The sequence below is a fragment of the Mesocricetus auratus genome, unplaced genomic scaffold (assembly GCF_017639785.1).
Source record: "Mesocricetus auratus isolate SY011 unplaced genomic scaffold, BCM_Maur_2.0 Super-Scaffold_100008, whole genome shotgun sequence".
NCBI classification, from domain to species: domain Eukaryota; kingdom Metazoa; phylum Chordata; class Mammalia; order Rodentia; family Cricetidae; genus Mesocricetus; species Mesocricetus auratus.
The window spans coordinates 63,789,605-64,077,962 of NW_024429192.1; the positions used below are offsets into that span (position 1 = coordinate 63,789,605).

Sequence of the window (288,358 nt, forward strand, 5' to 3'; positions counted from 1 at the left end):
TTCCTTCCTGCTGACTTTGCCTATTTCTTTTGATATATTGTCTGTTTATTAGTTCCATGGGTAGGACTCTTTTACTTACCGTTTTTTAAAGAATTTGTTATTGTGAACTGTCATTACTTCCCCATGATTATGAATTATGACTTAGCTGGATATAAATTTTAGGCTGACAGTCTTACTTATTTTTCTCAGCATTTTCATAATATTATTCCAAAAGTTGACTAGTGTCAAATTTTGTTGTTACAAAGTTCACTGACAGTCACATATATTTATTTTTGTTTCATGATCTTTTATTCTTTTTCTTTTTTGTAGATTTCCCCCTCTTTCATCACTTTGAGCATTTGAAATGCAGCAGCACACTTATTTTAAATTCTCTTTCTTATCTCTTCCTTTCCTGTAGTCATAGTCAAATGAATTTTTCTGCTTGATAAGTCTGTTTTCTACTTACTTGTTACATCTCTAAGCACAAAATCCATGACCAAATTTTAGAAAGTCCTGCAAATTTTGAATAATGGAATTTTTGTCTCTGAAAGTAATTAATGTAGATTGATGCCTTGCCTGGTATATACGGGGTAGGCCAATCCATTTTTTTGTAACAAATTTTCTATCAATGCTCTGTTGAATATATCTGTTAGTACAAATATGGTTTCCATGGGTACTGGCATTAGCCAGTCTGATAGGGATACCGTTTTCTTACTTGTAGCCTTATGCATGCCTATGACCTCAAGTGCCACTGGCCAGTAGATAGAAATGTTAGAAAATTAATACCCTCATATATCCAAAGTAGCACTCATTTTGGCTTTTGACCTATACTGAAAGTTTGTATATCACATGAGTGACATGAACTCCTGCATAATTTTTGTAAATGTCGTGTTTTTAAAAGCAAGCAATGTGAGATGCACTCTCCCCCTGAACTCTTGGGGGAGGGTCTAGGCCCTGCCCTGTAAGAAAAGAGAGACTATGGACACCCCCATGGAGGGCCTCACCCTCCCTGAGGAAATGAGGGGATAATGGGGGGTTGGGGGGCACGGGAGGAGGGGAGGGAAAGGGAGAGGGACCTGGAACTGACTTGTGAAGCAACCTTGTTTCTTATCTAAATTTAAACTGAAAAATAAATTAAAAAAAAAAAAGAAAACAAACAAACAAACAAACTCTAGTAATGGACAATGCTATATTCTCTCAGAGGCAACATGACTTCAACTCTTTGTCCTGGGACTATTTTTTTCTCTTCTTTCATAGGGATATTTCCTTTTTTGGTTCATATATTCCCTGACTCTGCTCATGCATTTTAAATACATGAGGCAGTAGTGATGTGTGTTCAGAATAATAGGCAAAACTTCTCTTTATTGCACAAAAAACCATCTCCTGTTTCCACAGGCCCTCCCTCTTCTTTAATGCCTTCTTCTTCCTTTTCATCCTATAAAGGACTGTGTTTTCTTTAGTGTTTCCTTATTAGAATTCCAGAGGAGGAGTATCTAACTGATATATCCAACACCATTTTCCTGTGAGCACATACTTCGTGTTATACCACATCACATACTAACTGAAGATTTATGAACTTGCCATTTTTGGCAGTGAAAATTTAATTTCACTCAAAGTGATCTTCCCTTAATAGAAGAGTAGTTTGGGATTAGAAAATGTGTTATTATTACAATAGTTATTATTAACATTCAATACATCTTAAAATAAAATGTTTGAACTTATGAAGTAAATACTTGTGATGGGTAATTTTCTGTCAGAGTCACATTAATCGAGAAAAAGCCGTCATCATATTGGCCTGTAGGCAAACCTGTGAGGTGTTTTGTTGATTAATGATTGATGTGGGAGGACTCAACCCATTTTATGAGATGGTATCCTGGCCAGTTGGTCTTGGAAAAGCAGCTGAACAAGTAATGGGAGTAAGCCAGTAAGCAAACACTCTTCGTGGTCCCTGCTTCTGCTCATACTTTTTTTTTTTACCCTGACTTCCTTCAAGAATGAACTATGATTGGAGAATGTAAGCCAAATATTATTCTTCTTCCCCCAGGTTGATTTTGGTCAAGTGTTTATCACAGCAGTAGAAAGCAAACCTCAACAGTATTAGACTGGATTCAGCTAAAAATCAAGAGTATGTTATATGCGACGGTACGTAAAAATATTTGTTGAAAGACTGAATAAATAAATGAATAAATAACCTGGTTTTTTTGGCTTTTACGAGACAGGGTTTCTCTGTATTGTTTTGGAGGCTGTCGTCTATCCCTGCCTCAAACTCACAGAGAATTGCCTGCCTCTGCCTCCCGAGTGCTGGGATTAAAAGCCTGTGCCACCACCGCCTGGCAATAACCTGTTTTGTATACCCTCTTTACTTTATTACAACAAACTTCTTATCTATCACTCAAATTTTCAACTATTAAAACAGTGAGGATAATATTGGCTCTGCTTACTTCACACATTGTTATATAAAAATGGAAATAAAAGGAAGCATAAAGTGTGGAAATATTTTGAAATTGTAAAATGGTATATGAATGTGATTTATTGCTTTTGCCATAGCAGCAAGCAAAAACTATATTTTATCTCATAAGACAATTTAGGTTGTCTTATTATAGTAAACAAAGGCAAAATAGTAGGCTTAGTAATTGTGAAACAATTCCTGATAACATCACAATATGTCATCATTGTCAAAATGTAGACAACCACATAAGAACCATTTTGGCTTGCAATAATGAGATGGACTGATTTGTGGGGAGGATTCAGACACTGGGTGGAGATTTATCTAGCTTTTGATGGTTGTTTGATTTTTAAATAAGTTAGTATTTTTCCAGGCTCTACTTTTCCTCACCTATGAAGTGGCAACAGCTCTCTGACCTGTTGCCATTTTGAGATGATTAATGGTTTCAAGTATTGGAGTGTAGTAGACCTTGCCATTTTTCTTTTGCCTCTCTTCAGCCAGTTCCTACAGGCACCCCTACATTTCTTTACAGGAAGTTTCAAGATCAGAGAGATAGAAAAGAACCATGTAGTTGGAAGAGTTCATTCTTAAAGGCAGATTATTCTCAAGCATAGCTAATTGAGGAATGGGAAAGATGGTTAAGAGCACTAGCTGCTCTTGCAGAGGACCCTAATTCAGTTCCCAGAACCCACATGACAGCTCACAACCCTCTGTCACTCCAATTTCAGGGGATCTGACACCCTCTTCTTACATCTTCAGGCATCAAATATGCAGATAATGAACATTATATATGCAATCAGAATGTTCATGTGGGTTTGAGAACCATGTTTGCTGGCTAATGTCATCCCAACACTCCTCACCAAGGAAACTTCTCTTTACCGCAAATGGGCATCATCCAAGAAATCCACAACTGGATACAATGCAGAGATTCCTGAACTGTAGAGAGCTCAACCCCAATGGACACAAATCACATCACATCTCCTGCATCTATGGCTCAAGGAACATTGCTGAAGAACCAGATGGAAATATTGAAAGATCCAGAGTAGCAGGACTTCTACTCTGAAGCAGTCTCTCCTAGAAATAGCTGCATAAACAAGACTGGATCAACAGATATGCTAATGTGGAAGGGAGGACTTCTCACAGCAAGGTCCCACCCTAAACAAAGAACTACAGGAAACTAATGACTTCTTAGAAAGAAAGGATTAGCCTTTCCCAAAGATGAGGTCCCTCATTGCTGAACATATATATATCCAAACAACAAAAATGGATTCTGAAGGTTCTATTTCTGTCTGTGCATAATTATGCATGCATACACGTAAACATACATACACATATATGTGAACATATATAGCAAAGATAAAGAAAAAGAGGCTATCAATTTGAGACTTGAGGGTATATGAAAATAGTTGGAGCGAGAGGACTTGGGAAGGGATGAAAGGAGGAAAGGGAAGGGGGGAAATGATGTAATTATATTTTAATTAAAATATAAAAATATACAAATAAGAAAAAGTAAATCTTAAAAAACATAATTAATTAGTTCAGTGCTGAGACCTTTTTCATTGAGGTCTTATGTAAGCAATCACACACACTCTTAAGAGGCAAGTCACTGTCCACCTTGAATTGAACTTGTTGCCTTTGACCCGCTTCATACAATTCTCCAGTTCTCTGAACAAAATATCTAGCCTACTTTTTCCAAATCAAGGGATGTGAAACAAAATGATGCCACTTATTACAGACACACTGTAGGAAGGACTGCCATCCTACACAAGTGAAGGCTTCTTGTGCCTCTCTCCTTTCTTCTCTGGTAATTCTTCAAAAGATAATGTGTCTCCCCCAGTCAACTAACAGAATAAGTCTTTGATCTGGCTTTCAAAGCTTTGAAGTATATTACAAGTATATTGGAACAGTAAGAGATGTGTTCTCTGGGTCTCTTTGTAACCATTCACTGTTATAGTCTGAGTTGTTTCTAAATTAATGTTTGTTAATTAATTTATCAACTTATAGTTTTGAATAAAAGATTGAAATTCTTGAATGAAATAAACTGAAAGCTCTTGCTCAGAGAATTTGATTTAATGGGATGTAACAGGAAGCAGAAGTCCTTTGACATATTTTGATTTTTAAACTTTACTCTGTTTCTTTCAAGGGCAGGTTTCATTTTAAGACTATGTGACTTGTGTTGAATATGGGCACTGTCATAATTGAATGAATCTTTAATTGTAGACTTCGCACAGCTTTCAAAAGAAAGAATCATTTCCCTTTAATTATCTTTGGTTAATTATCTCTATATTAATGGCCTGACTGCAGTTATCCATCACATGAGAAGCATAAAGAGAAGACTATAGCAGAGGAGCACACCCCTAGACAAGGTCTTTTGTTCCCACTGTCAAAGACATTTAATGTTCCTATAAACAGGTCCTACAAGGTCAAAAACTCTCCATATCTTGGGTTTTGATTAATTGACTCAGGACTTCTGATTTATAACATATTAAAATTATTATGTTAATTATGGCCAATTATTTACAAATGAAGATACCCATTCTTTTTGCTTTCAGGAAAATAAAAACTTGACTGATGTATGTGATTGAGAGTGCTAGAGATAGAAGTTGCTTTAGACAATTCTTAGTGAAACAACTCAGCAAAAGACTTCAAACCATCCTGTTCATATTTTGTTTTTCCCAAAAGGTGGCTTAATTTAGATGGTGCCTGGCTAGATAGTGAAGAATGACTTAGAAGTTCCTATTCTCCTAGAAATGTCATGGTAATACAGTTTTCTTCATGTAACTGGCAAGAAGTAGACCTAGCAGAATTTGTTTGGAGTAGTTTGGATGACTTGCCTTCTGTTAACTAATTATTGTAGCCAGCAGCATCCTACTTACAGCATGATCTTAAGTCTGCTGTCTTCTGAGTCTCATCTACCCAGCAAACAAGGATAAAGAACAGGAAGAACTAGATTCCCTAATGATTTAGACTGTTATTATTGTGAGACAGGGGGAATTGGTATTGGGCTACAAATGTCTGTTGTCATGTTTTGTCAAGAATGTGATGATTTTGTTCAGCATCAATTGCTGAGTGGAAGTTTATATGATAAAAAGCAGTGAACAGTAGAGGCAAAGAGTGCATCAATACATAGAGATGACTGGCGTTATAATAATTTGTAGAAGTGAAAACAGATTGTTTTTTGTAGTCAGGTTTCATGACTCTCTATGCAGTATCACTTCTAAATGGGTAGGACACTCAAGCCTCTGGGACCTCAAGATAAGCCTTTAAACATATTTATATGTGTCCCAAAAGTTCAAGTGGAATAGAATTGTTGATAATCAATAATAAGTTCGAAGAGCTTAATTTTTATATCAAAATGTTTTATGAAGTGTCTTCTGCATGTGACATTGGATTGTATGGAGACCTTAACAAGAAGGCAAAGAATATGATTTAAGGAACTGTTGCAAGAGAATGTAGAACATGAAAATCAATCATTCAATGCGGGAAAGGAAGCAAAGAATAGCATTCTTATCTCCCACAGTAGCATTACATTGGCTCATGAGATAGCCCTACAACTACATGTGGTAACCACTAGGCTTCAAATATTTCTTCTACAGACAGCCTCATCATGCTTTTCTACTTAAAGAATATTGTAACTAATCCCATAATCCCATCCTGCTATGTCCGTATTTCATCAACTATGACAAAAAAAGGTGTTCTTCAGTCAGACCTAAAATACTTAAACCCATTCCTTATAGACTCTCCCAACATGACCGAGTCTGCCACCATATTTCTGTGGGAATCAATCAAACTAATTTCATTAGTAATCACACATGAACCCAAGCCTATAATAATCAGCACTATAAATTCACACATGTTCTATACTTCATTATTTTCTGACCTTACTCCCAACCAAAACAATACATTCAATTTCTTGTAACATGATCATTGAATTATTTTAATTAGAACCTTTCTCTATTCCTAATGTACTAGCTTCAAGAGTTATGTGGCTTAAATCCAATAGCCAGTCAACACAATCATAATTTGGCATGCATTTTTATTCCCATTTAATAATCCATTTTTCACCCATTCACCTTGGGTACAACCCACATGACAAAGACAAACAAATAACTATATTGATTGCTATTATAAATTTCATGACCAAAAGTCTCTGTAGATTCTTACTGCTCATTCTAAATCTTGCCATATTACTCTAGGCTATTGACTCACCAAGCTATTTAAATTACTTTCTTTACATGGTTCTCTGTCTAGAATCTAACAACCATCATTTCCTTTCTTGCTCTCACTATAGCCTCATTACATTGTTTCAAAATTTAGAGATCAACAGAAAAAAAAGAAACTAGAAGACTGTGGTTGTTTTAATGTAATTTTCCCATAAGCTCATAAGAGGTGGCACTTGTTGGAAGTGTGGCTTTGTTGGAGTATGCATGGTCTTCTTGGAGGAAGTATGTAACTGTGGAGGCAGGATATGAGGTATCATATATGTTCAAGTCACCAGGGTCTCAGCTGACTTCCTGTTGCCTTCAGATCAAGACCTAGACTTCTCAGCTCCTTCTCTAGCACTGTGTCTGCCTGCACACTTCCACGTCCCATCATGATGATAATGGGCTAATCCTCTGAAACCATAAACTAACCTAACGGAATGTTTTTTTCTTAAAAGAGTTGCTGTGGGAGCTGGAAAGATGGCTCAGTGGTTAAGAACACTGGTTGCTCTTCCAGAGTACCTGAGTTCAATTCCCAGCATGGTGGCTGGTGGCTCACAGCTGTCTGTAACTCCAGTTCCAGCAGATCTGGCATCCTCACACAGACAGATATGTAGGCAAAACATCAATGCACATAAAATAAAAATAAATAAATTATTTTAAAAAAAGAGTTGCTGTGGGCATGGTATCTCTTCACAGCAATAAAAAGCCCTAACTAAGACAAAGATTTTGATCTCAGATTCTAAACATAATGTCTACTCACCTTCTGTGAGTAGGTACTTATAAGAGAAACCAGCAAACCAGGTTGGTCTCAGTGGATTCCAAGACCCTACTGGAACTCTGAAAAGAGACTGAGTGTCTCCCTTGCATAGCCCTTTATTTCCCACATTCATATGCACCTGTAGCCATGCCCAAAGCATGATCAGTGGCACAGGTGCCTAAGATTTCTCTCTACAATTCCTCTTTTAGTCTAAAGAGAAGATTTAGTCTTGAAACAAAACTAAATTGTGTCAATATACAAAATGTCTCAAACATATATAAAGCAAGTATACATAGAAGATGATAAGGATATTTATGCATAGAAAGAAGACTTTACACAGTATGATGAATTGAAATAAAACAAATTATAAATCACCAGAAGATATAATAATCTACCTATATCCCATCCTAAACATATCTATCCCATCTAAACTTAAACTTATCTGAAAGAGATGTACAAGTCTGACCACCTTCTTCCAATCCCAAACCTAAACAATTGAAAACTAACTCTAACAGGTGTAAATTATCCTGTAATGTCAACAGTAGGGAAAGGGGGCATAGTATTCTCAGAACTACTTCCTACTGAAATAGGATGATGATAACCTCATGAGATCCTGTAGGAATAAAATGTTGGTGTAGTGAAGGTCTCAATGTAGACTAGTTACAACATTTGTACCCAGTCTCTGTTTGGTGGAGATGCTTGAGTGAAGTTCTTGATTGAAGTTCTTATCTTGATTGAAGTTCTTGTCTGAGGCTCTGGCCAGAGTGTAATAAGAAGGTGCACTGTATCAGTTATCTAGTCTGGAGTTGTCTAGAGAGATGTAGTCCCAAACCAATTTTAGAGTGGTAAGTGTCAGTTCTAATGCATCAAATTAGGTCAGGGGGAATCGATGAAGTGGGGCCCCATTTTCTTTCCAGAGAGTTCAGAGATTGCTGTTGGGGAATTCTTTGTTCTCTTTGAAGGACTTGAACTTTCATGTCAACAAAGAAAATTCAACTTTTATAGGTATGCATACTAGGAAAGGCAACAATAAAGAAGATAATAAATGAGGGAAATTAGACTTTCAGAGAAAGAACCGAGTATAGACAAATGACAGTCCCTAGATTTTGTTTTCTTCTGTCTTACATCAATTAGTTCATGATATAATACAGAAACTTGAAATATAATGGCTGATTTAGATCACAAGTTTTTCTATAGTCCAGTGTCTTTCTGTAGCTGTTTGTCCTTTTTAATTAGCATTAAGAAATTTTAATGTTAATAAAGAATTATGTAATCTGTTTTTGGGTGTCTTTGTTCCCCTTGGTTGTTTTTGGAGCATTTCTTTTAAAGTTCAGTAGATCTCTCAACCACTGCTTATCCTGTGGGATTTTATGGTATACCAGGTATGTGCCTTATGTTATAATATTTGGAAAACTGTTCCAATATGCTGGAGACATACGCTAGTTCTTATTTATGCACGTATACTCCTAATGACCATGACCCCTAAGAGGTGTGTGATAACAGAATCAGCCTTTACAGAGCTAAGAACAGTAGCCCATTGAAACCCTGAAAATGTGTCTCTTGTATGGTGCACATATTTTAAATTTCCAAATTCTGGAAAGTGAAACACATTCATTTTCCAAATTTGATTTCTGTGAATACCTTTGGGATTACTACCTGGTAGTAACAGAGTTTGATTATAGAAAAAACAGGTAGAACAGTTTCTTATGATTTCCTTGGCTTATTGCCAAGTGATAGAAAAAAAAACCTTTGTTTTTCTTGCTATTAAAATGGTGGGTTTTTAAATGAAATTCTGAAGCTTCAAGCACACTTCTTATTAATAAATCTCATCATTACTTTGTGCTAGAGGACCTGGCAGACCCATATGGGATCTGATGTGTGTAACATATTAGGATGAGTTCTATTCTGGATAGTTTCCTGTAATTATATAAACAATGAAGCTAATTCCATATCATCAGGAATAAATTCAGCAGTCTCAATGTGTAGAATGACTCTTTCTGCATATTGAGAGTCAGTAACCATATTGAGAGGCTCTGTAAAATCCATAAGTACCATGAGAATGGCGTAAAACTCTGCCTTTCATACAGAGTTGTAAGGGCTTTGAACTACTTTACCTATATTTCCTGATTTGTTTGCATCAGTATAGAATGTAGGAACTCCAAAGATTGGCGTTTTTCTTACAATACTTGGAAATATTTGAATTTTTTTCTTTATGAATTTGATTCTCTCTGTTTTGACATAATAGTTATTAATCTTTCCCAAAGAAGTTACTGCAAGCCTTTTGCCAATATTCATTATCCTTCCATAAGGAAGAAATTTATTCATTAATTAAAGGTAGGTACTACACTTTCTGTTGGTTCCTTTCCAGTTAGTTGACAAAGCCTTAATTTACCTTTTAAAATCAAATCAGAGATAATTTCTATATATCTCTTCAGTTTTTTATTCTGTTTACATGGCAGAAATACCCATTTTCATATGATATTTTCCCTCTGCATCAAATCCCTGAGGCATATTCTCTAGATGGTAAAATGACGAGAATACAGTCTAGTTTTGGTCCACATGAACTTTTAGTATTCTCATTTCTCCCATTCTAATTCTTTGTCAGCCTCAGATGATAATATTCATGGACTATTTAAGTCTTTGTCTCCTTTTAGGGGCATTTTTAGGTGTTTTAAATCATGCCGTTCTACTCCAAAAATTGTCTGTAGTTGAGAAATCTGTCCTAGTAGTTTTTGAAGATCATTAAGAGTCTGGTAGCAATCTCTCCTGATCTGTACTTTTTGTGGTCTAATTTTTTGTAGATCTATTTTATAACCTAAATAATTAATAGAATCTCCCCTTTGTATTTTTTCAGAGGCAATCTGTAATCCCCAGCCAGGTAAAATTTTCTTTAGGGCCTCAAACATCATTTCTAACATTGCTTCCTTCGAATCAACCAACAGTATATCATCTATATAATGATAAATTATGGATTGTGGAAATTGTGAATTATTTCCAAATGTTTTTGCACAAAATACTGGCACAGAGTAGGACTATTTGACATTCCATGTGGTAAAACCTTCCCTTAAAGTCTCCTAACTGGTTGAGAATTGTTATAGGTAGGTACTGTGAAAGCAAATTTTTCCCTTTATTTTTCTTGCAAAGGTATAGTGAAGAAGCAGTCTTTTAGATTAATGACTATAATAGGTCATCCTCTAAGTATCGAGCCCATAGGGTGAATTACTTTATTGATGGCTTTCAGATCTGTGAGCATCCTCCATTCACCAGATTTTTTTTGATAACAGATACAGGAGAATTCTATGAAATGGCAGATTGTTCAAAATGTTTAGCATTTAGCTGTTTGTGAACCAGCTTTTCTAAAGCCTCTAGCTTCTCAGAGGTCATAGCCCATTGCCCTAACCAGACAGGTTTATCTGTTAGCATTTTTAAGGGTAGGACTTTTGGTTCCTCTGTTGGTTTGGCACTTGTATTGTGTTTCTGTATAGCCTGTATGATTGACATGTTTTCTGTAGTGCCTTACAATATTTTCTCCCATCAAGAACTTGTTTCTGATTCATATCTGATACAGGAGGAACGTTAATCTGGGTACTCCATTGCTGTAAAAGATCATGGCCTCAGAGATTTATAGTGATGTCTGTGACATATGGCCTTAGTTTTCCTCTTTGTTCTTCTGATCCCATCTCATACTTTGTTTTACTTGAGATAAGGCTATAGTCACTAAGAATTGAAGATTTACCTCTTGTAGGGACAATCTTGAAGGTCAGAATGTCTGAGTTATGATTGTGACATCATCTCTAGTGTAAAAAAGGCTGATCAACTCCTTATTTACCCTAATTGCTAGTTTGGGTCTGTGATCCTGTATAAAAGTTTGCAAAATATAAGTTTTTTGTTTCCTCCAGTTGCATTTGATTCATCCTGAGTAGATAATCTATCATTCAGAGCAGTATTATTCTTTACAATAGGCAGTGGATCTTCTAATTGTCCTGGGAGAGATTGTCCTCCACAGTGACTACAAATGACCAGACCACTTTACATGGAGGCCTTCGAGAGTACCCCCACTGAGTTTCCTGATCTTAAAGGGTTTCCTTGTTTGTCTGTGGTTAACCTACATACATTCATTGGTCCAGTGTCAGCCATTGCTACATCTCCTACATTACCCAGAAAGCTGAGCCCTTATGTTTGAGTCATTCCTAAGAGGAACATTATTTCTAGGAATGCTTTTCCTAAAATTTCTTTTTATTATTATTTTTTTGTTGTTTTTACGAGACAGGGTTTCTCTGTATTGTTTTGGAGGCTGTCGGTCCAGCCCAGCCTCGAACTCACAGAGATCCGCCTGCCCCTGCCTCCCGAGTGCTGGGATTAAAGGCATGCGCCACCACCGCCTGGTTCTTTTTATTATTATTATTATTTCTTTTTTATTATTTATTTTTAAATTTAAATTTAGATTAGAAACAAGGTTGTTTCATAAATCCATTCCAGGTCCCTCTCTGTTTCCCTCCCCTCCTCCTGTGCCCTCCCCCAACCCCCCACAATATCCCCTCATTTCCCTAGGGAGGGTGAGGCCCTTCTTGGGGGTGTCCATAGTCTGTCATTTCATCCAGGGCAGGGCCTAGACCCTTCCCCAAGAGTTCAGGGTGAGAGTGCATCTTGAATTGTTGGATGGGAGTCCAAAGTCCATTTGTATACTCGGGATAAATACTGATCTACTGTCCAAGGCTCAATAGATTACCTAGGCCTCCTCACTGACACCCCCATTCAGGTCAGTAACAGAGAGGGAGGACTGATGACCAAAGGGATTAAGACTGGGCTGGTTTAACCCCCAGAAACAGCTTACCTGACAAGGGTTAACTCTTGAATTCCAGGGTGATGCCTGGGAATCAAGCATGGGACTGATCAAGACCCCTACAATTTCTAATTTGATGTCCTATTATACCAAAGTAGAAACATCTGATATTTCCATGTGTTTTTATACCTCTGAAGATTGCATCTTCTACTCAAATTTCTATATCCTCATGGATTATGGCATTTGGCATCTTGGTGCCTCTTCAAACCTTTAGAAATTGCTTCTCCTACCCAAGTTTCTGTATATTAATTTTTATATACGAGGTTAGTTGTATATAGGACCCATTCCTCCATTGGTGTTGATCTGAATTTTAATGGCAACAGTACCATTTGCATTCTTATCAACTAGAGTTTCTGTAAGTATTTGCCTAGAATCTGCATTAGTTGCCTGTAATTCTATTGGTCTGTACAATCTTTCTAAAAATTCAGTGAACCTTTCTCTCAGTCACTGTACCATTTTGGGATATTGTTTATCTTCTCTCCTGGTTCAAGAAACTTATCCAAATCATTAAGAGCAGCTATACAGCATAAAGACAAGATGTGTTCAGCATACACAGCCTGAGCTTGTGTGTCAGTATAAGCACCCTCGCTGAGGATCTTATCTTGGGGAGCTTCATAAACTTTCTTTAAGCCTTGAAGCTTGAGGGCTTTTGCTTCTTCCCTACATAAAGCTTTCCATTGTTTTTGAGATGAATTTTCCACCACCGCTGAGGCCAACTGACTTCAATCCTTAGGGGTCACTCCATTTGCATTTGCCCATGAGTTCTTGAGCTCTCTGACATAGGGCAAATGAAAATCATAAGAAACAATGACTTCTTTCATTCCCTTCATATCCTTCATCTGTATCAGATATCACTTCTGACACCAAATGTTATCTCACACTTAATGAAGGATACTGGTGACTATTTATTGTGAGTATAAGAGAATCCAGCGGTTTCTGAGACCGTACTGGAACCCTGAAAAGAGAGTGAGCATCTCCTCTGCACAGCTCTTTATTTCCCACATCCGTATGCACCTGTAGCCATGCCTACAGGCGTGGTCAGTGACACAGGTACCTAAGATTCCTCCGTACAATCTTCTACCATGATTCTCATTCCTTTCAACTGGGTGGTATTTAAACATACTCTCCTAACTAGTACATTGGATTCCTCTCACCCTGGGTCATTTCCTCATCCATTTTCTCTTTCCAATCCTGCACCTTAAAATTTTCTCTTTCTGTCTAACTTCCTGTATGTGCACAACCCTAAAAGGAGGCACATGAGTGTGGTAAATGCTTTCATAACAAACACAGATTACATTTTAGAATTGGAGTCTTCTGGCCCCCAGCAGGATAGGAAAAAAGTGACAAAATACTTCTTGATTCCCCTTTGCCTCTCCTCTACCACCTTATTTTCCTGTTCCCTTTCTACCCACATTACTTCAAATTTCTTAGAACCTCATCCCTTTCTCTGTGATCTTGAAGACACTCTCCTGAGGAACTGGTGCCCATCACACTGCAAAACTCTTCTTTTTTTATAATTTGACAGTAGATTCTCTAATGATCAAACCAATGATCAGATCACAGCAGAGAACTTAGCTTGATCCAGACCTTGTGTCTAGCATATTGATCGCTCCCTTCACTTAGTTTACTTCCAGGATTCTACATTGCTAAGGATTTTCTCCTTCCATACTCTTATTAGATTATTCTCATTCTCTTTATCTCCATAAATTTGATGCTCCAGTAGTACTTTTGGGGGCATTTTTTCATTTCTTTCTTTTTTATATATAAATTATGTTTAAATTACACACAATCTTATTTTACATATCAATCCCAGTTTCCTCTCCCTCTCAACCTTCCATGCCCCCGACAAACACATTTATCCAATCTCTCATCCACTACCCAGTTTTAATTAGTGGTTTTCTAGTAATTTATGATGAATTAAGTATGAATATATCCCTTTAAAACATTTCTATTAAATGTTGTATTTCGCATCAGTAAACTGTCTCTAAAACAACATCATCTTAAAATCCAAGCACCTTAAACTTAAAGCAAACAAATCCAGAACCAGCAACCAAGCCCTGAATTCTGAAATCTCTTCCCTATCAAAACCATAATTCTTGGCTGGGTGGTGGTGGTGGTACATGCCTTTAATCCCAGCACTCGAGAAGCAAAGGCCAGTGGATCTCTGTAAATTTGAGACCTGCCTGATCTACTGAAACAGTTCTAGTACAGTATCCAAAGCTACACAGAGAAACCCTGTCTGTATAAAACAAATCAACAGCAATAACAACAAATACAAAACCATAACTACAAAAAGGCATAACAACAACCAAAAACATAATTCTTTTCACTTGCTCAGGCTGAAAGAATGGCTTCATCCTAGTTCCTTCCTCTTCTGCTTTCAGATTACTCATCTTATCTGGAAGAAGATCATGTCAGTTAACATTCACAGCTCGAGCTTTCAGGCACATCCAACTGCAGGCACATCTCTCTACCCCCTTGAGAGACTGCACTCCAAATCTCCACCATCTCACATTTTCTTTATTAAGGCAATGACTCAATGTTATTATTCTAGCCCTAACTTCATTGTCTTCAAAACAGGCAGAGGTATTCTTTATGGAGAGATACCTTCCCCAGCCTAGACACACGGTGTGTAGGTGCCTTGGACCTGCCTCAATGAGATGATGGGGCAGACTTAGTAGACTTCCTATGAGAGGCTTTACCCTCTCCAAGGAGCAGATGGGAGGTGGGAGAGAGTGGGCAGAGTGGAGGAGAGAAGGGAGGGGGAACTGGGATTGGAATGTAAAAAATAAATAAAAAAACTAGGCAGGGCTGTCTTGCTAAAATATAAAGAGCAAGATGTCCTTCTGCTTTGATCCATCCAAGAGGTTTCAAACCTCTGAAGCTGTAAGCCAGATCCAGTAAAATGCTTTCATTTTTCAGAGTTTCCATAATCATGTTATCTCTTCACAACAGTACAAACCCTAACTAAGATACAAGGTCTCCCTATGTAACTCTAGCTGGCCTGGAAATCACTACACAACACATACTAAGTTCAAATTCACAGAGATCCTCCCAAGTGCTGGGACTAAAGAGGTACATCAAGCCTGCTTTAAACTAGCCTCAAAATTTCCAGTTTCCATGTTTTGTATTTCCTGCATCAGGGACTATGTATGATACATACTCTATTTAACTAGAAACAAAGATAGCACTATTATAACATCTTATAAAGAATTAATTAGGGTGTCTCTCCTCAGTATCTGAGCTTCATGGCATATTTTTTCACTTCATGGTGTATTTTTTCACTTGTCTATTGTATTCCAAATACAGGACCCTTGGATCTTACTTTGATTTCTTGGGGGTTTTATACTGACTATTAAGTCTGTCCAATCTCTCGTTTTATCTTTGTTTTTTTTAGAGCAACCATCCGTGAACACGATTCAAAATCCAAAACTTGTCTTATTACGCCATCCCATTTGTGTGGTTTATCTACTTCTTTTATGTGACATATTCTGTGATGTCTTTAAAAAAATCATTGTGTGTCATTTGTGTAGGGTATGTGTGCTTGTATATTCATGTGTGAGAGTGCAGATGCCCATGTGGCATAGCACGTATGTGGATGTCAGAGGCAAACTCGGGTGGCTATCCTCATCTTTACCTTTTTTGAGATAGGCCCATTTTCCACAGCTTATACCAAGGAAGTTGTTGCCTGAGTTTCTACGAATTCTCCTATCTCTGCTTCCCATATTACTCTAGGAATACTGGGAGCATAGACATATGCTGTCACATCCAGGCTGACATGGGTTCTAAGCATTTGAACTCGATTTTTCATGACTGTGTGGCAAACACTTCGCCAATGAATCATTTCCTCAGTCCTCTCTATTACCACATCTTCCTTTTATTTCTTTAAGTCTTGCCACTAGAATGTAAGTTTAAGTAGAAGAGCTAACTGTTCTGCTTTGTGCATTCATAGCCATGACTTTTATAAGAGCCCTGAGCACAGAGTAGATTGCAGTTAATGTTGTTGAATGAATGACTTATTATAAATCCAGTAGAATACCATGTAATATTAAAGAGAAGAAAGAACTCTTTTTAAGAGAAATGGCATTTGAAAGTCACCTGGAAAACAGATATATGCCAGGCAAAGTGGCTACACATCTTTAATCTCAGCACTCAGGATGCAGTGGCAGGTAACTTTCTGTGAGTTTGAGGACAGCCTAGTTTACAAAGTGAGTTCCAGGACTGTCAGGGCTGTTATACAGTGAAACCATATCTCAAAATAGGAAGGAGGAGGAGGAGGAAAAGAAGAAAAGGAAGGTAGAGAAGGAAGGAAAGAAAAGAAAATGGACATAAGAGATGAATTGATTTTCCCAGACCATAATAACAGGTTGAACGTGTTCACATTGATGCAAAAGGAGTTATTATATCGTCTATCTTTTAGTTGAATTGAATATTGAGTGTATATATAAACACAGGGGTAAATACATTTCGGTTAGTGGGTTGAGGCTAGATATTGCAAAGCTCCCAATACAGAGTAAAACAAACTAAAACAGGTCAACTATTAGTATGAAAGTGACATGCCAGGACTCTCAGTAAATTTTGTGGTGGATGTGTGCCAGAGTTGAGAAGAGCTACAAGGTCATTGAGGGAATCAGAAAGCTCCAGACCTCAGCACTGGCTGAGAGCATGGAGAGAGGCCAAAAGATAGTGTCTTGAAAGGAGTTTTATGCTCATAGAGGACAATAAGATACAAGGCACATAGAACTTATCTCTTCATTTTCTCCTGACCTGCACCAACACAGTTCTCTATTTCACTTTGCTAGTGCAATCTGGACTTTGAAATAACAGACAGGTTTAATTATTGTGGCTTCAAGTCATTAGCCTGAGAAGCTCTGTGGTACACTGTAGGTAGAAAGTACTTATCACAGCTCAATGTCTTGTCATTTGGAGATATTTAATAGCAAGATCACAAGCAGAACATCTGCCGATGAGCCTTAAACTGAGTCCTGCATCAGTTGTTGCCACAGATGAAAAAAAGCAGAATGGACATCCTAATGTGAGGAGGCACCCAGGCCAGGCATGACACAGTTGGATGTTTTTCCACTCTTGCATGGCAATGGATCATCTGTCCTCAAGTAACACCATGGACCAAATTTACTGGTGCTGGATATAGTATTGGGAGCCCCAGGATTCTAGTATTGGAATTCATTTCACACAGTGATGAACAAAAGCCTGAAGCAGTGCCTTTGATAACACGGCATCTATAATGAAAGGGAAGCAGAAGAAAGAAATAGAAAAGGTGACTTTCTGTTGCTCTCAATGATAATTGTCATAGTATTTAATTCACAGAAACATTAGTGAAAAAATCTTATATGCTAGTCACCATGCTAAGTGCTCAAATTAGAGATCCGATATATTATCTTCTCAATTGAACTGGGAAACAGCAGGCAAAGTAGACATCAGGAAGTTTATATTTCAACATCAGAAATATTATTAATTAAACATGTATAAGGTGGAACATCCTACTTGCCTGGGGGGAAAATACATAGTTTCGGTATCAGTTAAACTGAACTTGGAGCATTCTGAGAGCCCTTGTCTGAGGAGAAATGGAGTAGACATTCCAACAGTTATGTTAGAAATGCAGGTAGATATAATCATGAAAGTATATGGCATGTTATAGAAGCATAGTCTACAGTGTTACATACATTACATTCTTGACATATTTGGAAAAAGGAGAAAAAAACATTTTAACTGACTTTTGTGCATGCAGTGACTCTGCTGCGACTTCTCTTATTCTCCTGTGCAAAATCTTCAGCCTTCTGGATTAGGTTCAACAGGTAAATCTTGACACCTACACAGAAGCCCTGTTACACTGATTTTGCTTCACTTCATAGAGCAACATACGTGAATTGCCTTGATTATACAGTCAGTGCCTTTTCCCAGTCTTATAGCAAAGCATTTATGGATAGGGGTTGAACCTAGAGTTCCCGACGCTAAAGATGCTGCTACTAATACACTATGTCATTTCAAACCAGGTTCCAGAAGTTTGTGTCATGAAATACATGAACTATATATACATCACAGCAGAAAGGTTGATAGGGATTTATATGGGTAAGACAGAGGGGAGTGGCACTGTTAAGAAGAGAAAGATGTATTCTGTTTAAACAAATTTATAAATCACCAACGTTAGACCCTGAGATGTAAAATGATGTGGAAAATCTTACAGTACCAGACTTGATCTATGAACCGGTTTCACGGAATGCAAAGCTCATTGTTGGAGCTAGTGGTTACAGGAGGTGAGAGAAAACAGCTACTCAGCTTTACAAGTAAAAGGTACATTTGTTAAAAAAATAACCCAGGAATTAATAGGGAAGGCATACTTGTGACTCACAATAGAGAAGAATCTTCATTCCTCTTAAATGTCTTTCCCAAAACACTAACAATGAAGTGCTAGTGAGTGTATATATGTAAAGGGGGCAGGGATTGTTTTAGTATTACTCAATGAACCAAACCGTCAGAACTATGGTATCCAACTAATTTCAGCATCAATCCATCATGTTGAGGAATCAGAAGTCCAAGATACAGAAATGAGAAATGCCTTGGTCATTAATATATAATCATTCTATTCCCAAGTATGATGAAGCCCTGAGTGACATGAAACAAAGCAATTACATGCTTCTTTTCTTTCTAAGTGAGTGATCTTTTTAGGAATAAGTACTCATTTTCAATATTTCTATAAGTGAGCCTAGAATAAAAGTTATATTTTAGTGCTTCTATTCCAGATCTGAATTTGGCTAAACAGCCCCTCTCATGTCTTTCATGTGCAGTTTCCACAGCTCATGTTTCTTGTTTCTTAATTAGGAGATAAGGAAGCAGAGGAGGGAGAGAGAGAGAGAGACAGAGACAGAGACAGAGACAGAGACAAGAGAGAGACAGGGACAGGGAGACAGAGAGAAGTCATGTAGGACCACACAAGAGAAAACTCTTTTCTCTTTTGGGCTCGTTTGATGAACCAAGACCCCCGGAAGCAGTGGACCAGGTGTTCCAACAATGGAGACAGTTAAGATGATGGAGCTTCACAGACCCTGAAAATAAGGAATTATATAGGTTTCTGAGTTTTGTCATGATCCCCATGGTATGAACAGCGCCCCCTTCCAGCACGAAGCAGTTTGGAATGAGCAACGTCCCAATTCCCATCTTGTTTATAAACCTTTGTTTTCTTTTAAATGGGACTGTTTATAATTTATTAATGATCACAGCCAATCTCTTTTAATGGTAAAAAGGGGAATTATGGTATGGGTATTGTTTTTCATTTATTGATACAAATTCAAGGTCAATTTTGTGATGTGTATATTTCTCCTCTTGATTAAGTATTGCGCTTATACTGATATTTTACAACGTAATGCATAATTGAATACAGATTATAGATAGTTACTTATAATAGTCAGAATTTATAGTTAGGTGAGTTAGGTTTTCTAGATATACAGAAATATATTTGAGATATACAAACAGTCTTTAAACCTCTCAAAGACCTTCAGAAAATGGCATTTAAAATGGTTTAGGGTTTTTCTTGACAATGAGGAATGTCTGCTCCTGGCAGCACCAATTACATCTGAGAGGAAGATGCGCATCGAAGAAACTCTTTGTGGAGTTTGCTTTCAACATGGCAAGATTAGCCATTTGGGCAAGAAACTGCTCTTGCCTGTACTGCTTGACTGTTGTATAATCTGGACATGCAGGACCCACAGGAAAGTGACTGCTGAACTCAGTCTTACAGAGTTCCTGCTTCATGGAAGAGTCTACGAGACTTTCTGCAGGACACAGAAAAATGACTGACAGACTGCTAATGCAGATGGACAGTTTTGAAATTTCCTGCTTGGCTGAGAAGTGTTCCAGACATACTGTGTCCTATGGGCTGAAGGAACTTTGGGTGACTGTCCAGGCAGTAAGATATCTCTGTCAATCCTAGTGTTTACATATTATCCTTCTGTGGTCTTTGATGGAGTTGAAGACAGATAGTTATAATTATAGTTTTCCTTAGTTATGATAAAAGATAAGCTACATATAGGACTTTGGACTCACAAGAAAGAGATAGATGATATTTTCTTTAAATGTTGCTAAAATATTGTAACTATGTTCTTATTTGATAACTGTTCTGTTATATACAATTTGACTGTGTTAAAGTTAAGACCTTTCTTTTTGTTTAAACAGAAAAGAGGAGATATTGGGGAAGTCTTATGTCAATAAAGCATTGTTGAGCCAATAGGAATCTAGATAGGTGGGACTAGGAGTCCAGGAGGACTCTGGGAAGGAGAAACACAAGAGAGTCGACATGTAACCGCCATGGGGTAGGAAGCCTGGAACTATTCTCTGGTAAGAGAAATACTTAGATTAACAATTATGGGGTAATTACTTAAGTTAGAGCTAGCCAGTAAGAAACAAGCAAGGCCAACAGCTTCATAATGAATATAGCCTCTTGTGTGTTTATTTGGGACTGATGCGGCTCTAGAACCAGGTGGGCGGGAAGGCTCCTCTCACGGAAAAGCTTCTCTTAACACTATAGTATAATTTTTCATAAAGAAATACAAAATACAATTATCGTCCTACTACTTACATCTAGATATTATTTTTGTGGTCTTTAGTGCTTGGAGTAATAGGGACCTAGATTTCTACTCCCCTACTCTGTTACATAAAAAACCACAGCTGGACCAAGTGTTCTAGAAAGTACCCTGGTGTTGACCAAGAAACTTCCCCTAGCAGTCTTCCTCTCCTCCAGCTTACTATTATAATAGAACACTGTTGATGATGATGATGAGATAAGTGTGATTATGTGATGATGGTGGTGGTGGTGGTGATGATGACGGCGAAAACAACAAAACAATACCACCACCACATTTGTAATTACAGGTTTCAGAAGTTCACATTTATTGAATAATTTTACCCTTACAACAATTCAATGAGGTAGATAATATTTTCACTTAACATGAAGTACTGAGAATTTGAGAGCAAACATGTGCTATTGAAATGCACATTCACTATAATAATTGATATCCCAAATCATATGTCCTGACTTCAAAGTAAAATTTTATATAATATCAAGCTTGCAATGGAAATGACTGTCTTATGTTGTTCCCAAGCCCTAAGACCCACACAACACTGTACTCTAGTTGATACCAAAGAGATTATTTTTCCTTTCATTCTGGTGCTTAGAACTAGGGAAAGGTGGCTTGATTGTCCTCGTGTATTCTTCAGTTTTTTCTTAGAAGTCATTTAGTGAAATTTGTCAATAATCAAGTGACTGGATTTTATACACTCTTTCCTGTTTCAGCAGATTGATCATATGAAAATAATAACACCAATACTATTGTCTTCTTTGGCTATCCAGGTTAGTGACTCTATTTACTTTTGTAATTTTATGTGCTTTACTGTTATTCTCTCCTTATCTCATAAACAGAATACAAACATTATGAAAGTAAAGAACTAGAAAGGCTAAAAGATTTCTTTATCCTTTGAACAATGAATTGACTCCTAGCATTTGGCAATGAGTTTCAAGTTTTATACTTTAAGGAGGAAGAATATTATCTGTAATATTAGTGTTTGTTTTGCGCTTTCATTCCACACATACAAGATATTACTACTTAATTTTCATTGACTCCTCTCCAAAATTTGTAAAGGCCCTTAAGGCCATCATCCTTTATGAGATCAAGAATATCAATCATTTGGGGGAGATTTGTCTGTCTGGGGCACTCCACAGGTATGAACAATTGGCCTCAAAGACTAAGTTCACTTTTGGCTCAGAACCACTTACCCCGACATCTAAAACACAGCAATCCTGTGGCTCAGCTGTCACAATTGATAAATAATTCAGTGAGTTAAATAAACGAAAATCAGGTGTTTTAGTCTTCTATCTTGGAGGGTATGGTCTCACTCTATAACCCAGGTTGCCTGGAATTTACTCTGTAGCACAGACTGGTCTCCAACTCACAATCTTTTTTCTTTTGCCTCCTGAGTATTAAAACTGGGGGAATGATCCACTACATGGGGTTCAAAATTGTTCTACATATAGTGATGAAGTATTGAAATAACAGTCATCCAGGGAGAGAGTACAGCTCATGATCTGCTAGTAGATATTGTTTGAAAATTTCCATCTTCATATCCATGTACACCTTTCAGAAATTCATTCTCTACATTTTAGTATTTTTAAATGTTTACAGTGCTCAAGGCAAAACTCTGTGAACTATTCTTAGAAGAATTTTGAGTAATGAGTAATTTCCCCATGACACTAAGAAACAATTTTTTTCTTTGTTCAACACTACAGTTTGCTCACATGTATCAAGACTTTGAAACATTAATTTTCTTCAAACTAAGGGAAATTTTTAATTATTACCAAATAATACTGTGTGCATTAGGGAAAACACATAAAAGTTCAAATACTTAATGGCAATAGAGCCCAACCAGACAGAGAGAAAATACGAGGAGAGTAGTCACAGACTCCATGAAAGCCATGGGTACTAGACTCCACCGAGCTCATCAGTTTGAATTCCCTGTTTAACTCTTTAGATAAATGGATCAATGATGCTTTCTAATGACCATGTTACATGCTCTGTTGTGTTCTAAATGTGTTCAATTCTTCTGAGGCTCCCAGAATTTCCAAAATGCAACACCTCATTTGCAGACAGTTTGAGCATCACATTCACTAAAGCCACTAAATGGAAAGTAAGCCAACATGACCACTTTCAACTTAAAACATGCTTCTTATTAACCAGAAACTGTCACTATTGTAATGCAGTCTATTAACAACTTTCATTTAGGGAGCACTTAGTTGCCAGCTTTATTCTTTTCTGTATGAGCATTCATCTTGATAACTTGACATACTCAGGTTGGACGTGAGCATCAGAGTCTCTCGTTGTTTTATTATATGAAGTAACAGAAAGAAGATAGGAGGTCCTTCTTTGCTTCATCACCATATCTAAATATCTCATCTCATTTGTGGAAGAAGATAATGCTATGTGTTCATAAAGTTCAATGTAATTTTCCTTTCCTAGTGACAGTAGAATATATTTTGTAGACTTCTATACGAACCTATGAGGACCTTGGAGATAGTTCTAGTTAATAAAATATAAGGGAAAGGAAATAAGGGGTGTCAATTAAGCTCAATTATAGGGCAACTGCAAGCTACACATTTCACATGGCAAGGACACAAAACTTCAAGCCCCTATGCTGGATGTTTAGCATCACAAAAATAAGATGTATGATGGGAAGTTATTGAAATCTCAGTCCAGCATAGCTTATCTTACTCTAGTAGCGATGATGGCTGGAACACTCCCACCAACTTCCACAGAGCAGTGTTAAATAGTTCATAGATGATAAATGCACTCTACCAACCACTCTATTTGATTGTTTGCTTGTGCTGAGACAATTCCAAGGGCTAAACAGACCCTTTATTTTCAGCTATTGCCTGCAAACACTTTGTTAAAAGGATGATTTGTAGTCCTCCTTGGCTGGAGAAAATCAGAGCCTACAAGGGTAAAAGAGAGGTAAAAATTAACGGTTCTGAAACAATTTGTGCATCAGAATCACCTGAGAAGTTTAAGTGATGCTTTGCCCCGCCTTTGTGATACTCGTTAAGTTCCTTTTGGTAACAGCAAGAAATGTGGATTTCTGTGTGAGTAAAAATGGTTCTGATAAGAAAAATTCAAAGGATACATCTTGGAAAGGTGAGGGTACATTAAGTCTTTCTCACTTACAATATGAGCCACCCTATAGGAAATAAGGAAAGTGTTAAACAGTTTTGTAGGTAATAATTTTCAAAGTGAGACTCATGGGGTACCTACCTTATTCAAATTGCAAAGGGTACACTTGAATAAGCTGAACTCCTAGACCGTGCTCCCAACTTATGAAAGAGCCATGGTAGTAAAGGAACTGCTTTCATGTCTTCAGTGTGGAAGTGCTCCCAAAGGGACTCTCAGATACACAAAAGTTTGCAACCATTATCACATGAGTTATTTACTTTGTGCATGTTGTAATAATGAATTTGTTACTTCTAGATTGGCATCTTAGTTTAACCAACCACTTCAAAATCACCTATCTGGAAGCAAATATACAATCACTGGAGGTATTAGTAGTTGTAAGAAGAGGTCACTCTGGAACTCATAACATGTGTATCACAGTTTCAAAAACTTAAATTCTCTTTTTAATGTACACAGGGAATACACTTCTATATTTGCCTTGGGGAAATTTAAAATATGATTTTAAAGTCCAGAGGACACAATTCTAGTTTTTTAAAGTTAATATATACAAAAATAAAGTTACATAAAATCATAATACAGCAAGTTTAGATGATCCATTAGATACTTGATATAATACACCCCTGTGTAGAGCTTTCTTGTAACAACCAATCTTGGTTGTTGACTTGAATACATCCAGCATCAACTAAAACCCAAGCAGCTGGTCACACCAGTGAGGGATTGTCTTGGTTAGATCATGTGTGATGTGCAAAGACTCATACTAAATCTGGGCCACACTTTCTGGTGGAAGTCAACATAAAAGTACATTAAAGAAGGAAGCATTTGCTTTTTGCCTGTTTGCCTTCACTCTCACTGGCAAGCCCATCTATACTGTTGCTGACAATTTTCCCACCCCATTACATTGGTAGTAGAACCCATTTCTACAAAATTCCAATGTAGTCTAAAGACCAGCAGCTCTTTAAAAATGTATGACTCTAGCACCAGATTGGGATTGCTGAGATATCCAGTCTTGTGGACTGAGTAATTACCAAATTATTGGCCTTTCCACTGGGAGACAGCCATTACTGAACTACCTGGACCATGGCCTATAATTCACTCTAATAGAACTCTCCCTCGTACAAACACACTCCATTCTGTTTTTTTTTTTGTTCCTATAGAGAACGCTAATGTACCTGCTTTATATATTTTGCTATACATGGTTGAGATAAATTAGTTCCCCTTAGAATTCTTGGAATACAAATTCTTTCACATGCATGTACCAGGGTTGATTTGAGAGCTGACACTGAAAATTGTGTTAGAAGTCCAGGTTAGAGGCCAAAGTCTATCACTATCTGTCCCATTGGGACAGCAACTCATTAAGGATATAGTTTCTTGTTCTGTGGTGAATTAGGACATTTTAAAAAATAAGTGTTTCATATGCATGAAGCTTGTAGCATGCCACTTAATGCTCAGAACAACCAGGGAGATCAAAATTATTACTTCCATTTTGGCTAGCAGGACACCAAGGCTCAGAGAGATCATAGTCCATGAGGAAACAGAGAAGTAAGACTGGGCTTGAGTTTAAATTCATGATCCTAACTAGAAAAATATTTCTTACATAATGGCATTTCTACTTAACCAACAATTATGCCATTTCAATGATAGAAATTAATGACCCATAAGTAAGATTACTCGTTATTTGCATCATTGAAATACATGACACTGACTATCACTTTATTGTAGCATGAGAGGGCAAAGAATAATGTTAATATTTGAGTCTTTCTTCATATGTTGAAACTCTAGGTCATTATCTTTCAGATTCTTAGATAGCCAAATGCCCCAAAATATGACTTTATGTTGCTAACCCCCTGTACTTACATCTTCAAAGAAAATCACTATCAAAAATTAGCTTTGAGAATACTCAAATTACTCTGTTGTTTAAAAGAACTAGTATTTTCATATCCATACCACTGTGCCTTTAGTTCTTTATTTTAATTTTCCTCTTAAGAAGATGATTCTAAGGACTTTGCCTGCAGGATTTAGAGAAATCAGTCTTACGCCAGGAAACTTTCTCTCTACAGACTAGATCTCATAGGGTCAGAAGGTGCTATTGCAGGCTACTGGAGATAAAAGATATTAATTGTTTTACTCAGCACTAATCCATACATGATACAATACCAACCTCCCAGGCAAGATATAACCACTAGTGTAATAATGACATGATATTTATGGGGTAACCAACTACTTTCTGATTGGATTTGACGACTGCTACATGTCTGGTATTGAATACATTTCTGGTATTAAAATCTGGTCAAATTCCATGGTTGGGGAGATACATAGGTCTTAGATATGTTATGTTGTTAAATGGTCACATTGTCAAACAAATTGCCTTCAAAATATTTATATTTATAACCACATACCTCTGCTAGTCAGAAAAACTTTTTGCAGTAGGATGGAGTAAATGCAGATACTCATAACTAGTCAACATAATAACAAACAATTGTGAGTAATCAATCTTAAATAGGGTTACTTTATTAGTCACCTTGTCAAGGCTTAAGGAATACTGTTAACGAGGAGGCAGAAAAAAATTCTAAGAGCTGTAGAATAGGAAGGATTGGGTGAAGTACTTTCTTCTAGATGTGACATGTTTTGCACTCACAAACTCAGAGCAGCTGTGGTTACCTGCAGAAGCCAACCACATTCTACCATGAATGGCAGAGGAGCTGTTGAGCAACCAGGGTTTAGGAAGAGTCATCCTTCTCTGGAGCAGTAGCACTGGTAATAGCCTGTGTTTCAGTTGGTGGTCCTATATCCATATACACACTGGTAGCTGGGATTGGTGTGCAATTATTTTTAAGGCTTAAATTTGGTAGGGGGACTTGCTGTCAGGATCAAGAGAGAATTCCTAAAGGGAAATGGAGGTTAGAGGTGGATATATCAACTTTCCTTGTATACATGCATGCACTTTTCTTTGTATCTTTAATACTTATTTACTTTGATTTTGTGTACTAACTCAATGTATGTGCACCACATGTGTATAGTTGTCCTCAGAAGTCAAGAGTCATTGGATTCTCTAGAATTTGGGCTACAGACAGTTATGAGTCACCATTTAGGTGCTGCGAACCAAGCCTGGGTTCCTCTGTAAGAGCTCTCAATCACTGATACATCTCTAGCTTCATGTGTAAAATTCTCAAAGGGTACATTTAAAAGGATTTAAGTTATTGTGCATAGGTGACAAAAGTAATTTATAAAAATTTCCAAAGATATTTTAAAGTTTGTATGTTAATAAGAAACAAGACTAATTTGGATAACAGCCTTTTCTCTCCTCATAGAATTTGAAGTCATGTGTATTACCCATTTTCTGGCCCCTAAGCTGAGGCCTTTGAACATCTCTGCAGGAAATGATGTAACATGAAATGAGATCTTTGGTTGTGCTGAGTCATTTCTGTTGAGTTGCACATCTAGGAAGACATTCCATAGTGAGTAGTGTATTAGACAGGGCGTGTTCTTTGTGTTTTATCTCTCTGCCACCCCCTTTGCATTTGACTGAGAGGCTACTTCTGGACCAAGCTCACTAGCAGCAAGGGGCTGCTATACTGAAGGTGACTGTTGACATTGAATGTTGTCTGCTAGTGTTTTTTATTTACTTCTGTTTAAGCTGCAAGAACATACACTGATTCTCAGCTGTGTCCTGAGCTGGAGGATTCATCAGATAAACCCTATTATAAAGGCCAGATGTTTTCAGCATGGAGAGGGAGTACACATTTCCCATATGTTCTCATAGCCAACCTACTTTATTCAAGGTTAGTGTTGCCCATGGCACTTGTGTCCCTGTTTCAGCATACATTCTTTGACTGAAGACTTTTGCTCTGAAATTACATACATTTGTATGAATATATCTCACAAATGAAGGGTTTTTTGTTGTTCTTTAATTGTTTGGTTGGTTTTTATTTTGTCTTGTTTTACTCTGTGACTTTATTTTTTACACATTTAAATCAGGACATAATTGAAAGTACACATTCAAATATTAATGTTTTATACCTCATACAAGAAACTGAACAATTTGTCAAGCAGAGTCTAATTCAGTAGCAACAACTAAACAGAGCTGAGTGAACACCGTAACTTCAAGGGATCTTGATAGGACCCCAACTTTATAGTAATGTGCCATGTACCTTTTGCTGTCATGTAAATGTGTGCAGAAAGACACATTGTGAACCTGCACTCTATCCTCTGATGAAGTGCCTGGAAGTTAAACTTACATCTATCCCCTTCCTTCCACTTCTGCTACCTTTGACCCTCGGAGGAATGTGAACTTAGAAACCCCTTTCAGAATCATGAATAAAGGATGGAGGCAGCAAACTCTACCTACAGTTCCATTCTGATACTAAATATTTCTGCTGTGATTTGAACAAAGCAAGATCCTCACATAAGCCCCACTTGGTGTCTCTGGTACTTTCATAAACTTCCGATACACATCAGGAAAATAAACAAAACAAAGCAAAATGACCCCCTTAGCTTTCCTACCTAATCTAAATCTCAATTTACTGAATCAGAATATTCTTTAGATTTGAATATAAAAGCCAGAAAAGTCAAAATAAGGAGAGGGCATTAAAAATCTGCTAGCACAAAAGACATGACATAAAAATATACCTTTATTGATAGTGACAGCATTAGGAAGTTGAGAGTACACTATTTACAGGGAGGCAATAGGAAGCTTGGATTCCTCTCAGAAGGTTTGATCGGGGAGGGGAGCAAAATGTGCTGTATGTTTGCTACTGAATGTTCTCCTACAGTGTCCACAAAAACCTGCTCTTTTTCAAGTCACTGCCTTGGGTACACACATTCATTTTGAGTGTCAAAGCCCTGCTCCCTTGGGTACACACTCATTGTGAGTGTCAAAGCCCTGTTCCCTTGGGTAGACACACCATGTGAATGTCAAAGCCCTGTTCCCTGGGGTACCCAGTATCAAAGCCCAAGCACACTTAGATGACCCATAGCGTAAGGAAACACCAGATCTCAGCTGCTTTTGAACCATGGGGCAAGATCAGACGCTAGGCAACTTTTCCATACTGACCTTCTAGGGCCCGAGAAGAGTGTGCTCTTCCGAGGCCGTTAGAGGCAATAACTGCATTCAGGTGCTTCCGGTCTTTTGTCTCCTAAAAATAAATAGTTTTTAGAAATCAATAAAAGGGATATAAATCTGATAGTCTATTAGATGATAAATGTCAATTATTCCCCAAGGTTTGTGACCCAGAGAGTTAGTAGAAATAACAGCCTCCACCCTCCACATAAAGTGATTATAGGATATAAAAGTCATTGTTATTGGATAAATCTGTAAAATGGTGCAGTGCAAGAGTTGAGATCTGGGGAGAGGGCTCGGGTCTGGTGCTGTTTTGTAGCCACTGACTTTCGGACTCTTGGAAAGCAGGCTTACAGAGGTGTGTTTCCCACTGGGGTTGGGTATGCATCTCTGCCCGGCTCTTGCTCCTGAGGTGACTTTCTCCTTCACAGTAGGTGACACAGCAGCGACAGGCGGCTGAGGGCTTCCCTCTGTGCTTGGACATGATGCCAGGGGCTGGCGGTGCTCCAGACACCCGCTCTAAGCTCCGGAGTTCTGGGGGCTCTTTCAAACGACTTCTCCTCTGAACATGATCCAGACTGGTGTCAGACTGAGAAGAGCAGCTCTCATTCCAGCCCGAGCTGGCGCTCAGACTTCTCAGGGGCAGAGCCAAGCGCAAGGCCTTCCAGAACTTGGAGCCAGAATGTTTGGACTTCTCTCCCTTCCAGCTCACAAAAGACACAGACTCCTTCAGCTGCAGGATGCCTGGGTGGGGATGCTCCAGGGGACGGTACTCCACCACAATGAGCTTGGTGGCAATGGAGTTCTGGCACATGACGCCCAGCTTAAACTCCAGCATGCTGATGCTCTTTTCTGTCACATAGTCAGGGCTCAGGACAACGATCATTCTTCGGCTCCGCTGAATGAAATCAAACACTGCTTCCACTGTATCTATAGGGAAATGGAAAGATAGCATAGCATCTGGTAATGAAAACATACCTAGTAGGTCACTGTCTAGTCCGCAAAAGACCGGCATGAACAAACTTTTGAGAAAATAGAATATCAGTGCTAAATCACGCGAACTTATCCACACCATTTTTACCGACAGTTGGGAAGAATTTGTACCTTGTAAGAAAGAGGAGTCGCTTGAACTTAATCTCTCTCCCTACACAACACCCCCTTCCACTGCAGATGTTCTCCTCATGAAAATGCCTTCCCCCACTATAAAAATAGAGGGAATGTGAATTAGATAAACTATTCCTGAAAGCAACTAACTCTCTGCTTACAAATCATTTCTCGTTTTAGAATTTCATTTCCTTAAATTTCATTTAGTGGACTTATATCAGATGTCTTCAAACTTTTGACATATGTAGGCACTACTGTGATGTTACTGCATTTTCTTACCTCCGAATTAATTGACTTCAGGTATTTATTCTTATTCTACACCATTCATAATTTCAAGAACCCCCACCCCTTATCATATTCCTGTGACTAATAATTCAACTTGTATATATGCCTTCCAGAATAATATCTTGAATAACAATGAGCATACTTATTTCTCCAGAAAGTCTGATTGGCAAATTACCAAATCACCACCTCCCTAGATCCTGAGTTGTCCCCAGTCCCAGGTACTTAACATTTTGGGCACATTATTGGTCTCCATGAACAAAGATGTCCTTGTTTCATGTTCCCTCCTTCCTGCCTTCCTTTCTTTGTTGATTCAATTTTCTTTTGCTTTTTCTTTCTCGCTGTGTATGTATGTGTGTGTGAAGAAGTGGCCTAAAGTCAATTAAAGAGCTGAGTGCCACCATAGTAGTTAAGAATCAATCAATTAATTAAGACTTCTTGCAGAGTACTCGATTCTAATGTTTGCTGAGGGGATATGGATGGGACCCAAAAGAAGATTCTTCAAATTAGAGCAGTATTTAACCCACTGTGAAATGCAGGGACTTAGACAATATGATCAAAGAAAAGAAATCCCACCCTCCCACCCGTGTGACTCCTACCTCCAACAACTTTGAAAACATAAGGGAGCCAGTACTGAGGCTGCATTTGCTGTTTTCAGCCTATGGGGACACTGAAAATTGGCAGTGAGTTTGATCACCATAAACTTGAAAGGAATGTAGAAGCCAGGATCCTTTCCTGATCCATTCTTTCTAATAGTGGGATTTCACTTGAATTTAAGTAAAAATTAGAATAAGTGGGTTTTGTTCTGATATTAAAAGATTTATATTTTCAGTTCTTAAAACCACATGTGTGCATGCAGATGTGCATATGTGCATGTGTATATTTCAGTAATTCCCTTGTCCCATTCTCCCCTACTCAGATTTTATGAACTGCTTTTAATATATTAGAGAAGACACCTGTGAGGATTCTGCTGCTTTACCTGAATCATGAGAAGTAGAAAATAACCATAGGACAATGTGGCTGGATTTCCAAGACAGGAGACATATACAATCAAATCCTACAAGCATATATGTATGCATATCAAAATGATTATTTTAGGAAAATGTGTGTTGCTTTCAATGGGCTATTCATGGTTGGAAATAAAACCCATCTTAAACATTGCCTTGTGCCTGTGGAAGAAAAAAATTTTACCTTTCAAGAAAGTGTGTGGTTTCCATTTGAAAGAGGACAGAGTAGACACAGACCTGAGTGGTGGAAACAGCCATTGACAAAGGACTGGAGCTGTCCCAAGATGGAGCTTCTCCTGTGCTTGGTTATTGGCTTTGTATTTTAGAAGCAAGCAGCTTCCTGTTATGCCATTTAAAACATCTCCCAGATTTCAAAACTTCATATTTGAAGATGAGGGTGATCATTTACAATGCTAGAGTTTGTATGGAGACGCAATGAATCTGGTGATTATATAGCAATGGATTCATATTCTTTGAATCATTATGTTGATTTTTAAGTTATGGTTCTGATCCAGAACTCTAATAATCCTTAAGGGAAAGCATGCCTTAAAAAGTTGTAATGGCCATGAAAATCATACTCATCTACAAAAAAATTATGGCTCTGACATTTTCCCTTTGCTAGGATTTTTGTAGAAGAACCTACCCTCTCACAATATGTATTTTTTCTCTTAAAAAAAGAGCAACATTGGAGAGCCATCTGAATTCAGATATTCATTTTTCCTTGATCTCATTTTTTAAATCTTAATACCTTTGCATCTGAGTGTATGCTTCCTCTACAAAACACATGTGATAAAAGCAAAGTTGTAGGGCCATAACACAATCTAGCAATGGGCTAAGAGAGTGTGTTAGTAGGAATTGTACATCTCTGCAGCTGTTATAACCTCGATGCATGGAAAATTGAAACCCTATTACCATCATAAATTTACTAATTTCATATTCTAAAGCTGGTATTAAGAACTGATAAAAATTCAATAAACATATCAGATAATTTTATAATTTGCCTGAGACACAAAAATCACAGCCAGTAAGATGAGTCAGCAGATGAAGGTGCCTGTCAATCTGAGTTTGTTCCCTGGGCAGAATATGAGAACTGACTAGCATCCCCTCCACAGGGATAGAAAATAAATACATAACAATTGAATCTTTAAAATCCTTATAAAGAAACACTAGATTAGTTGCTGAACATGTTTTTCATTCCATGCCGCACACTTTGCTAGCATAAAAGATCTCATTAGGGATGTACACAACTGGATGGAGAAATTGTCTAGGGAACTTTAATTAGGGAAGTGGTAGCCAGATTGATGACACCAATGCAAAGAATGCCAATACTAAGTAGTCTTCTAAATGGTTTACCGTTGAAGAGTGAAGTAACTTAAGACTAGTTATCACATATCCAATGTAAAACATCCATAAACAAAATGTAATACAATGTATATTTCCTGTAATGGGGGATTCTATATGTGCACAGTAGAAAATTTTGTTGTCATTCAACCCTGCCTGGCAGTTGTTTATTAATTAACTGAAGAGAAACCTGTGTCCTCAAGACTTTGGTCCGTGCACCCTGGCTCCATACTTTTGTGACTGGTAAGAGTTGCCTGTATGTTAGTAGCATTTGAAGCCAAAACCAGAGAAATGGCTGTGGTTTTGTTTTAAAATGATAACTAAGTGTGACTTCTGCCTCCTGTCCCCCCAAATCCCCGTCCTAATGTCCATTTTACTTAAGCAACTCTTTTGCTCATATGAAGGAAACATTCTTGAGATGAAGTTCACTTTTTTCTCAGACTTTTTTTATTCCTCAATAGATACTTAACTATTACAACTTCATTCATTTCTTTTTGTAAGCATACTCACTCTTTTTACTCTTATTTCTCAAGCCCGAACAAGACCATAAGGACACAAAACACATGTACCAAATAAAATTCAAAGGTGAAAATAAATGTTTTATTGTAAAAAATATGTAAATATACAAATCAAATGAAAATGAAAAATACAAATGTTTATGAATAAAATTAAAAAGACGGTCTTAAAGTACTAAAACCTACAGAAACAGATGAATAAGTAACAAGTGGAGTGATGTTTTGTTTCTCAGTATAAGACAGTACTTTTTATTAGAATCTCAGGGACTCATCTAAGGTACAAAAGAGAATTAAATAAACTACATGTGACTGTGTAAGTAGACACTCTATATGCATGGTTCTTGGTTAACCTGGGTGCAGAAGTTCTCTTTATCATAAATCTAAGACTATGAAGGATTTTTTAATAAGATCCATGATGTATTTTATTGTCCTCTGAAATACAAGTATGTGACTCCCCTCCTCCCTCTTCTGTTTTGTAAGGAGCATCTTCTGAAATGCAGACAAGAATCTTGGAGTTAAGTTCACTTAGAATTGGATATGTTATTTAGATTATGCTTTATATTACAGCACTGGAGTAGGCTCAGTATAATAAAGAGGGATATAAATAGGAAACTACGGAGGCGTTTCTGGGGGCATAGAATAGCAGTTGGGATGAATGCAGAGTCCAACAGTGCAAACACTACACAGTGCAGAGAATGGCCTGTGGTGAGGAGCTTGACCCCTGCTGGCCTACAGCTCATTCTGGAAGTAACACACAAAGCTTATCTGGAGTCAGCTTTTGTCTGGTACTGTGATTAAAGGGTTATTAGTGGAAATGCTAATTATTTGAAATAATGAAAAGCATTAACCTTTCTAAAACATTAGATGCAAGAATGACTACATATTATAGTGGTATGTCAAGGAATCAATAATTCTACCACAGCGCAATGATTTATTATGGACATCAGTACTGATGAACACTTTAAGAGATAATTTTGAAATTGCTTATTAACATTGACACAACTAGCATAAAGTGTTCCTTAAATTATGAGTGATGTTTTTCGTAGGATACTCAGACTCATTTATAGCTGTATCTGTTTTTCCTCGTCACTCAACAGACCACACAGCTCAGCACTGAGATTAACATAACTTAGGCCTAAATGTGTCTGCAGGAAATATAGTAGAAAACCAACTGATATCAGGTGACTGTCTGCTGTTGAGCAGTGACCATGAGAGATCAATAGACAGGTGATACCCCTGCAACCCAAATCAACTGTAGAAACAGCAAGTCATTCATACTAATCCAGGGGAGGAAAGAACTATGATAACTATACACAGAGAACCAAGAATTCACAAGTAGAACAGTAATGGAATGAAAACACCAACACAAAACCATTACACTATAAACATAATTTTAAAACTGGACAAGGATTCTACTGGCTTTTAGTACTGTACCGATGGGTATTTAAAGGTGTATGTGTGTGATTATGTATAGCCAAAAATTCATACACACAGATAATTTATAGGCAAGTGGATATATACACACATACACATAATTTGTGGGAATTCTATATACATATACACATAAAATTCACATGTACAGAGATCATATATGTGTATATGTATACATATATGTATACACACATGTTAGACGTGATGTAGAAACTGGCCACTCCAAAGGTAAATGCTGTACTTAGTTTTCACTTCTACCAGTCTTAGGAAAAGTAAAATTCTGCCTAAAACTAATAAAAACTAGTTTCATCAACAGTGGCTTTCAAAGTGATTCATTTGGAACAAGGTACTACATGTACTCATAAATACATTATTGGAAGTGGTCATTCTTTTAATGCCAAAAGGAAAATCACTACCCCTGGACTCCACTTCATAATGAAGACATGAGAATGACTGAGAATTAACCACTTTCCTGGTTTTTCACATTAGTAAGGTTGGAATTAAAGGACAAATTGCAAGCATCCTGTTAGGTGCTCTCTTCCTGTGTCAAAAACGCCCTGAGAGTATTTTGATGTTTTTCTCACTTTCCATTAGCACCATTAAAAGCTCGGTGCCGCCTGTGAAGTGTTGATGATGGATACAATAGTTAGGGAGATACAGTGACGAGTATGGAGCTATCTGTGCACCGTTGAGAAGTTACTATGGTAAAACAAAAGCCATGACTCTTTCAAGTTTATAAATATGACACCCATTACCTGAGATGAGGACAAATGTGGTTTAGTAGCAGGAAAGCAGTATACCACTTAGTCAGTCATGAGGAACAGCTGTAGCTGACTGTTCATCTTGCTGAGGTGGTGGATCCCATAGACCAATAAGCAAAGGAGTGAATTATCCCCAGTTGAAATAGATGTAATGCCTGATTATATGTCTAATGGATGACTGAAAACAAAATGAAATGGAAATTCTGCTGAGGAGCAGGTAATACTTCTGTCAGCAGGTAACCTACCTTTAAAGGAGTTTCAAGTCACTAGGCAAAGTGGCTCCATAGTGGTGAAATTTTTACAAAGAGATTAAAATAGAGGAAGGAGTGGAAATAGAGGATGTATCAGATACATCTCTACTTGCAAAGATCACAATGTCTTTAGAACTGCTGGCAGAGTGCAGAGAACATCACTCTAACCCTTAGGATTGCCAGAGAGGCAGAACTGCCAGCCACACAGTCCCTAGTGTGAGGGCTTAGACAGGACTTGTTTTCTACCTATGAAGCCACAGCCTGGGAGGGAAGAAGGGGGCTCTTCCTTCCATGAGCCCATGTGTTCGTTTTACCCCTTCATTTCCTTTTCATACATTTTTCAGGGATGAATAGGATAGGCCCTGCTTGTCACTGCTAGACCACCGGGGGCTCTTCTTCACGGGCATGGCCACCTGCAGCTGCTTCCAGAACCTGCCCTGTGGATACTTGGATTTCTCCCCTTTCCATTTAATGACCGTGAGCACCGTCTTAGCCCTCTTCAACTCTTTCACCTTCATGTCCTTCACAGCTTTGTACTGTACTAAAATGACGTTGATGCTGCCCCGGGAGGCCATATTTTCTAGGCCCGCCTTGAGCTCCAGGAGGGCCTGTGTTCCCTGGAGCACGTAGTTGGGGCTTAGGACAACCAGGAGGCGTCTGCTTTTCTGAATGAAGCTCAAGGTCTCATCTGTGACAACTGGGAAAGAAAACACCACGGGGATTAGTGTTGGCCAGATGCACAGAGCTCAAAGAGCAAAGGCAGGAAGGGAACTGGGAACAGCGGCCTGAGAATCAAGACTGTACCACACTCAGCAGCAACAGTCTGAGCAACTTCATCTTTAATCCAAACACACTGACTGCTGAGTGTCACTCTGCTCGGGGAAAACGGAGTTATATATAAATGTCCCACACCCAAAACATCTCCAAATAAGCCAAAGCCAAACTACGGAGCAGTGTAGTCACCCAGTCATCAAAAGCACTCTTTGAACAAGATGGGATAGATACATTGCAGTGACATCAGTGTTCTCAAATAGTGTTGAGGCCCAGCTAAACTGACTCCTGAAAGGTACCCAAGAACAATCCATCACATGAGAAGTATTAAAAGGCATGTACTAGACATTCAAAGCCCCCAAGTTTCAGTTGCAGTTAACCAAGGACAGGCACAGAGAATGTGGAGTCTCTGTCTGCTGATGCGTGTTGTGGAACAGAATAATTGTTTAATTATGTAAGATGTGTTGTATTTGTTCTTGCTGCATTTGTTTAGCTCTGTAAAGATGTGTTGCTTTTGTTTATGCTGAATTTGTAAAGATTTTTTACTGTTTCACCTTGCCTGCCTAAGGCACCTGACTAGTCTAATAAAAAGCTGATTGGCCAACAGGCAGAGAAGGGATAGGCGGGGCTGGTGAGCAGAAAGAAAAGTGGAGCCAGCCAGACAAGGAGGAAGCAGAAAAGCAGGATGGACAGTAATTAGATGAGGTAAATACGCCTCGGGGCAGCACATAAATGAATAGAAATTGGTTAATTTAAGTTAAAGAAACAAAACAAACCACTAGCTAGAAACAAGCCTAATCTAAGGCCAAGCATTCATAATAAACAAGTTTCTCTGTCATGATTTGGGGGCTACAGATGTGTACTTTCCTGATGCCAGCTGATGTCACAATGTTGCTGGATTAGTAATTCACGCAAATGGCATTTTGGCCAGCAACATATTCCCACATCAGCTCCTTCCTTTTCTCTAGTGTGGAGAAGAAAGCGGCAGGAACATGGATCCTTAACCTCCTCAGCCTCCAGGCACTGGGAAGCCCTTCTTCAGCAACTGCTAGCTGACTTATTTCCATTCACTAACGTGCAAATGCTTTCTTTGGAGTTGAAAAAAAAATAGTGGGGAAGATGGAAAAGCAGCCTAATTTTATTCAAGAGCTCTGATTAATTCCTGCTGCTAAATTCTTGGGACTAATCTATCTCCTCACAGATGCTCAAGGAGACCCATATAATCCTTCACCTGGAGGAGCGATGCTCGAAGCTCACTAGCTTCAGGCAGTGCACTGGTGGTGTGGAAACCTGTATCACATCCCCCTGTGCAGTCATTTCCATTCTTAATCTTCACAGGTGCAGAAGTAATAGGGAAGGATTTGCCAATTAAAATCTAACATGTGCAGCCTGGGGGAGGATCCAGGAATGGGTATGTGTTTACTCTAAGCACTGCCACTGGAGGCTGACCATGTGTAAGCATAGAAAGAGGTCTAGGAGCAAAGTGGCCTCATGAAGAGCGGTGGGAGGAACGCAAAGAGAACCCTGCGAGCAATTTGCAAGGAAAACTATGCATTCTTCAAAGGTCTGTCTGCCCCCTGTGGAAGGTCTTACCCAGATGTATACTGTGCATGTTTTCATCACTTTCCACTTAGTAGATATGGTATTTTTATTGGCTTTGTGAATGAATGCATGCATGAGTTGGGCATTTAAGCATTAATATGAGTAGGATTTTGCCTTTAACAAAGTGATCATTTCATGACACAATGACACTGAAGGAGAGATCTTCTGTAGAAAACCACAGGTTTGGGGAGATGCTTGGGCAGACACGATAACCAATCTACTAACTCAAAATGAGAAGAAAACTGTTGCAGGTACCAATTACCCACACATTTCAAAAACATATAAAACAAAGAGTTATTGTGAACAGATTTCTAAAACAGGGAAAAGAGCTTGTTATGCTCCAGATGGGAGGCACTGCACTCATTCAGACAGGAGGTTATAGGAGACTGAAAAGTGTTGTGGATGTGCTTGCTACAAAACTCCCAAATGAACCACGACTTTGCCTGTTACTGTTTGAACTTGAAAAGAGGAAGCGTTGCTTTTTAAATATTCAATAGTTGAAGCTTTTCCTTGTAAAACTTGCTAGAATGCAATGGCCTTACACAGTTTAAGCTCAAACTCAAACATACACACTGATGGAAAAGGAGATACAAACAATGAAAAGGCAGATTTGACTGGCAGTATTTGCTGGCTCAGAAGTGAGGATACAAGGAGAAAGTGGCAAAGGGTGAGTTGTATTAACGGGGAAATGCTGTATGCTCTTTGTCCTGCCACTCTGTTCCAGTTAAATGGAGTGAATGTCAGTCTTTGTAAAGAAACATTCATTTTCTATACTTGGTCTTTGTAAAAGAGAATAAAGGAAAACTAATGCACGTCAGCATAGTGCTTCTTGAAAATGTGCCTTCTTCAGGGCTGGCTCTTTTCTGACATGGAGTTCTTAAAGATTGCAAGGGAAAAAAATCTAAAGCCATGAACTAGGCTGAACAGTGTCCGTCTTATAACATGGCTGGATCTCTGGAGAAGTCTCTGTTATTAAAGGCATTGTTTGTTCCATATTTGAACACCCTTCCTGTGCTACATCCCATTCATGCACTGATCCCAAGACCCTCTTTACCCTTCAGAGTGGCACCCTCGGTGCTCATGTGAGATACCTACTTCCCCCAGGCAGGCTATCTCTGTCAAAGATGCACAGCTTGTATCCAAATTCATTCTCCAAAACACCTCGGAGCGTCAGCAACACAAACTCCTCTTCTTCAGCATTTCTTGCGTAGGACACATAAATATCATATTCCTTTCCATCTACCAAAAGGAACACAGGGCCAAAGGAAATAAGAATAACTTCTCAAGTAGTGTTTCCTTTTCGTAAATCTAACTTCTGGATGTTGGACTTTTTTTCCATTTGTGAACTATTTGGGTCCATTTGTGACAGATGTCAGTATAATTTTCTGGTTGAGATGGTATTCAGGAAGAATGAAAATGGGGATTCAGATTGCAACGTGTTGTGTGTCCTAGTCTCATTTCAGGGAGCTGCCCCTGTAGTGGACAAAGACTGTCCCATGAACTACAAGAGCAGGGGTGCACACCAGAGGTGCTGGGAGCTAATGCCAGAGGGGAAATTTCTACTCAGTGTTCTAGAAAACTGTTTGTTAATATATTAGAATTCTGAATTGAGAAAGACTTTTTGAGACTGGCTAAATTATACCAGAAAAAGGACTAAAATTGAGTTATGTTAAGATCAATATATTGATCTTTCCTAAATTTGCTTAATAAAATTCATGAGTCATTAGAAATATAGATTACGTGTTTTTCCCAAGGCCTGCTGAATTAGAATCTCGTGGGGTGGGCTGTTTCTTCTTTTCCTGTATAGTACAGATTCAAATGTCTCATTCATACTGCCAAGAAAATTTCTGACAGGAATAACCATTGGAAAGATTTTCAATAGCGACAACAAGGTAAACAACACACTCTAATGTACACTTGGGCCACCTGGCAGTATTACTAAAGTGTGGGCTCTGGTTCAGGGGGAGTCATGTTTTAGGTTTTCCCTGTGAAATGCTTTTGGATGATCATTATGCTGCTGGTCCAAGGGTCTTCTCTTGTAGCATGTGAACCTACAGCTGGATGTGGCAGCACATGCCAGAAAACCCAACACTCAGGATTGAGGTCAGTCTATACAATGAGACACTGTGTAAAAACACAAAGGACAAAACAAAGCAAAACAAAAGGGTGTGAACCTGCACTGTCCTAGCCAGTAACCAAGAATCACATGTGTCTGTTGACCATCTGAATGCAGCTGTCTCTACTGAGATGTGCCATGACTGCAAAGTAGCATTGTGCATTTAAAGGCTGCAAAACATCTCACTAAGTTTTTAATGTCATTTTTATGCTGAAGTAACAATGTATGAGTATTGGGTCAAATCCTTATTTTCAATTAGGCCCTTTGAAACATTGAGCAGGGGATGTTGACTTCATGCGTAATGTACAGCACAATTTTTATATGGAAAATACTAATCTAGATTAAATCACATCTCCATCAAGAAAGGTGAACAGTGCATACTGGGAAGATTTCTACTAGTAACATAATAAGTAAGAGATAATTTTCTTAAATGCAGTGGTTCATCTGCTAAGGAAACACATTGTCTAAAGATGAAGGTACAAGAGATTTGCATCATACTGCCATTACTTACCAAGGATTGTTTCATCTGTTCCAAAATGAGCCCGGTAAAAGAGGACCATCTCCAGCCAGTAAACGTGGTAGACCACAATCAGAACCACCACCAGAAAGACTGTGGCTCCAAAACCGCAGGCGAGTTCCACTGTGTACCTTGGCGGTATTACTAAAGCAAATGACAAAAGAATGATGATGATTATGATTATTAACTTCTACTTAGTGATCATAGTGACCCACCATCATCTTCATGGCTGGATCAGCCAAGCAGCTAAGTCAGGCACTTGGCTTGCAAATGTTAACAAGCAGAAACAACGTGATAACAGATTAGGCATTTAAAAAACACTAGATTGCATCCTATTTATTTATTATGCCTTGCTGTTGTTGTTTATAGTTCCTGTCACAGGAAGTGCTTTACATTATTCAGTGATTTAAACAGATCTTAAACTATATAAAATAAAGTAGTATCTTAACATTGAGAAGGATTTCCAGGAGGGTTATCACATTTAACTCAACACAGGGCCTTGTACATGCTAGGCAAGCTCTGCCAGTGAACTATATCCCTAGCCATGCATAAACTGAGAAGGTCATGCTATATGGCTCAAACCCACTAACTTCCTGCCTCTACCTCCTGTGTCCTGAGACTGCAGCAAGGTGCCACAATTGCAGGTCAATGATAGCTTTGACAGTAGTGTATCCAGGAACTCATCATTTCTTGCAGTGTTCCCCAAAGAGTCCTCTCTGAAGAGAGGCCCATAATCAGAGGAGGTATCTTGAGCAAAATTTACTGGGTCTATTAATGTTGATGTCCTCATTCTAACACCAGCATCAGAGAAATTTAATTCATTTCCCATATTTAAAAGAGGCTTCAAACTAGTATTTTCATTGGGTTTCGACTAATCTACAGAATAGTGACTGGTATCTGTTTTCAGTATTTTTCAAGTTCACAGTTCTGTGGCAAATACTTCAGAAACTGACTTGAACTACTGGAGATTAGACTGTTTCCTTGTTATCTAATTACTTTTTTTTTACAGTGTGGATATCATAGGCATGCTTTATGGAAGTACCAGAAATAGAGTTTGACAATTCCCAATTTATTAAAAACTAGGTATTAATTCAGAAGTCCTGTCTACACTGCCTTCTATTCTAATCAAGTCTCTGGTCACTTTCCCATCTCATTTACACCGTCTTTGTTTCAAAGGTATCAGGAAAAGCAACTATCATATTGTGATCATAGTATGACTTCTGGCCTGAGTATGTCTTTCATTTCTTTAATTTCCCAGTTCATTTGCATATGTCTTTATTTTGTATAGTCTTTCACCAATAAAGCTGTCTTTTTCACTCCTTCCCACTCACTGCTAAATAAACTAGGCCTCCACACCCTTCCTGGTGGAAACCTTTCTGTCCATCCTGTCCCTGGGGCACTTGGGATCTCAACAAACTTTCCCAGAAGCAGCACTTTCCTCTTTCAGGATAATAAAAGAAGCCGAAAGCTACACTCAATGGTAGAAAAATCATTTGCTTGCTATATTGGCCGTGGCACTGCAACTGAAGACTTGGAGGAAGAAACAGAGTAATTTGCTGGAAATGAAGCAGGGGTGAGTATTGGCTGGCTTGATAATGCCTTTGTTGGCATGTATGTGCAGGATGCTTGGGGGATAGAAAGGGAAGATGACAGAAAGGCTAAAAATCCAATGCCAGGGAAGCACAGAAACAAGGTAATAATTCATTTGGTTAGTTTAAAAATTGTTGCCGATGTTTGGATAAAGCAGGTCATGAGACGGGGTGATCTGGGGCAGATGGATTAAACCTGAGGCAGGGGAGGCCTAAGAGCAGAGAGACAAAGACGTTTCTGTGAGTGACAGAACACTGTAGGTGCTGATCATCTGCTGAGATGAGATGTGGGAGAATCTCCTCCAGAGCGGGACTTGCTATCCAGGTTTTCTTCAAAATACACAGGTCTTTGTGGAATGCTGCCATGCTGTTAGATTATTGATCTATGGCAGGGATGGTGATGGGGAGGACTTTTAAAATGGCATTTATGCCAATGAAAACATGATAAGCAGCCTGGAGTTGAGTCCAAAGTTCTCAAATTTAGGGGTAAATCCTGGACTTTCAGTTCATCAACCGGAATTCAGTGTGCTGAGTGTCCAGTGCAGGGCAACTCTGGAGTTGACCATTCAATCTTGTTATCATTTGTGCGCCCATGCTGGGGTCCCAGGATCATCGTCCTTTAAATGGGTGAGTGTTCTCCCAGATATTGATAGAGGTCTTGCTTAATGACCAAAAGATGAATTACTCAACAATTACGCTCTGTCATGCTCATATTCCAACAGCCTCTTTAATTTTAATAGAGCTTTTCAGTCTTGTTTTGTATCACCAATGATTGCCTCATATTTACAGATTATGTTTCTTGGTATTATCTCTCTATTAAAGATTCCCTAACATTACTTATCTAATTGGACCCCCACCAAGCTGCTTTTCTAAACGGCTGCGATTCTTAAGGGCTATCTTGTAAAGCAGAGTAAACGAACAGGGAAACAATGACCCTTGGCCTATATCTGTGTCCTTCCCACTGCAAGTCTTGGCATTTGGCATAATGATTTTGGGCTGATGCAATATCAGACAAAATGGTTTCTAGTCAGAAATGAGTGATGCAATCTGACCACACTGGACTCCTGAACTCCCTCTCCCATTGATTTCACTGAATCGCAATTAGAATGTAGTCAAATGCCGTCATTTGCTTATTGTTACTCTCCAAATCAGAATTCACTTTGCAGTTCTGTATTATAAATTGGCTCTGAAGCCCATGTACCCAGCCAGTCATTGTTGTTAAAAGAATGTAGATCCCCAGCATTAGTCCTGTCCCCTGCCTTGGGTTTTGGCTCTGCAGTAATTTTTGTCCTTGGCAACCCATACTATTATCTCCATTGTTGTAGCTGGGCCTGAAATCTACTGAGTTCTCCCTCCAAATGCCAGGTGCCTGGACCGTCAATTGTCCTCTGCCACAGAGTCCACAGCTAGTTGGTACTAAATTGTGTATAAATTTTAAAATTGTGGTGATGACCATTAGTCGAAATGTTCCAAAAGTGTGTTTCATTTAAGTGATGTCAAAACAGAGAACAGTGAATTGATCTGCAAATCTGTTGGCCTCACTGAGGCTACACCCTCTGGCCTCTGGACCTCACCTTCAGTACCTAACGAAGTAAATGATAATGAACTAACCTGTCCTCCAGAATAACTAAAACAATGACTTTTTGACTTCTCACAGTTGGAGAACCGGTAAAAGTAAGGTAAGCTCGTGGTCATTATGTCTTTTTCTTTCTAATAATTACCAAGGGTCTTTTTAAAATTTTGGTACATGAAGGAAAGTCATAAGAAGTCAGTGATTGCTCTGAGCTAGGGACAGAAATGAGAGTTGAGACTATTGTATCAGGTTGAATGTCAAGGACTAAGTAATGGAAACAAGGGAGCTGAGTAGAAAATTAATTTTTGAAATCTGCATGAGGTTATCTTCAGTCTGTGGCCAAATACAAAGCTTTGGATACCAGGGCTTGTACTTACAATGTCTTATAAAGAGCATCTAGGAAATGAACAACTGTAGAAGCACATGCAGGTCTGAGGGTATAATACCAGAGTGAAGAAACAGTGGCTAGCCTGTGATGCAAAAGTGGCTGAGCCTGAGAAGTATATGCACTCAGCCCTACCAACAAGGGCATGTCTAACTACACTAACACATGTGATCAACATAATCCCAGAAGAAATAAGGGAAGGGAGAAAAGGAGAGGAGATCTATAATGAAAACACATTAACCACTCACTACAATAAAACTCATCATTCTCACAAAAATACATGACATGGCATAACATCTATCATGCCCAGAATAATGATAAAATACTAGATATCAGAAAAAAGGATCACTATTCAAAAGAGGTATCAACCTGGAAAGACAGAATCCAGAACTGGCAGAGATGATTTAATGAATAGCCAAGGACTTTAAAATATTCATATTAAAGTGTGTCTGCTGAGGTGTTTTTTTTTAAGTGAACACTTGTAAAGAGTAAAGAAGAAATATCAGTGGAGATATCCCAGGGAAGCAGAAATTCAAAACATGAAAAATATATTTTTGAAAAAGCATATGTGTCATTTATCACAGCATAAACTACCAGAGATTCCTTAGGTTCTGAAACAATTGTCAGTTAATGGTACCCAGAAAACAAGCCTACACATGACAACCTAAGAGAGCAAGGAAGTACACTTGAGGACAACTTCAAAAGCTGACACAAGAAAACACAATCTTGAGGAAAAAGAACAAGAGAGAGATGAACAAAAATTGTGATAATTAGTGAATTTGGGAAGAGCAGCTTAAGGTGAGCATATAAAAGTCATTAATTACCTGACTGTGCTTTATTAATAAACAATTAGAAAATAAAAACTCTAACAAGATAAAATTAAAATCTTCAGAAAAAATTTTGATAATATGTCATAAAAACCTGTACACTCAAATATGTTTTAAATTCATGAAATAAATTACTATGACTCTATATAAATGGAGATGTCTATCATCTTTATGAATTGGTAGATCCAATATTGTTAAGTCTTCAATATTACTCACAACTTTAATACAGTCTCAATCAAAATTCCAGGTAATTTTTTTGTAGAAATTGACATCTAGTACAAAAATATGTAAGGAAAATGAGTATTTTGTAAAATAGTGAAATTATCTTAAAGATAGAAGAGGAAGCACAGTGTCTTATTTAGTAATTTCAATAATTTAATAAATATGATGTTCCACTAAACACAGACTAGTTGGCTAAAAGAACAGAGTAAAGAATGCAGAAAGTCATAGAGATAATTGAATTTCTGATCAAACTTTTAAGACAATTCAAGAAAAAAGTGAGATGCATTCAACATGATGTTGGAACAAGTATTTCTGTGGAGAAACAGAACAAAGTCAATATCAGACACCAATCTGTAACTCACACCCTCCAAACTACCATCTGCAATAGCATGCAGGCCTAGATAGAAAACAGAAATTTAAAACAAAGCATACTATTATTTGACTTTATGCAACAAAGAATAGAAGCATATAACTCAGAAAGTACTAAGTCATAAAAATAGACTGATATAATGAGCTTCCTCAAATTGCTAAGAATTTTGTTTATCAAACATTAATTCATGGGGCCTGGGGGTTAAGAGCACTGTCATTCTTGCTGAGGACCCAGCACCTACATAGTGGCTCATAGTGTCTTTAACTCCAGTTTCAGGGGCTCTGATGTCTTTTTCTGGCCTCTGTAGGCACTAAGCACGCACATAATACACATATGTACATGCTGGCAAAACAGTCATGCATTTAAGTAAAAACAAATCTTTCAAAAATGAATAAATCCATAAACTGGAAGAAATATTTTTACAATTTAAAAAATTAAGCAAAGGATATGCATTTGGTGTGTGTATGTATCTGTGGGCACACATATATGTTTGTGTGTCTTGAATATATGTGTGTAGATTGAGTCACACATCACATTAACTTTAAAGCAAATGATGCAGCTGGAAATGACTGAAGGATTTTAACAGTCTTACAGGAAGAATTATTAATGATCAATGAATTGACAACAAAGCCTTTAGCACCACCAGTGTTTCAAAGAGCAACTTCAGTGAGACACAATCGTTCATTTACTAAGAAAGCTAAAAACTTAGCAGTTGACAAATTCAAAAACAAACAGGAAGAGTGAGTATATTAAGGTTACATGGAATGCTGCTCCCAGTGTACGAGAGCAAACCTCTATGGCAACTGGCTTGACAACTTCTCATAAGACTAAAACATACTCATCTGACAGGAAAGGCATCAGTCCTTCCAGACCGCACCCTCCAACGTCTCCAGCTTCAAGTGAGCTTGGGTCCCCCTGGGACCACCACGCCGCTGCCCATAACTCACTTCCTCAATCTTCCTGGGGCCTGCTCCTGGCATCCAGAGGACCTGCCCACACAGGAAAGGCATCAGGCTTTCCAGACTCCTCCCTCCAGCGTCCCCAGCTTCAGCTTCAGGAAAGAAGGAGACTAGCAGAGACAGAAAGACCCCACCTGCACCCACTGGAAGAAGAGATGGAAAGAAGACAGAATAAGAGCTCACTCAGCAATAGAAAGACCAACATTACTCCACCAGAATCTAGAGACCCAATGCCAGCAAAACCTGAAAAGCACAACATAGATGAAGCAGAAGAGACAGACCTTAAAAATTATTTTATGAAGATGATAGAGACACTCAAAGAGGAAATGAGGAAATCCCTTAAAGAAATAGAAGAAAAAACAAACAAAAAATACATGAAATGGAGGAAAAGACGAACCAAAAAATTCAAGAAATAAACAAATCTCTTAAAGAATCTAAAGAGTACCAAGAAAAAACAACCAAACAAATAAAGGAAACAACACAAATGTTGAAGGATTGAAAAATGAAATAGAAAAAAAATAAAGAAAACACAGCATATGGGGATACTGGAAACATAAAAGCTGGGTAAACGATCAATAACTACAGATGCAAGTATCACCAATGGAATACAAGAGATAGAAGAGAGAATCTCAAATGTTGAAGACCCATTAGAGGATATACAGCATCAACCAAAGAAAATCTCAAAACCAACAAATCCCTAACAAAAAATATTCAGGAAATATGGGACACCGTGAAGAAGCCAAAATTGTGAGTAATAGGTATAGAAGAAGGTGAAGACATACAGCTCAAAGGTACAGAAAACATATTCAACAAAATCATAGAAGAAAACTTCCCTAACCTAAAGAAGGATATGTCCATGAAAATACAAGATTCTTACATAACACCAAATAGGCTGGACCAGAAAAAGAAGTCACCTCGCCTTATAATAATCAAGACATCAAACCTACAGAATAAAGAGAAAATATTAAGAGCATCTAAATAAAAAGGCCAAGTAACATATAAAGGCAGACTTATCCAAATTACACCTGACTTCTCAATGGAAACGATGAAAACCAGAAGATCCTGGACAGATGTCCTACAAACACTAAGGGAACAAGGATGGCAGCCCAGACTACTATATCCAGCAAAGCTTTCAATTACCATAGATGAAGAAAACAAAATATTCCATGAGAAAGCCAGATTTAAACAATATGTATCCATGAATCCAGGTCTACAGAAAGTGCTGGAAGGAAAACCTAGACCCAACGAAGATAACTACACTCAAAAAGACATAGGCAATAGATAATTCCACTTTACCAAACACCAAAAGAAAAAGGGAGGAGTACCTACACACAATAACCCAACTACCAATAAATCAAGCAAAACAAGAATCATTAATCAATGGTCATTAATATCCCTCAATGTCAATGGTCTCAACTTGCCTATAAAAAGACACAGACTAGCAGAATGGATACAAAGACAGAACCCAACCTTCTGCTGCATACAAGAAACACATCTCAACATCAAAGACAGATGTTACCTCAGAGTAAAGAGTTGGGAAAAGACTTTCCAATCAAACAGACCCAAGAAACAAGCTGGTGTAGCAATACTAATATCTAACAAATTAGATTTCAAATTAACATCAATCTAAAGAGATGAAGAAGGGCATTTCACACTCATTAAAGGAAAAGTCTATCAGGATGAAGTCTCAATTTTGAACATCTATGCCCCAAATACAAAGGCACCCACATTCATGAAAGAAGCTTTACTAAAGCTCAATTTGCACATAAAATCTCACACACTAGTAGTAGGAGACTTCAACACTCTGCTCTCACCACTAAACAGAATCTCCAGATAGAAACTTAACAAAGAAACAAAAGAACTAATAGAAGTTATGACCCAACTGGGTTTAACAGACATCTATAGGACATTCCATCCAAACACAAAGGGATATACTTTCTTCTCAGTGCCACATGGAACTTTCTCTAAAATCGACCACATAATAGGAAACATAACAAATCTCCACAGATACAAAAAAACTGGAATAACCCCTGTATCTTATCAGACCACCATGAAGTAAAATTAGAATTCAACAATAACACAAATTGCAGAAACCCTACAAAATCATGGAAATTGAACAATGCACAATTGCACCATCTCTGGGTAAAGGAAGAAATAAGAAAGAAATTAAGACACAACATACCCAAACTTATGGGACACTCTGAAAGCAGTGCTGAGAGGAAAGTTCATAGCACTAAGTGCCCACATGAAGAAACTGGAGAACAGTCACACTAGAAAATTAACAACACAACTGAATTCTCTAAAACAAAAAGAAGCAAACTCACTCAGGAGGAGTAGACTCCAGGAAATAATCAAATTGAGGGCTGATATCAATCAAGTAGAAACCAGGAAAACATTGCAAAGAATCAATGAAACAAAGAGTTGCTTCTTTGAGAAAGTCAACAAGATAGACAAACCTTTGTCCAAACTAACCAAAAGACAGAGAAAGAGCATGCTAATTAACAAAATCAGGGATGAAAAAGGGGACATAACAATGGACTCTGAGGAAATCCAGAGAATCATCAGGGCATACTTTGAAAATCTGTATTCCACAAAATTCGAAAATTTAAAGGAAATGGACAATTTCAAGGATAGATATCACTTGCCAAAACTAAATCAAGAACAGATAAACAATCTAAACAGACCTATAACGCTTAGCGAAATAGAAGCAGTCATCAAAAGTCTCCCAATCAAAAAAAGCCCAGGCCCAGATGGCTTCAGTGCAGAATTCTACTAGAAATTCAAAGAAGAGCTAATTCCAATACTCATCAAATTGTTCCACACAATATAAGCGGGAGGCTCACTGCCAAACTCTTCTTACGAGGCTACAATTACCTTGGTACCCAAGCCACACAAAACACAACTAAGAAAGAGAACTATAGACCAATTTCCCTCATGAACATCTATGCAAAAATACTCAGTAAAATACTAGCAAACCGGATTCAAGAACACATCAGGAAAATCATTCATCATGATCAAGTAGGCTTCATCCCAGGAATGCAGGGATGGTTCAACATTAGAAAAATCTATCAATGTAATCCACCATATAAACAAACTGCAAAAGAAAAACCACATGATCATCTCACTAGATACTGAAAAAGCCTTTGACAAAATCCAGCACCCATTCATGATAAAGGTCCTAGAGAGATCAGGGATAACAGGAACTTACCTGAACACAATAAAAGCAATATACAGTAAACTAACAGCTAACATCAAACTAAATGGAGAGAAACTCAATGCAATTCCTTTAAAATCAGGAACAAGACAAGGCTGTCCACTCTCTCCATAACTCTTCAATATTGTACTTGAAGTTCTAGCTAGAATAATAAGACAATAAATGGAGATAAAGGGGATACAAATAGGAAAAGAAGAAGTCAAACTTTCACCATTTGCGGATGATATGATAGTTCACATACGTGACCTGAAAAACTCTGCTAGAGCTGATAAACTCCTTCAGCAAAGGTGCAGGATACAAGGTTAACTATAAAAAATCAGTAGCCCTATTATATACAGATGATAAAGTGGCTGAGACAGAAATCAGAGAAACATCACCCATCACATTAGCCATAAACAGCATCAAATATCTTGGGATAACGTTAACCAAGAAGTGAAAGATCTTTATATCAAGAACTTTGAGTATCTAAAGAAAGAAATCAAAGAGGATACCAGAAAATGGAAAGATCTCCCATGCTCTTTGATTGATAGGATCAACATAATAAAAAAATGGCAATCTTGCCAAAAGCAGTCTATAGATTCAATGCAATCCCTATCAAAATTCCGGCACAATTCTTCACAGACCTGGAAAGAACAATACTCAACTTTATATGGAAAAACAAAAGGCCCAGGATAGCCAAAACAAATCTCCAAAATTCACAAAGAACTCAAGAAGCAAGTCTTCAAAACACCAAAGGATGCAATTAAAAAGTGGGGTACAGAACTAAATAGATAATTCTCAATAGGGGAGTCTAAAATGGCTGAGAGACACTAAAGAAAGTGTTCAACATCCTTAATCATCAGGGAAATGCAAATCAAAACAACTCTGAGATATCATCTTACTCTTGTCAGAATGACTAAAATCAAAAACACCGATGACAATTTATGCTGGAGAGGATGTGGAGAGAGGAACACTCCTCCACTGCTGGTGAGAGTGCCAACTCATACACCTACTTTGGAAATCAATATGGAGATTCCTCAGGAAAATGGGAATCAATCTACCACAGGACCCAGCAATTCCACTCTTATGCATATACCTAAAAGATGCAAATTCATTCAACAAGGACATCTGTTCCATTATGTTAGCATTATTTGTAATAGCCAGAACCTGGAAGCAACCTAGATGCCCCTCAACTGAAGTGTGGATAGAGAAAATGTGGGACATTTACACAATGTAGTACTACTCAGCGGAAAAAAATCGAATCTTTAAATTTGCAGGCAAATGGATGGCACTAGAAAAAACCATCCTGAGTGAGGTAACCCAGTCACAAAAATACAAACATGGTATGAACTCACTCATATGGATTTTAAACATGGATCAGGCTAGTTCCAGTCTGCAAAGCCCCTGACAGAGAGTCAGGGGAACAGGAAAGAACCTAAGAGAGATATGCATGGTACCCCAGAGAAGAGGAATGAGGCAAGATATCCTGAACAGATTGGGAACATGGCAGGAGGTGTGTGTGGGGGGAGTGGGAGCTGGGAAGAAAAGAGGGGGAGAAGAGGAGAAGAGAGTAGGTCATGGGAGAACTGGAAGGTTGAGTGGGAGGTAGAATAGGGGGAGAACAGGATGAGAAATACTATAATAGAGGGAGTTATAGGTTTGAAAAGAGATCAGGCACCAGTGAGACCTCTAGCGATCTAAAAGGATGACACCAAATGACAAACTAAGTAATAGTGGAGAGACTACCTTAAATGCCCGTTCCTGATAATGAGCTTGATGTCTACCTTATATGCCATCCTAGGACCTTCATCCAGTGACTGATGGAAGCAGAGGCAAACACCCACGATTAAACACTGAACTGAACCCACGGAACCCAGTAACAGAGAGTGAGGAGCGATGAAACAATTGACAAAGAATGGGCAGGCGAAACCAGCAGACACAGCTGATCTGAACAAAGGGGAGTTCTTGGACCCTAGACCAACAGCTGAGAGGCCAGCATCGGACTGATCCAGAACATCTGAGTGTGAGAGTCAGTGAGGAGGCCTGGGCAACCTATGGGGCCCTGGGCAGTAGATCAGTATTTATCCTGGTATACAAATGGACTTTGTGTGCCCATAACACAAAGAGGGTCATCTCTCAGCCTGGACTCTTAGGGGAGTGCCTGGACCCTTCCCTGAGCAAAATGACAGACTTTGGATATCCATTATGTTGAAGGAATTGGGTATAGGGTGGGAGGCTGGGGGAATGGTAGGGGGTGCAGGAGGAGAGGAGGGAGAGAGAATTGGCATTGACATGTGGAACCAGCTATTTAAAATTTAAAGTAATAAAAAAAAGAAAAAAAACATACACATCCTCCTTAGGACCTTGCTACTTTCTGATCATAAAAGAACTGTGTTTGACATGTTTACTTTAGCTCTGCATATGTATTACTTTGAGTGTAAGTATGAAATGTATTGTCGATAAGCCCTGTTCCAGGGAATCCTCATTCCACGTGTTAATCTCTCCCTGTCATTGTTTCTTTGTTTGTTTACGACGGGGTCTCACGTAGTCCAAGCTGGTCTTCAATGTACTAAGTCACTGAGGTTGACCTTAACTCCTAAACTTCCTGTCTCAGTCTCTCACATGGCAGGATTATAAGCTTGGGCCACCACCTTCTTAGCTTTTTGATGACATGTGTCATCAGTACTCATTGTTCAGGTGGGTCATGTGTCCCTCCACAGCCTCAATACTGTCCCCACTACACTCAGAGCCTGAGTTTCTATGATACAGGGCTACTCAGGTGGGCTGGCAGATATCCTTGTGCAGGTCTCCCACATAAAACTTTATTCTATTTGTGCTTTGACCATTTTCTTAGATAACTTACCAATTTATGTCATCTCCCATCATTTCTCTACATAGGACATGCCTTAGAAGAAAACCTTAAATCCTCTGTACCTCAGCAATCTGAATTTTAACACAATAGAAAACACCCTGCCTACAGCAATCTAAACCCATGAACATCTTCATTTGGATTGTAAAATATTAAAGGCTCTAAGAGGTATTGAACAAAAGTGATTTGATTTATTTTGTAACCTAGACTTTAATGATGCTTGTTTGATTACAGATACTTTTGTCAATTAATGCCTATAAAATCCTTGGAGAAATAAGAGCTGGCATTCATTGAATAATTGATAGTATAAACTAATAACAACACTTGTTCTAAGCATATTTGACAACCTTAAAGGTACTGGTATTATTTTCTCCGTTTTAATGATAAAAATAATGAGGTACAGTGAATGCCTGACTTTTCCAAGATCAGAGAATTGGGCTATATGGAAAATAGGATTTCATCAGGCTATGTGATGCTCGAACACAAATAATTCACTGTGGTACTAATGTGGTTCTGCAGTAGCCATAGGATCCAATGCTGAGGCTGTGGGCAGCCTGTGTTCCCATTCCTGGAGTGGTTTCTGAGAGTGGAAGCAATGAAGCATCCTGAACAGAATTTCTTTCTAGTTTGTAACAAAATGCTCAATCGTGTCTGTCCTGTTTCTTGCTCAGCTTGAACACATACACACAAATATACATATAAACATACACACAATTCAAGCCCAATGCAAATGCAACAATTACAAGTAAACCTTTTCATTTTTCTACTTTAAATATTATGAACTGTATCCGATGTTTCATTGTTTATATAAATGTTATAAACTATCAAACACAAGGGGTCAGGGTGCTTCAAAATGACATGCTTACCACATGATGTCTCTGTTAACTTTACTCCATACCACTAGAAACTATTCTGGATGGGATCATTAGGTTGAAATTTGTCATAGGGGAAAGACCCAGAGAGAAATTTAGGCAATATGTTTCAGGAGCACAGCTCATGCAAAAAGCATTTGCAATTTTTATTTATTTTAAGAAAATACAAATGTTAACATAGAAATTATTTTAACATCATACTAAATCATAATTTAGTTTTATTTTATCAATTCTAACATTATAAATTTCCTAACTATTGATATATAATGCGTAAAAAGTGAATTTGGAAATAATTATTCTGAGAATCAATATCTAATGCCTTCTTATGCACCTGTGGACAAGTAGATGTCTGCTACTTATGCTTCATTCTTTCTTACACTTCTAAGAATACTGGAGGATGTATAATTCAGGAAAAATCCCCAAAAGTCATAGGATACTATCCTTCTTGTGACCCTTGACCTCTGCTTGCAAATTATTTCTAAAAGCATCTTTGTAGTTCTCCAACAATATATAACTCTAGCAATTCAATTACATCTGTGATGGCTTTGAATATTTTCATTTTAATGATTATCTAAGACAAAACAATGTGTCTTGTTGTTGAATTCATGGATTTTTCAAGCAACATTTAGGAACTAAGGTGTTGACACTATCAGAACAAACACTAAGCCTCTTCACAAAGATAGAAGTTTTCTCTTAAGATTTTTCATTTAACTGACTCATTGTTTTGTGTCCGATGCGCTAGGTGCTGGAGCTGGAGCTCTCTCCTTAATTTCCTATGCAGCACAGTGTTATTTTGAGAGGTCACAGAGTCATCGGCTGGATGCATCCATTACCTTTCTGTTTCACCTTGGCGGCTTGCTCGGCTTCCCCTTTGGTATTTCGAGCATGACAGACATAGTTGCGCCTGAGATCCTCAGGGGTGACTTTCTTGATGCTCAAAATCTGAGTCCTTGTTTCATCTTCTGTTGTAGAATAAGTTACGCTACACACAAGGAGAAAGAAATCAAAATGTCTGTGAGACATAAGGGCGATGCCCTCTGTGTGAATAGCAACTACAGAGTCTGGGGGGGGCAGTGAGCACACGCAATGCTGATTGAGGATCTTATCATACCATACTTTATCGTAATGCTGGACAAACCCAATGCTAGACTCTCACTCTTTCTTCAGTTAAATGTCACCTTTGTTCTATGTGCTGAGGCATGATACTTAAAGAGAACCTTCTGGTATCAGACTTATTTGGGGCTAGATCCATGTTTTGTCTTTGAATGCTATGTACCTTGGGCAGTGTCATTAAGCTTTCCATGCCTTGGCTGTTTTGTAAAAGAGTGTGCTGTGTGAATGATTTACAACAATACCCTGAAGACTGAACACGCATCTGTGCCGCAGCCATGCTTGAGGAATGCCCTTCTGAACTATCATAACCCCACCATAACTGTCATGCTGCAGAGATACTGACAGTCCGACTTTCAAGCAGAGGCGGACTGCTTGCAGGAAATGTTGAAACTGCATAGTTAAATCCTAATGTGAAAAGAGAAGAAATAACTCCACACAAGAAAACTGAACTGTGAAGTAAATATATCCAAACTGCAGTAGGTTCAAGATCTAGTGTTATGTGTTTAAGACCAAGATTTAAAAATTTCTCCAACTGCTTGTCTCAGAGATTTCTAAATGTATCTCCCTCTTAGCAGACCAACGTGCAGGTTTTCCTTTAGATTAGGCATACTGTCAATCATGAAAATGTGTTTAGGGGCCCAGTTTTTTTCTTCCAAGCTCATTTTCCTATTCTAATGAACACTGCAAGTTTGTCTTAATTGTAGCAACACAGAATACCATGACGTTGTTCACTTAAGCATTTGTTTAACGTGAAGATGAGACTCTCGATTCTCAGAATTCCTGCAATGATCAATAACTATCCCTCGGGGACTTGAGATGAACCTTTTATCAGTTCCTTCTATAAAACATTCGATGCTTGGAGGCTTTTCCTTTCCTTTCAATTTTTTTCTTCTTCTCTAATGTCCAGGTCTTTGCACACAATGTTCCTTTATACTAGTTTTCCTTTCATTTCTTAACTTAGCAAACTTGATTTGAACACTGTTTCATCTGTGGAGTGCCACCTAATCCCCCCAAACTGACAGAACCCCCTAAGAACTGCTGCTCTAAACCTTCCTTCTTAATCACTTATTTATCATCTAATATTTAAGTGCTGACTGTCCCTGTCCTAACTAAGTAGGGGAATAAGCTATTCAAAGTTGAATATTTTATAGTTTCTACAAAACCTTAACTTACTAGTAGGAAAGAAATGGGGTTTGAATTGTAGAAATTCAATTAGTTTAAGGTCTGTTTGCACAAGGTGATAAAGCTTGGAGCCTTACAATGACTCTGTTAGAAACTTGACTACTGTGATTTATTAGTTTCCATAGCAAACCAATTCTCTGTAGCAATTTATATCTCCCTTATAGAAAAACCTCCATACTTCAGAAACCTGTTCATTTTCCCTTCGTTAAGTTCTTTAAAATTCTAGTTTACTTAAGAATAAAGTAAGCCAAGTTGTCATGTTAAAAGAGGTCTGTATTTTATTACCCATCAGCTTTTAAAACTTAGCTCTTTGAGAGTTTTGTACATTTACTTTTTAAGTGAAATTTACAGAACAAACTTAATATTGAACAACCAATTTTCAAGTCTTGGGGGAAGATAGGAAAGGTATAGCTACTTTCATATGAGAAATGATAAAATATAATTAGGAGAGAGCAAATATCTAGACCCATACTCCAGGTTGAGAAAGATAACTCAACTACTTTCACATAACCACATCCCAATATTTATCCTTCTCATTTATCTTTTTGTTCATGAGGCAGATATATTCTATATGTTTATAAGTGAGAATCATAAACATGTGACACAGGTAGAGCTTCAGACAATATGGTGCCTATGCTGTGGGACAACTCTGATGAAGGTACCCAACCTCAAGATAATGTCATTCCAAACTTTGGTTTGAATTTGGATCAAGTTCAGTAGCCCTGCTTTAGGATGCAGTTGCTGGAGATTTGAAAACCTTGCTAAATTTTGTTAAAGGAAAAATAATCATCACATCCATTGAATACTATGTATCAAGACTTTAAACCGACAATGGCTAGAGCTCCTGTAGAGGCCCATGATACCTTTCATTAGTAGTTATGTCAGCAATGATGTCCTCAGGCTTCTTTCCATCAATGGTCCACCAGATCTCATTGTGGGAGTCCATGATGAAACTGAAATAGACTTTACATGGGATGAGAAGCTCCTCTCCTGACAAACAAATGTAATAGATGATGTTAACCTATATTAATCCATCGATATGTATCTTTCATATGACTCATATGTGCCTGATTCTCTAGTGGTCACTAAAAGGCAATATACCATATTCTAACACCAAATGCAAAAAAGATAAAACCAAGAAGAGAAGCCCAGCAACCATATAAAATTATCAAAATGGCCTCTTTTGTTGGTTTTTCGAGACAGGGTTTCTCTGTATTGTTTTGGAGGCTGTTCTGGAACTCACTCTATAGACCAGGTTGGTCTCGAATTCACAGAGATCCACCTGTCTCTGCCTCCTGAGAGCTGGGATTATAGGCATGCACCACCAACGCTCGGCCTCAAAATGGCCATTTTTTTGTTTTCTTTTTTTTCTGTTTATTATTATTATTATTATTATTTATTTTTTATTTTAAATTTAGATTAGAAAAAAGGTTGCTTCACAAGTCAGTTCCAGGTCCTTCTCCCTTTCCCTCCCATCTTCCCGTGCCCTCCTCCCAGCCCCCCCATTATCCCCTCATTTCCCCAGGGAGGGTGAGGCCCTCCATGGGGGTGTCCATAGTCTGTTATTTCATCCAGGGCAGGGCCTAGACCCTCCCCCAAGAGTTCAAGGTGAGAGTGCATCTCACATTGTTGGATGGGAGTCCAAAGTCCCTGTGTATACTCGGGATGAGTACTGATCTACTGCCTAAGGCTCAATAGATTACCTAGGCCTCCTCAATGACACCCACATTCAGGGGGTCTTGATCAGTCCCATGCTGGATTCCCAGGCTGATGCCTGGGATTCAAAAGTTAACCTTTGTCAGGTCAGCTGTTTCTGGGGGTTAAAACAGCCCAGTCTTAATCCCTTTGGTCATCAGTCCTCCCTCTCTGTTACTGGCTTTCTTGAGTTCAGCTCAGTGCTTAGCCATGGGAGTGTGCCTCTTCTTCCATCAGCCACTGAATGAAGTTTCTGTTTCCCAGACTCTCTTGCCATGGGATTGTAAGCTGGCACTCCCCTCCCCAGATCTATGTCTAAAATCCATATATGAGAGAGTACATGCCATGTTTCTCTTTTTGTGACTGTGTTACCTCACTCAGGATGGTTTCTTCTAGTGTCATCAATTTGCCTGCAAATCTGAGGATTCCATTGTTTTTTTCTGCTGAATAATACTCCATTGTGTAAATATACCACATTTTCTCTATCCACTCTTCGGTTGAGGGGCATCTAGGTTGCTTCCCAGTTCTGGCTATTACAAATAATGCTGCTATGAACATAGTGGAACAGACATCCTTGTTGTATGAATGGGCATCTTTTGGATATATGTCTAAGAGTGGAGTTGCTGGGTCTTGTGGTAGGTTTATTCCCATTTTTCTGAGGAATCTCCATACTGATTTTCAAAGTGGCTAAACAAGTTGGCACTCCCACCAGCAATGGAGGAGTGTCCCCCTTTCACCACATCCTCTCCAGCATAAATTGTTATTGGTGTTTTTGATTTTAGCCATTCTGACAAGAGTGAGATGGTATCTCAGAGTTGTTTGGATTTGCATTTCCCGGATGGCTAAGGATGTTGAGCACTTTCTCAAGTGCCTCTCAGCCACAAAATGGCCATTTTTAAGACTATATAAATATGCTCTAAAATGCCAGAGGAACTCAGACAAAATTCTTTTAGGCCAAAAGATTCAACAGGCATGGTGCTCGAACAGTAGCTGAGAGATAACATCTCAGCAAAACAACATGAGGCAGAGAGCTAACTGGGAATGGAATGGGATATTTGAAGCATCGAAGTCTACTCCCAGGCATTGCTCCTAATAGTTCTGAAACAGTTCCACAAACTGGACACTAAGAATTCAAACATATGAGCCTATGGGAGCTATTTTCCTTCAAACTACCACAGTGACCAATAAAAGAGTCCCTAGATGATAATTGTCTAAGGAGGATGGAGTGATATGTCATTACTAGGATAACTGATGATGGAATCCCCATCTCCAAACCCTCAGAAACCTAGTTTAAAACAGCAAATCTAAGCTATGTAGCTCAGATAGTTTGTGAGATGAGGGAGGCTCACAAACAGGGGTAGTAATTTTGACAATCATGTAAAGATCAATATAATTGTTGTGGCTTTCATATAACTAAATACTTACACTTGTTAATGTTTTCCTTTTATTATTATTATTTTTTATTCTTCAGAATCATATACATTTATAGAACGAAGTTTGGCCATTTTCATCCTGCCATGACCATCATCCTTCTACTACCCTGAGCACCATTTTTTCGCCAAGAAACCTTCTCATACTTTGATGTATTTTTGTGAAGTGCTGAATTTAATCATGATTTCTTGCATCAGCATGAGTGTGGGTGCTATTTACTAAAACATGGGCAACTTATCAATGGCTGTAGTACCGAAGATGACAAGTGATTGTTGAGTGTCTACATCGAAATGGGAAATCTATATCACCCCTTCCAGAGCTCAGGAAACATTGATGAAGGTAAAGCAGAAAGGATGTAAGGACTAGGGAATGTAGAGGAGCCCACAAAACAGTTACTTCAAATTACAGACATATAATGTATGGGTATATGTTCCTTAGACAAAGGGACTGTGTTTTAGATGTGTCAACTGGGGTTGGCACCTTACAATCAATTGATCTCTACATTTTGATCAGTATGTTTTCCAGCTAAAAGATTCTTTGATGACGGGCATTTGCACAGAAGTTAGAAATTATACTGGTTTATGCAAATGGAAATAGTAGGCTCTCCTCTAGATTTTATGATCTTACCAACTGGCTGTATTTACATAATCAGGCATTATTTCCTACAGAGTGAGGAGGATTTAAGCTGGATGATGATGGTGCAAACCTTTAATCCCAGCACTTGGGAGGCAGAGGCACATGGATCTCTGTGATTTCAAGGTCAGCCTAATGGAGGATGTCCTTCTGTATATGTTTCTCTTATAGGTTGATGAATAAAACACTGATTGACCAGTAGCCAGGCAGGAAGTATAGTTGCGAGATACAAGAGGAGGAGAATTCTGGGGAGAGGTAGTAGAGGAAAGTCAGAGCAGATGCCATGCAGCTGCTGAGGGAAAGATTCTCTGATAAGACCATGTGGAAATACTTAAATTGATAGAAATTAGTTAATAATTAAGAGAGAGCTAGCCAATAAGAAGCCTAAGACATTGGCCAAACAATTTAATAATTAATATAAGTCTCTGTGTATTTATTTGGGGCTAAACATCTGTGGAATCAGGCAGAACAGAAACAGTATCTACACCAGACTGGTGTGCAGAGTGAGTTCCAGGACAGCCAGGGCTACACAGAGAAAACCCTGTCTTGAACCCTCCCCCATAGAAAAGAGAAGGCTTTAAATCAATTAGGTAACTGTTGGTTAGCCCTCGTATATGAGTGCCATTATTGTATCATTTCCGATATCTTGATGTTCTGGATATTGTGGTTTGTAAGCTTTACAGATAGGTAGAACTACTGACTGTTTCACTCCTTCGGAAGCTTGCATACGTCCTTCCCATACTATGAGAGCTAGTCCTCAGGGAAGAGATTTCTAGGTTAGATCTCGATGGATTTCTCCAAGTTCTGTGTTCAAAGTGTGCTGGACCAATGATAAGATCTTGCTTTCCACTGAGAAGCAATCAAGGATAACAGATAGCTATATTGTTTGGGGAGTTTTTTGAACTCCCCTGAACAAAAGCTTGAGAGGACATTTCCCATGCCTGGCACTGGATTTTTCTTAAATAGTATATTTGGGGTGGTAGTGGTCTAATTTTTATCCTAAGGTGTCTAACTTCCTATCAGTAATGTAATTTTAAGTAAACATAAAATAGCATAATTTTTACAGTTTCTTAAAATATTCTTGGTGTTAAACATTCTTCCTCCTTCCCTCTCCTTCTGTGTTGTCCTCTCCATCCTGCCCAACTAAGTTTTCTCTACTCTAGGAATTTATTCTTAATCAAACAGTATGAAACCTTTTAAAAATTAATGTCCTACAGAAGCAAATGCTGAAATGTCAACACGTTAAAGAGCATTTGTAGGTCAGATTGTGAGTAAGAACTGGATTTGACCCTGCTTGGGATGGTCACAGCAGCCTGCTGAGAGTATTTTTGCTTTATGCTTATGTTCTTAGTTCACAATTGCCCAGACTCTAAAGAAACCTCTAATTACCTTTGGTTTAACTGACAACATTGACTCCAGGCTTTCCTCTATGCTGCATGACTTCCCTAACTTCCCCTTACAGATTCTAAATCATTGTTTCCATAAGGAAGGTAAAATGAACAAGAGATCAGGAATGCTTTGGGAGTGTGGCACGAGAAGCAGATGTAACATACTTGGGTAGCTGGCAGATTTTTATTTCAGCAGTGGCAAGAATTTCAGTTACTATACAAAACCCATATTAACCCTAGGAATTTCAGTCTACTTGAGGCTGGTCAGCCCTCACAATGCATCCTCTACTCCTTCCAAGGCAGTTCATATCTTAAAACTCATCAGAACATTTCATTTTTGGCTGTCCACCTACAAAATCTGTGTTCTTCAATGAGTCTAGACGGTCTTAAGTATAGAAGATAATGTAAAAGTATTAGAATTTCTGTAGGAGGGTTTCAGTCAAAAGAACAACAAAAATATCTCTTACTTTGTAGTTTATGAATGATTTCTTTCTAGAATAAAAATTTATGAAAGCTTAAAGCGGCCCAGGGTGACATGCCAACCAAATGACACAGTTCTGAATCCACCATTCAGGAACCTGTTTTCCCCCTTAGTTCTGAGTTCTGTCTGATTCCAAGCTTCACACTCTGAAAAGGAAGCAGGAACTTCAAAGCTGTCTTATGCTATTATTACAGCCTCAGCAAACCAAAGTCCCATGCAAAGTCAAGTTTTCATCAGACAGTAATTGCAGAGGAAGACAAGGAGCAGAGGATAAAGGACCTGTACTGGAAGGGAAGCCAAAACTCCACATCTGCCGTGAGACTGATAGAGTAATTGATCCCCACACGCTGTGGCTTTTGATCTCATTCCACTTTAAATCTGTGCATTTCCTTACAGTTAAGCTCTACTCTCTCATACTAACCTATGTTTTACTTCTTGTAATTAAGAGAATCTATCGAAACATCAGGGCCACACCTATAACTTACCTGGTTCTTTCTCATAGACCACACGGTCGTTTGGAGAATAGATCTGGGGTGGTAATGCATCTCTTGGCGAGCCTATGATAGAAAATGCAAAAAGGGGATGTTAAATCATCCAGGCTTATGCAAAACTCTGCATCTAACTTCTTCAACTTCCTGGCATAGTTTGTCAATTCTTGAGAAGGCTTACAGTCTAATATACACTCAATTCCTGGACTTCACTCATTGAAAATAAACAAAATGTGAGGTAATAGAAAATATGTATTCATTGCTATTACTTATTCCTAACACAGGACTCCTGAGAGCCCTTTAATTTACTGAGTGCTGTGGGTGGCATAACATCTTTCATCATTGCTCTCTGTTATTTCCTTTTAGTCCCCAGTTCCTGAACCAAGAACTTGTGAGTCCCTCAGACTCTTTGAAGACAGAAACTGTCAATCTGTAGTGTCTGTGAAAACTCCAGGTTGTTAATATCAAAACGAATTAAACTGTAAGAAGTGTAGATAGTGTCTCAGAGAGTAGGAGAATTGCTTGTTATGGAAAATTTGCACATTTAGTGACACAGAAGTGTTGTAAGCACAGAAAAAAACAGCTTTTCCTTTGCAAAAATCCAAACAAAATATATTGAATTCCTTGCATTTTTGGGGGGTGGGTAGATTGTTTTATCAGTGTTCTTAACTACCAGTGCTCATGTGGCACAGACTTCTCTTGCGATATTGGAAATAACTGCTTTCATGTCTTATTTCTTCTATTTTTATTTCTTTTTAAATTTCCAATCTACTTGTACCACAAGTATTCAACACACGCAACTACATGTTTTCAATTTGTAAACCATGCTTATTATTTATGCTTATTATCATAGTATTTCTCCCTGAAGTGCTCAGAATGTCAAGTGTGAAACCTGGATATTATTAGATATTTAGCTACAAGGAAAATTTAAAGATACTTCCACATATGTCTGACTGATAGATACTGAATTACTAGCCAAATGCCCATGCATGGAAATGCTGTTTTTTGTATGTTCTATACATATATGTTAAAGTACCATCAAAGAGTTTTGCAGTGTAGTGTTTTTTTTTAAATGTTCAATTTTATTTTGTGGATATGAATATTGTGCCTTCATGTATGCCAATATATCACATTCTTGTCTGGTGACCATGAAAGTCAAAAGATGGTATGAGATCACTTGAGTCCTCTGAGCCATCTCTCTCTCTAGCCCTGGTATAGTATTTAAAAGAGTGTGGGTATAGTATTTGAAGATGACCAGGTTCTCAGCCAGATTCCTCCATATATTAATTATACGTACAGGGTATATTTTACTTTAAAAAGTATGTTTTCTATAACTCTAAAAATGGAAATATTTTGGTAGAGTTTGTATAATTATATATAGTAACTCATTAAGAGCGTAAACTCAATCATGCCCATGGGTGACATACTTGTGAATGACAAGTCATGCTTACCTACCACCTTTACACTCACAGTCCTGGTGAGGCGAAATAGTCGTCCATTTTCAGGATATGTAACAACACATGTATAATTTCCATTATTTGAAACCAAGGGGATGAAAAAGGTCAAGTTCATACCATCAGGCAGTACATTATGAAAATCCACTATTTCAGTACAACCCTAGAATAAGAAAAATGATTCACTGTTTAGATGCATGTACACACATAACACATGTAAAAAGTGGCTTTTATATCTCATTTTACAAAGAACATGCAAATATCTATGCTGTACTTTTTACAAAAATATATAGTCAAATATCTGAACAATGTTATTTGTAAAAAAATAATTGGATTAAGTATAACTTTAAGTTTTATGTATAAGAGAAATTAAAATTCTAATTCAAGGAAAGACTCAACATCAAGCTTTCGGTCTCAGGCTCAGTTTTCAAATTCTTGGAATCCCTTCTTGGTGGTGAATTAAGATTCATGTTTTGCAATAAAAACTAAAAAAATGAATGATGGCAAGCCTTGCTTTAAAAGACAATCATATGCTTTTTTCTATCTCTCCTCACCGATTCTGTTAACCCAGGAATCTGGTCCCTTTGGTAACCCTGACACCAATTTCAATACACAATTTTGGTATTTTTGGCCATTCCATTTTGTCAAATTTCTTTGTTAGTCATTTTCAAACATTTTGTGTTCTCTTACTGTATTCAGTTTTTCTCAAAAATGTATTTATTTTTGCAAACTACTTTTAATCTGTCACCCCCAAATGTATGAAGCTATTTCTGCTTCTAACTCATATTTCCACATAAATTAACTGATATTTAAAATACAAAGCTGAACTGTCTTAGGCAAAATAAAAACCATAGTCCTGCTTTGTGTCTTAGTCTCTGACTACATGGTTTTACTGATAAAATGTCAATGCATCATATGTGACAAAAATCCACTTTAAATATTCACTTTTCAAATTTGTTTGTTTTTTCTTTTAAAATTTAATAATTTGTGAATGGCAAAATATTACATTATCTTTAAGGACTTGAGGTCTTTAAGTTTCTGGGCATCTATTACTGACTTGTATTTTAAATTTTTTGCTTAAGTTTTTTTTCACTTCAATTCCTGGCAAATACATTTTGAAAGATGACAGCTACTTTCAGAAATGTATTTTGAAAGACTTTGTCACAGGAAATATAGTTGTGCCTCATGGAAATCAAGAGGAACTGATACTGGCTCAGGTAAGATATTTTCTCAATCCATTTCTTCTGTTGTGTAAGCAGCCTGTCTGGATACTTGTCATATCAGGACCCCAAGGTTACCACAAAGTAGGAAACCATAAAGGTTGACAACTCATAATGAATTCATGTCAGACGTGGTTTGGGCTGAGTTTAATATGTCTCTAGAAGTCTATTTGACGGGAAGGCACATTTCATTTGAACAGCAGCAAGATAGCATTCCTTCATTTGTTGACTTAGCTGTTCTTAAAACGCATGAAGCAAGCAGATCAGACTGAACGTGCCCCAGTTTTACTGATAGAAAAAGAAATGAGATTTATAAAGAGACATCCTAGATAGCACAGTACAGAGCTAAAACACTTTTCCAGGTGCTAGAATAAAGATCTCTCACTGGATTCTGAACTAAAAGTTAAATTTTTATTCAAAAGCTGGGGTTATGAAAATTACAGCAGGACATGTTATACTATCTTACTTGTGCCAAACTTACAAAGTTTGTAATATTCTTATCCCATTTTATGAACAAGGAAATAGAGATGTGTAAAAGTTAACTGTTTATTTCTTACAACTTGATAGTGCTAGGAATGGAATTTGAACCTTCATATATTTGCTTCAATTATGAATCACAATATGTTTGTCTCGAGCTTTTACTTTTAATCCCACATGACACTATGTCCTCATCCTATGTTGCAGTCCTGCAACTGTGCCATAGCCATGCAACTATACCACATCTCTTCATCTGTGACACACCCTTCATCTATGCCATAAGCCTGCATCTATGTCATACCCCAACATCTGTGCCAGAACCCTGCACATAAGATATACCCCGTGTCTGTGTCATACCCACTTTATTTATTCCACAGCCCTGCATCTGTGTCAACTCCGCTTTAGCACACAAAGCCAACTCCAGTGCTAATAGTGCGATATGTCTGGTCTCTATAATTAGGGGTAAACTGAAAAGTATATTTTTCTGTACAAAGAGGTATATATTTTTACTTACTTAATTTGTCAATAGAATCTTTGAGAATATATTGAAATCTGCGTAAAAGCTGGTAGGCCCATAACATTTTATGGACGAAAAGGAAGGAAATGTTTTACATTTCAAATATGTACCTGTACAGTGTGGTATATGAGCACATTGTTATTATTACAAATACACATTAATTTCAGCCTGTAGTGTTGAGTTAGGCCTTTTTTATACAAATAGCTCCAACTCTAGACTCTTCAGTATGTGTCCCAAAGACATGATTTTTATAGATAATAAACTAATCTTGAAAATAATCTTTATGATAGTTTCAGAGATACTTGCTTAAAATTCAGAAGAAAACTTTCATGAACAAAGACTTGGATACTCAAAGAAAACAGGTTTTCAAAAACAAGAAACCAGTTAGCACTCAGTGAACTTCTTCAATGAAGCCAGCACTTGTATGACCAGCCTTCTACCTGGCCTGTCAGTTCCTCATTCTGAATTCAAAAGAGAGAAGTTAAATACAAGAGCAACCGACCAGCTACACAGTGGTTCCTGTGACGACCAAACACAACATGTAAGCAGGGAACAGTACAGGAAATGATATTTGGGATCCTGGAGAGGAAATAAGTGTGTAAGAGATGAAGGCGGTGGGTAAGATGATGTCACAATGAAGTAAGTAGCTTCCATTAGAGAAGTCAATTACAAAAAAGGAACTGTGTGAAAACATGACTGGAAAAGATATTTTTTTTAATTCATAGGTATTCATCCCAGTGGAAGATTCTTATGAATACAAAAGAAGGCATACTGGGGCCAAGAAATGTATAATGAGGATCTAACAGTGAGCCTATAGCAAAAAATGTTGCTAGGTAAAGATTTGTGTTGGGGCAATGGGACAGGATCTCCTGAATGGACTGGGAGCATGGGGAGAGGGGACAGGGAGCTGGGGGAAAATGAGAGGAGAAGAGAAGGGGAGAGGAGGACATGGGGGAGCAAGAAGGTTGAGTCAGGGGAAGAATGGAGGAGAGCAGGATGACAGATACCATAATAGAGGGAGTAATTATAGGTTTGAGGAGAGATCTGGCACTAATGAGATTTCCAGAGATCTAGAAGGATGACACCAACTGGCAAACTAAGCAATAGTGGAGAGGACCCCTTAAATGCCCTTCCCTGACAATGAGATTGACGACTACCTTATATGCCATCTTAGAGCCTTCATCCAGTGGCTGATGGAAACAGAGGCAGACACCCACAGCTAAACACTGGACTGAACTCCTCGAACCAGTTACAGAGAGAAAGGAGTGAAAAGCAAAGGTGTCATGACCCGGCGGGTGATACCCATAGAAACAGCTGACCGGAACAAGGGGGAAACTCATAGACACCATACTGATGGCTAAGAGACCAGCATGGGACTGATCCAAAGACCCTGAACGTGGGTGCCAGTAAGGAGGCCTTGGCAATCTTTGGGGCCTCGGGTACCAGATCAGTATTTATCCCTGGCATCCGAGTGAACTTTGGGAGCCCATTCCACATGGAGGGATGCTCTCTCAGTCTGGACACGTGGGGGGAGGGCCTAGGCCCTGCTTGGGATGATATGAAAGACTTTGAAGATCCCCCATGAAGGGCCTCACTCTCCCTGGAGAGTCCAGTGGGGATTGGTGGGGCGACAAGGTGGGGTGGGGGGGCGAGTGAGTAGGGGAGGGAGGTGGGACTGGGATTGACTTGTGAAGCAAGCTTATTTCTAATTTAAGTAAAAAAATTGTGTTGGATCTTAAAATGAGGTGGAAAATACTGAGAACATTTTGGGGAAAGTGGAGACTCATGTACAACACTCTGGGCACAGAAAAGAGTGAAGAACTCACCTTCATTCTTGGAGTACTTTCCCACCTTGTTATGACTTACATTGCCTTATTATAATGTCTGTTTTCCTACAGTGCTCACCCACCTCTGCAAAATTATCTTCTGTTGGGTCAGTGAGGGCTAGATAAGCACTGTGTGTACATGGCCTGTGACTGGGCCAATATGTGACATCTTGAGTTCAACATGTTTGTGATACATGACCAAAAATACTTATAAAGCAGCATAGATACATGACATAAAATTGAGAGCTCATAGAGTATGTGGTAGTTAAGTACATGGACCATTATATATAGAGTAGACATTAGAGTATACATGGGGTAAATGGGAATAAAATTATAAAGAGTTTAATCTCCAATGTCTGAACAGTTAGGGATAGCCATGGAAGCTTTGAATCTAGAAAATCTTGGCATAAAATATGTTGCACTTTGTTGAATTCTGTGAAGAGGTTCATAAGCCAGTCATTTCCAAAAAAGAGAATTTAGTCTTTCAATGTTTATAAATATTTACAATGTCTCTTCTATTTGCCAGGCAATGTTAAGAGCTAGACAAATAATAATAAAAGATGAGATGGCATACATTTTCATGAAGTTTTACAACCAAGTCTAAATCCATTATTCAATAAATTCTTAAGTGCAATGAAGGTTGGCTCAGTCTTCTGCTGTATGTTGGATGTTCAAAAGAAAGAAAATGAGGGCAGAGAGAGAGACCTCACACTTAGCACAGAACAAAGAAATATAATCACTAAAGAGAAAAAGATGAGCTAGGAATTAGGTTCCCCCAATTTACACAGTAGAAGATTCATTTGCCCTGATTTAGCCTCAAGGTTTCAAAATGTCATTTTAATTTGGTTTTCTGTTTAAACAATGAATTTTGGGTCTTCAGGAGCCCTAAAACCATATGCAAAATGCTGTGTATGTATACCTGCACAGAATTCTTAGTGTGCAGCTCTCAAAGAAAATATGAACTTACTAACTTCACACCAAAGGTTAAAAATCCTTCCAAAGAGATTGCAAAAAGAACATAAAGAACCATTCTAACTAGTTGATACAGTCTTGCAGTAGCTAAAGTCTGTCACACAGAGATTGGGCTTACCTCCCAATAGTATGTGCCATGATAAAAGTTTAAGCATGGTAATTTTCCCACAAATGTTCTATTCTAAGATTATGTCTTAGGTTATGTATTGCTGTAATAAATTACCATGATCATAAACATCTTGGGGAAGGAAGGGTTTAATTCAGTTTACAGCTCTCAGGTCACACTCCATTGCTGAGTGAAGTCAGGGCAGGGACCTGGAGGGAGCAGTGGATGCAGAGGCCATGAATGGTGCTGCTTACTGGTTCGTTCAGCCTGCTTTCTTATACATCTCAGGACTACCTGAGATGGCACATTCACACTGAGTTGGGACATCCCACATCAATCATCAATCTGGAAAATGCCCTACAGTCTTGCCTATAGACCAATCTTATCTATTGTCTTAATTGAGGACCTCTCCTCTCAGATAGTCTAGACTGTATCAAATTCACATAAAATCTCACCAGCACAGGGTACTTTATCAGAAACAAAAGACAATAATTTAAATATTATCTGAGAAACATCCACAAACAGTATCTGGCCAGTTGTGCTATCTTTTATTTTGCATCTGGGAGGAATTTGGTGAAGGGAATATATTGTATGAATTGTTTTTATTAAAATATTTTGAGGTTGAGATAGTTTGCCAAACTTAATCACAATGGGCATGAATTCATCCAGCCTTCTGTAAACTCTTATCTGTACTGACATCCATCCTACTATATGGCAGGGGGGACCTTCCCAGTTACCATGACTCTTACTTACAAAATACCGAATAAACTCAGGGAAAAGGAAAAAAAATGGCCTCACTTTCACAAGTCTCTATAAAATGATAATTGGGATAGCCACCCATAACAATAAAAAGGAGGAATTAATTTAACCATATGAACTGCATGGTGGCATGAAAAATCATGTCTACAATTAAATCTAATAATAATGATAATAATAAAACATCAGTAAGAAAAATCTGAATTTACTATATGCTTTGGTGGTATCTATGTGACTAAACCAGCATTCTCCCACTTAAATACATGCTGCATTCCAGAAGTTCTTTGACTAGACAGCTATTTGGAATTCAGTAAATCACTTACAAAGCACAGTATGCTTTCTCAGATGAGTAAAAAATCTGCCTCATTTGACAGTCACTTACTGAACAATTCACGACAGGACTGCTGACGTCCTGAATTAAGGCCCTATAAATGAAGAAGATAGGATGATGGAGGAAGAAACCACATGAAGAGGAATGCTCAGTACTGTTCCCTTTCCCACACTTCTGAAATGCAAGCACTTGGGGCTCTATTCCGCTAACATCAGTTCATTGGGATCCTTTCCACGGTCCACTATCCACATTTTGCTCTATATCCCACCATCTAGTTCACAAACCAGGATATGTTCAGATACTGTCTTTCCCTTTATAGTGCTCTGAGATTTAAAATTAGGGGCTAGACTCCCTTATTTACACCAGTCTTAGGCGGGAAAGCCTTCAGAAACACACAGAACTGGCCTGCAGTCCCAGGCACATCTATTTGCAGAACCTAATGCTAAAGTATGGCCTCTTGACACATGCAGTTCCATCTTGGCTTCTAGCCCAGTGGTGTTTGATAAAATTCCAAACAGCACCTCACCTAGGATTTTTTGTTATGGCTTCTATATAAAAAAAATCTCATGTGTTCAGACTTGGCTGTTGGGAGATAGGCTGGGTACAGAAGATTAGCTCACACAATCTTTAACTTCATCAATACAGGTATATGTTGATAAATTCCTCAGGAGCTGACTGGGGTTGAAGGAAGGAAAGTCACTGGGAGCTTGCATTTCAAGACTATCTTTTCCCCTGGCCCTTTCTTATCTGTCCCTTTACTGTCTGGGTGACAGGTGAAGCTACTTTCCTCTGTCTTTCAGTCATGTTAACTTTGCCTTGATAGGTACCTAAGAGTAATAGAGTTGGTAAATGAATTCAAACCACTGACACTATGAGCCAAAAGTAAAACCTTTCTCTTTTAAGTTGCCTAGTTGAGGATTTTGTTTCAGCCTCAGAAATGTTGACTAACATAGTTATAAACTAAAACAATATGGGAAATAAGACTTTGTGCTTTCTAAGGGTATTGGGAAAATAAGATACAGTAGGTCATTTGGAATAAACCCCGTAGTCTAAGCCTCCATTTCATAACTACTAAAGATGATGTCTACCTTTTCAAGTTATGATGGGCAGAGGAGATGGCAATAAAACATTTAGCATAGAGACAGCATTACTAAATTGGAAGGCATTCATTTCCACTTCTTCCTTTCAGCTGAACAGTCCTCAACTTTCAGGTAGTAGGAAAGCAAGATAATGAAAAGGATTATAATGATGCAGCTTTTAAGCCTCAAAGTTGTGTTTCTATTATTATAGAGGACCATTTTTCTAAAATCAAGCTAGAGCATTCAACTGGAAGGTAACTGCTATAGACATCTGAGAATGACTGCAGAAGGTAGAAAACAGCAATGTCAGGATTCCCATCAAACATTAGGAGAATGCACACATCCAAAACCTCAGTTCTGCTCCCAAGGTGGCAGTCGGTGACAGCCAATTAGACAAAGGCAGAGCAATGAAAAACAAAACCAAAACAATGCAACACACATTAGCAGAAGTTTTATCATAACCAGAAGATAGAAAGGATGACTGTGTTCTAGTTGTCTTTTCTCTTTTAAAACAGGTAGTTTGGATCATGTGGGTGTATTTGCATACATGCATTTGTGTATGTGTGTGTATGTGTGTACGTATGTGTTTTTATGTATGTATATTTGTGTGTTTACTAGTTTTCAAGCTCATACACTAACTTCCCATATAACTAGTTAATTTTCAAAACTCCCATTAATATACTCTGTTAGACTGAAACCATGGAAAGTTTCACCAATATTAAATTTCAGATTGTCCATTTCTGGCCTACAGAAGGCTTTTAAAGTTCACTACTAAGTCATTTCATTAACAATTGACCAAGAAAAAGAATTTAAACTGATGAACTGCTGTTGTGAATTTGTCTACTTCCCCCTCGAACTCTGGCAACTTCTAAGAACTTCATGTATTTTGAAACACTGTTGCAAGTCAGAGATACTTCTGTTGCTTTATGGCTTCCCGATGAAGTGATCTTTTTACTATGGTGAAATGTCCCTTTTCTCCCTGGCAATAGTGTCTTAAAATCTCCTTTCTTGTATGTTCGCATGGCCATTCTGGCCTTGTTACGGTAATCTTATTATTTTGAAATTACCGCCTTTTACTGCCTACCAATCTTCAGCTACTGTGTATTGTGTGAACATGGTTGTGGGTGTACATGTTTGTATATACATGAATATGTATTTTTCAATGTGTACATATGTATATATATGTATTAATATATGATTGTGTATACTTCTAATGTGCATACATGTACATGTGCTTTGTATGAGCATGTGTGTGTATGGGTGTACGTACTTGTAAATGTGTTTGCACATGTGTACATGTGCATGTGTATATTTCTGTGTACATGTGTATGTGTGTACATGTTTATGTGTACGTGCATGTGTGTGTATGGGTGCATGTACTTGTGTATGTGTGTTTGCACATGTGTACATGTGTGCATATATGTACATGTGCATGTGTATATTTCTGTGTACATGTGTATGTGTGTACATGTTTATGTGTACATGCATGTGTGTATGTATGCCTGCTTGTATTTGCTGTTATTTCCCTCTTTGGTTTCATTTGTAAAATATTTTTTCACTTTAAACTTTCAACAATTTATGTAAGTTTTGGACATTTCAATTCTATTTCTGCATCCTGTTTATTTATATACTTTATCATTTTCCTGATGTAGGCCTGTTTTTTTAAAGAGTCCTTAAGAGTAAAGCCTTCTGATACGCTTTCTTTGCAGCAGAAATATTACTGTTTATGCACCTTTTTCTTGAAACTTAGATATGACTTGAAGTTTTTATTGCTTATTTTTATGTACAAATAACATTTTCTTGACTTTAGGATATGATTGCATGTTCATATCAACAGAGATTCTTCAAAATGCCTCCATCCTGAGATGTCCCCACTGTCCCCTTCCTCCATGTCCAGCCTCAGTGCTGAGATGTTCCTACCATACCCTTTCTCCATGCCCAGCAAGTCTACTTTCTTTCTTTCCTAATACTGCTCTAATCTAACTGGCTCTTTTCTTTCCCTTTAAGCAGGGCATTAAACTGAAAGGCATCAGTCATTGTAGGAAAATGTCTTTCTAGTCTTGCAGCTTCTCCTTGCCCTGGCTAGCATTTCTGAAGTACATAACAGTAGAACTACTCCAGCCCCATCAGAACTTCTTGCTAGAGGACTTTTCTGCCTTGTCTCAGGGAATTAAATCTCCCCCACTTTTCGCTGCTGATTCTGTGCTGGCTTAGCCTACATTGGACTCCCTGTCTGTCCCATTTCTGAGGAGATCGTTTTCTCAAGTCTGACAGACAGTGCATTCATCGCTTTCTTTTGCTCTCCCTGCAAACACTAATGCCATGGATGCCTAAAGGTCATCGTCTCACAGAGTTTGCTGTACACTGTGCTTGAGTTTTCCCCTCTGGTGCCGGTAGAAACTCCCAGAGATCCAGAGGCTGCATTGCAGGGCTGCCTCATGTGTCACCTTCCAATATTCACATTTTTTGATAAAACATTTTTCCAGATGTGGAGATCACAGGTGGACAGTGTCCACAAAGGAGGGCAACCAACAAAGCCCACATGAATAATAAATTACAGCACTGACTCATCACAGGGCTAAGATCCACGTCATGAATCAGCAGCTTCTGCCTTCACAAGGCCATGAGTGGAAGTGAGCAGTGGTCCTCAAAATATGCTCCTTGGGAGTTAACAGAAATTAGGAAGTTAGCTCTGCGACTCCAGAGAACATCATGTGAGAAACAGCAGGCAAAAGAAACCCACACCTCTCCATCTAAAACACAACCAAATAAGGAAGTGGCTAAAGTTTGTACAAACATATTAATGAAGAAATCAGAGATCTGAGGAGAAAATTATTGGCGTTGAAATTTATCTCATATTTATTTATTACCATTTTTAGGAGATAATATGTTCTAATTTTCTTACCTTATACCAAGTGACGGTTGGTTTGACACCGGGAGGAAAATATCCATCCACATTTGGACACGTGATGTTATGAATACTGTATTCGATATACATTTTCTGCACTGGCAGTCTCATGGAGGATTTGAAGCAGCTGTCCTTCTGAACGACTTCCAGGGGAAAAGCAACTTTGCTGCAATATGTGGTGTTCCTGAGAAGACAAATGCACACTAAGCATGGAGGCTCATCTGCATTTGATTTAATACAGCTGGGACTTCTTTAAAAGCAAGAATTCATGGGGAAATTAAGTGACTTACTGAGATATCTCTTTTACTAATTAGCACTACACACTAAAAAGCAAACAGGAGCATCTGCTATTAATGTACTGAAATATTTATACTCTATACAGAGACCTCAAATGTGTATTTAAGATGTTCATTTAAAACACTCTCAGCAGTAGTGTTTTTATTAAGGCCAAGGTAAAGATAGCATATTTAAGGGTACAACCACACTTGAAATAGAAAAGTTTCCAGGATTTTAGCTTCTGACCTACAGGGTTTGGAATTTTTTTAACAAGATCAAAATTTAAAAAGGGAGAAATAGATCCAGGATGTAATCTAAAACATCTACCGAGTGTCACCTATGCCAAAAAAAAAAAAAAGGAATTCATAGAAAAAGCAAACAAAACAAACAATAAAGAAAATTATGACATAGCTTTTAAAATTTTTGTACATACCTACAAGCAATGATGAAGGGAAAAACAGGCACAGGAAACATCTTACAATGGAGTAGAAAAGTCTACTGTGTTGTTTGTTCAGACGGAGCCACATCTATGTCAAGTTCATTTCTACTACACCCTACCCTGCATTCTACACTTAGGTTTCCTATACAGTAAGCACACTGCATATTCCATACATATACAAATACATATATATATATATGTATATATACATGGGATATATGATATATATGTATATATTAAACTACATGAATATATGATAGGCATTGAGCATAATCTTGGCAATGTAAGTTCAACATTGCCATTTGAATTTGAGAAAATGAGCAATAAAATATAGGAAACTGAATCTAACTCCATAACCTCAAACACACCCAGCCCTGTCTAGTGGTTTCCATGAGAATGGCGGCAATAGCCTCAAACGTTTACATACTTGGTTTCCCCACTGGTGGAACTCTTTGGGTAGGATTAAGAAGTGTTAACTTATTGAAGGAGGTGAGCCACTGGGGATGAACTGTGAGGCTTCGAAATCCAATGCCATTCCCAGTTCCCAGTCTCATGGTTATCATCTCAAGATAAGAACTCTCAGCTTCTGATTCACCGGCATGCCTGCCTGCCTGCTGCCATACTCCCCAGAGGTCAGTAGAAAAGAGTGGCTATTGCTGCCACAGGCCTGACCATGCTGGACTCTTTTGGGACTCGGGACTAGGAAATCTATTGAATGCTGTAAGCAGGGCTTAAGGGGCCACCCTGGTCAGAGCTTTGAAGATAGTCAGGGAGAGGTAATGACGTTCTGCCCCTCTAGGTGCACAGCAGGAACCTCAGCAGCACCAGGTGCACAGCACAGGAAAATGCACAGGGAGTCGATGATGGTCACCCGGGAAATGTTAAAGGATTAACAGTTGTGAAAAGGAGCCTAATGTATCCCGTTCTTCTGACGGATAGATAGAGGCCAGAGCTGCAGACTTGTACACAGTTAGTCTCAGTTCTCCAGCTAAACAGTAAAAAGTTTTGGGCTTTTGTGCCTCTCACCCAAAGCTCTTTCTGACACAATCTTCTTGACGACGCCACTTGTACCTTTTTGGACATAGATAATAACAACATAAGTATTCCATGTTCACTGGAAATCTATATGTGCCTCTAAACTTTATTCCAGTAAGATTATTATCAGAAGACAACCTCCAAGGGGGCATCACAGGCTACAAGGGATTTAAACATTTTTTGTTTTGGTTTGGTTTTGGTTTTTGGCAGCAGGGAATGGAGAAGAGCATGTTCACTAAACAACATAGCATACATCTATCAAAACTGTACTATCTCTCAGTAAAGAGGAGTCAACACTCATGAGAGAGAAAAGAATGGGCTTACTAACTATTAGAGGATCAACTGTGTTGATAGCTCCCAGTGATTTTCAAATGTTAACTTTTTAGCACACAGAACCGCAGGACTGGATTACATATGGAACTGGGCCTCTCAGGATGTAATTAAGGCAAATGAGGTTATACATGGGCTGCCATCCAATGCAACCACTTCAGAGGTTAGGACGCAGATACCGGAAGAAGAGTTGGAGATAATGTTAACATATGTAAGCCAAGCACTGGGAGTGAAACCCACCCTGCCAACCCTGATCTCAGACTTGTAACCTCCAAAACTGACACCAATATTCCTATTTAATAGTAGGCAACTGAGCTAAATGAAGAGACAAATGTGTCCTATATATGACTTTAGAAAATACATTGCAGCTTGGTAGCAAAATGGGACTGTGATACCTAAGCTCAATTGTGGTGATTTTTAAAAGGGATTTAGGTAGTCTAAAAAAATTTTGGAGCAAACATCTTGCACTGATGTGCAGAAAAGAAAATTGGCATTTTGTAGTATTAATGATAAAATCACATACATGCTTTAAGAACAAAGATGGATTTGATAAACATTGATTAGCTGCGTTAGGTCACATTTTTGGATTCTCAGGGGTACAGTATTCACTTCCTCTGAAGAGAATTTTGGTTGAAAATTTAAAAACACTGTGCTAAGTATATTCAATGCCTCCCAAAATCTTTCTTCTGCAAACATATCTCAAGTGTGGTGTCTCTGCCAGGTATTTCAAGGAAAAGCCAAGCATAACAGATATGAATTGGCTCTTCATTGTTCATTTTACAGGGAAACAACGTCTCCAGGCAAGGCAAACATGTAGGCAGGTTCCATGGCCATGGAAAGAAGCCAATAAACTCAAGCCCAGATTCAGACAGTATTGCTATATTACACTTCTTAAAAGGAACCACCCGCGAAGAACAGTCTCAGACACCAATCTTCTTTGCACACCCCTTCCTCCCACATCAGCTGGGCCATTGAAGTAAGGCATAATAACCCATCTAATGAGTCCTTCCCCTGCCTGGTTGCCATGGCATATTCCTTATTTAAATAAAATCCTTGGGATCAGAAGGACAAGGGAAAGTCACCACCGAGAAGCAGCCTACCTCAACATACAGGTGTAATTGCCCGTGTCATTGAGGAGGGTGGGCCGGAACCAGAGCACATCTTTCTCCTTACTGATGCGATTCTCTGGGAGGCGGAAGTTAATGGGTTCCTCCAGGTCCCGATCCTGCCTGGTCCAGTACCAGATCAGGGTAAGGCCAGAGGAATGAGCAGTGCTGTAGTTGTACTTCAAGAAGTGTTCAAAGAGGGGACACTTGATGCGAGCTGGCTCATCTTCAAACACTTGGATTTGTCGCATGGTATCCAGACCCCAGTCATCACAGCGTTCTGGAAAAAGCAAAAAGAAAGGGCAAATGAGTAATTTCCCAATAAAGACCACCAGAACACTGTCTCCTTAATACTGTCTGACCTTTTCTAGGAGCCTCTTTCTCCAGACATCTCCAATAACTTCCCTCTGATAAATATACATAATAAGCACCTGCCATGAGAAGGAACTATCTCTATCTATTTATCATTTGGTGACAGTTATCTGTGTCTTGGTACTGTGGCATCCTTCAAAGAATGTCTTTAAAAGAAGACCTGGATTTATTAAACCACAGAGACCGAAAGGTCTTGATGATGAAGTCATCGCTGAAAAGACAATTCTTGTCTAGATGGAGAGAAGATACTTTGCTCTCTCCATGTCTCCTTCTTTTGGAGACAGACTTGTACTTTTCAGGAGAAATATAATGCGAGCCACAAACTCAATGTAACATAGCCTCTTGCCACATTAAGAAGCCAAAATGAAACATAATATTTTGTTAAGTGATATAGCCAATAAACCTAACACACTAATGATCTTTTATACATTTACATTCTGTGTACTAAATATTTAAAATTCACTGTATTTTACAGTTGTGATGCAACTTGACCTGGGATGTCCATGAATGTCAACGAGTGACCACACTGTGCAAACAAAACTGCAAAACTTAGGGAGAAAATCTGTTAGTATTTCAGTGATTGAAAATAACAATATGCTGATGGTTTTTTACAACTTATTTTATAAAGAAAAATAGTCACTGATGTATTAAGGAAAAAAAGACATAATAATTACTTTTGTTCCTGGGAGTGACATCAGAATGGTACAATATAGCTGGAAGATATCATAAGAATACAGAAAGGATTTCATGGGTGATAAAGTTCCTGTAAGAACCAGTCAAATCACCAGAAAACAGTTTTATTTATTCCTTATACTTGTAATAGTCATATGCAAAAGCACATAATATATTATATAAATACATAAATATGTGACATATATATGTTGCTATACTATACAACATATAAAATATAACATTCATATAAAATTTAAATAGTATAATCTTCCTTAATTATAATTTACACCTACAATTTCCATGTTTTATAATAAATAGAAAACAGATTTTTGTATACTATAATATAAAATAAAATGGAAACTAAGGCTATGAAAAACTTTGGAGTGGTTTAAATGAGAATGGCCCCCACAGGCTCATATATTTAAATGCTTGATCCCCAGTTAACTGTAACCCTTTGGGAAGGGTTAGCGATGTGGCCTTGTTAGATGAGGTGTGTCACTAGGGGTAGGCTTTGAGGTTTCAAAAGACTCCTGCCATTTCCAGTATGCTCTCTGCTTCCTGTTTGTGGATCAAGTTGTGAGCTCTGAGATGTTCCTGCTGCTAAGCCTTTGCTCTGACATCATGAACTCCAACCCTCTGAAACCATAAGCCAAAGTAAATGCTTTCTTTTAAAAGTTGTGCTGGCCTTAGTACTTTGTCACAGCAATAGAAAAATGTCTAAGACAGACCTCTCCAATGAAAACTCCAAAATGCGGACTACGGAAACACAGACATTCAAAAGGCAGATGTAGGAATATATTTGTGACTTTGAGACCAGCCTAGTCTGCACAAAAAGTTCCAGGCCATGAACTGATAAAGGTCTTCTCCAAGAAGAAATACAAATGGCTAACAAACACTTTCAAAAGATGATCAACAGAATCAAGTATATTTAAACTACTTTATGACTATGTCTCACCAAATTAGAAATACTATCATCAAGAAAAGAATTGACGACAAATGCTGGTGAGGATTTGGAGAAAGGGGAACCCTTAGGCACTACTGGTGTAAGTATAAGTTGATGCATACACTGAGAAACTTAGCGTGAAGTTTTCTTAAAAAGCTAAAAACAAGACTAGTGCATGGCTCATCCCTACCATCCTTGGACTTAACTCCAAAGAGTTCTATACCATATTAGAGAGATGATTACTTATCCATGTCCATTGATGCTCTACCTACAATATCTAGGACACAAAATCAACCTAGATGTCCATCAACTTATAAACAGATGAGTAAAATGTGAAATATATATACATATATATATGAATCATATTCAGCTGTAAATAACAGTAAAATTATGCACAAAAATGGGTAGAACTGGGACATACTATATTAAGTGATGCAATCCAGGCCCAGAAAGACAAATTCCACATGTTCTCTCTCCTAACTGAATCTGATCTTAAATTTTGTAGATTTGTGTTTAATTTTGGGTGTTTATAGAGTTCTGTAAGCTACAATATAAGCAGAAAATGAAGAGGTCGTGGAAAGAGAGAGAGAGAGAGAGAGAGAGAGAGAGAGAGAGAGAGAGAGAGAGAGAGAGAGACAATGGAGTACTATACATGTGATGACAAAGTAGGGAAAATGTTGAGAGTATACGGTTTAAGCAGGGGTGAGAGCAAAGGCATGGGGAACAGAGCAGGTCATATGTGTGTTAATCAAAATTAACAAGTTTTGAAGAATCTTTGTGGAAATCCACCATCTTGTATGCTAATTAAAAACATGATTTAATAACAACAAAAACAGGAATATTAACCGGAGGTCCTCTGCATGGGTGGATAATGCTTCCTCCAGAAGAAATATGTTATCAAATGTAAACCTCAGTGCTTAGTGTAGGACACCTCCCTACAAGTTATTGATCAGGGAGACCCCAGATACATCTTAAACAACATAGGTTATTGTTGTTGTTGTTGTCATTAATGGTTGCCCACTGTAACTATAGTTGAAATGACCCTATTGGTGAACACAACACAGTTTTGTTCCAAAACACACAAACCAAACTGGATGTGACTAGGAAACTTCCTCTATGCTGGCTAGCTCTCACAGTGTTGAAATGTGTTTTGCAGGCCACTGGAGGAAAAAAAAATCATCAGTGGAGTTATTCAGTGGTATATGCTGATATAACACTTAGCTGCCAGGCAAGATGAATCCATTCGTAAAATAGTGGTATGCATGTTATGGGGGTAACCAAGTGCATTCTGATTAGATTTTAGGTCTGTTCCACAGCAAAGAATTCATGCCTTGTACTGTAAACCTACTTGGACAGATCCTGTGGCTAAGAAGATCCTGCCAAGGTGGAGATGACTTACTACTGTCTTTTTGTAAAATATACATGTTCTCAAATTGTCTTCTAAATATTTATGTTCAAATATACACATGTTGCTGCTTTTGACCTGGTCAGAGAAAATTCTTTTTTGCAGTGGGCAGCAGTCAATGCAGAGATTCATACAAAGTCAACATGCTGGGAAGAGTGACTGTTGAGTGTTCAGTCCTATCATCAACCTTTCTACACCTGCAACTCACAGAACACAGAGGTAGAGGGGCCTGAAAGAATGTAAGAGCCAGAGAATGCCAGAGAGTGCTACAAAAGCTGTCTCCTGGACTTGACTTGGATGTTGCTCTCACTAACTCATGAATAAAAGCAGTGGGGACCCACACAAGACATGCACAAGATCAAGCCAACCGACATCCCAGCGTGCACTAGAGAAGGGCTCATGAATTCCCAACCCTGATTAAGGAGCTTTTGGCAGCTGATGATTGCTAGGGGAGGGGAAGTCTTCTTCAAGTGTGTGACCATGGGTAGGTTGTCTGCGTGCTAGCGAGTGGATGCTGCACTCTCACGCACATTTGAGCAACCCTTATTGGGCTCATTGGGTCAGAAAAAAGGAAGACAGGAAGGTGGGATGGGGCATGTTCAGGAGATTCTAAAGAGGTGGAAGGGAGGAGTAAGGAGTGGAAAAGATCCAGATATATCATATATAAGAAAATGCATGAAAAAGCATTAAGATGTCAGTTAGGTAAAATACCACTAAAAAATGAAATGGTCACTTTCTTTTTAAAATTTTTACACATGCTTTTAATCACAAGTAACAGATGGATTCAGCATATACAGACACTACATTTGCAATTGCATTAGTAAGCTGTTTTAAAAATAATGCTTTTATTATTTCCTTGAGTATTTCATAGAATGTGTTTTGACGATGTTCATGTCCCTCCAAAACGCCACCCAGATCCTTCCCCACATCCCTGCCCACCCAACTTCACATTCTCTACCTCCCCCTCTCTCTTTTTAAAACCACTTTTTGAAGTTGTATTAGTTGTAATAGCCTCATTAGTTTATAGCATTTATGGTACTATTTTATAGCATTTAAAAGTATTTTCATTATCACGTTTGCCTGTACAAGTTGCTCAAAGTGTGAAAGATATTTTTCTTCTGGAATGATTAATCTGGATTATGATATATATATATATACCATTTGAAAAATATATATCAAATTTGTAATTATTAAATATAAAATTTTATTGAACTCACATTTAAAAAGAGATTTTTATTTATGCTTATTTTATATGTAAGAGTGTTTTGTATGTATGTATACCACATATGTGCAAGGTGTTCTCAGAGGACAGAAGAGGGCATTGAATTCCTCAGAATTCCAATTACAGAAGGCTGTGAGATACCAAGTGCATACTAGGAACTGAACCTAGGTCCTCTGGAAGAGCTGGACCATCTCATCAGACCACAAATCCTACCTTAATAAGTTCAACAGTCTGCTTCTGAGTGAGAGAGTGAGGTAGTAGCTGGCAGTCATCATTATTTATATGTCACCACTTAGGACACCCCTCCCACTGCCCTGAAACTAAAAGTTAAATTTTAAACTCCTTCTTTGATGTTACTGATTAATCTGTGTGAACATGAAAATTTTTAGTCATCATTGGAAGATTCTGGAGGTGATCTTCAGAACCAGTCTGTATTGTTTTTCCACTCTGCATCATTGCCCCCTACAGTGGGAAGCTACACTGTTTCTACCCCCTTGAATCTGGGATACCACTGAAATTTACACTGGCAGATACAATTCAGCCAAGGGCCTTAAAACTTACACCCTTTTTGTTTCCTTGGAACCTTCATATCACTATAAGAATAAACGGGGCTCAACTTAGAGTTGAAATGAGCAACAACTTGTGTACACATAGGTCACATTCAAAAGCACAGCTGTAGGACCAAAGCCCAAACCTAACTGCCCAGCCAGCCTAGAGTAACTGCCAATGTATGGACTTATGAGCCTAACCAGTTAAAGTCTTGTAAGTAGAGTTTAGGATTTTCCTACAACCTGTTCACAGCAGCAACTAACAGTCAACACAACTAAGTCAAAGATTATTTTACTTTTGACCAAAAAACAAGAATTGCATCTTTCTTTCTCAGGAAAAAAAAGAAAAATATTTTACTTCTAAGTAACCCTCCAGGAAATTACACACAGTACTTTCCAAGACTCAGCAGTAAGTAACTTTTGACCCTCTTTGGTTAACATTGCTTTTTGTATTCAAGATGCATGGAGAACTTGAAAGTATAAAGGCTGTTTACATCAACATACATTTGTGATAACTATATAATACTGTTTTTATAAAGTATGTGTTCATGTTCATTAATTACATTTCCATTAACGTGGTGACGCTGCAGAACAGCCTTTCTGATAAACTTCAGAGTCTGAATATGTGAACCCAATTTCACTACTTTCTCAAACTTCACTAGAACAAAAATATTTTTCCAAGACGTGATCCAAAGTAACAACAAGAAAAAGAGAAATGACTATGTGACTATGTCAACATTAGAGGGACACAGGCTAACAAATTTAGCAGATTTCAAAATACAAGTCTTAAGCCAGGGAGGAAATGTTGGCGAACAAACCAAGCTGCAATCCTGAATGCAGCCAAGACCCAGAAACTGTCAGCATAAACACAAGGAGTCATCATTGCTGTTTACCCTACATAGCCAGGCCTCCTCCTCACATATAATAAACATCTCAAATAACAAGAGGTGTATAGCTTACTTAGGTCAATACACAAATGCCACTTCTTGTGGGTGTTTTCAAGGCTAGGGTATATTTCAACAAGCTGTCTTTTATCTTGTGAACTAGCACACATATACTGAGACTCCCTTGTATAGGTCTCTCTGTGTAAGACAGTGGTTTTTCTAAGTAATGGTAATTGAAATTTGCTTACTACCAATACCATTACTATATTCTAAGCTGGCAAATGAATCAGATACTCCAAACACTAACAACATGGGAACTGGTTAAACAAACAGGATTAGAAGAAAACTATCAATCAAAATTACACCCCGAATCCATTCCCACTTCTCTCACCCAGCAGTGCTTAACACATATCTCCAAGGTAAGAGCACCCATACTACTTTTTTATTTTTAAATTTAAGTTAGAAACAAGGTTGCATCTCACATCAATCCCAGGTCCCTCTCCCTCTCCCTCTCTGTCTCCATCTCCATCTCCCTCCACCCCTCCCACGCCCTCCCACCTACCCCCCCAGTCCCCATCTCCCAATCCCTACTTCATTCCCCAGGGAGGGTAAGGCCCTCATGGGGGGTCTCCATAGTCTGTCATTTCATTTAGTGCAGGGCCTAGGCCCTCCCCTATGTGTCCAGGCTGAGAGACCTTCCCTCCATGTGGGATGGGCACCCAAAGTCCATTTGCATACTAGGGATAAATACTGATCTACTACCCAAGGCCCCATAGATTGCCTAGGCCTCCTCACTGACACCCACATTCAGGGATTCTGGATCAGTCCCATGCTGGACTCCTAGCCATCAGTCTGGGGTTCAAGAGCTCCTCCTTGTTCAGGTCAGCTGTTTCTGTGGGTTAAACAAACCCAGTCTTGACCCCTTTGCACATTAGTCCTCCCTCTCTGTCACTGGGTTCCTTGAATTCAGCTCAGTGTTTAGCTGTGGGTGTCTTAAAGAAAGGGCGGTTACTACATAGTGCTGGCTGGCCTGGAACTTGCTAAGTAGACTGTATTTGCCAGCCTCTGCTGCCCTGTACTGGGGTTGAAGGCATGGCCACCACCATGCCTTTCTGACATCCAGACTTCTGCACATACTCACAAGTAGGAGAATGAAAAAAAAAGTCTTCAGCGAAGAACAAATATTTGAATTTGACTCTCTTGGAGTCACTGTGCAGCCACCTGACTCAAAGGAGAATTCCAAAGTTACATCTCACATTCACTCTGCATTCTAATCAGCTGGTGAAATATGACTCTATAACCCAGGAAGAATCTGAGAAAATTTTCTATGTAAAATATACTCATCAATGACATAAAGTGAAGAGATTTAGGGAAAACTAAGGTTATCCAGGGGAAATACTTTGAAATGTATTGCAATTCTTATCTTCAGAGAGGTGAGGAGGCAGCCACACTCCTCCCTGTAGGAGAACAAGACCCTGTAATGGGGGAAATACTCAGAAAGAAAAAGACCAAAATTCAAGTGTAAATATAAGTGTAAAACTGTAATGTGTAGTTTTTTGGAAGTTAAAATTGAGGTTTTCCTTAAAGGTAAAGTTCAAAGGAGAGCATATAGAAAATAGACAATGAAATTAGAAGCCAGTCAAGGAAGTGCAGCATTTTGTGATCTAAGCCACAAAAGAAAGGGAATTAAAGAGAAAGAAGAAAACTTTCATTTTTTAAAGGAAAAAGTTTCATAGCATAAATACAGACCACTCTGAGTAAAAGAGCCCAATCATTATGCCTGTTATGCCCCACCACTGTCAATGAAAACAGATGGTCACCAGTAAGGCATTTTGAAATATTATAATGAAACAGATGATTTACAAACTACAAAGGAACAAGAATGACATAAACTGCACAATTGAGTAAAGTCAGAAAGAAAATTGCTACAGGAGCCTCAACCTAAAATTAAAGGTTTGAAGACAAACAATAGGCATAAGGGGAGAGAAACTATTTCCAGTCTTGACTAAAAACTAATGGACAATCAGGTGTTAAGGTCACATTTGTAAACACATAAAATTTATTCATGTTATTTCCCATTCTCTCTATCTGAAAGCCTCTGAGGTATGTATGTCATTATATGTTATGAAAATGATAAAGAATAATTAAAAGGAAAACACAGGATCAGGATCAGGAACAGAGGGTCTAATTTAAGTGTGGACAAAAATAATCCACAGAACGGCTGTGGGGTTCTCAGGATAACAACCATGTGAGTGAGTTCAGTGAAGAACAATTCAAAGAAAGACAAGTGGAAGCAACAATAAGGAGAAATACTCAAGCATCCAATAGCTTACAGTGACATTACCACTATGAAAAGTATACAGAAAATCAAAAGTAATAAAATAGTTATGAAAAGACACTAGAGTAAGAACATGGAAAATAACAATATATTCAAAACTCACAAAACTAACCTAACAATAGTTTAATGTAATGTAATGTTATGTTATTTAAATGGTTGTTGATTCCATTAAATATGCAATAGTATAGGATAATGAGGAATAAATAGGAAAAACTGGGAAGATATAAAGTGAAAAAATAATTTTCATTATACTGGAAATAAAAATATGGTACATTGGCTTGAATAAAAAGATAAGAAATACACAAATTGATTAGTAAGATGTAGATGGGACATGGCCAAAGAAATAAGATTCTAGAAGTGTTTTGAGGTGGACAACCGGTGGGGTAAGGAATGTCCTATGTCTTACAATAACTGACTTAAATATACATATAATTTTTATAAGATAATTGAGAAGATTAGAAAATGGAAATAGGAGTAAGGAAAGAAGAGAGGGAAGAAGGAAGGGAGGAAGGAAGGGAGGGAAGGAGAGAAGAAGGGAGGGAGAGAAAGATTATGTCACCTAATACAACTGACAAAGCTGTTCTCAGTGTCAAATAATCTTAAAGGCTCATACTGTTGGGGAAGTCCTGTGTATTTGTCAATAAAACACTGTTGGCCAATAGCGAACTAAGATAGTTGGGACTATTGAATTTCCATGTAGAATGACAAAAGCTTTAAAGGAATTTTTGAAACAGAAGAAGGTAGAGAAGCACAGTGTTTTGGTAGCAGCATTTTCTCAGGTGGGCTCTGTTTTGCTAGCGGCAAGAGGAGACTCACGGCTGGCTTAAGTGAGGCATCCTGACTCAGCATAAAAAACACACACACACACACACACACACAAAGCCAACAAGGTTCTTTTAAGAGGCTTTGCTAACAATTTAAAAGTTGTACGTACAGCTGGAAGTGGCAGTGACCATATCTCCAAGCCGGCAGCTGGAGTCACGCTTATGCCCGCCATCTTAGAAAAACTGCAGTTTAAAACAGCCGGGGTTTTAACAGATAAGACACGTGGTCAGAAAAACATAAAGATTTACAGTAAAGTCAGACTTGGATGAACAAAACCTCTAAAGGTTTACAGTGTGTTTAAAAATATACATAAGACTGAGAGACAAAGTAGTAAATAAATAGAAAAGCCTGCTGTGGTGGCGCACGCTGGTAGGAATTGCTGCAGAGGCAGAGGCAGGCAGATTTCCAAAGAGAAACCCTGTCTCAGAGAAAAATAAATAAATCAAAGTAAAAAAATAGAGTAATAATAATAGATAAATAAATAAGCCACATAAAGATGGAAAATACACAGAAAGTCTGGATACTGTATGCTATTGTGTTTTTCAGCTTTTTGATTGCTCAGGAAGGAACAACTGCTAAAGTACACTTGATTATAAATGCTGCTGAATTAATTCAACTTACACCTTTTAAAAATGCCTTTACTTCAAAATTTAAGTATAAGAATATGTTACTCCTTGGGAAAGGAGTTTTTGTTTATGTTTCTACAGAAAATGAAAAGCTGAGGATTCCTTCCAGGCTTCTGTGGTTTGATGAACCAAGACTCCCGGAAGCAGTGGTCCAAATGTTCCAACAACTGAAACAGCTAAGATGATGCAGTCTTACAGACCCTGAAACTAAGGACTTATACAGGGTTCTGAGTTTTGTCACGATCTCCATGGTATGAACAGCGCCCCCTTCCAACATGAAGCGGTTTGGAATGAGCGACATCCTAATTTCCATCTTGTTTATAAATCTTTGTTTTCATTTAAATGGGGTTGTTTATAATTGGCTAATGATCACAAGCAATCTCTTTTTAATGGTAAAAAGGGGAATTATGGTATGGGTAATGTTTTTCATTTATTGATACAAATTCAAGGTCAATTTTGTGACGTGTATATTTTTCCTCTTGATTAAGTATTGTGCTTATACTGATCTTTTAAAATGTAATGCATAATTGAATACAGACTATAGATAGTTACTTATAATAGAATTTATAGTTAGGTAAGTTAGGTTTTCTAGATATACAGAAATATATTTGAGATAGATAAACAGTCTTCAAACCTCTCAAAGACCTTCAGAAAATGGCATTTAAAATGGTTTAGGGTTTTCTTGACAATAAGAAATGTATGCTCCTGGCATCACCAATTATGTCTGAGAGGAAGATGGGCATTGAAGAAACTCGTTATGGGGTTTGCTTTCAACATGGAAAGATTAGCCATTTGGGCAAGAAACTGCTCTTGCCTGTACTGCTTGACTGTTGTTGTATAATCTGGACATGCAGGACCTACAGGAAAGTGACTGCTGAACTCAGTCTTACAGAGTTTCTGTTTCATGGAAGAGTCTACGAGACTTTCTGCAGGACACAAAGAAATGACTGACAGATGGACAGTTTTAAATTTCCTACTTTGCTGAGAAATCTTCTGGATACATTGTGGCCTATGGGCTGAAGATGGATGCCCCAATGTTACAGAGGAACTTTGGGTGACTGTCCAGGTAGTAAGATGTCTCTGTCAATCCTAGTGTTTATATATTATCCTTCTGTGGTCTTTGATGGAGTTGAAGACTGATATAGTTATAGTTTTCCTTAGTTACGATAAAAGATAAGCTACATATAGAACTTTAGATTCACAAGGATGGGATGGATGATATTTTCTTTAAATCTTGCTAAATGTTAACAAAATATTATAACTGTGTTCTTATTTGATAACTGTTCTGTTATATATAATTTTACTATGTTAAAGTTAAGACCTTTCTTTTTGTTTAAACAGAATAGAGGAGATGTTGGGGAAGTCCTGTGTATTTGTCAATAAAGCACTGTTGGCCAATAGCGAACTAAGATAGGTGGGACTAGGCGTCCAGAAGGACTCTGGGAAGGAGAAACACAGAGAATCAAGATGTAACGCCATGGGGTAGGAAGCCCGGAAAGTTCTCCGGTAAGAGAAATACTTAGATTAACAATTATGGGGTAATTACTTAAGTCAGAGCTAGCCAGTAAGAAACAAGCAAGGCCAACAGCTTCATAATTAATATAGCCTCCTGTGTGTTTATTTGGGACTGATGCGGCTCTAGAACCAGGCTGGCGGGAAGGCTTCTCTCAAGGAAAAAGCTTCCCTTTACACACATACTTTCTTTTAAAATATTTCTTCACTTTATTTTTTAATTACAAAAATTGTGTTACTACAAATGGATATGACAGTCCGTTCACGTTTCAATTATGAAGTACATACTTTAAAAGACAAAGAGACAGAAACAGAAGGTTTGAACAGCTGGTGGAGGTGCGAACTTCCCCATGCCTGTTGTCTGGATGATCATAGGTATCCCAACCTTATGCTTCCTTAAGACATGCTTTACTGCTTTTTTCTCAAAGGCAGCTCCATTAAAACTCTGCTTTTATCGTAAGTAGGTGATGGTAAAGGCGAGACTCTTAAATGAAAATTGTCATTCTGATTTAGGGGATGTCTGGCAGGGTGGTCAGGCCACTTTCTATCCATGTTGTATGTTTCAAACACAAAAGAATTTATAGAAAGGCCAGAAACTAAGAGTTTTATTTAGAAGAGGAGGTGAAAAAGCAACAAGTTAAGAAGCAGTGCAGGAAACTCCAATGAGTGAACATTACTGCACTGAGAAGGCCAAGGTTTCCTTAACTGTGTGACCTATTTCATAATAATGAGTGGTGCTAATCATAATAAAATTATTCCTTTATGCATGCCATATTAAGAGTTCTGTAATTATGTTCCCTGTAGTGAGGCATGTGTACTGGTTAGATCTTTGAGGCCATGGACATTCTTAGTTTTAAGTACCCAAGTGCCTCATTTATGAGAGCAGGATAGACAGTGGACATCGGTTAGGAATTTTGGGGAAGACAAAACATGTTCTGGTGTGTTGTGCATGGCTTTGAAGACATCGGAGAGTATTTGGGAGAGTAGAGTACTTCCACTAAGTTGCTGGCCACTGTCCCTGATCCTTCATTTCAGACTCAGTGACCTGTTCTCATTTCTCACAGCCCCAACCTGGGTCACGGATCACATCATTCACTACCTGTGGACCATTGGGAAGCTACAGAAAAACAGAACGCACTGCTGAGTGTCAATTGTACCTTCATTAATGAAAATTCTAATATTACAATGTGACACTTTGGTGCCAGTAGGGCTTGACAGCCATTAGTAAAGACTGATAAGGAGACAGGAAAAAAGGAGAGCTAACATAAAAATCTCAGTCATAAATAGCTACTCAGGCAGATGGATGCCAAGTGGACCTTTGGTGACTACAATATAGTCTGTGGTAGACACTGGCTAGATGCTCATTGTTACTGTGCTCTCCCAGATCCATGGGAAGGTTATATATGACTAAACCTTAGGTTTAAAGCATGTGATTTGATCTGGGCAAAGAAACAAGGGTAAAAATGATAAGCTTGTAATCCCATCGCTAATCTTTGAGGTTGCCTCTATGCTTACATAGAGGTCTTATAGAACAGGAGAACAAAGCCAAAGAGGCAAACAAACAAAACAACAGCAGCAAATTTTCTTAATTTTAATTTTTAATTTAAATATAATTACACTGTTTCTCACTTTTCCTTTCCTCCCCAACTCCTCTCATGCATCCTTTTTGCTTCCTTTCAAAATCATGGCTTCTTTTTCTTTGGTTATTATTGTTATATATATACAAATGTATGTATGTATACACAACCCCACACATATGTCTAAAAACATAAATAAAACCTGCCCAATCTATCTAGTATTACTTTTATGCATATGATTTCAGAGGTGATCACTTGGTATTGAATATCCAACTATGGTGTACATTGCTGGGGAAGGAATATATCTCCCATCCTCAGCATTTCTTAGTTACCTATATCTATGACTTCATCTATGGGTGACTTCCATGAGATTTCTCTCTTCAATATTAGTCTTCTAGTGGTATTGTATTCATTCAGATCTGGTTTAGGTAGTCATGGGTGTAGCTTCTCTGACATTTCCAGAAGACAATCTCATGGAAGATTTCTGGGTCATCTGGCTCTTATAGTTCAGGAGTTATACTGTATGTGTATAAATGGGGCAGGGGCACCAGATGATCATGAATTCTCTGTATTTTGGCTGATGGTGGTTTTCTGTAATGATCTAATGGGTAGCATCACAGGATGGGATCCTGCATCCTTACAACGTGGAGAGGGCTTCCCAGGAACATGACCTGACTCTCATAGAACTTTGACATGAGACAGATAAAGAAAATTTTTAAATTTCTATTGTGTTAAGACACTGAGATTGCTGGGTGGTGGTGGTACACACTTTTAATCCCAGTACTCAGGAGACAGATACAAGTTTGAAGCCAGCCTTCAGAACAAGTTCCACGACAGGCTCCAAAGTTACAGAGAAACCATGTCTCATAAAAAGAAAAAATCACTGAGATTTCTCATAAAAACCAATGCTCATCATGACTAATGTGGATAGAAGTTTTGTTTCCTAGCATAAATAAATCAAGAACAGATACTTTTCATAATAGTATGTCATTGTGACCCAGCTGTGGAAATGCATGCCTTTAATCCCAGCACTCAGGGAGCTGAGTCAGGCAGATCTCTGTGAGTTCGCGGCCAGGCCCATCTACAGAGGACGTTCTAGGACAGACTCCAAAACTACATAGAGAAACCATGTCTCAGAAACCAAAACCAAAACTGTATCTGTTGCCAATAGCAACTCAAGAAAGAATAAGATGCTGTTCCCACCTCCCCATGACCTCCCCCCATACTAGAGTTTTGTCTGCCTCGTTTTTACTGAAGTCTTATGCACATAGTTGTGAACACTGTAATTTTATATTTGCAAATGCCCTGCTGTGTCCAGAAAACAGGGTTTTCATAGTCATTCACCACATCTGGCTCTCACAGTCTCACTGAGACTTGAGAGGAGGTAGTTTGATTTGGAAGTACCATCTGGGGCTGAGAACTGTGCAGAAGAGTTCCTGCTGATTGATAGCTTCACAGATAGGGATAGTTGACGTTCATGAAGGGTATGGTCATGCTCTGGTGAATGGCCATACACTCAAGAGTATATGGGCAGCACAAATTGGAAAGAACATAAAGTAGATGGATAAGAATGGGGGTGGATTTAGAATGAATTGAGTGAGGGGAGCTAATATGACCAAAATACAGCATATTAAATTCTCAAAGAATTATAAATATATAAAATAACAAGAAAATAGTACTTATTGAAGGTCTCTACATATTGACAAAAATAAAGATCACACACCAATAGTACCATCTGATTCCAGTGACTTAATATACTTTCAACTAAACTACATGTAATTTATTTTTTAAAGGACAAGAAATACCCATACCTACTAGGTGTGCCCTTTGTATTATGTTTCATATGAGTAATACTGTAAGTGAAGCAGACTCTTTCCCACAGGGATTGAGGATATACATGTCAGTATTTATGAACATTAGCAAAAACGCTATTATTGTTGAGGTTTTCCTTTGGGACATGTAGCCATCTGAAATGTATTCTGTGAGTTTTTAAGTTTCTCTAGCTGTTACCTGGGGGTACTTTTTTCAGGGTATTTAAAAACTATTCAATGAACAAATAAAATGAAATCTGTGGCAACAAGCTGCAGTGTCCTGTAATACCAAATTAATTATATGATTCACTCCAGTCCCTGGCCTTAGAATAGAAAGGGCAAGGTTGTTATGTAAATAGAGTCATTTATAATACTAGCAGTAGGATTGTATCAAATTACTGTGAGTTACTTTTTTGTTTAAATTGCCTTTTCTTACCCCATTTACTCCACAGTAGAAGTCCTGTCTAAATTGGCCCTTCAACATGAGGCAGACACAAAGTCATCATTTCTCTCAGTCAAAGGGTTTCTTAAGGCTGAGCCTGGGTGACACACAGGAGTAATGGAAAAGCTGGGCAAAGCCAAGTCACTGGAAATCCAGCCCACGCTCCTGACAGCAATTAGCATTTATATAGCAGGGTATACATTTTAACTAATTAATCTCACAACACCCTCTCGGGCCTCTTGCCCATTCCCACATTACATGCCAGGAAACGGAGACAAGGAGATTCACTGGCTTCCTTTTGCCTGAGTGGTAGCACAAATAAAAGCTGCCCGAACATAGATTCAGGACACTTTTTCCAAATCTATGAACAGACATTCAAAGCAGGGTATTTCCCACAGGAACGCTGTTCATATATTTGTATTTATTAAATATTTATTGAGAACCTGCTGTGGCACTGAGCAGAGTGTTGGGGCGTGAAAGAATGCAGGATGCTCAGATACAGAAAAGCAAGAACAAAGATCTGCATTGTGGGAGACCTACAGTAGAATTCCTTTTCAAATGGAATTATTTTCCATATAAAATTCACTTTTGATATGTCCTCGCATAAAATGTTTCCTTTCATCTCAGATTCTGCACACGTATCTTACCTATTTGGCAAAAGACTTAAGGGCATATAAGTTTTTTTTTTCTTGAAGTGACATATGGGGTAAATGAACTTGAAGAGAGTAAACTTGGACCCAATATCACAGAGCTTTCAGACCACAATATTGTTGATGTTGTTTTTGTGGGCTTTTGTGGTGGAAGAGGCATCTTTAAATCCTAGAAGCCAGAAGGAAATAGAGAAAGGAGATGGCTACTGTTCCAGTATCGCTCAGGAACCTAAACTCCTCTCACTAGGCTCCACCCCTTGAATTTCTACAGTTTTCCAGTATTCCTGCCTAATAACTAAGCAGATAACTAAGACATAACATTCAAGATTCAAACTATTGCAATATATTAACTTAGTCTACATGACAATTCTGAATTGATGCTAGTCCACAATGAAGTTAATAGTCTTCATAAAGCTAATACTTATATAAGATTATCAAAATGACCTAATGTAACAAACAAAGCTGCTTTTGCTAAAACACACTGTCTCTTCCCTCTAGTTTGTTGCTTAATGAGCATCTCAAGTTACAAGCTTGGGATATATGTCTTAATGTTGAATTCATCTTTCTAATTTCCATTATAGAAAAAAAAAGCTTTTTGCTCAACTCTACACATAGACATATTAATCACATAAGGAATGTCCTAAATTTTCCTAACCGCTCTTATCTGCTTTTTATGCTGAAATCATCTAGAAAAGAGGAAGACAACGTTTTCAAGAGTCCATGAATGGTGAGCCTCATAGCTAAACCATGGCAGGATGAGACTGTTTCCACATAGAACCATTGCCTCACGACAGTAACCGAGGCTGAATCCTTAAGCAGGAGCAATCAGCTTCATGACAGAAAAGGAACTGCATTGTTCCATAAAGCAGTATGACTTCAAGACCTTGTAGAACTACAATGAGACAATAAACAACCAGGCCAATGTGTGACTATGGTTACTTCAGTATGCATACTCCTCATGCCCACTCCAATTCTTTTTCTACTTAAACTCAATAGTCCGTACTTCTGAATATAGTGCTGAGGGCATTAATCCCTTTATATTCCTGATCTAACTACTACTAAATTATTTTCCTGATTTTCAACATTACTATTCTATTTGGTTTTTAGAGTGAACGGTCAGACCTCGTATTTGGGATACCTTAGGACTCATAACACTAACTGACAAAATAGCATCTAAAAATAAGCATGATAAATGTGGTTTTGTAATTTTATATTATAATAAAAGGGAGTACAGGGTGGCAGTGGTAGCGCTGAGACTACATTGGATTATCAATTTATTTTTACATTCCAAACTGGAATCACATCTTGATAAGGTCACTTTAAAATTCTTGCCATCAGAATCTTCTAGAACTGTTATGTGACAACAGAAAGCAACTGAAACACAAGGGCTGATTTTACATCCAGTCAGGTAGTTTGCTTAATTTTGTGTTTCTGAGTGGTATGTGTGACTCCAGGTGTAAGTTGGTATTAGGTAGGCAGCCATGTCCATCGAGCATGATGAATATCAAGAACAAATCAACCAGTACATGTAAGTTTATGTGACAACCATAGGAATTTCAGAAAGAAAACACATAGGTGTCCCAACAGAGCAAGCATGTAGCAAAGAGCAGAGCATCAGGGTTGGGAGGATCAAAGACATGGCACAAAGCCAAGCTCTGACACCTATTGGCTTTATTCATTAATTGCTAAACCATGTGCTAAGCATCCCACCATGTGTGAGTATTATGGTAGCTTTCATCAGCTCTAGAAAGACCTCCTAAAACTCACCTACTACTACCAGGTAATGGGCAACAAACCACATACTAAAATAAGGAAAACCATGCTGTAGACTGACGACTCAATGTGACATGACCACAGAATCTGGTAAGGTGAGATGGTGGAGGAAATAAGAAGAGTGAAGCAGAGGTATCCAACATTAGCAATGAGAGCTGGGATAGGTATTGAGATCAATGATGTCTCTTGAACATTTTCAGCACCTCCTTTACATGCAAGAATCGAGAGTCCTAGTAATACATAATTGTTATGGAGTGCGAATGACACTATATTATGAATTGCCCATAAGTAGGAAGTTTCATATACATACTAGTTATAATTAGCCTGTGAATTGTCACTCTTAGTTGGGGCAGACCACCATGTCTAAGGCAGATCCTGTTTGGCCATGTAACATTTTTTGCACTCCTATGCAAACCTTTCCCTTTCTTTTACAGTTTGAGTATTTTAAGTTTGGCTAACAGTTACTCAGCATAAAGGTGGCATATTCCAGTTTGCTATTCACTTACATGTGGTGAGGAAACTAAGTTCCAGCCAATGGAATGTTTGAAATTGTCCTAGGGTAGAGTTCAGAGACCTCCTTAAAAGACAATGAATAACTTCTGTAGTGCCTGCCACATTGGTCCCTCTATCTAACTGCTTGGAACATGGACGTGGGGGTTGTAATTCTATCATGGGTTGTAAGAGTGGAACACTCTTCAGTTGCTGAAACAAGGTGGGATTTTGAAATGCTTACACAGCTGCTTTGCTAGTCTTGAATCTTCTCTAAATTTTACAGAAAAAAGAAACACTTTTATGTCATCTTCTTTTTATACTCTGTTCAAAGAGTGGTCCTACACCTATCAGTGCCTTAGGAGACTGAAGTTTTCAGATCCCATTGGAATCTAATTTGCACTAGAGTTTTCATTTTAGAGGCACTGTGCGAATCCTTGGAGGCTCACTCTCTTGAACACACTCTTATTTTGAGTCTCCTTATTTGTAACTGATTTATCATGAGTGACATTGAGGTTTCATTTCACCTGCTATAGAGAGAACTCAAACAATACTAAGGTCTTATCACTCCCACAGATCTATGTCTCTTTGACTAATATTTAAATTTAAAACATATCTGACCTTTAATAAAATATTTAAAGTATTCGTTTATTTCACCAGCACTGTCATACAATAATGACCAATTATCAAAAATTTATAAATAATATTTATAGAAAATATGATATCTCATACAATATTAAAATTTAGATATCACTTATTTGAGAAGGAATAAAAGAAAAGTCTCAAAAAAGGTATAGAATATATCCTGAAAATACATATTTGTCAACAAAGCCATCAAAGGGAAGAGATGGAAGTGCGAAGGGGGAGGAAAGATGGGTGGCTCAGAGCATCAGTCATCCATCCTCATGTCACTTGTGCTGTTCAATAGTACTGGGCTAATAACTTGGCAGATGGCTTTCCTGGACCAGATAATTAGAAATACCTTACTCCCACCAAAAAAGGGAATCTTCTTGATTGAGTAATTTGAAGAAAATAAGAAATAGCCCTGGGCAGATGTTAGCAGATGATAAGGTTTGTCAGATAAGGGAAGAGTGCCAAATTTAGTAAAAGGCTTGGGCAGGGGAGGGAAACAACAAGACACACTTTAGTTGTGCAGTTAGAGACTTCTCTGGAGCAAGCCTGCTGCAAAGGTACACCAATCCTCCTTGTAACACCAGCTATTTCTCTTTACCCTGTGCTAATCGCTGTCATTTTATATCAATTGGAAGTGGCAGCCTTGTCTGATTCAAAGAAAAAGCACAGTAGATGTGATTGCCAAACACAAAAATAAAGAGAAAGGGGAAGACAAGGAACAAAGACAAGGAAGAGAAAAAAAGAAGAAATACACACATTCTGATCAGATGAGAGCAACGAATTATAAAGTCTAAATTCAAAACTACAGTAGCTGACACCTGAAGTCACCAAACAAAAGTATCTGCAGCCTTGCTCAGAGCCTGGGTCTTTCAGACTTCCCATTGCTATTGAGTCAAAACACAAGGACACCTAAATGGTCAAGCTGAGGGTCCTCACTTTGTGATCACAAATGACACTTTCTACACTTTTCCTTCTGCCAAAGTACTTCAACAACCTTGGGCATCCTAGAGAATTTTAGGGCATCAGCCTTTTTTTTTTGGTAAATATAGTTGCCACAAAATCATTTCACAGATGATTTTAAAGCACCAGCAAAAAGACCCCGAATCATCAGGCCTTAATGTCCATAAAGGGTCCAGAGCCACCAGGCCTACAGTTGTGCATAATAAAGAGGGAGGCAGGACAGATCATGGTACCTAGAAAGGCTCTGCTGTTCTCATCACAGAGGCAGCAGAGGTTAGCCGGCTAAAAAATGGATTCAGGGTGCGATGTCTCTGTACCATGGTCCCATTATTTTCATCAAAATTGACTACAATGACTGTCCTCATGTGGCTGAAGGGAGTGCTTTTCTTTGCAGGGCTTCTGCAACAATAAATAAACTGGCTTATCTCGAGGGTGACACAGGACACTAGGGAGAGTCTAAGCACTCATTAGCTGGGCTTTGCACTTTGCTCTCTTTTTCTCCCTAGCAATCTTTTCTAATTCACAATTAGGATGTAAAGATTTAATTACTATTTTGGTATAAAACTCAATCAAGATCTAGTCCACTCTCCGTATGTTCATTATTATATGACATTTATTCAGGATCTTATGAATAAAAGGGGAGGAGTTTGCATTCAAATTTCCTTTCAAGAAACAAATATGTGCATTAAAAGTAATGTAATTTTACAAATTATTATTGATTCATTGAATATATGGATTGTCAATAAAGAGGTAGCATCTAGCTACAACAGGCTACTGTGATACAGATGGAATGAACAACAGTCAAAGAAGATGCCTGAACAGTGCAATAATATGTAAGGTGGGGAAGGAAATACCAAACCCTTCATATCCCCAAACCACTGTCCCTTTGAAAGATACAACACTAAGACATCCCTATTCTAATCCACTCCTTCCTAACCCACATGGCATGTGTGAATAACTTAATGCTCACATGTGTAAAGGAATAAAATTCAACAAAATGTGGCAACATGTTTAGCAGAGAACATTTCTCATGGCCCTTGCTATGAACATCATTACCTTCTTCTCTCTCAATTCCAAATGCAGGGCAGCAATTTTCAAGCCAACTATTGTTCTGTAAACACTACTGAGGGTTAATTTATGATCAGTGTGCACTAACACCATGCTTAAGAGTATAGGATTGCCAAGGGGCTTTAGGGGCCTTTGAGACTTCAAGAGAACTCTTGTTGTTTTACAAATAAGTTACAAGCTAATGAGGTATCCCAGGGATGTGAGTTATCAAATTTTATATCAAAACACAGCTCACTAGAATCTTTCTTCTGTATCTCAAATTTCAAGTTCTTTATATTCTAGCACCTTAGTAAATATTTTAGATATAAACCAATGTAAAGATTCTCAGTGATGTAGGAAAAGTATATTTATCCAAACTCCTTCAAAACAGAGGACAAAAGTCAGGTGAGGAGGTAGTGTACACCTGTAATAACAGTACTTGGATGTGGACACAAGAGTTCAAGGTCATCCTCAGATAGATAGTGAGTTTGAGGCCAACCTGGGCTACATGAAATGCTGCCTACAAAAAGACAAGGGGACAGGGGAAATAGGATGTAGTGGCAAAGAGAATTCATTTCTTTTGTACAGGATCCAACTCCACAACCACCTTTCATGACAGGTCCAGGGTATCCAATGCCTTCTGACCTCCACAGGTACTTGCATTCATGTGCACACAACCATAAGCAAACACACAAACATTCATGTAATGGAAAATATAAATGAATGCCAGACATGGTTACACATATCTTTTATCCCAGCCCTCAGAAGGAAGAGACAAGGAGTAACTCAGAGTTTGAGATACCCTGATGTAAATAGAGAGTTCTAGACAAGCTGGGAATACTCAGTGAGATCTTATATCAAACAAGACAGAACTCAACTAAACAAAAGTACAATCTCTAAACTACCCAGGAAAAGCTGATGAGCAAGAATGTTACCAATGGAACATAAACCATAACTTATTTATTTGATCAAGCCACTTAAACACATGGTTCTTATCCGTAGTCGCCAAGTAACAAAGCCAATGGCTAGGTCTTTACAAGTAAGCACTGCTTCCCACAAGTATGGTGCCTATGAATAAGGACCTAGAAGCCCTGTTCACCCCTACAAAAGAGCACATGAACAAAGCAGAAAGCTAATGAAAGCACTTGTACAGAGTTGTGGCTGTGACTGAATGAAACCAGAAATGAGCAATTCACCTGACACATGGAGTGTGGTAAGAACCTATTGAGTTGGGACTACAATAGTGCAGAATTTATAAATTCAGATACAGGGGCCTAGAAAGAGGGACAGAAGGGAACATGAATTATCTTGTATGTCTGCTTTGAACTTTTATAGGTTTTGGAGGATCATGGCTGAAACACTAAAAATGAAGACACGAGTCCCAAGACATGGCAAACTGACAGATTACCAATTCATTTAGGAAATGTGTCTCACCTTCCATTCAGCAGAATGGAAACTGAGTATCCTCAAGGTACAAGTGTCTCTGGAGCTTGCAGCCCCAATTTGCCTTATTTCCCAGTGGGAGGTTCATTCCATCAAAGCAAGTAGATACCTTTCAGATTTAATTTGAAGACTATGTGGCTCCCCCATTGAAGAATTTGCAGTCATATTTTAATCACAAGGACAAAAAACTGAGGAAAGCACAATTTGTGAACCCTGCCAGCAACCTCCCCATTAATTCTGGGGAAATTGCCTGGAGGAAAAGAAGCCTACCATTGTAATCACCTGCCAGAGCAAGAGATGCAGGCTCCAACTCTGCTACTGTGTTTAACAGAGGAATCATGCAAGCATGTCACTATGGTCTTATTCAATTTTAATAATGTGTCAAACATGCATATTTTTATTGAAGGCTGGTAGTGACAAGCAGGAAACAAAAGATTCTAAGTGATACTTGGGTGAAGAGAGCATCAAAAGCTGAGCATATGAGCATGGATCTTGGGAAAAATGCCTGGAAATGATAATGTGGTGGCAAGCGGAATTCAACAGGCACACCTCAGAGTGCCTAGTTTTCCAATGGTTAGAGAATGGAGCTCCCAGGCAGCAAAACAGAGAGAAAAGGACATACTATTGTAAAATTCCCATCTAGGATTCTAAACATTCAAATTATCTGTAACCCTAAATGCATCTTAGAAAACAGATGTAAATCAGAGCGGGAAAGGACCTTAGAAATCATACAGCCACAGAGAAACTATACAGGTTAGTTTCTGAGTGCAGTGTGGTAAGAGAATACGTCAGGTCAAAGGCTGTCAACAACAGGGACAGGGTGAAATCCCCTGGATTCTCAGCTGTCCAGGTAAAATCAGATAGAAAGGAGTTCACCCTACATTCCTCACCAGTCTGGTTTCCTTTTCTTCTCCAGGATCACAAGGTGACTTTTCTATTCTGTTTATGATCAGCATCCTGCCTCACATAACATTGGGAAGGTTTGTATCCTACATAGTCAGCACGGAGGAGAAATCAGAAACTGCCTTCTCTGAAATCCAGGATTCTTCAGACATGAAAACAAAGTATGCCTTAGCTCTACACATCTTCACATATCACAGACAACACTCCAAGGCTCCTAATTCCCACTTTCAAATGGAGTCTCTGTCATTGTCAGCTTCCTTCCCTAGCCATTCACACCCCTCCCCCTCCCCCCACCCCTTCTCTGCCCTGCCACTAGCTAACCCAACAAGCAGACTGCCCTTGAAGGAAAGCAAAACAACTACCAGAAAGAGGCAAAATTAAAATGAGAAAAATAGGTTGTGGGTCCAAAAGAAAAACCTGAAGTCATATGAGGAGGCTTTTAGAAGTTCTGAGGTACAGCTATGGTAGCCTGAATATGTATGCAACTGTGCATACATATAGTGTCTGTAACTGTGTGTACATCCTTACACATATCCCAAGGCAACGCTGACAAGTTCAGGATATTCATTTCTGGGAACTCTACTCTCCCAGAGCTATATTTCCCTGCCACAACAGCTATATTTCCCTGCCTAGAAGGACGTGACAAATCTTTTTATTTCTACAACCTTGGAGGGAGAAAACTGTCCCAATCTCATCACTTAGGACACATTCCTTTCTTTCTTACACCACTCCTCACAAAAGACTATAAAATGGTCATTGACAATGGAATCCATGTGATCTACAGTTTGATGCTGGTTTTTGATGTAGTGGACATGGTTCCACTTGGAGGTTAGGAAAGGGGCTACCAGAGCAAGCTGGGGGATTCAGAGAGCCAGTGATGCTACCAGGGCAAAGCTACAGAGTTCAGAGAGCCAGTGAGCAGTTCCTCACACCAGAGCAAAAGGTTTACTCACACACCTTCCAGGTTCTTCAGATCCACTTAACCTCAGAGCTCATGTATAATATCTTCCCTGAAATACTTTATATCTTGGATTCTTTATCTCAAGAAACATCTCCACCATGTTCTTTCTTTCTGTCCTATAGCAAACTACCTATTGATTCATTTTTCTCTTTTTCTGATTTATATAGGATGTAATTATGAACCTCAACTGGACCTTGACCTCTTAACACTCCTGTTTCAATAGCTTAAGGACTAGCATTCCTGGCAGTTGCCACTATCTCTAGTTTGACTCTTTCTTTGACTATAGTAACTAATCATCAGATAAATCCATTGAAGCTTTGTCACCACTAACTAGAGTTTCTGAATTTGTGGGAGATTATCTAGAGAGAACAAGATCATTGGGTCACAAAATATGGCTTTTTGTCCTAATTCTTGTGGTTACAAACCTCAGCACTTCATTACTGAACCGTTTTCATATGGCTATTGCCAAGTGTTTTACTTTGGGGTATGTATATGTGTGTATACATGTGTGTATACATGTGGTGGTCAAAAGTAGATGTCTGGTGTTTTTATCATTCTCTATCCTTTTTTAAGATTAAAAACAAACTTCTTAGACAATATGGGGAATGAGAAAGAAATCACAGAAACATCACCCTTTACAATAGCCACAAACACCATAAAATATATTGGGGTAACTCTCACCAAACAGGTGAAAGACCTGTATAACAAGAACTTTGAAGAAAGAAATTAGATACCAGAAAATAGAATGATCTCCCATGCTCTTGAGTAGGTAGGATCAACATGGAAAAAATGGAAATCTTACCAAAAGCAATCTACACATTCAGTGCAATCCCTATCAAAATACCAGCACAATTTTTCACAGACCTTGGAAAAACAATCCTCAACTTTATATGGAAAAACAAAAGATCCAGGATAGCCAAAACCACCCTGTTCAACAAGGCAACATCCGGAGGTATCACCATCCCTGACTTCAAGCTCTATTATAGAGCTATAGTCCTAAAAACAGCTTAGTATTGGCACAAAAACAAACAGTAGACCAATGGAATTGAATAGAAAACCCTGGTATCAACCCACACACCTTTGAACACCTTATCTTTGACAAAGAAGCTAAAATTAAACAATGGAAAAAAGAAAGCATCTTCAACAAATGGTGCTGGAGTAATTGGATATTGGCATATAAATGACAGCAGATAGATCCATATCTATCAACATGCACAAAACTTAAGTCCAAATGGATCAAAGACATCAACATCAATACAGCCACACTGAACCTCTTAGAAGAGAAAGAGGAAAGTACCCTTGAACGAATTGGTACAGGAGACCACTTCCTGAATATAACACGAGTAACTAAGACACTGAGATTGACAATTAACAAATGGGACCTCCAGAAACTGAGAAGGTTCTGCAAGGCAAAAGACACAGTCAACAAGAAAAAAGACAACCCACAGAATGGGAAAAGATATTCACACACCCCATATCTGACAGAGGGCTAATCTCCAAAATTTACAAAGAACTCAAGAAACAAGTCTCCAAAACACCAAAGGATGCAATTAAAAAGTGAGCTACAGAACTAAATAAAGAACTCTCAATAGAGGAGTCTAAAATGGCTGAGAGACCCTTGAGAAAGTGCTCAACATTCTTACCCATTAGGGAAATGCAAATCAAAACATTTCTGAGATACCATCTCACTCATGTCAGAATGGTTAAAATCAAAAACAATAAAGAGTTTATGATGGATAGGATGTGGAAAAAGGGGAATACTCCTCCACTGCTGGTGGGAATGCCAACTTGTGCAGCCACTTTAGAGATCAGTATAGATCAGTATGGAGATCCCTCAGAAAAATGAGTCGGTCTACCACAAAATCCAAGAATTCCACTCTTAGGCATATACCCAAAAGAGGTACACTCATACAATAAGGACATCTGCTCAGCTATGTTCATAGCAGCATTATTTGTAATAGACAGAACCTGGAAGCAACCTAGCTGCCCCTCAACTGAAGAGTGGATAGAGAAAATGTGGAATATTTACACAATGGAGTACTACTCAGCAAAAAAAAAAAAAAATGGAATCTTGAAATTTGCAAGTAAATGGATGGCACTAGAAGAAACCATCCTGATTGAGGTAACCCAGTCACAAAAAGACAAACATGGTATGTACTCACTCATATATGAATTTTAGACATGGAGCAGGGGATTGCCAGCCTACAATACCACTGCCAGAGAGTCTGGGAAGCAGGGAAGATGCTAAGAGAGATACGCATGATAAGGCAAGATCTCCTAATTAGATTGGGTGCAAGGATGAGGGATTGGGAGATAAGGAGATGGGAGAAAGAGAGGGGGAAAAGAGGAGGGAAGAGGAGGACATGGGGGAACAGGAAGGTTGAGCCAGGGTAAGAATAAAGGAGAGAAGGATGAGAGATACCCTAATAAAGGGAGCCATTATAAGTTTGAAGAGAGATCTGGCACCAGTAAGATCTTCACAGATCTACAAGAATGACACCAACTGGCATTATGGCTACCTTAAATGCCCTCCCCTGATAATGAAATTGATGACTACCTTATATGCCATCCTAGAATCCTCATCCAGTGGCTGACAGAAGCAGAGGCAGACACCCATAGCTAAAAACTGAACTGAACTCCTGGAAACCAGTTGCAAAGGAGTGATGGGCAAAGGATCAAGACCAGGCTGGCAAAACCCACAGAGGCAGCTGACCTAAACAAGGGAGAACGAATGGACCCCAGACTGATGACTGATTGTTCAGCATGAAGCTGATCCAGACAATCCCCCCAGAACCTGGGTGTCAGAGAAGAGGCCTCAACAATCTATGGGTCCTTGGAGAGTAGATCAGTATTTATTCTTGGCATACAAATAGACTCTGGGAGCCCATTCCACATGGAGGGATGCTCTCTCAGGATGGACACATGGGGCAAGACCTAGGGCCTGCCAGGGATGATATGACAGACTCTGAAAATCACTCATGGAAGCCCTGACCCTCCCTGGGGAGTGGAGGAGGGATGGAGTGGGGTGGGGGGTTGGGGATTAGGGGGCTAGGGAAGGAGGGGAAGGAGAGGGAACTGAGAGTAACATGTGTAAATAGTTAAATAAAAAAGTATTAAAACAAACAAACTTCTTTTTGAGTTGTTGCCATCATGTGTGTATACATGCCATGTGTGAGGCTGGTACCTCAGACTTGCTACAACTACAATTGCAAATAGTTGTGAGCTATGATGTGGCTGTGAAAAACAGAACTTAGTTTCTCTGAAAGAATAGCAAGTGCTCATCTAACTTATTTTTGGGAATATTGTTTCACGAAACTTGAAGATTGCTGTATAGGCTAGCCTTACTGGCCAGAAAGCCCCTAGGATCTATCTGCCCTACTCCTACCTGTGAGTTACAGACATGTGCCACCATGCCCAGCTTTATGTGAGTGCTGGAGCTGAACTCAGACCTTTATCTTCTTCATTAAGGCAACTCTTCAGACTTGAGTATTTCACATTTAATATCATCTTTAGTCTTCAGGATAACCCTTCCACATAGTTTTAGTACTTTATAAACTGAGTAGGAAGAGTGCAGGTAACATGAGGGACATCCACACAATGCCACAGCAAGTGTGTAGAAGACAGGGAGTCTGGAGTGGCTGTCTCAAGAAGCCAACGTCTACTGTAGACTCTGACCAAATATTGTTTCTTCTCTGGCATTCAGGTTTTACTTGTTTAATGTAAGGGGATGGGATCAGATGACCTCCTCATCCCCATGCTCCATAATAAGATGGGTTTATAATTAACTTTGGCATTAATAGTCCATCTCAGCCTGAATTTTAAAAGTGCAAAGTCAAGTTTTTCAAAAGGGGGGATTAATACACCGTGTGTGTGTGTGTGTGTGTGTGTGTGTGTGTGTGTGTGTGTGTGTGTGTGTTATGGGGTAGTCACGAGTTAATCAAAAGTGGAATGAAGGGAGTCTCTTTTCTAAGAAGCGTACAACTCTTGATTAGCAGCTCTAGGCACCAGGTGGCACATGTCACAGCAAGAGGTGGCGGAGCCAGTCACATCTGTCTGAGTTAGAAAGTCATCACAGGCTCCAGTGGAGGCTCCACAGTTATCTTCATCCTCAGGCATCCCTCACCAAACCCACTTTTTAAAAGCAGAGGCACTGCAAATGTCAGCGCATCCTCAGAGGCAGCTGCATCAGGGGAGTCGTCCCTGTCTCATTAAGTACATGACTCAGCACCTCCATCAACTGTCTGGGAGGAACATTTCATGCTGGCAGAAAATCATCTAAAGCAGAACAATAGAAGGCACTAAAGGTAGACCGTCAGAGTCAGGTTGCCTACTGCTCAAAATCAAATTACTCTTTTCCTATTCCAGACAGGAAAGAAAAATGACAGCCAATGGGAAAATAGGAATGTCTCTGCTTAGAACACATCAAATCACCCTGTCACCTCCAGTTACAACTATCAGCCACTGAGACACCTCATCTGTCTGAGTCACAAAGCAGGGTGAGACACAGGTTATGTCATGTCTTTCAATCAGTAAACCCTCAATAAGAACCTACCACTTATGACAGTTTATAGCAGGAGATAAAGCTACAAAGGAAGACAGAGCATTCCTTTCAAAGATCTCACTATATGGAATAAAAAGGTAGTCAAACACTCTTAGAAAAAGAAAAAGAAAGCAAATGCTCTCAAGAGAAATGACACAACATGACATAAGTGGACAGATGGAGCTCTTAATTCTGTGAGTGGGGAGAGTTCAGTAGTGCCCCCACAAAAGAGAGGACAACTTAAGTCATTTCTTACCTTCTCTTGACTCAAGTGTGAAAAGCACACAGATATGACAGAAACAAGGGAAGGAAGATGACTACTCAGTAGTGGGTACTGTAGTGGGATTCCAGGATGTGGGACAGTTGGTAGAGCTTTTGGGCATTGCAGTGTGCTGTCATACAACTCTGAGAGTCAAGGATGAAGCAGCAGATGCTAAACCATGGGCACAGATCAAATATAGGTTAAGAAACATGTTTGAGTCATGAGATTCTCTGGCAAGTCCCACATACACAAACATGAATTTGTGAAGAATGAGATGTATTTACCAGTATGCAATTTTATGTTTTACTTATATAAACTGCAAATGAAGCCAAGACATCAATTAGAGTAACCAGGACCTAGAGAAGATGTTGCTAAGCTAATGTTTTAGGTGGTCCTTTTACCCCACAGTTAGTGTGGACAATTGGAATTTACTACGGGGAACACTGGGATTGTTGGCCAGTTCTTTTACGATCCATCAACCCCATCAACATCAGTAACAGTTGATGGGGTCATCATCTAACCATAGTTTTTAAAATCTAGCAAGTTGGATTCTTCACTGTTCCTTCCTAGTGAAATCTGATACAAATATATTTTTTTTGGTTTTACAAGACAGGGTTTTTCTGTATTGTTTTGGAGGCTGTCGGTCCAGCCTGGCCTCAAACTCACAGAGATCCTCCTGCCTCTGCCTCCCAAGTGCTGGGATTAAAGGCGTCCACCACCACCGCCCGGCTAAAATTATTTTTATAAACTAGGAACCCCAATGGACAGCAGTGAACTAGCATGACAGAGCACACTGTCTACATATTTATATGACATTCAGAGCTCCCCCCATAGTTTACAAATATTTGAATATCTCAGTTCTATTCCCAAGTACCTTAAGGCTCCTTGCTGACATGTCAATGGCCCTTTTCATTTTCTGGCCCGCTCTCTACTCTTGACTCTGAATTTAAAAAATATTGGAAGTTGTTCAAACACTCTGAGTAGAAAAACAAAAAGCGAATGATCCAGTGATACACATGGGGCAGGACTAACAATAACTAGCAAAACATTAAAGGAACTCTTCTCAAGCCACCAATATGATATCCAGAATCCATCATAAAGAACTCTCAAAATTCAATGAGAAAGTAAATCCTCAGAAAAGGGAAAAATAATTTCAGTAGATACTTCACCAAATAGTGAAAGACAAACAAATAGACAAAACAGTGTGAATATACTTTCAGTACATGCTACTAGGTCAAATAAAACCAGTCAGAGTTCATTTGGGTGAGATTCTAGAAAAGTCAGGATATGGGGACAGATAATAGATCAGTAGCTGCTAGGGACTGGGAATAGGGATGGGTGACACTGTAACAAAATGAAAACACTTTCAGGAAATGTTGAAAATTATCAGTATCGTAATTGCACTAGTCACACTGTAAAATTCATTTGTCAAATCTCCTAGACCCCTACATTAAAATCCTTAATTACATGTAAATATAAGTCAATAACAAAAATAAAAAACAAAATTTTAAAGTGTATTTCAAGATTTGGCTTTAATTGCAAAATCTGGAATGGGGCAAGGATTTTCTCATGGACATTTTTCAATGTGTTCTCTCCACAATCTCCAAAGACTAAAATCGGGCCCATCATTTAAAGCCTCAACTGGACATTACACCTTCAGCCATGGCTGTCTGTTCTCAGTTGGAAGCAATTTCTCTCACTTCAAAATCTCTATAGGATTTCCTCCGGACCTCTTGTGCCACTGACCACTTTCTACGTTGTATAATTGTTATTTGAGGAAGTGGCTGATCCACAGCTTGACTGTGAATTCAGAGTTGGGGCTCAGGTGCTGCTCACTCTGCATGGTACCAGTTCAGAGTCTGGTACATAATGTGCTTCTATATAGGATGGGCCCAGGCAGCACACAGTGGAGGCAGAGGTCAAACAACGGCACATAAATGGAAGGGTATGCCCTGTCAGAAGTGCCTTCCATGTCTGCCATGTGTCCCCATACAACATAGTCTCACAGCTGGCACATAGAAGGAAATGCCTGCCATCTTTTGTATCAGTGCCTTCACACATGGAGTATTTACTGAGTACTGAGGAAGGAAGCCTCTCATCACAAAAGCTGGATAAACTGAGCCAGTCTCCAGCAGGCTTTCAATCTATCAATGACTGACTTTATATAACAAATATCAACAGATAAAAGCTGGGCAATCAAGAATCAATTGCCGTATACTGGCAGTCTGAAGGGCTGCACACAGGAATATCACTAATTTTGAGCTTTTGGTGTTTTGTGGTAGAATAGATGTTTTTGGGGCAATTAAGTATGAAAGGCAAGGTTTAAAGAAATGTACATGCAGATGGGAAGGAACAGCTTATCCCGAGATGGAATGGTGTACAAGGATGTCTGAAAGAAACTCAGGGAGCAGAATAAGGCTAGAGAGAAGGATCAGTGAGTAAAGGCTCCATGCCTGATGATCTTGAGCTGTTCTATAACATGTGTGTCTTCTACAGGTGCACCATAGCATACACATACACACTGTGATAAACAAAAAACCACAGTGAAACATAAAGACATTGACATGCCAGATAGGGATCTAAATACATAGTTGTAGGGGTCAGAGGTACTGGCAATGAGTTCTGAGACTAGCAAGAACACTTAGAATTTTCATCAGTAGAAGTGCGTGATCTAGAATATTTTAACTAGATTATCAGCTGCTTTGTTTATAAAGAATAGAGTGTAAGGAAGAAGAACAAAGGCATCATGAAAGTATTGCAGAGAAGTCAGTCAAGCAACAATATAGCATGGCTTATAGTAGGATGAGTTAAGATGGAAAACAATGGACAGAGTCACATTAAGAAAGTGACAGACTGAAAAAAAGAGAAAGGAAAGATAAAGTGATTTTGTTCAGTGGCTCTTCTGTTTTTCTTTCATCTCTTCTTACATGGTGGTTAGATGGGAAGTATGTCATGGTGCCTGAATGTCCCTCCTTCCACCATCTGACTTCTAGGAATTGAGCTTCGTCTTGAGGTCATGTGCATTTACCCACTGAGCCATGTCAGCAGCATGGTTCAGAGGCTCTTGAGCCTCAAGCGTATTTCAATTCTAGGATCTTAGCAAGGTAGAGTCAGAAGGAGCCAAAAAGTTTTACAAAGACAGATTCTCAGAGGTCAAATAGCTTACCCAAGGACACCTAGTAAATCACTGACAGACTTGAAGACTTGAACCTCTGTATCAGGGATATTATGTTTCCTGGGTTAGTCTACATTTACACTTTTGCTCTCCATTTTAAAGTAGATACAATAATGATAATGGTGTTATCCATGAATAGTGGCAAATAACAAAAGGCATTCAGACAAGAAAATAGGCACAACGGAGTCCTGGTGGTATGGAATAAAGGAACTCCATCTGTGTTTCTCAAGTTGTTTTCTGTGTTAGTAGATACCTGGGTCTTTTGCAATTATATCAAAACACAACTGAAAATTTTGTCAGAAATGATTTGGAGTTCCCCAGAACAGAATGAGCGGTTGAGAACACAGGGACCAGGTCTGCATCAAGCAACTAAGTAGGAAGTTGCTGCTAGAGGCCCTCTGACTCAAAACATTGATTCCTAAAGGAATACTAAGAAAGAACACAAGCCCATTCTAGGCCAAGGTTTAATCAAAAATGAGAATGAGGATGCGCGTAACCAAATATACACCTTCCCATGTAAAAGTCTCAATTGGAATCTCAGTACAAGGAAAAGTTGGTACTTACTCATCTATCATCTATTGACTGTATGACATCTAATTCCTAACTCATCCAACAGAGCATCTGCTGCCCTTTGTTGATAACAGAAAACTTTCAAACATATTATCTTTTGAGATGTCTCTAACAAGCCTAGCAGGAAGCCATAACTAATACTTTCATTTTTCTGATAAGTATATATCTCCATCTAGGTTTACATCCATGGGAACTGGAATCAGGATCATGTTCAGGGCAACACTCATCTAAACATCCAAACAAAAAACGAAGCTACACCTTCATTAGTTGCTTGTTTCTTTTTTCTTTTTTTGATGAAATGTGCTTTTTATTAAAGATCCTATTCTATAGCCTGATATTGACTCTTTATCTCAGCATTTTAAAAATATTACTTACAGCAATAATGACAGCAAAAGAAAATCTGGCACAGTGACTCATGTTTAAGATCCCAACACTTGGGAAGCTAAGACAAGAGGGAGGCCATGAGTTTTAGACTAGATTGGGATGCACAGTATGTTTTAGACCATCCTGTGATGCTGAAAAAGATTGTATCTCAAATCAAAAAACAAAAAAAAGAAACAAAAGGCTGCATACACAATAGTACAGTCACCTTTGTGAAAAGTTTGATAGGTATTCAAATATTAAAGATGAAGTTTTCATGGCCCAGCAATTCTTTCTTGGTAAATAACCAATAGAAATAAGAGTGCACATCTACACGAAAGCTTATATATACAACTGCTCATAGCAGAATTATTCTTCATACCCGCAGAGCAGGGACAACTCTCTTACGTATCAATAACAAACTGATAAACAGAAGAATATTGCCTGCTAATAAAAAAATGAGAAGCATGAATTTATCTCGAAGACATTTCATTAAGTGAAAACATTATATTATATGACCGTATCACAAAAGCCACATACAGTATGATTCCATTTATAAAAGGATCCTGAAAAGACAAATCCATAGAGATATAAATTAGATTCAATTAGATTAGGTATTGATAAGGATGGGGGGAAGGGGAGTAAGGAAGGTTTCTTACAGTCATGGGATGTTCTAAATTTAGATTGTGGTGGGTACTGTAAGATCCACAAGTCTGATTTTATTGTTTATAACACATGGCATCTTTGGGGAAAAATAATGATGTTCTTAGTAGAAAAAATAGTATGGAATCCCACACACCTGCCAGGAGAAAGTGTAATGGGCCTGGCAAGAGTATGGACCTACTCTTTTGTTGACTGTGTGTCCATGGCTGAATCACTGAAACTCTGCAAGCTTATACTCCCTCATCAGGATAATGCTGTATTTCATGACATTGCTCTAGGGATCAAGAATTTTTGAACTGAAAAAAAACTTAATTATTTTATTTACCATTTTCATAATTAGTGGATAGAAAAGAATGTAAATGTCTCTGGCACATGGCAAAAAACAATATTGCGTATGCTTGTTGCAACGGAGAAAGAAATTCAGGAAGGCTGACAGATGAAGTAGTCATTTGTTTAACTCATACATAATCAATGCCTACAGAAATTGAAATGTTGACAGTTGGCTGAGCATACTCTGCAGTCTGATTTTGTCTACACAGTACAAAAACAAACAAACAAACAAAAAAAACAAAGTAAGCCAGAAAACTGCATGTAACCAAAAGGAATGTGTACAAGTATAAATAAATCAGGCAAAACTCTAAGTAGTTTGGAGATCAAGTACCCCAAAATAGCAAATGTTGATGAACAAAAATGAGGAGTCACTGATTATGACTTCTAAGTTTTTGCTTGGTTAATATTTAATTTCATGACCTTACTACATACCTCTCAAATAGACATAGTTATAGAACAGAGAAATCAATAGAAATAGCTCTTCTTCCTCACAGAGCATTTTAGTAGCCTATCGAGATAATTACATGAAGACTGAAATAATTTATGAACTGCTTTCTTGACAGGGAGGAACTATTTCTAATGCTTAAAACACCTGTCACCACAGCACCAGGTTCTCCATCCTGACTTACCTGTTCCGATCTCACTCCTTTCTACACCAGAAGACTAAGTTAGTCTTTACTTTTCATGATAAGTAAGATAGAAGTGTGATTTATTAGGACAATAAGTAAGATTTTTTATGTGAGAAAAATCAACACCAATGTTGCTCTGCCTTCTAAAAAGAGCACCAGCAGGTTCTCTCCCCATACGCAAACTGGCAGCACTAAGTGGACTCAGTGGGTTTTAGAAAGAATACCTCCATGGGGAAAGAAAAAGGAAATGATCTCAAGATCGTTTGGGATGGGATGTGGGGAGGGAGTCGAAAGAGTGGTAATGGGAGAGATCAAGGTGGGTGATCACTTTCAAAATACATTGTGTAAAATTCTCAATGAAGTCATTAAAATGTTAAAAGAAATTATGAAGCTGAGAGGAAAAGTAGTGTGGAATGTTGAGGGAAGGAAGTAGGAGTTGAATTTGATCAAACCACATGATACATGTGTATGAAATTCTCAAACAATAAATTTAAAATAGAAAATGGTGGAAAAGGGGAGGGAGGGGGAGCATCCTGGCAAAGGTTTTCTGTAATTTCATGCTTTGCATGTGTGCCTCTATGGTGGGCTATTAACACAGCTGGGAAGAGAGGAGGGGATAACTTGATGCATGGATTTGCTTACTTTTACAGGACTAATACTTTCAAAGAAGGCAATTTCAAAATACTGACAACTTGATAACTGGATCAAAAAAATCTGGAAAATTAACAATTGGAACAAAGCAGTAATTTCTCACCCCAGAAAACAGCTGATAAAGATTTTAAAGTATTCTGTTTTACAGTAACTGTTTTAGAGAAGGAGGGATAATAAGAAAAAAACTGGCAGTCACATCATCAAATATAATATGATTGTACAGTATTGTACTTTACTTTCTTAATCAATATTTACATTTTTCCATGTTACTATTTCTAAACATTCTAGAAAAACCAAGGTGTTAAAACATCTTTCTTGCTTTGTTTTGTTTTTCTTACTAGAAAATTCATTTCAAGGTTAAAAGGAGGCATTCTGATGACATCTTTGAAACAAAGAACAAGGTGCCCTTCACACAGCCATCTCCATCATTAGTCAAGTTACCCTCTATGTATGACTCTACATGACATGAAGGCAATAGCTAGGACTATACTCATTGATGTTTGACAACTCGGGGAATTAAATAAACTCATCTTACAGATGTCTTTAATTTAACTTTAAATTAAAATAAAATTTAATCTAGGTGGCCAACTTATGTTTTTCTTAAATACCGGTACTACCATTCAATTCTTTTTTTTTAAATCCAGAGTGTACTTTATATTTGTTGAACTTCTCTTTAGTACAAAAAATCCTTGCATTGTGATGCCATTATTTTTGCCACATATCCATATTTCCTTAATTTTCACTTGTCATAAAGACAACAGAATTTTAAATTTTTTATTGTTTTATGTGGATGGGTGTTTTCCCTGCATGTATGTCTGCACCACATGTCTGTGCTCATAGAGGGCACAGGGAGCACTGGATTTGTAAAACTGAAGGTAAAGAACATTGTGTGCTGCCATGTTTGTGTGTTGGGAGTTGAAGCTAGGTCCTCTGAAAGAGCAGTCAGTGATCTTAACTGCTGAGCCATGTCTCCAGTGATGTGGGAATTCCTTCGGTGTGCTGCAAGTATGTGTTGCTTTTATTGGTTGATGAATAAAGCCATTTTGGACAATGGCTAGGGAGAATATAGCCAGGTGAGAAATCCAAACAGAGTTACAAGGGAAAGAAGGCAGATTCAGAGAGACACCATGTAGCTTCCTGGGGAAGTAAGATGTGAGATAACAAGCCACAAACCTCATGATAAAATATAGAATAATAGAAATGTGTTAGTTTAATTGTGAAAGCTAGTTAGCAATGTGTCTGAGTCATTGACCAAACAATTATAATTAATATTAAGCCTTAGAGTGGTTATTTGGGAACGGCGGGTGGGACAAGAAGCCTCCAACTACACTCCAGGCCTAGTTCATAATATCGTGATGCGCCATAATGACTTCAAAATCTTCACATTGTCAAATGTATCAAATTATTTCCTTTAACATTAATGATGTATTTAGGAAAGCCATTTTTATACCAATCACAACTTCATTAAAATATTTGGTCCTAATACAATTAGAAATTTGAATTTTTAATGCAATTGAGTTTAGATTTGATATAAACTTTAAGGAAGAAATTTTATCTTAAATGAAATTATCAAAATATCCAAATACATCTTTTGCCACTAACTGAATGTTACCCAGGAGCACCATCAATCACAGAGCTAGACTTCTTTCTTTTTGAGTTCTTGTTTTGACTTTAATTTGTGACTCTATTCTTAACCACTCAACAATTCATTGTAAAACATGTTTATTTTAAAATGCATTTTACACCAGAGGTGTTTGTTAATGATCTTATCTACCATGTTGCAGAAAACCCAAGTGTTCCTCAATCCATTTTCTATTTAATGTTAGCACAAACATTTAATAACTCAGATGGGTGATACCAGGCCCCTGTGAGAATCTTTCAGTCTATTCTTAGTGCATTAATGGAAATTGTCATTAGTATTTCCTGGACCCTGGATACTTCCTTTTCTACCTATACTTTTACCCCTGCTCCCTGAAGCTCCAGTAACATCAACAGAGTGAGCCAATGCTTGGGGGCATCCCTTCCCACTTGCTTGTCCACTGCGATTTCTTGTGTATTGCATACAGCAGATCTTTAACATTCTGCATCTTAAATGCTACCAGAAAAGGAAAGTATGATTACAGCTGACTTTCCAGCTAGATGATGTTCTATGGATGACCACTGTGAGATTCTTATTAATTCTTTATTTACTTCATTCCTTCAGTCGCAACCTATATCCAAAGCTGTAAGCACCTTAACACTAGAGAAAATCCCTGCCCTATTAACCAGTACAAATAAGCAGAATTTCTAGCACATAATCACACAGTATGAATGAGTGAATGGATGAATCAATGAATCAGTGCAAAATGCCTTATTTGTTTCCTCACTTAAATTATGCAAAGGTTTTTATGGAATGGGTGCCCTGAAAACACATGATGAACAGGGTTTCATGTTTCATCATGAAGTACTAGCCTTCCGAGATGAGGGGCTGGGGGAGGAATGGTGAAGGGGGAAGGCTTGCAGATTGAGGTGCACAGATATTTGGTCTATTCCTATTAATGACAAGTTAACAAAATAAATAAAATAAAGGGGATGATTATAATGTTGTGAAAAAATATTTACATGCTTTAAGCTGAGAAACTGAGTTCTAGGACTCAAGAGGGTTGATCTTTGACATGATGTTGGGATTCACTTTGTGAAGCTTTACAGTAAGTGAAACAGCCTACCTGTGAATGGATAGATGATAATTTCTCCAGGACAATTTTTGTGTGTGTGTGTGTGTGCACTTGCCAAGTCCAGGTGACAGCTATTCTAGTTGTTTTGTTGCTACAAACACAGAATTGACAGTTTCTGAAAATCAAAACTATTCCAATTCCATCAGAAATAACCCAGAACTTGGAGTGAAACCACAATGAAATTTCAAAATTCACACCCGATCACTGCCAAAATCTGCAGAAAGAAACTGGTGTTTTTAGAATGAAAAGAATTTTCTAGAACTATTCACTTATTGGGAACAAAAAAATGTTTTTTGAGCTGCACGTTAAAAACCACTTATTAAGTCCCCAACATCTTGGAGGAGGAACAGAGCCTACAGTAGTTCGATAAAGAGTAAAAGCCATGCACTGTGGTTAGCTTCATTGAGTTGGCCCTGAAGGAGACCAAATGGCTAACCCCAGATAACCCTTCTAGCATCTCACCTCCAAAAACCTACAGGGTTCATACTAAGACACCATCCAAATGTGTTCTTGCTCAGAACTTCTATCCCTTAGGAAATATTCACAAACTTGAAAACATTAAATCCAATCTGAATTAAAAACAAAGCAAAAGTATGCTGTGTATGTCTTAAGATGTTCTAAGCAAACAATTTGAAAGAGAACTTGGATTATAAATACACATATCTGTTCTCTGCTTTGTTGGTTGGTGGTGAATTACTTCTCAAATATGTTTTCTATGTTTTAATTATTGACAGGCACTTTTGGTTGACATATTTTAAATAAAATATCTTAATTCAAAAGTTCAGCATAGTACATTTAAATGTTACGCATCTTAAACAGAAATATTGTTTTATTCCTCACTAGCTATAGTGAACATAGAACAATTAATTCACTTTACTTAACCTGTAGGTATTATGGGTAAAGACAGAAGGAAACAGCCCCTAGTCCAAAAGTCCTGATTTATATATCATTATATCGACTGTAGTTCAATTAATGTTATTTCCTTAATCTTCCTTTATTTGAATCACACACACATACACACACACACACAGCATGGAGTTGTTTCCCATTTACAGACGATTGAAAGAGATTTGAAGTCACATTTATCTTAACATGGTCCCCTATTTCTTTAATGATTAAAGATTTCAACATCATATAATGTCTCAGGTTTCTGCTGCCATCATCAGTTATCGCTTTGTTCTGGATGAGACGAATAACTTTTTCAATAACATGATATTTAAAACTCTAAAGGTAGAATAATGAAGCCTTTGCTTTAATGAAGCAACTAAGAACAATAGCTTTGTCTTCTTTTTTTTCCCTGAAAGCCCCTTAGCAACTCTGTGACATTATGTGTAATGAGAGGGAGGGATTCCTCCAACACTTCCATTTACTAATTATCCCATTGCCATTTCCAAGTTTCCAACTATTCTCCGGGCAAAGCTACATTCTCTGTCTAGACCTCAGCAGAAACTAAGCACTTACATTACCTCTAGGAAAGACTGTCCAGTGTCAACTACAAGCAATAGCAGATTGCTTTTACTTCTAAAACATGAACATGCAAAAGATGATCCAGGGTGCTACCCTGTCTCCTTTTGTCACCTCTTCCATCATGACTACCAAGGCCATGCAAAGCTCTGAGGACTGTCAGTGTCTCTCCTATTTATTTCCTTCAGACTGAAATGTCCCTGACTGGCAAAGCCTTTGCACTGGAAATGAGGTAGCTCTCACAACTGGAGGGCTACCCAAAGTCAGGGAATTTCTGTAAAATCTACCAGATAAACTGCCTCCCATTTTTTTAAATAGAAAGAGAATAAGAATGTTTAAAGAAAAAGAAACTTCCCCCAAAGGTTGTGACAGATTTTGATGATCCCCCATGGAAGGTCTAGCTATCTTTGGAGAGTGAGTAGGGGGTGTGTTGTGGGGGTCGGTAGAGAAAATGCAAGGAAGGAAGGGAGAGGGAACTGGGATTGATATGTAAAATAAGATGGTTTCTAAAATAAAAAATAAAAGCTACAAAGACTTAACTGTTCAACAGGAAACCATCCAGTGCAAAACTTCGGGTAAATTTGGATATTTTATTGCAGTTAAAATAGTTTCTGTAATCTGGCAAAGCAAGAGGGTAGATTTATACAAAATCTACAAACATGTTAGTAGAAGATTATCCTTGTATCACTATTTTTTAATTTGTATTTTCATCTATCTCGCTTTTCCTCTTTCTTTTACTTCTCTTGTTTCATTCTCCTCCCTCTGTCCTCTTTCATCTTCTTTATCTTTAGTGAACAGCGAAAAATTTGAGAGAGACACTTAAAATAAACCCTGAATGTCAAAATATCCTGCATAAAAGAAATTCAATTTTCTCTAGGAGACAAAACAAATCAAGAGTTCAAAGAAAAATTAGAAATTAGAAGGGCAAAATTAATGTTTTCTCTTGGAATAAAAAACAAAACTAGGTTCATTAAGCAGCATTGAAACAGCCTGAAATCCCAGAGAATCCAGAGCATAACATATATGAATCTAAAACACACATGAACTTAAAACATACATGTATTGTAGTTAATCTGTTGATGAGTCTGAACCATAAGTGAGTCTGTGGTGAATGATTAAAGATTGCTTCTCCAAATAAAATAAGACAACTGAAACTACCAAGAGTAGGAATAATAAATGATAGATGTGAGCTACTTGGAAATCAAAATTAGTATACCTATGCTGCTTTAAAACATAGTAAAATTTTGTTAAGTTAACTTGTATGCACATTGGAATCAAAGCACGACTGTAGCAAATTAATTAATGGTAACATTGATATAAGAATGTTTCGAGTGACTAGTAGGCACTTGTATTTTCTGTGTCCTCTGAAGTGTGCGCAACCTCCCTCCTTCCTCTCAAGCAGGAAGGCAAAGCAAGGCAATTGTGAATATCAGCTCTTAGGGGTTTGTACAGCAGATACTTGGTGGTATTGGTTGTGATTCCTTCATTTTTCAAAAAAAAATGAAACTAACTATTTTCTGTGTCTCTCAAAAACAAAGTGCAAGAATCGTGTTGTAACTTTGGGTACAAAACTATTTTATTCCATGAAGAATTTAATCAGCTAAACTGAAAAGAAAAAGTTTAAACTGTAGAATAAAAATAGGTAGAAACAGGCCAAGAAGCAAGTTGCCATCAGCAAAGCCTGGGACCTTCCAAACGGATTGCAATGGCAGAGAACCCTAGACTGCAGAAAGGTCAGAGGAGATGGAAGACACTGTGATTCAAAAGGTATTATCATTCGTTTTATGTTTTCTTTTTAAATTTAAATTAGAAACAAGCCTGCTTCATATGTCAATCCCATCTCCCTCTTGCTCTCCTTTCCCTCCTTATGAAATTAGCCTTCCAATATATAACCACAGACACTTGTGAACTCTCCCCATGCCCAAAACAGAAAAAATCAAAAACAAAGCGCAGTTTCTTGTAACTAACAGGGTCATAGGAAGGAAGAATCAGGCCATTTTTCCAACCATAAAATGATCACAGGCTCACACAATATCTTTATTTGCAGAGTGAATGTCTATGTAATACTAACCCGTAGAATGTAAAAGTAACTTAAAAATAAGTAGTTGGGTGTTTCAAAATACAAATGCAGCCTGGCTATAAAGGAATGGTGAGACCTTCTCTCAGACTCAGATTTTAGAGACGGGGCAAAATTCTGTAACTCCAAATGACCTTTAGATTAAGAACAAAATGGAATGATAGTCTTCAGACATTCTCCAAATGTTTGAACAAAATTACATAGAAATGAAATGTTCAGTATGAGCAGCCGTGGGCAACAAAGGCAGGGCTGAATGACACAAATACATCTGAACGTGGAGTGATTCAAAACGCATATTCAAATAAAATGAGGCCATTGAATTGGGCAAGATTAAATTCTTGCGAAAAGCTGAGAATTTACAATATCATGCGTCTAGTCAAGTTTTGGTGCCTGTTGTTTTTATTATTTATTTGCAACTTTCAAAAAATAAGTTTATCAAAGCAATAATTTTAAAACTAAAAATATTATATCCCTCCAGAAAGAAAACAATTTTACAAAATAATTATCGGAGAATTTTGGGCAGTATGTTTTTATTACAGTTACTTCTAACTATTCTATCTAACTTCTTTCACACCCATCCCATGTCCCTACCAAACGCGAACTCTTTTTCATGTTTTCCTTGGCTTTGGTTTTTAACAACTCACTAGCTCTAATTTGTGCTGCCAATACACCTCAGAGGTGTGGAGGAGCCATCCACTGTCTCATGGTCGACCTACCAGGAGTCTTGGAGAGCTGACTCTCCCAGAAGCATCAACCGGACGCAGCTCCTCACTCAGAGGTCAGGGACTCACGAAGGTCTTTCCTCTCCAGGTTGGAATGTCGACTAGCTTGATCTTGCACAGGCAGTCAGAGCTGCTATGAGTTCTTGAGTGCAGCAGCCATGCCACATCCCAAAGACACTTTTTAAAAGCACACAATCCAGTTCCCAATATATCTTTTCAGTTTTGGTTGTTTGTTTTTGACTTTTAACAGTTTTATGTACCCCAGACTAGCCTCAAATCTCAGAGCAGCTATGTAGCCAAGGATGGCCTTGAATTTCAGAACTCTTTGGCCCTATTTCAAGTGGTAGGAGTACAGGTATGATCCACTATGGTCAGTTCATGTGGGATCAAATTCGGGGCTTCATGCTTGCAAGGTAAGTACTGTACTCACTGTGCTGAATCTCCAGCTTCATCAGCATGACTTCACATTGTGCTCTTGGAGGCTTTGCACTACAGAGTTCCTGGCTCAGAAGTCTTCCCCATTACAACCATGGATACACACAGCTATGGATACCCACACAAGATAGGGTCCTCCAATTTCTCTGTCACAGAGGACAGCCACAGACCCCATCTGAGGAGCTAAGGACTGTCAATAGCTGTTGCAAGTAGGTACATCATTTTCTCTAATGGTTTAGCTGGGGGACTAGGTGGGAAAATGAGGGAGAGGAAAGGGGATGCTCAGTGGTGGAGACAGGCAGATCCCCATGAGCAGCATGAGCTATGTGCTGCACCTCCACCAACTTCTAGGTACATTATTTCTTCATTTGCAAGGATGTATTCCCTCCGCCAAGGAAGCGGGTGTGAATCTAGCCCTGTACATGAGTCACAGTTAACTGAGTTGACTTTGAAAAACAAAAGCAAATCCATACACCTCGTGGGTTGCCACCCATTTTGGGGAGATAATGTATTGCCTATATTTTAATAGGATCTATATGGAAAATAGCTGTCCATAATGTAGCCAATGGTAAACTGACCAAAGATGAGTGAAGAGATGAACTGATATTTTCCTTTTGAGTTCCTGTATGCAGGAGCTCCTTCCAGCTAATACTGGAAATACTGAAAACTATAGCAAGCAAAAGGGGGAATGCTGAGGTTTGAAATGAGGATTGCAGTGAATTTCTGTCTGAAAGAATGATCTGGAGGGAAGGGAAAAGGCATAACTGCTTTAGTAGACAGCACAGAAACCTGAGCAGACAGTCCCTCTGCAGTGAGTGAGTGAGTAACTCCCTCACAATGGCTTCCATTTAGTCTTTGCATCACAACTGTCTCTCTGCATCATTTGCATTCTAGTAGACCACAAGAGAATTGTATTTAAAAATAACAGAAGTCTTAGGAACTGAAGCATGAGTGGAGACTGCAGTCATGCTGAACACTAGCTGTGTGGACTTAATTCATTTAGCCACATGGAAATTAAGTGCTCATTGAAAAAGACGGAGCTACAACAGCCATGCTCTGAAATGAGAGCCTAATAACACAGAGTGTGCAAACTGTAACTTGCTCTTAAGGAAAAGGAGTTACATTACTTCTAAAATGACCACATTTAATTATGTTGTCACTAATATAATTATCCAAGCTTTAATTCCTTAATAATAAGAATACTGGCTGTTTATTTATTGTTATTATTTGATGTTGTTGATATTTTTTCATTATTATTTGGATGAAAATACTTCTTTCCCAGTTTTTGAAGGTATAAAGCAAGCAGAGTTCACATACCATAAGATCACATTTTGAAGTCAGAATTTTGTGGCTTGAAGACCAGTCCACTGCACAGGAATGTCATTGTATGACAATCCAGAGTACCAAATCCCTGACTTGTGACCTAGGAACATAGAGTACTATAGAATGCTCAGGCTATTTCTGCTTTGTTGCTTATGTTAGTGAGCACTTCCATTCAGAAGAGAAACTGGAGCACAGAAAGCTGCACGGAAGACCAACAAGTCTGCCAACATCCCTATCCCTGTCAAAGGTGATGCTGGCATGTAAAGAGGTTGCCCGATCCCTCTAGATCTCCATGATTCCTTTTATCCCCAGAGTCAGTTGTCCCTTTCATTTTTGTCAACAACGCTTCCTTTTTGTTCCTTTCCCTCCAATGAGGAAGTGAGGCACAGACACAGACACAATACACCTCTTCATAAGGAAGGCATGAGTGTGTGCCAGATGGGCCGAGGGGATTACAACATGTTTCCTCTCCCATGGTGACTCAATGGGGCTGGTATGAGAACTCATCTTATTCAAGAAGGCAGCTTCCCCTGACAGAATTATGAGTCACAGTTCCTGGGGAGAAAGTGCACTCACCAATACTATTTGGGGGAAGGGGATCTTTGGGTGAATACAGTAAAGGTCATTCAGAAAAGCAGCACTGCCAGGATGCCTGGGCAGGCAGCAGACCTCACAAACCTTTGAAGGCTTTGATCTCTCAACAGCAGCAGCAGGGTCGTCTCTCAGTTTAACTTTCAGGTGTGGTACTTGACTCTCTGATGGGAATTTTTAGTATGGATGAAGGACTACCAATAGGAAACTGACCAGCTTGAGAAGAGGGGCTTCTGAGCAGATATTTATCCATCTATCTGTGTATGTATCATGTGTACTGAGAACCTATTGTGTCTCTATGCATCCATCATATTCCAAGTGTTTGGAAAAACCAAACAAAATGAATAAATCTGTGCCTCCAAGGACCTTAAAATCAGAGAGGCGTGACCACAAAGAGAAAGAGGAAGGAAACAGGGGAGGAGGAGAGGAAAGATGGCTGTAAGGAAGAAAGAAGATAGGAGGAGAGGATACTGAGGGGTCCAATGGCAAATGACAGGGGAAAGGTACAACGAAGAATATTAGCAGAAGATGGGAGATGTTAAAGCAATGATAATGGGTTAGAGGGGAGTGGTTGGTAGGGCTATTTTAATTTTTAAAAATGGTCAAGGAAATCTTCTGTGAGAAGATAACATTCAATCCGGGCTAAGTCAAGTGAAAGTAAATTATAGTCTGGGGTTCTCATCATCATATTTAAGAATCAGTACACCAAGTCCCTACCAATCAAATGAAACAGGTACCCAATAGATGCTGGTATATAACTGTAGCCCAGTTGTATGCTAGCACATCCCAGTTGAATACTAGGCCTGGTTAAAATACATCCTTTCCTCTGTGAAGTCCCAAAGGGCCTACAAGTTTAGATATGATCTGTTCTTTCAGCTGTACTCTGTCCTAGTTACAGCCTGTCTTTAGAGTTATTTTTGGTTTCTAATACAATGCTCTAAGTGGCATAGAAAAACTGAAGTGCACCCAGCAATGATGATCAGGATGGTAGGAGGGCTGAAATCCATGCCAAATGAAGAAGAGTTGAAGGTACATATTACAGAACACTGGGGTCATGGTTATATAATGCTGATTTAACATTTCCAAAGGGCTCTCACAGAGAACAGCCATTAAAGCAACTATAGTCAAAGTGCAGCCCATGATGCTCACAGGACTCATACATAGGGATCTTTATTAAAATTATGATCCCTGTGTAAAAAAAACTAAAGAACCTGTGCTTTAGGTACTTTCTTTTTCAATCATAAAGCTAAATCAAAGAAATATATGGAAATGACAGAGACTAATTTCAGCCCAATGTGCAAAAATTTTTATAAAAAAAATGATGAATCGAAAAATAAAAGTCTGCAATTATTATCAGTAGATCGAGCAAACCTAGGTGACAATGAGAAGCAATTTAGAGATGAGAGGAGACATCAAAAGATGGACTTTTGAGTACCCAACCTCTTCTACCTCTGTGTACATGGGGCCCAGGGTCATGGTGACTAAGTTTGGCTACTCAAGCTAAATAAAGACCTTGGTGGGGTTCTCACACAAAGCCATATCCAAAGAAAGCAAGAGCCTGCCATCAAATCCTTTGTTGACTACTTAGACACAGTTTGATCAGATCCATAGTTCTTGTTCTATTTTCAGCATCCCAGTAGACACCTGACAGCTGAGTATACCCCAGTGCTGGTACGAGTTTGGGGAATAGGTTGTGCTATATCCCTGCCATTTCCCCCATAGGACTGAAGGTGAGAAGAAGGAGAAATCTCCTTATGGGCAAGAAGCTGCCATTCCCCCGTGTTTATACAGATCAGCCCTCTTCTTAAGTGTTCCAGTGCCTCTCATCTCCAGATTCTACAGTTCTTTCAGATACTTGATTCTGTACAACTGCAGAAGCCCATGGAACAAGACCAACATTGTGCTTTTTAAAGTTCACTATCAGAAAAAGTGGACACATGATCCTGTATGCAATCTTAATTTCAATTATTTACCAAAAGTCACATACTCACCTGAGGCATGACTCTGCAGGATCCCATAGAAATACAGACTCATCAACCACCACAGTAGTCCCATCCTGTCAATAGAAATAAAAAGGTAAGCAGGGATAGCTCTTCCCTGGAGTTTTAATAAGCACTGGAAATGCTTGCTAACTATAGGTTAAAAACTACCCCAAAGGTTTTATAATATTAACAAGTTTTATTGCCAGAACCAACAACAAAATTGACAGACTTGTTTCACATTGTCATTTGCCTTTGAATCCCATATAACATATAGATAAACTCAAACAAGATTAAATAACATAACTTAAGATCCCCTGGCTAGAAAGTGGTCCTGCCATCATTAAATTCCAGCTGTGATGCTCCAGAACTCTGTTAATCACTGAACTATAACTGCTACATTAAAAAATAATGTTCATCTGGATTTTTTGACCTGGAGTCACACTTCTAGCAGATGAATTTGACCCTCTTACCCCTCTTTAAGTTCCCTTCTCTAGTCCCAGCAGGAAATATGATACAGGTACTTTTCCATCTTAGTGACGAATTGAAAGTCGAGATATCCTGGGTTCAGACAGTCTGCAGTCAACCACACAGAATTTATATCATCAGGAAATATGGAAACCTCCTGCCCTGCTTATCTCGCTTACCCACTGAAAAGACAAATGGAGAGGCAATAATCTCTGTGATCTTTCGTTTTCTAATGATAACCAGCAGGAACTGGTAACTAACAAAACCATGCTCCTATATTTGGTTGTGTGGTCTTTAATGCAGGAGATTTATGAAATCTGTAAAGTCTCTTCCTAGTCCTCTGGATCTGTCTGGCCAATGGGAAAACATCTACAGGATTATAAATACAGAAAGAAGGAATGACTCAGAAATTCCAGACTCATGACTTCTGCCTTCTATTGATGAAAGCATCCATACAAACGTGTGTAGAGACATTTGGGAACTTGTCTACATCATACTTCTAGAAAGCAAGAGAGACTGGATTTTTTTATTTTATTTTTAAACTCTCATCAAGCACAGGGAACCACATACTTAAAATGGTCAAAAGGAATACTTGAGAGTATGACATAATGCATCAAAATGGGCCACTTTAAGAGTACTATACAGAATCCAAAGGTTATAAATTGGTATTATCCAAACAACATAGGCTGTATTGCACATTCTAACACAAAATGCTAATTACAACCCCTGTGACTTATAACAACAGACCTCTAGTGCCTTCTTTAGTCTACCTATATAAAAATCACAGATGAATTTCTCAAAGACAGAGGCAGAGGCAGACACTCAGAGCTGTGAACCGAATTGAGTTCCTGGAACCCAGTAGCAGAGAGGAGTGATGACCAAAAGAATCAAGATTGGGCTGGCGAAACCCACAGAGGCAGCTGACCTAAACAAGGTGGAACACACGGACTCCAGACTGATGACTGAGGGGCCAGAATGGGACTGATCCAGACATCCCTCCCACCGAACCTGGGTGACAGAGAGGAGGCCTTGGCAAACTGTGAGACTTTGGAGAGTAGAGCAGTATTTATTCCTGGCTCCAGAGTGATTCTGGGAACCCATAGCACGTGGAGGGATGCTCTCTCAGCCTGGACACATGGGGAAGAACCTAGGCTCTTCCTGGGATGATGTGACAGACTCTGAAAATCCCTCATGGAAGCCCTCGCCCTCCCTGGGGAGCAGAGGGGGGATGAAGTAGGAGTGAGGGGTTGAGAGGATTGGGGGTGGAGGAGGAGGGGAGGGAGAGGGAACTGCAAATGACATGCTTAAAAAGTTAAGCTGATCTGAACAGGGGAGTGCTCTTGGACCCCAGACCGACAGTGGGGAGGCCAGCATGGGACTGATCTGGACCCCCCAAATGTGAGTGTCAGTGAGAAGGCCTGGGCAACCTATGGGGCCCTGAGCTGTGGATCAGTGTCTATCCCTGGTATACAAACTGTCTTCATGTGCCTATAGCACAAAGAGAGATGCTCTCTCAGCCTGGACTCTTAGGGGAGTGCCTTGACCCTACCAAGAGTAAAATGACAGACTCTAGATATCCCCTATGTGGAAGGATTTGGCAATAGTGTGGGAGGGAGGGGGGGAAGGGGAGTGTGGGAAGAGGGGAGGGAGAGGGAACTGGGATTGACATGTAAAACAAGCTATTTAAAATTAAAATAAAAAATGATAAAAAAGTTAAATAAAAAATATGGAAAAAAAGAAAAAGCTATGGACTAGATGGATAAATTAGATGAAAACGCATTTGATAACCATGCCCTATGTCAAAGGTATATGTAGGGTGGGCAGCTCCAAGTTTCTGCTCTGTATTATACTTTGCCCACATGAACAATAACAGGATTTCCCAAAAACAAAATGGCAATTGTTTTCTTTAGAATGTTAAACACTAAAAAAATTACTGTTCTCAAAAAAAAGAGGTATCACATAGAAATATTTTATCTCAGATATCAATTGTCCTTTTCGTTTTGAACAACTGCTTTCCAATCCTCATATCATTATCTTAGGGAAATTTAGTTGTATCCATCTATCACTCATTCATTCAGTTAAACACTGAGGGCTAGAGAGCTCTCCTGGTGGTACAGCACTTCTATAACATATTCAGCCAGGCATTGGTGGCACATGCCTTTAATCCCAGCACTCGGGAGCCAGAGGTAGGCAGATGTCTGTGAGTTCTAGGCGAGCCTGGTCTACAGAGGGAGTGCCAGTATAGGTTCCAAAGCTACACAGAGAAACCCTGTCTTGAAAAACAAAAAAAAACAAGCAAACAAAACAAAACAAAACCAGAGCTTGAGCCGCAGTACCATTTCCCCCCAAAAAGTATTACAAAGTTTTTATTAATAAGTTACAATAATCTAACTGCAATGTATTCTAGTAAGCATAATTCAGGGCCCTTTATAAGAGTATTTTTCTGAAGTCAATAAACTCATGAAGACCACCTCAGAGCCTTCAACTATGTACAAAATACACACACACACACAGACACAGACTAGAAATATGACTTATCTCACAGAGGGTATAGCAGTAAGTGGAGTCTTATGGAAACTTAAAAATGTACCAAAGGATTAAAGTGCAGTACAAAGCCAAACAATGATAAAAGAAAGCAACCAATCAGTACGACTGAAGATTAACAAAGAAAAGACTGCTCCATCCAAAGACTGTAAAGACTACACGCTTTCACACTGAGCAAGAACTGGATGGTCTTGGGGAATTGAGGCAGAAGGAAAATATGGGGAAATGGGGCTCTTGGAGAACAGCATTCACAGAGAGAGAAACCATAAGACATAAACATAAAATAGTCTAATAATAATCCTGTTTGGCTCAAGTACTGGGTACTAGAAAAAGAACTATAGATTTTGTTGGAAATCTGAAAGGGTTGGGAATTGCATATGCCAACACTGTGAAAGGCAGAAACTTGTGATTTGACTTATACAGCAAACTCGATTAACTAATGTTTTCTCAATAGAAGAGGGATACAGTGATATAGGAGTGATCAACCTATGCTGTAGGGAAGTCACTCAGCCAGGCACACTATGGAAGAATGGCCACTAAATTCTGTTTTGGAGTCATTTTCCATCCTGAGTTTGTCATCACAGTAGTTGTTCTCCTGCTAAATTTTCTTGTCATTGACACACTTGCTCAGCATGCCATCTATGTCCTCACCCAAGTCATTAATAAAAGTAATTAATAATTTTGCATCAATCTTTGTCAGCAGTGAAGATTCAGAGCAAAGCAGTTTCAGTCCCACTGCCCAGCTCTGTTAAAGTATTCTGGACATCCTCATTGCTTTTGGCTACCTAACACACACGCACACACACACACACACACACACACACACACTCACACAAACTCACTCTCTCTCTCTCTCTCTCTCTCTCTCTCTCTCACAGACACACACACACACACACACACAGACACACACTGCTTTGGATTTTACCAGTTTCCTGTTTATAAGTTGCTGAATTTCTGGAGTACCATGGAGAAGGCATTCTAATTAATATGATTGAGGACCTTAATTGGTATTCCCAAGAGGTACTGGATTATGCAGGATGGAGCAGAGGCAAGTCACCAACTGAGAGCTAATCCAAAGATAACCTCTGCTCAAACACAAATCCAGGGTCAACCTTGTCCTGCGATGAATAAAACATCAAGTCTACAAAACCAAAATTGGATTGTGCAGCATGTTTTGACAGACTAAAGGTACCAAGGTTAGTGGGAGATTGCTGGCTGGTCTGAAACCCTTTAAAAGGTGATGGTTCATTTAATGCCAACTTGCATTCAGCCTTGGAGTTTTGTTATTGGGAAAAAAAAGAAATACACCTTCAGTTCTTGTTTCTTAGAGAAAAGGGGTATTGAATCAGAGATGAAGAAAGTGACAGAAGGCAGGAGAACTGTCTACTAATGCAAGGCCTCACAGTGTCTGAATTATAGTTAGCCTTACCTAACTGTAGTAATATCTAGTGGATCCTACTCTTGTTGTAGATAATAGAGACCTACATATGTTCCCAGACAGTCTTTCCTGCTACCCATTTTACTTCCTATCATATCCCCCATTCTGTATCAGTGCTTCTCTGGTGTTCAATGCCCTTGTTTCTTAATATACCAACTTGGATGCATATATCACTTAGCAAGCAGTTTCAAATGCAAGTTTGATTCTACATAGTCATAAAAATGTTAACGGGCATTTAATTTCTGATCAGCTCTTTTTTTGTTTGTTTTGTTTTTATTTTTCGAGACAGGGTTTCTCTGTGTAGCTTTGGAGCCTATCCTGGCATTCACTCTACAGATCAGGCTGGCTTCGAACTCACTGAGATCCTGCTGCCTCTGTCTCCCTAGTGCTGGGAATAAAGGCATGTGCCACCCCAACCCAGCTCTGCTCAGCTCTTTTATACCTACCTCTGTATGAGAAACCTTCCATTGGCCACATCATCTGGGCTTTGTAAGCAACTGAGTCTTCTAGGCTTTGAGTTAGCCATCAAAGGTTCTCTCCCTGGACAAGCATCCTGGGTTTTCAGCCTCAAGGCTCTTTGTCATGCATTTGCTACGTGTTTCCTTTCCACAACAGCACTTTACTGAGCCCCAGAGTAACATTTTCCTGTTTTCTGACTCTGTGTGTAACTGTGTGCACACAGAATGGTAACTCCTGCAAGCTCACCATGATGGCTGGACACAGGCCTTCAGTCTGGTCCTTGCCAATTTTCCTTCCCTAGAATCTTACTACATCTCCTATAAGCTGGATAAACCTACTGTGGCAATTAATCTGATTTTATTTGCTTCATTTCTGCCCTTTGTAATGATTTAACCATGGAAAACTTAGCCCCTATCACCAAAGCACAAATCTTAGATGGCTAACCCCATGCAAGGTGACTACTGCTACCTAACCACTTCCCTCAGTCTTTAGCTTTGTTCATAAAGCCATCCATGTTTTTCCCTTCCATTCTCTAAATTACAGATAAATTTGAATAGGTTTTTCCAATAACACACATCTAAGAAATGACATACAAACCTCTTTCTCCATTTATAAAAGAGGAGAACGATCTTTTATTAAGGAATAAAGACTGGTTTTCATCCATCTTATACTGCCTCACAGATTTTTTGACCCAGAAGAGGATCTTTGTGAGACAGTTTCACAAGCCAATATTTACAAATAGGCAAACTTTTAAACAAACTAACATGAAAGGCACTAATTATAGGTAATATGAAAGAAGTGTGCTCTGCCCTTTCCTTCTTAGTAACAAAGCTTTAGCACGCAAGCATAATAAAGAACAGCCTCAAGGACAAAATTCAAACAACTGAGTAATCTATTCAAGTACATGGAGAACATTCACCCGAATAGGTCATATCATGTGCAACAAATCAAACCATAGAATCTTTAAAGGAAATAAGAGGGCAGTCCTTAACCATAGGGTCCAATCAGACATGAAAATAAGGAATTAAAAGGAAAATATTCAAAAGTGAGGAATATGGTTTTAAATAATTCATAGGTCAAAAGAAAATCTTCAAGGAAGTACAGAAATAAGTTTGAAATCTCATACCAACTGTGTGCTTAGAAAACAACTTGTGTTATTAAAGACACTGTGCTGGAAAGAATGATATAAAGTGAGCAATTTAATAGTCTACCTTAAGATCCTAGCAAAAAAGAGGCAAACTAAGTAAGAAAACAAAACAAAAAAACACAAAACAAACAAAAAACCATAGCAAGCAGAAATCAAAGAATTTTAAATGGGTAAAAAAAGGGGAAAAGTAAAATGGTTTTATCTGAAAAGAAGGGTGAAAGTGATGTATCTCTAGCTAGACAAAGCATGAAGAGCAAAAACATACATAAAATAGGAATGAAAGAACAGATATGTGTACTGATCACAGAGATATTAAACACAAGAGCTAACTATAAACTTGGGCACATAAATTAGATAACACAGATGGAATGGATCAATATCTTGAAAGATACAAATATATAGCATTCAACTAAGATGAAAGACAGCCTGACCAGTTCTTCAAATACTGAAGATATGAAAATGTACTCATCTCTAGAGCTTTGAGAAAAGCACAGCCTTGAGAATACATAGATGACAATCTTGCAAGAGGTAAAAAAAAAAAAAAAACAGAGAAACAAGTGCATTGCTGTCTCTATCCTACTGAGCCACAGAAACTGCACATAACACATTAGTGTCTTGTAGTTGTTGCTTTGTTTATCTGGTTGAGTCCTCCTTTTGTTTTTTTTTTTTCAGGCGTTAAGAGCCTATTTCCATCATATACAACATCAAGTCTTCCACCCAACTCCTCCCAGATGATTCACCCCCAACTTCATGTCCTTTTCATTTGCTTTATTAGCTTTTGTTATTTTAATAAAGTATCTACTCTAATTTCTGTCACCCACATGCTCCTGGGTGTGGGACAATCCACTAGAATCTGAACCGTGGTCAATTTACTATCATCTAGGATTAAGGAAGACTGACACCTCCTGAGAACCCATCATCTGTCCATAGCTTCTCAGGGCCAGGGTCTCATGAATTCCTTCCCTCTGCTTGCTGGAATGTTGGCTGTCTTGGTCCCGTGTAGACATCCACAGCTGCTGTAAGTTCTTGTCGGATCCATAAGATGCTGTTTTAATCTGGCCTCCTCAATCTCAGACTCTTACAATCAGTCTCTCATTGAGAATACATTGGTTTTCCCCACGCTAACTGAAAAGTTAGTAGATTCCATCCAAAATGTCAGAAAGATAGCTTTAGATATAGATAGACATTTTACATGAAAGATTTACATGGAAGAAAGGAGCAGGGCCACATGATAGGAAACAATTTAAAAAAATAATAATAACATTGGAGGCAATACAGTAAATAACCTAGTCTTGAAATATTAAGACTTTGAATAAAAATACCTTTGTCAAAAACAATAAGCAGTAGGCAAATAAACACATCAAAGAATGTCTATCAGGGGAGCATAAATTGAAACAACAATAAATTGAAATCATTACTACAACTTGTCAAAATAGCTAATATAAAAATAAAATTGAGAATACCTAGGGCTTAAAAAGATAGAAAGGAGCTGAAAGTGGCCTACTGGTGGAGTCCAGACTTGTAAAAAACAGTGTGGAAGACTCTAGTAAAGTTAAACAACAATCTTGCTATTTGATTTCACACAAGCTCACTCTCTGATCTTCCCTCTATTAGAATAAAAAATGTTACTCGCTCTCTCTCCCTCCCTACCTCTCTTTTTCTCTCTCTCTTTCTCTCTCTCTCTCTCTCTCTCACACACACACACACACAAACACACACCTATACATGAAATTTGTAGTTCACTATTAATTTCTTACAACTTCAAACAGTACAAATGTCACTCAGTAAAAGAACTGATAGACAAGCTTTGGAGCATAAAAAAAGAATACTATTCAGCAACGCTAAACAATGAGCATTAATTAGTGTATTTTAAGTAACTTGGGTGAACTTCAAAGGAATTCTGTTCAATCAAAGAAGCCTTTCTGAATGGGCTATACGCTGCATGATTTTATTTACATGAGATTCTCAAAAGATAGAATTGGTGTGACAAGAACCAGATATTCAGGGTTGGGGTGGTAGAACATTGTATCTGTAAAGGAGCCATTTCGTGACATGGATCACCTGAACATCCAGATCATTGCAATGACTTTGGGGTCCAGAACACAAGCTAAAATCCACTGTCTTGATTTCATTCCCATCACTGTGATAAAATAGCCTAACAGTGAGCAAAAGGGAAAAAGAGTCTATTTGTCACAGTTCCAGCTTACAGTGCAACATTGTAGGGAAGTCAAAGCATTGGGAACTTCAAGCAGCTAGTCCTATTACATTTGCAGTCATGACCAGAAAATGCTAAACATGTGCTCAGCTTGCCTTCCTCATTTTATATGGTCCAGAATTCCCTGCTGAGAACATTTAAGATGAGTCTTCTCATACTGATGAACTTAATAAGTATAATCTTATGGGCCACTGGGACATCTCAGAGGTTAAAGGCAGTTGCCATTTGACAATAGGGACCTGACCACCTGAGTTTCACCTCTGCAAAGTCATTCTCTGACATCCACACATACACTGTAGCACATAAGCCCACACTTCATCATATACACGCATGCTAATATCAAACATAATACATTGTTCAGAAAGACAACCCTTTACAGACATTCTCAGAGGCTATCCTTAATCATGGCAATCCTTACTAGGTATGGCCAGAGTCCTGCAGGCAATTAACAAAAACCATCTTATCCTTAGCATTGTGCTTCAAAACAGGTCAATTTACTATATCCCTATTAAATATATTTTAAGTCACATGATTCTTCTTTTAAAAACTGATAAATTACTTTTGAGTTCCTTTAGGCAGTCTTAACAAAAGTTGTTTTAACCTAAATGTATTGGTTTCTATTTTAAACATTCACTTTCAAAGTAAGTCATTAAGCTCTAAATGTTCCAGAAAAGTCCAGCAGTAGATGTAAAGATAGAGATCAATGAGCTGTCCTTAACCTGAAGCTCACCAAGCCAGTGCTGCTAACCTTTCCTGATGAAACGTCAGGGTCAAAGTTCACATCAGAAAATATTAGCACACTCGAGGACATTGCTTTCCCCACAGCTTCAAAACACTGGGAGCTTTGAGAGAACAGATATAATATACCACCTGCCATCTTCTGCAAGCTTGGAATAGAATATGAGCAGAATGCCTTCATGTTGGGCTTTAATGTTTTGAATAACAACGTGTTCTGAGATGTGAGGGAGGACATACCACCATGAGGGCTCATCTCTGCCACACAGAAAGTAGAAGTAGGTTTGCAGCGAGTGGAGGTGAAAGAGGAGTTTAACAGAATGCTAGACCTGAACTTGCAGTTTGAACTGTGTGACCCTGGATAACATGAGAAAAGAGGTGAGTTGTAAACATCTGATGAAAGGTGGACACTTCAGAAGAATGGGAACCTGCTCATTCTGCAGAATTTCAGACTGACCCCCTAGAAGTTCACGGACACGTTCAAGCAAAATCTGGAAGTGTTTTGCATGTCTTCTCTCCAGTGTGCAGACACTCTATTGACTAAAAATTCTTTTAGGGACACTTAGATTGGCAGATGATAAACACTGACATTTTATCTCATTTGTTGAGGGACATCTTCAGTGTTCTTGTGTAGAACTTAACATTGTCCAAGAAGATAAGTAGTTTTCAGAAAATACTGGGAAGCATTAGCCCGTTCAGTGAGATAACATGTGAAACACTTGGAATTGTGGGGTCATCTACATAGGTCTACAACATAAATGAACTTGAATATTGTTTGCAAAGAAGAATTCAAGCTGCCAGTGCCTCATTCACAATCAACTGCTGGGTACAATGCTCTGTGTGTTATTCTTGAGTGTACTGGGCCCAAGTTTAGTGTCTTGTTTCTAAAACATTTCAAAAGAGATGGTCAAGGTTCAGTTTGAACATTCCAACATGCAGAAAAACCAAGGCTGTGATGGTTTTCTTCACAGTGAAATTTCAATTTGGGGAAAATGATACAACTAAAATGTGGCAGGTGGGACCTTTCTAGTAACAGATATTATTTAAACGCCAAACACTACAAACATCTGTTACTATGAAATAAGTTTGTTTTGCGGCCAGGCGTTGGTCTCACACACCTTTAATCCCAGCACTCGGGAGGCAGAGGCAGGTGGATCTCTGTGAGTTCGTCGCCAGCCTGGTCTACAGAGCGAGTTCCAAGACAGCCTCCAAAATAGTACAGAGAAACCCTGTCTTGAAAAACCAAAAAAAATAAATAAGAAATGAGTTTGTTTTTACTTAGGTTTGAAAGTAGTCTATGGCCTAGAGTTTCTTCTAAGGCACTCAGCAAACATCTATGAAGAACAAGGGAGAATAGATACACGTCCTGTCCTTATGAAGGGTGCAGTTCTCTGACAAACCGAAGTTCACAGGCTAGAAACCTCCTCCATCAAACATTTCTAATCATGTACATCTAGAAGGAAAACTTGACTCACTTGGGTGCTATGATGCCACTGAAGTTCAAGTAGGGAATTAGGTGGACTTGTCCCCACTACTGACACAGAGCAGTGACAACCTTGGGACTAAAAGCCAATCCCTTCTTGGTTAGGAAATTAATCTCTTTTTCCAGCATAGAAAGCTTTTCAGGCATCTGAGGGTTTCTGCTACTTAAATTTCTTGTCAAGACATGACTAGCAAAAACCCCTCCAACTCACAGGGATAGTGTACAGAACTCAGTCGTGCCTGTGGAACTCTCCAAAGAGAGGCACTTCTACAAAGAACTGCGAAGAAACAAAGCAGTGAAGATGTGGCCTCACTTTCAGAGATATGTGCTTAAAATCCTGCACATTCTACCTTCTCATTCTACAGCATCATGTTCTATTCAAATCAAAGAGTAATTTCTTGAGCTCCTGTTTCAAAAACTTTACAGAGATAAACACAGTGATGGTAAACATTGTTTATCAATTTGACCAGGTCTAGAATCACCCCGAAGACAAAGCTCTTGGCATGTTTGCAACAGGGTTTCAAGATTGTACTTTTATGGGAAGACCTACCCTAAACATGAGCAGTGCTATCCCACTGGCCTGTGAAACAGGGCCCGGATCTGAAATGAATAAAAAGCAGAAAGTATGGGAAGTAGCTACATTCATTTTCCTTGGCTTTCCTGATTACAGATTCAGTGTTACCAACTGCCTCAGGCTTCCCTCACCCAGGCAGATCATGTCCCAAATCTGTGAGCCTAAATAAACCTACCCTTCCTTAAGTTGCAAATATCAGACATTTTGTCACAGCCATAAGAAATAAGAAGTGTACTGTTGCTATAATGAGGAAACTCGCAGCTTGGGAACAAAGAAAATGTAAAGAAAAGGAAAATATATTACCAAAACAATAAGAAAGCAAATGTCCAACTTCATTACAAATGCCATCAAAGTCATGTTGAGGTCTGAGACATCCTTTAGTGGATACTCTGAAAGACTGTCAAGCTAAACTTTTAAAAAATGTGTTTGCAGAGTAATATACCACAGCTCTCATGAAGGTTCATGACTCTAAATGGCATTTCAATGTCTTGAGACAATCTGTTAAGTAAACACCATAGTTAGCTTTGCTTAATAAAATATTACCCAAACTTATTTGACTATGAACATGTGCAAAATGCCTGTCTTGGTCTCAGTGTAAATACAGACACAGACAATAAACCTTCTAACTGTGGACAGAAGGAAGGAAGGAAGGAAGGAAGGAAGGAAGGAAGGAAGGAAGGAAGGAAGGAAGGAAGGAAGAAGGAAGGAAGGAAGGAAAACAGAAAGCCATAATTTATAGATCGATGCTGGTTCCTGAAGAAATCGCTGCCTTCCCACTTGATGCTGAAATGAATTGAATATAACTGTCCTCAGCCTCATGTGCGCCTCTCCACTCCTTTTCAACCTTTCCCTGTTCCTTTTCTAGAAATAAGTTGTCCTCTTCCTAAAAGCTCATAGTGGGTGTTTGGACTTCCCAGAGTGATTCATGATAGTTCTAACCTGGTCCAATTTATTCATATTTTCATTTTTTAAATGGGAATTCAAGGTTGTATTCATGGAATACAACTCAAAGCTGTTATACAATGAAAACATTAGAGGAACATTTCTCAGAACATTTAACTTCTGCTTTAATTTCTCACTGGTCACTTTTTAACTGGATAATGTTATGTAAGTACTGTGAACTCTGCTATCACTATCACAAATATAGGATAGCAATCTGTAATTTGAAGACTACTATAAGATTATTCTAATCTTCACAAAGTCATCTCATAAATGATGAGATGTCAATATTCTATTTTGTACACCTAGCTACAAGTTCATCCCGAGTTGTCCACGTCCTAGTGAATCCTATGTGTCTTTTCAAGATATTTTGTCTATGAAATAAGCCTGGCGAGAGCAACCACATTTAAATGATCTTGGAAGTCAACTTGCATCATCCTTTGACATAGGACTTCCATATAGTGTTACTCAAATTCTATCAAAACAATGACTAGTTTGCTGGAGGCAGTTCATCAAACTATACCCTCACTTGCCCTTTTGTTCCCTGCCTGAGGAACCTAGACAGGCCTCCCTTATTCTCTCAAACCCAGTAACACTGAGGGACACCCATGCTCAATCACAAGAAAAAAAATGGAACAACTCTGGATACCAGTTCTGACTGTCATTATTCACTCTGTGACCTTGGCCACAAAATTTTATTGTCCAAGCGTCTCAGCTTCTACAACAAGCTTTATCAGGAAGAGTTAAAGTCAAGAGTTCAGTCAGAACCTTCAGGGAGGACTTAGCATATTCCAGGCTGACATGGTGCCAACTGGGAAGCACAGTGCCTTCTATGCTCATATTGTCAGGCAACCAAAGAAAACAGTCTGCTCAGCATCCTCCCCATCCATATCCCCAATCCTGACCCTGAAATGCAAAAGTAATATTCCTTGTCTTGGTGCAAACTTGCAGAAGGCCATTTTAAAGAGGGTGAGAATAGCAAGATTTAAAGAAGATAGCCTGTCTCTGTGTCTAAAGTGTTAAAGAAAATCTGCTTATGAACTAACACTGAGGAGGTTTGTGTCCCCAGTGAGAAAATTCTATGGCTTCTTTCACTAGGTTTTGGACACCAGGACCATCCTGACAGATGGCAATGTACACCCACCAGTCCCAGAGTCTGGGCTGTGACCTTAGTCCACAAGATCACACAGAAAGGAGGTGAGGGGAGGAACTTCCTCATCACGTTTGATTCCTTATGCACTGGATATCTGGCGAGCTTATTGTAAATAAAGCAATGCCATGCAATCTGCCTCATATAATAGTGAAAATAAGCTGGGATTTTACACTGTTGTCACCTAATGATCTAAAAACCACTAAAGACTCAAGTGACACTAATTTCAAAGTCATGCCTTACCTTCATCATATAGCTACTTACAGAAAATTCACTGGTCTTACTCACAAAGAGGCATTCAAGCAGTGTTTAGTGTGAGATTTTTAAACAACTTTGAGAAGCGAATTACATAGAATAACAGAACATGAACAAGATGAGCATTTTGTGGCTATACCATAATACTGTCGGGGGCCCTTTTTCTCCAGTGCAAAACGGATTAGAAGCGTAAGCGAGTACCTACAATGTGTAGTTCCTATATCAAATGCTAAGAACAGCAGAGATTTCATCAGATCTCAGGCACCAAGGAGCTGACATCCTAGCAGAGAGAATCTCCACTTTGATGTGACTGATTATAATTGATTAAAATTGACTGTAATTAGTTATAATCAGTCACAAAACTGGGAGAATAAAGTCTGCACTTTATGTGTTTATTGATGGAATTATACCAGTTACCATATATATTATACATAAATATATACAGTATCTAAAAGAGTATTTGCTATCAGTCCTTAAGTGTCATTTAACTATGTTTTCTTATGCTACTGGTAAGCATACAATCAGTGCAGAAAACACACTGGCATGCTGTAAGGAAGGCATTATCTGCATTTTAATAGGCTAGGGAGACTGGGGCTTGTTTTTTGGATGATAGAAAGGTGTTTCAACCCAGAGATGAAGTGCTGGAAGCTTCCTTGGAGATGGAATTCAACTGGACTCTGAAAGCACACTGAAAATACAGCCATGCATACACAAAGGCATCCCAGACCAAAATTATACCCGAAAACATGCCATACTTTTTTTTACCAGTGATCCTAGAAAGCAAAGGGAAATGTACTGACATGCTAATTAAATGCATCTACTCTTGCAGGCATGTGGATGGGGAGGGGGAATTTTGTTCTGTATACTCCAAGGACAGGCCCTCCTTGGAGCTGCCACTCATATCAAGGCTCAGTTACTACATTCTGCTCCAGGTAGCAACACAAGTGCTTATAGGAGTTGACAGGACATTTCTCAAGTCATGGGGCCACAGAAGTCACTTTTATCAGAACAAAACTAACCATATACAAGAGGAATCCATTCCCATTAACCCAAACTGTAGTTTTAGAACACTTTGTCTCGCATCGTTTTTTTCATACAGAAATACATCTAAATCCCTTCAGATGTCCAAGAGACTGTCATTTAATATTGAGCCTCTTCTACAGGACGAGTGATTTCCCCAAAGTTCCACTCATGATAAATGGGGAAGCCTGTGCTCAAGTCCAAATACCTTGACACCAAAGTGTGTGATCTTTCATTCTGCAGGAGGGCTCCCTATTTGGCCTTGTAATTACTTTAAAAGTTGGTGTTGAAGACAGGAAGTTACAAAGACACCATTTTCAACTGGAATTTGAATGTCTGCCTTCTGCTTAGCAAACAGTATTAGCATTCATCATGTCCCAAGGAAAGTCCCACATTGCTTCATGCCATTGATTTGCCACTGTCTCCAACAAAAGAACCTGCATGCCTGCCATGGCCCTGGGAATTTTAAACAAGAAGTCAATGAGAGATGCTGGTAAGTGGTCTGTAATTGTCTAGGGGAAGAGGAAACCTTGCTGGAATAACAATCATATCAATATTCTGGCTACATGAATGATGCTGCAGTGAATTACAACAGGATACTTACACTCCAAAGCCTAGGGTGGCAGATCTGCATAATTAATCTCTCTCTGCAATAACCCCACAGGTTCAGCAGCATTGGCATTCCACAGTCAAAATTAATGTCTTATTATTTCTCTCCTCTTCGGTGTTTCTTCACATGCATGAAAATAATATCACATTTAGGAAAATAGTAGCATATTTAGCAGCTCTATTAACACAGACAGGATATTAAAGGTTTATTGAGCAACAATCATTAAAAATGTTGTCATGTAAATCCAAGCAGAAAGACCCAGGACAAACTATAAACATATATATATATATATATATATATATATATATATATATATGTTGCTAATGATTACAGCTACTAAACTCCAGATGCTTCAAGAGTTTAGTTGAAGTAAACTCAAACTCTGGATATGTTACTCTTAAATTACTATAGTGACTCTGGTGGTCACATATTGTCCACGCTGGGATTCTACCTAATAATTTCTGGCAAGTCATACATCAGTGTTGTGTCTGCATTTTAGGTATGCACTACATATACATGGTAGATGAAGCCTTGAGTTAAGAGACTATCTTTTTCTGCAGGACTTTCTGGGGCCTTTCAAAATGCATATTATGAAACTAAATTGCTTAGGAATTAATCATAGTATTCCTCAACCACAAACTGACTTCAAGGATTCCCTTTTTATAATATCTCCAAACATTGGTGTCCTTGAAGAATTTAGAAATGCTGGCTGGCCCCCCTTTAGAAAAGCTAAAGTTTTTGACTATTTAAAACAACCTCCAAGTAGACCAAATTTTGGAAGTACCTACAAAATTCTCCAATGAGGTGGAAAACTAGCTTGTTTTATTTGGGGGGGTGTTAAAGTAAGGGTCATGAATTCTTAATTGGTGAAAAAAATAGAAACTAAAGAGAACTACAAGTCAATGTTATCATTTGCTAAATCATTTCTATTACAAGGTCAGGAAGGAAGAAGGGCAGACTAACAGAGAGCCTGAGACACAAGTCATGCTGGAGAGAGTAAGCATGACACTATGCTTTGTCAGTATAGCTGGATGAAGGAGACTAGATTCCAATTAGAGCATGTAGATACTGAAAAAAAAACACTGACAAATCCAAACACAAGACAATAGTGTCAGAAAAATCAGAAAGGAGCCATTACTCTCCCAAGTATCTCAAGGTATGGTGAGAAACCCAGGTGGCCCTAATATGTGCTGAAAAAACTAAAAGGTCCCACTGTTTCTAATTGCTGTGCCATTTCTGAAAAAGAAAAAGAAAATGAGTTTATTAATCAGACTGGCCTAAAATTCAATAGTTTTCACATGCAAATATTCTCTCCATCCAAGAATGCATGAAAAACAGATGAAAATCTCTCTCCCTAAATCCAGAGGAAGAGATATTTATCACACCACAATAGGAAAGTTTGTAGAAGTCTTAGGTAAGGCATCGGGTGTCATGGGGACACCAGTGACTGATGACACTGATGACTGATGACAAAGTGCAAAGCACTTTTTCCCACACAGAACATCTTAATGCCATTGTCCTGATGTCTTTCATATGACATTCCAGATCCTCCAAGTCTTGGCAAGAACCCTTTCCCCTTCTTCCCTGAAACACTCTTCAGCCCCAACTCCCACCATAGGCACATAGGTACACATAGGTGCAGATGGCACGGTGTCTTACCCTGTACCTTTGTTCCCCTGAAAAAGCCACTTCTGTCAAGAGTATTCTTCACTCTCCTCTTCACATTTACAAATGCTATCAGTCCATCAAGAACCAGGATCAAAACTAGACTTTTCATGAGGTGCCCTGTTCCTATTTATAGAATGCAATTCCTTCCTTATTGCACTGTATACTGTGCTTCCTGTAGAGCTCCAGGAATGTAAAGTTTTTGTCACATCACAACTAGAAACGTAATGTAGGCTTTCACTGGTCAGACGCTTAGAGACAGGCTTAGTGCTGTGTAATGACTGTCTCCTAAGGTCTCACATGAAGCCTGGTCCACACAAAATACTTGGGCTACTGACGGAATGACTAGTCCATCTACACACAGTGGTTTGATAGTTTGTTTCTTGACACAGGAAAATGTAATCCTTTAGGTTTTCTACAACTTTAGCTTGTATACACTCATTTATTCCCCTTGAGTCCTAGTTCAGGAGGTATTCCTCAACAAAATTAGCCAAACAGCATTCAGCAAAGTTCTGTTAGGTTGTTATCTGTCTTCAACAGAAAGGACCTTGTTATACTTCAAAATTCACAGCTGGGCATTTATTATGTGCATGGCGACACTATGCAAGAGCCACTCAGAGAGCTCTTGTCTAGGTGAATACACAGGGAACTCCTGGGACTAAGCCCTGAATATTGCTTAATTTGGATTCATAGTGTCTGATTCAATACTATTGCAGTTCATTATCCTTGGGCCAGGGGCAAAATCCCCTGAGCACGCTGACACTGGGCAGAGAGGAGACACTTCCCTCCACTTAGTGTGTTTCAGTGGGTGACTGCTTCTAACTATTGTTCAGCCTGCCCAAGGGTTTAAGAAAGAAGCTAATTTTTAGGAAAGAGGAGACTATCAGCAATCCCAAGAGTTCGTTCAGACTGTCTCCCAAATTCTGCAGAGGTCAAGAACGAAGGAAAGCAAAGGGAGGGGAGATTATTGGTACACTCGGGGTACAGCGGACAGAGCCCCAGGTCACAGAACTTTGGGAATAAGCACTTTCCCATCACGTGGCTGTATGCCTCGCTGCATCACCCAGCAGAAATAACTCATGCTATGATAGACTACAGTGAGTCTTTTCATGTCTCAGCTACTTGATATTCACACAGCTCATTCAGAAGAGAATATTATAATTTTCCTGTTTTACAGATGATGAAATTAGGTGCAGAAAGGTGAAGTATCTAATTCAGTATATCACAGCAATCAAACAGCAGAGCTTGGCTTTAAGTGAGGTTCCATGAGGCCAGCACATTGCCTGTCCCGGGTCTTCACATTGCTCTCCCGGGGACCCACTGCAGGCAATAAACCTAACACACGAAGGAAGCCCCTGATATTTGTTTCCTATATTTTACAAACTATTCCAAAAGATCAATTAAGAAAGGCAAAGATTCACTAGTGTGAAGGTCATAGAAACTGCCACGTCTTTGTTAGAAACTGCCAAATCTTTGTTAGCAAAATGACCAAATTATAAGGAAAACTAAATTTATGAGGAAAGCTTTTCCATTCCTTTAGAGCAATGGAGCAGCAGAGATGAGATGCCTGAGTGGGTGCACCAGCTTACAGTACTGGTAATTAGGGTGGTGTCACCCGCATAAGTGGGGGCAAGACATGCAAGTACTTCAGAGTCTTTTTTTTCCAGCTTATCAAGAAAACACCTTTGCCTTTCAAATCCAGAGAGACAGAACCCTCTACTCACTGCCCACAGGCAGGATATGGAAATCTGGAGGACAGTTTTTAACAGAAAATTGAAAATGTTAGTAACAGCAGCTGCCAGAGGCTGGGAAGGGCGGAGATTGGGAATTGGTGTTATCAGAGTAGTTTCTATTGGAGATGGATTTGCTGACAGAGTAGACAGAGCTCCAGAACAGCCCCAATGTCCCTGTTCCTACAGAACTGCAGACTTAAAAAATGTTTAAAATGGTGGATTAGCATATTCATATCATTTATCAAAAATAGTAATAATTAAAACATGCACACCACCCAGCCATGAAGCCGTGAATTCAATTTCCTAGCAACCAGGTGAAAACAAAGCAAAACCAGTTTGGCATGTGTTGTAATCCCAGCACTGGGAGGCAACAAAAGGTGACCCCTGGAGCTTGCTGGTGGTCTGCTCAGTCCCACAGACCTATCATGTTAGCCAAATGGCTGCCGTGGTCAGGAGTCCTGCTGGGCTTGCTTGCAAAATATCAACAAAGTTGGACTTACTGACTTCCCTTTCCCTTGGAGAAAGAAGGAATGGGGCACCTCACCAGATCTGCATTGGAGCATCCAGCCAAGACTCTCACCCAGCTTTATGTGCTTCTGCATCAGATGCATGTGGACCTGGGGATAGAGGCTACAGGCAGGAAAGGACTGGGGAGAAGGCTACATGTATGAGGCCAGGGAGGAGTTATCAGACCATTCAGTGTAGCTGCTGTGAAGCCCCCCACCCAAATAAACTCAGTGGTTCCTAATCACAGTGAACTGTGATGGAATCACACATGGATTTGACACTGGGCCCCTAGAAGGAGTCAATTTGTCCTCCCAAGGGAAGGAATTTATAACATCACCCTGGTCAAGTTGGCAAGATCCAGGACTCAGTAAAAGATCCTCTCTGGTTGAAGGAAATACTTGATGCTGACACCTGACCTTCACATGCATGTGAACACACATGAATTCACACCCGTATATCCACCTCACAGGTGTGCATATGCACATACCCTTCAAAGGGCTGAAGATCAATTTCAAACAAATCTTTGGATAGTCTGAACTATATTGGATAAACATAGAGGAAAATAACCTACTCAGTATAGATGATATACAAGCAAACAGGGATCGGCTATTTCCCGGAGAGTAAGGAAAGTGGAGAGTCAAGAAAGCCCTTTCCTCCCCTTTGTGTCCTACACCCCAACCTTTCTCTTGGTACATTCACTTTAAAACACTTGTAAATGTTTAATACTTTCTACTCTTTGAAATGCATACAAACTCTCCCAAACAGAGAGCTTTGCAATCTTGGCATACCTTTTTTTTTTAAACCAGGGTCCATTTCTCACACAGATGCCCTCAATCCCATTTTCAATGGAATAACAGGATTCTAACTTGGGTTGGTATCACTATAATTTCCAAAGTTACCCCCTGCCACAGAAATACAAGAAGCTTGATTTCCTTTGGGTAAAGACATGTAGCTAAGAGAGAGCATTGTCTCAACTGTCAGGTGTATATGTAACACACGGTGTTTAATGTGACATCTTACTTGAAGAATATTGTTTATTTTTAAAATATGAATATGATAGACTTCTTGATATGTAAAGGAGTGAGGTGTGGGGGGTATATGAGGAGAGGAAGGAGGGGTGCAGCAATTAGCTTTAAGAGTAGTGTGACACAATGTAGAACCTACTTGAGAAGGGAATTTCAAAGAGGGACTGTCTATATTAGGAAACTTTCTGGGCATGTCTGCAGGGAGTAATCCTGATTAGTGAGAAGCCCTGCCCACGATGGGTGGCACCAACCCTTGGGCGGAATATCCTGAATTGTAGGAATGAGGAAAGCCAGTGAGCTAAGCACAGGCTGTGTGCACTAATTATCTACTCTCTGTTCTTGACTATGGATGCTATGTGACTATATGCTTCAGCTTCCTGTTCTCCTGGCTTCCCCATGACGATGGACTATGACGTGGAATAGTGAGCAAGAAAAAGCCTTTCTTCCCTAAGTTGTTTCTTCCTTAGGGTATTTTATCACAGCATCAGGAAAAAAACTAAAACAAGTAGGGAGAGGGAACAAGAGATGGTGTGGCATGAATTCAGAAGGAGAAACAGTGGGTGAGAAACCAAATAATACAAATATATTTCACCCTGCAGTGAAATATAAATACAAAAATGCCAAAAGGAAAAACATTATGTAGTGCAGTTGCAATGAAAATTAATTTTAAAATTGTAAATTTTTTTAATGAGTGAGATTTTATTCTGGCTCTGCAACCACTTAGTGAATTACTTACAACTTGTTTCACATTCTACAAAAAATGCTTATTTTATAGGAAATGTGCTTATTTCTCTCCTACTATTTAAAAGAAAATTCCTTGAATGGGACAGATTTTTGTGTCTAATTGTATTTACTTATCACCTTATGAACCTGCAATCTTTATTTTTATTAACACTACACAAAATATACAGGAAGAAAAGAACCTTAAAGTATAGATACACATGAGAAAGACTACTTACTGTTAGTACAAGGCAGGGGACTAAGAAGAGAACAGCAATACACTTTTGGTGGAAGAAGAGAAAACATAAAATTTAAAATAATGAGTGTTGATATCTAGGAAAACAAATGCATAGGTTAGCTATGTATCCCAGAAGGGGGTAAATACCTAACCATACAGGTTCATGACTTCCCACAAGGGAATTAGTGCCTTCAAACTTTCAGGCTCAGGAATGCATCATGCAAACATTCACCCACTAATGAGAAAAACAGAAACCAAGGAAAGGCAATACAAAACTGTGAGACTAAGGATGAACAGCCAGTAGAGAATCAGCAGAATGAAAGATAGGAGACTGGAGAAACAAAAGCAAGAACTCTATAGTTAGAGAGAGTATGAATACAGACTGGGACTCATCCATGCATGCACTCTCTGCTCTACCAGGTTTCCTGGCCTCTCGCCCTTCCTTCATCAGCAGCACCTTGAGAACAAACACATCAATTCTTCTACTCATTCGTTGGTATTCGTTAACTTCCTCCTCCTTAGTTTTTGACGATATATTTATATCTTTGAATGACCATGCCAACCTCAACTAGATTGCCAATGTGTTATCCATTGCACCTGTGAATGACAGTCATCTTCAAAAGCCACAGCCAAGTTGAAGAGCTTTCATACCAACTGAGTAATTAAAGTTTTATGATTGTGAAATGGAATGTTGTTGACCAAGAGCCTGAATTACCTGGGATATCTCAATCATTTCCTACAGACTCCAAAGTGACCTAACATCTTTGCAATTATCAGGCAACACATTCAGAATGTCTAACTTCTTAGGCCACTTGGTTCCACCAACCCTAAAGCTAGATTGCTGCTAGATAATATCTGAAAATTATAAAAGAGATTTACCTAACTTAGCTGTAAACTGACTTTGCCACCAAAAGTATTTGGTAAGTGTATTAATCTATGACTTTATTTTTAGTTTTTGACTACGGAAGTTCACGAACCAACTTCCATAGCAGGGGTTGTTATTCAGGATAACCTAAATCTGTCCCTCCAAGTCATGGCCAGAATAAACTATCTCATCCACTCTCTTGGGTGAGACCTGTGTTTGCATTATAAAACCACCTAGATGACTTATTAGCACACCCACCTCTTTCATTTCATATAAACTTTAAAGGTTGGAAGACAAAAATAGTTGTGTGGGTTTTTTAACAATTCATTTTTATCCATTGCAACATCACATGCAGAGCACAACTCACAAAGTGTTTTTTTTTTTAAATACTGCATACTTCTGGGATGATACTGGAAATCAGGAGAACAAATGGGCCCTTAAGAGAGAAAGACTGAACACGAATCAGAAGTCACAAAGGAAGTGACAGTATAGCCAAAGAAGTATGGAAAAACAGAAGGGCAGACTTGAAAACAATGAAGCAACACAGAGCTCCAACCACCCAGGCAGAGGAGTGGAGATCTGCAGCCCCACCCACAGGGCGTGACCACCGTTCTCTCAAACCTGTAACCCAGCTCAAGCTGGGTGAGGCAGAGACATCTCAGGCATGATAGATCAGCCTCAGCGAGGTCTGTGTTGTCACTTTACATGTCTCAGAGGGCTGTGTCCAGTTCTCATCTTAAAAGACCTTGCACTTAAGACTGGAATTCTCTAAGGGGCCGATAAATAGAAACGGCCACAAGTCAGGGTCTCTGGGGACAACTTGTCATGACAGAAAAGTGGGTGATATCCACAGGAGGCAGCTGTGGGCAGAGGAAGTGCCAGAGACCGAAGAGATGAAAAATTCAAGCAATGGAAACTAGACTAAGGCAGTGAAGGGTAAAATGGGTACCAGGTATGCCCTTTGTGGCTACCAGCCAAGCCTTTCACCTGAGCTCACATGTGGAGCATGACAGCTCAGACCCTGAACTCAGTAACTGGCCCAGCCTATAGAACTATCTTCTAGAAGGGTCACGGCTATAGGGTCTGAGAACCCTTGACATGGCCATACCACTCTTTGCTTCTAGATCCCCACCACTCCACCATCCAGGGGTCCATTTCTGAACTAGTTTGAAAGCAAGAAGAGTCATCCACCTTCACAGGTCTGTGCTATGTTTGCTTTTCCCACAGCCAATGCACCTTAGAAACAGTCCTGGCTAAAAGATTAGCCACCCAGGTCTACAGACTAGGGAATCTAGACAACAATAGTGTGACCACCAGCCTGCAAAGTTAAGCATGGTCAACAGGGTGCCCGGCTACATAAAGGAAGACAGCACCTGCCTGAACTCAGGTTCTGATGAATATCTGGCACTTCAGTGGTCTGCCTTCAACAGCGACATAACTGATATGCTTTTGATAATACTTCAATTTATTTTTATTCTTCTGCTTATATAATTCTGTGCACCCTTTTCTTTACAGTGTAGATACAGACTCTCTGAATTTGAGTTCAGTAATTATAAAAACTGCAAAACATATATGGATAGATGCAAAGGTTCTAGTAACCAGATACAGTAAGAAAACAGCAGCGCCGGGGGACATGTAGTGTAGAGGGACACAGTAGGGCGGTACATCTGATGATGATCTAGACCAGGAAGTGCAGGAGGTCCTGCTGAGATTCTGAAGCTTCTCCTTTTCCGTTTTGCTGTCTGCTTTGTTTCTGATGAACACAGCCAACAGGGAAATGCCCTTTCCCTGAGATGAGACATGCCAGCTCTTATTCCCGACTGTGATCAGGTGTCTGGTTTCTGAAACAGAACCATGATTATGCCAGCATACAAACTGCTCTCCCGGGAGAAATCTTGACATGGACTACTCCTCTGTTCTGTAAGCACAGACTCGTTGACAGTGATTTTCACCTAGTTCCAGCCTTGCTCAAAGAACAGAGAAAGAAAACAGTCTGATAGTAGGGTGAGTCCTTGGCACCCCCTCAATGGCAACTTGGGCTCTTTCTCTCACAAGCACACATTTTCACCCCCTTTTGCACATGGAGCACTCCATCTTGCCTTACAGAGGAGAGCTGTAGATACAGTTTCTGAACGCATGTCCCAGCTTCAGACTCCATGAGCCCCAAAGCAACTGAAGGAAAGGGAATCTGGAGACCTGCTCCCCTACAGTGCAGCCCACTGATGAGTCATGTGAGGACAGCTGAAGATGTAGGCAGGGTGGAGACTTGCACTCATTGAATCTAGGGCAAGGCAGGCTTCTGTGTCTCCAGTCAACCCACAGAGGTGGGCTGCTGTGGTTGCTGCTCCACAAGACCATACATTAAGAAAGAGCAGTGCAGACAATGTGCAGACAGGGAATGCTATGAGAACCGACTCCTTCTGGGTTTAGAAATCTTTTTAAATAAAAGAATCGTGTCCAAGCAGGGAGAGAAGGAGATGTGACACATGCCCGTGTGTCTGTGTGGATAGGTGGGGACCAGAAAAAGTACCCAATGAAGAGGAAATGAAGGCAGAGAAGAAAGACTGAGACAGAGAGAGAGAGAGGGGGGGGAGTGCAATTTGACCAAAACTTACGAAATAGAAAATGTTACAGCAGAAGGAGCAAGAGGCTTGTAGACTGCAGAGGGATAGATAAAGTACTAAAGATATCAAGACTAGTTTTGTATGCTGGGAGAAAGGGTGCAGAACCTCCCGATGTGGAACTGATTCTATGCATGAGAAAGGGGATGGAAGGGAATTCTGGTCAGCAACAAGAGCGGTACACCCCAGTAGTTAAATTACAGATCTTCAGCATAGATCTAGACAAGTACTTTTCTGTTAGTCACAACCTAGTCTCAGATGAATAGTGTTTCTTCAGATGAGTTAATTTGGATCAAACAAGGAAGGACATATTGTCCAATCTCCTTGTAACGTCCTTCCTGAGTAACCTATGATCAAGCAGAAGTTCTATGGCAGCACACATCATTTATATTTATTCTCAGAGCCTGATCATTTGTGGAAATGCTTCATAGTGCAATATCATGAAAAGAAAAGCAAATGAAGCTATAAGAATGCACAGTATTTTGCACAGCTGCCTACATGTAGAGGCATGGAGCTGGGTCAATACTGAGTGTCAAGGGACAGAGGTGACACACAGAAAGATCAAGAAAATACAAAAGCCTAGTGGACAAGTTGCCAGCCAGAAACATAATTAGTAATAAAAGAGAAAAGATATCTGAAGTAAAGACATCTAATAAATTTTCCATCAATACTTATTTGTCTGTTCAAATCAGCATAGTCTTTTAAATATAATCCCTGTTCTGGGGTGGGAGATAAACTTCACTTGGAAAGGGGTTCCAGTTAACTCCTTCAGCAAATAAAAACATCTGCAGACAGCACAACATACAATCACCCATACATGCATAGATGTTTAGATATGTAATAAAGCAACCATTGCATAAAGTTAACAGGGGAATCCAGGTGGATATACAAGTAGTCGCTGGAACGTATTTCCAACTTTGATGCATGTCTTTACACTTTCACAACAATGTTGGAGGAGTTTATGCTCATTGTCTAATTTATTTAGGTTAGTGTGAATGTTTACTATCTCACTCTCTCCTCTCAGAATACACCAGTTCTCCCTTGAAGAGTAAGCACATGTAATTAACAGAATCAAAGTTTTCCATTTTCACATTTTACACTTCCTTTTTGTAGAAAATGAATTGTGTGTGGATCCAGATTTGCTTCTTTTACTTAATGATACATCAATCATGTTTTTCCAGATAAGTTCATGTAACTGTATTTTATTCTCATTAATAACTAAATGGGTTTGTACTGCCCAGCTACACCACAGTGTATATCAATTATTTTCTCATTAACAGCATTTTGATTACTTTAAAAAGCCCTCTTTTATGCATATCATACTAAGGCTGATGTTCATTTTCCTTTAAAACAAAAACACTAACACCATCCCACAGTGTCACGGCAAATAGCTGATGAGTCTGTTGGCCAATGATAGGTATGTCTGAATCAAGAGGAAAAGGAAACTCACAGAATGAAAGTCATAAATCTTATCTCCAACAAGCAGTAGACATGGCCAAACCAGTCTATAACCAACAACTAGAATGCAGCAATGTAAAAAAAGAAAATCAGTTTCATGTACAACACAGCTCCTCTGCTCCTCTTTCTAACTCAGCTATCTGGCTCCCTTGCCTAAGAATAGAAGGAACAAATCTAATGAAAAGACATTTACAACCAGATGTGTCGGTATAGAAAACCGACCCATTTACAAGAAAACAGCTTGGCAGATGGCTCAGTGGGTAAGACCACTTGCTGTACTGAGTTTGGGTGACCAGGATCCAGGTAAAAGCTAACTTGTGTGTGGCCTCTTGCATCTAGAACCCAGTGCCAGAAGGTAGGAGTTGGAGACAATAGGGTTGCTGGGACTTGCTGGATATCAGCCTTGCTAAAATAGGGTGGATGAGTTCCAAATTCAACAAGAAGCTTGTCTCGAGGAACATGTTCCTCTGGACTCTGCAGTTGTGTGCACCTGTGTACACACCCATTCACACATATGCACACATACATACACTACACATACATGAAAATAGTAATTTTAACAGAAAAACAAAGCAAGCCAAAGGTACATGTCTATAACCATTTAATGTTAGAATTTCATTTGTTTCTATAGGTCCTGGCAATAATAAATGCAACGGGGAAAATACAAATCTGAATATCAATAAACGCATGGCTTCCGAAATACCTGCTGTAAGACTACAGGATAGCATAGAACACATGTTAGAAAGATACCCTGATCCTCATTCACAGGAAACCTGAGGAAGACATTGCAACAACCACTACACCAAATGACAGAAGGACAAAATTGTGAATTCAGCCAGAATGGTCCTAAGTCCATGAGTGACTAACAAGAGCATAATATGTTTATGTTATGCCATCATTAGCTGTTACTCCAGGACTTAAAAACGAGTAGGTAGGGCCTGAAGCTTTGGCTACTCTTCATACCCTATGATGTACACAGCATCCTGCCCTGATATGCAGATAAGCTTGATTATTTTCCCCATTGTGATTATACATATGGACATGAGTAGCTCTGGGGAGGAGCTAAGAATGAGTCATGGGGCTTAGGTTTTCTGGGTGAGGGAAATCCCAAAAGTCAGAGAGAGACATTTGCTGACTCCTGTACTCACAGTACACAAAGGAGGGAAATACATCCATAACATTTATGATGGGGAAACAAAGCTATATATATATATATAATAAGCACATCTTGCTAGCAGGTTCTTCTGGAAATCAAATTTTATTATTCAGAGTCAGTCAACACTTAGAAAAGAATCACACACTTTCCCTATACTACGGGCATCACAATAAATTTGCAGCAATGTATATGAATGTACAGAGCTAAGGGGGCAGGAAACGTAAGACCATGGCTCTGGGTAACACTTGACAAGGACCCCAGCTGTTTTTTAAAAGAGCAAATTGAACATAATGATCTTTTAAACTTCCCGAAGGCTCTCAGTTCTGTTTCTAAGCAGCTCTCAGCAAATAGAGAGAAGCAAATAGGGTTAACCACGTGACAAGTGACACAGACTGGATGTCCTTACAGGTCCCCTTGTTATAACAAAGGCTTTTTGAGATTTACTTAGAACACTGCCCTCATATTCCCAAGCTTGCATTGTTGTAACTTGCCGTTATTTTGTTTAATTCTTTCACCCTTCTTATCTATAGAAATAGCCCCTGGAAAAACAGTGAGGACCTCGAAAGTCAATAATGTCATTGGGAAAACTGCTGGGACACAGCAGCCTGGACAAGCAAGCTGCCTTTCAGGATGCTGATAACTTATGAGTGGAAATATGAGATGTCTTTAATTCTCATTTCAGGCCTTTCTCGGATGATGGAACCATGCTGCCTCCAAACTCTGTTAAACGTCCCCTAAAAATAACATGCCATTTAGATGCCAAGAAAGATTCATTTCTAAACAAGAAAGGGTCCTGCATAAAAAAGGACAGCTTCCAGGGCCCAGGAGCAATAAGCAAGCTGCTAAAGAAGCTGAGGCTGCCTTTCTCACCCATCACACAGCTAAGATTTATGGGGCATGTGGGAAATCTCGGCCAAACTTCCTACAGGCAGCCCTGAACAGATCCCGGTGGAGCTCCCGCTGCTAGCAAGTTTGTAACATCTTTATTTCCTGGGAACAGTTGGACTGACCCAGCTGAAGATATGTAAGCATGCTGAAGATCCCTGATAAGGATTAGAAATTCATAGTTTGAGATATCCTCATGTGACACTCTTGACAAAACATCCTGAGATAATACATCTTGAGTGACGAAGTTGAAGCAGTTTGGGAAGTGTCTGTAACTACTTGGGGCCAGATCACCTTATATTATCTCAGATGCATTGTCCATCCAGCTATTGGGAAAATATTCCTTCCATCAAGAGACGATCAACTGCCCGGATTCTGGCATTAAGGGGTGATCATTTTTGAACAGCAGAGCTTTGGAACTGGTAATAAAGGAGCTGAAAGGAATATAAGAAAATGGGGTAGTGGAGATGGCTATATCCTTGCTATCCCGGCCTACTAGCAGCTTGTCTTTGAAATGACAAAGAGAAAGAGAAACCTCTCTGAAAGACACGTTTTCATCTCTTGCCAGCTGCAAGGGGGATATTTTTCAGGAGGTACTTGTCTGGTCTGATTGGAACTTGTGTCTGGGTGTGTCGCCATTCCTTCAAGAGCTTTGCCCTGGGCAAGGCTGCATTCAATACGAAGCTGAAAAAGGAAGAAAGAACGAGTCCAGAGCTGGCAGCCAGTGGGTGGCTTTCCTACACAGATGTGCACTTCCCACGTGCTCTGGTCACAGACAGGACTGGGCTGGTCAGGGGGCCCGACGGAACGGTGCCAGGCCCAGACACAATCCTCTATTCTGAAAGGCAGTGCTGCCAAGTGGGAAGGAGCCACATCCTTCCTCATCCTAAGTCCCCTTCTTAAATTGAGTAGTTGTTCCCAAGGGGGAAGCACAGCGGGGGAGGGAGCAGGCAGCATCTCTAGTTGGTATTAATTGTAACAAGGGGGAACCTTCATTCCCAATATAAAGTTTCTAAGTGAATTCAAGACAGACTCTCCAGACCGGAAAGACCCTTAAATGTCATTTTGATTCAAACTCTTTTTCCCCCCAATATTCAAATCTTCCTATAAAATCCTTGCCAAGTAGATGTCTAGGCCCTCTTTAAACATCTCTTGTTATAGAGAGCCCATTACTAATCTCACCTATAATGAAGTATTAATGTATGGAGCTGGACCCTGGTCCTCTGTAACTGTGTGGAACTCTCGTAACTGAGGTCTCCACAACAATATGAAAACAGAAGTTCCATGTCTCCATAAGGCTCACTTTGCAAATTCGGGGGAGAAGGGCGCAACCAGGATAGTTTCCCTACTCCCCTGTCTCCAACCCTGAACCCTGAGATGATAAAAAAAAAACATACCTAGGACATGAAAATGTCATTAAAATATCAGCAGTCCACTAAGGTATCTCCCATAGTGTTTGAGTCTAAAAGGAAACTGATAAAGGAGAGAAGAAAGCAGCAAGAAGCCAGAAATGCAGAGGACCAGTGGGATTGGCTCAGCCCAGAGTGCATTTCTAGGAATCTGTCAGACAGATCAGCACATTAGCTATGTGTCTCTGTCATAAGATGTTCAGCTGTACATAGGAGGAAACTATGGAGGAGCCTGGAGACACAGGGCAAGGCTTAAAGCCCTTAAGCAAGGTTGAGGGTTTCAAGCCTGGCTTCAGTGCCACACGGAGCCAGTATCTCCTCTATATCTATACAAGCTACCTTGCCATGCTTAGTCCCCATCTCAGCAAGAGGAACAGTGTCAGGAAAGTGACTCATGCAGTCAGGTGAGGGGATAATGTCAATAGCTTGTTAAGCACTCAGTCATTCAATTGTGTTAATACTCTTTCTTCTTACTATTGGGAGTCTAACCTTTGAGTCTCCTAAATGCTTCCCCAAACAATGTAACAAAATAAGGAGTTGGAAGCCCATGGATGTGGCAGGTCACTGAACCAAGCCAAATGACCACACCATACTGAGTACCGGTACTATACATTGGAAGACTAGTTATAGATAGGTTTGGCTGACCCCAAACAGGGCATATTCCTTTGTGGCTCATCTGCAAAGTTATACATTTAGCTTTTTGACCATCTAGCATTCCTTAATACATACTCCATGCAATGGTATCTGTGCAAGCTTACTTTCTATACACTGGCTCCAGTTCCCTTAAGTCCATATTTCTGTCACTAGCTACAAAAAGAAAGAATTGGATAGGCACCTCAAATATATCTGTCCTAGAGTTCTCTTCACTGAATGGCGATCACAGGTTATATAATCACTCCCCTCTTGGCTGTTGAACTCTCAGAAGGTATTGCATTGGGTGTCTACTATGTGGGTCATAACAAGTAAGTTCAGCCGCATCTTGACAAGAAGCTAGAAAATCCAAATTTTAAATATTCACGAGTGTGTTCTAGAAGTGCTGATGGGGAAGACTTAGAAAAGGAATCAGTGTAGAGTGTACAGACCTCAGCGTCTGAATACTCTCAGTTACAGTTTTGTAAAAAGACGTGTCCCTCTTTGCGTTGCATTTGATGGGAGCTTTAAAAAAAACTCTATGGGGAGGCGAAGTAGCAATAACACTCACGTTACTGGAAGCCTGCTGTTTCAGTGGAAAGGAATCTTGAAATTGATGATGTCTGAAAATTGTAGACACATTCAGGAACAGAGACACAGCATAACCAAAGATGAGTCCCAACAACACTGTTGGGCAGTGGTGCTGAGAGATGAGAGAAATAGCAATAAAAGATGTCCATGGAACATGCAGAACTCCAACAAATATGATCCAATTATCAAGAGCTGAATGGCCACTTGGTAGTCATTTCCACCTCTAAGCTACAGTTTTCTCATGTGCAACTCCGAACAAACTGACCTGACAGAGCTGTGATCAAGTCAAGTGGCATAATGGACACACAAGTGTCTCATAAATTGCTAGGCACTTGGATATGCATCAGGAAATGCTCCTTTTGCCACTTAGGAAAGCCAAAAGCATTGGTTTACTAATGCAAATAAGCAACTTTATTTATAGGATCTGTCCTCTCAAAATGATAATAATGCGGTCACATTTAAGCCAATGCCCCACTATCTATAGACTTCTGCTCTTTGCATGGGAGAGAAAAATGTCCTTGTGGATTTGTGAAGAAGGTATGGAGCTATGTCATTATGTCATTATGGTAGACAATACAGGTTGAAATCACTGTCATTTGCAATGTACAGTAGCAATTCAAATCCCATAGCAGCCTGGAGCAATGTCTGTGATGTCTTTAGACCACCCCTGCTTAGGACATTACTGGCCACTGCTGGCTCACTTTCTAAGTGGAAGTCACATGTACTGTCCCTCTGCTGTCTGCAAGATCTGAGCCTTCAAGTCTGAAGCCAGGCAGGTATGACACTGCATGGCTGTGTGTACCAATCCATCCTGTAGGTAACCAATTATTAAAGTAACAGAGAGAGAGTAAAGGAGTAAATGGCTGCAATTTATCCTCATGGCTTCCAGACCACCTTCCCCTTTACAACTAGCCTTTCTTTACAAACGTTGCCTTGCCACAGCCTTTTGCGCCAAATCTTAAATTCCTTGGTTAGAGACTTTTCTCAGGCTCCAACTGTTTCCTTTTGGGGCTGTTTATTGTCCTTTCCATACAATTAGACACCTGCCCCATCCCTTCTGCGTGTGTGTCTGTGTGTGTGTGTCTGTGTGTGTGTGTGTGTATGTGTCTGTGTGTGTGTGTGTGTCTGTGTCTGTGTGTCTGTGTGTCTGAATGTTTGGATGTGTGTGTAGATAGTTCCTCAAAAAATCACCCAACTAGTCCCCAAGACATCTGTGTTTTACTTATTAGATATAAGAGGACAGAAGTGTCCCATTTGATCCATGTCATAAACACAACAACAATAACAACAACAAAGGGAGATTGCAAATTCTATGGCTTGAATTAGTTTTCTAAATTTGGAGTGTTCAAAATTTAACTGCCAAGTAACAGTGCTGAGAAGTATGGCATTTAAGTGGTAATGGACCCTAGATGGCTCTCTCTGCCCTATTGAACACCTTGATGCCATACTGTTGGGAGCGCATTTGTTATCAGGGAAGTGGGCTGACTAAAGGATAAGTTCAGCTCTCTTTTCTCTTAAGGGCGGATATACTTGTCTTTCCATCTTCTGTCTGGGGGTCATGCAGCATGATGGGTTTTCAGTTGTGGCCACACCACCATGGACTCCCTAGCCTCTGGAACCAGCAGAAATAAATCTGTTCCTCATCAATTACCCAGTTTTAGGTATTCTTTTACAGCAGCTCAAAATGAGCTACGTGTAAATAAACACCATATCAGCTTCTAACAAAGATGCAAACAAATACATCTAACTAAACAGTGTGGGCTCGCTACATTAGCTTCTTCTCAAGTACACACACACACACTCTGCCAAGTAGAGAAAGGCTCCACGACTTCGCTCTGTCTCATTTCCCTGCCAAGCATCTCTTCATTACAGGGTAGGCCCCCAGTGCTGCAAGTCTGTACAATTTGCAATTTGCTTTTAAGAAAAATAAGGCAAAACAAATGTAAGAAATATATGATTTTATTCATCATCACAGCCCATAGTGACCAATGGAGGTAACAGTAGCAATGTTTTGTTGCTGTTGTTTTGTTATTTATTAATTTTGTTTGTTTCTATGTTAGGTTTACAACTAAAATGTAAAACCTTTGCAGCAACCATTGAATAGGGTCATGATTACAAAAGCCCTGGGCACAGTTCCCAATACATAGACCCTGGACCCATCTTAGGATCTACATCTACAACTTCATCAACTGACCTCCATAAGTGTTATTTAGAGAAAAGTGCTGGACTTTCGCTACTTTTTTTTCTTGTGACTCAGGATGGTCTGTAGTCATTGCTAGAATGCATAATAACTTTCCAGCTATGCAGAATAAGTCTGTAGAAGGATAGGCAAGGTTGGATGCAGTGCCCGTAGCTCTCAAAGCACCTTTTGAACCCATGCAAACCCCAGAACCTGGCTGTTCTTCAAACAGAGCCTTTCAGAAACCACAAATCATGCTTTGCTCGGTACAAGGTACCAGAAGGCCCTGCAACAAAATTAACATCACTGATTATAAGCAGATCTTTGGCTCTAAAATTTGAAGGGTAGCTATTAAAACGAACACTACTGAAAAGTTCCCTGTGTACATAAGCACGCGCATGTTAGTTAGTTGAAAATATAATAAAAACAGCAAAAGTGAACTGAGTACTAATTACATTCCAGGCACTAAACTAACTACCTCATTGTACTTTGTATTTAATCTCCAAAACAGCCAAGAACACAGGTGAGGAAACACACCTAGAGATGTGAAACAATTTTACCAACCCCAGGGTGCTGATATGATTTGCCTTCCCAGGTTATCTCAGCCTAAAGCCCATGTTTTTAATCACTAAATGCTAATGGAAAGATGCAATCTCAAAGAACAGGCCACATATTGATTCCTAGATTAAATACACTTATTGAACTATTTCTCTTATATAAGGCAGCAACAAGTAGGAGGGACAAATGAAGACAGGTAAGTATTAAGGTCATCTCTTACAAAGTACAGAAGGGTATCATTGTAGAGTTTGTTCGAGTTCAAACACAGGCTCTCCCAGAGACCAAGTCTATGACTTTGGGTCTTTAGTTACTTTTCCACAGAATATAGATTATAACCATACCTGTCTCATAGGGTGATGCTGAATTTTTTAAATGAATATAAATCACATGAAACAGTACTTGGCATGGACTGCCAAGCTATGTGAGAGTCATATTAAGATGCATACGTACGAGCCCATGAGACTCCACAAGGAAACTGCCTGTAAGCCACTTGTAGACAGAGCAGGAACCGTTTAAACCCACAGAACTAGTGTAAAGAGACTCATCTTATGTGGAATTAAATGTTCTCACTCGTTAGCACAGCAGGGTTCGGGAAACTGGTAGTCAAAGATTTACAGGGAAATAATCCTAGCCCCAATGTTTTAGGGAACTGATTACATAAAACACCTACACAGAACCGTAAAATTCCCAGCTGAATTCAATTGAGCAACATGCACGCATACATTTCCTTCCATTACTTAATGCATTTGGAAATGAGATAGGTTCACTGGAGAAAAACCAAAGGAATCCAGTTTTGACTATTTCCCTAATTTCTTTCTCCTTTGAGACGTTCTCATGAGAACTAGAGGCTTGAGTGAGATGTGAATGAAACTAAACTGCCTTTCTCATCTGCTCACAGCAGCTCTTCTGAGGCTAGACTGCTTTATCTTCTCATCATGTGAATAAGTTGCTTGGCTGTACTCTCTGCTCACTGCCCCGCCCTACCCTTTTGGTGACATGCCATAGGACTTTACATGATATCAGGGCTCCTTACTATGGTGGCAGGGCTGATCTATTCTTACCCCTGACTATCACAAAACATTATTTCCAGATGTCTCCTTAATCCAGCCCTCCCATCAACAATGACTCCAGAGCTGTCTTGGCTCCTTCACGACTATTTTCTTCATTGCTACGTCATTTTCTCAGAGACAGCCTTTCATGGCTACCTTGTTTAGAACTGTTCACATTCAGCCAGATGTGTTGGTGGAGCACACCTTTAATCCCAGCACTCAAGAGGCAGAGACAGGTGCATTTTGGTGAGTTCAAGACCAACCTAGTCTACAGAGTGAGTACCAGAACAGACTCCAAAGCTACAGAGAAACCTATCTCAAAAACATAAAAAAATTGACCACATTCATCTTTCAATATTATTTTAATCTCAGCCTCCCTCCACTTAATCTGAAATCTCTTGTTTTGTTCTCTTTTCTTGTCATCTACTTGCCTATCAAAAGATCTTGATAGATAGGTAGACAGATGATAGATAGATATAAGATAGATAGATAGATAGATAGATAGGTACTTAGATGGATGGAAAATGTGTTTTAATTTTTTGGCTTCCTCCCAAATTGACACTGGTGTATCCAAATAATAAGCACTAGGGTGCCTCTGCTGGCAAAGACAGATTTAGACACTCAAAAAGGGCTTCACAGATTTCTATACACACATGAATATACATATATCTATATATATATAGATGATATAGATAGACATACAAACATATGCACACCTAGAAATAAATATGTGTGTTGATATATCTATATACATACACATATAGATACATACATATGTCACCATTAAGGATTCTAAATAAAATCCTCAAGTCATCTATCTGTATTCAAATACACAAACACACATACACAAATATGCACATGAATGTTTGTGCATACAAGTATCAAAATGTTTCAGTATTGTATATTCACATATGCAATTTCTTTACTTATACATTCTAGATATTTCTTTCTACCTCTTGAGGACAAATAATATGTAGACATTGACTCATAGACTTGTTTATTTATCATTGAGTCATGATTAGGAAACATCTTCTAAACATATTTCAAGGCTCTTAGTATGTAATAGTAAGCAAATGTCCCTGGCCATGTAGATTTTACTTCCAAATAGGGTTAAGACAAAAATAAATAGGCAAAATAAATACAATAATTAAATAATGTGTGAAAATTCAATATAACCACCTAGAAAATAAATGGAACATGCTTATCATAAATTTATAGATAAGAGAACTGTCTTAGTTAGGGCTTTTATTGTTTTGAAGAGACAGCATGACCATGGCACTACCGCACTTGTAAGGAAAACATTTAATTGAGAGAGCTTTTTTATAGTATCAGAGGTTTTCTCAATCACCATCATGGTGGGGACCATGACAGCATGCAGGCAGACAAGGTGCTTGAGGAATAGCTGACATTCCTACATTTTTCAGTCAGCAGGAACTCAACTGAGACACTCAACGGTATACAGATCATATGAAACCTCAAAGCCCACCTCCACAGTAACACATTTCCTCCAACAAGGCCATACCTACTCCAACAAAGCCACACTTCCTAATAGTGCCACTCCCTATGAGAGATTATGGGGGCCAATTACACTCAAACTACCACAAGAAATAAAATTAGACAGGCTAAACCCACAGTATTTAGGATTTACATCCTGAATCCAGCACCTCTAACTTTTCATTCAAGTCCTATCTCCATCAGTCACACTCTGAAATTCGAAAACTAAAATCAAACTTTCCAGAGAAGAGATGTTTAATGTGTGCTGTCGTTCTCAAGTCTCAAATATGTCTACAAATTGAATGAACTCCTTTTTTCTAATAAGACGCAATATTCTCCCATGGACAATTTGGAAAGGCCCAAAAATGGTACACTCGTAATTCCAGAATCATAACAGAATCCAAGGACTGCAGAATTTTATATTTTTATATATTTTGCAAAATATTATGGTGACACAGCATTTGCCTTATATTTTTAGGCCTCTATTTTTACTTCCAATACAGAAAATGTAGGTATAGCTGACTACTTTCTTTTCCCATCTGCAAACCTGGATTTCTGAGCATGGAGGAGTCTGCAGTCAGAAGAATAAAGTGGAGCCATATTCCCCAGGACACCGAAGTATCTCTATGGATCTGTCTTGTTGTTATTCTCACTGAGGCCAATAAGCCTGCCAGGCAGGCATCTGTGACTGTGATGCCTCGCGGACTATGAGGTGGCTCTGTGAACAGAGTGAAGTTGCCCTCAGCCTTGCATGCTATCACCCCTACCTTACCTTACTCTGCAGCCACAGACCCACAGCAGCTACCTAAGAGAGTGCTCTCTCCATATCCTCATTCATCGGTTCAAAACAGCATGCCTACAGAAGAATCCTTGCCTGGCTAGTGAGCCGAATGGCTTAGGGATGGGGAGAACATAGTCTTGGTCATGCATTAAGAGTTATAAAACTGGGTTACCTCACTCAGGATGGTTTCTTCTAGTGCCAGGGTATATACTCACTCATACATGGATTTTAGACATGGATCGGGGGAGTGTAAGCCTACAATCCCATGGCCAGAGAGTCAGGGAAACAGAACCTTCATACAGTGACTGATGGAAGCAGAGGAAGACACCCATAGCTAAACACTGAACTGAACTCCTGAAACCCAACGACAGAGAGGGAGGACTGATGAGCAAAGGGGTCAAGACTGGGCTGGTTTAACCCACGGAAACAGCTGACCTGAACAAGTGGGAGCTCTTGGACCCCAGACTGATGACTGGGAGGCCAGCATGGGACTGATCCAGAACCCCTGAATGTGGGGAGGCCTAGGAAATCTATGGAGCCTTGGGTAGTAGATCAGTATTTATCCCTGACATACAAATGGACTTTGGGTGCCCATCCCACAATAAGGGATGTTCTCTCAGCCTGGACTCTTGGAGTTGGGCCTGTATAAAACAACAAACTCTGGATATCCCCATAGAGGGTGTCACCCTCTCTGGGGAACGGAGTGAATTGGGTGGGGAGCTGGGGAAACTGGGGGGGGGCAGGGGAGGAGGGAAGGGAGAGGGAGCTGGGATTGACCTGTGAAGCAAGTTTGTTTCTAATTCAAATAAAAAATCTTAAATAAATAAGAACTATAAAACAAGATGGTCCAATTCTCACCTCCACTGTTTACTGTATGCAAAGGCCTTAGCAAGTGTTTAGCCACTTTGAGACTTAGGATGAAACACGTTGGCAACATTTGACCCAATTATCTCGGTGCTATCATTTTTACAAAAAAATTAATTTCTATCTATGTGCATATACATAATATGAAACATTTTAGATTCTGAAACAAAATACATAAATAAAACTCTAAGTATTTGAACACATGGCATCTTTTACTGTCTATTTTAGTATCTACATGAACCTGCATGGAAATCATTATCACTGCTGCTCATGCCAAATGCTAATGTGCCCATGGGCCAGGCTTTTAACAAATGTTATGACATATGATTGACACTTACCAAACACATGATGATATAGCCTTTATTATGCTATTTTAGAGATGATGATGAAAATAAGGCACAGACAGAACAAATACCTCCCAAAGTCAATTCCAGAAAGATCATCTGATGTCAAAGCCACATACGTCACACAACCACAATTTAAGTTACAATAGCTTCTAACAATAACCGGCTTAAAGGACTGTGATTCCAATAAAAAAGAACATTTTCAGATACCTGAATTTATAAACTTCTTCTTTCTCTTTTCTGTTCACTTTAGAATGGATTGGCAGACTATGAAGCAAGTGAGATGATAAGGATGCATGTGCCACTCATGAAGAAACCACAAGTACCGCTGGATAGAAGCAGAAACAAAAAATTACCCATCCTTTGGTTCAGTGGAGTCCAATTACATCAAGTAATATCTGGACAGATGGATTCTTTACTACCTTGAGGAATCATAAGATCCAAGCTCCATGGAAACTTCTAGCTTTCTCTCACAGATATGCATTTGTGACACTTGACACTACCCTTGGGGTCAGTGCAAGTAACAGTGAACTTGAGTAACATCTTTCACTGCCTTTTGAAAAGCAACCTTTATTATTAGGATAGAAGAGTGATATGTTTTTCCATCTCTGAGCTGGTGATGTCCAGTCTTCTTAGGGTCTGTGACTCTTTATCACTTGTCTGATTTTATAAACACAAAATTAGAGAAAATTAAAGTAATTTGTCTATAGAAGCAACCTTTAAAATAAGCAATTCCATGACAGAATAGAAGGAAGCTAACCATGGGTCTATTTAATATACTATTAATCTACTAGTCATTCAATTTATCTCTTGTATATATAAGACACTGTTCTAGGCTCAGGGTGGAATAAAAAATGACTTAAGTATTGATCAAGGACACAGACAAAGACGCAAATAATTGGCCCATAGCTTTCAATATGAAATACATATACAAGGTGTTGTAGGAACTTAAGTGGGGTTTCACGAAGTAGGTTGAATCAGGAAAGGATTTAGAAGGAAAGAGGACAATGAAAGTAGCAAGACTACAGCTGAGAATTCAACTGGGGGCACTTATAATAGCAATTATATTGCATACAGTCTCCACAGTGCAATATCCAATAAATATAATGAGGTAGACCAAAGACCTCATACTGTGGTATGTTCTCATCCTTGTGGGCTACATAAGCTTGGGCAAATCTGTGAATATCTCTACATACCAGTTCTTTCATTTGGAAAAGCAGACAATTTTAGATAGAGAGATAGGTACATAGATGATTATAGATAGGTATAGATAAATATATGATTGATAGATATATTGGAATAGTGATATAATAGTTATAAATATAATAGCTATTTTGTACCCAAATTAAATTTAGCAAGGCTACATGTATGTGCTCATTTCTTGCTATTTTCTTTTTGGTTGGATAATATATTTGGGCATCAAAAAACAAGGATACTTTATCTTTTAGTTCCTTTCCTCCCATTGCTTGATAGATGTTTTAAAAAAATAGATTTTGAGAGCAGAACAGATTCTAAAGAAAGCACCAACTTTGATGTGACCAAATAACCTTATAGACTGTTTACTCAGCTCTCTCATATCTGAGTTCCCAAATGGGCAAAGTAATAAAAGGGTTATAGTGCTCGTGTGTAGATGGGATGGGCTCCAGGTCCAAGTACTGGTATTCAACTCTGGTCCAGAGACAGCAAAGTTTAAGTTTTTGCTAGCTTTAATCTAAGATGAACTGAAACAATGGGTCTCAGCAACATTTACTTGACTTGTGCAACATGGCATGGGCCATGCTCACCATGCTTCTTAGCCTCTATGAGCGTCAGTGTCCTCAAAACAATACACAAAATTATCCCAATGCTTATATGACATCATGGGGAGAAAATTCTGCAAATATCCCAGCAGAGGTCATTAAACAGTAGCTGTTAAATGCTGAAGACTATAGCTTATCAGACTGATAGATGGAAAAAATGTGTACAGAAAAATGAGTGCTTATAGAATATTTTCTATGGAAAAAATGTGCTGGAGTGGAGAAGAGGGAAGAAGCTCAGAAGTTCAATGTCCTTTTTGGCCACAAGGAAAATTTGAGGCTGGCAGGGACTAAGGAGTCTCTTTCTTAAAAAGCAAGCAAGCAAATAAACAAATCGCAAATAAAAAGAAAGGAGGGAAGTAAAATGGAAGTCAGCCCTGAGTTACTATTTCTCAGTAGCTACTAAATAGCTATAGAACTTGAGGATCACCCTTCAGAAGCTTTTGCTTCAGGTACCTGCCAGACTCTAGAACTCATGGTTGATAAAGTTTGCTCACCAATCCATCATAAAAAATTACACATTCTACATTAAAAGCAAATGAGTAAATGGGTAGCTAGACTGAATATATGCTCTAAAATACCCAATTCTAAGTGTTCTGCAGCCTTCTTGTTCTTGGGTGTTTTTCCTTTCCTTTCCCTGTACAGAACAATGTGTAAAATGGGCAAAGAGCACAGTAGGTGGCTCTCTTTGGTACTTCCTCGGCAAGGCAAAATGACTCACTGGATCCTATATCTGTGCCACCAGCCAAGGCCTGAAGAAATTGAGCAACAATTGAAGACATGTGTGTGCTGAAGATAACCTTTTAGTTTTCCCTCTGCTTGCTCCTTTGATCTCCCCCAGCCACACTCTACTTTCCTAACTCTACCAGGTAAGCTAGGGCTAAGTGTCTACTGTGGGGCAGGAGCTGACATAGGCTCCCAAATGGCAAAGCGTTTCTTCTGGAAGTGCATTAAGAAGCCTGCCTGTTATCTACAAAGGTGAGAATCCTGACTCATGAAGAATCTCCATGGACAAACAGCCTCTGTGACTCCATCCTTCTCCATGCACCTGAAGCTATCAATTCCTACTAGGAGGTCTAGAACTCTAGACCTATAGTTAATGGTAAAATCGAGTACTTAACATGGGTTCCCTCCAAATGCCACTTTTGCATACTTTATTAGTTAGCTTTCTGTCCTTGCAACCAACATACCTAATAGAATCCTCAATGGAGGAGGGGTTTATTTCGGTTGAGAAAATGCAGTCCAACCATGGGACTGTGTTCCTGTGTACTACTACGAAACATCACTGGGTGGAGACTGTGTTAGAAGATTGCCATTTACATCATGACTAACCAGAAGACACACAAAAGAAAGGAAAAACCACCATTTTGCTTATGTCTTCCTTTTACCCTTTTATTCTGTCTAAGCCTCCGTTCCATGGAGAGAGAGAACTGTGTTTTACAAGTCTAAATGATTCTACACCCTGTTAAGTTGACAATAAAGATTAAGCATTACACATGCTCTTCTCTCTATCCTACTTTGTCTATGAAGTGGTGAGAGAGTTGGAGAATGGTAGGCCAATTGTGACATTTCCTCCTTAGTTATCGTGCCAACCACTAATCAACTACAGACCAGAACAGCAGGAGGAAGATGTGGTCCAGACTAGGAAGATCAGCTTGACATAATCCTGAGCTCTATATCTTGACAGTACCACTCCCCCTAGCATCTGAAGGAGCACCCCATCAAACACTTGAGAATGGAGTGAGGCCTTAGAGAGCATCCCTGGAAACTCTACTGGGAGTCAAATCCACAAACTCTATGGAGCCATGTTGAGGAATTATCCTCAAAGAAATAACAGCTTTGTGACCTGAAATCACCAACCAAATAAGTTCAGTCTAAGAATGCAAATAAGTTGTTCACATTCAACTGGAGAGGCAGCAGGGTATGATGGGAAAGGGCCTGAAAGAAACTGAAGGAGAACTCAGAGATGTGAACTATATTCCTAGGACAGAAATTCACTAACTCTGTGATCCCTGGAAACCTCTTATTTCTGGGAGTCTCGCTTGAATTTTCTTTCCAGTGAACTGAGATAAGCTAAGAGAGGTGCTATTTAATGAGCAGTTCTCCACTACATGTACTTGATGCTAAGCACTGAACTTCATCTTCACAAGAAACCGTAGCATAAGCATTTTTAAGTCATTTAAGAACTGGATAAAATTGAATCTCTGAAAGTTGAAACAGTTTTCCCAGTAGCACACATCAACTTACGTATCAAATCCAGAATGTAAAATCTAGTGTCTCTTACCACACCATAGACCCTCCCACTAGTAATATGCTGGCCATGAGCATCTCAGAGGGTTAACACAAGCAACAAGGAAAATAATGTATGTGGAACACACTTGGAAATTTTAAAGTTCTACATACACACATACACAGTTTTTGTATAACAACAAGCAATAACATGTATTAGGAAAGAAAAACTCAACAAAAACTGAAAACCAGAAGGGATTTGCTTTCACAGTCTTCCCAATCCCCCTGTTTAACCTTATTTTGAGTAGTTCCCCTTTCCTTCCAAGTCCCTGGTTTCTCAAGCACAAATTCAGACATATCCCAGACAAGTCATCACAATGCAAGCACAAGGGACAGTCTACAAACTGGCATGACCCTGTCCTGTGGCAATGCCTGGTGTGGGAAATACCACCACCACACCCTTCACTCTTACCTTCTCTCAAAATGTATCCCGCCCCTTCCCTGGAGTTCAATATTGCACGAAAATGCTGTGGACTGTGAAGGAAGCAGCCCTTACAAATGCCATACATTCATTTCTGAGACTTGCAGCACAGCCAGTAGATGGTAGTAAATAATTGTATGGATCAAAATAAAATCAATTGTCATGCAAGTAGTGTAGAGGTGACTACAGAAGCTGCTTAATTTTAAAAGACAAGTAACATAGGAAGGCTCATGTGAGCATATGTATGTGTTTAAGTTTAAAAAGGCAAATTAATATCCCTCAGAGACCAAACTTCAGTGTCATTGAAGAATATATAAAAATTCTGTTGCTTTCTGATACTAGCCCAAGAATATAAAGTTGTTAGATGAACCTAAGAACAGGAATAGAAGACTAGGCACTATCTATGGCATTGCTACAACTTCAAGCTTCCTTCTCTTGTCTTTTTTAATCCCTTATGAAATATAAGACCCTCTTTGTCAACCTAGGATATCGCCTACAAAGGCATTTCACAAGCTGGAGGCTTGACCTGAAAATGAGGAAGAAATTCACATGCTCAAACACCAATTTTACAACCAAGTCTACCTGGAGACAAGATTCAGAAAACCCTGGAGTGAACTGTTCAGGCCCTGCAGATAAGGTCACCTACCCCCAAACATGACTGCTAGAGTTCCAGCCACCTGGTGGAAAGAGTTCAGATTCCTGAGAACTGTCCTCTTACCTTACCACACATGTACACACAGGTGCATGAACAGTACAAGTGCACACACTTGCCAGCACGCATATAAATGAACACACATAAATAAATAAATAAATAAATAAATAAATAAATAAATAAATGCAAAAAAATATATTCTTTCAAACGTTCAAACCCTAAAAGGGGAAAACGCCATTCTATTTTCCAGGATTAAAAAGGGTCACTCCAAAGTAGTAGGAAATCACATTTCTCAAACACAGTGAACCCACAGTAGCCAGCAATATTTACCAAAGTTACCAGGCCAAGCACCATGCTGAACATGTCACTTGAACTGCTCTATTTCTTCCTCCCAACTACCGGGAGGAATCACAGAGAGCACTCTAATGTCCGTTTTGCCAAGTGAAAGGGGATTAGCAATGTGGGCTAAACTACTCAAGTTCACACTGTCAACACAGGCACAGAGAAAAAAACCAGACCTTCCCAGTCCATTGCTAACCAGGAATCTGCCCTGCAAAGCAAAGCGTCTGGTTCACAATTTCCAGATCAGTGTGTTGAGGGAGGGAACTGTCTCTCCTAAAGGAAGCAGCAGCAGAAGTTTGCTTTTCCTGCTTCCCTCATTTACAGCCAGCACTGAGCAGTAGAAGGAGACTCCAGGCTCCATGAAGTCAGCTGTTCCTAAAGGACAGGCATCCTGTGTCACCCAGGGAGGGGGGGGGTCTCCTTTTGCCTCCAAGCCTGGGAGAGTGGTGGCCAGCACCTGGCTGTTTCTTACCTCTCTCCTAACTCATCGGGGCTCTTGTGGAGACAGCCTCGATCCGGGAAGGAAAAAAAAAAAAAAAAAGCAGGTCAGGAAAGGAGCTAGCAATGCTGCTGGCAGCCTCTCCCCAGGCTGTCATTGCTGGGGCTGCGAGCAACGTGATGGAGTGGGTGTGCTGGGACACAGCCTCCTGCTCGCCTCACGCTTACAGCGCTCTCCAGAGAACCCTAGGCACAGGGAGACTGGTATAGATCCCTCAAAAGGGCTGAGAACACGCACAGCCACCGGCAGCCGTCCCAGGACTGCGTTACTTAAACCCTACCAATCAAAAACAGGGATTCGGGTTGCTGAGTTCGAATCCCGACCTCCCACACTAACTAGAAGTGTTAGCGTGTTTAGCGTGGCGGCTGACTGGCCCTGTGTCTCAGTTTTCCCGTCTGTAAAAGAGAAGGGTTGTAGGAGCCAATCTAGAAGAATCCTACTACCCTGAGTTACTGCAGCTGGCCATTCCAACCCAGCCCTCCCTGCAACGCGAGACTCACCTTTCTGGGCCAGCCGAGCGGGCTCCGCGACAGCGACAGGATGGGTGCAGGGTGGCCGGCCACTGCCTCTTTCCAGACCCTGATCAGAGCCTATCCCAGGAGATCCAGATCCTGCCAACCTCCTCCGACTAGCCTCTTACTTTCCACCGCACTTTCTTTTTCCCCCTCCGGGGCTCCTCCCCCGCCACTGCGCGATTGGCCCCGGGATCCGGCCACAGGCTCCACCCGCTTCGGTGGCTCGCGCTCCGCCCGCGGTCGGGGCTTCCCAAGGGTGGGGTGGGGGCGGCACGCGGGGCAGTCCCGCCCGCTGCGAGGAGGAGCCGCACGGGCCCGCCCGCCGGCGGATGCCAGGCTGTGCTGGGTGCCCCCTCCTGGGCCAGCCGTGCCCGGGCGGAGCGCGCGTGGAAGGGTTAGCTCTGCAGCCGGCTAGGCGCGCGGCCAAGTGCTCAGGGCAGGTACGGCGCCCCCTGCACACCTAGGCTCACCGGCGTGCTTCCTGCAAGATCACGGTCCTGCAGCCCAGGTCGACACTACCATAGGGTTCTTTAGTCTGTATATTCACCTGTCACATACGACTGGCCAGGATTCGATTCAAGCTGCACGCTGGAGAGCCCACCATGTGCCCAGCTCCTAGAGCAACAGGAACCAGAAGCAGCACAGCCGTGTCCGCAGTGAGGAGCTCTCTCTTGCTCTGCTTAGAAGTGGTGGTCACTGCAAACAAAACACCCATCCTGACAGTAGGACTTAATCAGTATCGTCCACTGTTCCTATCCGGCCGCTGGCACAATGAGAGGCACAAAGCTGGCATTCAGGGCGAGTAAGCTGGAAAAAAAAAAATACATGGGCGATCGATTACAGAAGGCAACAAGTTCCTATTCATTCATTCTCATATCTCCGGGTCCTTAAAGGAGCTTTGGCTGCCATCGCCTCTCTACACTAGTTATGCAATCATCCAAGGAGCTTTATAGTGGCCTTCCTTAAGTCAATTTTCTTGTTCAAGAGCCTCCCCGAAAGCAAGGCCCTTCAAACCCTGTCCCCATTACAGAGTATCCCCCAACTAAGGCAATCTGCCAAATACACTTGTCTCTTCCCATAGGCCTTGCTCCTTTGCCCCCTCCTTGAAGTCGGCTCCACCCCCAAGCTACTTACTGTCTTATGAATTTGTTTATTCAAGAAATCGAGTCCCAGACGAAGCAATTAAGCAATGAGAAAGGGAGTGTAAAAGCAAAGGATCTGTGTGAGTGGAAACAAAAAACGAGAGCTCGGAAACACCGGACATAATAAAAATGCTGGCTGTTCAAACCTCAGACGTGTCCCTGGTCTGGAAGAGCTTCACTCCTGTGTTCTTTCCCTCTGCTTTGCCGTGATCTAAACATTCGAGAGAACAGCTAAAGTCATGGAAGACCTACTTTGACTCACAGTCTGAGAGATCTGATCCCACAGTTGGCAACTCTGGTACCTCTGTACCGCATTGGGGGTGGGGGAGGGAGGGAAGGAAGAAGGGCAAGGGACCAGTGCAGCACCGACCTCCAACTAGCATCTACCTCCTGAAGCCCCCAGAATCTCCCCCCAAACAGACCAGTTGTTCAACACACATAGCTATGTGGGACATTTCTTATTCAAACTGTAATAACTTCCTAAAACAGGTCACAGAGATGGCCACATGTCGCATTTTTATCGCCAAAAAAAAAATGGACCCATTCCACAATTATGTGTGTCTGACAGTCTGGTACATAATATGCACCCACAAGATTGTCACTGATCCAAAGAGGAAATAAACCACAACATTTTAAAAGTTATTGATGACAAACAAAAATAAAACTCTTTTACTTATTCACTGAACATATCCTAGGCACTAACTTTTTAAATGCAGTGCATTTATTAAGCATTTTATTGATTACCTACAAAATAGAAAGCATAAATCAATCACAACGGCTTCCAATCTATTCCCCCACAGCAACAGATAGGGTGTTAGGTACAAAATATGAAGAAAATGTTCACAGTGCTGGAAGTCTAGAAATGGAAGGTGCAAAAATCCGGACTCAGGCAGCCAGCATTGTCTAAGCACCACCCACCTGGACAAAAATAGATTGGGCTACCTAGAAGCCAGACAGAATATGGCAACTGGAAATGGACCCAGATATTATCCTGGACACTGAAGAGCTGCATGCAACTTCACATAGCATGTTTTGATTTCAACCTACATAAATAGTAGAACTAAAACTATAAGTTAGCCAATACTATATACTCAAATAATAAGGAATTTATTTATCATGATTACTATGTCATAGACATACATCTGCAAAAAGGACTGGGAATATGAGTAACAGGACAAAGCAAAAGTTAAATAGCCCTATGGATTGCAATTAAAAAGAATGTGGAAAACAGTGCAATGTAGATATTGGGAAGGGGTGTAATCATTGTGTTCCTCATTTCTGATTGTTGACCCCCATACTGGAGATTCACCTGGGAAGTAGATCCTCATTAAGTTTCGTCTACATTTGGTTGGCCAGGGAGCATGTGAGTGCCTGGATTAAGTGAGGTGTGAAGATTCACCCCAGTGTGAGGGGTGCAATTTCACTCTCTGAGCTCTGAACTTTGTGAAAAGCAGAGAGCTAGCTGACCCTTGCCATGCATGCATTAATCCATTGCTATCTACTCCTGACTGTGGATTAAATGCAGTCAGTTCTTTCAGACTTCCGTCATTCACTCCATTAATGTGATTCACTGTGACTTGGGATTGCAAGCTAAGTCAGCCCTTTCTCTCTTAAGTTGCTTTGGTCAGGGCATTTTACCATTGCAATGGAAAAAATAGGCAGTCATTTTTCCTTTTAAATATTTGGTTCATTATCAAAACATAATGAAAATAAAAAATAAAAATTTAAATTATTCACCACATAGAGGATATTCAATGAATGATTGTTTCCTGAATGAATGACTGAAAATTCAATTTCATTGCTGTTCTTTGGTACCTGATAGAACTAGATGTGCAGAAGATACACAATAAATATCTTGTAGTTGGTTGAGTTATTTGGGGACAGTCACCTCATTTCCCTCTTCTACTACTTTCTGCCTCCCGACCCTCATCTCTTCAGGGATCCTTAATTACCTTAGCAAAGCTATGAGTGGTCTCAGGTTTGATACCCTTTCCAACCTCATCAATTAGAGTGCTGTTCCTAATATGGTACAATCAAGGTCTCTAATGACCTCCATTTCAGTAGTCAGTGTTCAGTCTTCATCTTGCTTGGTTGCTTAAGCAGCATTAGATCATTTTGACCCATTGTCCCTTCACCCTCAGTCATGCTTGACCCTGGTTTTTGTCTGTCCCGTCTACTGTCCTTTAAGGACAGTTTTATCACATCGCTCTCTCTAAAAGCAGCGACACTGCAGCTCAGACTATGGAATGATTTTATCCCCTCTTTCAGGCATCTTATCTATACACATAGCTGTCTAAAATATCTATATGATAATGACCTGCAAATTTAAGTCTACAGCTCAAACCACAGACGAAACATACTGTTCTGCCTCCTTCATATCCATTCTTGATATTTCATGCATGTCTCAAACTTCACATATTGAGAATGAAGCTCATTAAGGGCAGGGTTTCTGAAGCCAAACTGTATCGGATTCCAAATCCTGCAACACACTAACATAAAATCACCATATTGCTTCTTTTTGTCTTGGTTTCATCCTCTGCAAAAATGTGAAAGGTAGTAGTATGTTTACCATGATGGTCTTTTAAAATCATGTAGCATATGCAAATGAAACTCTTGGAACTGAGATTGACATCAGAAATACTTTGTAACTATAAGTGACTATTTTTTAAACAAATATTATGAGGGTGTGGGCACAGCTAAAAGTGGTAAACTATTTGCACACTATGAGTGAGGCCCTAGGTCCACTTGCCAGTATTTCTGGAAAAACAAAAAAGAATTAAATCATCCTCTGTTTTCAAATATTCCACAATTTGTCATCACATTGGACTGACCTCCAGAGTCCTTATTGGGGCCTGTCTAACCTGACATGTTCCAATACTTTGCTATTTTCTTACATCTGTCTCTATGTGGCCCCTGTGTGTACTCAAGCTCACTGGCATGCTCCCCACCCCAGGACTTTGCTCCTTCTGTTCTCTCTTCTTAGAAAGATTTTCCTTCATGTCATCCCTGTTAATCACATCTTCCTTCATTAGTCAGCTGCCAGTACAGGGAAGCCTTTTCTTACAGACACATGGGATGCCTTCATTCCCTGTCTAGCTACATTGAACTCCTTTCTAACTAGAATGAAAGTTTTACAGGGACAATATGATGCCTCCTTAGCAAACAGGCAGAGAGAGAGAGAGAGAGAGAGAGAGAGAGAGAGAGAGAGAGAGAGAGAGAGAGAGAGAGAGAGAAAGAACCCTTGTTTAATAAGTGTCAGTTGAGATACAAACTCAATCCAACTCTTTCTCATTTCACTAATATTTTATTGCATTTATTCATTTTGTGTGTGAGAGTGTGTTTGTGAGTCAGAGTGTGTGTATGTGTGTGTGAGTGGGGGTGTGAGTGAGTGTGTGTGAGTGTGGGACTGTGGGTGCTGTAGCACAAGTGCCTTCACTGAGCCATCTGGCTGGCCTCAGTCCAGAACTTCCATGGTTCAACTAAGACCCAGATTTATGATGTCACATTGCCCTCCTCTGTTTTACACTTGTAGGATGCTAAGATATGGGAAGAGTAGAAGTAAAACAGAAGCTTTCAGTCCAGGCTGCATTCAAGGTGAAGACAGTATGGTATGCAGACCTGTTACTTTGTGCTTCCTTGTGAGGGTAAAGGGCAGGGCTGAGCCAACAGGGTTTAGAGGATCTATAGACAAGAAGAAAGAGCACACATGCCACTTTCCACATTTGCTGTGTTCCTATCCTGTGTATCTTTTGGTTCTGCCCCCCTCCTCTCAATGGCACACCAATTTTCTAACTGGGTGAAGCTATGGTCCTCAGCTACTGTCCCTCCCGCTTTGTTGCTTGTGCTCCTGATTAAAATCCTCCTCCTCCCGAAAGCTTTCATCAGCTAAGGGTAGGAAAATGAAAAGACTGACTGACAACGCGTTGAGGCAGAGGTTTCTGCCAATTCAGCCTTGCCTTCTCAGAGATATATGTACATTTCTCTAACACAGACACACGATTGTCAAAATTCCAGTTGTTTGGGAAAGGACATGTGCTTGTACTGTACAGCAGGAGGCTCTCTCAACCTCATCCCTCAGCTTCTATGGATCCTTGCTGCTGACCTGGAAAGAGGGCACAAGACATTCTGCATCTTATCCAGGAATTCCTTTTGTGTACTTGTGGATGAGTTGGGAACGCATAAACGGAAGAGTATGAAGCTGTTAAAGATGAACCCTGAGGGACATTAGTGAACTCAAGGAACCACATTCTATTCAGTTACCACTGATAGGAGGAGAAAGAAGAAAGCTTCATTCCTCTGCACACAGAGGTAAACATACAGAGGTAAACTGGACATTGTAAAAGGAGAGTGGAGGTGGGGGAGTTCAGTAGAGACAGAATAATGACCGTTTGGGGCTGGTGAGATGACTCAGCAAGGAAAGGCAAATGCTGCCAAGTCTGATTACCTGAGTTCTAGCCTCAGGACCTGCAAATAGAAGAACTCAACTGACTCCTACAGATTGTTCCCTGATAGTCAGTCACACATGGGCATTGACCCATGTGCATTCACTCTCATATACACATACATACACAATAAAGAAAAACAAACAAATAAATGCATTTAATTTTAAAATCTGAAGAAAGGTGGTAACTGCAAGATGAATGTGTGGGCTATGACTATTTGAAGCAATATGTGCCTTCCTGCAGAGATAGAATGATTGACTCTTTTCCAGATGATGACATTTAAGAGGAATGTTCCCAGACCTTGACATAATATTGAGGGGTAAAAGATTAATATTCATGCGACCCCCGGGAAGGGACCCCCGACCCGCGGGGGTGAGGTGATGAGGGTAGCTACTAATTTGGTGGGCCTTCACGAGCAGATCCGATCTGGAAAGTGAACTTCAAGAGGTTAATGGAATCAGGCTCAAGACAACGTTCGCTGATCAAGAGCCTTTATTTTTTGGGGTGCGCTGGAACTTATAGAGGAAGGACCTCATGGGGTGGTACAAGCATGTCAATCAAGTCTCAATTCAAATATACACCAAATACGGTAAAGACAAAGCTGTAATTTTCCATCAGTCATTAGTTGCATTCCACAAATGCTTGTCAGCGTAAGTCAGGTGCAGGAATTAGGGAGGGGTAGGGAGTATACAACAGAACACTATAATCTTTTGTTAACAAGGGCAATTACTCTGTAAGGGTACTTCCCCCTGGCTAGGCGGGTGGGCTGCCCTGTGTAAATTTAACTTTTATGGTTAGCCTTTTCCTTTGTCTCAAGGGCATGTGTGCTCGCAGTCACGTAGGCAGAAGGCCAAGAAACGGTTGACAGACTCCATTTTGTTCAAGGTTCTAGCAGTCCCCAACATATTCACAAGTGTCAGCACATTTAACAAACAATTTTTAAAGTATTTGATACGCAATGATAACACTAGTTGACATACCAATGGACCAATGGGGTTAGGGAAGACTTGCAAGGCCCCAACCTAGATGAAAAGCTACAGGCAAGCAATTACCAGCTGCTGAGAGAGAGTTAGTCTCCTCCAGGCACGAGCCTGATGAGTTATTTGGCCCTATGTGGTCAGTCCTACACACATATACATTGGTCAGCTCTTTCTAGAAAATATCTTCTGGGCATTCAGAGCTTATCAGCATGAGCTGACTAGACAGACATGTCAGTCTCCCAGGAACATGGAGATTTCTTAGACAGGCATTTTAATAGGGTGTGGATCAGCATGGGCCCCCTGTTGGTAGTAGCAATGCATGCAGAGTGCTGTGACCCTCAGAGACCATAAAGTCCTATAGCATTCTCAGAGAAGCAGCAGAAGGCCTCCTTTGAGTTCCTGCTTCTTCTGTGTCTGTCTCTCCTCCTTTAAGTACTTGTCTTCCAATGATAGCCCTCCAGTGTCACCACAAGGGCCTGCCTGTCAGTGACAGGCTTGTGGTTAAAGGCAGGTTTTCCAGAAGAGTCTGAGTACTTTGGGCCTGTGCCCTAAAGCTTCAGGCTACTGTTAGGAAACACCTCATTTTCTCACCTTGATTTTTCTCCTCCCAAACAGGAATGTTGAAGAAAGGTCAAGATTTTAGTAAAGTCTTAGAGGGTGGTTATTATGCAATGTTGATACTTCATGCAGGAATTTTAAAGACCAGAACTTTGCAAGCAAAGAAAGAAAACTCCCCTATTATACATTTAGCCTAGACATGTAAGTAGTTAACACATTTACCTGCTTCCAGGCACCAAAATGTAACCTCAATTAAAGTAGGGTTTTTCCATATAGATATTGTCACTGGTGTTATCCTACACATGAAACCATTACAGTATTCTCTTAGGCAGATCCTATCCAAATTGCTCAGCATCTGTTGAAAAACTAATCAGTCAGTAGCAGTGTAATAGTGCCGGTATTTCCTTGTTCTTGGCAACATGAAAGTCTAGTGCCATTAAACCACATTCTTTTCCTGTGTGTATCAGAGAGACTGAATGAACCTCTGGTGGGGAGCATTTATACCATTCATCTACAGCAGATGATTTCCAAAAATCACATTGGAATCAGAAATTCCCCCATTGAATTCCTTCTCTGGCATCACTATTGAGAGACTTGTCTTTATCATTTGCTCATTCATTCATCCAAGCATTAGTTAAACATTTGTACTATGAGGAGACTGTGAACAGTGCTGAGACAAGGTAGAGATGTTTATTCATTATATGCCAGAAGAGAAGCAAAGAAGATACAGTGCCCCCTATGACTGTAGAATGAGAGCAAGAAGCCATCTCTCCATTTCATAGAGTGACTGGAATTGAGCACACGGCATTCCTTTGTAACATGAATGTCCCAGTAAAGTGAAGGCCTCACTCCAATGCTTCTGTTCTCTGTTTATTCACAGTGAATTCTTCAGCCCCAGCTGCCCAGAACCACAGATTCTCTGAGACCTCAGGAGCCAGGGCTCTGTCATTTGCACTGTTCGCAAGAATCTTGTCTTTCAGGCTTCCAAAACAGCTCCCTAGGCTCTGCATGTAAGATGACTTTCCTAGCTCAAATTTCCAAACTCATACAGTCTTCCTCAAAACAACATGGTCAGGTCCATCACAGTAACATCCCACGAAGCTGGTATCAATATTTCTCTTATTTGGATTTTTTTGTAGTTGTGATAAAACACTGTGACCAAAAACAACTTGAGGCGGGATGGGTTCATTTGAGTTTTTAACTCTCAAATTACACTCTTGAAGAAAATCAGGGTGGGAACACAAAGCAGGAAACTTGAGGCAGAAATGAAGAAGAGACCTTGATGGAACTATACCTACTAGGTGGCTTTCCATGGCTTTCTAATTCAACTCAACACAACTTGCCTAGCAGTGACATCACTCCTAGCCCCTATGAACTGAGCCCACCTTCATCAATCATGAATCAAAGAAATGCACTACAGACTTGCCTGAAGACAATATGATGGAGACATTTTCTCATAGATGTTCCTCTTTCTTGAAAACTCTGTGTCAAGCTGACAAAAAAGAAGAAGGAAGGAAGGAAGGCAGGCAGACAGACAGACAGACAGACAGAAAAGGACAAAGCATAATCCACACTTTATGTTATTAAAAGTTAGCGATAATTTCTCCTACCTGTAGTGATGAGAAAATAGAGTCACGAAAGCTGATTTACAGAATGTCACACAGTTTAACATTGAAACTAACAGGAAATTCCAAGTCTAACAGATAAGAAGGTCACACTCCCTTCACATCACACTAACATGTAAGAGAAAGCTCAAGCAAGCATTCTTGGTACACTTGATATACTGAGGAAGAAAATGGCTTCTGTGCAGAAAAGATCAAGAAAAGAAACAAATGTCATCAGATGGGATTGGAGAGAGAGGTGGAATTATGTCTATAGGGGTGTGGATAGGTGTGGCAGCATTAATGTGTTATCTCAACATTTGGGAAGCTGAGGCAGGAGGACTGCAAGTTCAGAGTTGGCCTGTGCTAAGTGAGTTTGGGCCAGCCTTGGCTATTTAATAAAACACATCTCAAAAGGTAGTGGGGGTACAGGAAAAGATTGTGGTACAACAGGGAGACCGTGGGAAAACATTACTTCACTCAATCACTATTTCCTGTATAAATACAGAAGATGCAACAAAATTAGCCTGAAATGTTAGCTGGCAGTAGGATACCTCATGTAAGTCCCAAGTAAACTGTTTTCCCATATCCATGGGAGATGCAAAGGACTTGTCAGGGTCAATCTTTTGACTTTAGTGGGAAAACATCTGGGAGGTAGTAGGAGAAAGGAATGGGCAACTATGCTTTGGGAGAAGACACAAAACATCATGTTGTTACTATAATGGCAAGAAGTGTGCTGGTTTGACCTTGTGTGCTAGAAGTTTGCTTGATATGAAAAAAGGTTAGAGGAGAAAAATGAATGATGACTCTGCCTGCTGAGAGAGAGGTGATCCTTAAGCATGTGGGTTCACCTTTATGATGTAAGTATTTTTTTTCCAGTTTTACAGGCAAAAATTATGAGGCTTAGATTTGTAATAGAGACAACTCAATATCACAGAGTTGAGACGATTTTAAAATCTAACCCAAGAATTTAACATTATTTCCTACTCTGCCTTGTTCAAATTGCCAAGCTAAAGCAATGTTGTGCATTTAATTGTTATTGCTTTAATAAACATTTAAAAGTACAAAACAAAGACAGCAAAGCAAAGATCTAGTGATAAGTCTTGGCAGAGTAAACACAGCCATGTAAGGGAATCCATGACAAGCAGATCACTGTATAAATGACTCAATTTTTCAGGTCGATACAATGTATGATGTGATATGTAATTTTACCTAGTTTGATAATAACCTTCATTTCTGGAGGTGCAAAATGTTTCTCCTTATAGTTTTATTATGAACACATTTTTTTCTGGCAATTCATGAGCCACTGAGTCATAACTTGCATGGAAAATGAGCTAATTGGTGAATGATGCCTTCCCTTTGGAGAACATGTGTGCTCCCTCGGGTATGAAGTTTGCCTTCATTAAATATGAACACTAGAGACATACCTGCAGATGACAGGACCTGAGGAAACTTGCCGCCTCTGAATCTCCAACAGCAAAAAGAGAAACCAGCAGAGCGACTTCTACATATAATTTTCACAGTGATCTATAATTAGCACACTGTTTTGCTGTGCCTTTAGAATTTTAACCTGTAGATGCTAAAGCAGTCAGTAACTTAGATATATACAAAGACCCAGAAAAGTTGAGTAGGGGTGATGTTACTGAGAGTAGAGGGGAGGACGATGCATGGGTCCTGATTCAGGATAGCTGCTCATTCTTGTCTGTTATTGGCAGAATCACCTCCACTTCGGGAGTATCTGGGTCACCACATAAAAACACTTATTGTTGCCTATAGTAGTCAACCTCCTGCATTAACCCTTCAAATCACTTACGATATTAAGTTTTACTTTATTTTATTATTTTTTCAGAGTTTGTTTTATTCTTAATAATTATAGATGTACAAAGCTAGTCATAATGGTGCTAACCTGTAATTCTGATGCTAGTCAAGATGGCACAGAAGGATCAAAAATTAAATAATTAATAATAGTAATAAAATTAGAGATGTCAGTCTCCATAAGTTATGGGTCATGAGTGACAAGAATAACCTGTAATAATGAAATTCCATGTAGAGAATGGCTGGCCTTGTTTGTCCCTTAGTTACCCTGATATTACATGAGTAAGTAAGGAAAATTTTTAAAGCTATTACTCATTTAAAAAATAGATGTTGACCACACATACATCAAGTAATAGCCCCACAATTTGTATCACAGGAGGCAATTAAAATCTAAGTACATTTGATAAACTTTGTACATATATAGTTATTTAATAGCACCTAAATTACATAGAAAGAAAAAACAAGAGATTTACTGAGTTTTGTGTGTGTGTTTATTAAACTCAAATAAATTTCAATGTTCTTTTCTAAGATTTTCTTTGATGTTTAGATAGGTTGTTATATGCAAACAATAATTAAAACAACTATTAAGTATAAAATTATTCACTGCTCTTAACAGGAAATGTGAAATAAACTTAAAAAGTGAAATTTCTGGTATGGAAGCTACATGTGGCCAATGGACTTTGTTAACATTTTATGTTGAACTAAAATGTGACTTCCAGGGAAGAAATCAAATACCATGATGTCAGCATTGGGCACTGAGACAGACAGGATAGTTTAAGAAGAAAGAAAAGTAGGGAACACATAAACCGTAGAACAGGCAGGGACAAGGCAAGCGGCTTAGGTTTAGTCAAAGGAGAGATAGAAAATCACCTCTTTTCTTGACCAAGTCTCTATCCCAAGGAGTAGGTGATGACAGGAGGTGCTAGTGAGCCTTGCTAGCTACCTTAGGGCATTGCTCGAGAACCTAGTAGGAGTCCCTAGAAACAGGCAAGTACAGGAAGTCTTTCAGTTCACACAGGTAATAAGAACTGAAGGGCTTGAGGGCTAGGAAGATGCTGTGTAACAGCACATGCTCTGAAAGCAGAGGACCTGAGTTTCAGTCCCCATTGTCCACAGAAAAGCTGAGGGCTCCTTACCTGTAACCCCAACTTTTGTGGGTGGAGACAGCCTGCTGACCAGTTTGCCTAGCATAAGCCTTGGACTTCTGGTTCAATTAGAGTTGGTAATAGTGATTGTGGAAGACCAAACAACTGACCTGGCCTCTGCATGTGCAGCTGCACACTGAGGCACGCGTGTGCAGGTACCCCCCCCCACGCTCAGGCATGCACACACAGGCATTAGATGACATAGACTAAAACTCAGTCTATCTGAAATCCAAAAGATCCTTTCAACATCTCAGCTATAGCCAGCGTAGTCATGGAAGAATACCTAAGCCAAACACAACACACATAATAATTTCCAGACTTTTCTATAAGAACCTAAGTTACAGAGACTCTTCAGAAGTTAAAGACAGGGTGACTTTTATAATAAATTTTCTCCGGTGGCACCAAGGCTTCTTCAGGGCAGAGCTCAGTGGTGGCTTCCCAATATGGGGCAGTGGCATGCAGCAAGCTGGCACCAGGAATGCTGTGAGGACTGCATTAGGAGTTGGAGAGGGGATTTAAATTGGCTGAATGCAATTACTCACTTTGGAAATTGGCCAATGTCTTAAGATTTAATATCCCCTCTCATCCTGGGCCTTGTAAAGACCTCTGTGGTCAGAGACCTTAATTTTATTATTCCTGTAAAATTCATGGAACAGCATAGCATTTTAGCCTCCCATGCCGCACTCCTTCCCCCAACCAGAACCCTTTCCTTTATTTCTTGGTCTTAGTGCTTCCAATATGGCTTAGGACGCTGATGTTGACACCAGATACTTTCATTTCCCATGAAGGCCATTTTATTTATTGGGGCTATGTTTCCAAAAGATGCATTTTCCTCCACCAATATGTTCAGCTGGCCATGTAATAGCATGGGCTGACATTTTGGTGACCACTCACAAGAGCAGCAGATTGTGTAAATTCCATAGCTGCAGCATGTCAATTGTGAGGTATCTTGAGTAAAATCTATATAGAATGCCCTTGTTCTAGATAGGAGCAATAGAAATCATATCAAGGAGGACCCGGTACCATGTCTCAAAACCTGAAAAGAACTAACTAACAAATGAATACAGAGACATAGTTTTAAAAGTCAAAAATTAATAAATGAATCAAATTCTACATATGCATAAAGACAATATTACAGGATGTTTGAAAAGTGATTAGACAAACTTCCAAATCCCAACAGTTAAACAGGCAAATACGAGGTTAAACTATGAGCAAACATGGGAAAGTAGAGTGACCTGCATTGATGTGGCCATTTCTACAGCTTTGCTAAAAAAAACAAGAAAAGACAAATGCAGGCAACCGAGAATATCTTTTCATGTATTATTGAAAATAAGGACTTGAAACTAATTTTACCAATAAAATCTGGAAGTAACTGCTACACTGTCTTACTTTCCCACTGTTAAGTCAATGCACAACTCTTTAAAAAGGCAAAGTGATAAAAACAAAATTTCAATCCTGAAAATTTATCTAAGAAAATTCATGCCAAAAAGAAATGGAACAACAGGGAAAAAAACAACAATGTCAACTCAGAGCTAATTAAAAAGAACTCCCACAACTCAACAGAATACAAATAGGCTGTTTAAATAATATATAAAAGACTCAAATAGAGATTCATTGGCATAAAATATGTCCATAACCAATAAACATAGAAGATGCTCACTATTATGAGTCACTGGAGAAAATCAAATTAAAACTGCTGTGAAAAGAAAGAAAGGAGAGGGAAGGGAAGAAGGAAAGAAAGACAGAGAACAGGTGTTGCATCAGCATGGAGAAATCAGAGCTGAGACACTGAAGAGAAATGGGAAGTGCCTGTTTAATGGATCTAGGACATCAGTTGTGTACAACAAAAGAGTTCAGGACATTGATTGTCTAAGAATCTGAATATACTTTAAGATGCTTTGGAAAAGCCTTAGAGAGACAATTTTCTGGTATTTGTATTTTACTATGTGATTTTAAAACGGTACTATGATTTTGTTAGAAATCTTTAAAATTGTGTGTGTGTGTGTGTGTGCGTGTGTGTGTGTGCGTGTGTGTGTGTGTGTGTGTGTGTGTGTGAGAGAGAGAGAGAGAGAGAGAGAGAGAGAGAGAGAGAGAGAGAGAGAGAGAGAGAGAGAAAGAGAGATATTGGGGATCCAGCAGGGTGCTCACACACACACACACTAGGGATGTGTTGTACCTCTAACCTACACTGCTGTCCAGTTCAGTTACTTGGGGATGTTGCATGACAGCATTTTTCAGCCGTTAGAAATTATACACACTATACTGATTCCTATATTTACATATTTAAATATAATATTCAAAATTGCCAACTGTGCAGCCATGCAGCCAATTATTAAGATGAAAAGAAGTGATATATGGAAATGTGAGACTGATACAAACTCTGTGGTGCTGTATTTATGTCATTTTGCAAAAAGTTTGCTACAAAACAAATAAAGTTGTCACTGCATCTCTCAAACTGGGATTCAGTAATATTTCTCTTACATAAAAAGACTAAAATTATTCTTCCTTCCAATAGAAAAAATGAGCAAATAAACAATTTGTTATATGTTTAAAAAGAAAAGTCAGACCTAGTGTTTAGCTTAGTGTAAAGACAGAAATATAGCAGAAGCTAAAAACTGAGCTGCCAGATTCAGAAAAGCCTAAGAGCACAAAAACATGGGTGTATTTTATTTATTTTTTACCAGTTCTAACTTGTGACTCATTTTAATACCATTATTAATGTTTTAATAAACAGGATATTTTTCCTTTGAGGTGTATGGTTAGCAGTTTTCCCTTGGGAGTATGCTCTTTATGTGATGTTATAAAATTTTCCTATTGGAATTTATTTTCAGCTTTGTAAAACACATTAAAATATGTAGTATGTAGTCTTTATCAGTAATTTTCAAAATATGCTGGTATTGACTTTAACCTTATTTATTAGTAAGGGGACACTTCTATTCTTTTATAAGCAGCGTTAATATATTTAAATTGGATGGCAACAAAAGAGGTCAATGTTTCTGAGAAACATTTATATGCCTAAATTTTCTATCACTACAAATGAAGTAAGGACACCCATCCACATCATTTCATGATTATCAACAGTGCCTAGTTATCTTCACATGAAGATACAATCCATGAAACCATAGGAGACAGCTATGTTTGACATTACATTATAATGAAGTGTTCTGGTATGAATCATAGAACTCAATAAAGAAAGTGAGAGGGAAAGAAATAGAATTGTAAGTTTGTAGAAAACCTGGATGGGAAGCAACAGGAAGCTACTGGAAGAGGGAAAAGACCCACTCATCCGAGGTGTACTACAGCAACCCTGCTCAACATTTGCACTTGCTCTGATATTCTGGCTTTTTTTTTTTTTGGTTTTACGAGACAGGGTCTCTCTGTATTGTTTTGGAGGCTGTCGGTCCAGCCTGGCCTCAAACTCACAGAGATCCACCTGCCTCTGCCTCCCGAGTGCTGGGATTAAAGGCGTGCGCCACCACCGCCCGGCCAATTTTGGACTAATTAGTTATATAAGTGTGTGTGTGTGTGTGTGTGTGTGTGTGTGTGTGTGTCTGTCTGTGTGTGTGTCTGTGTGTGTGTGTGCCTGTGTGTCTGTGTATGTGTGTGCCTGTGTGTCTGTGTGTACATGTATATGGAAGTGTTTATGCATGTTGGAACCAGGTACTATATACCTCCGCCTTGGGTTGTTTGTTTGCCTTTTACTTCTGTTTTTGAGACAAGGGTTCTGACTGGTCTAAAACTTACCAGTTAAGCTAGGATGACTGGCCACTGAGTTCCAGGTATCATCATGTCTGGCTATGTTTTAACAGATGTTCTAGTGCTCTAAGTCCAGGCCCTCACACTTGCATACGTGAGCAATTTGCTGAATGAGACATCCTCTCAGCCCCGACTGTGAGTTCTGAAATAGTTTCTCTGACGTCTCAAAGTCCTGTGTTTATGGATGACACACAGGGATTAAAATACTTCTATTCCGGAAGCCAGTTACTGGGAAGAAGCTTGGGATAATGCCTTTAAAGCATCTGAGACCTTCAATGTGGATAGAAGGAACTCTGTCCTACCCTCAGGACAGCACATATCTGTGACTTTACTTGTCCTTCCCCACTAAGGAACCACAGGAGTCACTGATGATAGTAATTTTTATTATCTGCAGTTTTCACACAGTTATTTCCTTGTGATACGTTGTTGACAAATATGCATTGATCAGCAGAGGCACTCAATAAACATATTCTGACGGATCAACATTGCAGAGGAAAATGTATGACCTTAAGACGCTTCCTTGATTTATTGTGCAAACACGGAGATAGCAGAGATGCTAGAAAGCCAGCTACTACATAAATATTTAGGATAGAGGGGCCTCTCCCTGGAACTGTAATATTGTAGTCTTTGATGCTTCTGCACTCCCGTGTAACTTACAAAGTAAACCAGGTACTCTGACAATGATGTAAAACAGCTCCGTGGTGGGAGTTGCCACTCTCACTGTGAGGTGATGCTCTGGGTGAGTGATGTGACTTTCTCTCCGAGAAGGACACAGGGGAAAGGCAGCAGTGGAGCTGGTGCCAGCAAGCCTGTACCAGGCTCTTTACCAGGCAGCTTTGTGCATCTGTCACAAAGGCTCACACAGCCTTGTGGTCCTGGCTTCATTGCTTGTTTATAGCTGGGACATACAGAGCTACCCAGTATCTTTCCATCCTCAGGCTTCAGAATATTCATCTCTGGACCTTCACTATGTATTGCATTGAGATTTCATTAAACAAGATGACTTCCCTTAGGGAAAGGCACAAAAAGACAAGTTTATTATAATCATTGCAGTCATCATTCATTCCCATGACCTATTCTACCAATGCCTTTCATACTCCATCTGTATTAATGAAGCAACCTTCTTTGCAGGTGTTTACTCCTGAAGACCCACAACTCAGAGCTGGCGTTTGGGGAAGAGCCTGTGTGTAATATGCATAGGTGAAATTGTCCTGTCTGAAAACTCATTAAATGAACTTGGCATCTTGGAAGGTAGACTGCCAGTATCGTTTCCAGGATCATTGACAGCAGCTATCTGACAGAGCACAGTTTCTGTGATTTGGTTCATCATTGCAGCCTGGCTGAAACAAGAAGCCAATAGCTTGTCTCCTCTGAAGCCCTTTATGTGTTGGGTAATATTAAATCACTGGCTGTCCTTTTTGTCCTATTGGCATGCTGTTACAGAGCAAGGGGCAATAGCAGTTCTAGAAAACTGTCTGACAACACCACACAGATATACAGACAACATGCCCTGTCTTATGTGTGTCCATGCTATCCACATTACTTTATTCTTGTGCATGTGGCCATTCCAAACTCTTCACCTATGTACAAACTATTATATATACTTTGTATGCATAGTAAAAATCCATTTTATATAGTTTGTATAAATAATACAAACTCTGCCCTCAATAAATTAGGGGGATATAGTAGGAGTTAAAATCTGCCCTCAGTACTGATCTAGACCCTCTACATATATGTGTAGCTTGGCCTTCTTGTGGTACTCTTAACAGTGGGAGCAGGGATGATCACTAACTCTTTGGTTGACTGTTGGGAACATAGCCCTCATACTGGGTTGCCTTAACCAGCCCTAATACAAGGAGAGGTGCTTACTTTATATGCAACTTTATATGTCATGCTTTCTTGGCATCCACGGGAGGCCTGCCCTTTTCTGAACAGAAATGAATGAGAGGTGGATTGGGAGGAAGGGCATAGAGGAGATGGGGGAAGGGTGAGAGGGAGGGGAAACTGCATTCAGGATTATATATATATATACATAATATATATAACTCCTATATATTATAGGAGTTATGATCATGTGAATAAGTAAGTCTCAGAGAAGGAATTTGAAAGCCACAAATAAAACATCAGGCTTTCAAAGTAGCTTTTCTTTCCGTTTCTTATTAATCACCCCAATTAATTCCATAGGGCATGTTGTTCCAATGCCTATTCCTTGATATTAACTGCTTTTGTTACCACACTGGCACTGCAAATCCTTGTTGATTCTTCCTGAATTAATGCAGCCCAAACTGCCGGCCTCTGTTAGTCAACCCATCCCTCCTGCAGCTGTAAGGATAAAGATGCTACTTCTGTTGAATTTTCTTACACTGACAACCTTGGCATCTGCACGGTTAAACTTCTAAGGGAGACGGAGAAGTGCTTGCCCAATTGTCTGTACTCAACTTCTTGACTTCTGACTTTTGGACATCTCCTACAAAGGGCAGTAGAGAGCAAAACGTGTAGCCCATTACTGTGGGTTTTAAAGGTAAAATGGCAAGTGACCTGCTCTTACATGTAAATTACACAATGGTTAAAAGAACAAACATTGTGAAGAGACTAGCTGGATAAAATGTCTACGAAAACCTCGCTATTTACATATGTCAGAATAAACGGAGCAATATAATAGCATCTCTCCCAAATTTCTTTGAGGTATGACAGATAAAATTATTTTGAAACTGAAGAATAGGAAAGGAGACACATAAATTTGGAATTTGACAAATAAGGCATGCTATACAGTGTGCTAAGTCAAAAATAAAAAGCACAGTGTGTAAGAATATCCCAAGTATTTGTGAGAAGCTTTTCCCTTGAAAGTTTTTGCCATTCAGGATTTTATCTGATTTGTTACCTGTTTTGGTACTGTTTCTGTTTTGTTTTCAAATCTTGAACCACAATCAGAGCATTGCATCTACACTCCTTACAGAACACACACACACACACACACACACACACACACACACACACACACATGCACATACCATGCCTCTAAAATTCTTAAGCTATATATATATAAGCATGTTAAGTCCTATAGCCACAGGGAACTGAGAATGTAGGGGAACTTGCAAATTTGAATAGCAGCATAATGTACATATATCTACATATGTATGACATGCATATAGAACAAATATATATTCAGAGTGCTTTACTCATATGCTATGTACATACATATATAGAAATACATGTATATACACATCAGTCAGCACTCTCATTATGTGTGTAAACATACAAACACACATACAGAATATTTAAAATAATTATTTGACCATCTGTTTCAGAAGTTTTAATATATTCTTTAGATATAAATCTGGGCACATGTTTCCCATTTAGGGTCTAGCTGAATCCTGTTCCTCCTTTCTTCCGACACATGATATGTGTTAATAGTGCCCACAGCACAATAAGCACTTAGCAAATTATGAACACCAAAAACAATTAATTAAATTATTCACTTACATTGGCATAAATCTTTAATCAGAGTGGCTCAAGAATTGAAGTTGTAAAGTACTCTGGATAGCAAATGTCACTTCAGGCACAGAGTTAACATGTGTAAATGTTTTCTCTGTAACCAGTGAGCTGGAAGAAGAGGATTACCATTACCTCAGTTCTTATCTAGTTGAAGACAAGAATTCAGGTAAAATACTAAGCAATGGCAACTTACATATTGTTAGTAATGAACAGATGTTGTTATAGCTTCTATGTATGTTCTGACCATGTACTAATTTATTATTAATTATTTTATTTTTAAGACTGCATCTCATTGTGTAACCCTGGCTGACCTAGAACTCCCTATGTAGATCAGGCTGACCTGGACCACATAGAAATCCTTCTGCCTTTGCATTTCCCTCATGATTGATGAGATGAACGCCCTGTGCCACCATACCCAGCTATATACTAACTCATTAATAATTGAAGATAATAGTCTTAAGTTTGTGAATTTTAGAGTCCCTCTAACATAGTAAATATTATAAAAATTTTTGACCTTTGAATCACTTGAATACTTTCAATTATTTTAAGAAACATGTACTTTGTGGTGAGCTTTATTTTTTCTTTTCTTTTCTTTTCTTTTTTTTTTTTTTTTTTGGTTTTTATGAGACAGTGTTTCTTGTATTGTTTTGGAGGCTATCGGTCCAGCCCGGCCTCGAACTCACAGAGATCCGCCTGCCTCTGCCTCCCGAGTGCTGGGATTAAAGGCATGTGCCTCTACCGCCCAGTGTGGTGAACTTTATACACAGGTGTACCCATATTAACATTCTTGTAGGCCCAGCAACATGGTTGTTATGACTGTACAAAGCATGGCACCGAGACTTTGGTCCTATGTGGCCACAGAAAAGTTTTCACTGAATAAACCACAATTTATCTGTCTTCAAGACAAGGTAATAAAGCCATGTCTAAGGGATATTCTAGTTCTGGGATTCTATACACTAGCGATTTTCTTGTTTACTCAAATTTACAGGAAACAATAAAAATGAAAGAGCTAAGAAGAAGTCAGAGTAGTTGAAGAATAAGTTCACTCTTTAGAATTTTCTCAGTTCCTTGTATTCAAAATTGATGTATATTTTTCTCCAGACAATCGTCCTACACTTAAAAACCTAGCTTTTGTTTATGCTCGCTTTGTAATTTGCATTATTATTGGCTCAAACAAAGCCAACATTATTCTCATAGTCACTTTCTGTATAGCCTATCTATTTTAACCACTTGCTGAGAGCTTCCCCGCTGCCAGCTGTCTTGGTACTCTGGGAGCTGCACATAATAAGACACAACGCTAGTCACGTCGTTCACAGCCTAGGGACAGGTAGAAAAAAGACTGGCAATGAAGAACAAATAAAAGCCGATCATTAATTAGAGTATAGGCAGACAGAAAGGATTTATAGTGAGTTATTAATTCTGAGTGAAGGAAGTTGTGCTTAAAATCCATGAGTAAGTGAATTATAAGTTTCCATACACTCTTTTCAGGATGAAAAGTAATATTAGAGAATAAAATAAATTTAGGTCCTAAAATATTGCATATGAAAGACTTTAATCCCCCAATACTGCATCCTACCTTGAGGGGGGAGTCAGATACAGATCAGGGAGTCTGGCCTCAACTGCTCTGTACCTTTCTTCCATCTATCCATTAATTTATTCCCTCAACAACAGTTGTACTGTCACTTCTCTGCGCCCAGAACTGCTCTACTTGATAGAGGATAAGTTAGAAAATTATGTAGGATAAATCCACAAAGTACAGTATATCTGGTAGAATAAGTTCTGTTGAGACTAGAACAGAAAAACAAAGAATTTTGAGGTTAGTATGACCTCAGTATTTTGCATGAAGTGGTTGAAAACATTTATGCCACTGTCCAGCACCCAGACCCATGATCTCCTTTTACTGTCCTGGTTCCTGTAGTTACTGCATGTTGCATAACCACACTTGAGGATTTAGAGTTAGGAACTGCAGACAGGAAAGAGAGGGAGTATGCTTGCTTTTTTCCCCTGGGTCTGGGTTATCTCATCCAATATAATCTTTGCCTATGCCCATCCACTTACTTGCACATTTTGTGATTTCATTTTTTTCATAGTTGGATAGTATTGTACAGCGTGTATACATCACATTTTCTTTATGCATGTCAGTTGAAGGACGTTTTGGTTGCTTCCATTTCCTACTGACTGTGAATAAAGCAACAATGACTATTTCTGAGCAAGTATCTGTGGAGTTGAATATGAAGTCCTTTGGGCATATGCCAAGGAGTGGTCACATGGTAGCTTTAGGGATTTTTTTTCTTAGTTCCTTTTTGAGAGTTATCCAGTGTGGCTGTATAGCAACCCGATAGCAGTATATGAGAGTTCCAATTCTGCCACATCCTCTCCAACATTTGCTATTGGTTGTTTTGTTGATCTTTTTCATTCTGACAGGGATAAGGTGAAATATCAAAGTTGTTTTGATTTGCAATTCTCTAATTGCTAAAAATGATAAACATTTTTTAAAACATTCCTTTGCCATTTCTATCTCTTCTTATGAGAACTCAGTTTAAATCAAAAGCTCAGATTTTCAGTGTCATTCTTTTGACTCTTTGTTTTTTTGAATTCTTCATATATTTTGGATATTAATCTCTGTCAGATGCTTCTTCTTCATTTGATATTTACTTGTCTCTTTGGCTTTGCTGCAGTTTTTGGTTGTTTATTTTATTTTGCTTTTTAAATAAAGTCCTACTTATCAATTATTGATCTCCATTCCTGGGCAAATGGAGTCTCATTTTTGAAGTCCTTTCTATACCTATATCTCTAGAATACTGTCCATACTATCTTCTATAATTTTTTCAAAGACATAAATGTGAAGCTCCCAAAACTAAAACTGATAGAAATTCCTTTTTGTGCAAGGGGATAATATCTTAATTTCATTCTTTTGCATGTGAACTTCCAGTTTTTACAGCACTTATATCTATTCTTACCAATATGTGTTCTGGTTCTTTGTTGAATATGGATGCCTAACAATTAAATGTACTTGTGTTAGGTCTTGCATTGTTTCCATTGGTTTACATGCCTGTTTTTGTGCCATCATCATTTTGTTCTGATTGCTTCCGCATTGTTTTTGTTCAGGATTGCTTTCTTCACCCAGGGTCTTTTGTGGTTCCAAAGAAATTTTAGGATAATTTTTTTCTATTTCTTCAAAGAATAGGGGTAAGAATCTGGATTGAGATTATATTGAATGTATAAATGGCCTTTGGTAGAATAGTAATTTTTACATTAATTAAACAATAATGAGCATGGGATTTCTTTCCAATTTTTTTGTTTCTCAAGACAGCAATTCTCTGTGTAATAGTCCTGGGTCTCCTGGAACTCACTCTGTAGACGAGGCTGTCATTGAACTCATAATCTTTCTGCCTCTGCCTCCCTAGAGCGGGAATAAAGGCATACACACCCACCATCTGGTGTCTTTCCGTTTTCTAGTATCTTTCTCAATCCCTTTTTTAAGAGGTTTAAAGAGGCTGATCTCCAAAATTTGCAAAGAACACAAGAAGCAAGTCTCCAAAACACCAAAGAATCCAATTAAAAAGTAGGGTACAGAACTAAATAGATAATTTTCAATAGAGGAATCTAAAATGGCTGAGACACATGAGAAAGTTCTCAACATCCTTAACCATTACAGAGGGAAATGCAAATCAAAACAACTCTGAGATACCATCTCACTCCTGTCAGAGTGGCTAAAACAAAAAACACCAAAGACAATTTATGCTGGAGATGATTTGGAGAGAGGGGAATACTCCTTCACTGTTGGTGGGAGTGCCAACTTTACAGCTGCTTTGGAAATCAGTATGGAGATACCTCAGGAAAATGGAAACCAATCTACCACAAGACCCAGCAATTCCACTCTTAGACATATACCCAAAAGAGGCACATTCATCCAACCAGGACGTCTGATCCACTATGTTCATAAAAGCATTATTTGTAATAGCCAGAACCTGGAAGCAACCTAGATGCCCCTCAACTGAAGAGTGAATAGAGAAAATGAGGTACATTTGCACAATGTAAAAAACAAGGGAATCTTGAAATTTGCAGGCAAATGGATGGCACTAGAAGAAATTATCCTGAGTGAGGAAACCCAGTCACAAAAAAGAGAAACATGGTATGTACTCACTCATATATGGATTTTAGGCATGGACCAGGGGAGTGCCAACCTACAATCCCATTGACAGAAAGACTGTGTAACAGGAAGGACCCTAAGAGAGATATGTATGGTACCCCAGAGAAGGGGAATGAGCCAAGATCTCCTGAGCAGACTGGGAGCATGGGGGGAGGGGAGAGGGAGCTGAGATAAAGAGAGGGGGAGAAGATGGTGTGGAGAGAAGGTCATGTGGGTGTAAGGAAGGATGAGTCGGGGCAAGAATAGAGCAGAGCAGGATGAGAGATACCATAATAGAGGGAGCCATTATAGGTTTGAGGAGAGATCTAGCACTAGTGAGGTTACCAGAGGTCTACAAGGAGGACACCAACTGGCAAACGAAGCAATAATAGAGTGACTGCCTTTAATGCCCATCCCTGATAATGAGTTTGATGGCTACCTTATATGCCATCCTAGAAACTTCATCCAGTGACTGGTGGAAGCAGAGGCAGACACCCACAGCTAAACCTTGAACTGAACTCCTGGAACCCAGTGACAGAGAGGGAGGAGTGATAAGCAAAGGGTCAAGACTGGGCTGGTGAAACCCAAAGAAACTGCTGACATGAACTAGGGGGAGTTCTTGGACCCCCGACTGATGGCTAAGAGGCCAGCATTGGACTGATCCAGACTGCCTGAACGTGGTTGTCAGTGAGGAGGCCTGGCCAATATATGGGGCCTTAGGCAGTAGATCAGTATTTATCCCTGGCATATAAATGGACTTTGGGTGCCCCTCCCACAATGAGGGATGCTCTCTCAGCCTGGACTCTTGGGGGATTTGCTAGTATTTATCAAGTATTTTTGCATCAAAGTTCATGAATGAAATGGGTCTATAGTTCTCTTTCTTAGTTGTGTCTTTGTGTGGCTTGTGTAGCAAGGTAATTGCAGCCTCCTAAAAAGAGTGTGGAACACTTTGAGGAGTATTGGAATTAGCTCTTCTTTGAATTTCTGGTAGAATTCTGCACTGAAGCCATCTGAGTCTGGGCTTTTTTTGGTTGGGAGACTTTTGATGACTACTTCTATTTCATTAAGGGTTATAGGTCTGTTTAGATTGTTTATCTGTTCTTGACTTAGTTTTGGCAAATTTCCTTTAAATTTTCAAATTTTGTGGAGTACAGGTTTTCAAAGTATGCCCTGATGATTTTCTGGATTTCCTCAGTGTCTGTTGTTATGTCCCCCTAGTCATTTCTGATTTTGTTAATTAACATGCTCTCTTTCTGTCTTTTGGTTAGTTTGGACAAAGATTTGTCTATCTTGTTGATTTTCTCAAAGAACCAACTTTTTGTTTCATTGATTCTTTGCAATGTTTTCCTGGTTTCTACTTGATTGATTTCAACCCTCAATTTGATTATTTCCTGGTGTCTACTCCTCCTGGGTGAGTTTGCTTCTTTTTGTTCTAGAGCATTCAGCTATTCTATTAATTCTCTAGAGTGACTGTTCTCCAGTTTCTTCATGTGGGCACTTAGTGCTATGAACTTTCCTCTCAGCACTGCTTTCAGAGCATCCTATAAGTTTGGGTACATTGTGTCTTCATTCTCACTGAATTCCTGGAACTCTTTAATTTCTTCTTCTATTTCTTCCTTTTCCCAGTGATAGCACAATTGTGCATTATTTAATTTCAATGATTTTGTAGGGTTTCTGCAATTTGTGTTATTGTTGAATTCTAATTTTAATGCATGGTGGTCTGATAAAATACAGGGGGTTATTCCAATTTTCTTGTATCTGTGGAGGTTTACTATGTTTTCTATTACGTAGTCGATTTTAGAGAATGTTCCATGTGGCACCAAGAAGAAGTATATTCTTTTGTGTTTGGATGGAATGTTCTATTAAACCCATTTGGGTCATAACTTCCATTAGTTCTTGATAGGGATACAAAGGTCAGATTTTTTTCTGAATTTGTTAAGATTTGCTTTGTGTTTCAGGATGCTGTCTATTTTAGAGAAGCTTGCATGCACTATTGATTAGGACATATATTGTTTCATGTTTTGGTAGACTATTATGTAAATACCTGTAAGGAATTTTGATGTGTGGTATCATTCAATTCTAATGTTTCTCTGCTTATATATTTATCCAGATGACATGTCCATTGGAGAAAGTAGGGTACGGAAATCACTTACAATTAATTAGTTGGTGTTGATTTATGTCTTTTAATCTAGTAGAAAAATTTTTTATGAAATTAGGTACCTCAGAGTTTGGTGTATATATGTCTAAGATAGTAATATCTTCTTTGTTAATTGTTGCCTTAACTAGAGTGAAGTGCCCCTCTTTATTTATTCTGATTAGCTTTAGTTTGAAGTCTGTTTTGTCAGATATTAGCATAGCAATGCCTACCTGTTTCCTGGTCCCATTTGGTCAGGTAACTTTTGTCCATCCTTGCACTCTAAAGCAGAGATGTGTTTCTTGTAGGCAAAAGATAGTTGGATTTTGTTTCTGATATATTCATCCAGCCTGTGCTTTTCATTTGGAGAATTGATTCTTTTAATATTTAAGGTCATTATTGAGAGATGTATGTTGATTACAGTCCTTGGTTGTTGAATTGGGGGGTTGTTATTTGTGCTCTCAGTGGCACTTCATGTTTCGGTAAGTAAAGCTTCAAGCCTGTTGTCTATATTCACTCCTCTCTTCAGCCCCAAATTTTAGTTCTTGTATTTTCTTTAGGGTTAATCTGTTGAATGTAAAACTTTAAGGCTGCTTATATAATGGGAAGTTTATCTTTCTCTTTCAACTATGACAGACCATTTTGCTGGGTACGTTAGTCTATGCTGGCTGCCATGGACTTTGGGATTTGAAATTCATTTCTGCAGGTTCTTCTGACTTGAAGTTTCTGTTGAAAAATAAGCTGTTTTTCTGGTGGGTTTTCCTTTATCTGTGATTTGTAGTTTTTTCTTTCACCTCTTGCAATACATTTTTCCTTGTTCTGTATACTTAGTGTTTTAACAATGGTTTACTGTGAGGAGTTTCTTTTCTGGTCTTGTCTGTTTGGTGCTCAGTGTACTTCTTATATTTTTATGGATATGTGTTTCCTGTGTTTCCTTAGTTTGGAGGGTTTTTGGTTGTTGTTTTGTTTCATCTAGTCTTGTTTTGTTTTCTATGAGTGTGTTGAAGATCTGATCTATGCCATTAACCTGGGATTCTTCCCCCTCATCTATTGCCTATATTTCAATGTTTTGGTCTTTTCATGGTGTTACATATTTCCTGTAGGTTTTATTCCTTTTATGTGGTCTTTGCTTATTCCTCTTAATTTGCTACTTATCATGTCCTGTTATTCTGTATTCCATGTAACTCATTCTACTCATAACACATTTCTTAGGCTTTTCTAGTTAAGATTTTGGGTATTTCAATTTCATCTTTATTGCATTTTAAGTCCTCTTCAATGTTACAAACTCTTCATTATACTCCATTTTCAAATCCTTGGCTGTTGTCATTTCCCTCAGTCTGTGTTTATGTTTTCTTGTACATCACTCAAGGGTTTAATATCTTTAAGTTAATTTTCCTTAAATTTCCTAAGCTGTTTTTTTTGTGTTGTCTTTATGCTCCTTGAAGCTTATGATGAAGTTTGTGACTGTCTATTTAAATTCTGGGTCCTGGGACTCACTTTGGTAATTCTTACTGGTGGACATTTCTAGAGGACTGGAGGATTGGAAGGGGTGTGATACTGTCTTAATCTGTCATATTGTTTGTATTTTTGTGATGACATCTTGGCATGTGTATTACTTTTGTTAGTTCTGTGATGGTGTGAATAGGTCAGGTTGAGGCAGAGCACAGGATGTATGGGCAGTGTTGAGCAAAAAAATCTAAATATGACTTAGATAGAATGAAGCCAGGTGCGCACAGGGAACTGGGTTAACATACGGGATGTGCATTGTGATCTAAAGGTTGGGGAGGATGTGCAAGGAGAGAATTAATTAGGTGGACTCATCTGCTAGAACCCGGCAAATTATATGCCGGATTTGGTTGGGCAAGGAGGTTGAATGTAGCATAATAGTGACCTATTAGTCAAGAGTGTCCTGGAGGGAGCCTAGAGGTTGGTGGGTGGGGTTAACACAGATAGGAATGGCCTAATTAGGCCAGGTCACTGGATATAACACTTGTAGCTTCATGGGGATATGTGGAGAGTAGGAGATCAGGCTGACACTCTGGGTTAGACCATGGTAAAGGATTACAGTATCTGGGTGTACAGAAGGTTTGGATAAATCATAAATATTTAAAGGAAATATGACATAGGATCATGCAACTGGCTAGAAAAATAGATTCTGAGAAGAAATGGCAAGTGTAACATGCCAAAGTGTGGTCAAAGATGTGCTTTTTAAGAAATAGCAAAACTCAAATAATTTGATGTAGAAAGCTAACCAGTGCATTCCCATTTACTCATGGTAGCTAAAATCCAAGTGTAGGCCTGACTGGCTTTATCCTTGTCTTCTGAATTCCAGCTGTATCTTTCTAAATACCCTGGAGAAATGTTCTGCTCTGCCTCTCCTCAATTCTCATTATCTTATCCTCTTTCTATGGCTGGTACCATCCTGCTTTTTATATATAATCCTAAGAAAGCCTTTCATGTTGCACTGTATTGAAAATAAGTGTTCCCCTTTGTTGCTGGTCTGTCTCAGTAACGTATCAATTTGTCAAGGTTGATCATTCTGGGGCTTTCATTATTTGTCAGCCATTCCATCTAAACTATAAGTTCTATGAAATCCAAAGGCAAATCTGTCCCATTCAATCATGTATTCCAATTGCCTAAGCAAAAATTTCAAACATGGTTAGTGCTAAATAAGCACTCAACGGCTGTATTTGTGAGGTTTTCTTATTTTATCAATATATGCCTTATGCAAGTCATGGGTTCAGTATTGTGGCTTCATTCCAGACAACTATGTATCAAGTACACAGACAGACACTGACAAGTTCCTAATCTGCAATACTTGCTTTGAAGCTAGTCTCAGAAGCAGAAACTCATCTAGTGGGTCTCCATTCTGCTCAAGTGGAGTAAAAATAGGCACTGCTTAGCAACCAGCATTACGGACTGAGTTTTCTCCTCAGAGAATGTCAGAGTAATGTTAGGGCTCAAATCATGAAAGGGTTTAGGAACTGGTAAGTATATTAAACCATTGGAGAAAAGTGCCTTTGAAAAAGAGGCTCCAAACACTCACTCTAGAAGGAAAAGGAACATGACATGCTAATGATGGAAGAATCCCCTTTACAGGAAGCCTGGCGTGTCCCAAATTAAGTAGAGCACTCGGGTAGTGGCAGCAAGACTCTATATAAACTACCCCGGGGCTAATTGCACACAAATCTTCCCTTCCCCTCTGGTTTAGATTGATTCATTGTTCTTATTACTCTACTCTCCAGATCTTTAAATCAGTTAAAGCCAAAGTGGAAAGTATTTTACCTGTTAGTCGAAGGCTTTGGTTTGAATTTTTAATTCTCTCCTGTCAGCATTTACATCTAGAGCTCAGTTTTGATTTTACTCCTACATATTTCTACAGATTTGGACGAATCATATTTCTGTTCAAACCCACTTTCCTCATCCATCAAGGAAGCTCATACAATGACCATTAAAGGTCCCATGAAATCTGAAAGTGATCACTTGACTAAACTATTTGGGTAAATTCTAACCACCCGTGGGACCAAGGGTGACAACTCCAGAGTGACTTAACCGCATACTTATCTGACACTCTAGTGGGTAACATGGGAATTTATTTTGTGCTTAATTTTGTTGTGTGTTTTTCCTAGTTGATAAGAGCAAAGAAACAAGATTCATTAGACTTTCAAGTAACAGATTCTTTTGAATAACAAATGTATACTTACAGGATAAAGAACCACCAAGATCTGCCTAGAGTAGAAGTCAAACCCTATAGTTTAACAGAGCTAAGTGAAAACCACCCGAGTCTTCAGTTGATATATAGCTTAAGACAAATTCCTAAAATTTTACAGCTCTCCTCAGAGGAGAAAATGTTTACTATTTTCTCAACAAGAAGTTGTTGGTATTACTTGCTCTGATGATTTTTCTTGGTGAAAGTGAAACCATTATTGAATTTTCATTAAGGGTTGTATAGAGAAAGAACTTGTTCTTTAGTGTTGCTTTCTCTTCCTCCTGTTTAAAGACAAGATATGGAACACGTGTATACAGCACACCAAGTCTCATCCATTTATGTTGAAAGAAAAGCAAGTGAAATGAGTGTGATATAAATGGTTGAAGATGTTAGCTACAAGACATCCCCTTCCACGATTCAGGGTTTTCAGTTTCCAAATGTTCATGTGAGTGTCTCTTGCAGAATTTATATACAGTCATGGAATATCTGAAGTGAGCTGTGGAAGCTAGAAGCCAAAAATAACAGCCGCGAGTTAAACATGAGCTTCAATATGCGCATTCTTCAAATAAAGGCACATCAAAGGACCAGCAATAATCACTGACAGTGTAAGATAAAATATCTAATTGTTATTGAGAGCATTCTCTCTGCCTCCTGTGTAATAAGCACTTTCCTTTTCTTATAGCTTAAGTGAGTTAAAAACTGGGGAGTTGGGAGTGAATTTTACTCTCAGACTCTAGAGTCATTTTCTTGCACTGCCACACTTGAAAGCAGCCTAAAAATCATTTAGTCTGTGCCCTGTTTTGTGGAAGAAAGGTGTGATGGAAGAAATAGCTTGTACAAAATGGATTCACAGAGTCAGAATTCCAGTCCAAGCCTGACTACCCACATATCTTTCCTCTATTGACAAAGAAGTGTTTGATCCTTCTTTGCTGTTTTGAAAAAAAATTATTAGCTACGTATAAGAAGTCACAGACAACTTAAAATGCAAAGCAATCTTAATACCTTTCATGCCTTTTTTCTTGAAATTTCTTTAAGTGTCCCTCTATTATATATTACAATCTTTAAATATTTTCTTTTTATTTAAATTAGAAACAATCTAGTTTCTATATCAATCCCAGTTCCCTCTCCCTCCCATCCTTCCATGGCCCCCACCAACCCTCACCCCATCCCTCTTCTGCTCCACAGCAAGGGTGAGGCCTTCTATGTGGGATCATCAAAGTCTGTCACATCATTTGGTTTAGGGCCTAGGTCCTCCCCTGGGTGTCTAGGCTGAGACAGTATCCCTCTATGGGGAATGGACTCCCAATGTCCATTCATACACTAGGTATAAATGGTGTATAAATAGACTGCCCAGGCCTCCTAACTGACACCCACGTGCAAGGTCCCTGGTTTCCAAGTTGTCCGTCTGGGGTTCAGAAGCAAACAAAGTAAGTAAATTATTTTTGCTATTACAGCTTTGTCTTGGGTAAGCCCAATGCAAGAAAGACACCAGGCAACCTGTCCAAAAGACCAATTGAAGTGATCATGGTAGTAAAATTGGGACAGGATTTCTGTTCAGTGTGGTCACACTGGAGATAAAACCAGCAGTCCAGTGGCTAAATGTCTGTCACTCTGAAGTACTAACAACAGCCTTAATAAGTGTCAGGATGACAAAGCTGATGATTTTGGTTAGGCTGTGATCTTGTTGATGCTACATGGTTCTTCCAGGTCCAGGAGATTCTTCAATCATGGTGGAGCAATTTGGTTCCATCATAAGATAATCGTTTCTACTTGGTGGGCAGTCCCATGGTAGAGTGATCTACCTGCAAGCCTTAATACTCCTTCGAATGTGGACATCTGTTATACTTCTATTAGGGTATGGTAAGTATTGAGTAAGGATTACCAGCCTTAGGTTAACACTCTTAAAGGAGTAACATATCCACCTGTAGTTTTAAGGCAGAAAAGGAGACAAGCAGTCCATGCAGATGCCAAGCTATCAACCTGCCATTACCTAGCAGGGTTATAGGCTGAAGTGCAGAATCAGTACTTTTTAGCCAAAGCACCCTCTAAATCTTTTTTATGATTTGGTCCTATTACCACATTTCAGTCAAATAGTCCACTAATATTTTAGTTTGACTTTCCTGAGTGCTTCCATATATATTACTCTTCATATTCCACAACAACTACATACATAGCTGAAATTATACGCTCTCCAGGGACAGTGAAATTCCAGCTACTATTAAGTCTCAATGTTGCCTCAGAAAAATTATAACTCTGTCTTATTCTAGGCACACGCTCTTCACAAGGTTTTCCAGTCACATCAAAGGTTCATTTGGTCTTGTGTTCTCAAACCCATGAACTCAAGAATATTAAAGAGTTCCTTATGGAGATGATGAGAATAAAGCTTCCCAGGGCCGATGAATCTACCAAGAAAAAAAGTAGTATACCAGAACAGTGAAACTGGGCCATGATCAACTTGCAAGTAATATTCATGTCCTATGTCTTAAGAGGAAAAGGTGCAACTTGAAGGAGAGATGCTCGGGCATCCCAGGAGGCAAGAAGAAAGGCAAATCTGGTATGGGGGAAGGGAAGCAAGATACCAGGAGAATTAGTCTAAGTAGTGGAAGTCTACAAAGAATAAGGAAATGGATGTTTATGTCCTCAAATCTGGGGATATTTAGGAAAACAGGACTTTAATAGTCATCTGGAAAATTCCAGAGCATAAACTAAGAATATTAAAAATGAGTATTTGTTTATGGTCTGGAAATTATGGCCAATAAGAAGGTCAGGCATCTGAGTTTAAGGTTAAGGAGAACTGAACTCTTTATTCAAACTGGCAGGTGGGTATTATCCAACCCTGCTTTGATGGGTCATCTTGGTTGTCAACTTGATGCACCTGGAAAGAGGGAAGAATTAGCCAGGTCAGGTTGGGCAGTGGCCATGTCTGTGAGGCATTTTTTTTTGTTGTTAATGGATAGACATGGGCCTAGCCCACTGTAGGTGGTGTTAACCCTAGGCAGATGGGACTGGGCTGTACAGGAGAAGAAGAGGAAGATGAGCCAGAAGGTACAATTCCTCTGTGGGCACTGCTTCAGTTCCTGTTTCCAGCTTCCTTCCCTAACGTCTCTCCATGATGAACTGAGGTGGAAGTTTTAGCCAAATAAACTCTTTCTCCTCCAAGTTGGTTTGCTCAGAGTTTTAGCACAACAGAAGAGAAGCAAACAAATGCACCTGCTAGGCATACGAACTCTCACATCAAACATGTGGCTAAGCTTGAGCCATATCTCTAGGCACCAATGATGGACTCAATGGGGAGACTACTTAGCTGACAAGCAAGAACTCCTCAGACACCCACCGCCATGCCCAGCCATTCTGCTAAGAGATTATTTGTCAAATAGACTTTCAATTCTTTGTAGAAAAAAATCAAAGCTTAGCATTTCAGACCCTGACTATTTCAGGGGGACATATTAACTAACTGCTGGATATTTTTTGTTGTTGTTGATTTAAAACTGGGAAAAACTTTGGAGCCATGGCTCATGTTCTGTAGCTTGCCTAAGAGAGCTGAAAATAGGATTCACTGACAGAGAATGTCATCTGCTGTGTTAGGGATTAAAACAAAAGCCAGATGGGCCCCAAAGACAGAAGTAATGGGGCAGATGGGAAATGCCTACCACAGGCTAAATAAAATGCAGTATGAGACACTTGCTTGAATTTTGCCCCTTTCAACCAGAAGGGTGTTGGGAAACTAGATGATTATCTACATAGTGTGACATTGAGGCTGCTGGAAATTTCCTGAATGGCTCTTCCTCTGACTACATTCTAAGCCCTGAAAAATATGTCAACCATTATCCTTTGTATACAGTGTTCTCAGGGACAGATATACACAGGCCTCTCTTAGAGCACTGGGGCCAGAGTTATGCAGTAAATTGATATTAGATGCTCTTAAGCATTGTTGGATGTGTTGATCTATTTTTAAGTCTATTGTAAGTAACCTACAATTTTGTTGTTGTTTTTCTATGAATGGGTGACCTTAAAGAGAAAGCTATTCAGGCCTTTGAATGGCAGCAGAGAGAGTCTTCCTTCATGCCCGGCAACTTCATGTAGGTCCCTGTGAGCATAGTGTCTCTTCTAACAGCGGAGCAGGCTTCCCTTACCGTGACTTGTTTTTCGGTACTTTCTGATCACTCTGTGAACATTGTAACTCTAAGGTCACTGAACCTGAAGCCATATCTCATGCGCCAGGAGGCCTTGCCCTAGTCCTCTCCATTCCAAACAACCTGCTCCAGCCTTCTAAAGCAGCATCCTAGGTAAAGAGGATCTTAGTGAAGTTCCTACTAAAATACATCTACTGTCCATCAAGAAAAGAGGAGTATGGTTAAGCTGGCAGCTGTGCTGTGGGTGGTGTAAGTACAATCTTTCATTGTCCCCCTTTCATTTTCAATCTTACAAAGTCCCTGCTCCCCTGTCCCTGACCTCTCCATGCCCCCACCCTCCCCCACTGTACTTGCAAGTTATTCCATTCCCTTTCTGTCTACCAGGAGACACCCTGTGCTGCCCTCTGGTGTTATAACATTACAACCCAATGAAAATCTTCCTTGGGCCTTTTCATGCTTAGTATAACTTTTTTTTTATTTTGCTATAAATAAAAAAGGTTGTGCTTGTGATAGGAAACAACAGCAACAGCAATTAGAGTGTGGCTGGGTGGCTGAAAGTTCCAGAGAGTTGTATGTGTTTTTTGCGGGTCGGGGGAGGGCAGAGAATTAGAAGGAGGAAGTACACAATAGAATTAAGAGGGCAGAAGGTGAGACATGTCTAGCCTTGTTCACTGGAAGAAATCCTCGAAACTGCCAGGCCTTGAAGGGTCAAAAACATTAACACTAGCAATTGTAAGGACCCAGTGTCCCAATGCCCAGCCTGGGGAGCGCTAACACTAGCTGGCACTGAATAGTGCTGCTGTTGTTGCTGCTGCGAGCTGTTGAGGATGGGCCCTCCTGGAAGTCAGGATCATAAGATTTTGGACCTGGAATGTAGAGCTGCATAATTTCTACTCATATTCATTTATTGTTAGCTCTCAGGGCTTGGAGGTATAAGCCAGGGATTCTGTCAGCCCAACACATAACTGTTTGGCACTCAAGGGCATAGAACCAGCACGGGAAGTACCCCTTGCCTACTCTACACTTCCCACCACATGAAGCAAAAGGATCCCAGCAAGCCCATTGGTAGGATGACCAGCATCACAGAGAACAATGTTGAAAGGAGGAAGCAGGAAGGGTGGCTGGGCTGTTAACACTGCCTACTACTCTTGCAAAGGACACGACCACTTCCGGTATCCACATGGCAGACCACATCCACCTGTTACTCCAGTTGCAAGAGATCTTGTGACTTCTCCAGGCTCCTGTAATGCTTGATGCACATACATGCACAGTCATGCACACAAAATAAAAATAAATACATTTCAAATAAGAGGAAAATTAATCCACAAAGGATTAAGGTGCATATTTAGACACCTTCAGCCTCAGCATTCCTATCTCTTCCTCATTCATAGAAGTAGACAGTGGTCTGAGAAAGGCAATGACACACACCAGACAACATGCAGAAAGTTAGGGAGATGGCAAGGTTCATGTTTCAGTCAATGAAAACCAAATTGAAAGCTAAGTGAAAATTTAATGAGTAGTAGGATTCTTCTCTGCAAAATGAAATGCAGCGCCTTTGTAAAGTCCCTCCATACGCATCTATGGCTGTGTTATGCAGTGTACAAAGCTTTGGTAGAGCAGGAAGTGGCGATTCTGTTTCCATCTGGACTGCTAGGCTACCCTAGTATGTACACCCTCCACCCCTGTGCGTCTTTACCTTTCTTCCTTAGGGAGGTGTGCTGCAGAAGCAGAGAACTGCAGATCCCTGCTTCATGTCTTCAGAACTATGCACAAACACACATTTTTCTCTTGCGTCAGTTTGTCAACCTTTTGTTGTTTACCCTTCAGCGTTACAAATAAGTCTGGTCCTGCCAACATCAACCACATTGCAGCATTATTTATACAGCAGCGGTTGCTTTCTGCATCTGTGAGTATAACCCTGGGGAAGGACCAGAGCACCGGCTGGTCTTTCAAGTGCTTCCTTTTTGCTTAAGTCATTAGTGTCCCAGCATTTGGTTCAGGGTTTCTGCCACGGCTTTTATCTGTTAAACTAATGCTACATTAAAGTGATAGATGATGCTATAAAAATGAGGAACCCCTGCTGAGGGATTAATGTGAGTTACCCTTTAAAGGGGATTTAGATTATGTGTTTTAAATGTATTTGTTAAAAGATTCCTTGAGCATTTTGGTACTACACCAGTGTTAAACCCCTGCATTTTGATGTTGCCTGTTTACACAATGTCAGATCATCTCTCCCTACACAAGCATTGAAGATAAATCTTCTCATTAAATGAAGCTCCTTTGGTACCATTCACATAGATGTCCATAGAAGGCAGATGATTAAGCCGCTCCTCTGAGTTCATTACCATTTATTTAAACACTGTCTTTCTCTTTCTGATATGTTTTTCTCATGCAACCCTCACACCCTTCACCCTGCCTTTTCATACCAAGAGTGCTGAAGCCCTGGTTTGGTAGTCTAACTTATACAAAGATGGTTTGGGCAGAGAATAATTACTAAGGATTGTGCAACTGACTCTTCGCTTTAAAAATCGTTACTTAAACCAGGCGTTGGTGGCACATGCCTTTAATCCCAGCACTTGGGAGGCAGAGGCAGGCAGATCTCTGTGAGTTCAAGGCCAGCCTGGTCTACAAGAGCTAGTTTCAGGACAGCCTCCAAAACCACAGAGAACCCTGCTCAAAAAATCAAACAAATACAAATATATATATGTACATATATATATATATATATATATATATAAACCAAATATTGATCAGTTGTACCAGACCACTTAGAAAGTAATTAGGGAAAACAATACCAGCTTACCAGCTTTATCATGGGAAGATGTAATATTTCACTTTTCTTTCTCAGTCACACCTTCAAGTGTCCTCCCTCACTCAAAGTCATTGAATCATGAGATAAATGTGTTACTATTTAGAGATGATTACACTCCCATCTCTAGAATACTATCACTAAATTATTCCTTCATATTACCTGTAAAGGGGAGATATTTCACTCATCATGCCTTTAATCTGATGTCACTTCTTTCTTAGGACTCGGAAGCACTTATAGTAACGGATGTTGTCAGTGTAAGAGGATTGCTGCTGAGAGAAGGTTTAAGTACTCCACAGTGCTATCAGGCTATCAATTAGAGGAGTTTGGCTCCTAATTTTTAAACAGTGAACTTCCCTTTCAAGCTCAGGCAATAAGAAATCTGTGTAGATCAGCTATTACATGTTACCTTCAAAAGTACGTCTGAGCCCAGTTGTTCTGGTGATCGTCAGCAAGGCAGATGATTCAGGATGATGTAAAGAAAATGGAAGGGTTGGGGAAATATCCCGTTAATCCAAGACAAAAGGCTTCAGAGGATGCTTCTCTCATCATTCTCATTGAAATCTTAATCGAAAAGGAAAAGTCTCTAACTTCTGAAGTCTTTCTACTTACGTTCACTTTGTTCCTTCCAGAGACTGACTCACAACCTCACCGATTCTTCATCTTTAGGCACATTTAGAGAGACAGAAAAATTGTCTTATCCTTAGCAAGCCATCATTGCACAGTAACATTTCTATTTTTTATGTTCCCAGTATTCAAAACTATTTCTCTTAGACTTCTATTTGCCTCTCTTTTCCCACTCTTTACCTTAATATTTAAAACTGCATTAGTTACATAAGTGATTTCTCAGTATGAAGGCAAAACCTCTCAAGCCATCAGATCTTGTTTCTGCTAACCCTGTGTACTCCCTATGCTACAGGCATGTTTAGAGGTCTCTTGAGCTAGTGTTGGACAGTTAACAGATTTGTGAGCCACACCACTAATCTTCGTATTGATTTTTAGAACTGTGTTCAATTGCCCTGGAATAAAGAAGTCATAGGCAGGAAGTTCCCATTCAGAATATTTTACCATCAAGTAATCCTGGTCTTTCTGTTATTAGCTGGGCAATTATTATGCTTTATTGTGTATAGATTATGTATAATGTGTTAATGCCCTTCATTAAAACAGTATAAGTCAAAATTGCACAAAGTGACCATGAGCACACTGATTCAGAATCCTGAGAAACTCAGAGAAAGGGGAGACTCCTGGTATCCTGCCCAGCCAATGAGTTGCAATTTCTATGTCTTTCTAATAAGTCCCATGGTAATTTCTAGACTGCCAACTATCAACCTACCATAACCTTACCTACCCAGCTTACCTCACAGTCTTAAGTGTGGTCTGATTTAAAGGCCAGCTCTTTTCTGTATTATCCATTTTTCTGAATTTAGAACCTGGGTTAACTCAGGCTGGAGACGGTTGAGAACATGTAAGTTCTAGGGATGCTAGATGGATGAGCTGTTTTTCCAGGATCTTGAGAATCCTGTAGTCTTGGAGAAACAAATGCATCCTATGACTTCTCCACATGGAGCTGATTCTCCCCTGTCTTCTGCTCTTCATCGCCTCATACTACCTTTCATAGTCTATGTGTGCTTGTGTGCATGTTTGTGTGTGCCTCTGTGTGTGTGTGTGTGTGTATGTGTTTTCTTGTCCACCTTGGTTTCCAACAAAACTTTGTGTTTCCAAGTTGAGTAAGGATTGACCTATTTTATCCTAAACCAATGCATGTTGTTTGCCAATTTATGGTTATGGAACTTCTAATTCAGTGAGGCTGATGTAGACACAAGGACGGACAACAGGGAATCTTCATGGCAACCTGAGAGAAAAGCCATGAGTAAGGGCTCCTCCAAAGATTTGTGTGCAGGAAGCCTATGTAAACAGTAAACAAACTGCACTTTCTTCCTCATCTTCAATACATGCAATGTGTGTCCCTTTTTAAACGTGCTGGAGTTTTCCATTCCCCTACCCAGTGTATATGTATAATGTGTGTAGATATATGTTTTTTCCTCTCTGAAATGTGCTTTCACTCTCTCCACTTGAAGAGTTACCATTTCTTTAAAACATTTTTCTGTCTATTTCCTGGTTTTCCCAAACTCTCAAAATAGAGTTAAACTTTCTGTTTGACCTATAATCCAATGTGGCTTTTAGATGCCTGCTTGTTTACCTTTGCCCGTGAGCTTTCTATTCGTGCTCAAAGTCACTTGGAAGACTTGAGGTGGGATTCCTTTATAAGCTTCATTAATCTGGTGTTTGCTTTTTAATTATGATACAGAGTATCAAGTTTCTGCACAACACTTCCATGCCTCCTTTGCTTTGGTTAGTCTTCCCACCCTGTCCTCACCCCCTCACTGCCTTCCCAAGTGCTCGCTCTCCTCTTCACAGTCTTGCCACACATTCCATTACTCTCCTCACCCAGCTTTCGTGATGCTGACTGTTCTACTCTCCAGGTCCCCTTTCTAATTTCCTGGTCTCTGAACACACACATTCACTCATTCACTCCTATATCAAAATGTTACACATATGCGGGAAACCTGGCAAGCTGTGAGTGAATGTGTAAAGAGTGAATGAAGTTTGGATTGGATATATATTGTTGACGTGAACACCAACATGTCCAGGACACAATGCCTCAGACTTCTGGGAATCCCAAAAGCCTTCTCCCTGACTCATGAGGTGAAGAAGCTCAGATGGATGGTTGACAGTGTGGGGAAAGTTAGCAGCCACAGCTTCCTCTTCCTAGATATTTGTAGCCTGAGATGGCTCCCATACAGATGTCTCCAACTGAGATTAGTTTACCCTGCTCCATGTTCTACCTGAGGTCCCACATTGATGCAGTAGTTGGTACCACTCCACGAGAGTGCACATAGCCTCTAGACCTCAACTTTCTGTGTATATGTCTGTCCTTTCTTCGCTTTCTCACTATCCCATTCAGGCTTCCAGGACCCAAGACACATAGGCCAGCTGTGCTATGTATACATGGAAACTGATAAACATTTACATACAATCTGACTTTTGGAATGCCTATATTTCCTTGCTATTGTGGATAGAGAGTCAATAAATAGGGCTGTGAAAATACATCCTTAGTAGGGCAAAGTCCCTTTGTCATATGCCCAAAAGTGGTGAAAACTGGGCCATAAAGTTTTTTATCTTCTGTTTTTTGAGAAGTCTACATAATGACTTCCATAGTGATTCTATCAGTTTGATAGCAATGAGGGGACAGAGACACGGTTCCATTATGCCAGTCTCAGCAGTCAGAGGGTTTTGTTACATCTTTTAGAGGCCTCTATTCAGACCACATGAAGATTTATGGCTTGGATGTTGTAAAGAACTCCAGGACTAGCCAGTATGATGGAGCAAAGTTGAAGATTTTATTCAAGAAATGCTCACAAAGGCTTAAGCATGGAAGTGGGTGAACATGTGCTTTTCAAGGCAGAGGTGGAAAACAGAAACATACTGAAGTGTAGATACGGGCTCCTCAAGGAAGAGTTGCAATGAACTTCTTTCGCATTAACCCCCTATTTGTTGACTCTCAGTTACATCTCAAAGAAATATTACAAAACCCCTTTCCTTATTTCTTTGTTTTGATAAGCAGTGTTATCCGGTAGTACCAGAAGTGCCTGGGATGGAATTATCATCTGGTAATGTAAAACCAGAAGATGCTTGAGTATGTCCTTTCCCTCAAGCTGGGCCTCTGGTGAGACTCCTAGAAAACTACAGGATGAGAAGGAACGAGGGCCTCAAACAGTAATGGATTGTGCTGCAAATTTTTGTGTCTCTGTTGGCAAGTGACTTCACCCAGATTTTTGGCTGAGGGAATTTTTCCCTACTTATGTCCCCAAAGTTTTTCCTATTTGTCTGTCTGACTTCAAATATGTACTCTGACCAAGAGTAAATAAGGATTCACCTTTCCCCACATCCTTACCAGAATTTTTGTTTGCTAGTTTGATTTTTGAGACAGAACCTCACTATGTAGCTTGGCTGATCTAGAATTCACTGTATTGACCAGACCAGACTGGAATCATAGAGATCTGCCTCCCAAGCGCTGAGATTGAAGGTGTGTACCACCACACCCTATGTCATTTATTATCTTGCTGCCAGCTATTCTCACTGGGTGAGAGGGAATCTCAACATGGTTTTCAATTTGCATTTAGACTATGGCTCAGGATGTTGAACGCTAGAAATACTAATTTTTCATTTGTGCTTTATCCTCTAAGAACTGTCTTTTCGGTTTTATTCAGAATTGAATTTTTGCAGTTCTTTATATATCTTTGACATGAACTCCCTGCATGAAGTGCAGCTGGCAAAGATTTTCTCTTATTCTACAGGCTATTCTTTCACTCTGCCAATAGTTTCCTTTATCATAATGAAGTTTTTTTGTTTCGTGTAATATCATTTGTAAATTCTTGGGGCGACTGCCTATGCTACTAGAGTTCTATTTAGAAAATTATTTATGGGGCTGGAGAAATGCCCCAGTGGTTAAAAGCACTGACTGCTATTACAGAGGACCTTGGTTCAATTACCAGCACCCACATGGTAGTTCACAACCCCCTGTAACCCCAGTTCCTGAGGATCTATCACCGTCTTCGGGCATCAGACAGGCACATGGTACACAGACAGCTGTGTAGACAAACACTCATACGCATAAAATAAGCACATTTTAGTGTTTCCAGTTTTAAACTAATGTATTTGATCTTCTTTGAATTGGTTTATGTGCAGGGTGAGAGATCTACTTGGAATCTTCTGTAAATGGGTATACAGTTCATCCAATATCATTTGCAAATAGGCTATCCAGTGTATGTTTTCATACTTTTGTCAAAAATTAAGGGTCATAGGGATATATCCAAAAGAAGCCCATTCATACAATAAGGATGTCTGTTCCACTATGTTCATAGCAGCATTATTTGTAATAGCCAGAACTTGGAAGCAACCTAGATGTCCCTCAACCGAAGAGTAGATAGAGAAAATGTGGTACATTTAAACAATGGAGTACTATTCAGCAGAAAAAACAATAGAATCCTGAGATTTGCAGGCAAATGGATGACACTAGAAGAAACCATCCTGAGTGAGGTAACCCAGTCACAAAAAGAGAAACATGGCATGTACTCTGTCATATATGGATTTTAGACATAGATCTGGGGAGTGCCAGCCTACAATCCCATGGCCAGAGAGTCTGGGAAACAGAAACTTCATTCAGTGGCTGATGGAAGAAGAGGCAGACTCCCTAGGTTAAGTACTGAGCTGAACTCAAGAAAGCCAGTAACAGAGAGGGAGGACTGATGATCAAAGGGATTAAGACTGGGCTGGTTTAACCCCCAGAAACAGCTGACCTGACAAAGGTTAACTCTTGAATCCCAGGCATCAGCCTGGGAATCCAGCATGGGACTGATCAAGACCCCCTGAATCTGGGTGTCAGTGAGGAGGCCTACGTAATATATTGAGCCTTGGGCAGTAGATCAGTACTCATCCCAAGTATACACATGGACTTTGGGCTCCCATCCAACAATGTGAGGTGCACTCTCACCCTGAACTGTTGGGGGAGGGTCTAGGCCCTGCCCTGTATGAAATGACAGACTATGGACACCCCCATGGAGGGCCTCACCCTCCCTGGGGAAATAAGGAGATAATGGGGGGTTGGGGGAAGGGCACAGGAGGAGGGTAGGGAAAGGGAGAGGGACCTGGAACTGACTTGTGAAGCAACCTTGTTTCTTATCTAAACTTAAATTGAAAAATAAATTTAAAAAATTAAGGGTTATAACTTTTTTCTGGGTCTTCTATTATGTCCCATTGATTTACATTGTCTAATCATATTAAAATTTACTATACAGTTTGGTATTAAATAAGTTAGAGACATTGAAAATGCCAAATTCTAGTTGGACACAGTGACACAACCATAATCCCAAATACTCTTAAATTAAGGAGAAACCAAACAGTGTGAGAACCTGTCTCAAAAGCCAAAACAATTGCCATCAACTGAAATAGTGCTTTAACTACTCTGGGCCTTGTTAGCCCATTTAGAAAATAAAGGGAGTAGTCTAAATGCCCTTGATGGCATTTGAAGGTCAAAAGACCTCCCAGTCCTCACAGTCTGAATCTCAAGGCCCTTGTGCCATCCTCAAGTGTCACTCACGGTTCCTGTCGCTCCTCTTTCCTCTCCCTTTTTCCATCCAAGTCTTCTAGCATTATCTCTATCTTCTTTTAAGAGAAGATAAACTGTGGGCCTCTTATAATGGACTTGAGTTAGCCAGAGTTCTTTAGCTCACCACCCATCTTGAGATTATGGTAGGATTTCCATACTGACCCTGTGCACTTCCGTGACCCCCCTGTATTTTTCTACAGGTTCGTGGTGGGGCCTTCATACTGACCGTGGGCTCTTCCATGGGTTCGCCATGGGACCTTCCTACTGGCTTTAGGCTCTTCAACGGGTTTGTGGTAAGGCCTTCCTTCACACAGTGACATTCTGTAGGTTTATGGAAAGTCTTCACACTGACTTTGTGCTCTTCAGTTTTAAACTGCAGTAGAAGAAATGTTCTCTGTCCTTTTTAGTTTAATTTTACTAGACTCTAACTTGCTTGGAACTGTGTGGGCATACAGCCTCATTGACACAAAGAAATATATGTGGTGATCTGGGAAGCTTTCTGAAGGGCAGGCACCAGAGATTCTCTCTGCCCTGTCTTCCTGAAAGAGCTCAGCTAATGATCAGATACTGGGCCCTGACAGAGCCCAGACGATCCTAGAAATAAAGACACCCAGGAAGAGATTATCTTCTGTAAAAAAAATGACAGCTTGACAAGGCAAAAGCTGAATGACTGGGTTTACAGCAGCAATTATCTCAGAATGGTAATTAACTATTTTCTTAAATTTTTAGAAATTCAAATAACTGTAAACGTATCTGCCGTAGTATTGGTGTGTTTGTTAGTTGGTTCCCCCCCCTCCATCTTGTGTATGCACATCTGCATGTGCTCAGGCACATCTGTGTAATTTGTATAATTTCCTGGTTCTTCTCTAACAATTTTCATATGATATCTTTTAAATATTTTTGACATCTTTAGTAATGTAGAAAGTGGGACAGAAAGTCACCTATATTTTTATTTTAATACATGTTTTATATTCATTTATTCTTATCAAAATTCATATATGATAGTGTTTATCTTTTATTTCCCAACTTTTTTCTGATTTTTATATGTATTAACATCCTATTATCCATGTAAGTATAAGAATAAGCCAATATGTCTATGAAACTGAAATTCATATTTGGAAGCAGCTTATTAATAAAGTTTTTTAGGACTAATTAAATATTTCCTTAAGAAAATGTTATTCTTCTTTCAAGTCTTGATATATAATTTTAATTTTTTTACAATGATTTCAACATAATTTTACATAGAGAGGTATCTAAATTCCAGTGTGACAGTATTACATATGAATATCCAATCATCTATTAACAAAAGTAGAATAAGTTTGTTTCTAATTTAAATAACATTTTATAATAAAATAAAAGGCTTCTAGTGCTCTGTGCACAGCTAGCCAAGCCCAAGAGTCTGCACACTGCGGCTCCCATCCCAGCGTGAATCAGCCTGCCCAGAGACTGCCAGCTTCCAAGTCCCATTCTCCATCCACAGGACAGAGGAGGTGAGCTTGGGCCTGTTACTGACACAACTTCTGGAGACAGAACCACCAGAGACCTAGGAACTGCACACTGCAGATTCCATTCTGACAGATTTCAGCCCCCCAGTAACTGCCAGCTCCATAGTCCCATTCTCCATCCATGGGACTAGGTAGGCATGATGCTGTCTTCGGCCTGTCTTCCAGTGCCCTGCAGGCAACCTGCTGTGACTTGGGGACTGCACACAGAAATGAAATGAAATGAAATGAAGAACATATCAGTGAACACTGAGGAAATCCAGAGAATCATCAGGTCACACTTTGAAAATCTGTACGCCACAAAATTTGAAAATTTAAAGGAAATGGGCAATTTTATGGATAGATATCACTTGCCAAAATTGAATCAAGAATATATAAGCAATTTAAATAGACCTCTAACCCCTAAGTAAATAGAAGCAGTCATCAACCAAAAAAAGTTCAGGTCCAGATGGCCTCAGTACAGAATTCTACCAGATATTCAAAGAACAGTCTATACCAATTCTCCTCAAAGTTTTCCATGCAATAGAAACAGAAGGGTCTTTGCCAAACTATTTTTATGAAGCTTCAATAACCTTGATACCCAAGCCACACAAAGATACAACTAAGAAAGAGAACTTCAGACCAATATCCCTCATGAACATTGATGCAAAAATACTCAGTAACATACTGGCAAATCGGACCCAAGAACACATCAGAAAACTCATCCACCATAATGAAGTAGACAGGTAGACCAATGGAATCGAATTGAGCACACCAATGTTAACCCATATGTGTATGAATACCTGATCTTTGACAAAGAAGCTAAAATTATACAATGGAAAAAAGAAAGCATCTTCAACAAATAGTGCTGGCATGTAGAAAACTGCAGATGGATCCATGTCTAACATCATGCACAAAACTTAAGTCCAAATGGATCAAGGACCTTAACATAAATCCAACCACACTGAAACTCTTAGAAGAGAAAGTGGGAAGTATCCTTGAGTGAATTGGTACAGGAGACTGCTTCCTGAACATAAATCCAGTAGCACAGATGCTAAGATCGACAATTAATAAATGGGACCTTCTGAAACTGAGAAGCTTCTGTAAGGCAAAGGACATAGTCAACAACACAAAAAGGCAGCCCATAGAATGGGAAAAGATGTTCACTATCCTCACATCTGATAGAGGACTGATCTCTGAAATTTACATAGAACTCAAGAAGCAAGTCTCCAAAACACCAAAGGATCCAATTAAAAAGTGGGCTACAGAACTAGAGAATTATCAATAGAGGAGGTTAAAGTGGCTGAGAGGCACTTAAGAAAGTGCTCATCACTAGCCATCAGGGAAATGCAAATCAAAACAACTCTGAGATACCATCTCACTCCTGTCAGAATGGCTAAAATCAAAAACACCAATGACAGTTTATGCTAGAGAGGATGTGCAGAGAGGGGAACATTCCTCCACTGCTGGTGGGAGTGGCGACTAGTACAGTGACTTTGGAAATCAGTATGGAGATACCTCCGGAAAATGGGAATCAGTCTACCACAAGACCCAGCAATTCCACTCTTAGGCATATACCCAAAAGAGGCAAATTCATACAACAAGGACATCTGTTCCACTATATTCATAGCAACATTATTTGTAATAGCCACAACCTGAAAGCAACCTAGATGCCCCTCAAGTGAAGAGTGGATAGAGAAAATGTGGTACATTTACACAATGGAGTACTATTCAGAGGAAAAAAAACCAATAGAATCTTGAAATTTGCAGGCAAATGGATGGCACTAGAAGAAACCATCCTGAGTGAGGTAACCCAGTCACAAAAAGAGAAATATGGCATGTACTCACTCATATATGGATTTTAGACATGGATCAGGGGAGTGCCAGCCTACAATCCCAACTATACCAAAGAGTCGGGGAAACAGAACCTTCATCCGGTGACTGATGGAAGCAGAGGCAGACACCCACAGCTAAACAGTGAACTGTATTCAATAAATCCAGTGACAGAAAGGGAGGACTGATCAGCAAAGGGGTTAAGACTGGGCTTGTTTAACTCACAGAAACAGCTGACCTGAACAAGGGGAACTCTTTGACCCCAGACTAATGGCTGGGAGGCCAGCATGGGACTGATCCAGAACCCCTTAATGTGAGTGTCAGTGAGGAAGCCTTTGCAATCTATGGGGCCTTGGGTAGTAGATCAGTATTTATACCTGGCATACAAATTGACCTTGGGTGCCCATCCTACAATGAGAGATGCTCTCTCAGCCTCTCTTGTGGGAGGGCCTAGGTCCTGCCTGAACAAAATGACAGACTCTGGATATCCCCATGGAGAACTTCACCCTCCCTGGGGAAAGGAGTGGAGATTGGGTGGGGGGTTGGGGGGACTGGGGTGCAGGGGAGGAGGGGAGGGAGAGGGAACTGGGATTGACATGTGAAGCAAGCTTGTTTCTAATTGAAATAATAAAAATAAAAAATAAAAGAAGTCTTTCACTTAATGAGGAAATTAAGATAAGGGCACACACACACATACATAGGCAAGATGAATATGAGTTTGTGGTCATGCTCAGTCACATAGTGAAACACTATCAATCAATCAATCAATCAATATCAGTCTATCACTGGTGATAATAAGTGTAAGTTTAAAACTTCATAGAATGAGAAAAGTAAGAACTAAGAGAAAATATATCATAAATAAATCAAAGTTAAACATGAGGAAAGGGATATAAATAGCTTCATGGATAAACCCTCAGAAACTATGAAAGAGGAATTGAAGGAAATTCTCCAGTTTTAAATCAGTCTGATTAAATTCTGATTTGGGTAGGCAACAATTTTGCTATTGGTTATGTGTGTATGCCCTGCATTTTGGTTTTAAATTCTAGTGTATCTAACCAAAATAGTTAAAATAAATAAATGTCCAAATGGGTTCAAGAAATAGTATCTCCTATTAACTAGAGAAAATTCAGATCTGTAAAGTAGTTTGTACTGGGTAGATAAAGAATGTCAGTGATCTGTTTGTCATTGATTCTGATAGTTAATTTTATATGTCAACTTTGTTGGACCGCAGGTTGCTAAGACATTTAATCAAACACTCTGTCTATGTCTGTGGCCTTGGTTAATATTTGATCAAGTAGTCTGAGGAAGCAGTTTCTCTCTCTGTCTCTCTCTGTCTCTGTCTCTGTCTCTGTCTCTGTCTCTCTCTCTCTGTCTCTCTCTCTCTCTCACTCTCTCTCCATCTCTCCCCCTCTCCCCTCCTAAGGTAGGTGGCCACATATAATCAGGTGCAGATGTGAGCAGACTACAGAGGCTGAATAATAGAGCTCCCCCACTGCTTGGGTCTTCACCTCCCTCTTAAGGTGAAGTCCTGGTAGTTTCTGGAATTACATTGGCCTTTGGGAGTTCTAGTCCCTAATGGCAGATTTTGAAGCTTGAGAACGTTCATAGTTCTATGACCCAATGTTGTTAGTGTTGTTAAAGCACTATCTTTCTGTGTGTCTCTCCATGTCTCTGTGTCTGTCTCTGTCTTTCGGCTTCTGTCTTGCTCTGTCTCTCTGTCTCCATCTTTACCTCTCATCTTTACCCTGGCTTCTGATAGAGAACATTCAAGAACTTCCAGCTTCACTGGTAGTACTTTCCTATGCATCACCTAATTTCCAAGACAATAAATGAATGTCAGTTCATAACAATGTAGCCAATCATACATAGTGTTTCCAGGGGTGCTTCTAAGAAAAGAATCAATAGTAAAATTAATGATGGTAAAATTGTATTAGCGGAAGAATTACAGGCAAGTTCTTTGAAAACCCGAATGAAAAAGAAAATAAATTATTCACTGCTATTGAAATACTGTGACTCCCAACAATCACTTTAGGTATGTATCATGCTGTATTCATACACCATACAAATGTGAAATTTCAAATATACTATGCATGAATTAGCCGATAAAATACCTTAGAGTAGAATATATTTAAGTATTCATTGCTAAGTGCTTTTGGCAAGAAACTTTACTAGATAACGCCTCATGCAAAGTGCCATCCATTGTCACCCCATTTCAAAATCCAGACTAAAACTCCAAGACTCTCTCAGAAATGGAATAAAAATCATAACTCTTCTGTTTTTAAAAGTCACCCCCTTTATTTCTGTTCCTTCCTCTGCAGGATTAAATGGAGCTGAAAGCTTGAAATCCCCAATAAATTATTTTTTCCTAGCTTTGTTTCCATACGCCAATTACAAGTTATATCGGAGCACAGATTCTAATGAACAAACAGCCATGATGTGGGAAGGCAGAACTAAAAGTAACTGCTTGAAAGATCAAATGTAATTTAAAATTTCCTCCTTACTCATTTACTGAAGAGTAAAAGGCTTATTAGGATCCAGAATTATAGTCACAGATTTAAGCTTTAAATCCATAACACTCAGCTGTATTTTATTGCCCTGCTATTCTTCTATGTGATGGGGATGGTAAAAGGCTTCTCCGGCAGTCACTCTGACTGTGGGCTCATCATATTCTTAATTGCTTTATCTTTAAAAAATGAAGCAGTTCTATAAGTTAGTTATCAAATATTTGTATTTGTGCACTAGATCTTTCATTCCAAGCTGGCTTGAAATCTAGGTAGAGGAAAATCTTCCCAGGGTTAAAACACATCAGTAGATGATTACTTTACCTTTACCTGTGGGGTTGACAGCAATGCCAATTGAAATTCATGCCCCTGAATGCGTCTTAGGAACTTCCTCTCATTTTGTAGAAGTGTTGAATTACTACTAAGTGCCTCTGGACAACTGAAGATGTCAAACAGAATTGTATACAGAGCCTGTTGAGTGGGATTGTAAGTATAAGGCTTCTTCTTAATATGCCTGAGAAGTCTGAAGCCCATGGAGAATGGCTACAAAGGTCTGTTGATAGAATCCTTGCACACTGATATTTAGGAAGCAAAGTGATTTCGTTGGGTGCAAGCATTTCAAATAGGACTAAACTTAGATTTCTTCTATTCTGTGAGCCTCCTTATATGGTGGATGAAGAGAGAACATCACTGACCTTAACCTCTCTCTTTCCCTATAATCCAGGGTATAATTAACTACAGAATACATGACAAAAATGGAATGGAACACTTCAAACAGTAAACCGTAAATGTGTCAGTTCTGTGTACTTGAGAGAGATTCCAGAAAGCCTTTATGCTTGTGATCATTTTAAATTCCAGACAATTCAAGAACCTATTGTTTAGGAAGAGAATAATAAAAAAGTAGATGTGGCAGGGGATACAGCTTCATTGATAAGGAACTTGCCAGCAGTATTTAAATCCCTGGCGTCAGTCACCAGCACAGTAAGCAATCAACAGAAGCCTATGAAGAGGAATTGACATGTGGAGAAACAAGCAAATATAAACATGCAAGAAGTTTTCAGCTACTCGCTCTTTGGCTAGGTAAACCACAGCTCCAGAACAACCCAGTGTCATTCAAAATCAAATGACATACCATGATTCCTGCCCATAGGAAATGTGAAAGGAAACAGAGAATGAATTGGATGAAGATAGATAGAAGAGAGCTATAAGAAAGAAGGACAAATCTGCCTGTTCATATGACAATGGGATGTTTAGTTCCTGTGCCTTTGGGCCTCGCGGCCCCACAGTTTGCCAACATCTGAAGTCAGATTGAGGTTTGGCTAATCTAGCTTCTAGGCATTTAGATGTGGACTGAATTCCACCACTGACTTTGCTGATTTTCTCAATTACACATGATTTATAGTAGACCTACTGATCTTCGTGATGTTGTGAGTTGATTTCTACAATAAATGCCCTCTTCTATGTTTTTCTATGTCCCTCTGCTTCTGCTTCTTTGGAGAACTCTGCTATGAATCAAAGATCATATCATGTTTTCTCAAAATGTGAAGTTGGGTGGATGTGAAGGTGAGGTAGATAAGGATGATGAATCTGATCAAAATTCATTGTCTGAAATTCTCCAAAGTTAATAAAAATAACATTTAAACACTTTTTTGTTCTAGGTTTTCCTACACTACTCTGGCTGCTATGGAACTCAATAGGTAGGGTAGACTTACCTCATATTTGCAATAATCCTTCTGCCCCTTTTACTGCTGAACTGAAAGCAAGAACTCTTGTGCTCAACTTAATTAGAAATATTTTAACAGTGACCAACTTAATGATTACATTTGTAGAAAACTTCAGTAGTGAATACTGACTTTTTGGTATCATGAATAGTCTTTTATCTATAATATTAATTAAATTCGTGGTTGAAACATCCGTTAAGAGAACACTCCAGCCCCTCTAGGTTGCTGGCTTGTTGGCTTGTGTAGTCCTAGCTGTATGGAGGCTGAGACAGGGAAATTATTAATTCAGGGTGAAGTTGAAGTTAAAGAAGAAAGTGAGCCTTTAAGAATGGCTGATGTGAATGCAACATGGTACCACATGGCCACTTTGGGAAACATTCTATCAGTTCTTCAAAGAGTTAAATTTGAAACAAGTGTGAAGCTTTGAGATTAAAACATGGGCCAATTCCTTTTCTAAGTTAGAGCAGGCAAAAAATTATTAGAAAGTGCACATAAATCATGAACTATTAAGATAAAAAGTATTGGATTTTATAAAATTACAAATGCAAACAACTGGCTGACAAGAAATATGTGCAGCATATCAAATTGTTTATATCCAAAATATATAAAAACTTACACAACTCAATATAACCCGCAACTCATTTTTTAAACATTTTTGAACAGTCATAGTAAAAGTATGTCTTAGTTATGGTTATAATTGCTGTGAAGAAAAATCATGACCAAAACAACTTGGTAAAGAAAAGGTTTATTCGGCTTATGCCTCCATAGCTATTTGTCATCAAAAGTGGTCAGGCCAGGAATTAAGACTTGGCATCAACCTGTGGGAAGGTGCTGATGCTGAGGCCATGGAAGAGTGTTATTTACTGGTTTGCTCTTCATGACTTGTTCAGACTGCTTTCTTATACTATTCAGGACCACCAGCCCGTGGGTGCCCACCTACAATGGGCTAGGCCCTCCTACAACAATCAGTAATTCAGAAACTTTCCTACAGGCTTGCCTACAATCCTATCTTATGGAGGCATTTTCTCAATTGAGCCTTCCTCCCCTCTTATGACTATAACTTGTGTTAAGTTAGCATAAAAGTCATCCATACTGCATACAAATGGCCAATAAGTATATGAAAAGGTGATTAATAGCTTTAGTCATTACAGTAATAAATATTTTTAACTGTAGTATGTCAACATATGTCATTTCAAACAACTGATCAATAAGCAACTAAATGAATCAAATTTTGACAAAATATTGAGCAGTTTTAACAGTCATTTGCTGCTGGGGATGATGTAAAATATTGACAAACTATTGAAATTAAAATTTTTCATATACAACTAAGTACAAACCTCCTGAATCACATGCCCATTCCATACCTAGGCCTTTTGTTAAAGAGGCATAAAACCATATGTTCCCTATAAAGCTTGTTTTTGCATATTCTTGTAGGATTTATTTCTAATTAACTGCACTTGTAGATGAAAAATTGTCTACAAATAAATGACTCTATCAATAACTTGTGGCAACAGATATTAATCAGCAATAAAAAGTGAATGATTAAATATGAAGCTACTTGTCTTTTGTGTAAATCTGAGTGAAATAAGCCAGAAATAAAAATATCATGTTGTATGAGTCCATTTATATAATTTTCTGAAGCCTTCTTGTGATCAGGGTATCAAACCAAAGAATGAGCCAGAGAACTGGGAGGAGTGAATAAGTCACAAAGTAGCAATGAGAATCTTAGGAATTTATGAGATTTTTTCAATACCTTTATTGCTATGGGCACAGTTCAGTAAAAACTGAACTACAGATTTTAAATGATTTGTAATTTACTGAATACTCAATATGCTGTAATAAACTTGTAAAAAATGAAACAAAATAAGGTGATTGAGGCAAACTATTGATTATCTGATCTAACCTTTCAAGCAACTCTTTAGAATTGTTAGAACCCATGAAGTCATGGTGCATTTTGATGCAAGATTTCTTAGTCTTCAGTCAGAAGAGAAAGTGTGAACTCCACTTAATTACATGGATTCATTAGATAGCTAAAGTATAGATAATACATCACTTGCCAATATTTAAGGAGCATGATGGATGGATGGAAGTAACTGCCTTTGCCCTCACCTCCGTTTAGACTGACACATGTCAAGGCAGTAACAGACACCCGGAAAGAGATCATATCAGGTAAGAAAAACAACAGCCATTTATCTCTGCCCCTTCAATTTCTATTTTAAGTTTGTAGTGGATGAGTTGACTGTGGCCACACATCCATGTAATTCCAGTCAATATGAGCACCCCTCTCTACCATGAGCTCTTAATAAACACAGAATAAAGTTCGCTCAGGTCTCCTTTAGCTTTGTCTTATCTTGTTTCCTCATTCCGCTTCCCTTCCATCTTCACTACTGCCCCTTAACCCCCCCCACACTCCCTCTTCATCCTCTCTTCATGCTCTGCTTCCTGTCCTCACAGTTCTCTTCCTTTCCCTCCCTCTGTTCTCCTCTTCCTCTGCTACAGTCTTTCCCCATCCATATTTAAGAAGGATTACATTGACTCATTAAGATCCAGAAACACTTGATCTGCCTCCTCCTACTTCTTTCCTTTATGCACAAAATTAGAGAGACTGAAATTTAATTCCAGAAGCTGTTGGAAGCCAATATGTATTTCTTAAGGGGCAGAATTATGTGATCAACTTTAAAGCTTTGAAAATTCAGTCTGCCTAGAAAATTATAATGGGAGATGAAAAGAATGATAGGAAGTAGAAAATAGTAAAATCAAAATAAAACTATAATAAAAATGATAAATGGTTGAAGAGACTAGTCCTTAATTGGTATAAATAGAAGGCAAATAGGACACTTTGAGAGACATTTGAAACAATGAAAATTGTGTGTTGGTGGAATGAGGGCTGAGAATAAAATGCTTGATGAATTATGATTGAATTACATTATTTATGTATATGAAAATTCACAGAGAAACTCATTATTTCATACAAATAATATTTCCCAACAAAACAAAAAATGCTGCTATCAAGAATGTAATATTTTTGTTGTTGAGTAGTGGGGTGGGTGGACAAATATCACACAGACAATGCAGAATAAATGCTGACTGGATATAGGATTCTGTGCATAGTTTTGGCATGCAGCTTTGAAAGGGATACAGCTATATGGTGGATGCAGACAGGGGATGCTGCTTAGAGAGTTCTCATTCAGGGAGAGGCAAAAGTAGGGATAGCATATAAATGGCAATTGATGCCAAAGGTCCTGCCTATTGAGCAAGGCAGTTAATGCTGGACTTCTCAGAACACTGTGTTGAAGGTGTTAGATAAGCAACAATCCTCACCTGGGAGACAGAAAGCAAGATAAAAGAGTCATGCCAGAGAAATGCAGATGAGGAAAACTGGGAGGAAAGAAGTTGTCAGCCTTTCCTTTGGCACATGAATTTGGGACTGCCACAGTTCAGATGAGGCAAGCAAAGCAGTTACTCCAGAAAAGTGAAGAACACAGGTAAGAGAAAAAATTGGTGTGAAACTGGAGTCCTAAGGTCTAAAGACTCATCAAATGCAGGACAGAGTGAATTTGTTGGGTTCTTTCTAATGACTTCAAAACTCAGGATTATCAATGTGCAGAAACTCAACAAAGAATCCAATTTAAGGAAAAAAACTGCATTTTTCGAAAATTACTCAAAGGTTAACTGGGAGCCTCTGTTAAAAGTTTTAGTGTTCCATTAATCTGAATAGTCCTTGTGTAGACAACACATAGACCTGTCACCATCAATCAGACATACTTACAAGGCAGTGAATAACACATTGAATAAGATATAATTGACAATATTAAGCAAGTTAAATAAAAATGATCATTCTTAATAATTCAACCTAATGTTCATTGAATAAACAAATGAGTGAATAGTAGACTAAGAAAAGCTTTTAATTTTTAGTGTATGAAAATTTTTATTTCTCAAAAACACTTGTAAAATGACTAAGGGCAATAAAAACATGAACTGACTAAAGCAGCAGAAAAATACAAAACAATATTTTCATTTCATTTAAAAGTAAAGGAGATATCTTTCAATTCAGATATATGATTCCATTTCTGTTGGCTTTTATCATCCATTTCTAAGGGTCATAAGTTTCGCAGGAAGAAGGAAATTGCTAGTTGTTGATTTTTTTAATGAGTCTGAGTTACTATGATTATAATTTTCTCCTGTTGTTGCCAGGGAGTCATAAATGTCACTACAAGTATAATTTTTTGTTCTTATTTTGATTTTTATTGACAAAGCCTTTCCATTTCCAGCCACTTAGTGTCACCCTATCACAACCCAAATTATAGTCTAAATTACAAAGACAAAGTGCTCATTCCCTCAGCCACAGAGGAACTGAAAACTCAAGGAGTTGAAATTGTTCCATGGAGCATTGACTAGTCAATCTTTCTTTTCCTTTCACACTAATCATTCATGAGAATTTCTGACAAAATTAGGTGATAAGAAACTAAGTATTTTATGTCTTTGACATTTTGTTACATTTATATTCTAAAGTCTATCTAATAAAACCAACTACTAATAGGTTTAATATCTGAATAAATACTAAAGGGATCTATGATTGATTAATTTATAATTAATTCTATTTAATAATTATTAATGGACCTGGCGTTGGTGGCACATGCCTTTAATCTCAGCACTCGGGAGGCAGAGGCAGGTGGATCTCTGTGAGTTCGAGGCCAGCCTGGTCTACAGAGCGAGTTCCAGTACAGCCTCCAAAACAATACAGAGAAACTCTGTCTCGGAAAACCAAAAAAAAAAGCCAGTAATCATCGATGATATTTGAAGCATCTACAGATACATTCTGGTTAAGATGCTAATACTGGCAAGCCCTTCACTTGGCATTTTCTTAAGCCTGAACCATAACCAGACAAGATACTCATAAAATATCCCCGAACAGTTTCTTTCATGAAGGTAAAAACATATGCCTCATTTCATTATTCTAATAATGCAAGCCCCTGTGAGCTGGCCTTGTGCCCCTTCTCAGAGGCACATGATAGCCCTTAGATGCAATTCTTGAATAGTCTTACATGTCTTGACTTTACTCTAATGGTTTAATTTATGTGTGCTTCAGAACTCATCTCCAATAAATTCTCCTTTACAAAATCTGCTGTAAAATAGATGTAACACTTAAACACTATCCAGTACCAGGCTTCTCTGGTTACTATTTCCTAAGACTTCATCTCTTTATCCTCGGGATCTGGTATACAATGGGAACCAAAAAGGTCTATAAATCTCAATAAATATCCTTAAAGAAGCAAACAATGGCTCTGTGCATATCCCACATGTGAGAGGCAATAAGTTGAAGATAATAGAGGGAACACTTGATTACATGTAATACTGCTGTCAGACAGTCATTTCTGCCACACATTCTGTGTCTTCTCACCACAGGAATGTTGACAAATTGTCTAAGTTCCATGGGCATTCATCCTACCTGGAAAAGGAATGACTTCATGCAAATTAGTTATGGAAAAGCTCATGTGAATCTGTATGAAAAAGTTCCACAGACCAGTGGCAGAAACTCAGCAACCATAGCTAGCATAACCTTGAATCAGAGAAGCATTTGGGTTATTTGGGTTCATTTGGGCTATAGAAACAAAATGTGTTTCCTGGAGTCATGTCTTATATACAATCCAAGGATAGCTAGTTTCCTAACAATAGATGTGAACAGCAAGTCATATGTGCCTATTATTAACTATCATGAAAACAATAACATAGTTTAATGCTAAGCTCATCCATTATCTATTCTAGCTTTGAAATAACAAAATAGCTCTGAAATTTTTAACCTTTTTAAAGAAACACTGACTCTAAAGTTTATGAGGAAAAACGAACATGAGCATCCCAGCGGGAACTAGAGAGGGAAGCAACATGATATTGGGGATGAAAGACAAAGAGCAGAATCCCTCATGTATTCACAAAGATTTTTGTAGCGTTTTATAAAACCAGTTTTGGAATGTAGACTCCTATACCTCAAATATTTGGTCAGAAAAAAAAGTCTGCTGAAATCTGTGGAAAGAACTGCAAGTTACAGTTTATTATTGGTCACATAGCATGTACTACATCAATAAGCTCAGCTATTTAGCAACAGCGATGTTGATCCAATGGCTTTGAAAACACAACCAGAATGCATTATTTGTCAGGAATTCAACAATGTCCCGAGTTAATAAAACAACTTCTCTGCTTACACACATCCAGACTAAGCATGGCTTGTAAATTATTACCATAAGCATCTGTGCTTAAAGCAAATGTTTAACTCCAAGTTCTGTCAAAGCACTTTTCAAAGGGATATAATTTGTGCTAAATCTGCAGGGTACTACATTTAATGGGTCATTTCAGACATGGCCTCTTAGTAGCCAGTACAATCTAGTAATGAGTGTAGAACAAACCAATGTCAAGTTTTTCCACTCAAAAGGAGATAGACACAACATGTCCCCAACTTGCTCTTTCATTTGTCTAAATGGTTTTGCTTTGTGGTGGTTTAAACTTCTTCCCATTGCTCTTCAGCTTGATCTGCTTCTCATATTTATCTAGAATTAGCTTAATAAAACTTCAGCAAAATGATCTAAACTTGAGGCTCATTTCTGCCATCTCATATCAATTGGAATGTGACATTACAGTACAAGGATGTTTTCCTGTTTACTCCCAATTTCCAGGACAGTTCACTGACAATGAATCAAGTAGTTAATGCAGTCAGCAAACAGAGTCTACTACATAAAGAGCATTGTTCTAGGTATTTCAGATACAAAGGGAGTAAAACAAGAAAACACCTCTTTGTTTTTTAAGTGCCCACTCCAGAAGGTGGAGAAAAACAATGAAGAACTGTCATTCATTTGGTATTATGACTTGGCATTTTCATAAACTCTCTGAAAAATAAGGATTATAGAAAGAATCAGGAGTATTGCCTGGAACACTGTTGTGGTGTCCCACAGAGGGAGCAGGGAATGCTAACAGATAATGCAATGCCACAAAAAAAAAGAAGCTAGGGGGTGAGTCACCCTGATACACGATGGGATGCATTTGCCAAAACAATAAAAGCAAGTCTGTTTGTGAGGTAGGGGGATACCAGGAATATTGAATGAAAGTAAGAATCCAAAACCAAAGTTTAGTAACTCCTTTAACACTTGCTTAAGCAGCCTGTGCACTAAAATTGGAATGGCATAGGGAAGGTTGCAGGGTGAATTTAAGGGTGACTCCTAAATTCCTAAAGCATTGCTTTTAAACATTAATAACTGATTCACTGTTACACTGATGGCTAGCATTGTCGTCAATCATGGTCTCTCTACTCCTAGAGTCTCACTCTGCTCCCTCACCTGCTCCCTCACTCTTCATGAAGACAGTAAATAACTGATGTTGGGCCTTCCTTTCCTGCATCCCTGCATCACACACACACACACACACACACACACACACACACACACACACACACCTTTTATTTATTCTCACTTAGTCTTTTGAATTTTGGTCCTTAACTCTGTTGAACAGCTGGATTCTATGACCTTTAAGGACAAACATCAATATGACTTGTGAGCTTCAGGGAATTTGGGCTTCTGCTAGGCTCAGAATCCAACAATAGCTTTCATAGTCAATAGTCACCATCCGTTTGGGTAGTGTTTCATTTTTCCCTAGCAAAGAGAAGCCCTGGGGGAAATGAAACTGAACAGACAAATGTGTATGTGTTCATGTTCTTGAAACAAACTTAAAGATCTAAGGCTCATCATGCAAGGACTCAGGAAATCCACAATGCACAGTTTTTTTTCAGTTATTACAATAACCGTATATGTCCTTTTCCTTCTTTCCAATTCTTCTTGGGAGAGTTTTGTTTCCTCAGATCCTTATATTCCAATGTAAGTGTGTGTGGACCTACGTGACCTTGCTAGCAGCAAAATCAATCAACTAGAGTTTCCTGAGATTAGAATTCACTAGCACATGCCCATGCTCATAAGCACAGTTAAACAGATGCTTTAAATGATGCAGAATAAGTAGAAAAAATCCTGTGGGTGGCTGTTCTGTCCCTGTGTGTTTCCTAGCTGTGGTTCCATACAACTGTTATGGAAGATGCTGCCACTAGGGAAAACTAGCTGAAGAGGAGATGCAAACTTCATACTAGCTCTTAAAACAGCATGTGGCTCTCCAATTACCTTCAAATAAATAGCCTAGAACTCAGGTCAAATGCCATTCATCGTCACCTCCACTCGAAGACTGTCCAAGTGTGCTGATCCTTAGGAGGAGATACATACAGAAAGTACCATCTTGGGTCCACTGAACCTGGCAAACTTTAAGAGTAGCATAGAACCACGTGGTGGTGGCACATGCCTTTAATCCCAGCATTTGGAAGGCAGAGGCAGACATATTTCTGTGAGTTCGGGGCCAGCCTGATCTACAGGGTAGCTTCCAGGAGAGGTTCCAAAGCTACAGAGAAACCCTGTCTTGAAAACCAACAAAATAAACAACAATAATAATAGAGTAGCATAGAGAAGTAAATGGATGATAAGTCTGGAGGTAAAAGAAGTAATGAGCGTGATTTCCCTGTCAACAGAAATGCAGCAGTGTGCTCTCAGCATCAGTGTGTCTAGCTTACAACTCCATTCAGTGGCTGTGCCTTTAGCCAGCTACCTGCTGCATACTCATTAGGTAAGAATTATTTAATCCTTGTATCTGGTTGGCCATTGTGTCAGTTTCTGAGGCTAACGCAGGCATGCTGTCCTTGTTTCCATCTCATCTCTTTTCTCATCATAAGGCCTTCCCTTCCTTCCCAGAAATTCTGAAGATCATTGACTTCACTGACGGAAGTCAGGCTTCTGACCGACTAATAAATAAGTTCACCAGTGAAAAGCCTATTTTTCATTCTGTTTAATTACAGGCTTCAAAGACACTCAAAATGGAGGCTGTCTTAGGCACAAATAATACTGTAGGCTTGGTTTGCTTTCCTCCTGTTGGCATTGGCACTGAGCCCTTCCTTTGCTTTGAAATGCATGGCTGTGTCTGTGTCTGCATACTAAACAGGCCATGGTACCACTGAGCCTGTTTTGCCTGTCCAGATGCAGCTCAAATAATCCAGAAGCCTTAGTGGCCAGCTCAGAACTGGAGTTTAGTTAACTAATATGGTACATTTGTTTCCAGTGTAATCTAAGTATGTGACCATAAACCGATTCCTATGCAGTAATTTGAATTGAATTTGGTAAAACTAGAGTGGGAGTTAGGCTGTAATGTGCTTCTGAATTCTCCATACCTGACTTCAAATTTGGCCCTTTGAAAACGAATGCATAAACATTTGAATGGCATATAGACACTACAAAATGTATACATAGCGAACAGACAAGGAACTAACAGTGAAAAGAAGTTTCCCCTTCCACACTTTGCTTAGTTTCCCATTCTTTTACAGTCACTTTTTAACAATATCTGCCACATTCTGTGCACATAAAAGCATATGCCACAGATTTTACAGAGAAAAGCACTCTAACTATGCCTTCCTTTTCATACGCAAAAAATATAACAAGATATAGGCAAAGTCCCAACATTTGTTCCTTTTATTTCAACACCCTCTCTCCATTATTCCCTGTGTTCAGCCCCAGTTCCAGTTTCTGGAAATAGCCACCACAGCCTACTACTATGTTGTTGGAAGGATGGAACCTTTTTGTACTTGATCATGCTGATGGACATTTGCTGTTTTAGTGAACAGCATTGCAGATTACTATAAACTGTATATAGATTTAAATGATTTAAAGATCTAGAACACATTCAGGAAGGTAAAGTCTTGGTCAAATGGTGCCTTTTAATTTAGTAGATAATGCTCAATAATTACTTTCTAGTATTTTTAATCATAAATGAAAGGATTTTTCTCATATATCTCACTCCTCACTCTATTTCCAAATTTTAAACCTGCTAATCTGATCATTTTAGACTGAGTGCTGAGGCCAACCCCTACTCAAAATGATCTGTAGGAACAGAAGAGCAAAGAAAAGATCTGCAAAGCATAGAAAATTTAATCAATACTTTTGGGTACGAGGTTCTATTTAAAATGAGGAGAAGAAAGAAAGGGATGGAGGGAGGAAAGGAGGAGAGAAAGAGAGAGAAAGTGACACACACAGGGGTGGGGAGGGATACCTCATATGTTCCCTGGAATAAAGCATGTGTTTGAATGTTGAAAGTTATTCAAACAGTCAGCTGGCTTTGCAGGTCAGCATTTAAAAGCTTTGACAAACAGTACCAGGGTTCTGACCTTAAACTCCTTGAGCTCTTAGTACCTGTAAGCATGCACCTAACATTCCGTCCCTGGATGCATGCCCTTTATTGGTCACATAGTCCATCATTAATGCATACTGCAGCAGGATACATAGCATAGAGCAGCTAAAAAATTCTGAAAGAATTCATCAGAGTGAGCAAACCACTGTATCTGGGCAGATCATTCTTTTTAGTATGTCAAGATACAGTCCTTTCAGCGTCACTTCCAAAACCCTAACAACAGGAAGCCTGTGCTTGCTGCTGTTCCAGGTAATGATCAATACTTCTGGGAGCTTTCTGAGGTTCTCTGAGGGTTTGATTTGCTGAGGATTTGTCCTTTGTGCAGCTACTTCATGTGAAGAATTCCTTTCCTGATGTTACTAGCATCTCATGCTTTATATTATTTATTTCTCCAAGACTGAAGAACACAACATTCATGACCTCAGTCTCACTTCTTTGTTACATAGGCTGCAATGCTACAGAAATAAGTGATGCAATGTACACTTTACTTCACTTTGCTCTGCTATGCTTTGCGATGTGTTTAAATCCAGAAATACTGTTGGTACAGAACTGCTGTGGCTATATTAATTTCGAAAATGTTTAGCAATGTCTTCAACTCACTGGACTCTCGTTAGTTTTTCAGTGCCAACTGCTGTGGACGGAACCATGTTAATGTTTGTGTGGTCACTCTGTGCTAGCATCTCTTTCTAACCAATAATGGCATCCTTGTTCTATTGTTACTTGAAATGCAGTGTATCTGAAATACTTAGGTTTACAGTATATTAATTCCTCCTTTCACTATTTCATAAGGACTTGGGAGCCTGACTGCTAATGCATTGGCAGTTCAGTGGTAATGAGATACCATGCATTCTAGCAAGAGTACAGCAGAATAAGAAGACAAGGAACTGACTTGAAAGGGAAATGCTGGATTAATTTATTTTATCTGTTAAGATAGATCCCAAATGGTTGCATCTACTAAAAACAAAGTTTCTTTGTAGACAGAATTTGAATGTTCATTTTCTTCTCGGTTAGTATGCAAATCTCTTTGCAGCATTCCAGCAAAAGAGAATGCAACTCATTTTCTGTGCTTATAAATTGTTCATTATCATGCTCTCTGATGGTCAATCCGTTGCTCCATCTGGCATAAATACTAAGTGCTGAAAAAGGCACAATTGGGATCAAGGGGGAAACACATATCCCACATAAAATCCAAAAGAGTATCACCTGAAATTTTGTACCATCTTACGTATTTATATATGATAGCCTGGGAAAGAAAATGCCTCAACTGTCCTTACCAACCTCCAGGGCTGCATGTCAATGATGTTTGAAAAGTCTTCTCGCCGGGCACTGGTGGCACACACCTTTAGTCCCAGCATTCAGGAGGCAGAGGCAGAGGCAGGTGGATCTCTGTGAGTTCAAGGCCAGCCTGGTCTACAGAGTGAGTTCCAGGACAGACTCCAAAGCCACAGAGAAACCCTGTCTCGAAAAACCAAAATAAATAAATAAATAAAATAAAAAAGAATAGTCTTCTCATTGAACATAGGAGCACACAAACACAGTCTTCAGAAAGAACTATCACTTCTCTTGTGATTGCGGGTTGTAAAAGTTATAGCCTCTAAGGTTCTACACTGAGAACTAATACAATTTTTGTTAGATTGCTTAGGGTTTGGGCCTTTCAAAGTTTTCTTTTGTACTTTTTGATAAAAAGAAAATTTTATTTTATGAGTTTTTCCCAAACATGAATGTCATTTGACCTTATACTGACAGTGATTAAAGTCACCCCTTTCGTATGTATATTTAACTTCCATCAATGCCAACAGGATTGACTTCTGCTGCCCCTAACTGGGGAAGTTTTTCCTTTGTGTGAAAATAATACTCAAATCATGACCCTCCTACCTCCCACTAAAATATGAAAACAAAGAAATTCAAGAGTCCCAATGTCTCTCCAAACCAAGAAAACTCTACAGAGAAAACAAAATACTGTTCAGATCCATTCCTTGTGGTATGCAGAGGAATGTCAGAGGATCTTCTGCTCTTGCTGCGTTTAAGAATCTACCCAGAGAAATTTTTGGCAATTAAAATTCTGTGTACCAACAATAAACTATGCTGCAAAGCTTTTAATTAAAAAAAAAGAAAGAAAGATGCAAAATACTGTCTCCAGGCACTGCTTTCATTAAAGGATTAGACTGATGAAATGTTTGGATTTTATTGTTCTAAATATGTGTTTCAGCTGGTGCTCTCAGATCTATCGTGTGAAGAAAATGAAACGTAAGTAGATAACAAGATATCCCGTGTTTTTATTTAGCATTTGAAAAAGTCAAAGAATCAGACTCTATTCATTTGAAAAGTCCCAAAGGTACTCATGTAAAAGAAAATATTATGAATTCTAAAAAAAAACAGGAAATGTTATTGTCATTGTGAGCACTTTGTTGAATAAATAACGAGCTATCTCCAGGGGTTTAGGCTCTTGGGTTCTCCCCCCATGAGATTCCCATGGTTGCTAGACCACAAAAGAATTATGGTGTCCTCTTCCCTTGCCCTCATGGTCATAAGTATGCCAATTTCAAGGAACGGTTTCAAAACTGTTCATTTTCAAATACAACCAATGAATCCAAATCTTATCCTGCGTTTTGTGTGCATTCCAAAGGGCATCAGATGCAAATTGTGTGAATAATTGATTCATTTCCTTACTTTTTGAGACGTAATGGTTCTCAGAATTCTATTCAGGAGATGAGGAGGTGCGTTAATAATGCTGATGATGATGAATGGGAACTGTAATGCAGCGTGACTGAGTGCAAGTGTCAAAAAAGCACTTCCGCCAAGTGCTGCGTTCTGGGTGCAGCGCTCTGCCAGCCAGCTGTTTTCAATTATCACTGCCTCATACTCTCAACGCCCTGTCTGTGGGCATTGCCTCTAAAGTACGAGATGGGGCCAAGAGGGAGTTGTCCTTAGCCCTGGAATCATTCACTGGTGCAAATGATCTTGTTGACAGTGTGCTCAGCTCTTTCAGCATTTGCGTGCCCTTCCAGTGCAGTCTCTTACGTTACCTTTTGGATCTACTGCTGTGCTCTGTCTTCTGCTGCTTGAGACTGAGCCGTTTTTCTGTAATGTTCACTTGACTCTGAACTTCACGTCTGCCCACATCTTGCCTCATTGTTTTTTTTGTTTTTTTTTGTTTTTTGTTTTTTGTTTTTTTGCCTTTGACCCAGAATAATAGACTCCTATAATTGGGGAGAGTTAAATGTTGATTCTTCTATGCAGTCAATACAAGGAGGGATGGTCACCAGGAAGCTTATAAACTGCCTTACTGCTTCTGAGCTACTGCTTTCCCTTTATACGGAATAAGCTGAGACAAGAGAGCTAATCAGTCCACATCCCAGTTTTAATTGAGGCTTTAGGGTGAGCTGTCTTTGGTAAGCTATTTTACTTCTCAGCATCTGTTCTATTTACCCTTGTTTATTTTCTATTGAGAAAAATCAGAAACTGCCTCAATTAATATAGCAGAGAAGAAAGAGATAAAAGACAGGAGCAGTGCCTAGTATTCTGGTGAAATAATATAAAAGAAGCAAATCCATTGACAATAGAAACCATGCCTCATGCCGGGAAGTGATAGCTGGACAAGTCTATTAAAAAAAAAAAAAGATAAGTTATTTTAGGAAAGCAAAATTCCTACATCCAAACATGATTCTCTTTTTCCACATGCATTTATTGGAGAGACTTTTAATTTAGGTCCATTTCTATGATCTGAGAGCATTTTTAAAATACATTACCTGACAAAAAAGTATAGACTCATTCAATACCAGTTTTTGTTTTCTTTTTTGGATAAAGAGTAACGCAAGCCCACTAGATTACAAGTAAGATCTATAGACATGCTTAACTCTTAATATCCCTTAGAAATGAAAAGCATAAGAAAGAAAAAACTGGCCAAAGTTTGTGTGCAAACAGACAAAGGAGACTTATGTTGGATGCAAGAGAATAAGGAGGGACAATGCTGGAGAGCAGGAGGCCTGCTCTGGGTGGAGGCTCCGTTGAGAAGAAAGGGATTGTGATTAGCTAGGTGTCATTTTATTAGCATCTCAACTTTTACTTTCCAAGATTCTTCAAAAACAGTTTGTATGCACTATGAAATGATCAACTGTTAGTTCCACTTAAATTCATTTTTTAATACTGGACATTTTGTGATATGAATTACTCTTTTTATATTTATAGCTGAAATTTTAGTGTAAATCATATATTGTTCTGCTTTTATAAAATCTAAATATTATAATTTATTGTATGAAATAAAACACAATGCAGACCCCTCCTTTCATTTTAATTAGTTATGGTTTTAATCCATTCCTTTCCCTATATATAACCAATTACACTGTCGAAAGAGAACAGAGTGATTTAAAAATTTGAATGTTTTCATATATACCCATATAAACAACTTTATAAATTAATTACATGAATAGATTTCCTAATGAGATATCAGCAATTTGCTTGGTTCAGTGGGTTAAACATTTTGTTTAATAATAGTAAAAGGTCAAGGTATGATGGTGTATGCCTATGATCCCCTAACTCTGAGGGAAGACTGAGGCATGAAGTCAGAGCTAGCATGGGCTACAAAATCAGTGTAAGACCAGCCTGGGGTATGTAGTGAGACATTGTCGTAGAAGTAGACATAACTAAATAAAGTAAGAAAGCAAGTAAGAGGCAGAACCTGTACCCAGAACTGAGAATTCAGTGCTCATTATATTTTCTGCAAGACATATTCATATCCAACTTTTAATTAAATATCTTATATGTCTGGTGAAATACGTGAGGCATAAATAGTATGTGCTTTTTTTATTTTAGAAGAACTCTTATTTACATATCAATCCCCCCATTCCCTCACCCTCCCATCCTTCCATGCTCCCCACCAAGCCCTCAACCTACCCCCCACCCACTCCCCAGTGATAATGAGGCACTCCACATGGGACCATCAAACTCCATCACATCATTTGGGGGAGGATCCATGGCATCCTTCCAATATCTGGGATTCATAGGAAATGGGCTCCCAAAGTCCATTTGTGCACTAGGCTCTACTGTTAGAGGTTCAATAGACTGTCCTGGCTTCCTAGCTGGCACCCACATTCAGAGGACTTGGTTCAGACCAAAGTTGGTTCCCCAGCTTTACGACTATGGTCTCCATGCTCTCACTAGGTCAGGCCAACTGTTTCTGTGGGTTTCTCCAGCAAAGTCTTGGCTCCTTTGCTCATCCCTCCTTCCTCTCCGCAACTGGATTCCAATAGTATGGCTCAGGGTTTAGCTGTGGGTGTCTGTTTCTGCTCTGATCAGCTACTGGATGAAGGCTCTAGGAATGACAACCAAGGTAGTCATCAATCTCATTATAGGGGTAAGACATCAAAGGCAGTCTCTCTACCACTGCCTAGATTCTTAATTGGGGTCATTCCTGTGGATCCCCTAACATTTTCCCTGTGCAAGATCTCTCTCTAAACCTATACTGGCTCTCTGTCTATCAAGGCATCTCCTTTCTTGTCCTCCTCTACTCCTCCCCTGTCTCAGTCCTCCTGTTCTCCTCCCCCCTGCTTTTCTCCCCATGTCCCCTTCCCATCTCCCTCCTCTCTCTCCCCATGCTCTCAATTTGCTCAGGGGTTCTTGTCTCCCTTCCCTTTTTTGGGGGTCCACGTGTTCTTTTCTTGGGATCCTCCTTGTTTCCTAGTTTCTCTGGTAGTGGTGGTGTGGATTATAGGCTGGTAGTCCTTTGCTCTGTGTCTATTATCCATATTTGAGTGAGCACATACCCTGTTTGTCTTTCTGTGATTGGGTTACCTCACTCAGGATGGTTTCTTCCAATTCAATCCATCTGCCTGCAAATTTCAAGATTTCGTTGTTTTATTTCCTGCTGTGTAAAACTCCATTGTGTAAATGTACTACATTTTCTCCATTCATTCTTCGAATGAGGGGCATCTAGGTTGCTTCCAGGTTCTGGCTATTACAAACAATGCTGCTACGAGCATAGGTGAACATATGTCCTTGTTGTATGAATGTACATTCTTTGAATATATGCCCAAGAGAGGAATTGCTGGATCTCGAGGTAGATTGATTCCCATTTTCCTGAGAAACTGCCATAATGATTCCCAAAGGGGTCTTACAAGTTTGCACTCCCACCAGAAATGGAGGAGTGTTCCTCTTTCTCCACATCCTCTCCAGCATAAACTGTCATTGGTGTTTTTGGTTTTAGCCATTCTGACTGGTGCAAGATGGTATCTCAGAGTTGTTTTGAGTTGTATTTCCCTGTTGGCTAAGGATGGTGAGCACTTTCTTAAGTGTCTTTTAGCCATTTTAGATTCCTCTATTGAGAATTCTCTATTTAGTTCTGCACCCCACTTTTTAACTGGATCGTTTGGTGTTTTGGTGGCTAGCTTAAGTTCAATGAATATTTTGGAGATCAGCCCTCTGTCAGACGTGGGGTTAGTGAATATCTTTTCCTATTTTTTGGGCTGCTGTTTAGTCTTGCTGACTGTGTCCTATGCCTTACAGAAGCTCTTAGTTTCAGGAGGTCCCATTTATTAATTGTTGATCTCAATGTACCAATTTGTTCAAGGTGCCTACCACTTTTTCTTCTAGTACATGGTTTTTGTAGAGATCATGCAACTTACAGTCAAATTTTAGATGGTAAGATTTGCTCTTCACCCACTTCCAAATTATTATAGTTGAATTGCAGATTGGCTCATGTTGAGAAATTAGTTTTCACAAGAAAAACATGAAATTTGTTATTTCATTTATTCTCAGAATATTATGAAGATACTGTTCCTTTTATTAGTAGAATTTTCTTCTGGCTTCTGTACAAGGGGTTATACAACTGATGAGAAACTCTTCACTTTGTTACTCTCCATATGACTTTCTTTCTCTCCTTCTTTTAAATATGTGGAAGCTTAGACCAGAGTCAGAAATCAGCTCCACTGTTTTATAGAATATTTACTTCATTCAGTCAGCAAACTGTTGTCACTCTTGGCCCATTTTTCTTTTCAGATACTCTCTCTGAAATTGCTCCTCGGTTCTTTCCCAGAATTCCTTTAAAGCATTTTGGAACAAGATTCTGGGTGTAGACTCCATATGGAAATATGAAACCTGAGATTTCCTCTTGCAGTATCATAGGGCACCAAAGGACAGGGCTTCATTGCAAGGTCATTTCTATTTATGCTTTTGCCTCTTCGAAAAAAAACTATGCCACACAAGTCATTTCTCCTATGACTGAGTTTTCTCAGTCTTATAGGAGAAGCAGAGAAATGTGCTCCCTCCTTATGTCACTAAGAATTTGGAAGTATAGGATTTCACAGGAAGCTATACACCTGGTCCATAGCAGATGAGCAATGTAGTAGCTCTCCAAGGTTCTTGAAGTACCAAGTCAATGAATTTGTAACTTTAGTCCATAGATTTACAGCACAGAGAAGGACAGTAAGAACCATCTATGCAAGCAGGAACCATTCCACAACATCCAAATAAAGCCAAGAACCAGAACCTACATGTTCTGTTCCCCAGAGCATTTCCTTTGACATCTATTTGTGGAGAATTCTAATCCCTGCAAATGTTTCCTTAGATATATTAGTAACTCTTACTTTCCCCATGTCTTTTCCTTGAATTTTTTTGGTCAAATGTCTTATTTTATATTCAGCCAGACATGGTGGCACACACCTTTAACCCCTGCACTCAGGAGACAGAGGCAGGTGGATCTCTGTGAGTTCTAGGACAGGCTGATCTACAAAGCGAGACCTATCTAAACATCTGGGATTGTTACCCAGAGAAACCCTGACTCAAAAAACAACAACAACAACAACAAAAACACTTATACATGCATATAATGTATTTTAATTCAATCTACACTTCCAATTCTTCTACCTTTCCCTCCCAACTTCTTACACTTTTCCCTCCTTGCTTAGTCTCTCTCTGAGTCTTTCATATCCATTGAGTCCATTTAATGCTGACTGTCTGTGCAAGGGTGTGGGAATTTATTCCCTGGAGAGGGAAGAGCCTCCCAGGGCCTGAAAGCCCAAAGAAAAGTGACTCTCCCTCTCTAAGTAGCTAACAACTGCCAATAGTTCCCAACGTGGGGGTGGAACTTCATGAGTTCATCCCCTGTCAATGCTGGGAATTTGTCTGGCTTAATATTATACAGGTTTTGTACATGCAGTCCCAGCCATTGTGAGCTCATGAGTCTAACTGCCACATTCATCAAATACTATTTCATGGCACACATTCACTCCCTATGGTTCTTAAATCCTTTCTGCCTTCTTGACTTCCATGATGACCCCTGAGTGTTGGGGACATGGCTGCACTATTCAGAGCTATGCACTCCACAGTCTCTTTCTTTGGTGGTTAGTTTACTGCTAACATCAGCATCCTAGACTGACTATTCTTCAGTGATAACTTTTATTTTCAAGAATACAAACTGTTCCTACTTTGAACATATTACACTTAAAATCTGAGCAATTTATAATATTGATGGAGTTCATTTAAGAACTCAAAAGTTGCTTTTGAAAAACACAGTTTGGGAAAGAACTGGAATCCAAGAAGAAAGGATGTCCCCCAAGTCAGAAACTCCATCTTTTAACTGAGACTTGCTCCTGAATAGCTCTGTAGGCTTCTTCCTGAATTCTCCAAGTTCAGGAACTGATGTTTGTCCTCACTCTGGATAGCATATATGCGTGCATAAAATGGTCAAAATGAAATGAAATGTTCCCTCAATGCTGGACACGGTGAAAACACACCATGACTTCATTTGTACCATGAGGTTTCCAGACTTTTTCTTTATCAGAACTTCCACCAGGGGGTGCAAAGGGTTCAGAAGGAGAAAATGACATGACGTTGGGTTTGTGTTAACACTGAAACCCTTGTTAAATGGCTCAATAGTTGCAATTAGAAATGGGATACTCAGTATTTATAATTGATGTCAAGTTACATGGACCATCTTAAATGGAAAAGGAATGAGGCAGAGATTTCCATTTAAGGAAAGAGGAAATACTCCCTATTCCTAGTCAGGAGCTCAGTTGTCCAGAGTCTTAAAACATGAGTTCCTGTTTTGTTTTGGGTTAGGATAGCATAACTTAAATAGCATACTGTATTTTTAAGGTTTTTTCAATTAGCATTTTAGAATTTTATGACTACAAAAGATATATATGTATATATCAAATTGTAAAAATATGACACTATCTCAAATGTGGTTTTAAATTTACCTGTCTGTTTGGTGACTTGAATGAAGTAAACATAGGATAAATATTCTCTCAGTATGTTGGAAACAGATCTGTAGGGGAGTGAGCAGGTGGGTATTATGGAAAATAGGTGTGTTGACTATAAAGTTTAAAGCCTCAAACAATAGTCTTTGGCTGTCTAGAATTATACACTACTTCTCTTTTTTTATTACTAGGTGTGTAAATTATAATGACCAATACCCTGACGCCTGGTACATCTGGTAAGAATTTCTTTAGATTGTTTTATAAAACATGTGGTTGTCTATATATGCTTGTTCTCCTAGATAATTTGAAACAGCATGTGTTTAGGAGAGTGTGAGTCAATAGCTGTAGAAATATCAATATCAGGACAGTGTTTGCTAAGTGCCTCCTATGATAAACAATCTATTGTTTTTAAGACTGAATTTATTCTATAGCTGGAGTTTGTAAATGATAAAATAATTGTTCCCTCTTGAAATCTTTCTAAAATATTCTTCCACTTTTGGTTGTAAAACCCACTCAACATAGCCAAATGTATCTTTAATGAGATATTCTTCCAGAAAACTTCAAACAGTTCTTCTAATTCCCTAAATCATAACATTTATAGCTTCCAAACTTAACATTAACCAATTCTGTTAATAAAATACTTAATTCCTCAAAGACAGAGATACTGTCTTGTGAATCTTGAATCTTGAATCCTTAACAAATATTTACATTTGTTTAAATGCTACAAAGACAGAATTTTGAATAAAAAAAGGAAAAGAGGGAAAAAGAAGGAAGGGGAAAAGGAAAGAGAGACCTCATTTTTTTTAGATTAACTCTCTAGTTTTAGAGAGACCTCATTTTTTTAGATTAACTCTCTAGTTTTAAAGGAACAGAGTGTCATCATTTATCAGCACCAGCCCTCCCCAAAGACCTCCAGGTCCATTGGCCATGTAGGATGGTAAGAGTTTGCTCCAAGAACTTGGCTTTCCAGTTTGCTTGCACTTAAGCATAGCTGAGTCCTGTATACTTTCTAGGTACTTACAGATACTCAAACTCCTAAATACTCACCTCATTTCTCCTTTGTTACTTTTGATACCAGGTTTCTACTGTGGATTTTCTTGGTGGTTCTCCTCTGTGGATTAGTGCTTCTCTGTCTCCGGTGCTGGCTGAAAAGGTTCCGAATTGATCCCCCCAGACGTACCATGGCTGTTTTTGCTATTGGAGACTTGGATCTCATTCATGGTGAGTTGTTTGCACACTTCTGGAGTCTTCTATGAAACCTTGAAAAACTATTACTGCAAAGCAAATTTATACACTTCAAAAATGCATACCTATTGGGAGGGGAAGAATCTAAGCAGATTGTTCGATCAACAAATGACTAGAAATGTGCAGAGATGAACACTTCAAGTGAGTGGCAGGGCTTACAGCTCAGAATTGCATCTCTAGGCTTTGAGGTTACTCTATCCTATGCTGTAATTAGAGTATTCATAATTAAGCCTTTGCCAACACCTTTAACTCATCTGAAGTAACACTGAATCATTTACTCTAAAATATCAGTTGCCAATGCAGAGTCAGAAACCATTAGGTTTGGGTACAAGTACAATTGTGATGTACTTTCTCTACAGAAAGACCAAGGAATCCTGATTCTGCCAGTGTCCATCCTATCTATGATAAACCATGCCTACCCATCATATAACAGTTTTCATTCAGGATTAAAAAAAGTTATTTGTCAATCTTTTCAGTAAGCAGAGTGAAATCCATTTATCAATTGATTGTGTCTGAGTGGCTACAACTGATAATCATTTCTTAACCCTTAAGCATTGTCCTTTCACCCAGACATGGTGAGATTTTCCCTCCCAGATTTTACTTTATCACCCAGCTACCCAAAGAGTTCTTGGTAAAAATTACCTTGGCTGCCTTTCAGAAACTTGAGCCAGTGTGGAATTTTCAATATCTAAAACAGAAAATAAAACAACTACAATGACATGGTTAAAAGTAAGCTTAGAAAGTTTAACTTGTAAGGGTAGCATTCTTGAGATTCAGTGATTCTTAATCATCTGTGGAGTGTTCAAACACAAAGGGGATATCTGTATCACCCCTCCAATGCACAGGGTCTATTGCAAAAGATAGAGACAAAAGATCATCAGAGTGAGAGACCAGAGAGGACTGGAACAAAACAGTGTCTTCTGGGCATAATAGAACCATTGCACTCAGGAACTCACAACAGCCATGGTTGCCTGCACAACACCTACTCAACACAAGTCAGCCAACATGCCAGCGTGGAGGGAGGGGTACAGGGATCCCATTCCTAGCTGAGGAGCTATTGGCAATTGACAGTCTCTTGGGGTTGTACAGAAAGTACTCTTTAATGGTATGGCTCCTGGTAGGCCAATTATGTTCCAGTGTATGGTCTCTTCCCACACACAGCACAAATGGGACTCATGGGTGATTAAAAATGAAAAAGAGGACATAAGGTTGGAAGTAGGTAGGGAGGTAAATGTGGATCTGGGAGTAGATGGATGTGGGTAGAGCTAGGAGTGGGTGGGGAGGTAGTGGTAGATTTGGGTGTAGGTGGGATGGTGGAACTGGGAGTGGGCGGGGATGTGGGGGTGGAGCTGGGGGTGGGTGTGGTGGATCTGGGAGTAGGTGGGGAGGTGGAGGTGGAGCTGCGAGTAGTTTCCAGGTGGAGGTACACATGAATTAAATTCTCAAAGATTTAATAAAGATATATTTAAAAGGAAAATATTGGGGTCTGGAGAGATGTCTCAGTGGTTCAATGCCCAGCAACCACATGGCAGCTCAAAACCATCTGTAATGAGACCTGGCGTCTTCTTCTGGCCTGCAGGCATACATGCAGACAGAACACTGTTTATATAATAAATACATAAATCTTTTTAAAAAAGAAAAATATTTAGTGATTCTTTTTGTCCATACACTTCCCAGCATGATGTCGTTACTTAACAAGGATAAGATACTATCAGTTTGGGAAATCGTTGTTTGGGAAAGAATAATTAAATTTGGCAATAACAAATAGATCTTTCTCCTAAAATAAAAATTCCTTTTCATGTTGCATGAAGGGAAATGGGGTCACTAACCTAGCAAAATGTTTGTCAAAGAGATATGCATGGAAATATTGACTTCCTCTTCTTTATTTAAATAGAGTTAGTTAATGAATGTAATGTTCCTTATTGAGAGTAAACTTCGATTTGTAAAGAAGAGCACACATCACTGTAGGGCAATGCAGAGGATAGGGATGATCCTATATGCTAGCAGGTAAAAAGTTTCACTGGAATGGTGGAGATGTTCTAGAATGAAACAATTGTCATTGTTGTATAATGTTATGAATATATTAAAAACCACTGAACTATACACTTTAAAACTGCAACTGTCTGTATGTGAATTATAGTTCCCCAAACTGACAAATAAAACAATAGCAAACATAAAAAAAGAAGCACACACAGTGACACAGCCTTATTTTCTCGGCTCCTCTGATCTCTGAGGAAAAGTCTTCCACTAGACTCCTTAACTCTTACAAAAGTCTTCTGGACAGAACCCATCCTTCTGCTGCATACAAGAAACACACCTCACCCTCAAAGACAGACATTACCTGAGAGTTAAAGGTTGGGAAAAGATTTTCCAATCAAATGGACCCAAGAAACAAGCAGGGGTAGCAATCCTAATATCTAATAAGTTAGACTTTAAAATAAAATCAATCAAAAGAGATGAAGGAAGTTATTACATACACATCAAAGGCAAAATCCACCAAGATAAAGTTTCTATCCTGATCAACCTATGCCCCAAATACAAAGGCAACCACATTCATAAGAGAAACATTACTAAAACTTAAATCACATATAAAGCCCCCAAACACTTACAGGGTGAGATTTCAACACCCCACTCTCACCACTAGACAGGAATACCAGACAGAAATTAAACAAAGAACAAAGGGTCTAATAGAAGTAGTGACCCAACTGGGATTAACAGACATCTATAGAACATTTCATCCACATAAAAAATAATATACCTTCTTCTCACCACCACATGGAACCTTCTCAAAAATCAACCACATACTTGGCAGCATATCAAACCTCAGCAGCTACAAAAAAATTGAAAAAACTCCATGCATCTTATCAGACCACCATGTGTTAAAATTAGAATTCAACAACAACAAAAATTGCAGAAACCCTACAAACTCATGGAAATTGAATAATGCACAACTGCACCATTCCTGGGTCAAAGAAGAAATAAAAAAAGAAATTAAAGTCTTCCTAGAATTCAATGAGAATGAAGACACAACATACCCAAGCCTATGGGACACTTTGAAAGCAGGGCTATGGGGGAAGTTCATAGCACTAAGTGCCCACATGAAGAAGCTGGAGAATAGTTATACTGGAGAATTAACAGCACAGCTGAAAGCTCTAGAACACAAAGAAGCAAACTCCCCCAGGAGGAGTAGATGTCAGGATATAGTCGAATTGAGGGCTGAAATCAATAAAGTAGAAACTAGGAAAACAATACAAAGAATCAATGCAACTAAGAGTTGGTTCTTTGAGAAAATCAACAAGATATACAAACCTTTGTCCAAATTTACCAAACAGCAGAGTATGAACATGCAAATTAACAAAATCAGAAATGAAAAGGGGGACATAACAATGGACTCTGAGGAAATTCAGAGAATCATCAGGTCATACTTTGAAAACCTGTACTCCACAAAATTTGAAAATTTAAAGGAAATGGATGACTTCCTGGATAGCTATCACTTGCCAAAATTAAATCAAAAACAGATAAGCAATTTAAATAGACCTATAATCCCTATGGAAATAGAAGCAGTCATCAAAAGTGTCCCAACCAAACAAAGCCCAGGTCCAGATGGCCTCAGGGCAGAATTCTATCAGAAATTCAAAGAATGCTTATACCAATTCTTCTCAAAGTATTCCACGCAATAGAAGCAGAAGAGTCTTTGCCAAACTCTTTCTATGAGGCTTCAAGAACCTTGATCCCCAAGCCACACAAAAACACAACTAAGAAATAGAACTTCAGACCAATATCTCTCATGAATATTGATGCAAAAATACTCAATAAAATACTGACAAATCAGATCCAAGAACACATCAAAACAATGATTCACCACGATCAAGTAGGATTCATCCCAGAGATGCAGGGATGGTTCAACATATGAAAATCCATCAATGTAATCCACCATATAAACAAGCTGAGAAACAAAAATCGCATGATCATCTCACTAGATGCTGAAAAAGCCTTTGACTAAATCCAACACCCCTTCATGATAAAGGACTTGGAGAGATCCGGGATAACAGGAACATACTTAAACATAATAAAAGCTATGTACAGAAAACCAACAGCCAACATCAAACAAAATGGACAGAAACTCAACGCAATTCTGCTGAAATCAGGAACAAGACAAGGCTGTCCACTCTCTCCATACCTTTTCAATATTGTACTTCAAGTTCTAGCCAGAGTCATACTACAACAACAGGAGATTAAGGGGATACAAATTGGAAAGGAAGAGGTCAAACTTTCACTATTTAGATATGCTAGTTTACATAAATGACTCAAAGAACTCTATCAGAGAACTCTTACAGCTGATTAACACCTTCAGCAAAGTGGCAGGCTACAAGATAAACTCAAGAAAATAATTAGCCCTACTATATACAGATGATAAAATGGCTGAGAAAGAAATCAGGGAAACATCACCCTTTACAATTGCCACACACACAACATAAAACACCTTGGGGTAATGCTAACCAAACAAGTGAAAGACCTGTATCGCAAAAACTTTGAGTCTTTAAAGAAAGAAATTAAAGAAGTCCTCAGAAAATGGAAAGATCTCCCATGCTCTTGGATAGGTAGGATCAATGTAGTAAAAATGGCAATCCTGCCAAAAGCAATCTACAGATTCAATGAAATCCCCATTAAAATACCAGCACAATTCTTCACAGACCTTGAAAGAACAATAATCAATTTTGTATGGAAAAACAGAAGACCCAGGATAGCCGAAAAAACCCTGTTCAACAAGGCAACGTCCGGAGGCATCACCATCCCTGACTTCAAGACTATTATAGAGCTATAGTCCTGAAAACATCTTAGTATTGGCACAAAAATAGACAGGTAGACCAATGGAATCGAATTGAAAACCCTGATATTAACCCACACATATATGAACACATATATGCTCCTGGGGTCTGCAGTGTTTATTGAGTTCTCAGGGACCTTTCTCAACGTTGACATCTCAGCAGACATCAATATAGACTGTGCTGGCAACTCCTTCCTTAAGTATGCATTATATATACAGATGCAGAGCCCCGTGCCTATTTTTTTCTCTAGTATTTCTAATAAAATAAATTGGCAACCCGAGTGAGGTCATATTGATGGGAAATGCATATATATATATATAATTGTCTATTTTATATATTTTAGTAATAGCAAAGTTCAGTCAATTCAAGCCTTTAATAGTCAGTTAAAAGTTCTCTTGGCTTTACGTTTTTGAGGGCAATGTTTGTGAGATTCTGAGTACCAAACCTCTCGCCCTTATGTCAGAATGACAGAACAATTTCAATTAATATATGCTAGTGATATTAAAGTGAAATAACTTTTGAAGAAATAAAACAAAGGTCCAGGAGGAACTGAAGGTTAATACAGCAAATGTACTGTGTCAATTAAGACGTTTCCAATGGTTTATTTCTCACACCGTGTCCAGGGGCAACATCCTCTGTGTGTCAGAGATGGCAGGGAGACAGGACCCCTATTCTATATTCTAGTTGCTCATCAGTGTCTTTCAAATGATTTCTACTTATTCCCTCTTCTTAATAGTTGATGTTAGGAAAACTAAAAAATGCACTCTCATAAACTTGGAGTAAGCCCATGAATCACTCAGTGGCTGGGCTCTGACTTAGGTTTGGGCTCAGGCTCAGGCTGAGAGCAAATTCTTTGTAGGAGTTCTGGAGGTAGATGTGGTCATTTTAATTCTTAGTGGATTTTTCAGGAACTACAGGATCATGGAAGGCTTTCATTTCCTGGAAGGGTAAATACTTGAGACAAAACAGATATGGTCAGCTTGCGAAAATATAATGAAAGTCTCATCTATTATGTAAATACAGTATAGGTTCAGGATGCAAATTGCCCCAAAATATTAATTCTCTGGAATTTACTTCCTGAAAGTGCTCATTGGCATTCCCTAGATTTACAGAGAATGTCACTGTCTAAAATGCTCTCCTGTATTTTGTTCCCAAAAAGAGAAATACAAATGACAAAAGGCACTCCTCTATGTCAGCATTTGCATCCTACACTGCCTCCTCAGGAAGATGGGCACCCTCAGAGAGGCTGGGGGAGGGGCAGAAGAAGGAAGGGCTGCCTTCCATCCACTCTGAGTCAGTCAGAGAAATAGATCTGAGAAAAAGCTTTTGAGCCTGTGCCGTCCACGTGCCTGTGCCGTGTGGAAGAGACATTGCAAGAGTGCAAGTATTTCTTTAAAAGTAAGATATGAGCTGCCACACCTAATTTGTGTAGTTTTCTACCCCCATTTCATAGTAATGGTCTACTAATACATTAACTAGGAGATAAAGAGAAAGAGAGAGAGACAGAGAGACAGAGAGAAACAGAGACAGACAGAGAGACAGAAACAGAGAGAGACCTCTAAGAGAACTGATGAGCACTTTCTTCAGTTGACATTTACACATTTATGAAATAGAGATAAGGTCTGAAAAGTCTCAAATTATTGCTTAGGACTTGGTAGTTCTGAACTAAATATTAGCCTTTTTAGAAGACAATTTCTTTCTGGTATTTATTTATTTATGTTTATAATGACGTCAGCCTAATACAGAACTCCTAATTCTAAGGCTCAGATCTTAGTGACATCTATGCAGGTTATTGAGGTAATATGTTAGATTTAATGTTTTTCCCCCCACTCTGAAGATGTACAGGAAAGTGCAACAACAAGCATGTGATCCACCAATCAACAAATAGAAAAACATTACACAATCATGGCTGCAACAAAAGTCTTTAAGAACTATAGCAGAATCATCAGACAGGGTGGTATGTAAATACAGAAGACTTTCTTTTATATATATTTTTTTCCAGGCAAGATTCAGTTTTATTTATTTATTTATTATTAATTTTTAATTTAAATTAGAAACAAGATTGCTTCACATGTCAATTCCAGGTCCCTCTCCGTTTCCCTCCCCTCCTCCCGTGCCTTCCCACCAAGCCCCCCAATATCCCCTTATTTCCCCAGGGAGGGTGAGGCCCTCCTTGGGGGTGTCCATAGTCTGTCATTTCATCCAGGGCAGGGCCTAGACCCTCCCCCAAGAGTTCAGGGTGAGAGTGCATCTCTCATTATTGAATGGGAGTCCAAAGTCCATTTGTATACCTGGGATAAATACTGATCTACTGCCCAAGGCTCAATAGATTACCTAGGCCTCCTCACTGACACCCACATTCAGGGAGTCTGGATCAGTCCCATGCTGGATTCCCAGGCATCAATCAAGGATTCAAGAGCTAACCCTTGTCAGGTCAGCTGTTTCAGGGGGTTAAACCAGCCCAGTCTTAACCCCTTTGCTCATCAGTCCTCCCTCTCTGTCACTGTACTTCTTGAGTTCAGCTCAGTGCTTAGCCATGGGAGTTTGCCTCTGCTTCTATCAGTCACTGAATGAAGGTTCTGTTTCCCAGACTCTCTGTCCATGGAATTGTAGAATGGCACTCCCCAGATATAGGACTAAAATCCATATATGAGAGGGTACATGCCATGTTTCTCTTTTTGTGACTGGGTTACCTCACTCAGGATGGTTTCTTCTAGTGCCATCCATTTGTCTGCAAATTTCAGGATTCCATTTTTTTCTGCTGAATAGTACTCCAGTGTGTAAATGTACCACATTTTCTCTATATACTCTTCAGCTGAGGGGCATCTAGGTTGCTTCCAATTCTGGCTATTACAAATAATGCTGCTATGAACATAGTGGAACAGACATCCTTGTTGCATGAATGGACATCTTTTGGATATATGCCTAAGAGTGGAATTGCTGGGTCTTGTGGTAGGTTTATTCCCATTTTTCTGAGGTATCTCCATTCTTATTTCCAAAGTGGCTGTACAAGTTGGCACTCCCACCAGCAGTGGAGGAGTATTCCCCTTTCACCACATCCTCTCCAGCATTTAATAAATTGTCTTTGGTGTTTTTAATTTTAGCCATTCTGACAGGAGTGAGATGGTATCTCAGAGTTGTTTTGATTTGCATTTCCTGGGTGGCTAAGGATGTTGAGCACTATCTCAAGTGCCTCACAGCCATTTTAGACTCCTCTGTTGAAAATTCTCTATTTATTCTGTAGCCCAGTTTTTAATTGGATCCTTTGGTGTTTTGGAGACTTGCTTCTTGAGTTCTTTGTAAATTTTGGAGATCAGCCCTCTGTCAGATGTGGAGTTAGTGAAAATCTTTTCCCATTATATGGGCTGCCTTTTTGTCTTGCTGACTGTGTCCTTAGCCTTACAGAAGCTTCTCAGTTTCAGGAGGTCCCATTTATTAATTGTTGATCTCACTGTCTGTGCTACTGGTGTTATGTTCAGGAAGCTGTCTCCTATACCAATTCGTTCAAGGGTACCACCCACTTTCTCTTCTAAGAGTTTCAGTGTGCTAGATTTGTGTTGAGGTCTTTGATCCATTTGGACTTAAGTTTTGTGCATGGCGATAGACACAGATCTATCTGCATTCTTCTACATGCCAGCATCCAGTTATGCCAGCACCATATGTTGAAGATGCTTTCGTTTTTCCATTGTATATTTTTAGCTGGTACAGTGACATTATCTTTTTACAGCTGACTTAGCACTCAGGTAAATGGATCCTACTTCCCTTCTAGCACCTATGTCTTTGCATGAAGTATTCTAGAGTCAGAAGCCTCCTGTGTTGCCATTGGATCCAATAAAAGAGACCTTGACATTCTTTGCACTCAGTCTTCCCTTTTTCTGTCCATGCTTGCTATATATTCATTATTCATCAGAGAGGAGGAAATAATCCCCCTTCATACCTTGCTGTGGGTCACTTTGTGTATGTTCTAAATTCATCTTATCAAGTTCTATTGGTTATTAGTATTTGGACATTCTTTGGAACACCAGCTTCCAAATAATGACACAGAAACTTCTTATTAATGATGAAAGTTTGGTTTTAGCTTAGGCTTGTTCTCAACTAACTACTGAAACTTAAATTAACCCATTTATATTAACCTACATTCTGCCACATGGCTTGTTACCTCTCCTCAATACCATTTGTCCCACTTTCTCTGTGTCTAGCTTGCAAATCTTGCCTTTCTTCTTCCCATAGTTCCTATCTCTGCCTGGAAGTCCCACCAATTCTCTCCTGTCTAGCTATTTGTCATTTAGCTCTTATTAACCAATCAGATAGCGCCTAGGCAGAGCCCCATCTTCAAGGTCTACAAAAAGAGTATCCCATAACAGTAACTCAGAGTATGAAGGTATTTGGAGTTACAGCCTTGAGAAAGCTGTTAGGGGATATTATTTTAAGGTGTGTGACTTTTATTTATGCTGTGGAATACTTGTTTAATGATGTAAAGATGTTTTGCTTTTGTTTATGCTGCATTGTTTAACTCTGTGAAGCTGTGTTACTGTGCCTGTCTAAAACACCTGATGGTCTAATAAAGAGCTGACTGGCCAATACAGAGGCAGGAGCAAGGATAGGTGGGACTAGCAGGCAGAGAGTATTAATAGAATGAGAAATGTGGAAGAGCAGCAAACAGAGAACAGAGAAAGGCAACCATAAGGGGCAAGCCACACGGCCACAGCCATCCATCGAGTAGAAAGCAAAGTAAGATATACAGACATAAGTAAGAAAGATAAAAACCCAGAAGGAAAAGGTAGATGGGAAAATTCAAGACAAGAAAAGTTGGCTAGAAACAAGCCAAGCTAATCTGGGTACTCATAACTAAGAATAAATCTCCTTGTGTGATTTACTTGGGAGCTGGGTTGCAGGCCCCTAAAAAAGGCTAAAAACCAAGAATAAAACTTCACACAGAAGAAAGCCAACTCAATTAAAATTAAGTAGTAATGTGGATCTTAATCCAGCATGACCAGCATTCTTCTGAAGGAATATTAGCCCCTAGATGGGAACAGAGGGATGCTGTGAAGACACAAGGGTCATCTGCAAGCTGAGGAGGGAGACTTCCCAAGACATGAAGGCTGCTGACACTTGATCCTGAATTATGAGAAGAAAAAGCAATCTGCTGATAAAGCCACCCAGCTAGTGATACTTTGCTATGGCAGCTCTAACAACTCATACAGCATCTCAGCCAGGGAAAGGGTTACCAGAGAATAGAAGGAATAAGAAGGTAGGCGGTTAAGGGAGTAGAGCAAGAATCAGTTTGATGTTGGAGGCGCGTGGCAATCTCCTGGCATCGATTCATGTCATAGAGACTTTAAACCACCACTTTCTATTCTGCTAGGGGCCACAACTCTTCTTTCAGGGTCCAGCCACAGACTCAGCTAGGCAGTTTACTCCCTTCATTATCCTCATTCCTTCAGTACACTGTCTTCTCTGTCGAGTTCTGCATTACCATCTCTACTACAATATCCACTCAACCCCACTAGGTCTTCCCAAGTGGGATCAACTGTGAGCTTATAACTTGCTCCTCCCTGTTTATCCCAGGTTTTAATCCTAGAGTTATTTAACTGTTTCTTTTCCTTATCACTTGAATTAGGGATGAAAGGATAGCTTATTTGAACTTTTAGTCAACTTCAGAAGGTTATCTATTATTTTAATAATTTTGGGGTGCTCTATTCTAACTGATAACTCACGAGAAAGCACAGAAGGTTTGCATCCAGTTCCCTCCTCCTGTACCCCTCCCCCTTCCCAGCAAATGTGCGGAATGAGAACATGCAGTGAGCCTCAGAAATTATTCTTAAATGAATCTGTGCAAGTTTTAACTAACAGAAGACAAAGGTTCTCCCTCAGTTGTGATTATCACATTTCGTTATGTGAAGTAAGGACAAGAAAACAATGAGATAGACATTGCAGTGATTTCAAAATTGAAAAAAATAAATGAGCAAAAAGAATTTTAGTTTGTTAGATTGAGTTTTAGTTTGCATTTGAAAAGTAATGTCGGGGCTTTTTTTTTTTTACAATGTCTTAATAACAAAATAATCAGTTCACTAAAAATAAGGGTAAGCTATGGTAAGGGTAAGGGTAACTAAGGAGAGAAAGCTGAAAAGTTGAATAGAAGTCCATTTTAATAAGGAAGTTGGCATTTGATGGTATGAAGGGAAATGGACTGGAGGTTTGGGAGGTGAGTGGAAGATAGTTAAGATATGTAAGGGACCTGACATTCATTAGAAGAGCACATAAGAGACAACTCCACCTTGTCTACACTTTACTGAACAATACCAGTTAACTATGAAGTCTATGTAGCAGTCCTCCTTTCCTTATTCCATCAGTCACACTTGTCCCTGATAAGGACCTTCTACTCCTCCTCCCTCCAGGAATGCTCACTCCGTCTTAGCCTCTCCAGGCTGATGACCCAGGTATGCTGCCTTCTGGCTATGCAGCCTCTCTAACCTCATCTTTTTTTGCAATTTCATGGATGGTTTTCTATTTTTTCTATTTCACAAAAAAATGAACTCCTGGTTTTTCCAGCAGTAATTAAATGTGAGTGTTCACAGTTGGGAAGATTAAGGACTAGAGGGACATAGACAAGAAGCAACCCTTTGCATATCTAAGGCTTTCTGCCTGTGGGTGACTCAGGATTGTTTTATTACAGGATCTGTTAGAAATTTTCTCTGTGGGGTTTATATTCCACCTTATGGCATATCCGGAAGGGAAGAGGGCAGGCTTCATTCCACACACGTGGAAGGACCTACGAAAGGCAGATGATTCAAAGTTCCCCACGTATTCATACCTCAACTCTCACTTGTTCTTTCCAAGGGCACCCTGAAAACTTTACTACCTTCCTCAATACTCTGGAGATGCAGAGAAAAAAAGGTGTTCACAGAGGAAACCACATGCTTAGTATTTGATAGAATAATGGCTTCCGTTCAGGCTTGTTAGCCATTCCATTATGTGAGGAGGGTGAGAGAAAATGGGAGTATGACCAGGCATAGTGATTCATAGCTGTAATCCCAGTACTCAGGAGACTTAAGTAGGACTGCAGGTTCCAGGGCAGCCTGGACTACATAGGAAGTTCAAAGCCTGCAGGAGGAAAATGGTGAGACTTTCTCCTCCCCAACTTTCCATGAAGGTTAAGAAATAAAAGATGTAGAAAAAGTGTGTTAATATAAGTCAAAACTGTTGCAATTGTTATCAATGATTTAAGAAATCTGGACTCTATAATAACTCAGTGATAAATGTATGGGTTTTACAACATTGAAAAATGAATGTGCCCTTCAACCAACAGTTTTCTGGCAAAGTCATAGGGGTTTTTTTTGATGCTTTTAAACTGAGTTAACTTGTCATAATGTAAACATAATATAAAACTGGCAAAATGGCTCCATTGGATAAAGGCATTTGCAGCCAAGCCTGATAACATGAGCTCAACCCCTAAAAGACACATGGTGGGGAAGGGAGAACTGGCCCCCCCACAAGTTATCCACTGACCTCTATCATGCCCTATAATAAATAAACAAATAAATCCTGTGCTCCACCCACTCTAAATCACATGAAATTGTGTATACACATACTCCAAAATAAAAACAAAGATCTTCAGTTTCCAAGTTTTCTAAGATCATTGGTTTAATTAGTTTATCAATAAAACACCTATGGTTTTCTTAACTACCATAAAAGTAACAGGCAAATTTGTAGTAAAGAGATAATATTTCCCCACCACAGAGACCAATTGTCAGCATCATATCATAGGCATCACAAAATTGATGTCAGCAGGAGAAATTAAAGTCAATTAAAACTAACATAAAAAAATCAATATGTCAAGCCACTGGCCAAACATTCCCAGGCAGCAGGTTAAGTTTCTGTTGACTTTGTGTTGACTACATTAGCAGTAGTCTACCAGGAAAATGGCTACTGTTCATTGCACGAGTTCTGAATGGAGGCAACTGCTGAGGTAAGGGGGCTGTCTAAAATCAGCTTTAACGATGATGGAGCATCCCAGCTTAGCTGACAGTCCACGCTTGCACAATTCAGAAAGTTTTACCTTGCTGTACTTTTTTTAGTGATTTTTGTCATATCTAATAGTGATAATAATGATTTAAATCATTAAAAAATTGGGCTGGGTGGTGGTGGCGCATGCCTTTAATCCCAGCACTCGGGAGGCAGAGGCAGGTGGATCTCTGTGAGTTCGAGGGCAGACTGGACCGACAGCCTCCAAAACAATACAGAGAAGCCCTGTCTCAAAAAAAACATTAAAAAATTAAAGTAGAATTGATAAGAATGCTACAGATTTAAATTGCTACATGTGTTGTGTAAGAGCAATTATGCTTTACTATATCCCTGGCTCATTTTAAACATTATACATGCATTTGGTTTTCCTATGATTTCCTTCTTCAGTGTTGGGGATTAAGTCCAGGCCTTCCACATGCTAATTAAATACCCTACCACATCTCCAGACCATTAATGTTGCTTTTACAGAGATAGACACCATCATTATCCTTTTGCTGAAAAAGAGGAAGGTGAGCTAAATGAATGTAATATAATAGCATAGGGGTTGATTAGTCAATTAAAAAAAACATTCCAAGAAAAGCCCTGGAGCAAGAAGTAAAACATACTTAATACATTTCTGTCTTTCTCATATAATGATAATAACGGAGAACCAACAAGATATGAAATAAGACAAATATGCATGTGTGGAAAATATGATGCTAAATTATCATAATATATACAAAGTAATCATTTTGATAATGTGCATATGGATTCCTTCGGGGTTCATTGGTAGCTATTGTATAGTTTTTGCAATCTTCAGGATGCTACCAGGTCTGAATCCATTTAGAAGAGCTAGTAAACCTCTGTTAGAGGACAGAGAGAAACAGTTTTGATTTTGTAACCCTTACAGTTTCTAGAGGGACTAAATACCCCGATATTGTAATTCAAAAGCAGAAGTAATCAATATGTAGATATGTGGGAAAGCTTGTGTTTCAGTTAATATATAAAAATGTCAAAGTAATTCAGAGTTAGGTAAATATCAGGGATAAAAAAGAATAAGTATGCAAAAACAGATGGTCATAAAATATTACTATTGATTTTTCCAGTGACTCAAAAATAGTCCGTTAGATTTCTGATTTCTGAAAGAGCCACTGGAAAAAAATTCAAGGTCTTTCAAGTTTACCACTTAGTGAAAGCAAATGCTTGTTTAATGGCTGTGTTCTACATAATCTATATGTAGGACATCACTTGAAACTTTATCTTTAATTTAGAATGGTTTGTCTTTATTATGTATGCATTTTAAGTACAATCTTGTCATCATTTATCTCAACATGCTTATTACTTTACAAGGAAACACTGAACTATTTGTGTTTTGAGAACCTCAATATGACACAGTGGAGTCTAGTAATAGTCTAATGTTCCTAGTGAGACTTGGGTTTCCTATTAGCAAAACAGCATTAGCAAGAACAGAGGGAATACTTAGAGGAATTATCTTTGTGGTCCCTAACAGTAGCTACACTGTAAATGCTTCCAGGTGGACTGGTTGCTAATGGTATGAACAGATCATTCTGGGGGAGTTTTCTCCTTAAACTGACGCAGCTATTAGTGCGGCAAGAAAGGTGACTGCAAATGTTTTTCTCAAGGATACAAATAAATTTCTGTTGCTCCAATGATGCAAGAAAGGCAAGATTCACCTCTTCCATGCACTGCCTGTGTGTTCACCTGAAAGGTAAATCATACTCCCTGCTTTCTTTTTCCAGGTACAGAAATGGCTGGAAGTCCAGCACCTAGAATCGGCCTTCCTACTTCAAACATTGAACTGTGCCCTGCTCCGTGTTTTGGTGCATTAGGTTCTCCACCTCCGTATGAAGAAACTCTGAAAACAAGCTGATCATAGCCAGAATCAATACCAGAATATATGGGAAATATTTGTAAATACAAATTTTAGGCACAATTCTTCGGCTTAGCAGAAATTCTTGGAGACCTATTAGAGAGCCTGAACGAGTACAAGCAGACAAGAGTAGATGGAAGGAAAAATATTTGGCCACAGTGATGTTTGATAGTGAATTAGTGGGCTCTGTAGCAATGCCTCATTACATGCTTAGGCTAGATAACATTCAAATTTTTAGTTCTTAAGGAGGCAGAAAGAGGTACCGGGAGTCATTTGCATTCATTTAGCCTCCCACTGTCTCCCACATCTCCATCTTCATCCATCCTCCAACAGAGTCAGTAAAATTAAACAAATAAATAGTTTAGCAATGGCTAAGCACAGGTCCAAGTGACTAAGATGGACAATATTGGAGTTAAATTAAAATGAGAGAGTGGGAAGAAAGTCTTAAATTCGATTGACAGAGGAAAACAAATGGAAGGAGAAGGATGACAAGTCTCAGTATAAAAACTCTGGGTCCCCAGCTGGAGAAGAGAGAATGTGCACCTAGAAGCAGAAGGTTGCCTAAGACGTAAACTGTGGGTAATGATGACTGGGGAGAGAAAGGGGAAGGGTCTCATTGTCCTCAGGGAATGTGAACTCCAGAATCTAGTCTCTCCAAGGCCCTCATGATTTGCATTTATTGAAGCAAAATAGAAAGAAACTTTGCTATAAATGCCCTTTTCTGCTTGAAGACTCTGACAGGAGAAGTAGCAACTTGAGATTTCCAAGTAGGGGCAGAGGCAGGGCATAGATAGATGGATGGATGGATGGATGGATGGATGGATGGATGGATGGACAGATGGATGAATGGATACATTAAAAAAATCTGTGCCACATTGTAGACGGCTTGATACAGACAGTGAATTTGTTTCATTAACTAGACTAAACCTAACTCCAATCTTTACTCAGAAAGTTTCTTTGTGAACATGTTTCCAACCTTCCTCTAGCTCAGTCAAGGATTTGTACCTTCTACTTGTATTACTTCCTATAACCATGTTGCCTGAAAATCTTGAACCTAGTTTCAGATTTTCCATACACCAAAGGTTCCCTCCCAGCACACCTCTGGTATGAGCCACCACTATCGGTCCTTGCTGGAGTCCTATAATAGATCTAAACTGCTCCAGTGGCCCCATCTTTCTTCTTGGATATCCTGTTGATGACATGGTAGTCAGGAAACTCTTTCAAAGATTTAGAACAGTTTTAGATTTTCATAAATACTGAGAGAAAGTGAAGACAGTTCCCATACCCCCTGTACTCACAGTATTCCATCCTTCATCTGATGGAGCTACACTGACATGTCATCACCACTCAGTGTTCATTGTACATTCTATGTGTTTGATGGATTTGTTATGATATCCAGCACCACCACAGTATAGTTTCACTGAGAAACCCTCTGCTCTTCTTATCCAAGTCCCTTCCTCTCCTCTAACTCTGGTGATCTTTTTATTGTCTCCCCTGTTTTACCTTCTCCATTGGATCATTTATTTGAAATCATACAGATGTAGCTTTTTTTTTGCTTGCCTTCTTGGAGTTTTTAAGGAGTATAAAAGTTTCTTCTGTGTGTTTCCAGTTTCTTCTGTGTCTTTCATGGCAGGATAGCACATTTCTTTTCAGTGCCAAATAGTATTCTACTACCTGGAAGTGCCACTGTTTAAACATGCATTCACAGACTTCCCATCATGACTTTATGGACAGTTGTATTTTACAATGTTAACGATCTGATACTCTCCTGATACTGCAACTTAAAAGTCCTTGGCACATGAGATCTGACCACATCTGGTTTTCCCTTTCTTAGAATATTCTGAAGGCTACCACATGCTAACCTAGTCCTTTGTGGCTTTACCCTAACTCTACTGCTCATTTTTTTTGCCTCTGCCATCCCCATATATTAAAATTGCTGCAAACCTTTGCTTTCTTTTGTCTTTTTAAAAATTTCACCCTCTCAATAGGGCTACTTTAATTTAAATTGCAGCCACTCCCTCCTTTAGCAAACCTCATTCTCTTGCTCCTGATACATTTTACTTTTTAGTAACATTGACATTCGACTACATATCAGTGAACAGATATTTGTCTTCTGTTGCTAGAATGGCAATTCTTCTACGAAGGGACCATCATTCGCTGATTTGTACTGTGTGTCTAAAACAATTTATTGTGAACTTAGTATGTATCTCAAACAAAATTTATAATTCCTGTCCCCTGATTCTAGGAAGTCTTAAACACAGTCACACGGGCCTCTAATAGGCAATATTGCCTCATGAGTATGATCATGGGCAGAAATCAGGGTTGGCTCATCCACATAGCTGTAAACTAACTCTCTCCTGCATCCAATGAAAATAGAAATCTAGAGAAATGTATTGGTGTGCTGTGATCTGCCTAGAGCACGTGCAGGACTTCATGCTGTATGAGCTGTCAGTGTTTATACCATAGATTTTATGTTCCCTGTTGTCTTATGACCTATTTCTAACCTCCAGTTGTACATGGTAGAGTGGACAAGTCCTCCCTTAAGAAAGCCATTATGACTGCAGTAAAGGTATAAAAGGATGCACCTAAGTATTTCATTCAGAAGCAAAATAACAGTAGTGAAACGAGGACGGAAGAGGGTCAGACACAGGACGGTGGTACCTGAAAACAAGGAGGAGGACAGAACTGTCCTCAGAGCTGACTGAGGTTTCCACCTTGTTCAGCTTGCTCAGTGACATCAGAGAAGAAACGGAGAGTACAAGAGCAACTCCAAGCTGAAACCACATAGAAGCACCAAGGCAGGAGTGGGGAGGTCATCCACACTTGACGGGGCTTACTTATTATTTAACTGATTAACTAATATAATTAAGGGATGCAGCATTGCAGCCAGCCAGAGCAGAGTCACTCCAGTGAGAACACGCATGGCGGCAGCATGTAACAAGGTTCTTAGAGGTGTCATACAGAGAGAAATAGAATGTTGGTGTCCATATGCCGGTATTGAAAAATGGAAAAAAGGAAACTATAAAAGCAATTATTAAAACCACAAAAAACAGAGGTTGAGTTAAGATTAGCCCTAGATAATATAACATACTGTTTATAAAAATTAGAATTGTTAGTATTTTAAAATGTATTATAAGTTGCCAAGTGAGGACAGGAATTTCCTTGTGAAGTAAAGTGGCGGGCTACAGCATCAGGCCTAAGCCTGTTCTCAGATGAGAGAAAGAAAATGAATGCTGAATGAAAGCTTTCAAGTGCAGCATCTGTAAGGTCATGGGCATCTGAAACAAAACACCGAGAATTGAAAAGTGTTGTTTCTACAAACAGCACTGCAATGTAATTGTGTGGGGGTAACACAGAGCGGGGAGCAGTGATTTGTTTCCATCTCTAGTCTACGGTGCTATTTGACTTAAACACATGTGCTGCTTTGCTTAGACATACAATTAAGCAACTGGATGCCTTGGCAGTAATTGCAAGCCCAGGGAGGAGACCAGGATATGAGGAAATACAAGACGTTAAGTGAGCATAGGAGCTGGGAACACGGGTAATTTCGTCATTCACACATACTCCAGGACTGTCTAAGATTTTGATTATGCAGATAATTACTTACTTAGTTGAAGATCTTAAGTGGATACAATCCTCTATGCCTGTAAACTGGATACTGGAGAATTGAGATAGGACTACCAACTGAGGGTCTGAGGCCAGTCTGCACTACCTACAGAGCCTCTGTCTAAAAAGTGGAAGGGGACAGAGGAAGAAGAGAGAAAAAAAGAAAAGAAAATCTCAGTGTTCTTTTTAAGTGTCTAGAGAGATAGGTGTGCCTCATACTCTGTGTTGGTTACTCTATATTATACATGGTTCAAATACTTGGTACCTCCTAAAAGTGTACAGTGTGTATATCAGCTACAAATAATACACCAAAGAATTGTCGCCTAAGCCAGAGAATGTGGATAACAATTAAATTTATCTCAAGGAAATAACTTTAAGAAAAGAACTCATATTTATATCTTATGAAATAAGGACCTGAAAACACACTCCATGTGGAAGTCAGGCACTGGTTATAACTCATACCTAGAAAATGGGAGGAGAATCTAGAGATGGGGGATGATGAATCAGCAGCTAGATTTTGTCTAGTAAAGAACACCAGAGTTGACGTTATCAGAATCTGTTCCAAAGTTACTTGCACATGTGTGTCAATTCAAGCTTAATCAAAACACATAACTGGGTGTAGAGATAGCTAGACTGAAATACTGCTGATTAGACATTGTGAGGGAGGAAGTGTAAGACTAGTGCATATGCTGGTGGGTTTAGGCGGTTTATTTCCCAAGAAGTTTTTTTTTTAAATAAAGATCTCTGAACAAATACCAAAAGTTGCTTTCTTCTGATGCTTAAAAGACACCTGATGCCTTCTCTGTGTTAAGCATCAGTGTTTCTCCAAATATGCCTGTACCAAATGTTACTTCTTGTGCTTAATCATAATATGGGATTTCAAGGAACTTCCTCATTTGAACAATGTATGGTGAGTGGAAATTACTCTAAATGCCAGATAGAGACTTGGAAGATCAACAATAGATAGTCTTCACAATCCGTGGGAAAGCCGTGTTGATTAAAATGATAGTACTGACTTAGATCCCAGGGGTGTTCTACCCTTAAAATAGGCACTCAAAAGAACAAGGCCATCATTTTGTTGTCGTTATAATCTGTCCCTACAATTTGATTGCTTGATGCTCCATCAAAAATCCTATTTCAACTGAATGTCTCAGATTTTAACTCGAATGGAATTACATTTTTAACTTTTCTTCCCATATTAGCAAACATTTAGCTTTTCTTTCTGCTATAGCTCTTTTTCTAAGCCTCCACCAGAGGGCAAAACCCTACCTATGTATCTAGCCAATTAGCTGGATTGAATCTAATGGGCAAGTGAATCCTGAAATTAGATTACTAGTGATACCAAACCTTTAACACATCTAAGCAAACAAAAAAAGGCAACAATGAGGTTAAAATTTGCAAAGAATGGAAAAATAATGAGGCTCAAATTTGACAAGAGATATTTGATACAATGAATAATAATACCATACTGAAAATGATCATGGGTAGAATCTTGTCAGTTAAGAGTGTAGAAAATTCAAACCAGTGACCTTTGAAGGACAAGGACTTCAAGTGTGAACTTCCAGCCCTGGCTGGCTAGCCACAGTGTGTGACACCCATGTAGTGCTCAATGACCATTGCATGACTTTATGGGTCCTCTCATTCCTCCTTTGCTTCATCACACATTCTCCATATTTTCATTTTGTAGATTCATGATTGTAACATTGTGTTAGAAGCACAACTTTTTGTAAAAGTCAACCTTAAAATTCAATACTTTTCACGGAAATGAAATAGAGGCCTGATCGGCCTGGATAGCATTTGCGTGGACTGTGAAATGAAACTCACCTTGAATATCACATTTAAGAAAAATGTGGAAGCCTTCGGAACTGCATAAGAGCAAGTAAACAATGAAAAATGTGTTGCTGCAAAACCCTATTCTTGGTAGAGATTTCATTTTTTTAGATAAGAAAAGAGAAAGGAAATAGAATATACATTACAAAAGAAGCTCTCACTTTGAAATTAATTTTGCTCTGTGATTGTATACAAAATAACTCCATACAGGGCATTTTTAGAAATTTTAATGTTATGTTCTGGTAAAATAATATCATTTTAATGACATTTTGCTAACTGCAGTTCTAAGAAAAATGTAGTACAAATAGTATCCCTTTACAAAATGGGCTAGTTTTGTGATAAACACAAAGTATTGCACATTTGTGCATTTGGAAAATAGTTCTTGGCAGCTCCCCACCCCCGTTACATCAGTGGCCATGATGACTTATAACAGAAGCAGGATCCATCAGTGAAGATGTCAGATTTTGGAATATTGAGATAAAGAGTCACATCTCTAAGAATTACTGAGCTCATCAATGCATGCAGGTTCCTTGGTTGTATTTTCATATTTGTCAGAAAGGTCTTACTCTGAAAATCCATTTTGAGTCTATGAAAAGCAAATTTATATAACTTTATCTCTCATAATTAATATCTATTGACATTTAATAGATAGTGGTGGTGGTACTTTGGTTTCTTCCTCCAATAGGTAGGAAAATAAGCATACGTATCCTTGTAAATTTATAATGTTGAAAGTCTTGGCTAACATTGACTAATTGCCTTCTACATTTAGGTCTATTGTTAGTGTGCTTCCTTGAAAGATCTTGAGAGGTGAAATCTGAGAAAGTCCAGGGATTCACTAGAAGTAATTAATGGACAATTGCATGCTTGCCTGGCATCTGTGTGATTATTGCCATCTGTAATGGATAACAAAATATACCAAGGCTATGTGAAGCGACCTGGGTTAGGAATAGAGTGCCAAACTTACTAGTGCCAAAGCTAGCTATCTCTCCAATGGTTGTTTTGTCTCTCTAAGGAGAGTATGCAGTTGGAAGTAATGCTTTGGTCATTTGCAAAGAGAAGGAACAGCCAACAACAGACTCACTTAACAATAGATGGTTGCTGATGAGGGTAAATCTGTATTCTCTGCACAGACTTTAGGACAGGTCTAAATGTTTGCTTATACTAGATGATAGATGGACAATAGAGAGGTAGGTAGATAGATGATAGATAAATTAGATAATTAATAGACAATAGATAGGTGCATAGATAGATGATAGATAATTAATGGCAGACATGTATAAATATACAATATGTGTATTTGTTATCATTTTATTATACTTTTATTTCATTTTGAAGACAAGGAGAATCACCTCAGAGCAGCAATCACTAAGCTATTGCCCGCATGTGATGAGTCTGTACTTGTGTTTTATCTCTTCTGTTTTTATTCCCCAAGGATAGCATATGTTTTTCATTTCCCCATCTTTTTAGTATTAAATGTTTTTCATACAACATGTTTTGATCATGTTTTCTTTCTCCTAACTCCTCCCAGATCCTCCTTACCTCTTCCCACCCAAATTCATGCTTACTCTTTCACTCTCTCTCTCTCTCTCTTGCTTTCCATCCCTCCTTTCTCCCCCCAAGAAAAAGGAAGAAATAAAGAAAATAAATTAAAAAATAGTTGGACAGATATCAAAACAAAACAAAAGCAGGTGCAAAAAACAGTCTGTTTTGTGTTGCTTAACAACTCCTGAGCATGGGGCCTGCTGGAATGTGTTTGGTCTACCACTCAGTGTCGCTCCATTGGAGAAAGTCCACCACCCCTGGCTCTTACTATCTTTCTGCCTCCTCCTCCTCCTCATAGATCCCTAGTCATCATTGATGCCCCTCCCCATATCTTCAGGAAATTTCACTTTCTACTTTACGAGCTGAGTTGGCTAACTGTGTTTTAATTCAGTTAAACCAGAGATTTAAATTGCAGTATTTTATGTGAATCCTATCAGTTGTAAAGAATGGGCCATGTAACATTTTGGACCTTCCCACACAAAGACAAGGGTACTTTTCAGACACTTGGATTAGAATGGGAAAAGTTGATGTAAGGAATTGTTTAAATGTTAGTATTATTAATTGTGATAGTAATGTTCTTAGCTGTGTTACTAACTCCTTATAAGAGAGGGAAATATTTATGTGACACAATATTTGTTATCAGATCTGTTTTAAGTAACCATATAAATATTTATTCTTTTCCCACTTCTTGGCTCTTAATAATTATTATGAATTGAATTCCAGAATAAGTTTATTTTATGCTTGTTAACTCTAATACTAACTCATAACTCTTTACATAAACAATATAAATTAGTAAACTATTTTACTTTTATATAGGTATTTTTATAAGAATAACATGAATTAACCCAATGAATATCCAATTGCTCACAAACAAACTGAAAAGAATATTAATACATTTTAATTTTTAATACATTTTAAGATAAACTCCAAAACTTATCATAAAGCTAACCTTTTCAGTTCTTTCAAATTCATGTGAAAATTAGTAGGTGAATATAAAATCCAAACATCTCTTAACCTAGAAATATTTCAAACTCCATAGCCATACATGTCAGTTTTTTATTGTTGTTGTTGGTTTTTCGAGACAGGGTTTCTCTGTGACTTTGGAGACTGTCCTGGAACTCCCAGCACTCGAGAGACAGAGGCAGGCAGATCTCTGTGAGTTCATGACCAACCTGGTCTACATGTCAGGTTTTGAGGAGGTCATTGACTCATGATTTAAAACTGAGCACACAGCAAAGGGTAGAAATAAAAACAAAATGAAACAAAAAAATATATTTCTTTTCTGCTTTATCTTTTTCTACTTTGGAAAAATAAATACAAATTCAGAAAAAATTTTATAATGACTAAATCAATCACCAGAGTTTTACAAAATAAGAACATAAACAATGTTGATTGTATATGGTACTTTTCCAGGCAAACAAAAAATATATATGGTGGTTTGAATGAAAATGATTCAGTGCTGGAGAGATAACTCAGCAGCTAAGAGCATTGCCTGCTCCTCCACAGAACCCAGTTTCAATTCCTAGCACCACACAGTAATTCACAACTGTCTGAACTCCAGTTCCAGGACATTCATCTTACTCAGCATGCAGGTGGTGCATACATCTGTGCATGCAGGCAAAATACTCAAACACATAATAAAAATAAATACATCTTTAAAAGAAAGAAAATGGCCGACAGAGATGCGTAGAGAGTAGCATTATTTGAAAGAATTAGCACAAGTGGTCTTGTTGGAGTAGTTGTGGCCATGTTGGAGGAAGTGTATCATTGGAGGTGAGCGTTGAGGTTTTAGGAATCCAAGCCAGTCCCAGTAGCTTGTTCTCCCTTCCTGCTGCCTTCAGATCCAGATCCAGAACCCTCAGCTACCATGACTTCCTGTGTGCTGCCCTGCACCCTGCCAGGAGGATAATGGACCAAACTTCTGAATTGTAGGCAAGCCCCAGTTAAATGAATTCTTTTACAAGAATTGGCATGGTCATGGTATCTCTTCAAAGCAAAAGAACATTGACTTAGACAACATATGTACGATTCCCATCTTCAGAAAGACATACTCATATGGCAAATATAAAAAATATAATAGTGTATGACCCATAGTTCATGTTATGAAGATAGAGGATATATAAAAATTGCATTCACTGTAACATTGCTTGTAGCACTCTCCTTCAATGATGGGGATATGTGAGTAGACAGAATAGGTAGATGTAGTAAATTTCAAGTGAGAAATGCACCTACACCAAAGAAGATAATAGGAAACAAATCAACAAATGTTTAATTAGGAATTTTACTGTTAAGGGGTAAGGTAGAATAATGATATGGTATTTTCAGTTTCAAAGAGTCTATACTTGCTATAATTTTATTTATTTATGGAAATGTGTAAGAAATTAGAAATAGGTAAACATCCTAAGGGAGAGGTGTTGGGGAGGAACTTGGGTGTGTAAGATAGAAAATACTCCTATTAGCCCCACTCATCTTTAAGAAACCTATGTTTATACTGCTTCTCCTGTTAACAAAATTGCTGTGGTGGGATTTATTTGCTTCTTGCTTTATCTTTTTCTAGTTTGGGAAAATAAATACAATTTCAGAAAAATCTTATAATGACTAAATCACCAGATTTAAAAGAAATAAGAAAATGAACAATGCTGATTATGTATAGTACTTTTCCAGGAAATTACTGTTTTTCAGGATCCTACTTATTAAAAAACAGCAATATATGAACTAAAGGGCTTCAAAACCTACTCTAGGGTTGCTTTTATGCCTAATTTCAAGCTTATTCCCTTACTGAAGTTTGGGATGATTTTCTAAACATTGAGAATATTATGATAAAGAAACAAAATACAAAGAAGATAAAAGAATTTATTTGAAAGATTGAAAGATAAAAGAAAGGAAAGGTTATGTTGAGGTCATTCATTAGGAAATCAGCAGGGTTGGAGAGATGGCTCAGAGGTTAACAGCACTGACTGCTCTTCCAGAGGTCCTGAGTTCAATTCCCAGCAACTATCTGTGGTTCACAACTATCTGTAATGAGATCTGGTGCCCACTTCTGGCCTGAAGGGATACATGTAGACAGAACACTGTATACATAACAAATAAATAAATGTTTTTAAGACAAACAAACAAACCAAAAAATAAAAGAGAAAGCTTTCGGGTAATAGGAAATTAGCATTTCATCCGGATGGTTAAAACCTGGCTTAAGAAGACTTTGCTACAGGGATAACACAGGCACTTATTCAAGATTGTATTCCAGTAGAGATATTGAACTTTTTTATATAAACATACTAACCTCAATTTTCCTATCTTGGAAAGAATAAGAAATGCTATTTTCTCATGGTCTCCATTGCAAATTAATTGTGCATGTCAAAACCCACCTCCCTCACTTGCGCTATGAGAATATGGAACATCTTACATTTTTATAAATTTTAAGTTGCACTCTCTTGGGTGAATTTCTTTGTTCTTTCAGCATAGAACTCTTTCCTATAACTTCTTTGTTTTGAAAATGTCTGTAGTCTCCCCTTACTCAATAAAAAGTTTCCTTTCTTCTGCAGTCTTCTACTACATAGGCAGGTGTAGAGATAGTGAGTGTTAAGCAATTACTTTATGATAGTCAACTTATGCCTGTGTCCTAACTATGCTTTAGGCTGCTTGAAAACACAGGTAGCCATTTCAATGCAATTTCACAATCAAACAAATAAACTATTATGCACACAACAGATGGTCCAGGTCAATACATTATTTTCATTCATTTACCCATTTATTCAAAATGTGTACTGAAAGTCTGTTAGGCATCCTGTCATACACAGGATAAAACTGTGAGTAAAGAGGAAAGTGATTTGTCCTCTTGAAAGTCACACAATTTTATGGAGTTGAAACAGCACACATAAGCTACTCAGAAGTGCAATGAGGGCAAAGAGAGCTGTAAAACTACTGGGTGTGAAGCAGGACAGTTTTCACCCAGCTATGAAGAGAGGAATGGGTGGAGGCCGGTGTCAGAATCATTTGTGGAGTAAATATCTCTTCTTTGGTCCTTGGTGGTTAATCTTGATTGAAAATTGGACAAGACTGAGAAGCGCCAGGGACATCATGAGGCCCACCTCTGGCTGTGCCCATGAGGACATTTCCAGAGAAATGCTGGGTCCCCAATCATGTTTTAAAATACACGGTACAGAAAACCTGTACACATTATTTTCAGTTGACAAACGTACACATCTTCCTGTGTCCCCGTCTCACCCTCATCTGAGCATAGGTGGTCTTCACTTTTACTGTCAAAGTGTCCCAATTTGGACGATGAGTTGTTAGAAAGTCACTGTGAGCATGTCCCTGGGGATGTGTCTCTGGCATCTACATCTTGTCCTGGATGCTACCTTCTGCTCTTTGCTTCCTGGTCAGGATGTAGGCTCTCTGCTCTGATATGCTTTCCCTATGAGGATGGACTGACACATCTAAAATCCTGAGCAATACCATAATAAACAATACCTCCCTCATTATGCTTTTCTCAAGTATTTAGTTATAAAGAAAATAATACTAGTACAGTGTTTAAATAAAAGATATTTTTGATTGTAGTTCTCATCTTATAATGCATATATAAATGTATAATGGTAAAAGGAAAGTTTCAATGTATGTAACAGGGGTGGTAAACAATATTGCACAGGCTTATTCCATCCGATCTTTTCTATTGTCGTGAGCAGCTGCAACTAAATGCTAGAATTTTGTATCTTCTTGACTGTTTTCATGCCTCAGCCTAGGAGTATCACATGTATACACTTAGTTTTATGTTATCTTTTTCTTTATTGGCATTTTGAGTGACCACTCTCTCACATTAATTTATAACTAATATCTGTTTGCATCTGCTACTATACAAAAATGTTTTATGCTTAACTTTGTGATGTTTCATTAAACCATAGTATACTAAGAATAAATATTTCAAATAACTTTCAAAAATCCCAAATGCTGATATTACTTCTTTTATACATAAAACATTTTAATTAACAACTTTTTCCAAAATAACTATGCATATAAATTATGACAAGTATCTGAGTTAGTTACACATAAATGAAATCTTTAAAACCTCAAATCATTTATAATTTAGAGAACTATTTAATTTTCTTGTTTTTCCTTAGAAGAATTATAAGTTCTTATTAGAATAGTAGCATGATAGATACTGTGACAAAATTAAAGCAGAAGAAAAACAATACGAGGTTGAAGACATGGGGAGACTGCTCAGTAGCTCAGACCACTTGTTGAACATGAGGACCTGCATTTGGATTCACAACACCCAAGTAAAAGAATGGCAGTCGTTGCACAAACCTGTATCCCCAGTGCTAGAAGTTATGGTATGTGGCAGAGATGGGAGGATTGATTGGCTAGCTGGATACCAGGATTCAGGTTCATTGCTAGACCTTGTTTCAGTGCAGTAAGGAAGAAAGGCAGAGGACACCTAGTATCTTAGTTTCGTTTTCTCTTAGTGTGATAAAACTTCCTAACCAAGGCAACTTAAAAAGTTTATGAGGATATACGCCTAAGAGTGGACTTTCTGGGTCTTATGGTAGGCTGATTCCCATTTTTCTGAGGAATCTCCATATTGATTTCCAAAGTGGCTGACGAGTTGGCACACCTACCAGCAGCGGAGGAGTGTTACCCTTTCTAAACATCCTCTCCAGCAAAAATTGTCATTGGTGTTTTTTATTTTAACCATTCTGACAGGAGTAAGATGGTATCTCATGGTTTTTTTGATTTGCATTTCCCTGATAGCTAAGGATGTTGAACACTTTCTCAAGTGCCTCTTAGGCATTTTAGACTCCTCTATTGAGAATTCTCTATTTAGTTCTGTAGCCCACTTTTTAATTGGATCCTTTGGAGACTTGCTTCTTCAGTTCTTTGTAACTTTTGGAGTTTATCCCTCTGTCAGATGTGGGATTAGTGAATATCTTTTCCCATTCTGTGGGCTGCCTTTTTGTCTTGCTGATTGCGCCCTTTGCCTTACAGAAGCTTCTCAGATTCAGGAGGTCCCATGTATTAATTGTTGACCTCACTGTCTGTGCTACTGATGTTATGTTCAGAAAGCAGTCTCCTATATCAATTTGTTCAAGGGTACCACCCACTTTCTCTTCTAACAGTTCCAGTGTGACTAGATTTATGTTGAGAGCTTTGATCCATTTGGACTTAAGTTTTGTGCATGGTATTTTAATTGGAATTGCATTGAATGTGTAGATTGCTTTTGGCAGGATTGGCATTTTTACTACATTGATCCTACTATCCAAGAGCATGGGAGATTTTTCCATCCTGGCATACAAATGGACTTTGGGTGCAATCCCACAATGAGAGATGCACTCTTACCCTGGAGTCTCGGGGAAGGGTCTAGGTCCTGCCCTGGATGAAATGACAGACTATGAACACCCTTATGGAGGGCCTCACCCTCCCTGGGGAAATGAAGCATATGGGGGTTTGGAGGGAGGGTGTGGGAGGAGGGGAGGGAAAGGGAGAGGGACCTAGGATTGACATATGAAGCAACCTTGTTTCTAATTTAAACTTAAATTTAAAAATAAAAAATAATAATAGTACTTTGTAAAAAAAAGATTATTATGCTCCACATTCTAGACTGAAGCTTATCACGATAAGGAAATTAAGGCTGTGGAAACATGCAGTAGCTAGTCTCATGGCATCCATACTCAAGAGCAGAGGTCAATTAACTAGTGTAAGCATACTTAAGGTCAGCTTGCTATCTCATCTCTTTTACAGTCTGGGAAACCCTGCTAAAGGAATGGTGTCACCCACATTGGGTTATCTCCCCATATCAATTAATATAGTCAAGATACCCCTCAACAGACATGTTCCAGGCCAACCTGATCTACTGTCCCTCCTTGAGATTCTCTTCCCAATTATTCTAAATCATGTCAAGTTGAGAATTAACACTATTACAACTGACATCTTCCTGAACACACCTGTATGCATGAGCACACAGGCACATACCCAAAGACTCCCAAGTAACACTCAAAATTAAAAACAAGTTAGAGAAAAAATGCAAAAGGTTTTGAAATGCATAGGATAATATCCACATGATGACTATGCATAACCTACAGGTTTTTATATGTCCATCACTATTAATGATATCTGTAAGATAGAAGGATCCAGATGTTCTTAGTAATAAGAATCAGCATTAAGAGGATACTCTGTGACATCTCCATGAATTCATCACATACAGTAGAGTCCCGACATTTCATTTTCACAACTCTTTTTATTTTCTGAGTTAGAAGCACTTCTTTGGGGAATCCAGAAATTCACAACTTCCTTTCTCTTTTCCCAAAGAACTACAATTTAATTTGTTTGATTGTTTTAGGATAGCATAAGATTACTTACGTTATCTGTTTGAATTAGAAGAAACTGGGAAAATCAATATTAAATTTTCTAGCGTTGACTCGCCCCCAGGAGGACCAAGTGACCAGGAGCCTGCTGAGAGAGCTGGCCTACTTCCACCCCCACTCAGGGCAGAGGGCAGACAGCAGAGGGCAGAGGGCAGAGGTGAGCTATGGGCCTCCATCCTGGTCCCAACTTCCTTCCATTCACCCTCTCCAGGATGTCCTGGACTGGGGACTGCAGCAAGCTCCACTCATCCCAGGAGGACAGAGTGACCAGGAGCCTGCTGAGAGAACTGGTCTCCTCCCTCCCCCATTCAGGACAGAGGGCAGAGAGCAGAGTGCAGAGGGAAGAACTCCTACAGACCAGAAGATGGTGGAGTGCTTCAGGTCTGTCTGCACCCACCATGAGACCAGTCAATGTATTGGACATTCTTGCACCCACTGGAAGAAAACCTGGGACCTGTACACACCAGGAAAGGAAGAGACCCCGCCTGTAACCACTGAAAGAATGATGGGAAGACAACAATATAAGAACAAATTCACAACAATAAGACCAACATGATGCTGCCAGAGTCTAGGTATTGCACATCAGCAAGATCTGAACATCACAAAACAGATGAAACAGAAGAGAACAACCTTAAAAACAACTTCATGAAGATGATAGAGGCCCTAACAGAAGAAATGAGAAAATCCTTTAAAGAAATGGAAGAAAAGACAAACAAAAAAATACAAGAAACAATTCAAACAGTGCAAGGTTTGAAAGCTGAAATAGAGACAATAAAAAAACACAGTCTGAAGGAATGCTGGAATTAGAAAAGGTGAGTAGCCAATCAGGAACTACATATACAAGCATAACAAACAGAATACAGGAGTTAGAAAAAAGAATCTCAGGCATTGAAGATTCAGTAGGAGAAATAGATTCATCGACCAAAGAAAATCTTAAATTCAACAAATCCCTAACACAAAATACCCAGGAAATATGGGATACTGTGAAAAGACCAAATCTAAGAATAATAGGTATAGAAGAAGGTGAAGAAACCCAGCTCAAAGGTGCAGAAAGCATATTCAACAAAATCATAAAAGAAAACTTTCCCAACCTAAAGAAAGACATGCCAGTGAAAGTACAAGAATTCTATAGAACACCAAATAGAGTGGACCACAAAAGGAAGTCCCCTTGCCACATAATAATAAAAAACTCCAAACATACAGAATAAAGAAAGAATATTAAAAGCAGCACAGGAAAAAGGCCAAGCAACATATAAAGGCAAACATATCAGAATGACACCTGACTTCTCCATGGAAACTCTGAAAGCCAGAAGGTTCTGGATAGATATTCTACCAAAACTAAGAGACCATGGATGCCAGCCCAGACTACTATATCCAGCAAAGCTGTCAATCACTATAGATGGAGAAAACAAGATATTCCATGACAAAACCAGATTTAAACAATGCATATCCACTAACCCAGCCATACAGAAAGTACTGGAAGGAAAACTTCAATCTAAGGAAGGTAACTATGCTCACAAAAACATAGGCAATAGATAATCCAACTTTACCAAAAGCCAAAAGAAACAGCAGGGTAAATCCACAAACAATGACACCACTAGCAACAAATCAAAAACAAACAAGAGTTAACATTCAATGGTACTTAATTTCCCTCAGTATTGCTGGTCTTCATTTGCCTCTAAAAAGACACAGGCTAACAGAATAGATACGAAGACAGAATCCATCCTTCTGCTGCATACAAGAAACACACCTCAACTTCAAAGACAGACATTACCTCAGAGTAAAGGGTTGGGATAAGATTTTCCAATCAAATGGATCCAAGAAACAAGTTGGTGTAGCTATCCTCGTATCAAACAAAGTAGACTTCAAACTAAAATCAATCAAAAGAGATGAAGAAGGTCATTTCATATTCATCACAGGAAAACTCCATCAGGATGAAGTCTCAATTCTGAACATCTATGCCCCAAATATAATGACATCAGCGTTCGTAAAAGAAATATTAATAAAACTCAAATCACACATAAGACCTCACACAGTTATAGTGGGAGACTTCAACACTCCACTCCCACCACTAGACAGGACCACCAGACAGAAACTTAACAAAGAAACAAAACAAAGAACTAAGAGAAGTTATGACCTAATTGGGTTTAGCAGACATCTCTTGGATATTCCATCCAAACACAAAAGAATATACCTTCTTTTCAGCGCCACATGGGACCTTCTCTAAAATTAACCACATACTTGGCAACATTGCAAATATCAACAGGTACAAAAAATTGGAATAACCCCCTGTATCTTATCAGACCACCATGCTTCAAAGTTAGAATTCAACAACAACAAAAATTGCAGAAACCCTACAAACTCATGGAAATTGAGCAATATGTAATTGCACCATTCCTGGGTCAAGGGAGAAATAAAAAAAGAAAATAAAGACTTTCTAGAATTCAAAGAAAATGAAGACACACCATAGCCAAACTTATGGGAAACTTTGAAAGCAGTACTAAGAAGAAAGTTCCTATCACTAAGTGCTCATATGAAGAAATTGGAGAATAGTCACACTAGAGAATTAACAGCACAAGTGAAAGCTCAAGAACAAAAAGAAGCAAACTCAACCTGGAGGAAATAATCAAATTGAGGTCTGAAATCAAGAAAGTCAAAACAAAGAAAACAATACAAAGAATAAATGAAACAAAGAGTTGGTTCTTTGGGAAAATCAATAAGATAGACAAACCTTTATCGAAACTAAGCAAAAGGCAGAGAGAGAACATGCAAGTTAAAAAAAATCAGGAATGAAAGAGGGGATATAACAATGGACTCTGAGGAAATCCAGAGAATCTTTAGGCCATTCTTTGAAAACCTGTACTCCACAAAATTCAAAAATTTAAAGGAAATGGACAATTTTCTGGATAGATATCACTTACCAAAATTAAATCAAGGGCAGATAGGCCATCTAAACAGATATATAAACCATAATAAAAATAGAAACAGTCATCAAAAGTCTCCCAACCAAAACAACGGCCAGGCCCAGATGGCTTCAGGGCAGAATTTTATCAGAAATTTAAAGAAGAGCTAATCCCAATACTCCTCAAAGTGTTCCACACAATAGAAGCAGGAGGTTCATTGTTAAACTCTTTTTGCAAGACTACATACAATTATCTTGGTAACCAAGCCACACAAAGATGCAACTAAGAAAGAGAGCTACAGACCAATATCCCACATGAACATTGATGCAAAAATACTCAATAAAATATTAGCAAATCTAATCCAAGAACACATCAGAAAAATCATCCACCATGATCAAGTAGGATTCATCCCAGGGATGCAGGGATGGTTCAACATGTGAAAATCTATCAATGTAATTCATCATATCATAAAACTGCAAAAGAAAAACCACATGATCATCTCACTTGATGTGGAAAAACACTTTGACAAAATCCAACACCCCTTTATGATAAAGGTCCTGGAGAGATCAGAGATACCAGATACATACCTGAACATAATAAAGGCAATATACAGTAAACAAACAGGTAACATCAAACTAAATGGAAAGAAACTCAATGCAATTCCTCTAAAATCAGGAACAAGATAAGGATGTCCACTCTCTCCATATCTCCTCAATATTCTACTTGAGGTTTTAGCTAGAGCAATGAGACAAAAAAGAGAGAGATCAAGGGGTTAAAAATTGGAAAGGAAGAGGTCAGACTTTAACTATTTGCAGATGATATTATAGTTTACATAAGTGACCCCAAAAATATCTACACAGGAGCTCCTACAGCTGATAAACGCCTTCAGCAAAGTGGTAGGATACAAGATTAACTCAAAAAAATCAGTAGCCCTATTATGTACAAATGATAAATGGGCTGAGAAAGAAATCAGAGAAGCATCACCCTTTATAATACCCACAGACAACATAAAATACCTTAGGTTAATGCTAATCAAACAAGTGAAAGACCTGTATAACAAGAACTTTGAGTCTTTAAAGAACAAAATTAAAGAAGATACCAGATAATGGAAAGACCTCCCATGCTCTTGGATTGATAGGATCAGCACAGTAAAAATGGCAATCTTGCCAAGAGCAATCTACTGATTCAATGCAATCCCCATTAAAATACCGGCACAATTCTTCACAGACCTTGAAAGAACAATAATCAACTTTGTATGGAAAAACAAAAGACCCAGGATAGCCAAAACAACCCTGTACAATAAAGGAACTTCTGGAGGCATCATCATCCCTGACTTCAAGCTCTATTATAGAGCTATAGTCCTGAAAACAGCTTGATATTAGCACAAAAAATACACAAGTAGACCAAGGGAATTGAACTGAAAACCCTGATATTAACCCACACACCTATGAACACTTGATTTTTGACAAAGAAGCTAAAATTATACAATGGAAAAAAGAAAGCATCTTCAACAAATGCTGCTGGCATAACTGGATGCTGGCATGTAGAAGACTGCAGATAGATCCATGTCTATCGGCACGCACAAAACTTAAGTCCAAATGGATTAAAGACCTCAACATAAATCCAGTCACACTGAAACTCTTAGAAGAGAAAGTGGGAGGTACTCTAGAATGAACTGGTACAAGAGACTGCTTCTTGAATGTAACTCCAGTAGCACAGACACTGAGACTGTCAATTAGCAAATGGGACCTCTTGAAACTGAAAAGCTTCTCTAAGGCAAAGGACACAGTCAATAAGACAAAAAGGCAGCCCACAGAATGGGAAAAATATTCACTAATCCCACATCTGACAGAGGGTTGATCTCCAAAATTTACAAAGAACTCAAGAAGCAAATCTCCAAAACATCAAAGGACCCAATTAAAAAGTGGGCTGTAGAACTAAATAGAGAGTTTTCCATAGAGGAGTCTAAAATGGCTGAGAAGCACTTAAGAAAGTGCTCATCGCTAGCCATCAGGGAAATGCAAATGGATGGCACTAGAATGAAGCATGCTGAATGAGGGAACCCAGTCACAAAAAGACAAGCATGGTATGTACTCATGCATATATGGTTTTTAGGCATGAAAAAGGGGAGTGCCATCCTACAATCCCACAGCCAGAGTGTCTGAGAAACAGGGAGGAACCTAAGAGAGATATGCATGGTACCCCAAAGAAAGGGAACTGGACAGAATCTTCTGAGGGGATTGGGAGCAGGGTGGAGGGTAAAGGAAACTAAGAGAAGATTGAGGTTGAAGACCAGGGGAGAGGGGTACATGGAGGAGCAGAAAGGTTGAATCAAGGGAAGAATAGAGGAGAGAAGGATGAGAGACACCATAATGGAAGAGCCATTATAAGTTTGAAAAGAGATCAGGCACTAATGAGATGTCCAGAAACCTACAAGGAAGACATCAGCTGGCAGTCTAACCAGTAGGGGAAAGGCTACCTTTAATGCCCTTCATCAATAATGTGATTGACGACTTCCTGGTATGCTAACCTAGAGCCTTCATCCAGTGACTGAAGTAAGCAGAGGCAGACACCCACAGCTAAACACTGAACTGAACTCCTGGAACCCAGTTGTGGAGAGGTAGGAGTGATGAGCAAAGGGGTTAAGACTTGGTGGGTGAAACCCACAGAAATAGCTGACCTGAACAACGGGGAGCTCATGGATGCCAGTCTGATAGCTGAGAGGCCAGCATGGGACTGATACAGACCCCCTGAATGTGGGTTCAGTGAGGGGGCCTTGGCATTCCTTGGGACCTCTGGCAATAGATCAGCATTTATCCCTGGCTTCCAGATAGACTTTGGGTGCCATTATACATGGAGGGATACTGTCTCAGTCTGGACACATGGGTGAGGCCTAGCCCCTTCCCCGGATGATATGACAGACTTTGGAGATCCCCCATGAAGGGCCTCACCCTCCTTGGAGAGTGGAATAGGTATTGGGTGGGGGGTTAGGGGAGGGCTGAAGGGGCAAGGGAGGAGGAGAGGGAGAGGGAGCTGGGATTGACATGTGAAGTAAGCTTGTTTCTAATTTAAATTAAAAAACTTTAAAAAATTCTAGCCTTTCACAGAACTTTATGATTAAAAAAAGATTCAATATGGTTATGTTGTAATTATGCATTCATCTCATTAAGAGTCTGCACTGGCTCCTTAAAGTGTGTTTATTATTGTTTTATCTTTCTAAAACAAACATACATTTTATGAGGTATTTCTTCTGGACATTTGAGGATCAACTCTAGCATATTAGAATCAATATGTATTCTCTACATTTTGTAACATACTGGGTATTTAGCAGCTGGAGTCTGGGCATCTGGGGATACATGGGTATCTTAGCTGGTGGATTCTAATGTGGTGCATTTCAGATATTCAATCCATATGTGAGTGACTTCCTGGTCAAGACAGAATGTAATTTGGCAATGTATAGGCAGATTTGGGTTCTATGATAATTTTTCCTCTGATCTCTTGCATTAGTGAGAAGAAATCACCCTTGACTCCAACATCAATTTAGCATTTGCCATTGACATTTAGAGTGTGAAAGGGTAGTTCCCGTCTGCAGCTCCCGCTGGAGACTAGTACATGAGGTTTTTCTTTTCTGCTTCCATTTTATTAATATTTGAATATGTTAGAGTCTGATACACAAGTTTAAATTTAGAACAATAAACTTCCTTCAATTATTGACAAATTCCCCAAGAATATAAAACCTGTGCTTTGAGTCAGGGAGAGCTAAGAGCTCCTCGATCCTTTCAAAATTAGAGCCTTGGACCTGCTTAAAATTGCTTTGTGTTTCTGAAGAATCATTTCACTTTAATATCACCAAGCCACAATCTCCAAAAGCAATAAAGACACCTGAAACATATTCCTACAGTCTATCAGTCTTAACTCCAAATGCAGTGAGACTGTGGGGGGACAGGGGAGACTCATAGAAGATGTGACAGCAGAATCAAACACTTTGATTGGACCAGCAGCTAAAAAGTTGAATTTTAAATGTAAATAAATGCTCCAAAATTGATCAGTTGTTTTTATTAACTCAAATACATTGACTGATGAATTTAACAGCATATGAACACAGATTGACATTTGGCCAATTTTACACCCTTGTGTCTACAGCATACATTTTAGCTGTCTCTGTCCGAGGGGCCACGTAGGACTTGGCTATGGACACACCTGCAGTGGAATAGCGCTTCGTCATGGCATAACGATAGTTTCTCTCGGGTCCAACATCTGTTTCAAAGAGATAAATGCAGCGAAATGAAAATAAATATGACCTAGTTAGCTTTCAAAAATGAAAAAAACTAGAGTCACTTTTTATGTTGTTTTCCAAAACAGACTAGGACACACATTCATAAACAAATATACACTTGTGCGTACACCACATACACACACACACACACACACACACACACACACACCACACACAGACACATACATACAACTATGCATGCACACATATGCACATACATACACACACACTCAAACACTCAAAGACACAATACATATGCATGCACACACACACACACACACATCTCAGTTGAAGTCATCTAGGAATACTAGATCTCAGATGAAGTTCTGAGTATTTCAATTTCAACCTGGAGGTTATTTTTAGGCTGAAAAACGTGGCCGAGCAGTTTCCTTTGTTTTATGATTATGAGATCTTGCTATTTAGGGGGGTTTTGTAGAAAACTAATATAAGTTCTTTACCAAGATTTGTCAAGATTTAATCAAGATTGTTCATTGATTGGCCCTCAGTCAAGTTCTCTCTTTAACCCTGAACATAAATTTAACTGATTTAGTGAGTTTAGATGCATAGAAATGATCATTGTACATAAACTACTGATGCATGTTCAGATAGTGGACAGAGTTGCAACTCTGGGTTTCCTTGGGCACTAATATCTACTACTGGGGGGAAAAACCTTAAATACTGCAATTCAGTTGTCTTTGAATGACTGAAACTGGGAAGAGGATCAGAGCCATTTGGTCTGATGAGACGTGTTTCCTTTGGATTGGAAAAGATGACCGTAAAAGAGGAGCTCTTATTCTGCTTTGCCCTTACCTTTAAAGAGGTAAAAACAGCAGGTGAGGAGACCTCCAGCCAAAAAGCAACCCAAAGACCCAGACATTCCAAGCCAGCAGGACCAGCCAAATTTATATTGAATTCCAAGAAATATATTGTGTATAATTAGAGAAGACCGTTCAACATAAACATCCACAGCATACCACACAGAACCAATAATTCCAGGGGCACCTGAAAGAAATAAGAAGGATCAGTAATCATGCAGAATATTCTCCAAATTTAAGTCACAAGGACCAAATTCATGCTGTCATCTAAAGCATTAGTATTACTACTGTAATTCATGGGCAACTGGAGTTTGGACAGCTTCTTTCATTGCTTTCAGCATTCCTCTTCACAAACAAAACACTGAAATGAAGTGACACAGTGCTCATCTGTTTGTGCAACCACAAAATGATTGCTATGACTGTTTTTAGAAGCTTCCTATTTTTCCAAAGTTATCTTTGTATAGTCATGTATCACTTAACAGAGAATTTTTTGTGGTGGCATGCTGTACACCCGAGCTACATGGCATGGGCATGTGTGTGCACACACACACCTACACTCATGCAAAAAATATCATAGCTCATTGCTTCCAAGGCCACAGTGAACAAAACAATTTGAAATTGAGGTCAATATCAAGAGGAAACAATACAGTGAAGAAATGCAATATCCATGAGTTATCGGAGTCTGCTGTAATAAGGTACAATGCTTTACAGAAAACGTTTTTTAAGTGAAAGGAGTATACTCTAAAATAATGATAAGAATATATCAAATGCACTAGCTGGTAACATACTGTACCTTACATATGCTATGGTTACATATGCTATAGTTGCGTATGTTCATCTGTGCCCATTGCCACAAGTGTATGAGAAATGCCTTATGGTGTCACAATATGACAGTTACTGCACTGCTAGGCAAAATAAATTATTAATTCCATAATGCTCTCATGAGGCTCCCACCTCATGACTTGTCCTTCATAAAAATACTCTATGTGACTCATGATCATTTCATAAATTAAAATATTTAAAACAAAATTTGAAAATAAGAAACACAAAAACAAAAATTACATAGAACATGTTTTCATTCTATGTCCATTTTCTTCTTTTTAAAAGTTAATTTTTGAGAGAGAATTTCTCTACAGAGCCCTCAGTGTCCTGGAACTCACTATGTAGATTAGGCTGGCCTCAAACTCACAGAGATCCACCTGCCTCTAGGAGTTGGGATTAAAGGTGTGCGCCCCCACACACTAGGCCTTCTACACTAATATTCACCTTAAAGTACATGCTGTTAAAATTTTCTGTGTTTCCAAAACCTGCATCTAAGTTCTTATATATATATATATACATATATATATATATAGTCAGTCAACATATAAGCTGTGATGTCTTAGACACAGCCAACACCCACATGTAATCATGCTGTCCCAGAAATGCAATCAACTCTCATATGTAAACTGTGCTGTCCCAGGTACAACTCATCACTCATAAACTGTGATGTCACAGACACACAATCAACACCCTCATATAACCTTGCTGTGCTGTATAGTATGCCAACTTTACACAAGCTAGAGTCATCTGAAAGAAGGGAACTTCAAGTGAGAAAATACCTCCATAATATCTGGCAATTGAGCATATTCTTAATTAGTGATTGATGGAGGAAGGACCAGCCCATTGTGGGTGATGCCATCACTGGGCTGGTGGTCCTGAGTTCTATAAGACAAAAAAGTAGGTTGAGGAAGCCATGAGGAGCAAGCCAGTAAGCAGCACTCTCCCATGGCCTCTGCATCAGTTCCTGCCTCCAGGTTCCTGCCCTGATTGAGATCCTTCCCTGACTTCTTCTGTAATGAACTATGATATAGAAATGTAAGCTAAATGAACTCTTTCCTCCCAACATATTTTTGGTCATGGTGTTTCAGCATAACAATAGTAACCCTAATTAGGATTCATGCTGCCCCAGATGCAGAGTTAACACTCACATATAAACTGGGCTATCCTAGATACACAGTCGACATCCACATGCAAAGTAGGCTATCCTAAATAGGCAGCCAATATATATATAAACTCACATATAAACTGTATCCAATACTGGTCAACTCAGTGTGCTAGAGACAGGAGGGAAATAAGCAAATCCCATGTAAAAAAACGGCCTTTCTTTTCTAATAATCACTGTGCTATATCCCACACCCTGTCAAAATGGGCCAAAAAATTGCATCCCTTTTCCATTTTGACTAAAACCCACAGATTAGTCCCTCTAACAACTGATGGGCTTGACATGATAGCACATGGGTTCCACTAATTTTTTTTATTGTTTTTCCCACCCTCCCCATTCCTTAGTTGCTTATAGTTTTTTTGTGTGTAGGGTTGAAGGCTTTATGGACTTTGATCCATTCACTTTAACATGTCTGTTGTTTTCCTTGTTTAAGTTCATGTTTAGACAGTCATGTTAATAAAACCAGGGAGTTTGCTGTGAAATTCTGTCTCCTAGGAATGTTAGTAGTAGTGTTTTTTAGGAAAATGCATACCCCATTTGTTAGGGAATATGTAGTTAAGTTTCATTTGTACTTATGTTTACATATCTGTCATTTCATAGTGCTATTGTAACAGTTCTACTAATTAGTTTTTTTAAATCATTTTTATTTTAATTTTAAATAGCTTGTTTTACATGTCAATCCCAGTTCCCTCTCCCTCCCCTCTTCCCGCACTCCCCTTCCCCCCTCCCTCCCACCCTATTGCCAAATCCTTCCACATAGGGGATATCTAGAGTCTGTCATTTTACTCTTGGTAGGGTCGAGGCACTCCCCTAAGAGTCCAGGCTGAGAGAGCATCTCTCTTTGTGCTATAGGCACATGAAGACAGTTTGTATACCAGGGATAGACACTGATCCACAGCTCAGGGCCCCATAGGTTGTCCAGGCCTTCTCACTGACACTCACATTTGGGGGGTCCAGATCAGTCCTATGCTGGCCTCCCCACTGTCGGTCTGGGGTCCAAGAGCACTCCCCTGTTCAGATCAGCTGTCTCTGCTGGTTTTGCCAGCCCATTTTTTGCCAATTTGCTCATCACTCCTCTCTCTCTGTCACTGGGTTCCTTGGGTTCAGTTCAGTGATTAGTTGTGTGTTTGCCTCTGCTTCCATCAGTCACAGGATGAAGGCTCCCGGATGGTTATAGACATCAAGTTCATTATCAGGAATGGGCATTCGAGGTGGTCCCTCCACTATTGCTTAGCTTGCCAATTGATGTTATACCTTTAGATCACTCGAGGTCACTCTGGTGCCTGATCTGTCTTCGATCCTATGATTCCCTCTTCCCCTTATTCTACCCCCACCCCCTCAACTTCCTGTTCCCCCATGACCAACTCCCTTCCTCTTTACCCCCTCTATTCTTCCCAGGTCCCACTCCCCCCCACCCCTCGCCGTGTTCCCCATCCATTCAGAGGATCTTGTCTCCATCCTCTTCTCTTGGGTACTATGCATATATGCATATCTTTTAGGTTCTTTCCTGTTTCCCAGACTCTCTATCTGTGGAAATGCAGACTGGCACTATCCTGATCCATATCTAAAATCCATATATGAGTGAGTACTAATTTTAAGTACACATTATATATCAAAGGCCACATCTAGAAGGGAAAGGTGACAACTGGGAGACAAAGTAATGTGTTGGAAGGGTGTTTTGAAAAATGTTTGCCCTTTGTAAAAACCATATCTTCCCTCCTGGAGAGTTGGTAATGACTATTTTAAACATTATTTGGGTTTATGATTCTAATCATTCATCCAAGCAATTCAAGCATGTAAACAGTAGAAAAGAGTTTGAGTTATATCCTTTTCTATAATATTGTTACACTTACCAATTAATTTGGAAATACCTTTTTTCAAACTTCAGAACAGAACACATGCTTTAAAAATCTGTGCATATGGCAGACTAATTCTAGAAAATGCTAAGTTATCGCAGGCTACTTACTTTGACCATATCTTTTGCAATACCTTCAATGATTTTCTTGAGTAACTTGAATTTTTATTTTAGCTGAGTGGTGGTGGTGAACTCCTTTAATTCCAGAACTCGAAAGGCAGAGGCAGGCTGATCTCTGTGAGTTTGAGACCAGCCTAGTCTATAAGAGTTAGTTCCAGAACAGGCTCCAAAGCTACACAGAGAAACCCTGTCTAGAAAAACTAAGAAAACCAAACAAACAAACAAAAATCAATCAGATCATCCAGTGAAGTCTTGGGAACCATTTCTAAAACAAACTTATACAATGTTAAATTGTATAAGAAATTCACTGGTTTATACAACTGTTGTCCACTCTGAGGAAGCAGGTTATGGATAGAAGGCCTTAAATGAGGAGAAATGATAAATTCTGCAAGCAAAACCTGAGAATGATCAGGGACTCACAGTCTCTGAATATAACAAATCAAGCCAGTACCTGCAATAAGTAATGTGGTCCCAGCAACAAAGCAGAGGCGGACTTTAATGTGTGGCTCATGGGGTAGGAACTTCACACAGTCAAGACCAAGGAGCAGGGTGACAAATCCAAAGCCAGCAAAAAGGTCAGCTATGATCATCAGTGCTCGAGTTACCACCAACTTCACTGGAAGAGCATGGAGTCACAGCAGAGAGAGAAGAGGTGACATGTCAAACTCATACAAGAACATCACAGAACAGAATACTAGGCACAGCAACATAAGGCCATGCATAGAATTCAGAATTCGTATTAGCATAAGCTGCAATATGAGTGCCTATAGTTTCCTATCAAGTTCAGAACTCACATGAAGCAAATGCACTTGTGGAATCAAAACTCTGAGTGACAATTACACAGACTTTTACATAAGAAATGTTAGGGATATGACTGAGAGACAGAGCACTGTACTAGCATGCAGGAGACCTTGTGTTTCATCCTACGTACTAAAAAGAAAGGAAATTACATACCAAGTAGAGCATGAACTACTATTATATTACCTGGATCATAAGAAAGGTTAATGTATTTATTCCTTTTATTATATACTAATTATACTTTATTTTCATAAGTTTTTTCAATGAGGAAATAAAATTCCGGTTTATTTTTGTGGAAATACAACCAATTTTCCCTGTTCAAAATTTTAAGATGTACATGACACACCTGCAGAAGGAAAAAAATAAATTCATGAAATTCCCTCCTATCTTACCAGTAGGTGAATATACTCTATATATGTTCACACATTATTGAGATCGTTCCTACTGGCTATCAACATGACAAGATCTGGAACTGTCTAGGAGGCAAGCATCCAGACACAAGCCTGGGAGATTATTTAGCCTGTAGGCATGACTGCAAAGGATTAATTAGTACAGTTAATTGAAATGGGAAAAAACCCATCCTAAAAGCGCACAGCACCATTTTCTGGGCTTGGGTCATGGGCTATATAAGAAGGAAGAATTGAGCTGACCACAAGCACTGACCCTTCTCTGCATCCCAGTTATGAGAGTGACATGACCAGCTGCCTCAAGTAAGTCCCTGTTAACCCTGACTTCCCTGCCTCAAAGCAAAAAGATGAAGCTTCATAAGCTAGATTTTTTTTATTTTCCTCATTTCAACACACCTTATTGATTATCTGTGGTTAAGATAAGTGGGACTCCTAGTAATGAGAAAGCTTTGGCCCACTCAGGACCATTAATGTTGTTAGAATGAGATAGCCTGATTTCATCCATATCTACATGGGTCCCAGTTTCCTCTTCCTCTAGAGAGTCTCCCATGTTCTGTTCAACACAGAGGGTTTCTGTGAAGCTCTGGGACTTGAGCCTATGGTCAGCAAGGTTCCAAGATGGCAAGTCTGCAAGCAACATATTCATGCCCTATGGATGAATTTCATTTGGAGGGGTTTGAGTTTTGGCTACCAGAACAAGCTCAACATTTTTATTTGGCATCGCTCAAACTATTTTCCTGAAGAGAAGCCCCATAGAAAAAATTGCAAGAGTTATTTAACTTAGTTCTATGAATTTAGAAGAAAATGAGGGGAAAAACCCTACTCCTGATAGATAGCCTCCTAACCAATAGGATATAGATATTTTATTTTCCTACAACACATTTTATCATTGCTGTCTTTAAATATGTGACATCATTTAAATAAGGTGAAAGTTCTTTACTTTATGAAAGCAATAAGCAAGAACAAAGACCAAGCATGAGATAGTTCAGGCAAAGCATTAAAAGTACCGTATTAAAATGTCAACAGTCATTTTTCTCATGAAACCTTCTATTTATTCTTCCATGACTGTGTATACCAGCATTTAAAAGTTTTAAAGTTTTAACTTTTGTTTGTCTTCCCAGACACACAAGATGGCTCATCAGATAAAGGGTTTTGATTTCTAGCTTGAAGACTTGAGTTCATTCCCTGAATCTCAGAAAGAAGGAATGAACTAACTCTGTGACCTTCTTAACTGCATCATTTTATGTCCAGGCCCCCATGCCCCCTCACACACATAAATAAGTAAATAAATAAGAGGATGAATAAATAATAAAACAAATTAAATTGTTTGTCTTGTTGAATTTGTCTATATATTGCATTTTTGCAATAGACTGAAAGCCTGACATAAACTCCCATTCCTATTCATCAAATCATGTTGGTGTGTGTGTGTGTGTCTGTGTCTGTGTGTGTCTGTGTGTGTCTGTGTGTCTGTGATTCTGTGTGTGTAGATAGAACTAGCTGAATATTGGGAGGCAAATGGAGAAGTCTTAAAACCTCTGAGTAAAAATTTAATAAAAGGTCTTATAAATTATGGCAAATAATATTTCAGACACCTAACTCCAAAAGTACAAATGAAGATTTTTTTTGAAGATTGCTCTGTTTAAGTGCTTTTTCCTGGACTGAAACAGATGTCTGGGGAAAAGGAGCATCACACAGGGACCACTTTTCATTTATCTTTTCATGGGGCACTACCACCCATCTCTGGCTTTGAAAGGCACTAATAGCACTTTCCTTTAGTAGCAGGACTGGTATTTCTTGGCATGGTTCAAAGTTCTAAGCAAATAATTCAATGCCTTGGAGAAAGATTGAGGCCATCAACAATGGATTGTTAATTTAAAAGATTGCTTTATTCATAGGAAGGTGGTCTTGCAAATATCAAGGTAGGATTTAGAGCTCAAAGAAAGAAAGATTAACTGACTCCAACACCAAAGCTAATGATCTCTCACACATACTGGTATCCTCATATACTGATCCCACATCCTCTGTCTCACTTTAATTCTCTTTCTTTCTGCATCTAGTACTCTGTCTTAGCAAATATTCAATTGGGAAAAAACAGTAAATTTTCTACTTGAGCTAAGTCATAGTAGAAACACATCTACCCTGTCAATTATAATGATAAAATCACAACACCCAAAGGATAAACTTTAATTATTGAAATATTTACTATAAGCATACTGTATATAAGGCATTGTGTTATGTCCCTTGTTACATAGATGAGACAATACTTTTACTATTAAGGGATTTACAAAATCAGGGGGGAAAGGTGAAATGTGATAGAAAAGTTTTGATTCATATTTCAAAAATGTTATTAATTTTTAATTACCAATATTTCAAATTAAAGCATTAATATCATACAACAGTAAAAAAAACAAGTAGAAATTTGAGCTCAGTTTCCCTTGGCACACCCTTCCTGCCAAATAGGAATGTTTACAGTGTACGTACAGGGGTGTTCTGCATATATTGAGTCATACTCGTCACAGGTACGAATCCCATCAAAAGCATTTGTGACACATTCCCACCAGAGGCCACGGCATTTTGTGCTCACCTGGAGGTTGGAAAAGACACTCTGTGAAACAACTCATGAAGCCAATTTCATTTCCTCTTGGTCATATTTGTTAGCAAGGTGCAGTGGTTACAAGCATTATTAGAATTCTATTTATTTAAATCAATTCATGTTGGAATAGTTTCCATTAAACAATGATAATTAAGGGCTTTCTGGGCCAAGAAATGAATTTATTTCCTGATTAGAGGGGGCATTTGGAGAAATAAATCATGGATGAAAGGGAAAAAACCAGAATGGAATATATTCTTCTGTCTTTGAGTCATGCTTTGACATAGAGACAATCCATTTCACTTCAATGTCCTGACATTTGCTCATCAATAAATCTATAAGACAATAGATAGTAACATTAATGTCTCAAGTCTATTAGCAACACACATTAATTCATCTTCATTACAGACATTGACTTTCATGAGGAAAGATGCTGTTTTATATGAGGTTCATAAATTTAAAATTAGCAAAGAAAACCAATAGATGAAAAAAGGCAACAATAAATGACTGAGAATCCCTGATCATCTTCCTGTCTGCTATACCAACATATTACAAATGTTTAAGATATGACATGAATATAAAGGAACTTAGAAGTAATCTAATGTAATTTGACAGTTGTAAATCACTTTTACTTGGTATTGGCCTGCAGATGACAATGTCCACCAAAACCGAAAGGTCCCAGTGTCCTGACTCCTCTAATTCTTTATTTGTGGACTGGAAGTCGCCATAAACGTCTTAAAAACAATGATAAACATCAGAGAGCAGTTTCAAGTATTCTTGACAGAGCTCATGATTATGGAACTGAGATATTATGATTGTTTCTTCAGACTCTGTTAAGTGAAGCTTTTTCCTTGCTAGCCGCTTTGGTTTATCCCCCGCCAGCAGCCTGGGCTCTGCTGCGATGTAGTCCCCAAATAAACACACAAGACGCTGTATTAATTATGAAGCTGTTGGCCTTGCTTGTCTCTTACTGGCTAGCTCTGCCTTAAGTAATTACCCCATAATTGTTAATCTAAGTATGTCTCTTACCGGAGAATAGTTCCCAGCTTCCTACCCCATGGCGTCACATGTCGACTCTCTTGTGTTTCTCCTACCCAGAGTCCTCCTGGACTCCTAGTCCCTCCTATCTAGATTCCCTATTGGCCAGACAGTACTTTATTGACAAATGCACAGGCAAATAATAGGACTTCCCCAACATCTCCTCTTTTCTGTTTAAACAAAAAGAAAGGTCTTAACTTTAACACAGTCAAATTGTATATAACAGAACAATTATCAAATAAGAACATAGTTACAATATTTTAGCAAGATTTAAAGAAAATATCATCCATCCCATCCTTGTGAGTCCAAAGTTCTATGTAGCTTATCTTTTATCATAACTAAGGAAAACTGTAATTATAACTATCTGTCTTCAACTCCATCAAAGACCACAGAAGGATAATATATAAACACTAGGATTGACAGAGGTATCTTACTGCCTGGACAGTCACCCGAAGTTCCTCTGTAACGTTGGGGCATCCATCTTCAGCCCATAGGCCACAATGTGTCTGGAACACTTCTCAGCAAAGCAGGAAATTTCAAACTGTCCATCTGCATTGACAGTCTATCATTCATTTTTCTTTGTCCTGCAGAAAGTCTCGCGGACTCTTCCATAAAGCAGGAACCCTGTAAGACTGAGTTCAGCATTCACTTTCCTGTGGGTCCTGCATGTCCAGTTTATACAGCAACAGTCAGTCTAGGCAAGAGCAGTTTCTTGCCCAAATGGCTAATCTTGCCATGTTGAAAGCAAACTCCATAACGAGTTTCTTCGATGCCCATTTTCCTCTCATAATTGGTGCTGCCAGGAGCAGACATTTCTCATTGTCAAGAAAAACCCTAAACCATTTTAAATGCCATTTTTCTGAAGGTCTTTGAGAGTTTTGAAGACTATCTATCTGTCTCAAATACATTTCTATATATCTAGAAAACCTAACTTACCTAACTATAAATTCCATTATAAGTAACTATCTATAGTCTGCATTCAAGCATGCATTACGTTTCAAAGGATCTATATAAGCACAATACTTAATCAAGAGGAGAAACATACACATCACAAAATTGACCTTGATTTTGTCTCAATAAATGAAAAACAATACCATACCATAACTCCCCTTTTTACCATTAAAAAAAGATCGGCTGTGATCATTAGCCAATTATAAACAATCCCATTTAAATGAAAACAAAGATTTATAACCAAGATGGGAATTGGGACGTCGCTCATTCCAAACTGCTTCCTGCTGGAAGGGGGCGCTGTTCATACCATGGGGATCATGACAAAACTCAGAAACCTGTATCAGTCCGTATTTTCGGGGCCTGTAAAACTGCATCATCTTAGCTGTTTCGATTGTTGGAACACCTGGTCCACTGCTTCCGGGGGTCTTGGTTCGTCGAACCACAAAAGCCTGGAAGGAATCCTGAACTTTTCATTTTCTGTAGAAACATAAGCTAAAACTCCTTTTCCGAGTAACATATCCTTATACTTAAATTTTGAAGTCAATGCATTTTCAAAAAGATATAAGTTGAATTAATTCAGCAGCATTTATAATCAAGTGTACTTTAGTAGCAGTTCCTTCCTGAGCAAGCAAAAAACTGAAAAACAATAACATACAGTATCCAGACTCTCTGTGTATTTTCCATCTTTACGTGGCTTATTTATTTATCTATTATTACTTTATTTATTTTACTTTTACTTATTTTTCTCTGAGACAGGGTTTCTCTTTGGAAATCCGCCTGCCTCTGCCTCTGGAGTAAATCTTACCGGCGTGCGCCACCACAACGCCGGCTTTTGTATTTATATACCACTTTGTCATTTCATTTTCTCTCTCAATCACACGTATATTTTTAAACACACTGTAAACCTTTAAAGGTTTTGTTCATCCAAGTCTGACTTTACTGTAAATTTTTACGTTTTTCTGGCCACGTGTCTTATCTGTAAAACCGCGGCTGTTTTAAACTGCCGTTTCAAGATGGCGGGCGTAAGCGTGACTCCAGCTTACCGCCTCAGTACCACTTCCAGCTGTATGTACACACCTTTAAATCGTTAGCAGAGTCTCTTAAAACAACCTTGTTGGTTTTTTTTTTCTTTTTATGCCGAGTCAGGAAGACTCCGGTAAGTGAGCCTTGTGAATCTCGGCTTGTGGCTAGCAAAACAGAGCACACCTGAGAAAAATGCTGCTACCAAAAATCTGTGCTTCTCTCCATTCTTCTGTTTCTAAAATTCCTTTAAAGCTTTTGTCATTCTACGTGGAAATTCAATCCCACTCCTGATCACCATTATGTTAAGTGAAGCTTTTTCCTTGCTAGCCGCTTTGGTTTATCCCCCGCCAGCAGCCTGGGCTCTGCTGCGATGTAGTCCCCAAATAAACACACAAGACGCTGTATTAATTATGAAGCTGTTGGCCTTGCTTGTCTCTTACTGGCTAGCTCTGCCTTAAGTAATTACCCCATAATTGTTAATCTAAGTATGTCTCTTACCGGAGAATAGTTCCCGGCTTCCTACCCCATGGCGTCACATGTCGACTCTCTTGTGTTTCTCCTACCCAGAGTCCTCCTGGACTCCTAGTCCCTCCTATCTAGATTCCCTATTGGCCAGACAGTACTTTATTGACAAATGCACAGGCAAATAACAGGACTTCCCCAACAGACTCAATAACATATCCTATTACCTTGGAAATCTGAAGCTAGCCTAAAAACTTGTACAGTTACTGTGGGAAGTCACATTTAAAACCCAACACCAAAAAAGAAATAACAGAGTAGGTTAAGGAAATGGCTGCATAGGGGGGAGGTGTTGAAATTGTGTCCATAGGAAGGGAGTAGATAGAAAAACACTTTTCAAAAAAGAGAATCGCATTAATGTGAGCATAGTATTATAGTTAAGTAAACACTCTGAAACTTTTGCCCATGTTCTGCTTGGAGCTACAGATACTGTCACTCTTGCTTCTGGTGTAAAATACTTATAACTGGTAATGATTAACAATCATTGAGTTTATACTTTAAAGAATCTGCTATTAAAGTATATTATCATGTCATTTGTTTCTTAAAGAGCATTAATGAGATGTTGCCATCCATTTACAAATAAGGAAACAGAGGCATGGGAAGGAAAAACACTGTAGCAGCACAGTCGATAATAATGCAGTAGACAAGATTCTAACTGAACTGTAGGTGTGGGTATTCCCAAGCCTTGATTGTGGTATATTTAGAACTCACCTGTAAAGATCTACTTCAACCTAAGTACCTGGTATTTTGTACCTTAGTGTTGGGAGACAGCCTTCCGTGATGTGGCCCTAACTCAATTTTCATGCTAAGGCTCTTATTCTTCTAATCACTGCTTTGGCAAGCTGTGCCTACAGTAGTGTTCTAGATTTTATGGGAGATTATCTGACTTATAGAAACACAGAGGTCAAAACTCTAATAAAGAAAATCCATCTTTTACAATCTGACATAGTGTTTCTAAAGAAAGACATGAACATATACGCGTATATGAGCATAAGCTTAAACACAGACTGGCACTTTTCATAACTATGTTGTAACCTTGGGCAAGACCTTCCCTTTTCTGAATTTCAATATCCTCACCTGTATAAGGGAGGATAATGATAGAGTGATTAAAAGTATTACAAAGTCACTAATATATAGTGTAAATTATTAGCTCCAATGAAAATGGAAGTCAATTTCTAAACACCATGGAGTTTCACTAAAAAATGATGACAAGAAAAATTTTAGATGTAATGGAACAAATGACAGCCTTCTAAAAGATTCAATCATGTCTATGACTATTGCCCTTTTTGAAGATACAACTTAATCAAGGCATGAAAAGAAGACATTGGGTTATACGGATAGATTCTTAACTAATGGGTAATGGTGTCCTTATCATATGTCCACAAAGGAAAGGCACAAGAAGAAGGGAAGGAGGCCACAGGAACACTCAGTGATGAGAGTAACACTACAGTCTCAAGTCAGGGACAACTCAGAGTCACTAGAAAATATGCAAAGCTATTCTCTCTGGAGCATCAGAGGCAATTAATGAAGCCTACATAGATCCTAATTTTAAAGTCCAGGCCTTCAAGACTGTGAGAAAATAATTTCCTTAAGATCATTTATTATGGCAGCTTCAGGAAACTGGTAGAGTTAAGGTACAAGGTACGTACTGACCAACTAGACTATGAAGTAAATTGGGCCTTGCTAGTGTCCATGTCCTCAGTCTCTCATCTCATAGATTTAGTTTATCCTAACTTGAATGGTACACTATAGATATGAAGGCATTTTCTGTAATCAAACAATGAATTTTCACATTTCCTAATGTCTACATCAGCTGGAAAAACATTCTTACTACAATATACACGGCCATCCTGCTATACACGATGTAACTTGGACAATATCCTCAATAATAAGGGTATTCAACTATAATCCAGGGCTGGTGTCAATTTCAAGGCTAGTGATCATTTACCTGCCATGACCATATTTCGAAAAGCAATGAGGTCATTAGAGGAAACAAGGAATCCAATTTCATTAGGTATTAATGCTCTGGGGCACACTTTTAAATCGCTTGGCATTCACTCTCAGCTAAGATACGTGAGAATAGTGGCTGTAATTAACTAAACTTCAGTGTT

General features: G+C 39.0%; 2 protein-coding genes across 10 annotated transcripts in view; both read right to left on the reverse strand.

Annotated features, from left to right (window-relative positions):
• Nucleotides 1-21,110: 21,110 nt before the first annotated feature.
• LOC101842609 (interleukin 1 receptor accessory protein) lies at nt 21,111-167,842 on the reverse strand. Of its 9 annotated transcripts, XR_005878973.1 has the most exons (13): nt 167,645-167,840; nt 123,349-123,413; nt 76,810-77,095; nt 73,627-73,813; nt 63,435-63,600; nt 61,981-62,052; nt 56,731-56,857; nt 54,406-54,554; nt 40,708-40,857; nt 39,176-39,319; nt 29,370-29,945; nt 29,010-29,091; nt 21,111-23,727 (listed from the first exon to the last, which is right to left on the reverse strand). XR_005878973.1 is itself a non-coding variant. In XM_040751011.1 (12 exons), exons 3-12 carry the CDS (start codon nt 123,410-123,412, stop codon nt 29,233-29,235), a joined length of 2,058 nt encoding a protein of 685 aa, XP_040606945.1. In that variant the 5' UTR covers nt 123,413; nt 138,368-138,493; nt 167,645-167,842; the 3' UTR covers nt 21,111-29,232. The 9 variants fall into 9 exon arrangements, 7 of the variants coding, with proteins under 7 accessions (XP_040606945.1, XP_040606942.1, XP_040606944.1 ...); XR_005878972.1 differs by having other exon boundaries at nt 29,010-29,945; nt 167,645-167,842; XM_040751011.1 differs by adding an exon at nt 138,368-138,493 and having other exon boundaries at nt 21,111-29,945; nt 167,645-167,842.
• Nucleotides 167,843-273,911: 106,069 nt separating this feature from the next.
• Nucleotides 273,912-288,358, reverse strand: part of Cldn16 (claudin 16) — a 21,758-nt gene continuing 7,311 nt past the window's right edge. The window contains exons 2-5 of the mRNA XM_040750327.1: nt 282,608-282,710; nt 279,373-279,537; nt 274,958-275,149; nt 273,912-274,128 (exon numbers count right to left, since the gene is read on the reverse strand). Of these exons, the coding sequence (XP_040606261.1) occupies nt 273,995-274,128; nt 274,958-275,149; nt 279,373-279,537; nt 282,608-282,710 (594 nt within the window). The 3' untranslated portion in view covers nt 273,912-273,994. The remainder of the gene's footprint in view (nt 274,129-274,957; nt 275,150-279,372; nt 279,538-282,607; nt 282,711-288,358) is intronic.

Bases quoted from the DNA above. Each gene is read 5' to 3' on its own strand.
- LOC101842609 (XM_040751007.1), bottom strand. From the start codon at position 123,412: ATGGGACTACTGTGGTGGTTGATGAGTCTGTATTTCTATGGGATCCTG. The intron at 77,096-123,348 runs GTGAGTATGTGA...TGCTTTTTCCAG, and splicing joins CCTGCAGAGTCATGCCTCAG to AACGCTGTGATGACTGGGGT. The intron at 40,858-54,405 runs GTAATGGATGCA...CATTTGCTTTAG, and splicing joins CGCCAAGGTGAAACAGAAAG to TAATACCGCCAAGGTACACA.